The sequence below is a fragment of the Vanacampus margaritifer genome, chromosome 9, assembly GCF_051991255.1.
Source record: "Vanacampus margaritifer isolate UIUO_Vmar chromosome 9, RoL_Vmar_1.0, whole genome shotgun sequence".
Classification (NCBI taxonomy): domain Eukaryota; kingdom Metazoa; phylum Chordata; class Actinopteri; order Syngnathiformes; family Syngnathidae; genus Vanacampus; species Vanacampus margaritifer.
The window spans coordinates 25,631,050-25,914,553 of record NC_135440.1 but is presented as its reverse complement, the minus strand read 5'-3'; the positions used below and the strand labels follow the sequence as shown (position 1 = coordinate 25,914,553).

The following is a 283,504-nucleotide window of genomic DNA, read 5'->3' as shown; positions in this document are numbered from 1 at the left end:
ATAGTCCACTTTTACAATTCAAAACATTCAACATTGAGGCACACCAAAAAGATGGAACAAAAGCAAAGATATCTTAGTGTTATGCGAGATACCGATACCGATTAATCCCGAGACGAATCTATAAGTCAATTATTGTTTTGTTTTTTTACTCAAATTTAGAAAATACTAATGAGACATGACATTCGCCACACACGTCTGCGGAGCATCAAATCGGCCCGCCTGCGCCTTGATCAAATCGAGCAAAATCACATTACACCATCTGCCCCACAAGTTAGACCTGGTTTTTGCTAGTCTAAAATCAAGTCTCCTTTTCGCTGGGGATTCGGTCTGCCGGAATGCCCAGCGAGGCGTAGCGCATCTATCAAATTCACAAACATGCTAAACTAGACTTGCCCTGGCACAAAAATGACGATGCACCAATTTTTACGGCGAGTGTCTGTGTCCACAAAATAAGAGCCCTAAATGTTTATTGATGTGAATGTGAACGGTTGTCCGTCTTTGTCCTGAAATTGACTGGCAACCAGTCCAAGATGAACCCCGCCTCTAACCCAAAGTCAGCCGCCACCCTAATGAGCACCAGCAGTATTGAAAATGGATGCATGATTCAACAGTGCACTCTATTTTACCTCGACGCCTGATTCATCAACTAGCAATTCCACAAACTCGACAGGATTCTTCCCAATCAATTGAAGCGATTATTCTTCCGTGCCAAGACAATGAGTAAAGTATAAAAAAAAAAGTGTAATTTCCCAAAGTGTTCTATGCAAAGAGGACATTGGGAAGGTGATGGAAAGATGTTCCGCGGCGCTGTCATTTCCGCAGCTTTAAATGTTTTCAATATCACGTAAGGGCACTGCATCATTCCCCATTCAATACCCGATCGATAACGCAAACCACCTTCCACCTCGCCGACTACATTTAGACACATTAAAGGTGACTGCTAATGAGAAGCGGTGCATATAGGTGCGCTCTAAAAAAATAAATAAAAAAAAGTTGGGGCGTGGGAGTACATTAAGGACAATGTCAAGGGTCTTAATTCCATACAGTTGTGCCGACAGCTCCATGGAGGAGATTTGCGAAATGAAAGAATGTGACAAAGACGTGGGGGGGGGGAGGGGGTGCTTGAGAGTAGCGGCCAGGCTGCAGGCTGTAATAAACGGGAGAAAGGTTAGCGCTCGCAGTCCTTCACACAGTCCACAATGGACGGTTCTTTAACTATTAAAAATGAGTCTCATGCTTTAAGGGCGAGACGTGCACACGAGAGCTGCGACTAAATTACAAATGAGCTGATCATCGGCGGGCCTCCCCGCTCGGCCGGCTCGCGCCGGTGTTCCAAATCCTACTTCATCCCCGCTGCCAAGATGCTGCGGGTGCGGGGATTTGAAAATGTCGACATCTTCAACCCCCACTTCACCGAGGTTTTTACTCCGGCAGGGTCACGGGGACGCGAGTCTCCCAGGTCGGATTCATTCAAATGCGGCTTGGCTGTTTTTTCCCCCCGATGGAAGTGAACACTTGTTCTCCACTCTGTTCAGGACGGCGGGGTCTGTTCGGCATAAGGAATTGCACATTTGGCAGAGGGTGTCTCAGCTAATGGCGTGGAAATGTGTGTGGGACCAAAAAAAAAAAAAAAAAGCCTTAACATTTTCATGCAAGATAAGCTGCTGACATACTACTCAAGCTAATAGCACAGTCTTAAAACCATCCATTATGGCGAATCGTGGCTGGTTCGGGCACATTAAGAAAGACTTTCAAGCATGCTGATATAATGTAGCTCTTCCAAAAACATCACCGACTTGTGTTATTGGAAACTCCTCAACCGGCCAATTCTCATTACAGACTTTTGGTGCCATATGCAAGGGCCGCCTCTGGCTTATTTGACTTTGGATCAGAAGGGAACAACTCCAGCAGTCTGGATACCCCCTCGGAGCCAAACACAACTAACCCGCCGGGGGGCTCTCGGTATGACCTCAGCAATTCGGCAGCGAGGTGGGAGGTTGGGGGGGTGGGGGGTTCTGCCATGGAGCCGTCGCAGTTATCTGTTCTGTTTTACTATTTTCATAAGACCGTTTTCACAAAAAATGAGCGATAGGCATCATAATCAATTAATTGATCACTCCCCAAAGATGTCAATTATGTGAAATGAACTGCTATTAATCATGTCTTGAGGCAACAGGGGGAAGAGAATTACAGGCTTTTTCACCCGCCAATGAATCTCTTAAAGACTTTTTGTCTAGCTTGTAGAGCGGAGCTATTGGAGTTTTTATGTTTTATGCTGAGTCATCAAGCTTCGCTGCCAGGCTTCGACCCCACATGCAATGACAAAACCTCAAATTTCTTGCACTTTATCATCGCCCATCTGCCTACGTTCAAATTTAGTAGCAATCTTACTAAATCCCTTGGTCAAAGTCTCGTTTTGAAGAACAGATGGAAATGTCCAAATGACCTTAAAACACGTCAAACAAAAATATAAGGGTTCTTCAGACGTTGTGGGTCTCATGATTCATATGCCTACCAAATTTCATGTTGGTGATTGAAATTGGGTTCAGGGGTTGAATTTTCACGAAAATCAGGGAAATTTTATTTAATTTTACACACAGGGTTAGGTGTCCAAGTGTACCTGAACGCAGCACGTGTCCCCGTTAAGTGACTGCTAGCGTAAACAAAAGCTAGATAGATAGAAAGATTCAGAATAATCTGTTGAGTAGATAGAGTAACATTACTTCTGTATACATGGTAAAACTCCACGTCTCTGTTTCGCCATTTTTGTTTATCTCTGCTTGTGTAGTGCGCGAGACGCTGTACATACAGTACAAGCCTTCCTGAACTCAAAAGACCAAGATTCCTTGCGGATAGACCGTGCGCAAAACACTAACCAATAATCCTTTAAGTATTCCAATCGCATTTATATGACCAACTATTTTGATTATTCTGGAAGTAACCCAGGTTTTTAAAAACCCAAATAAGAGCACGTTTGGGGTTTTGCGCGTGGTTACAGGGTCTTTTTTAAAATCGGAATATTTCCAAAATTCGTGTTTAAAATGGTTGATTGATTGCATGTAGTCACAGAGATGCATGGCGTTCTCCACAACAGTGTCATCAGCTCAACACACAAACAAACAACTGCAAATTAGCTCAACACGCAATTTGTGCGTTTCCAAAAATGGCACTTTGAAGGTGAGACAGTTCTGGCTCATGACAATTAATGAAAGCTGTTATACGGTACGGTACGAACAACCAATTATTAACTATTTCAAACAATCAAAGAAACATGACTCACCACATTTGATGCTTACCGGTTGGCGGTCGCCCGCATCCCTGTCTGAGGAGTTCATCGTGCATTTTGCCGAGTGGTGTCATTTACATGCTTAACGTATATCCGCACAGACAGACGGAAGTATGTATCGGAGAATATTTTCACCGAATATCAGTACGTCGTCCTTAGTTTGAACACTAGGATGTCGGTTTTCAAACTGGAGTTTCACACCAAAGTCTTGACGTTTTTATGGCAGAATTAGGCATTTGTGCTAAATTTGGTTTTGAATTAGTGTTTCAAGCAACATTTGTGATAAACGTTTCCAATACTGAAAATGGTAGTGATTTGGGTGGGTTTCTTTTTCCCAACATTGCACATAGTAATCGGTCATTCACCGTTGGTCACAAAATGTGACGGGAATGGCTTCTTTTTTTTTTTTTTGAAGGGACTCCGTTAAATGAGGAAGCGATTAAAACAGGACTTACTCAGAAGTGATGTCTGCGCAAGATAACACTGCTGCTGATGGGAATGATATACACACACGCCCCCCTTTAGTGAAGGACACGCTAACATGCCTCGTCATCCGGCAACGTGACGCCACCTCTTCCTCATTATCGGAATGTCATTCGACCTCCAGTATTCATCGGACACTGTTTGTGGTTCAATATCATAGGCTAAAACGCAACAAGCTCATTGACGCCCTTGCGAACCACATCCCCCCCCTCCCCCTCCTTCCCCTGTCTCATAATATTCCCCAAGTCAACAATAAGCCTGATGGATTCTCTGCGTTTCAGGTTACTGGTAATGAAAAGTCCACAAAGCAAAATGATTCCACCAAAGCTCGTTTATCAAGATATACGAGTACAAAAAGCCTGAAAGACGTCCTGCATGTACATCACTGCGGCCAATGAAGCGTCCATATTGGAGAGGAGGTTAATAATGAAAAGTGCCTGCTGTTGAAATATTTTCAATGCATTTAATAAAAAGAGCTTTTCATCCAGAGCTGAGATTGTTGACCAGAAAAAGGTACTCCGTTTCTTGGAAGGGTTTTTGCAAGTCAAACCACACCCAGAAGAGCACATTCACATAAACACACATGACCTTTTCAAAATACTGACATTTATCAGGCTGGAGCTGAATGGGGGAGGACAGCTCATTTAGACTGGCCTAATGATAAGACTTAACTACCGTAATCATTAGCACTAAAATAAACAAATGCAAAAGCCTTCGCCGAGCTGAGTGCTAATGAGATACTAAGCGCTTGCCTGTTCCTTCTTTTATTAGGCAGGAAAAAGGATAAACTCATTGTGATCCATCAATTACATTCCTCTTAATAGAGCCAGCGTAATGCTCATTCTGGGCTGCGGTGATGATGAACGGCGGCGGGCTTGGCAGCGCGACAGTGTTCGCACAGCATTGCTCAGCGTGCAGGCAGACGGTAACAGCTCATAACGCCGGCTCAACGGAAACGCAGCTACTACAAACAGCACCACTGCAAAAACCTACTCATCCACTTTCACCAGAGAAAAGACAGAAAAATAACAATGGTGGCAATTAATAGAGAGATTGAAGACCTAAAGCTAACATGTGCAAAGTTCATCAATAAATCTGGTGGAATCAACACATTCTTGGCACATTCCAGCCTATTGGCTAGTGAAGCAATGGTTTAAACCCAGTAAAAATGTTTTGTTTTTTGGGTGGTACATCATTTTAAGGTGGCGTATTAAATTTGCTCAATATGTTCACATTGCAAGTTGCATCATCTCCGCTTTCCACATTAAAAAAATTCACATGCTGCGGACATTGTCATTGTTACGTGACGCTAGCTTCATGTTAGCTTCCCACGATGAATACCAGAACGTTCCCCCAAATTCCAGTGTTTACTTCCACCGTTTTCCAGTTGTGTTGCAATGTTATATAGTATAAAACGTATATATTTTTAGAAATATCTGTATACTTCATTCACATGATATACAAACCAAGCTTCGGCATGTAGCATTAGCATTTTGTCTTCTCTCTGTAAAAGGATGGAGGATGATTTGCTGACAAAATCAGGGATGGTTTACTGCAGCCTGGTCGAGCGTCAATCCAATTATTCAAGTTCTCAAACAAGGCCAACCTTGCTCCATTTTATCCTTCTTAGCACCGTTTCACTCACTACTCCCAATACTGAACATTATTCCCGTTGACATCGTTACGACCAATAAAAAGAAGATCGGTCTCAAGTGATTTGTTCCAACATTCTTGTTGGCTCAGATTTTTAAAGAAACCAAATCACAGGGGCGGGGGGAGGACAGATTTTACAAACCCATCAACTGATTTGTACCAGTTAGTCAACTAGGCGAGTCTCAGAGAGGCACCGTGTTCCTAAATTGGGTCTTTCGGGTCTTGCTTGGCGTAGAAGAGCCGGATAAAATCCAGGCATTTCGGCATCGCATGAGCTCAGCTGCAACCATGTTGACAGACCACGTCAGGCTATTTCCCCCCCGCTAGCCACCATGTTGTTCCAGTCATAAACGGCGTGGCCTTGAGTCCGGCGGGGGCCGGGTGAGGATTTGAATACACCAATGGCTATCGTCACTCAAACAAAAGCACTGGGCGGGGGGGGGGGGGGGGGGTCAAAGATAGGGGGGCATAAAAAGATGAGAACAAGGCCCCTGTCTGTGTGTACTAGACAGCAGAGTAGAGGAGGGGGGGCGGGGTGGGCTGTAGATTGGCGGGAGTTTTGGAGCGGGGAAAGAGGGGAGGTGAATTTTGCGCGTAGTCGGTCTTAATCGCTTGCTGCCAGTTTGCTTACAAAAAAAAAAGAAAAGGGGGGGGTTAGGAAAAAGAAAAACAACTTCCAATCACTGAAAGGAAGCCTAGTAAATACCATTCAGCATAACTTTGCATCCCAAGTGTTTTTTTAGCGGCCTCCGCTAAAGGTGAAGCAAGTGAGCTGTGATTCATATAAGAGCAGGCGGCCTCCTCCCCCGCGCATGATCCCGCGTGCCCACCAGTTTCTCAGGCAGCCAGCCACCCCCTGCACGCATGCAGCTTACTCAGCCATAAAGACAATGCCCCCCCCCCCCCCCTCTACTACCACCGCTCAAAACTCCCATCCACATAAGCCGAGTCGAGTCCTCTTCAATAAAAACATCACCATGGTAATGGGCCAAGCCTTTCTGACCCACATCTCTCGCTACTTTGACGTGAGAGGGGCGGCGGCTTTACACTGTTTTTTTTTTCTGACTTGTGGATAACACTTAACTACTGTAATATTACTGTAAAACAATAGGAAGGGCATAATAATTGCTTAAATTATTATTTCATATTTGTGACCATTTTGCTCATAGTTGATCAGGGAAATTCAGTCCCTAGTCAGGTCGCAGTCTAGGGTAGACACAAGTTGGAAAAAAAAGAGAAATGAATAAAAAACACTCTACCTTTGATAATGAGTGACACCGTGTGCATCAGCTTGCTAGCCACTAGCACGAACAGCTAAAGTTACCATCATGTTTACACTAAATATAACACCTGACAAAAGAGCAATGTAAAACATACAGTATAGTATCATTTATAAAATAAGTGAGAACATATGTAGCTTCCCTAGCTAGCGGCTAGAATAAGCAGCTAATATTAGCTATCGATCCACTGTTTTCCCACCGTCTTAAATGTCACACAAGAGTAAAAATGACTGTAAAACTTAAAATTGATTTAAGACAATAACGACACATCATGCAGCTAGCCAATTGGTGGCTAGCTAACTAGCGGCTAAAGCGAGCAACTACCATTGGCAGGCACCACCACCTATTGGACTTCACTATCTTTTTTTACATTCCTAAATGTCACACAAAGGTAACAATATGACCGTGATATAAAATTCATCTTACACTCTACCTTTGATAACAGGTAACAATGCCAGCAGCTAGCATGCAGAGCTAAAATGAGCAATGGCCGCCATTGTTTAGACGTCATCTTTTTTACACTCTTAAATGTCACACAAGCGTAAATAGAGCCGTGTAAAACCTAAAATTGATGGAGATTGCTACGTTTGAAAACAAGTGATGACATGTCAACGCAGCTAGCTAATCTGTAGATAGCTAACTAGCAGCCAATATTGACAGTCAACGCAACTGTATGGACTTAGCCATCTTTTTTTTTCTTAAATGTCACACAAGGGTACACGTCCACCATTAATACCACCTTTGATAATAAATGACCACATGTACAGCAGCTAGCCAGTTGGCAGTTCCAGCCACCCCAAAAAATAGTTTTTGTTCATGTTTCTTTAAATAAAAAAGATAAAACATCAAAACACTGCCACCAAATGACGATAAGAGATATAGAAAATGGATGGATGGAAAAAAAGAATGCAAGGAAATAAATGGCTTTAAAAAGCGTAGTTGCTGTTTTTAATCTTGTGTTAGACATGTGCCTGTAAGGGGCGTGGCTTAGTGAGGGACATCATGAGGTGGAGTCAGAGAAGCTTCTTGAGAGTGTTCTCATTTTGTATTTTGGGTTGTTTGTCCGGCACTGAAAGAGGATTGACATCAGTGGCTCTCCTTGCCCACTTGTGAGGGCATTACAGTCGCTCCATTCTTTTTTCAAGTAGCAGTGATGGCTTGGAATTTGACAAACTCGTAAGTCAAGGTACAAACTTTTTTTTTTTTTCCCAAACATGCAGTCCATTTAACCACAAAAGCCAACCTTAAAATAAAAATGCATCAGCTCACTTAAACTCCGCATGAAACTTTCTAAAGTGGGTAAAAATTAGATCAGCCGCTTGGAAAGAGGCTGGCCGGCTAAGTGGTTGCTGTCAAAGCACAACAGGTACGAGAAGCGCACCAACACGCAGCCGTTGCGTCGTCCTAAGTTGCACAAATAAAATGATTTAAATGCATGAAAACTCAAAAGGGATGTTTCTGCCGGTACTGTTTAAGCTTTGCAATTGCATCGCTCTCCACTCATAAATATGGAAAAGCTTTTGTTTTGTGCCTCCCCACCACCACCACCAGAGTACTCCTTGCTCCGCGCAATCAAAGTGAACATAAAAAGGTCCGCCGCATGAATAAGTCACCAGCGTGCATGCACGGTCAATGGTGAACATTTAGAATAGACCGTCGGGTGCGAGAGCGGTGGCTGCAGCAGCCCTACATACTTGCCCTAATTACTGCACAAAACAAACAGCCGAGGCGCAGAGGAAGCTGAGAAAATGTTCAACTGGTTTTCACGGCGCTCGCATTCATATGTTAATAAGTTAGCTGCATGCCACGGATGCTTGCTCTACCGACTGCCGCGCTCCCAGTAGCCTCTCACCTGTTCTTCCCACAGACTCCAGAGGGAAAATTCGCATTTTTTCGGAGCTGGACGTTGCATTATGCTCGTCTGCAGAAGATTTATTCGTGTGCTCCGCCCTTTTGGTGAGCGGCATGGAAATCAATATTTGGTGTTTTTGCATAATCACGCAGAGGAACAAGCATATCAGATTGCTTGAAGGAAGGTGCCTTACAACACTGGTCCCCAACCAAAGAGTATCATTTAGGCTAACAAGCTAGCTAATGCTATTGATGAGCCTCAAGTGAAGATGGTTTTGTTTGTTGTATAATTTAAACACTATACAGTTGTTTATGTAACATGGGTTCATAATGCGTACATGCTAGCGACATGGTATTGATGTTCTATGATCCTCTTCATTTTAACTCATTTGCTCCCAAAAAAGTATAAAAACGTTCTATTTCAAATATTGCCATGGTCCCAAAAACTTATTTATATGGTTTATACTAGAGCATACAGAAGGCTTTGGATGTAGCCTCTAACCTGAAGAGGTCGCTTAAAGCAATGGTAGTTATTACACAAAAAAAAACGGCCAGCAGGTGGTAGCAGAGTACAAGAGATCAACCAGGGCCATGTTGCAAAAAGATCTTTTCCCCGGTGCTTTCAACAAGTTTGTGAATAATGATGAAACTTAGCTATAATCTAATGCTAATTGCTGCCAAACCGAAACAGATACAAATATACTTTTTTTTCTTGATGAAAGAAGAGACTCTAATTTTTCTTTTGGTAGGTTCCATGTTTTTATAGCAATAGAACACAATATTCTGTGAGCCGGGTGCGAAGAGAGTTGCTTCAGTGAAAATGGCTGGGAGTGAACGAGTTAAGTGCTTTGCCGCCATCTTGAGACATTATTCAGCAATTTTGGCTAACTATACCAGGGCTAGCACTTTTCCCGCGGGGATTTACAATGTATCATCATTCGTTTCCCTGCTGTGCTACAATTCATTAGGAGGTGCAATGATTAATTGATTAACCAACAACAATCAAATTAATCGATAGTCGATTAATCGTTTAGATTAGGTTTTTAATTTAAGATTGTCAAAATCTTCCAAAATTTCAGCTTCTCGCCAGAAAATATTCTCCAATTTATGGATTCTTCAATGAAAGTAGACCGATCATCATTGTGTTAGAACAAAAATAAAACATTTGTTTTTACTTTGGAAGACAATGATCAACACTTTGGCCTATTTTATGATTTACTCCAGATCAAACCAGTAACCAAACCATAATTTATGTTTGTTTATTTTCTGTACTGACAATTTATTTTAAATAATAATAAATAATGATGGAATTTAAAACATTTTTAAAATCCGATTAATCAACAACAAAAATAATCGTTAGTTGCAGCACCATAATTTTTTAAGCAGTAAATTTACCGCAATGCCATGGCATGTGGGAGAGGAAAGGATTTCAGACTTTTATTGAATAGTGGGAAAACGATAAAACACAATGAGCACACTCACGCAAAAGCTGCTGTCGGCCACAGCTTACACTCACACGCAGCCTCGCCCACGTCATAAACTGATTTTCACCCAGTTTAGGTGGTCTGGAATGTACCCCCCAAGGAACTAGCCATTACGGTTACCACCACTGCCAATAATGATCTGAAGGGTCAAAGTTCAACTGCCGGACCTTTCTATCACACTACTGTTTGCAGTCAAGCCTGCCGACTATCAGCTGGTGGCCAAACTAGCTTCTCATTACGCCTACTACGCCTGGGCGGCATCTTAGGCAGTTATACATAGAAATGTATGCGGATCAGTGCATTTTTGCAGCAAATTTGCGAGTAAGCGAGGGTTTACTGTCGACATCAAGGGAAAGGATGTCAAAACGATTGCTCAGTGACTAAGACTCACAGTGGAATGTAATGGGGGACCCAAGGAGGAAAAAAAAGTTGCACCTAAGCAAAATAAACACAACAAATTGTTCGGGTTCCCACTTTGCTATTCTCTCGAGTACATTAAAAGCAAAAGTTGGCAGGGCCTGCAAGTCAAGTGGAACTAATAGAGGTTGATGTGTGGAAGAAAGCGAGCATGGCAAGGGGAGATGGGTGGTTTTGGGAAAAGGCACCAAGGACACAAAAGCGTGTGTCGTGGGAGTGTGTGCAAAAGTGTGTTTGTGTGCATTGTGGCGGACGCAGCTGCCAATCACCTCCAATCAGACACCTTGCAGCCCCGCGGAGCCACACCTTAAAACAGGCACTACGTCACTCACCGAAACTCGGGTCGTGGGAGGGCGAAAACGCGATAAGAATACGAAACTCGCATGACACCGCTTTGGTAAGTTAGCAAAGTGAGGTAAATTAATCCTCAATTGATATTGATATCCAAATAAAACGGCGGTATGAGAGGCACCTGGTGGGACTTCCGCGTCCTCTTACAGACGTGACAGGTGGTCAAGGTGTTATCGAAACTGCTTAATGAACGAAAGTAGTTTGGAAATTCTCTTACCGTGTGGTGAAAGTGTCGAGGCGAGCAGCAAAAGCAGCACTTTAACGCAGTCTTGTCGACTTGGTAGGGGGGTTTGTCCGGCCATGGTCGCTCCGAAATGTTCCGGGGGGCGACAGCAGGTTCAATTCGCCGGGAAGGCAGACGGAAGGGAAAAAAAGAAGGAAAAAAATAAAAAAGTCCGACGTGATGTAAAATCTCGCTTTTAAAAAGTCGCCTCCAGTTGAATTCCGTGATAGCACACACAGGTAAACGATTCCCCTCTTTTACTCCCGGCGGGCTGACTCACTCTTGACTGCTGAGTGTGTGTATGTGTTGCTGCGCTGCTTGCGCTTCAACAAATAGTCCCTCTTCGCGTCGGTCGGGGCAAGCGAGCGAGCGGGCGGGGTGACGTCATCCGGTGGAGGAGGCGTCACCCCCCACCCCCCCCAACCTCAAGTCCTAGGGAGAGCGGGCTCGCCTGGACCGGGTTCAACTTCAGTTTTACTTGAGTTAGGTGGGAGTGTTTATGTGTACAACTTGTTGCAATAGCCCAAAGCAGTTTAATCCTCTGGGGTTGGAAAAATAACACACTGTATAAGAGTATATTTGCAATAGTTGCACTAGTGAGTCACTCAGTGTGTGCAGAAGAAGGATACTTAAAAGAAAAAGTTAGATTTGTATTGAATATATGCGATAATCCAAGAGACAACCCAGAAAGTGCCACCGGTTCAATGATTGCGCAATGGATGGGAGTCAGTGTAGAGGCTTCTAGCGCCCTCTAGTGTTCCGAATCAAATAGAAAAACCTTTGCAGAGCCAAGGCACATCATTTAAATGAGAAAAAAATCACATTACACCAAATGTCATATAAAGTACATACAGTAAATAATGATTATTTCATCTCTAAAGGAAACTATTAAGATATTTCTTGGGTACGTAATGCAAAGAGCTTGCCAATTTGATATACATGTTCAGAATACAAGAATTGCTCCAATTGTTATTTTTTTAATGCTGCTAATGACAGTATGGTGACCCACAAGGATGGCACATTTACCATAAATCTCTCATTGTCTTCTAACAATAATAATAATAATTAGACAAAGTGCAATTTCTGGAGAAATTGTGTGGGAATGCAAGATAAATTATGTGAAAATACAAATTATTTATTGTACTTGAATGATAAATGAATGTCTAAGGTGGGATTCGAATCATTGCCTTATGCTTACTGAGTTAAAGATCCGCCGCACTACCCACTTGTGGCGGCCCCGCAAGGCACTTCTTCACACACATTGCCTCCAGTGCTACTCACACTGGTGTATGTAAGGTGCGAATGTTTGGTTGGGGTCGGAGGGGCCGTAGGTGCACACTGGCAGCCACGCTTCCGTCAGCCTGCCCCAGGGCAGCTGTGGCTACTTAAGTAGCTTACCGCCACCACAGTGTGAATGTGTGAGTGCAGGAATAATGTATCCATACTATTGTAAAAGTGTCTTTGAGTGTCTAGAAAAAGTGCTATATAAATTCGATGCAATATTATTATTACCCACTGAGCCAAAGTGGACTTGCCGTTGAAGCTAAATGATAAAATCGGAATGCTTGTGAAATGAAGTAAATTGGAAGACCAATTATGTGCAAATTACTCATCATTAATTTTTTTGTATAACAAATGGGGGGTGGTGGGGGTGGGTGGTTAACTGCAACCATTCCAATACGGGATTCGATGAATTGTTTGTTTATTATTTCACTTACTACTAATTCCTCTTACATTGCATAGGAATAATGACATCACAAGTCATTTTCAAAATAAGAGAAAGTATAAAATAGATTAAAGATCAACAATCCAGAGGGAAAATAACATTCATATTATTAAACCCAGATACATACAAGAACAAAAAAACTACTCGTAACTCTTGGCTTATAGCATGACAATCAGTTCATATTAAAAATGTCTTTCTTGGACTTCTTACTGCTTGCACGCCTCACATCACAACCCTTGCTATCTGTTTTCCGACTTGTTCCACATGCAAAACTGATCTATAGTAAACAAACCCTTTGATTGCGCGTACGTCTACTGCCAAAATGGCCGTCAAAGTTGTGCTCATTATATAATTGTATGCAAGTCTGATGCTAAAGCCAATAGACAATAGGACATCTGAGAAGCTCCTCATTTATGTGCAGGATTGTTTGGTGAACCTCCTTTTTTCTCTTTCAGGACAACTTTAAAAGTTTGTTTTATTTTGCTCTGAATGCAAGAGCACACAAGAACATCCAAGGCTTTATCCAGTCTAGATCTAATCCCTAAACCCAAGCGTCTTGCAGCCAGCATAATTACATCTTCGGAAGTCGTGCGGTTCAAAACCGGCTTTCTTCATTTCGCTTCCATTTCCACAAGTATCAACATCTCATTTAGCGAATTCGCCGAGGTGCGAATTGTGAAGGCAACGATAACTATCAGAGGTCAGGCAATAGCGTGCATGCCAGAAAAACAAATTATACCATATTATGCCTTTCTTTCACTTTTACAGAGAGATTTCATTTTCCCACGGATGCTTGGTCAAGCAAAGAGAGGCGCTGCGGATTTTAAATGCCAACTGAGTTTTCCTTGCTTTTATTATTATTGTTTGTAATCTGTTTGTTTTTTTGTGGAGCACCATTCTGCTCGGTGAAGGTTTTCCCACAGGGCAACACCCCCCCCCCCCCCCCCCCTCATATAGCTGCTGCTATTCATATGCATGCATATTAACTTGAATAAAATGCTTCAAGAGTTGTGAGGGTCAGACTGTTATGATTCATCCATTTTATGTCATGCTTGTCCTCATTGGTGTCACTGTTGATTTCATTTACCAAAACTAAGGCCTCAGTTGGTCTTAAAAATGTCACAGACACAATAAGAAATATTGCTGTAGTTCAAACGGAATTTCAATTTTTTTCTTCCACCCCCCTATTGTTAGCATTTTGTGTATGTTTTATGTTTGCTGGTGTAATGCCTGTCTTTTAATGCTGCTCGTATGCCATTGAATTGCCCCTCGGTTACAAATAAAGTGTTATTGAGTTGAATTGTCGTTTGTCAAACTCAACACAGGGAGGCCAGAGCTGAGATTTGAACCCTGAACCCCAGAACGTCGAGGCAGAAATGCTAAGCACTAGTACACTCAAAATGGCTGTGGTTCCAATTTTCAAACATTCCTGAGAGGTGAGTCTCTTCACAAAACACAGACTAAAGCTGACGTTCTAGCGTCCTTTTATTTTGTTATCATCTTCGAGTTAGTCACTTTACTTTACTGAGCAACTTTTAGTAGTTGTAAGCGCCATTTTCAGTTTACAGTGGTCCTAACTGCCGCTAACTACTGATGTTGGTTAAGAAAAGTGGAGTTGAGTACATTTTAAACAGTGCTATCTTTTGCTATGTTTGAAAGGCAGCCCCTTTTTTTTAAATCTCACTTTAGCTGCTAGCTTTAGCTACTAGCAGCTAGTTAGCTATTTAACGATTGGCGAGCTGCGTTGATGTGTCATCACTTGCTGTCAAAGGTAGCGATCTTCATCAATTTTAGGTTTTATCTCAGGCGGCTTGAAGGTTAGGAGATTTGACTGTCTGAAAAAGGCCTTCAGCGTTGCCTTCTTAGCGATTTGGAGAACTTCACAAACGCAACAACGGAATCACTCGCGCTGAACTTTGCCAAAAATGTGGTTGCCATCTTGCAAAAGCAGTCATGGTGGAAAGTGCGCTTCCAAGTTGTAAAAGATTTACCAAGGTCGACTTGCCTCACCTGTACGTCTACATAAGAAAAGAGCGTGGGAGAGCTGGCAACAGACCAACAACAACATCCAGGCAGTTTGGCAGCTCGTTTTATTATGTTAAATTGTGGAACATTTTAATTGTTGATTTACTCAGGACATTTGAGGGCACACTTATTTTCACATAATTATCATTAAATATATATTCTTGTTTATTTCTGTGTTTTAAAGCTAATCGCAGAAGATCAAAAAATAATAATAATGTTTCGGTGTGTCAGTGTCATTAGCTTTTTTTTATTAGCAAAATTAGGGAGAAATTGATTAAAATAGTCAACTGGGTTTGTGTGTGTGTGGGGGGGGGGGGGTATTTTTAGGCCATATCTTTAATTTTGTACGTTTTATCCCGCATTTTCCCAACAGCCTGCCCCCAATGTTGAAGTCTGACAAGATTATTGTTGTATTGGGTGACCTCATGCATGACGCCGATTAGAATTCGAAAGGTTTATCACTGTGTTTATTTCTTCTTTTCGTTCATCCCCACAGCAAATCCACTTTTCACACGTTTTTTTTTTTTCTCTCTTTCCCCGCGAGCGGCCACTTCACTCAAAGCCTATCTATTTCTTTTCTGGCCATCTCACACCCTTCACTCCCTCTGATCGTTTGCACTTTCCGCCGCAATTTCCGTCCCCGCGCTCATCCCTCTCGCCCCCCCCCCCCCTTCCTTCTTCCTCCTCCGATGGCTTTGTCCACTCGTCCTTCGCGCCTCTCCGCCATTCAGGCCGTCCGCGGGCTCTCTGGGGGGCCCCCATGGCGCTGATAATGAGACGCGTAGTTAACAGATACTACTCAGTGGCGGTGGATTCATTAGACGGTGGCGAGCGAGGCTTATGGCGATGATTTACCCACAAACGAGGGGACACACGTCTTCTCCTCACACTTCTCCTCTCGTCATTACATGTGAGCGCCTCTATTTTCCCTTTCCCTGTCATTACACTCCCACAATAAGATTCTCTCGCTCCTTCTTTGCTCTCGCCTACTCGCCCCCTCCTTACGCCCGATGGTAATTATGGAAAAATAGTGCTCAGGGGAGCTGATAATACCTTTAACTTAATTAAAGACATTTATGGGATGTAAAAGACATGTCGCCCGGGGGGTTAGTGTGCACCCACACTCACCCAACACTCTTTCATTTGATCTTTCTCAATCCCCGCCTTTCATGTTCCAAGTTTCACACAGATTTTCTTTCTTGGGGTCAGTAGTTTTAGCACTTATTTCCCAAGCACAGGTGGAAAAAAGTTTTCTAAATACGCTATTCTGATTGTGGAATATGAATTAAGCATGAGCAAAATCCCCCCTTCATTTTCATTCATCTCAGGGGCGGCCATTTTGCCACTTGCTGTCCACTGAAAATGATATCACAGTTGCTCAAGCTCTGTTAACGACCAATCACGACTCAGCTTGTGAACTTTTTCTTTCTTTCTTTTTTTGTGTGTTTTTGCGGAGAGGGGGGGGGGGTACCCTCGTTTTTTGTGGCAAATATACATTGGAGGTTTATCAGCATTTTTTTTGAAGAAGAAGAATTTTGTTGGGTTTACGAAAGAAAAAAAGTTTTCCAATGTATTTCAATTGGTAATTTGCCGTCATTCATATGCGGATTATCGCTATTTGCGAGTCCCTCCCACGTAAATTGTGGTGTTGCACTGTGTTGTTTTTAATTGTAGTATCAGCATTTACCACTAGATGGCAGACATGGCTTAGTTGAGCTTGCACTGTGTCTTATGCTGCGCTATACCTGACACGAGAGTAGGCCTAATTTTTTTTTTTTGCGGATTTTGAATAACATGAAGGACAAACATCATACCTGACTATTAATATAAAAAATTTGAGTGGGTTGATTTTTTTGCGAAAATGTACAAAATGAGTTCTTGCACTTAATGTTGGTTTGCGTTTCAGCAGTTTTGTGCCATTCTTGAACGGTCATTTTATGCATGAGAGCCCCTTGCACTGGAAAAAAATAATAATAATCATAATAATAGCCTATGTGGTTATTTTTTGTTTTTTCAAACATTTTGTTGAAGGTTGGATCATGGATGGAGGAGCAGGCATTGAGAAATGTAATATGAAAACAGTTGAAATAATCTGATTTAAAATAGCCTATTCATTTTCAAACTCTTGCATCCATCATTTCCTAAAAAGAAGACATAGTATAGCAATGTACTTTCCTTAAAGGAAAACATTAGATCTATTCCTGTTTAAAAATAATAATAAAATGGAATACATTTTATTGCCTTACTGTACTAAATATGAACTTACATATTGATTGTGGAAATGTGCCACAACATGAGAGCATTTCAACACAATTTAATGAGCATTTAAACCAAATTTTATTAAACCGACCTGTTAAACAAAACAACAACAAAAACAGACTAGAAGTGATATTAGCAAACAGAAAGGTGGATAACCCAAGAAAAATGCTGGTGGAGTAAGAAAATTAACCTTAGCGAGGGCGCCATTGTGTAAATAATACGATGTGGCCTGCGATGAAAATAAGTTTGACTTTCTTGGACAAGTGTGAGGCTGTTTTAAGCAAATTATTCTGAGCATCCAGGACAGATGCACGTGTACGACTTTCCTACGCAGGCAAAAAGTTCTCTGCTTCTTTGTTGCTGTCTAAGTGCCAATACAAAAAGATAAGATTATCAGGCGTGCACACGCTCTGTTTCCTGTATCCTGTTGGGTGGGAAGACCCAAAAAAAAGGGCAAATTTTGTCCTCTGATGGTTTCCTTGTCTTCAAATGTGCGATGGCGTGTGTTTTCATCACCATTCTCCTCGTTGCCTCCGCGTTTGAGCTTGCCGACCTCGTCGACGCCACAGGTAGTCAAGCTTTCCCGAGAAATGTTCTCAATGTTGTGACGTCAACTGTCGGCCTGCGTTCTCGGGCTTGGAGAAGTTGTGTGCTTTTACCTGACGCTGGCTGTTTGCAGGCACCGGCGCCAACTGGCATGAAATTGTGCTGGCAAGGCCGGACCAAGCCGCCACCTTGCAGTGCGTCCACGCGGAAGTGAGGGCCGGCGTGAACATTAACTGGACGGTCAAGACGCTCGATGCGAACGACTGGAAGCTGGCGCTCTCGGCCAGCGAGCGCGACGAGTTCTCCGGCGTCGCCTTTCAGCCTTCCATGCGCATGGCCGACCCTGACTTTCGACGCACGGGCGATTTCTCGCTGCACCTTCAACCTGCCAAGCAGGACGCTGGCTTCTACATGTGCTTGATTGAGCAGCGAGGGAAGACGATCAAGGAGAAGATCATCCTTTTAGCCATCACCACTGGTAGGAGAAAACAAAAATGCAATCTTCACTCAGTCTGAATTTGCACAGTGTAAATGTTCCTTGCCCCAGTATTGTAGTCTCGCGCCAGTACTGGTGATAGGACCATATGGCCTTACATAAAAATTTCAAATTCAGTCCGATTAGATTTTGATTTTTTTTCCCCCAGAGTCAATTTGGTTTGCTTCAATTCCATTCGATATTGATTACTTATGGCACATGAATTCTTCTTAAATATGAGGGACATGATTTAAAACTCCACAAACATTAAATTCCAGGCAGTAACTGGTTCAATGATTTAGTTTATTAATGAAAGTAACACAAACATTGACATCAGCATGGATGAGATGAAAATATTTTCATAATTCTAATTCAATCATTGTAAATACAAATTTAAAAAATTCTGAATTGCCATAAAGTGCAATAAGTTATGTCTTTCAGAAATGTAAGAAAATAATTTTAAATTTACGTGAACAGTACATTTTAAGAAAACAGTAAAAAAAAAAAAAAAAAAAATTGGCCTTTAAAATTCTATTTTCTTATGATTTTATGGAGAAAAGAGATTTTAAAAAATAATTGATTCATGGTTTTATGAATCAATATTAGGCTCGAACAGGAAAATCGATTCAACATTGATTATTTGAATTTTTAAAAACACAACCCTACACGGACAAAGTAATTCCTTGATTTACGTATTTATTTTAAACTCTTAAGTATAGTGATGAAGCAGTCAGACCTTGCTGTTTTATAATACAACGTGACTCGAACTGGAATTGCCATTAAGTATTTATTTAAGAAATAAATGCCACAATAATCACACAAAATTATCATTAGTGTTACATTTTAAAATATTGATTTAACTGTGAAAGGGAATTAGTGCGTTCTGTGTTATAGTTTAACCTGAGATGCTAGACAAGGTTTGTTGTGTTGCCACAACTCATTACCGCTTTTCCACAAACATCACAAATCCCGTCATGGCTGTTTGGAGCTGAAATAGCTCCACACGTGACTCTTCTTTACGCACCGCGATAGTGAAATTGTACAGAGTCAGACTGATTGACTGGCTGAGCTTACGCATTACGCACCCAAGGAGAATAAAGAGTAGTTCCCACCAACTGTGTATCACTTAAGATCGCAGTAGTTTAGTTACCTTTCACTGTGTTTCTGTTCAACTGTACATTACCACTGGAATGGCTAAAGTATCCAAAGTTGATTTTTATACCCCGTATTTGCTATATGTGAAGTCAAGTCTTAAAAAACTTTGGGGGGGGAAAAACAGTTCTGTTTTCCTCTTTTTCAGTCACCAGCACCCCCGCATCCCCCATCCCTCGGAAAAGCACCCTGCGCCTGTACGCCAAGGTCACTCCAAAGCTGGCCTGTGACCGCGTCTCCTGGCAATCTCCGGGTGGCGCCCCCTTAAAGACTGTCCTCAAGCCCATCGCGGGATTCGTGACCAAACTCCCGCAGGTCACGTCCGACGACGCCGGCTCCTACGAGTGCACGGTCCACACCCCCGGGAGCGAGAACCGCACCGTGTTCACGTTTGGCGTGAACATCACTGTTGACGGTGAGAAGGGAAGCCAAACATGACGGCGCTGATGATGAGTGAAGCCGAAAGCCCATCAACGGCATTATTTATTTACGCCTCCTCTGGCTATACTGCTCTTCAGTGTATTTATTTTATGGAGCAATTTCAAGATTCCAAACTCCACTGTAGATCTACACAGCAAAGTCTGCCATTCCTGTGGGTATAACACTCACTGTATGTATTATTTATTATTTAGCTAACACCCTCCCGCCTTTTTCCCCTCCCTCTCTCCGCAGCTGCCAGCGTGGCCTCCTTCACCAGGGTGCCGCATGGTGAGTGACGCCTGCAGGAAGTCTTGTGTCAGCATTTGGCTAATCAGACAGAGCAGAACGCAACAAGACATAATCCCTATTGTTGCGGGGATGTTTTAGCCCATCTGCACTCCCATCTGTGCTTCATCTTCCTTTGTGTATAGCTCAACCTCTAAGGTGGAGCGCAATCTGTTCCAGAACATGGTTCGACTGCCGATTGTTCGGATTTTGAATACGCCCGAACCGCAATCTCACGGACTAATTTGCCCGGGCCTGTCTGTTAAATTGAAGTACTTTTTCATGGCCTAAAAAATGCTCAGTATAAATAAATGGAGTATAAAAAACTTTTGAAGACATTTGAAAGTTTTAATTTGATTATTTTATTATTATTTTTATTAATTGGAAAAAAAACAACACCATACTTGATCAAAAAGAGCATGTTTGGGCGACATGTGGTGAGAACTCGCTCCTCCTGTAAACAACAGTCATAGATATGATGACATATGATATGGCGATGCGAAGCTAATGTCCGTGCTTTCCATTACCTTTTGATATGGGACGGTTGCCCCTGCAAACATGGCTACCACACGCCTTTGCGAAAGTTGCCCCTACCAACATGGCAATCGTAAACAAAAATAAAAGTACTCATTTTAAGTTTAAATGTGTATATTTGCAATTTAATAAATCTTGTTTGGTCCAAAATAAACTTGAATAATTATAGTGTTTCAAAGGAAAAAAATGGTCTTCTTAACGTTTAAACAGTTTCTTGTTTAACACCAAAAACCGAATGACTGTCCTAATCGTTATTTCAGTTCTTACCAAATTAATTCCGATGAATATTTTCTTCAAAATGGAGCAGCCCTGTCCTCTATTTATAATGTCCTGTTCCTAAGGCGGCAACAAGAGCCCAATTTTTATTGAAGTCGTCGAAGCTCGTTGTAATCCATCACCAACCTACGTCCTCCCTGTTTTAGTGTATCTTTTTTTTTTTTTTTTTTTTTTCCTTCTGGAGAGCTCAGTATTGTTCATTCGGTAATTTTACCGATTTGACATGTCATCATCATTGCTCTCCTTTTTTTTTTTTTTTTTTTTTAATATATATATATATATTTTTTTTTTTGTATTTTTATTTATTTTTTGTATGTGGGTGAATATGTGTATGTGTGTGTGTATTCATTAGTTCACCTAAAACCTATAAAAAAAAAAAAATCCCATACCGTTTCCCTAAACCGAACATTTCCTGTTTTAGTGTTTCTAACAGTCTTTCAAGTGTAAAAAATGGTGAAACACTGTTGGCAGTTGTGAATGTTACTTGCAAAAGATGCCACTACTCCCAAAAAAAAAAAAAAAATGCTGGGTTTTGGGTGGAATTCCAGGACGAAACAAACTAATCTGATTAATATTGCGATTGAGGAATTTAAATCAATCAACAACATCCAACCGTCTTTATCCATCCTCACTGGGTTGATCTGATCACATCAACATTGCTACGCTAACCTTTGCAGGTCCACTCATCTTCACCGCCACTCAAGCCAGGACATCCTTCCCCCTGACCTGTCCCGGTGTCCAAGGGGACGGCGTCTTCCTCTACTGGCAAGGCCCCAAGTCCAACAAGAGCAAGCTGGTGTACCGACACGACCGCTGGAGGGGCAGCACGTGGCCCGGCGCGGAAAACCAGAAGCTCCAGCTGGCCGGCTCACCCTACAACGCCGACGCCGGAAGCTTCTCCTTTGTCCGCACGCCGGGCCTCAAAGACGGCGGCCTTTACGTCTGCGACGTGCTTCTCAACGATCACGTCTTCAGCCAGAGGACCCTGCTGAGCGTGTTAGAAGGTAAGCATGAGTCAGAAACAAGTCGGGAGACACGGAGGAGGTGTTAATTAAAAAAAAAGGTCAGGGTTTGGTTTCCATGGTACAAATGCTGCCATTTGAATAATAACGGAATGATTGTGGTTTGCACCAGTGGAGTGCGGCCAAGTGCCCCCTAACCAGCGAAATGCATTTCTAATTGAAGAAAAAAAGAGAAAAAAAACGAGTGCTTGCGCCATCATTGTCTGATTTATTCAACTTTGGAACTTTATTTGTATTTATGTGGTCTCTTGATCTATTTGGAAATAAAAAGAGATAACCAATAAAATAAATAAATAGATGGATGGATAAATAAATAAATAATTTTATTATAAATAAAGATTTGTGCGCATACAGATTACTGTATTATCAACATAAAGTGTCATCATGGGATCATAGTAAAGCTCTGTTCTCCAAAATAAACTACATTTTAAATAAAGTTTTCAAGTGATCGACAGGTGATTCTTGGTGGCATATGACAAGTTGGGTCAAACCATTATGGTATGGAGGAGATGCTGTTTTTTTAGGATACTGAAATTGAATAGCCGACTGAATATAAATTTCATTTTATGAACGTATATTGTTCTGAAATATTTACATATAATTTTTAAATATATTTTAAAATCTCAACGTACCCCCATTTGAAAACCACTGGTTTACACCATCCATCTTGGGGCAATTTCCTGTTCATTAATAAATAATTTCATATTTGTAAGATGAACATGATTAAATCAAGTACAATTTGAATGAAACCTGGTCGACCACATATGAAAGGGTAAACAAAATGACCGTGCCCATATTTGGAAGTGCTGAAGAACTGATTAAAAACGGAGATTTTTTCCGCTGATTAGACCGCAGCTCGACACGATATATCTTTCATTGTAATTGTTGCAGAAAGAAAGCCCTTACTTTGCTCTAAGAAGGAGGAGGAGGAGGAGCAGACGAGAAAAATTCATGGCTCAGTGGCTGGTGGAATACTTGAAAATTCGCTGTTTGCAGCAGCAGTGCTGTTTGTGGCACAGTGGGTGACTGTGAGGTCATGGGTTTAAATCCGGGATCCCGCCTTGCTCTGTGGAGTTGGCATGTTCTCCCTATAGGTGTGAATTTGACCTTGGTTAGTTTTATTTGACCAAACCTAAGCTGTACTACTCTAAATAAATGAAGTTTATTGAAATTAAGTTGGTCCCAACCCTAATAATTTACTCAACTTTATTTATAAAGCTCTTTAAAAAAAAACTATCGTGGCATACACAGTGCTGACCTGGAGTAAATATCTGTCATGGAAAAAAGACAGGTAAAACCAATTTTTTTTTGTATATTATATATAATATCATAAGTAGGTAAGTAAATAAAAATTAAGAAATTAATAACACAAAATACAGCAGGCACTACAAAACACTCAAAAGCCAAAGAATAAAGACAAGTTTTAAAGTGCTGAGAGGGATTGCGTAATATTTCACGGAAGGTCGTTCCGAAGGGAGGGAGCGTCAACTGAAAAGGCTCGATCCCCTCTGAGCCTCTCTGCTTATGAAAACAGCAGGGGCCCAAGAATAGAACCCTGTGGAACACCATACCGCCACTCAGAGCCAAGGCTAACACAGAAGGTTTTAAAACAAACACCAATCTTAGTTATATATACCAACATTTAGATAAATGAAACATAATAAATTATGTTGCCTTAACTTAAGTACATTACACATTTGCTTAATGCTTAAAGAAAACCATTTAATTGTATGAAAAATTTGTTTTATGATTTGCTTTAATTTCATTGAAATAACTTTTTTTTTCAGTTTACAAGTCCTGTAATTTGCCAAAATGGCTGTTTGAAACCAAAATGGTGGCACTCAGTTTGGCGCATGTGTCTTGGAGATTTTTGCTTGTAAGCGCTGTCGTGATGGACATGCTCACCCAATTCCATGTCAGTGGCTGAATCGGGTGTCCAAGGCTGATTTTCTAGCTTTCTAGGGGGAGCTGCTAAGTGGCTTTTGGCCCCGTTGTGATCAAGATCCCGAGAATTTCGCCCAATTTGACCAGGATGCACGCGGCTAACCACAGTGAGCTCCACCGGTCTGATCAGCATCATTCTTTCAAAAGTGGAAGATGATTTATGGAAGCGGTGGTGGCGCGGAGGACCAAATCCCCCGCTTCGGTGTTCAGCCGGGCTGAGATCCGATGAGTGTGAAGGCCGCATCTCATGACTCATTTCTGCGCTCCGCCGGGAAGCATGGCCGGAATGAAAGCTCGTGTGTGTTCATTATTTTTCAAGCAGCCCCCGTTTCATCATGTTTTTTTCCCCTCTTGTTTGCTACTTGTCTAAAGCTTGTTCAGTGGAATGGTCTGACATTTTGGAAGAAAAAGCGCCTCATTACGTCCCCACTGAGAGTTAGATGAGAGGATTTAGTCAGCTTTAGAGGCAGACATCTAACTTCATATCCTATATGTCAAGTAGTTGTTATGCTTCTAAACCTTTGATATTTTCTTTTCCTCCCCCCAAAAAAAACATGTCAAGATTCACTCGAACAGCCATTTTGTATAGCACTTGTCCTCATGGAGGTTAAGGGTAAACTGGAACTTATCCAAGCTGACATTAAAAGGTAAAACAGGATCAACATATATATATATATATATATATATATATATATATATATATATATGATTTAAAGTATAAACTTGAGGTAGGGGCGGTGTAAAAATAATAAAAATAAATAAAAAATCTCAAAGCCATTTATTGCCACTCTTAGTTGAAGGTTACTGTCAAACAACCGTGTAGCCTCCGCTACCTAAATGCTAACATACAATGGGAATCTCTTGGCACACGGGCTAAAAATTTGCATCTATGTGGCAGTGATCTGAAGAAAAACAGCAACACATGCAGCCTGATCATTTAACAATGCTCACAGGTATATATATATATATATATATATATATTTTTTTTTTTTCTATCCCCTGTGAAGATTGTCATACTCAAGAGTGTTACGACGCCACAAAGATGCTATACGTTAGTTTGTCTATGGCGTTTCCCATTATCTGTTAGCATTAAGCTATTTTACAGGCAAAGTTATTCATTTTAGATGCACAACTTGAAAAAAATAATAATAATATGAAATTTTCTTTATATCGTAAATTGGGTCACTCGTGTCTCAAGGCACCACTAAAAGGTCAACAAATAAATACTCAAGTAAAGTACAGATACCAGAGAAATCTGTTTAAGTACATCAACAAAGTATTTGCACTTGGTTACATCCCGTCGCTGACAACAAATACATTTAAACATCTGAGACAAGAGCAGGACATTGAGTGCCATCAAAATGAGTTTTTGTATTTTTAAGGCCAAATTATTATTGCCGCTTGAAGCGCTGCACTTCTCTGCTGGGCTCTCGTCGGAGCGGTTGCCCGGCAACATCATTGTCATTCTGGCGCTGCCGCTGCACCTGGTTGGAGTGAGAGCGTACCCAAGATCAAATTGAATCCAAAGCAGAAATGACTGCTTTTCTCCGTCTGTTGGAACACTCTGTCGTGAAATTAGAACTTTTTATACGATAAGCTCTTTAGCTTGTTTTTGGCTGAGGCCCCATTGAGCCGTTCCTCCTCCAATTTCGCATTTTACGCTGGGCCAGAGACAAGCAGCTTGCTAATTATCACACAGAAATGAAGTTGGGGGGGGGGGGGGGTTCTCACCACTTAAAGTCTCCCCTGGAAGGAAATTGAATATGAATATAATCACAAGTGTTGAAGTCTTTCATTAAAGTGAAGCAGGTAAGAGGTAAAAAAAAAAAGTGTTTCTAAAGGCTACTGTAGTGTGTTAGAGCGGGATTTGCTTTTCAGTCTTCGCACAACCTGCCAGTAGCGTCAGCCATTGGAGTGAGAATAACAACAGTAATGCTTCAACACGCTCCAAGTAGAACTTGAAAAGCGGATGTAATTCGAGATAGAATTGTGATGCAACACTTCAGAGGTTGTGATGATCGCTCAAACATGCCAAGTTACGGCTAAGCTCATTGCCATCATTTTAGATGAGAAGATTCCTGCATTTGGTTACAAATACAAGCTCTACTACACTCTAAAAACAGTTGGGTCAAAAGTAACCCAATTATGGATCAAAAATGGACCGATCTACTTTCTGGGTTGTTTTATACAAAATGACCCAAATTTTTGACCCAAGTAAAGGATCTGACCAATATTTAAAGTTAAAGTACCACTGATTGTCACACCCACCTAAGTGGGGTGAAATTCGCTCTCCGCATTTGACCCGTCCCCTGAGGGAGCGGTGAGCAGCAGCAGGGGCTGCGCTCGGGAATCATTTGGTGATCTACCCCCCCCCCCCCCCCCAATTCCAACCCTGAGTTGTTTTACATTAAAAGACCCATTTCTTGACTCGAACTTTGGTCAAATAGACCCAAGTAGAGGACCGGTCCATTTTTGACTCATAGTTGGGTTATTTTTGACCCATATTTTTGAGTGTACTGTAGTCAATTTTACACAACAAAAGAAAAGTGTAAAAATGGAACAAATGCTTCATATTATTTATTATATATATTCATCTCATGAAGTATTTTTTAATTGAAAAAAATTATTTGAAAATTCCTTCTTTTTCCTGAAAAAATACAACTTTTGTCAAACAAACTCAAAAATATAAAAATGACTTAAGTCCTGTGAGATTACAGATGTATTATTTATTAGATTGTTTTTTTTTTTATACTTAAAATTATGACTAAATTCCTACTTTTTTGCTAATAAAAGTTGAATTGTATTTTTGATTTGCTGAAAAAAAAAAATACTAATTTTTCCCTGAACAAATACGACAGGTCTACTTTTTTTGGGGGGGAAATGCAACTTTTTTGTCAATTTGTTTTTATAAAGCTGAGTTTATGGCAATTTTTTTCTCAGATATGAAAATTGTCATTGGTTTACTATTTTGTTCTTTTTTTAAATTGCTACATTAAAACAGTATTCTTGAAAAAAAAATCGGAAACATTTATTTGTGCTCTGAAAACGTTACGAACGAAAATGTTTTTGTTTTTTTTCCCCAAAAAATATACTGTATCCATCCAACTGCCTATGTAACATTCTTATGATGGATATGGTTACCATCGTATCCTGTGTTTAATGATTCTTTTGTCCTGAAAGAAAAATGCTACTTTTTCTTGAAAAAAAAAGAAAAATATATATTCTAAGATGTATCTATATACTGTATATGTATTATGTATAGTATGGTTGTGTATACTATGTATGGATATCTGTAGTTTCTTGAAGAAAAATACGACTCCGTTCCTTCAACAACAACAAAACAACTTTATTCTCATTCTAGTGTTGTTTTTTTGTTGCTGTTGGTTCAATTTCGTGTGGCCCTAATCTATTGATCTCCATGAATGGGCCTTATTTCACGCTTTACAACACCCACGCCGACACAATAGCGTCCCTTCACGGGCGTAAACAAAAAAAATGCGTCCCAGTGATGGTGGCCTTGGAAGAGTTTACTAATCACAGTCCCCGGCAGCATCCATCACAGCTGGCCAGACATGACGAGCCGATCGGTCACTGTCACACATTTTCAGCCCCTCCACACACGCACGTGCGCGCGCGCACACACGTGCACCCACACGGCAATCATGTGACACATATATTTTTACCCCACCTCATTATGAGTATCATTATGTATGATTATACCTGCCGGCCTCCCACGGAGGCTGTAGGTGGCCCACGCTGATCACACTAATCAACGCTGAAATATGTGTGTTTTTATGTGACGCACGGGGGGGGTCTTGAGGGGTCCGCGGAGCTTGATTACGCCCAGATGGATTCTCATTTCGCTTTGATGAGACACTAAGCATCAGTCACAGTCAAGTGGCGCATTAGCAGCAAATCACTTTAATGAATATATATTATTGTGACCTCTCCATGGATGGTGCTCTGTTTTTTTTTTTTTGTTCTCCTCTCACGTGGCCGTCCCCTTTAGCCCATCACTCCTTATTCGTCCTTGGCCTTTTCTGCAATCACGCCAGCCATTAAGTCACTTTCTTATCCCGCCTCGCTCTTTTGTCTCCCCTCCTTGTCTGGCGTTCTCGCAGGCTCATTCTCGTCTCCTGATTTGTATCCATTTGTTTATGCGGTCACCTTTTTTTTGCACCGCTGGCTGGTTTTTGTGTAAAACAAATAACAGTGGTGCCTTGAGATACGAGTGACCCGACTTGTGAGCTTTTGTTTTAACTTGTGAGTGGCAGCTACTTGAGATACGGGCACCAGCATGCGACCTTACTCAGTAGTTTTGCAGATATAATTGGTGATTTTTCTTCCAAAAAAGGCTTCTAGCTCCCAGTTGAAGTTTACTGTCAAACTTAAGAATGACATATTGTTTATTTAAAAGAACTACAAAGCCTCAGCTAGCTTAATGCCAACATACAGAAACGGTGTGGACTAACACACAGGTGACAGCAAGCAAACTGGAAATGGACTTTTGTCTGTGAGGCAGACATGCTAAGTTGCTAACCACTCGAGCACCCTGCTGCCCTCCGTTTGTTCAATTTCCCTGTCAACTTGTTCCCTTTGTTTTCCCGCCTCCGCAGTGATGAGCCGACGTTTGCGTTCCAAGCTGCTGCTGGAGTGCCTTTTCAGTGGGGTTTCCCAAGTCCAAGAGGCCAGGTGGGAATATGAAAATAAGAGTCGGCGGTTGGCCGTGACCAGAGATGAGCCCGGCAGCGTCGCCACCGCTCTGCCCTTACCCGTCACCTCCGACACGGCCGGCAACTACACGTGCACCTTGAGGCTAAAAAACGGCCAGACTATCAGCGCCACGCACACCGTCCAGCATCAAGGTAATGCAAACATGGCTTTTATTGTCACAGATACGAGAGTTGCTAGCCTCACGTTCTACAATACTGTAGTATCTGTGCCTACATACTGTAGCTGCGACTGTGGTCACTGCCCGAAGTAGTGCTGATGTAAAATGGTGTCCCCCTTCTATCCTTTAAGTTGCTGGCCTTGAAATTAGTGCGTCTGCCTCGCACTTATGAAGCTTGGGAAACAAATCTCAGCTCTGCTTGCTTCCCACATTCTTCTACAAAAATGCATGTCGACCAGGTTCATTGTAGACTCTAAATGATCAGAAAACAAAAAAAGTTGAGTTGTTTTTCTATACAATATGCGCACCGATATTTACTGGCCAGCAGTCAGTCCTCTTGCCCAAACCGAAGAAAATCAAGTTTCAAATTGTCACCACCAATCAGATGAAAGTGTGACATTTGTCTCTTTTGAGGTCAATTAGCCCAAAAAAAGGGGGGGGGGCATTGAGAGAAAGATAGAGATTGAGAGAGAGAGGGAAAGAGAGGGAGAGATGAAGGGAGGAATGAAGTGGGGGAGGGAAAGGGATGGAGGGATAGAGGGGAAAAGAGATAGGGAGGGACGGAGGGAGAGAGACATGGGGACGGGGGAGAGAGGGGGGGGAGACAGACAGACAGACTGAGAGACAGATGTCATTTTGATCCGTTGTGTAACTAACTGAAGAGGTTTAACCAAAGACATTCTGCTATAAATTCTAGGATTTTCTCTGGATCTCCAACAAAATAAAATGTGTTCCTCCCTGGCCAACGTGCCACTAATCAACTTTTAAAATCAAAATCGAAATAATCAATACTAGCCCTTTTGTCTTTGTAATAATTTTTTTTAAAAAAACGTAAATATTCCAAATGCTTAACTTCCGTTTTTATGAGACATAAAGGTCAACGTTTTTCGTATCATGCTGGTCTAGCTGAAACGCGAATATAAGAAGACAGAACCGCGGGACATATCCTCCAACAATAACTAAATAATTCAGCCTTATTGTGTCGCTGGTTGAGAACAGGAGGATGTGACAGCTAAATGGATCCCCCCCCCCGTTGAGATAAGTCCAATGCATCACTCGGACCGCGGGGCCCAGGGCTCATCATAATGCAAGCCGCCCGCCACTACTGCAGCTATGGGAGTAATGGACACTCACAGACTGCGATGAAGACCAGGGAGCCATTCTTATCAGAGGGGAGGCATCCTGAGATGGAGGGCGGGATAATGGCGAGATTTTTATGGCTTTTATGGGAAGACAACATTTTTTATTACTTCCACCAAGGAGGTTCTTGTTTGGTTGTTTCTTGGCAGGATAAGGGCAAAACTGCTTGTAGATACAGTAAATATAATAAGTCTACACACCCCTGTTCAAATGCCATGTTTTTGTCACATAAAAAATGCGCCAAGATACATCCTTTCAAAAAAGTCAACTTCAACTTTTTTTCATTTTTTTTTTCACATATTTTCAAGAAAGAGCTTGCATGGAAAAGTGCGGATCGGAACCCTCAACGTTCTGAGTGTCTACTGTCAAGTCTCATTTATTAGCTCTTGCTAGGGCAACGCTGCACAATCGTATATGACAGAATAAAGGCCTATATGAAATAAGAGTGACTAATATTGGACCATAGCAACTTCATCATAAGGGACGTAGAAACTACATAAAACTAGACAAACTGAGAGTAGCTAATAATATCATCATCATCATCATTGAACATTATCATCATAAGGAACATAGTAACTGCATAGCTAATGATAATCATCAGCATCATAACACAATGACCCCCCCATGACGACCCAACCCAAATCACAGTCAAAAAAAAGTTTAATAGCTTTTTTTTTATCTTGCACTTGACAAATACTCCATAAATATTTTTAAACTACTAAAACTAATTGTTACTAATACTAGTTTATTATTTATTTTAATCATTATTTTTAAATAATTAATAACAATTTTAAATTTTATTTTTATTTCTTGCACTACTAAACTAAAACTACTAAAATGAATTGTTCCTACTAATAGTTTATTATTATTATTTTAATATTTGTCGAGTGAACTCATTGACCTTTTTTTTTTTTTTTAAATCTTGTATTCGACAAATACTCCATATATTTAAAAAGTAAAAATAAACAAAACTATTAGTAGTAACAATTAGTTTGAGTAGTTTTTTTTATTATATGAATTATTTGTCAAGTGCAAGATAAAATAAAAAAAGCTCAATCAGTATTTTGTAATAAAGTAAATAAACTGCAATTCTCAAACAAAAGTTTAACCTTCCGTCTTCTTTACGGACGTATACGTAAATGAATCCTGAATGCTCATCTATGAGATGAAAATGAATAATATTTTTACTATAATCATAGTTTTAGTTCTATAAATGTAGTACTTATTTTTCATATATTTTAAAAATGAAAATGATTTTATTTCAATTTTAGCTTCAGTTATTTTGTTACTTTCCATTACTTATAATAACCTTGAAGGGTGTTTAATGTTGCAATTCCTGCTTTAAATCAAACAATGCTCCTCGAGTTGCAGAAACAACACTTTTTTTTTCTTTTTTTCGTTTTTCAGCAGCATTGTGAAATTCCTTCCCCAGCTGTTGTTTTTCATCCAAGTGCATAATTTCCCTCGGAAGCCATATGGTATAAGATTGTGTGAAGTCGAACCCCTTTGGTGTGCCACCCACTTCCCCGCGCTCGCGTCCCGCGCACCCCCCAACCCGCCGCCTCCTCATTTGAGATTGAAGCGTTGCAATGGAGGTAAGGAAAAGGTGAGAAGATGAGGGTTTCAAGTGAGGCAGACAGATCAAGCCTTTATGCTTGGTTTCACTCTGCACTCACTTACTTTACGGTAATTCATGTGTTCGCTTTGGCACGGGTCACCAGCGCCTTCCATTAGCAAGACCCCGGCACATACTCGCCAATCAATTAGGGCTCACGCACGCATGTGATGATTGAAGGCTTAGACGGGCGGCTAATGGCCGTGACACCGGGGACCTAGGGGGCGCCGGCGGGTCATTTCTTTTACAAACAAAATTTGTCAGAAGCGCTTGAGTGGACAGCACTTGTGCCGGGTTCCCGACCTGCTGCATACATTGTGTATTCATGAGCATAATTATGCATAAGTCAGATTCAAGGCTTTTTTCTTCTTTTTTTTTTTTATCCAAGAGGTGGAAAGAGTAATAAAATATTTCGTATGTTAAAGTACAATTTCAGTGCTGCCTTTTTGGGTTGTGTTTTTAAATTAGGAAAGTAGCACTCTAGAATATTGGACTTCATAAAAATTAAGTAGAATGTAAAGTATTAGAGAGTTTTAGTTAGTGTTAATTCATAGCAACTTCTTCTGGTGTGTGCAACTTTGCCACCAGGGAGCAGTATAATACTGTCATGCAGAGGATAAAGAATATATGCTAGTGAGTATTGGTATATTTTGGCTTCACGGCTTACGTTCAAATACCCGCTGCTTAAATTACACATTGGTGCTGTTTGTTAGCCCGTTTATGGCGTTTCCAAGTGTTAGCATTAAGCTAGTGAACTCAACGTTATCCGGTATTTACCATAGTTATTTGCACCTATTTTGAGTCCTCAATAAAGCTATCATGCATGTTTTTTTTTTTTTTAGAATTTTGGAACCAGAGCCGGGATTCGAACACCAAACCTCAGAACTGTGAGGCAGACATGCTAACTGCCCTAATCAAGCCACGCAAAGCTGTTTCTGTGGAATCCAGGCCTGCGTTCTTCCAAAGCCATGCCATGGCCATTATGCAAATGCTCTTAACTCTTTTACTGCCAAAAACGTTAAATGACGTTTAGTAAAAACCTACGGAGGAGCGCCAAAGACTTTAATGGGCAATATCTCACACTGAATGACGCTACAACGCTGTGTGTGTGTGTGTGTGCGTGTTCTTGTGTTCTAGCATGCATGTAATAAACATGTTGTGTTGCCATGCTGTTTACACACACACACACACACACACACACAGCTCGCCCCCGCATGAGTCTCATCTGTCTCACGACTTCCTTAAGCACTGGCTGAAGTAGTCATACTCCGTACTTATAGGGATGGGCAACTTACTGTAAATGCTGGAGGGGGTCCAGAATTTTTTCATCAGTGCTACTGAGGGGCCACAAAGGACCACCCACTTTCTAACCAGATGGATGACAAAAATGCTATTTTAAATATGGACAACATGTGTAGATATCTGCAAAATATGTGCTCTTAATATATTCCATTTTTGATAACATATTTTTTTACAATGCATGCATAAAAGATCCACTGCTCAACAATAACCAGTTTGAATCACATTGTGGAGCCACCGCGACTATCAATGCTAATTGTTACCCAGTCAATGGTGTTTCCCATTTAGTGTTAGCATTAAGCTAGCGCGGCATTACTAAGGCAGTTCAGCTGTAAGAATAGCATTTTTGTGTATTTCAATTTTTCCATGTGAAGTTTGACAGTAAACTTGAACTTTCTTTTGTGAAGAAATGTTTGCTATATCTGCTAAAGTACTGCTCGTCACGACTTTCCACTACTGCTCAGCTGTAATACAAGGGGGGGCGTCGCTAAAGTTTGCTTTGATGCCAACTCCTTAATAGTGTTGATTTCTTCTGGTGACATCGCCGAGCGCGCGCGTGCGTGTGCGTGTCAGATGGATGTCTGACAGCGCCTTCATCCTCCAGTGCGCCCATTGTGCGTGTGAGTGACAGCTGCATGATGAAAATGCATGTAACATGCCTGGAAGGCGGGTGGGGACGCTGCGTCTTACATATGAAGTTCAACTGCGTCCCCGACCCGCCGCCGTCTTCGCCATTGGCAGATGCAACAACTTGTCAACTCCCAAGAAATGAACATTTTTCTCTCATTTTTCTCTGTGGCAGAGAGCGCCGTGGCGCCCTCGTTGCACTCTTCTTTCCTCCACCTCCTCCTGACTTTATTACTTCTGGTGCCCCTGGTTGCCGCCACTGTGGTTGTGTTGCTATGGCGACAGAAGCGCATCTCCAGTCGAGGTGAGGTTACAGACGGGTTTTTTTCTTCCCTTCCCTCTGACGGATGCGGCCCGGAACATCCTCTGGGGTTGTTGTAATGAATCTGACCCTATCTCTTCTTATGCGTGTGTGTGTGTGCGTGCAGGTATTGAGCAGTCTCTGTCCGTCCACTCTGGCGAGACGGAGAACATCTACGAGAATCCCGAAGATGTCAGACAGGTGATAAAACTTGGCCATTTCCCCCCCTGATGAATTGTCCTCTTTTTTTTTTTTTATCTTTTCCTACTTTCTACTTCGCAGCCTCACTCACTTGTTGCTCATTAAAGCTGTTTTGCTTTCCTTCCCGACAGGCTGTTCCGCAAGGGTCCGTTTATATGGTGAGTTACTGCGCAACACACTCACACGGGGAGAATGCTTTTTGTGTGTGAAAACTTGCAATCCAGCTAGCGCTGCGTGAAAATCCGCCATATAAAGAAATCCTACAAAATAATTTTGAGCCATACTAAAGTATTTTTTGTCTGTCTGTTCTCACTGTTTCACTATCAAGAAAGAGAACTCAACAATGTGTATATTTAAATATCAAGCTGCTTAACCAAAATACATAACAATGAAAGTCTGCTAGCTTGATGCTAACATGTAATGTGCAACGCCATAGATGCGCTTACAGATATTAGCATATATGATACAGTATTTACAAACAACAACATTAACAACAGAAGACAATTAAACATTGTATAATATCTACAGTACTTTCCTTCATTTTTATACTAGCAATTAGCAATTTTTGTGTGTTCAAATATATTTACAGTGTGCTTAAAAAAATGTGTTGTGATAAGTTCATATGTCTTTGTCTCAGTGTGTCCTGCTATTTTTGGGGGATCGAACCCGAGCCCTGCTGCGAATAGCAAATTTCTGCGAGCTAATGGCACCCCTTAAAAGGTTTATAACGACATGTATGCTACAAGATCACTACAGCAGATTTTTTTTCCCCCTATTTTTTATAGCCTATTATTTTGTGTTTTTTTTAACAGAGGCTCATAAAGCATCAACATCTAGATTGTACACAGTCATAAAACTCATGTTACATAAAAAACTGCTGAGTAAAAGTAAAATTATTCAACACAAGCAAAACACCATTACATGAGGCTCATCAATAGTAATAGCTAGCATGCTAGCATAAGTAAATAAATGGATCGGTGAATTGGCCGAAATGTGGTGAAACGCTGTATTACATGGAAGCGTGGAACAAACAATGAGAAACAGTTTTGACTGAGCTATGTCATTCGAATGTACTGCAAAGTCATTTGAACGTTTCGATAAAGTCGTTCCAAAGTCGTTTTGGTCAAATGTAGGCCAAATGCTAAAAACATAGCATTTTTTTACCCATAATGCCCGGGGTAATGTCACAATTGCACATAGAAAAGGAAATAATGCTATGTTTTTTTAGCATTTAGCCTATGTTTTGCTAATACGTTGAAATGACTTTTATCAATACGTTTGAATGACTTTGCAGTACATTAGAACAACAAAACTGTTTACTTCACATTGGCAGTTCCATGATCCCGTAATATTAAATCATTTGTAATTATACTCGAGTATATTTATGACTTTTTTTCCAATGACTTCAGAGGGAGATCAGTACTTTTACCAGTATTCATTTTAACACAAGTATCTGAGTGTGACTACTTTTGTCACCTGTACAGCTAACAATGTATTTTTTTTTGTTGTTGTTGTTTTTTATCCTTTTGCCCTCCAGGATTTAAAGCCAAGACATGACGATGTCTACAAGGAACTGGAGCGCTAAGCGAGGAAAAGCATGACATCACCTGTGTGTGTGTGTGTGTGTGTGTGTGTGTGTGTGTGTGTGTGTCTTTGCATGTAGTATGTGTGTTGGCGACATGACCCTGTCATTCTTCTCACACAGGCTGCACATCACGTTGACAGTGTGGCGCAATATGGCGTCACGCGCTGACAGGCAACGCCCCGCCGCCTGTGCTGTTGTTTGCGTTGCGTGGCCTGTCTGTACGTGTGTGCGTTTGTGTGTGTCGAAAGCCGACTAACACTTGTATTTTTTTGGGGGGGTAGTGACTTGGTCTTTCCAGCGCCAGAAGTGTTCAGCTACATGCACGTTACCCTCATGCTGCTGTCACATCTGCCTGCCTGCGTGCAGCAGCGGGGGGGGGGGCCTTTTATGAGGAGCACAGTAACTGGATTTTATAATTGGCTCTTGAGTAGACTTGGAAATGGCACTCAAGTGTGTAAATGTTCTCAAGAGCGACGCTTATTTGTTTGTATGTCATTACAGTATTAGCGGTGACGAAAGAGGGGATTATTTGTGCAGAAATAGAAACACTGGATGTTGAAGAAGCTTTTTTCACCTACCATTGAAATCAGTTATTGTGTTTTAATATGTATGTGACATGCAATTGTGGATTGTACCGTGTCACTTTTATGAAACCATAAAAGCGTAGCGTGATGGTCAAGGAAGAAGCGGGTTGCTACAATACAATGAAATTTGGAGAAGCTGCCTTTCCCCCATTCGCTAACTGCACCTGACACTGCGTACATTGCTTGCATTTTGGTCAGTTATAAACTTTGTTTCATCAACGGGTTCATATGAAATTATAAATATAGTTGAGTATTACTCTGGTTAACAAATGTTTAAAAAAAAAAAATTGAATCAGTTGTTTTTCTCTACCACGTCAGGTTTTCATAATATTAATAATAATATAACATGTAATATAATAATATATGTAGTTATAGTAGCAGTAACATACATAATATAATAGTGTACATTAGTAATTTACTAGTATATTTATGAATTAGGAGTTAGGTTCAGCAACAATTGGAATTTTGTTGTGCAAACTTTTATAGGTCGAACTTAAAAACAAAAAAAGATCATATCTCAAAACCTGATGTGTTGTAAAAAAGGAAAATACATTTGAAATCAGCTACATTTGCCGTTGAACAGCCTTATTGTAGAACACAATGTACGGATATTTTTCTTGAAATTATTATTATTATAAAACTTTATGTTCTGGATTACAGGTGATGATGAAGTTTCTGTTTAATCTAGTGCAAGCATCTTGTTTTATGATTTTGATGCTTATGTGCATTCTGTCAATAAACTTTCTTTTACAAATGGTTAATTGTTGTCGGTAGATTGGTCATGTTTATATTTTGGAAAATCGGCACATTCTGCTCTTACCTCTGACTTAAACAAATGATTAAACCATTACAACACAATGACCGAGTTTTCGCATTCGGGAAAGTTGGTCCATCGCACGCTTCCGTCGTTATCCAGGAAGTATGGCCGCCTGGTTGTGGTTTCGCTGTGTTTTCGGGCCTCACCTGCAACGAATTCATCGCCACCCGCAACCGACTTGGCCCCAGGGACGAGTGGTCAGGACGGTAGGAGCATGCACGTCATTTCTCGTTCATTTCGACGCGGCTCACTCCACAATCGGAAGCGCTTTGGTGGCTGTTAGCCGAACATGTCGCTCCCAGGAGCTACATGCGGAAGTGTCAAATGTTTATCAATGAGTACTTGCTGACGTAAGATAGTTAACATTAAAAATAATGAATGCAACATTATCCTTGTTTGTATTTGATGTTTTACTGGTTTTCACCGTTTAAATTCGCCAGCGTTCTCAACGGTACCCATCAGCTAATGCTAACGTTAGCATGATGTGCCGTTTCAATTTGATAACCTGACATAGATAAGTAGATAGTTATGCAATGAGTTCACTTTATTTATATAACACTTTTTAGGGAAATGGTTAAATGCATATATAAAATACGGAAAAAATGAATCCAATGAAATAAAATGACTGAAAATTGAAACAAATAATGAAACAAGCTGCAATTCCCGCCTAATTGAATGCAGTAATTTAGATCAAATTGGAAAATGTTGATTAAATGGTGTGTCCCCCCCACTTTGTACAGGGATGGAACTACCAGCCAGGGAGTTTGGAGAAACACACAGACAGCATCCTGGGTTGGGTCAGTATTAGGTGTACTGTATTGTCAGATTATACAGTTTCAGAACTTTGAATTTAATGTCAGAGTGTAATTTCTTTCCATTTAGGCAAATTATGATGATGATGATTCATGTGTTTTTGTGTCTTTCCTGCAGGCTTCAGCTGTGTGGTATCTGTCTTATTGCAGCTCTCCTTTACTGCTATGCTATCTGTATGGGAAAGGTAAGAAAACAAGACTTATAGAAATGAACATTCATGTCATAAAATACATGTGATTTGTAACGGAATCATTGAATGAATTGCTGATGATTCTGAACGCTATTCGTCATGTGTGTGTGTTTTTAGGATATATCTGCAGCAGCAAGTTGGCGCCAGTGAGTCAATACGTGGCTACGACGCTTCTGTGTCTTCTCGGCGTGGCGTGTCTCCGAGGTGAGGCCACGCAAATGTACACCGCAGATGCCAATCCACCTTTTCATGTTAGCAAACAGTTTGCATGATATACTAGAAAAGCAGCGTGATACCTCGCCGGCCGTTAACAAAAAGATGTCGTACCATTCCTGCAAAATGATTTAGGTTGGGGAAGATGGAAGAACGCTCAATATCTGGACTTTGTTTCCATTTTGGAGGAGACGAAGAAGAATCACTCGCCAGACAACAAGGTGCGCTCGTTTTCTCTACGCTTTCAGCCAGGAATCGGCGAAGAGATTGAGAGTCAAATGTTCTTGTTTCTGCTTCTTGTAGAAGAAGTTGCGATGCTACAACTTTGACTTCTCTCATTGGCCTGCAGATTTCAGCTGGACCGAAGTCAGCCATCCGTAAGCTTTGATTGTTATTTTACCGTCGTCATATACTATTTGTAGACCGATACTCAATTGTCATCATTTATCTCTCTGAATTTTCTGCATTCGTCAATTTGAAGTAATGTCCTGTTTTTTAGGAATACAATTTGAAAAATCGGATTCATCGGCAAATTAATCAACTGATGAATTGATTTATTAGGATGAATGTTAGTTGCGGCGCTAGTTCCCACCACTTGTGGGTGTAGTAGAAAGGGGGCCATTATCTCATTCACTCACAGCCATTTTCACTGAAGCAACTCCCTTTGCTCTTGGCTGTTTTACTGGATTTTGCCTGATTTTGGAAAAGGCCTACAGAATATTGTGTTCTATTCCTGTGACAACATGGAACCTACAAAACTAAAGATTAGAGTCCCTTCTTTCATCAGAAAAAAGTATATTGTGTCCGTTTTGCAGCAATTAGCATTAGAATATAGCTAAGTTTCATCATTATTTACAAATCTGTTGAAAACACTGTGAAAAAGAGCTTGTTGCAACATGGCCCTGGGTGAGCTCTTATACTCTGCTGCCACCTGCTGGCCATTTCTGTAATTACTACCATTGCTTTAAGCCGCTTCTTCATGTCAGAAGCTGCATCAAAGCCTTCTGTATGCTCTAGCATTAAAAACATAAAAAAGATATGAATACGTTTTGGGGAGTGAAGGAGTTATTCTGGTCCAGTGTGACCCGGGGCCAAACATTTCTTCAGCTCCTCATTTTGATTTCCCCGATTTGTGTGACAGGAAGTTGACCAAAGCCGGCGTGTCCCTGCTGAAGCGCGAGCCCCGACCGAGAGGGACGGCGGACGCCATGCTGCACTCGGTGCGCACGCTGCCCTGCCACGTCATCAGGTGTTGTGCTTTGGCTCCACTCGCTGATGTTTCGTATCGCCGCTGCGCCGCATGCTCACCATTTTTGTTTTGTTGCAGTTTCCTGGTGGTGCACTCCTTCGGGAGGAGGATGCTGTATCCGGGCTCGGTGGGGCTGCTGCAGAAAGCCATGAGGCCCATGCTGGAGCAAGGCCAGGCCAAGCTTATAGAAGAGGTCAACACGCACATAAAGCTGTTATTATGACCCAATTTTTTTATTTTTTTAACTCATTCACTGCCATTGACGACTATAGACGTCAAAAATTCATGGCAACTATTTCTCTTAGTTTAACTTTTTTTTTTCATTTCATTTCATTTTTTATGAAAACCTATAAAAAAAATATTGTACATTTATAACATATAAAATTTGTGATTAATCGTGAATCAACTATTAAAGTCATGAGATTTATTACGAATACAAATTGTAATAGTCTGACGTCCCTTATTTAAAAAAAAAAAAAAAATTAAATTAGGGGCGTCAACTTTTAAAATTGTAATTAATCACATGACTACAGTTAACTACGATTAATCACAAATTTTATATCTGTTCTGAATGTACAATAGAAAAAAAATCTAGGTTTTCATACTCTTGTTAATAAAAGTGGGAAAAAAACAAAACTAATAGAAATAGTTCAAATAAATTTTTGACGTCTATAGCCGTCAATGGCAGTGAATGAGTTAAAAATGGTGTTAATGTAGACTGTCTGGAAATGACTTTGTGGGTGCGTGACATGGTGCGGGTGAAGCTTTGGCAAAAAAAACAAAAAAACATTTATGTGAGCATATTTTTGTGGCCAACTTCTTCCACTTCTCAATTCATCTTTGCCGTTTAGAAATGTTAATCAGTTGCAATCGCTCCGTTTGCTTAACATTGATGTGAAAGCGGCATTTAACCCCAAAATGTTTTTTATAAGTTGAATGCGCCTCTACTTGTCAAAACGGGCATTCTGATTAAAATTGTCTTTGTGGAATATGAATTGAGCAGCAAAATCCACCCATTTTCATCTAGCTCACGGCGGCCATTTTGTCACTTGCTGTCGACTGAAAATGACATCACAGTTGCTCAGGTAACGACCAATCACAGCTCAGCTTTTTTTTCCCCCTTTACTACATTGGAACCCTTGTGGCTCTTCACTTGTAGATTCACTTATTCACAATTATTTTTCTACCTCCGTTTTTTTTTTTTGTGTGGCAATTTTGGAGGTTTATCTGCATTTTTTTGAAGAATTTATATTTGGGTTTTCAAAAGAAAAAAAGTTTCCCAATGCATTTCCATTGGCAATTTGGCATCAATTCTATGCGGATTTTCTTTTTTCCGCGGGCCGAATTGGAGCAACAAAATCCTTTTCGGGGCGGCCATTTTGTCACTTGCTGTCGCCTGAAAATGACATCACAGTTGCTCTGGCCAATCAAATCTCAGCTTGTAAATGTCACATGACCAAACTCAGAAAAAATGCGATTTGAGCCCTGAGCAGCTGTGATGTCATTTTCAGTCGACAGTCGACCCCCCGCTCGTAAGAAAAACAGATGTATTTTGCTGCTTAACTCATATATTTCACAAATGCTATGCCGCGTTTAGACTAGTTTAGAAGCATTGAACAACAAATTGAATAACAAATTTTAACCCCAAAATAATAATTTTCAAATCGACTCTTGACTCTTATCAGCCGAAAATCCTGTGACTAAATCAGGTCAATCCTTCGCTTAAAACAAAGTGAAAAATCTTACTTCCAGTTTGACGGCCAAAGGAACAAGCTCGTGGCCTGCGACGGCAACGAGATCGACACCATGTTTGTGGACCGCAGGGGCCGCGGCGGAGACAAGGGCCGCACGCTGGTAAGTCGCTGAGTGTTTATGCGTTGCGGGTGCGTTGCGGGTGAGTCACATGTGCGTCTTTCTTGGCGCCGCAGGTCATCTGCTGCGAGGGCAACGCGGGCTTCTACGAGGTGGGGTGCATGAACACCCCGCTGGAGGGTGAGAACTCGTCCTCGCTAGCGTCCGCCACTCAGCATTTCCTGTTTTGAATTGCGTTCCGTTTGATGCGCTCCGCAGGCGGATATTCGGTCCTGGGCTGGAACCATCCGGGCTTCGGAGGCAGCACGGTAAATAAACTCGTGGCTTTGACGGCTGATTGCCAGCCGAGGGGATGAAATGAAAGCAAAGCGACGTTCTGTATGGAGAAAACTGCCAAAATTGAAAATAAATTAATTACTGAAAGTGAAATTAAAAACGGATATAAAAAAATATCATTCAAAAATGTAATAAAAATTAATAAATATAGAAATGGAAATAATAACAACAAAAATATATATCCTTGAATAAATACATAAAAGTAAAAATAAAAAAGGTTAAAAAAATGAATATAAAAATAAATAAATATATAAATAGTATTAAATATCAATCAATCAATAAAAACGCTCTGCTCTCATTTATTTCATGCTGCAGACATTCTACAAGTCGAAAAAATTATTAATTTATTCAAATAAATTGATGTGAGAGCAGAACTTATTTATTTATTCATTGATATTTAATTCTCAAATTATTTGTGTATTTATATCAACATTTATTTTTAGTTTTTGAATCTCGTTTTTTATTTTTAAATTAATTTTTACTTTTATTTATTTAGGGATATATATATTTTTTGTTGGTTTTATTTCCATTTCGATTTATTTTTGCGGTATTTAATTTTTGAATTATTTTTTATATCCATTTTTATTTTCACTTTTAGTCATTCATTAATGTATTTTAAATGTTGTCAGTTTTGGATCTGATGTTGAATGCTTGTGTGTGTTTTTGTGGCAGGGGGTTCCCTTCCCTCAGAATGAGGCCAACGCCATGGACGTGGTCATCCAGTTTGCCATGCACAAGCTGCACTTTCAGCTCAGCGACATCGTCATATACGCGTGGTCCATCGGCGGCTTCACAGGTTTTCTAATACGGATTTTTACCATGCGTTGTCATTTATAGCTATGATACTAAACACACACACAAAATAGTCCAAGAAAAAAATCATCTCTAAATTTCATTATTATTCACAAGCCTGTTTAAAACGGTGTGTTTTTGCAACACGGCCCTAGTTGATCTCTTCTAATCTGCTGCCACCTGCTGGACGTTTTTGTAATAATTACCATTGCTTTAAACATTCTCTCCAGTCCAGAGGCTGCATCAAAGCCTTCTGTATGCTCTAGCATTAAAAAAATAATTTTTAAAAAACATATAAATACGTCTTTGGGAGCATGGTAATATTTAAAATAGAACGCATTTATATGTTTTTGGGAGCAAATGAGTTTTAAGGGAAAAAAATGTGGCAAACAATGAACTGTGATTAAACAAATGCATTCTCATTTGTGTGCAGCCAGTTGGGCGGTGATGTCATACCCCGAGATCCAATCGGTCGTGCTGGACGCGTCTTTCGATGACCTTCTACCTTTGGCCCTCAAAGTCATGCCCGAAAGCTGGAGTGAGTTCTTCCTTCCACTTGCCTTTAGCATTAGCATGTGCTAATTATCGGTGCCGATATTTGGCATTTTGACAAATCTCAAATGCTTGCGAAGTAATTCAAAAAAAAAAATCATATTTTCTCTTTTACTGCAAAAGAATATCGGCATGAAGTATCGGTTATCAGCCTCCTTGACTACTAATAATCGGTATCGGCATATGTTCGTGCTAACCCATTTGTGCTTTGTGTGTCAGGGCCGCTGGTTCAATATACGGTGCGACAGTACATAAACCTCAACGTTTCCCAGCAGCTTCTCAAGTGAGTCCCGACAAAGTGCAGATGGGGAAAGGCATCGATTTGGCTGGAGTGACGTTTGCGCTTGCCTCCGCTCAGGTACCAGGGACCCGTGTTGCTCGTGCGCAGAACCCGGGATGAGATCATCACCACATCGTAAATCGCGCACACAGCATTCCCGCATATGTTTTTGTTTTTATCCTCATATACAGTGACATTTTACAATTTACCATTTTTATTAAAAAAATAAAAAGCAAAGAAACTTTACTATACATAATTTAATTATTAATTAATATTATTAATTTTTAATAAATTAAAAAAAAAAGCCTTATCATCATGGCTTTTTCATTTAAAAAATAAATAGAAGCCTTACTTTTAAGGTGAAACTTTTTTAATAATAAAAAGAAGCCTTACCTTGCCTAATCATGTATTTTTTATTTTTTATTGTTAAAGCCTTACTACATTATACATCATGGTTTTAAAAAAATATATATATATAAATAAAAGCGTCACTATAAATGTTTTTTTTTATAATAAAAAGAAGCCTTATGCCTTTTATATTTTAAAAAAAAAGCCTTACTATATATACATCATGGCTTTTATATAAAAAAAAACATTTTTTAAAGCCTTACTATATAAATCATGGCTTTATTTTGTTTACAAATAATAAATAAAAGCCTTACAAAAAAATCATGGCTTTTTCAATAATAAAAAGAAGCCTTACATCATGGCTTTTATTTCTATATATTTATTTATTTTATTTGTTACTATATACATCATGTTTTTTTTTAATAAAAATAAAAGCCTTACCTATAAATCATGGATTTTTTTTTTTTTTTTTTACGCCTTACTACACGTACTAAATGGCTTTCATTGCAAGGACATTTGAATCGTTTTAGTTTTTCTGTGCAGGAGCTCCGATGACGTCACGTCCAACCGAGGAAACGAGCTCCTGCTCAATCTGCTGCAGTTCAGGTCAGTTTGCGGCGTTTGCAGCGTTTCCAGTTGCGCGCACACGTTGACATAATGTGCGTGACCTCGGCAGGTATCCCAAAATAATGAGCAAGGACGGGGTGCAGGTGGTCCGCCAATGGCTGGGGGCCTCCAATCACGTGGAGGAAGGTAATGAGCAGCTTCACTTGGCGTTGGATTTCACTTTCAAGTGCAATCCAATAGTTTGGCAAAATGGCAAACGTTCAACTCTTGGTTGGCGCGCAGCGTCCGTCTACAGCGGCTACCAGGTGGACGACGACTGGTGCACGTCCGTGTTGCTGTCGTACGAGAGCGACGCCGACGTCAAGTTTCCCTGGAACGTCGGTAAGAGCGTCTTCGTCGTCATCCTCATCGTCATCCTCATCGCAGTCAGGTGAGACTCTCCATGTTTCCCCAGGTGAGGACATGACCGTCGAAGGGAAGCAACAGCTGGCTCTCTTCCTGGTAAGGAAATCATGTGTTTAGGGGCGTGGCCTACTGAGTGATGAGTCTCAGCTCAGCCAAAAAATGCTTACAACTGAAAACTCTTTAAGTTGGAGCACTTGTAAGTCAAGGTGCTCGCGTCGTTGCACTGGAGCAGGTGTACCTAATAAAGTGTCTGCTGCATCTCGAGAAACTTCTAGTTAAAATGGAGCAACCTTTCTTTTTTTTTTTCTTTTAAATCCCGTCTCTGTCTCCATGGCAACCACGTCACCTGTGCTCCGGGCCCTCCTGCCTGCTGTAATGTATTTCCTTGGCAGCCTGGCCTGGCTTATTGAAGTCATTTAACATGAAAGGAGCCGCGTGCCATCAATTACAGCGCACGCGACGCTTCCTCGCCATCCGTTCACCTCCAGTCGAAAAAAAAAAGAACAAGAAGTGGGAAATAATGTTTTTTTTTTTTTTTTTCCTTTTCCTCCCGGAAGGCTCGCAAGCACATGAGGAACTTTGAGACGACGCACTGCACGCCGCTGCCCGCCTCCGAGTTCCAACCCCCGTGGAAGCTGTAGAGAAACGAGGGGCCGATGGAAATGGCGTCACCCTCGGCACGATGTCGTGACTTGTTGCGTTTTTTGTTTTGTTTTGTTTTTTTAAGTGTAGTGCTGCATTGCTGGTAGCCCACAAACAATTAAATCATTTTATTATTTATTTTTTAAAGAAATGCAATTTTTTTTCCATCCTCAGCTACCTCTTGGGGAAAAAAAATACAATTTCTTCCATTCTGTTATCCAGTCTGAATTGTGAAATATGGCGAATAAAGACTTTCAATAAGGGACTGTGCTGTTTTGTGGTTTTGGGAGTGGGTTAAAAAAGTTAATCAAACACATTTCTAGAAAAGACAACAGTGTTGCAAAGTATCACATCCCATAATAGCACCTTTGAGCCATAGAATACAACAATAGAAAGATATTAAAGATATTCCTTTTAAACTGGCTAACTTTTATTCACTGAATGTTTTTAGTATCTTGCACTCTCGTCTCTTTTGAGAATTTTTATTTCAACAGTTCATCTTCACCCCCCGAGGAATCTTTACTTGTCGCGATCGTTAAATAGCGCCTCCTGTACTGTCATTGGCTGGTTTAGGACAGTAAAAAAAATACACACTTTATCTCAATGATATCATCTCTTTCCTGCTTATTAAAATATAACATTTCTCAGAACTTAACTTTTTAATGTGCCTGTTTCTCAAAATTCAAAAAATCAAAATCTTTTTCTTGAAAATGCTACTTATGGGAAAGAAAGAAAAAAGACTTAAAAAGTTTTTCCACTTCATATTTGAGGAAACAAGTAAAAAATTATTCTTCAAAATTGATCATTTCTCCTGAAAGTATTACTGGAAAAATTGTTTTTTTTTCCTTGAAAATAAATGACTTTGTTGAACACTTTTTTCATTCGCATTTGAGGAAATAAAAAGTAGGGGGAAAAAAATTTAATGATCATTTTTCTTGAAAGCACTTTTTTATCCTTGAAAATATACTTCTAAAAATTGAGACTTCCTTTGAAAAAAAATTCAATCAAAATGTGCAACATTGCTAAAATGAACATTAAAATGTAGCCACAAAATCATGACTTACCAAATAAATAAATAAAACACTTGTCTAAAAAAAAAAAACTTTTTCTAAATTTTATATTTTTGTTACAACTAATTCCTGTCATTTTGTTCATTTGTAGCATGTAGGGAGAGTTGTTTAAAAAAAAAAAAAAAAAGACATCAACCACTGTTTTTCTTTTTTTATCCAATTTATTTTTGACATGATCCACTTTGAACAAAAACTAAAAATCTAAGCTAACAATGTTGGATTACATCATCTTGCTAAAGTTGTCCATGGCTTCTTTCACTTTGTCCAACTCTGTCTGACTCTGTCGCAGCTGAAACGAAAGCGGCATAACGAGCACTTGTTAGCGGCTAACACATGAGAGTGACAAAAACAAAACAACACGCGCCACGTTGCCATGATCACCTTTTCGGCGTCCTGCTGCTGCACCTTGAGCGGCACTTTGTCCCTGTAGTCGCTCTTGGCCATTTTGTCGTGCAGCTTTTCCATCAGCTTGTCCAACTCGCCTTTCTTGGCCTGCAGCTTGGACAACTCTTTGTCCATGTCGATGAGACCCTGACGTCACCGCGACAACAAAAGCTTCACTTTGGTGGACCGAAAAGGCAAACGACGCGAGGGCGTCCGCGCGCGTGGCCGTTAGCGTCACCTTGATCATGAGGTTGACGGTGCATCGGTCCGACGCGATGGCCACGGCGCAGCCGGCCGGCACCGCCTGCTGGGCGCTCAGGGCGATCACGGCCTGGCAGTAGGACAGCGTCTGGATCTGCACGTTGGACGTCTGCACCAGGGACACCGTGGCCGAGTCCGCGCACTGGAGGTAACCTAGCACGCAAAAAGTGTGCGTGTTCATAAGCGGGCAGCCATTTTTTTGGTGCGTGCGCGCGTCCACTTACAGTCCGCTCGCGTCTTGGTCAGGTTGTAGTCGGCCCTGAGCGAGCGGATGGTCTTGACCACGTTCATGACGAAGTCCATGTTGCGGTCCACCTCGTCGCTGTTCCAGCAGAACTGCAAACACAAAACGGTCATCCGTCCATGGGTGAGGATTGGCGTCAAGGAAGTAAGCGCAAGTGGCATCTCAATGAGTGATAAAAAAAAAAATCTTGGAATGTTGGGGGAGGAGCCAAGTTTTTGGCGGAAGCCATAGAGAGACTTTTCGAGCTATTTTTCAGGTTATAAGGCGAGTATGAAATGGTGCAACACAAAAATAAGAAATGGACAGTTTTGTTGAATAACGAGTGCTAGTCATTCTTCGCAGAGGATAAGGAAAATCTGACGGTGAGTACAGTTCGATCACGTGATTGTGTTTCCGCACCGTTTGTGTTCAAGCCATTCTTGAAAGAGTTTAAGCGCCGCAAAATAGACGCTAATTAGCATTAGCGGACTAAAAAAAGCGGTGTGCGGTTCTTTTTAGCACAACTGCTAATCGGGCTGCTTGATTATGGAATGAATAACAATCACAATTATTTTGGCAATGATTGAAATCACGATTATACAAACAATTATTTATTTTGGGAAACAAGAAGCATTTAAAAACTATTAAGACCAATAAAAAAAATAGAAACACTATAATTATTATGAATTTATAACATATTTATTTATGTTGGCAAAAACTTGAAGTTGGAGAGCAGCATTCATTTTTTTGGGGTACAAAACAAAAACAAATCCAAAATATTACGACAATTTTTTTTTTTTTAAACACTAATTATGCAAGTTCATTTGAGATGAAACAAAATGTATTAAATTAGTTATTTTAAAATTTAAAAAAGGTGCAAATGTATAAATTTAAACAACTCCTCAATTTTTTTTTTTAATGACGATGCTGTTTTTGTCATTGCGTAATAATTGAAATTGAATTCCGACGACTTTAACATCTCGCAGCTTCAATTTTGAGTTGACACGCCGTCCTCGCTCACCTCTTGCGCGTCGGGGTACGACGTGACGGAGATGCTGGCGGCGTCCAGCTGAGGCCGTCGCCGCGGCAACCTCTGGTAGAGCTCCTCGCTGACGAAGGGCATGATGGGGGCGAGCAGGCGCAGGCCCACGTCCAAGCACGTGTACAAGGTCTGCCTGCACACGCCGGCTTGTTTCTCGCCGCCCTCCTTGCCCAAGACGGGCTTCACGCTCTCCTGCCGTAAGGAAGAAAAAAAAAAAGGTGACGGCGAGGGAAAGGTGACGGCGAGGGGGGAAAAAAAAGGTCAACGCGGCGCTACCAGGTAGACGTCGCACAGCTCGTAGAGCCAAAAGTTGTAGATGGCGGTGGTGACGGCGGGGAAGTCGTAGGCCTTGAAGCCGGCGTCGCACAAGCAGACGGCGGCGCTCAGCCGCGAGAGAATCCAGCGGTCCGGGACGCTCTCCTCGCCGCACAGCTTTTTTAAAAAAAAAATTAAATAATTAACTCTTTGACTGCCAAAAACGTTAAATAACGTTTAGTAAAATCCTAGGGAGGAGTGCCAAAGACGTTAAAAGACGTTTTTTTTTCAAAACAGAGGTGAAACTAACCATTTTCTATTGTTGATTACTGAAAAACGGAATAAGGTAGAAACAAACTTTTTTTTTCTGATGAAAGATGAGAGTCCAATCTTTCATTTGGTACTATATGTGTTTCCATAGTCCAAACACATAATTTTCTGTGGACCTTGAAAGATCAGTCAAAATGCTTAAATCGGCTGGCACCCACGGCATCCCTTTTCTGAAAACGTCTGGCAGTCAAAGAGTTAAATACACGTCTGCACTTGCACATTTGCATTACATTTTGAAGTTCTTTGGGAAATGTCGTAATGAAAAAAAAATAAATAGAATTAATCTTTGCACTGAACCCACTTGGGCTTTCTCTGAAGGTACAAAGTTGTCCCCAAGCGTCTTCATGGCAAACTTGACGGCGTTCCACAGCTTGTTGCAGAAGTGACGGTACCCCAGGATGCGATTCACGTCCAGGTTGATGTCCCTGCCTGGGGGGAAAAAAAAAAAAAAAAAAAAAAAAACACACACAAACCATTTTGTGATTTTGTGCTAATGAGGTCAACGTGACAGAACAATAATGTGCAAAGTACTTGAAATCCGATTCACTATTCGTGTTGACGTGTTGCAAAAATAAAGACGTTACAGTCCTACAAATAATTAAAATCCAATTTGATCAAAATAGACGTAGGACCGCCCACTAATGCTATGTTAAATATAGACAAAATATGGACTCTTAATATATTTCATTTTTGTTCCAATACATTTTTCAATGCATGTGTAAAAGTTCCATTAAGCAAACCCAAAAACAAAGGGAACAAAATAACAGCATACTAAGAGCCCCCCCCCCCCCCCAAGTTAAAGGGCTCTCTTGCCATCAAAATGACCATTCAAAAATTGAATTTTGTGCATTTTTTTTTCCCTCACAAAAATCAACTCACTCAAAATTGTAATATTATTCAGGTACTATGTTTGTCCTGCATGTCATTCCAAGGCCACAAAAATGATAAGGACTCCTCACGTCGTATACGGCACTGTAAAAAATGAACCAGGAAAAAAAAAAAAAAAAGGGAAAAAGACTGCAAGTGCAGCTAAGTTGTAATGTTACAACTTAAAACTACTGTCAAATGCATATGCGCAATTCTCAGATTAAAATTATTTTTTTTGTAAAATATATATATTTTTTAATATGATTTATTTATTTATATTTTTATCATTTGTTCTTTATTTTATTTTTCTCCATTTATTATGATATAATGATGTTGAACTTAAAACTACTGTTGAATGCATATTCGCTGTTCTCAGATATATAAAAAAAAAAAAGTAAAATATGTTTTTTATTTGAACATGATTTGTTATTTGTTGTCTATATTTTTATAATTTATTTATTTTATATTATTTGATTATATTTTTCCCCATTTATTATGATATAATGATGTTGAACCTAAAACTACTGTCAAATGCATATTTGCAATTCCTAGATTTAAAAAAATAATAATAATTTTTATTTCATTTTAATATGATTTGTTATTTATTTATATTTTTTTATAATTTGTAATTTATTTTATATTATTTTATTATATTTTTCCCCATTTATTATGATATGATGTTGAACCTAAAACTACTGTCAAATGCATATTTGCAATTCCTAGATTTAAAAAAATAATAATAATTTTTATTTCATTTTAATATGATTTGTTATTCATTTATATATTTTTATCATTTGTTATTTATTTTAAATTTTATTATATTTCCCCCAATTTATTATGATATGATGTTGAACTTAAAACTACTGTCAAATGCATATTTGCAATTCATTTTCGATTTAAAAAATAATAATTTTTATTTCATTTTAATATGATTTGTTACTTATTTATATATTTTTATAATTTGTTATTTAATTGATATTATTTAATTATATTTTTCCCCATTTATTATGATATAATGATGTTGAACCTAAAACTACTGTCAAATGCATATTTGCAATTCCTAGATTTAAAAAAATAATAATAATTTTTATTTCATTTTAATATGATTTGTTATTTATTTATATTTATTTATATTTTTTTATAATTTGTTATTTATTTTATATTATTTTATTATATTTTCCCCCATTTATTATATGATGTTGAACCTAAAACTACTGTCAAATGCATATTTGCAATTCCTAGATTTAAAAAAATAATAATAATTTTTATTTCATTTTAATATGATTTGTTATTTATTTATATTTTTGTATAATTTGTTATTTATTTTATTATATTTTTTCCCATTTATTATGATATGATGTTGGAACTTAAAACTACTGTTGAATGCATATTTGCTGTTCTAAGATATTTTATTATTTTATTCAATTTTTCCCCATTTACACCCATGGAAAATGTATACAAAATGTTCATCTGAAGAACTTCTTGGGTTTATAAAAATGAAGGCAGATTTGGTGCAGCGTCCATCAAAACGTTTGCGGCACTCGCTCACCTTGGCTGGTGTACGCGCACAGAGCGAATCGCAGGGCGTCTGTGCCGCACTCCGGGATGCCGTTGGGGTAGTCCGACTTCTGACCCTGCTTGGCTCGCTCCACCTCCACCGGGTCCAAGTTGCTGTACGCCAGCTGCGCGTGCAGACCCTGGAGGAGTTAAAATAAATAAATAAAGGCGCTTAGCAACGACCACCAACGAGCTGGCGTGCAACAAGTGCTCCAGTGCCCCCTGGTGGCCTGCTCTGTCAACAACAGTCCTCCAGGCTGGTCAATTCATGACGGATGGCTTCAATAAAAGCTCTTTGGTTGCGTCATAACGCTTCAAGAAGAGGACGCTTCCCGAAGGCAGCGTGTGTGTGCGTGCTACGCATCAAGGAGGGGTCAGGATTCACCTCCAGGGAGATCCCGGTAATGACATCAAGCGGGTCGATGACGTTGCCGAGAGATTTGCTCATCTTCCTTCCGTGGGCGTCCCTCACAACGGCGTGCAGGTAAACCTGTCCACAGTCACATGACTCCAAGTTGTTGTGGCGCTCCTAATTGGGCTCCTAACGGCTGTGGTGGGCGGTGACCTCGCTGACCTCTTTGAAGGGCAGCTTGCCCGTCAGCTTGAGGCCCATCATCACCATGCGCGCCACCCAGAAGAACAGGATGTCGTGGCCCGTCTCCAGCAAAGTGCCCGGGTAGAAAACGCTCAAGTCCTGAGTCTTGGAAAACACAGAACACAGATGACACAATTCCAAAAATGATTCGCAACTTGAGTTAATTATCGTCACCTTCCCTAAAATAATGGCGCTTTTTTTTTTTTTCAGATAACATCAAATAGCTGCAATATGATTGGCTACGAGCAAAGATCAGTCAACAAGCTGCCTCTGTTGTCAACTCATTCACTGCCATTGACGGCTATTGACGTCAAAAATTCATTTGAACTATTTCTATTAGTTTAACATTTTTTCCCACTTTTGTTTTGTTTGTATGCAAACCTAGAAAAAAAAAATACTGTACATTTAGAACAGATATAAAATTTGTTAACTGGTGAAGTCATGCAATTAATTATTATTTAAAAAAAATTAATCGCCTGGGTTTTGATAATCTTTTCTTCAATTTTTTTAAATTACAATTACTTAAGAAAAAAAAAAAGAAGAAAAAAAGACTATTAAAAATTCAGGAGTCAGGCAATTGAATTTTTCGTAATTCATCGCGTGACTTCGCTAGTTAACTCACGATTAATCCCAAATTTTATATCTGTAAAAAAATTAATCGCCTGGGTTTTGATAATCTTTTCTTCAATTTTTTTAAATTACAATTACTTAAGAAAAAAAAAAAAAGAAGAAGAAATGACTATTAAAAATTCAGGAGTCAGGCAATTGAATTTTTCGTAATTCATCGCGTGACTTCGCTAGTTAACTCACGATTAATCCCAAATTTTATATCTGTTCTAAACGTACAATATTTTTTTTTCTAGGTTCTATACTCTTGTTAACAAAAGTGGAAAAACATGTTCAACTAATAGAAATAGTTCAAATGAATTTTTGACGTCGAGAGTCGTCAATGGCAGTGAATGAGTTAATTATGAGAGGCCAGTCACTTTTTCCCCTCAACTGAGAAGAGAGGGGAGGGGTGAGCAGTTGGGTGGGCAGACAGGGAGGAAGGAAAAAAAAGCATTGGTGCCAGCAGGTACTAATTAGCCCCAAGGACGACATGAGCATTCCATAGGTTTGTTCTAAAAAAATTTTTTTAAAAAAGCTCACCATCTTGGAACAGAAAATTGTGAATATTTATGTTTCTTAATGTACCAAATATTCTATATTTTCTTAAAAAAATCAGATTGTGCGCACTGCATTTAAAATATAATTAAATAATATTATTAATAATATTTGACTAATCATTCATTAATAATATTAAATAATAATGTAATTTAGAATTTTTCCTGTCAAGGTCTACTCCAGGGCAATCCACGTTTCTGTCATAGGCCAAGATACTGCACATGCGCGTTGCCGCGTCTCTCCGGCAAAAATGGCGGCGAAGAAAACACTCAGATCTCGAGTCTTTAAACAAGGAAAGGTGCTTTAAATGGAAATGAAAATGACATTTCCACTTAGTTTTGTGACTCCGATGAGCCCTTAAGCTTGTTCCCGCTGAGCCGAGTTGTTGTTTGTACCTCATTAGGCCAGCCGAAGATGGAGAAGGGGAAAATGCCAGATGAGAACCAAGTGTCCAGAACATCCTCATCTGAAACACAACAACAACTTATTAAATATTAAAGAGGATTTAAGCAGCTTGTTCAGCCATTCGTTTATTTTCTAGTGCTTGTCCTCATTAGGGTTGCGGCTAGCTTTGGATAATCGGCAATTGCAGGGCACAAAGACGGACGACGGGCGGATTCCGAGCCAGAAGCACTAACTGGATTATTTCCAATGGGGAATCACTGGGAAAAAAAAGTTCCACTATATTTCAATACAGTCGATGAAAAGTGACCTTGTCTGAGTGTCACTTTGTCAGGCGTCACGTTGAAGCGCTTTGCCGCCTTCTCTCTGGCCTCCTCCACCGTTCTGCCGCTCACCCAGTAATGACCGTCAACATCCTGCGAAGGACCCGCACAAGAAATACATCATCATAGCATGCAAATGAAATAACTGGCGGCCATCTTACCTCTCCTGCTTTCACCGACGGATCGTTGACAGTGATGAAGTAAGCGGGGATGCGATGACCCCACCACAGTTGCCGGGAGATGCACCAATCCCTGAGAGCAGCGCAAGGGGACATATGACAGACGATTGGCTTTTTGGAATTGGAACAAATCTTGGTTGTCACGGTGACAACATTGACCGTTGCTATAAAATAGGCTGCTAGTGTTAAATTCGTACCTTATGTTGTCCATCCAGTTGAACCAGGTTTTCAGGTGGTGGTCGGGGATGATTTTCAGGCGACCCTCTCGGACGGCGTCCGCCGCCTGCTTGCCCATGTCGGCGCAGCTCACGTACCACTGCGGCTTCAACAGCGGCTCCACGATGTCCTTCGAACGACTACACACACACAAGCAAAAACACGTTGGCACCCGCGCAAAACACACACAAAATACAAAAATGCATACACACTTATAAACCCAATATAATTTATATATATACATATATATATATATTAGAGGTTCGATTAAGAACGATTTTTGATTCAAAACGATTTGATTGACAATGATTTTTGCTTCAATTTAAAGATTTTCAAGGAATTGTAATGATCTACTCCAGTCTGACTCGCTAATGCTAATTAGCGCGCTACTCGCGGCACTTTTATCACTCAGAAGAACGTCTCCACGCTTATTGGAATAACTTGATTGTGACTTTTTCCTTCTATTCTCTAATGTGGCTACAACTTGACGGTGTGTCAGCCCGCGTGGAACCACACTGCCCCTAAGTGGCCAAATCGGGTACAACATGAAGAGCGCGGCCAATACGGGCACACACAAACAAAGGGAAGACAGTATAAAATAGTTTGAAGAAAATAAATTTGGGGACATTTAAAATCAATTCTGAATCGTACTAAATGAGAATCGCGATTCTTATGAAAATTGATTTTTGGGGCACACCCCTAATTATATATATATATATATATATATATATATATATATATATATATATATATATATATATATATATATATATATATATATATATATATATATATATATATAAAAGAGACAAAAATGAAAATAAAATTTAAATATAAAATATTCAATTTAAAATATAAATTTAAATATAAATAATATTATATATATATAAAAGAGACAAAAATGAAAATAAAATTTAAAAAAACACATGGACAAAAAAACTGGCAAAAAACAAAACACACAACAAACGCACACTAAACAACAAAATAAATGACACAAAACAAAGACCATACAAAAACAGAAAACACTCAAATCAAAGACACACAAAAAACTAACAAAAAAAACACACACACAAATAAACATCGACGCAACCACCAGCGAGTGTATCAGACTGAGAAGTGAAATCCGCGCAGCCTCCTGACCTGCAGACGGGCACCACCATGGGGTTGTCTTTGACCTCTTTGAAGTGTCCTCTGTCCTTGAGCGCCTCCAGCACGGCTTTCCTGGCCTCAAAGCGCTTCATGCCCTGCATCAGAACAAAAAGTTTGGCATGAAAATGACGTGAGCAAGCACAGCGGGGAACGGCAGCTTCTAACGAGGGGGTACCAGGAAGGGAGGGGGCACGTTAACGAGCAGGCCGTTCTCGTCCAGGATGTTGACGAAGGGCAAGCCGTGCCGCACGCCCACATCGTAGTCGTTATGGTCGTGAGCCGGCGTGATTTTCACGGCACCTGAAGGGCAAATGTTGCGAACGGAGATGAGAAGGCACTCAACTATGGAGGACCAAAACTCCCAACATTTAAAATAAATCAATGACTATAAATAAATAAATGAATAAAAGTGAAAAGAAAAACGAGTATTGAAAAAATGCAATTTAAGAATGTTATAAAAAAAATAATAAATTGAAATTGAAATAAAAACAAGCACAAAAATATATATTCCTAAATAAAGTAAAAAACAAAAACAAAAAATTAAAATATAAAAATAAATGTTGAAATAAATACAAAAATAAATATAGAAATATAATTAAATATCGATTCATAAATAAAGCTCTGCTCTCACATTTATTTAATGCTAGACACGCTTAGGACCGCCTCCTCATTTGAATTTTGACCTGACAGAGCGTCTGCAGCACGAAATAAATAAATGTGAGAGCAGAGCGTTTTTATTTATTGACCGACATTTAATTCTATATGTATATTTATTTTTGTATTTACTGTATTTCGACATTCATGTTTATATTATTTTTTATTTTTTTAATCTCTTTTTTATTTTACTTTTATTTAGAGATGTATATATATATATATATATAGTTTTGTTTCTTTGTTTGTATTTCCATTTATATTTATTTTTTGTATTTAACTTTTGTATTATATTTTTGATATCAGTTTATTTTCATTTTATTTTGCAATAATAATATTTTATTTTAATATTTTTATTTAGGCATTTAATTTTGGCAGTTTTGGTCCTTCATACTCAACCAATTCTTCACTCATTGGAAATGTCGCCAGTTTTTTGTTTTTGTGCCCTTTCTGAAACACCCAAAGACGGCGATCAAGCATAAAAGTGGTGCTTTGGCGTCATCTCGTGGCACTAAGACAATTAGAAACCATTTTAGGTGGCATGTCAATTACTGGTGTTTTTTTTCTTTTCTTTTCGCTATTCTTGGTGCCTTTACAGTCAGCATGTGTGTAAGTTCTCTTACCCGTTCCAAAGCTCACGTCCACAAAGTCATCAAAAACCACCGGCATCCTGCGCTCGCAAAAGGGATGCAAAACCATCTTGCCCTTCAGGTGTTGGTATCTGGAGTCGTCGGGGTGCACGGCCACTGCCGTGTCGCCCAGCATGGTCTCGATACGAGTGGTCGCTACGATCACTTCCTCGTCTGATGATGAAGATCGCCAGCGTGTCAACTTCCAACTTCAGCTTGGCGGCAATCGTTGCGCTGCAGTACCTGAGCCGTCCACTTTGTAGGCGAAGGACACCAAGACGCCAAACTCCACTTTGTCTTTGTAGCCTGGCACGGGCAGCAACGTTCTGCCCGTCAGCTCCTTCTTGTCCACCTGGAAAAGCAAGCAGCAATTTGATTAATTGCCAAGAACGACTTTAGTCGTTCAATTATATCAAAACATTCAGTGCCGAAATGATGTATTTTGGTCAAATAGAAAACTTGAATTTAAAAAGGTGTAAAGACTACATCATGTTGGGAATTGTGCTATTAGCATGCAAAAAGGCAATAAACAGAAGATGGCAAAGTGATTTTGCGCCTAAAGTGGAGGAATGGATAGATGTAATGTTAGCTATTTATAATATGGAGACTGCATCACTTAGAATGGAAGTTGAGAAATGCAAAAAGATTTGGATTTGCTGGTTGATATATGTTAGACAACATAGATCCGATTTTATATACCACAACCTGGTTCAAAGCTAAATGGTTTGTGTGTGCGTTTTTGTTCTTGTTAAAACTCATTCACTGCCAGTGACAGCTATAGACTTTAAAAAAATTCATTCTAACTATTTCTATTAGTTTAACTTTTTTTTCTCTCCCATTTGTGTTAACAAGAGTGTGAAAACCTAGAATTTTTTGGGGGGTACATTTAGAACAGATATAAAATTTGTGATTAATTGTGAGTTAACTAGTGAAGTCATGCGATTAAATACGATTACAAATTTGAACCGCCTGATGCCCCTAATTATTAATAATATTTTCTTTAAAAAACAAACAAACACATTTTGTGTTAAATTTTTAATAATCTTTTTTTTTTTTTTTAAGAAAAGATTATTAAAAATTAGCCAGACGATTACAATTTTTAATCGTAATTAATCGCATGACTTCACTAGTTACCTCACGATTAATCACAAATTTTATATCTGTTCTAATACAATAAAAAATTCTAGGTTTTCATACTCTTGTTAACAAAAGTGGGGAAAAATGTTAACCTAATAGAAATAGTTCAAATGAATTTTTGACGTCTATAGCCGTCAATGGCAGTGAATGAGTTAATATGGACATTGTTTGTGTCAGTTACAGATTGTAAAGGTGAATACTGGATTTTGACAGATTTTTGCAAGGCCCACAGAATATTCTATTGCTAAAAAAACATGGAACCTACACCAAAAGAAAGATTAGAGTATCTTCTTTCATTAGGAGAAAAAGTATATTTCTACCCGTTTCCGTTTTGCAGCAATTAGTATTAGAATAAAGCGAAGTTTCATTATTATTCACTTAATTATTTGCAACACGGCCCTGGTTGATTTCTTCTACTCTGCTGCCACCTGCTGGCCGTTTTTGTAATAACTACCATTGCTTCAACCGTTCTGTTCAGTTCAGAGGCTGCATCAAAGCTTTTTGTATGCTCTATAGCATGAAAAGAAACATAAAAAAAACGTGTTAATACATCTTTGGGACACTGGTCATATTTAAAATAGAACGTATTTACACGTTTTTGGGAGCAAATGAGTTAAGGAAAAGGAAGGACAAAAGGTTGTTGGATGTGTGGGGATGTGTATATGCGACTTTGTCCTTATATAATGCGAATATTGTTGAGAAGTTTGTAAAAGTTAATAAAATACAAATTCCCCCCAAAAAATAAAAAAAATAGTGCCAAGGTCGAGTTATGTCATTTGATGTTTTTTTTTTCTTTGGAAGAAAGATATTTATTAGGTCATTAGGTTGTATTTGAGCTCACAAAAGCCCCAAATTTCCCACGCTTTGCAACCGACCTCGATATCGGAGATGGCGGAGTTGAGCGAGCAGGACCAGTTGACCAGCCTCTTGCTTCTGTAGATCGCACCCTCGTCGTGCATGCGGACGAAAGCCTCCTGCACCGCGTAGGAAAGTTTCTAGGGAAACACAAAACAACAAGTTAGGAAGGACGTCGCGCAAGCTTTTGGTGAAATGACTTGAAAGGATGCTGACAGGATCCATTGTGAAACATGCTCGGTCCCAGTCCAGAGAGGATCCCAGTTTCCGCAGTTGGTGGTAGATGCGATCTCCTTTTCTGTCAAAACAAGAAATAAGAAATGAGACAAAACGTTTCCACACATCAAAACGTCTCCCTCGTTCATTCCCACTCACTCGTTCTTCCACTTCCACACTTCCTGGATGAACTTGTCCCTGCCCAGGTCGTGGCGGCTCATGCCCTTGTCCCTCATCAGCTTCTTCTCCACCACCACCTGGGTGGCGATGCCGGCGTGGTCGCAGCCCGGGTTCCACAGGGTGGTCTCGCCGCGCATTCTGTGCCTGCGCGCGGACGGGAAAGCGGATCAACGTCCGACTCTTGTGCGGAACGGAACTTGTTGTTACCATCGGGTCAGGCAATCCTGGATGGCGTTGGTGAGGGCGTGGCCCAGGTGGAGCGATCCCGTCACGTTGGGTGGGGGGATGCACATCATGAACACGCCGCTGGGGTTTGGATCGCTAATATTTTGCCTCTGTTCAAAATGAGGAAATAGTCAGCCATGTATTTTTATATATCACAGTCCGTTTTGTGGTCGTGTGTCCCCAGCAGAGGGGCTTATTTGGCAAAATCTTTCATGCAATTTTTTGAAGGAATTAATAAAATGACAGTCAACCCTGGCTATCCGTAGGGGACAGGGCCAGAGACCTGACCTAAATACAGAAAAATCTCAAGTAATTGACGCTCACAAGAAAGGCTTTGGATGTCACAAGATGTTTTTTTCCCCCTAAAAGATCAAGCTGGCCTGACTACATGAGGTTCCTACTTTCAGGTCAACGTAGCTGCTTGGCACCAGGATGCCACTAGATGTCGCTAAAGCAAGATGTTTGCATGCAGGGGTTGCAGAAAGACGTTACAAAAATAAGAAATGAACTAAGCATTTTCTTGTATACATTTTATTACAATAACTAATATACATTTGAACCCTCCTGTATACTTAAATTAAAATAATTCTTTTTTTTTTGGGTACTCTTTTTTTCCCCAAAATTAACTCTTTGACTGCCAAAAACGTTAAATAACGTTTAGTAAAATCCTATGGAGGAGTGCCAAAGACGTTAAAAGACGTTTTTTTCAAAACAGAGGTGAAACTAACCATTTTCTATTGTTGATTACTCAAAAACGGAATAAGGTACAAACAAACTTTTTTTTCTGATGAAAGATGACAGTCCAATCTTTCATTTGGTAGTATGTGTGTTTCCATAGTCCGAACACATAATTTTCTGTGGACCTTGAAAGATCAGTCAAAATGCTTAAAATCGGCTGGCACCCACGGCATCCCTTTTCTGAAAACGTCTGGCAGTCAAAGAGTTAATAATAAAACCAGAATTAGCGTTTTGCTATTTTACTTCCTGAGGATTGTTAAATGTTTAGCGGGTCAAAACAAGTGGCTTCTAATAGTATTTTACAATTTGCGACAAGTGAAAGTCATTTAAAATGTATTACTAAATTGAATTTGGTAGTTTAAAACAAAATAAAAACACCCTAGATAGATACTGTTACAGGACCCCAAAAAAACTGAACGCAAATGGTTTCAGCAGTTAACGTCTTCGTGTCTATTAAGCAAAGGAATTCCAATTACACTCCAAAGTGGCAAAAAAGAAAAAGAAAAAGCATCCATTTGGAGAAAGAGGCTCCCAGATGGTGCATTCTTGAGATGTGAAGGTCCTTACCCCGTATTCCGGCTTGAAAAATCCCTGCTTCTCCCACCAAGGGTACCAAGCGGACTCCACATATTGAGGACTGTACGAGTCGGGCAGCGGACTGATGACATCTGACAGCACAGACAACAGGTTGAAATATTCACTTGAGGCTAAAAATGTCATTCGCATTCTTCACGTCATACGACGACTCCTCACTCGCAGGCTAAATGGAGGAATGCAAGTACAGTGAAGCCTCGACTCGGCAGTATTCTTCTACTCTATAAAGACTTACATGAATAACAATTACATATAAAAGGCAAACAGTACAGCATTGTGATTTCATGTTTGAGTGATTGTTGACATTGTGCTGACCCTGCACATTCAGTTTCATGAAAACAACAACTTTTTTTTTTTTAACTCACCTTTTTTCTCCCCAGCGGGAGTTGGAATGTCGTATGTGATGATCCCCAACTCCTTTTTCTCAGGTTTGGCCTTTTTCTAAAATAAAGAATTTTTTTTTTTAAATTAAAAAGCGCACTCCTTTGATATTATCATTATTATTGTTAACAATGTACATTGCATTAATTTTACAATTTTTTTCCCTTATAAGCAGTTAATATAAATTTATTTTTGCTTCAATTTATGTCATTAAATAAATAGAAAATAGATTTATTGGTTATAATAAAAATATAAACATTCATAAAAACTATTTTACGAGTAACATCGATTTATGAGAATTGCATAATTTAGAGTATTTAGTAAAAATGACCATTTCACATGACACATTTTAACATCCATCCCATCTACAAATGGCCCGACCCACCAGTTTGTTTAAACAAAAACACCAAACGTGGCCTTTGAGCAGAAAAGTTTGCACTTCCACTTTTCCGCACTCTAAAAAGTGACTTTGGCGAGGTCGTACCTCCGTGGCCGGCAGCGTTTTTTTCTTCGCCTCCATCTCCTTCTTCTGTTGGAACTTCTCCAGCTTTTCTCTCTTCTTTGCCTCCTTCTTCAGCTGCGCTTCAGTCTTTACCGGTCCTGGAATAGTCAACATTCAGTCCCAAAACAGCAATACCAAACATACAAATGTTATTTACCGACCATTGAGCGCATCGTGTGTTGTGTCACCAGCAGCGTTGTTAGCAGCAGCAGGAGGACTCGTACAAACGTTGGCCTCTGCGTTTGTGTTCACCGGCGCCATCTTCTCACACAAAGTGACTTTTCCAAGCACTTTGATGAAGTGAGGCTGGTTGATGCAGGTGGTGAACCATCTGGTCAGGTTGGTCAATACGTTCCTGTCGGACGGCTCCAGAGCCTACAGGAGCGGAAACGGAACCAGAGTGAGGATTCGGCCGAATCGGGAGTGGCAGACATGAGAATACGCACGTATTTGAAGGGCAGAAGAAGAGCCGAGGCCACGGCCATGTCGGCGAGGGTGACGCTCTCCCCCACCAGGTACGTTCTTGGCTCCAGCGTCTTATCCAGAATCTTTAGGATGCGTAACAGCTCAGCACGGGAAGTCTGCTGGAGCTGACGCGTAAAACCACACGTCAGCAACACGTGAAAAAAAAACAAGAAGAGCCCTAAAAACGTTTCTATTCGACTACAACATGAAACTCTTCCTCCTCACTTCAACATAGTTCCTGGGCTCAAAGACGCCACAAGATGGCATCCAAATCTAAGATACATACTAGGGCTGGGAAAAAGTCAATTAGGCCGACCCCCCCAAAAAAAAGAAAGAAAAAGGAAATAAAATAAAAGTGTTGACACGAAATTTGGACTCCCTCACCTTCTTGTCCAGCGTCACCCCCATGAGGGGAAAGACGACAGCGCAGGACGGCGGGATGAGCTCGTTGTCGGCGAAGCTGAGCCATTGCCACACCTCGCTCTGCTGCTTAACACCCACGCCGGCCTGATTCCCCTGCACGGCCAAGTACCAGGCCACGGCGTTGGCCCCGCTCAGCACTTCCCCTGCGCCCAACACCAACGCGGGAGTGGAGCGGGCCAAGAGAGCGGCGGGGGGGTCGTCAGTGACGGTCGTGACGCCAGAGGAGGGCCACGCCTCGGCGGCGAGGAGAGCCAGGATGCTACGGAAGTCATCGGGGTGGGGGGACACATACAGAGTGGCCATTCCTGATGGAGAGACATAAAAAAAAAAGTCATTAATCAATCAATAATTTTGTGACCCAACTATAGTGCTTCATTGAAAAGGTTGAACTTGAAGTTGGAACCTAAGCAATAAGCGTGCTCACCAATTGCAAAAATTCACACTCAACTCTGCATAATGGACACGAGGCCATGCAAACTCCACATAAGCATAAGAGATTCAAACACAGAACCTCTAGACAACTTAGTAGACATGTCAACCACTAAGCATCACTTTCACATTTGGATTGTTTCATTACAAAAGTCAGTGTGATGGTGTATTAACTTAGTTCCAAATATTTAAATGCAGAGTGTATTTGGCACAATAGGTAACGAGTTTCTATCAATTGTATGTGTTTTATTGAAGTTGAAAGCCAAACAGTATGAAGAAGAGCCGAGCAAGATAGTGTTTGTCGCCACCTGTCAAAAGCTGACTCGAGTCAATGCTAAGTTAGCTTTCGCTTTTATTAAACAAAGTCAAACACGAGTTTTAGCAACAATGATGTGCTTTATTCGCGAGGTAAGACATATGTTAAAAGTGTTCCCGTGTTTGGTACACGCGTGTCCACGTGTGTTATGCTCCTACCTTAGAAAGAAACAATGAGAAACGTCAGCCGATCAAGACGCTGCTCTCTGCATGGGTTCTTTCACGCCACACGCAGCAGTCTGATGCAATGGGACAACACTTCCGGGTTTCAGCCGCCACTTCCGCCCCAGCACGGAAGTCTCGAAATTCTACAAACCTAAAAATTCGTTCAAATTTTTATTTTTATTGTTTTTGTTTATTGAAACGCGGCTAAAACACACATTGTATCGTGAACAAAATAGTCGTTAAAGACAGTCAATTTATTATTTGCAATGTAGAACATTAATCGTTACCGTAACTTTATAATATTGTACTGTAATAATGGGGCAAGCCAAAAGGAAAACTAAAAAATTCAGTCCTTGTTTGACGTTCACTTTATTGATGGCTTTGTTTTTTTTAAATTAATCTATTATGGCAAACTTCTCCCTGTAATATCCTATGAATGTTGTAGAAGTGATTATTTGAAAACGTAGACACTTTTGCTGAGATTTATTTAAATATGTCACCTATTGATATTTATGTTTCAGACCTTGATAAATCATTAATTGTTGTGAGAACTTATTAAGACATGATCGGTGTCTACACTGCCAGTTTGAAAAAACGTTATTGTTATTGAAAGACATAATGTACAAACTATTCACTGGTAGTGAAGATACATAAAATTTATTACAAACGATATGATTGAAAGTTGTTGTTTTTTCTGATGTAAGTACCAATTAGCTGGTCGCAGTGCCTAAGAAGAAACTGAGATCTGAGAACAACAATGACATAAGCCACAATTGTCTTTATTTAAACATAAAACACAAACACATCCAATCATTTTATACAATGATTATAAAACAAAGGCACATTCAGTGTCATCAAGCAGTTCTTCCCTTTACCACACTTCAGAGGTCATTTGCAAAAAAAAAAAAAAAACAAAAACATTTTAAATTGTTAGCAGTGATTTAAAGAAGACATAATGGGCTCTTTTTTTTTTTTTAACAACTGTTCCCAAATGTCTTAACATGTCAGTGACAGTGTTTTGTCAAAAATAAACCAATGGATCAACAATAATAAATGGTAGACTGCAAATCGTATTTGTTTGTGCTGCTGAAGAGAGCAACTGATGTGAGTCAGCAACTTAACAACGGCAAATCTGCCTTTTGCTACATTGACCACCAGGGGGCAGCGGACTGAGCCTTGCTACAGGAGCAACACGTGTCTCGACAGGAGTGGCCCCCACAAAGACAATACAACTATTTTCACTCATGGAGGCAGCACTTGAGTGTATGTTTCGCATTGACATCACCAAACACAAATTCCCACACTCACCGCCACCAATTTCACAGAGCAATTATGTTTGTGTGTCACTTATCAGAAGCTAACGCTAATCTGCGCATCCAACAAAACTCAATGCAGCTCTGCTTACCTTTCGGCTTTGACGTGGCATCATGATAGTTGCGGATGAGTCAAACTTAAAATCTAGTGGCCATAGCCGATCCACCACCAATTAAGCAATAAAATGTCTACTTCATTTCAATTCTTTTTTTCATGAAGTCTGAACTGAAATTAAATTTTCTTCCTTTACTTCACTTTCACAGTCATAACAGCCCTCTGAGTGGAACCTTAACTTCAATGCGGCCCATAATGAACATGACTTATTTTCAACGGTTACTTGAAAGTGGTAGTGGATCTTCACCCAGCCAGCTATTTGTATAAAGGCCATTAAAATGTCAAATTTTCACATCATATCCCTTTTAATAGTAGAATTATTTTTTCGTTTATTGTTACTCCCTAAAATAATGTTTTGTAAAGCAAGTCAAACAAAAGCACTCTAAAATGTTCCTACTCAGCCTCTGACAAATCAGTGTGAATCGGCGTGGTTTCCCTCTGCCGTCCGAAACCTTCGGTGAAGGCCCCGAACACCACATCCACCACCCCGACGACGATACTCCCGCCCACCACGAACATATTGAAGACCCCGGTGACGCTTCTCCACGCCAGCAGTCCCGTCCCCCCGCCCACGGCCAGCGCCTGATCCCCCATCTCCACCGCCACCGTGCCGCAGTAGTCGCCGCTCTGCTTCAGAAGACGGCCTCCGAAGAACCTGCTTACCCGCCAGGTCTTGCCCAGGGCGCCCCCGAATAGCCCCAGCGTGTCGCCGGCCAGCGTCCCCGCGCCGGTGACGCCCGTGTAGCAGCTGTTCAGCAGCGCCGCCAGCATGGAGGAGACGCAGTAGTAGAGGTTGTCGACGGCGTTCAGCAGGAAGTCCAGCAGCGTTTCGAGGCCCCAGCGTATCCATGACAACACGTCGGACGTCAAGAGGTAGAAGAGGGAGCAGGTGTCTCCTGGGAGGGCAGCGAGGACGCCGAGGTCTTCCTGGAGGACGTACGTCACCTGCATCAAGAGACACAACATCTAATGAGAGAACTATAAATAGAGTTGAATCGAGTATCGGCTGACCTCTCAAAATGAGAATTGGAAAGTGACATTCATTTCATGCAATTTTAAGGGAAAATGCTATATTGGGAAATATAGGTCATTCTTGAAAATGATGTCATTGCTTTTTTTCTTTTTTTTTCACTGGAAAAAAGTGGTGTCAAACATGCTTAGTATTTAGGTCAGCTATGGAGACAGAATTCAATAATGCTGAAATAAAAAAAAAATAAAAAATAAAAAATAAAGCTTCAGATGTAGTTCCGGATGTTGTATTGCTTAAGATGTCCAAGAGTGAGAAAAAAAAAAACTATTAAAAAAACAAAACAATAAAACAACAATCAATTTCAGATTATGTCGATAGGCTCAAGAAATATGACAAATCTTAAAATGAGGGGAAATTTGTAAAATAAAATAAAACTGGTTATCTTAGATGGCATTCAGAAAAATGACAATGAATACAATTCAAATGTTGAATAATAAAAATCTAATAATTTAAATGATAAATAATCAATTTCAGGTAATCATAAAAAAAAAAATCCTTATCTAAGATTGCTGACATGCGCAAGAAGATGGGATTTAGAAACACAATTAAATGTTGAATAATTAAAATAAAATAGAATGAAATTGGAATAATTTAAATGATAAATAATGAATTTCAGGTTAAAATTAAAAAAAAAAAAAAAGTGTTTGGGAAAATTAAGACATTTGCTTTAATATGCAAAAAAAAAGGGAATAAAGGTGGATTTTGAAGAAAAAAAAAAAAATATATATATATATATTTATATATATATATATATATATATATATATATATTTATTCTGGTTAATTCTGATGGGATTTGTAAAAAAAATCTTGTAAAAAATCTTACAGGAAATAGATCTGAAATGGGAGTAAGCAAAAAAAAAAACAACAAAAAACAAAAGTAGCCCTTAAGCACACATTTAAGCAGATCTTTCACCTGTCCGGGGAATTGTGTGATTCTGGAGAAGATTGGCCTGAGCGGCGCTTTGAGGATGGACAAAGCGGTGGAGATGATGGAGACCACGATGCTGCTGGAATTGTCGTCTGCCTGTTCAGCGGCACCTTCGACAGAACGCGTCTCGCCAGCCTCCTGGACGCTGCGGCTCTCCGTCTCCACGGAAGACTCGTCTGTCACATCCGCTTCGCTTGCGTGCGATTTGCTCACGTCCGATTTCCTCGCGTCCGATTTGCTTGCGTCCGATTTCCTCGCGTCCGATTTGCTCGCGTGCGATCTGCTCGCGTCCGATTTGCTTGCGTCCGATTTGCTCGCATCCGAGTTGCTCGCATCCGAGTTGCTCGCATCAGACTCGCTCGCATCAGACTCGCTCGCATCAGACTCGCTCGTACCCGAGTCGCTTGCATCGTGAGTGTCTTCTTCAAACCCCACTTGTGCGCGGCCCTCGGTTTGAAGACCTAACGTGGCGCCGGCCGACCCCGCCCCAGTCCCCCCGCATCCTCCATAGAACAGCTCGTCCACTCCCAGCCTCTCCTGCAGCTCCTTGACGCTCACTCGCCGCACGCCGTCGTCGTCGTCATCGGCCGTCTCGCTGATGAAGCCCACGCCGAAGCCGCCCTCGCCGGCCGGAACGGAGCAACACGCCGCGGACCACAGCGGCCCCGCATGACACCCCTCGTCCCCGATTAGGATGTAGAGATCCCCGTCGAGAGCGCTGCACTGCGGGGCGACGCTGGAGCGGACCAGCGTGGCGACGAGCCAATCCCAGCGTCGGAGGGGCGAGTCTGTAGGCGGAGACTCGGGGTCGCCGCCTCGGAGAAGAGCGGGAATGAAAACTTGGACTCCGTCTTCTTCTATAGCCTGTGTGGCACGAGAAGAACGTCAATTTGTGCTTACAGTATGTGCGTGGATGTTTTGGATTTTTTTTTGTCTCGACTTCAGCTTCTGTCTGTTGCCATGTCCTGCCAATGTAACGATATTAGCAAAGGGGCTGTTTCTTTAACCAATCAGATTCCCCACGTGGGCAATTTTCAGTACTTTTGATTGGTTGGTCAGAGCAAAACCTCGACTAGCAAAAATATGCCTTCATTTTTTTCTCTAGCAGATCAGGTTTTCATCATCATAATAATAATAATAATATGTAATATACTAATATAATTTGTTTGAGGTGGAATCTATTTTCTGAAACATCATAGCTATAAATTATAACACGTTAAATGATGTATTTTGCAAGCTCTTATTGGTCCAACTTTAAAATAATAATACATTTGATTTGTAATGCACTTTACATTTCAAAGAAATCTCAAGAAATCTACAGATGAGGGTTAAAGCTAATTATAGTAAGTACAGTAAGTAAAATAAAATAAAATTATAATATAATAACATATTATAATTATTTATCAAAGTACAGTATTTATTTTAAAATAAAATATCTCCCCAAAAAAATCTTTACTTTTTCTTTAATCAGCGTCAAATAGACTTTTAGGGACACATTAGGCTTTCCGATTAAAATTTGCTGTTGACCATAATAATCGATTAATCACTTAGAGATCTTGTTGACCTAAAGTTGCCCAAATACGTGTCATTTCAGCCTCTCAATGGTAAATATTGCCTAATTTGTGTCATCCTTCATGAAAGCACACTGACTGTCTTTTTTGTTTAATCAAATCAAGACATTTGCAAGCATTTGCTTTTACTTTGGGAAAAAAATGACTAACAAATATTACAGACCAAACCAGTAAATTGAGTCCATAATTTGAAATAATGTCCTATTGCAGAAAGGGATTTTTTTTTAATCCAATATTTGATGAATACATTAATTTGACAGATTAATCAATTATTAAAATAATTGTTAGTTGCCGTCCTAGATGCTGAATAACGATGATTCTTGGAGAGACACCTCATTTTTTTCTTAGGTTTTGCTTAGTTTCAAAAACTTTTGAGAATCACTGCAACATGGACAGCATTTGAAACGATGCAACTCGCAGCAAAGTGACAGCCGTGCCCTTACCACAATCTCGTCTCCCTCTCGCCCCTGCGTCCATCCGGGGCCGAGACGGAAGGCCAAGACGACAGCCGCGTCACAGTCCGGCCAGCGCAGGGCGGCGAAGTGGCGGCCGCCGGGCGTCTGGTGACATCGGGGGCTTGGCGCCGAGCCCCCCCGCCGAGGAAGTGTCTGCCCGCGGAAGCAGGGGCCGCATCGGGGGTCCGGCTCGGCGTGCTCGTCAGCCGGCGGTGACAGGCCCCAGCCTTGCGCCCCCGGGGCCAACAGGGCCATCAGCCACACAGCGACAGTCAGCATGTTGGTGGGCGGCCGGCTCAGCAAATCTCGCTCACAAAGCCATGCGGTGTGTTTGTGAGAAGCGTTACAAATAATCCCCGTGTCTTCCTGTCTCCCTCGCTGGCTGCTCGCTCCAAAAATCAGGTTGCAAGTCAGCAAATCAACGACTAATGCAGGCTCTATCTTGCTCGCATTCCCCCCCCCCACCCCCAACCACCACTACAGCCGTGGCCCCTCCCCTTTTTATGGTCTCCATGGCGACACCTTTGACTCCACTACGCGAGCCGTGCTCACACCCTTCGTAACCTGCTGCTTCCTTGTAAGTCAGCATTCCCAAACACGCTGACAAGCAAACGACTGAACATGCAAAAAAAAAAGACTTTTCTGACTTGGTGTATTGTTTTGAATACTTATTTTTATTAAAAACTCATTCACTGCCATTGACGGCTATAGACGTCAAAAATTAATTTGAACTATTTTTAAAAAAAAAAATCCACTTTTGTTAACAAGAGTATAAAAAAATATAAATTGTACATTTAGACCAGATATAAAATTTGTGATTAATCATGAGTTAACTATTTAAGTCATGCGATTAAATACAAATAAAAAATGTAATCGCCTAACGCCCTAATTTAACCCCTGGGCGTTCTTTTCTTTTTAAATGGCTTGGTCAGAACCAACAAAAAGCCAAAAAATGGTCAAATAACGCCCAGGGGTTAAATGATCTTTTCTTTTTTTGAAAAAAGATTATTCCACCTTGAAAGCTCATGTATTTAATTAATTGACAAACTAAGGCAAAAACTTAATTAGCTGCATTTATAGCTACAGGTACTTAATGTTAAAAAAAACAAATTGTTAGCTTAAAGCAATCTTTATTTTTTTTTTTTTTACTGAAAATTTTTTTTTTGCATAGATTTAATTATTCATTTGCACTATAATAACCTTGGTGAGTACACCCTTGAATATTTTTGGGCCAATAATTTGGGGGTTTTGTTTTTTACTAAAGTATTCCATCTACTGGGGCGCTGCATTGGAAAACCCGTGACCCTGTATTAGGTTTTGAGGCCTCACATACATGTACTGCATTATTGTTTGTTGAACCACAAAAACATGGTGCGATTGTCAAAGAAGAAGACAGGAAACAAGCAGCAAAGGAGAAAGAGGCTGTTAGCAATGAGCGATCGCCACGTTCACTCAATGAACCTTTGTTGTTTGCCAACAGACTCTCCACGCTTTGCTTTCCTGGCACACGTAAACATGAAATAATAAATACTGTAGTTGAGTATGAGACATATATATTGTATCCGCAACTTTTTTTTTTTGTGAAAGCGCAATGTCATTTTTCTAACAGGCTGTTACTTCTGCAAAAAAAATCTGCATCTTAACATGATTGTATATTTGTCCAAAGGTCCAGCTATTATCCAACTCAAGACGTATGAAGGATCACAACGTCCCAACCCTGTCAATTGTTTCTCGTATGTCTGAGTCACATTCTTGAAAGTCAAGTCAAACAGGTGCTTCCAACTGAACAAAAAAATGTCCCTCTTTTAAACATGTAATTTCGTTGCTGTCTCATCCAGAATGCAGCTGATGAATCAGACTCCCGAAAAAAAAACATCTTTAGGAATATTACAAAAATGCGCATTCAGACAGTGTTTTATACTTTGTTGCAAACAAAGCAGCAGATCTCTGTGTGCATGTGCCATACAAACAGTCTGCTCACTGTTCTCTTCCTAGTGGAATCCAGCCAAGCCAAGCTGCAGCAAACACACCCCTCTGGTTCAGTCCTTTTTTTTTTTTTACTATATATATGCCATAGTAAAACATGACGTTGACATCTAAATCACAGTTAATGTCTGCAGTCTGTGAATAGCGAATGAGTCGCAGGGTGCGAGGATGAAGGTGCGGTGCTAAAAAAAAAAAAAAAATCAATGATCAACTTTGAATCAAAAGTGGCACGCCTGCTTTGAAAGCTGCAAAAATAGATAACGACAATAAAGCCGCCACAATATTATTTTAAAAGACGCCCAGAGGCTATTTATTAAACCATGTTTGAAATGTTGTAACCAATACGATCAAAGTCACTTTGTGGCTCTCTTAAAAGCTTTTGGCACGCACAAAATATCCTCAATAAAGGTTGACAAGCTGATTTCTTTACATGGGAGGTTGTTTGAAAAATCACGTTGCAGTTTACAAACAGTCCACATGGGGGAGCCCTAATAACTGACGTGTGGGAAGGGCGCTTTGGCACAGTTAGAAATTGATGTTGTAAGATGTCTTAAAAATTCTATGTAGGTTTTGAGATCTTAGTAGTATAGGATATAAAATAAATTATTGATTTTTTTTAGAGGGGGTCATCAACTCCTCAATATTGGAGGCAAGGGTTAGGGTTAGGGTTAGCTGGGGATTCCTGTATTTACATATAAACGGTATGTTGACTCACAAAGACGCACGCACACGGACGAGCTCACTCGTTCGGGATGTCAATGACGAGCTCAGCTTCGTCACCCTCGCCTCGGTCTTCGTCTCCGCGGTCGCTGTCAATGTCGCTCTCGCCGTCCTCCTCGGCAGCGTCCCCGCTCAGCATCTGTCGGGGGACCCAACTGAAGGGCCCGCCGGCAGTCGAAGCCGCCGCCGGGCCCGCTGGGTAATTGGCCGTCATGGGCGCCACCACCTGGCAACAGGGGGGCGACAGGAGAGGAAAAACGTAAAGATGGGCTGTCGTGATGGTTGGAGGACGAGGATGAATGGACGCAATACGGAATGAATCGGAGGAAAGTCAATCAAGCTGAAATGAAAACAACCAAGAGGGAGGGGCTGAGATGGAAAAGTGTACAGTAAATAAAAATCTGTTAATTGTTCTTATGTAGCTTTTTTTTTTTTTATCAAAATGAAATGCACAACATCCCACAATGAGGACGTGGGAAATATATTTTTACTTTTACTTTGTTCAATACTTTGTTGATGAACCTTTAGATTTTTTGTTAACCAAAATAAATAAATGAAAATTTGATGTCATTGTTAATCATAATTAAAGGATATATATTAAAAAATAGGGCCTGACTAATATGATTTTTTTTTACTCAAATTCCTATTTTTGGCTAAATAAAATTCTGATGATCAATTAATAGGCTGATTAACTAATATATATAAAATGCATAAAATAACTTTTTTACACTTACAACAATAAAGATATGAATTACAGGCACAACATTTGATTATTGTATATTACTTTGTCCTTTAGTATTTGTTTATCTTTGCAAGGGAGATAAAAATCTGTTAATTTTTTGCCAATTTTTGAGGGGGCGGGGTCTTAGAATTTTTGCCTTATGTTGTGTTAATGTGCACCAAAATGAAATAAATAAAAATCTCTGCATAGTGATTAGGGAGCGAGCGGATCAGGTCATTATAGCTAAATGCTAAAACAACAACCTAATAGAGGCCTCAGATTTATTTGTTTATTTTTTTGCTTGATTCTTTCTTTTTTTTCATCTCTCACCTTCCCGGTAGGCTCTCTCTTGTTTTTGGGCGCCTTTGTTTTCCGCTCTTTCTTCACTCGTTCAGCAGGGGGAGCCAAATACTCGGGCGGGAAGGGCATCTGCCCCGCAGTATGAGCGCACACGTACACACAAATGGAAGCAGCCCACATGACAGAAAACATGGAAAACAAACCAACACGAAAATGAATAATGCAACAAAGGACGCTAAATAAAATGACAAATCAACTTGTTGGTAAGGAAGGCTTCGTGATGATGAAGAGGAAGTGGTGGCAGTGGCGCGATACGAGAAAATGGGAGCGAATTCGAGGGGGAAGTAAACTCACAGTGTTGAGGTAAGCTCCGGAGCCGGAGGACTGCAGTGGGTGTACACCGGGACGGGACAGCAGGGAGAGATGAGGCGAGGGTGAGGTTGACAGGCACGTGCCGGGGTTACTTCTTCGCCTGGGAAACACACAAAACACACTCAATTGGAGTTGCTTATCAAATCGTGTCAAGAGTCAAAAACAAAAACAACACTTCAATTCATCTGTTAGACTGCGAGTTTATGTGCTTTGTTATATGCTGCTGTTTTGGTTAGCAACAGATTCCAAAAGAGTCCAGTTCAAATTCAACTTTTATATCAAGGCACCGCTGTATTGTGTAACTTACTTCTTTGCTCCTTCCCGTTCTCGTTCCCTCTCCCGGAGTACTTCGCCCTCGCTGTTGTCCGAGGACACGGTAGCGTCGGAATCTAAAAAAAACGCAAATTGAAAATGTGAGCACAAACAACATTTTAACAGCGAGATTTCTCCATAAAGTGTTTCAAGTTAACTACCTGAGGAGTCTTCATCCACTCTCTCATACGGCAGCAGGCGGTCCAGAAGGAAGCTGAAATACACAAAATACGTCATCAAATGTAATCAAATGTATGGGGGTCGTGTATTAATTGTCTTTGCAGTTTAACAAAAAAATTAAATGAATAGACACAAATCTGCTGAAAAAACACAAAATGAGTGTGGGTATTTCTTTTTTTTGTTTGGCTGAACAGTACACTTCTCTTTTTCCATAAATTTATTTTGCCATGCACAACTTGATGAACATGAACGTGGATGTGTACTTTCACTGAGTCAGCGTATCCAATTTTGTGGACATTGTGTATAAAATATAACACACACCTTTTGTCCCGGGACACTTTGAGCAGTTTTCTCTGTGCCCTCCTCAACTCCTCTTGGAAGCATTCGTGTTCCTAGAAAGAAAAAAAAAATACTATTAATCTGTAAAAACATCTTCAAAATACTTGTAATACCCGCAGTGGGACATAAATAAGTACAAATACTTCTTAACTGTACTTAAGTAAAATTTTAAGCAGTATTTGTACATGATTGACACTTTATTCTCTACACATATGGAACATGTACTTTCTACACCTTATTCTTTGTGGGAACACCTTAATTTGGTGGCATAAAAAGCCCAAGCCAATGGTAGCTTGCTTTTTGTATAAGGCAATAAACTATTTTGTCTGCAAAATGTGCAAATTATGATTTACTTTTTTTGGCAAGTAATGCATTTCACATTTGAGCCACTGAGAAGTGGGCTAACTCGCTATTTTGAAGAAGAACAAACAGTGCTTATTACGTCTTCTGAATACTTGTCTTTACAGAAATTACATACGAAGTATCACTTTAATACTTACATAAACCAGAAATTTCAACTTTCGTTTCAGATTCCTGTATTTTCGCTTGTAGTCGACTTCGACGTCTGCTTGGCCGTTCATTTCTGAAATGCACCATGCACATTAACAACGAAACCTTTAGCCACATAATAACTATGTATGTTATTAAAATACTTAAGCAATAAGTATGAATTGAGGAGTAATAGGTATGCAATTTCAGACTTACCTTTCAGGACAAGCTAGCCTAAGCTAGCTAAACAAGTTAGCAGACGCGCTAAACTGGCTCAAAATACACCCCGGAAAGATTTTGAAAAATCTAAAACGCTGCTCAGCGTTTTTCTTTTTTTATTGCTTTTTATGCTAGCGCATTAATAAAAGCTAGCTAAAAGCAATGCTGAAGGATATTCGGAAGAATCATGCTATCATACTTCTTCCTCGCGTGTGGCTTAGCGACATGGTTTTGTTTACGCTAAGTCTTGACGTCATCGTACGTCATGTTTTCGTAGGAAAAAACAGAGCCATTTGTTTTTATTGTTTTTATTTAATTGTAGAAAATTCTGCAAAGAAATACTTCAAAATGTAATGTTTTTTTATTATTATCAATCTTTATTATTTATTACCAATAAAAACGGATGAGTCTTTTCCTTCCTGATAAGAACACAACATTAGGTGCACTGCACATACTCACAAATAAAATTACGTACATTTATTACAATTACTGTAGATGAGTATTAACTTATATCATACTTATCAAACTCACGGTCTCTCTCTCTCTCTCTGTCTCTCGCTGTCTGTCTCTGTCTCTCTCTCTCTCTCTCTCTCGCTTTATTTTTTATTTATTTTCTCTTTAGCTTATTGACTGTTTATCCCCAATTATTTAAGAATTGTTTGGGATACCCCACCCCACTGCATTTATGGGTGTCAATTAGATTAAACAATACAGTATATACATTTTTGCCAACCCTGTCCCTTTCCCCCGCGAATAGCGAATGTCCCCTGTATTAAATAATCATTATTTGCACCTCATGGAGCCTCCCGACTTTATGCTTTCAGCTTGGCTGATGAAGGTCTTGGATACTATTTAAGTGGTTTCTTGGTTCAACAAATCTGGTGATAATCAGGCCTGAGTGTGGCCTGTGAAACTCAACTCAGCTGTCCAATAAATGTGGTTAATGAGCGTTAACTCCTGATTTATCAAGACAGCAACATACCAATTACCTTTTCAAATCCTGTTGAATTGCATTGTGTTTTTATTTAGGTTTTGCTCGTTCGACATTAAAAATGAGCTTGTCATCCCTAAGCGAAATCAAGAAGGGTTCAAATACTTTCCCCCGGCACTGTATGTGGCCTGGATGCTTTTAGTGGCGTCCCAATGTCCCATGTACAGCTGCCTCATGGTGAATTTGCTGCACGGACCACAACTGTACACTTGGCAGCACCCTGCAGCATGAATTATAGATGGGGGAGAATCTTGCAGGGGGTGCAAATGCTGCCTCACTGCATGATTGTGTGCGTGCAGGGAAGGCGGAGGCACAGCATCAATGAAAGGTGTACACTTAATGCATTTAAAATGGAGGAAAAGAATGGAGAAGAGGAATGAGGCAGGCCGGTGGCAATTCCTCAGATACAGTACAAAGCTCGTCGGCATGGCAACCCACCCCTCTTGCACACACACACACACACACCCATACTGACAACGTCCCGTCTCTTAAAACCACAAACATGACCTTTTCTGCTCATATTGTCTGCCTTGTCTGCCATTTTTAGAAGGATTCATCCAGATGGGAGTCCTGCTAAAATGCCGCAGTGTCATTTCGGGGGCAGTAAAAAGCGCCGTAATGGCTCCAGGCTTCACCGCATTACTTCACCCGCCTCCCCCTTTGACGGGTGATCGATGATGAGGCAGCTTGACAAATTCGAACCTGCCGAGCAAATTCGTGCCACTCTGTAATTTGTCGCTCCCGTTTGTTTTTCGATGCCCAAAATAGCCTCTTCCCTCTTTGTCTGCTGCCATAAATCACATGACGCCTGCCTCACCCGGAGCCCTCCATCCACCACCCTGTCTTTTTAATGGAACATTCTATGTATTGTCTTCTGTTATTTTTAGCTTGTCATTTATGTGGCCTGCCCCCCCTCCCCCTCCCCCCCCACACACACTCGAGTCTACTACTTTGTCACTTTCTCTGTTTACATGTATGAATCCTCTCACTTTTGCTTTGCGTCCAAGCTAACTGGAATGTACGGAAAGCACAACAAGAACATCTTCAACGGAGGCCTTCTCCCTGAATACAAGGTAAGAAATCCACCGAGCTAACACCATTACTGACCTACATACCAATCTACTGACTACCTTACTTCCTACCTGCCTCCTTTTGTACCCCCAAATACTTACTTTGCCTTGCTATAGCTAGCTAAACCCGATTTGATTTTTATTCCAAATGATATATAACACACTGGACTTGTAAAACAGAATAATAGTATAAAACTGACAATCAAAATGTGTACCTTCTTACCTACTGAAGGATATTATAACATTTTAATACCTATTTTCATATATCGATTATTGTTACTGATCATGAACATTTAATTCTTCATTTTAAGTTTGTCAAAGTGTCTTGTGTCCTGAGCAGGGCACATGATGTTGACCTCGTATGTTCTGGGTTAAAGCTGGGACCATATTATTTAGTCTAGAAAAGTTCCTTCTCATCACTTTGTACGAAAACATATTTTCGCCCTTGATTTTGCTATACACTGATTGGTCCAGAATTTCTTGTTTTATTTTGTACACGTACATTGTGGTCTTGAACAGAACTTGTTTTGCTTTTCCATTAGTCACGGTCATTGGTGCTTTTGGGTCAAATGATAAAGTGAGATTTTGTTATGAAGAAGAATATGAAAAGTGCCTTGAAAATATACATATTTTGGCTAGAGACGAAGACAGCTGCAACTGCACTAAGAGTTCTATTGTTTGACATGTCCTTCAACTGTATAACACATTTGCTCATTCATGAAGGGAGAGATATTCTGCTTGGAGACTGAATTGTAATAAAAGGCTGGCCCTTCGAGAGGAGGGTGTGCATTGTTGATCAGAACTTGTCGGAGTTTGATTCAATGGTGCAACAGGAGATCTCCTCTAAGAATTATCCTGCGCAGGAAACTCTGTTCATTTCTCATCTCACCAGTTGGTTTATTGGACACGCAAAAAGTTATGGATTAACTACATCCCTCAGTTGGTGATTTAAATATACCTTCTTCACTACCAACGGTGTCCCACAGGGATCCCTATTAGAACCACTGGCATAGTGTATCGCCTTATAGCATACCAGGCGGTACAGATGCGAATCGTTGCACCACGATTCTTTGCGTTACAGCAAAAACTTATCCAGACTATTAAAAGAATCCAGCATGAAGTGGACGAGTGCAGGGAGGCAGAGAGCGAGGCGTACGTAGACGCAGTACAACAAGAGGTACAGTCTTCTTCTTACTCAATTATTCATCTTTTCTGAATAGAAAACAGTTCAACATCCAAAAGTGGCTCTGATTCGTGTAGCTAGCATTGCGGCCGGCGTGTTTCTGTGTGCTCTTTCAGAGCCAGTTCGACGGACTGGAACGAGAGATCCGAGCCGAGTTCGGGAACCTTCATCGCTTCCTGGATGAGGAGGAGCAAAAGGACCTGGAGCGACTGAAGCGGGAGCGAGGGAAAGCGCTGAAGAGGCTGAAGGAGAGGGAGAATAACATCTACCAGCAAAGGAAGGACCTGGAGAGAGCCGTGGTTGTGCTTAACAGGAAATTGGCTGAGGACGAGTGCGCCAAGATGCTCAAAGTGAGGGGGGAAAAAAAACAGCATCAAATTTGCATCTAGCCTGGAATGCTAAGTGGCAAAGCGTTTGATTTTAAATATTGACTGCCTTGACATTTGCCTCCATTGAGAGTCCTAATCAATGTTGTTACTTAAAGACGACATGCAGTGAATTCATTGGTCAGCAAATAGAAACCCAGCTGTAAATTATTTTTTTTCTTTCTTTCACTGCAGGACATACAAGATCTCATTAAAAGGCAAGTACTCGTTAATCTTGTGCTAGGCATGCTTCACATCACGGCCATGAATCATTAACATCCTCCCCCCTGCCTCATCTGATCCAAACAGATCTCAGGTCAGATTTGTCCCACCTCCAGAAGTGGACAGCGAGCTGCACTCGGGCCATTTTGTGGGGCCAATACAGTACAGAATATGGAAGCACATGAAAAGCTGCCTGTACCCAAGTATGTATGTACGTACATTGCCTATGCTGCATTTGAGGAAAGTGGGGAAGTCGGACTTTTCCGAGTTCAGACCAGGAAGTGTGTACGGGAACGCCTCCTTGAACTCGGAATCACACTTGGCGAAGTAGGGGGGAAAAAAAAAGTACCGGCCGACTTCGATGTGACGTCACTCTACAATGGCGACCACTTTGGAAACATACCCTGAATGGTAGAACACAATTAACTCAAATATAAAACTAGATAGCTTCCTTCATTCATAAGTATTCAGTATGCTGCTAACTTTATACATGAAATTATACGCTGAACAACAGAACTGTATGGAATGCTTATGAAATAAGATAAATACATAAATGAAGGTCAAAATGTGTTTTAAGGACCAAAACAAAAAACAATTGATCACTTTCCGCCATTTTGGTTGTTTACTTTTGCCTCAAACGCTTTCAGGTCGGAACTGGGAAAAGCCAACTGGAATAAATCCGACTTCCGGCCTTCCTCGAACGCAGCAACATTATAAAATTATACTAACTTGCAATTTGTTGTCAACTATATTTCCCCACAGGAATGAATATAAAGTCAATTATTTGCTTCCAGGCCATGTTTAAATCTTGCCTACTAAAATAGAGCCCAGAAGATTCCCTGTGCTTGCTTCCAGATATTACACAGGTGACCTTCGACCCAGAGACGGCCCACCCTCTCCTGTCCGTGTCCTCGTCCTTCACCTCGGTGCGCTTCCACGACGCCAAAGACTCCCCGAAATGCCGCAGGGACGATCCCAAACGCTTCCACCATTACTACTGCGTGCTGGGCCGCGAGGGCTTCAGTGTGGGGCGGCACTACTGGGAGGTGCAGGTGGGCCACAAGACGGCGTGGAGGCTGGGCGTGGCGCGGGCCGACGTTCCCCGAGGGGAGATGGCGGCCACGGGCACCTCGAGTGGTCTTTGGACTTTGGCCCTGAAGAACGGCGCCATCTTGGCTTGTACGGATCCCACACCTGTCAGGGTGAAGGTGCCGCTTCACCTGGCTCGCGTCGGTGTGTTTCTGGACTGTGAGAAGGAGGAAGTGTCTTTCTATAACGCTGAGAACATGGCGCCCGTGTACACTTTCGCCACGGGAACTCTCCTGCTTCCTTTGTACCCCTTTTACAATCCGTGCGACACTGACAATGGCAGGAACGCAGCCCCCATTAGCATCTTTAGCCCCTCACTATGACCAAGGGCTTTGTTTATATTTGTGTTGTTTTCCTCAATGATGACAAAATGATATCATGGACGGCACTATTTTTCCACAAAGAAATGGTGACAGACTAAATATGGCTTTTGAAGCGGCTGGGCAAAAATGTTAGCGAGTGTTCTGTCAGACGTTCAAAATGCAAGCTCAACACATGCCAATTGTTCAAAAGGGAGAACATACACTTTAGGATATAAAACACATTCTTAGGTTTTGACAATCTTGCTTGAAATACATTTCAAAGCAAGTCTATATTCATAACAGCAGGCGCAGATGTGCTGCTAGCTAGCTTCAGGCTAACGTTAGTAATGCTAACGGCAATTTATGAGTTTGCGTGTTGGCTACTGTTATGTTGTGAACATGATTTTTGGATGGTAAATGTCAAAAACATGGGGGCAAATGAGGCATTTTAGAGCTGTTTCTGACCCAACACAAAAAAAATTACACAAATCCACAATCATTCAGATCCTTCTTTTGGCCATTGCATCAAAAAAGCTAAAGTAAAGGGAGGGTGCTAGTCATCTAGTTAATAAGCTACTGCTTTTTGTTTTGTTTTATCACTAAAACTGGACTAACATTATCTCATACAGTATATGACAAAAAAAATTTGGGGACTAAGACAAATCAGTATTTCCAGATAATGACTAAACTAAAATGGCCGCCAAAAATGTATAGTTAAAAAAAAAAAGATATCAGTAAGTTTACTTTAGAGTCTTTTTTTGTACAAAAGTATCCGCACTTCTAAATAGCACTTGCAGAGTGTCAGTACTTCTATCACTTCCAATTCTAGTGTTTGTTTTTTAAACTACAGATAGAATAGGACTAGATAGATCGCTGACCTCCTCCAAGGTTGTCGTGAGGCATTTGCCAAATGACTGAAGAAGAACTTGTAGTCCGACCTGGAAGTTTGGCGTGTTTGCAAACGCATGGCACGTAGTCAAGGTCATGGAAGCCCCAGAACACGGCGCTAGGATTAGCGGCATGTCGGGCATATGACAAGACGGGCTGACGTTGAGTGAGATGGTGTTGACAGTCAGCTGACCTTCATGAGGATCGATCAAAACAAAAACAAAAAACAAGGCACATGAAATGGCCTGTTTAATCATTGTAAGGTAAAAGTAAATTCCACTGATTGTCACACCCACACTAAGTGGGGGCGAAATTCGTTCTCCGCATTTGACCCATCCCCTGAGGGAGCGGTGAGCAGCAATGATTGCGCTCGGGAATCACATGGTGATCTTAACCCCCCAATTCCAACCCTTTATACTGAGTGTCAAGCAGGGAGGCAATGGGTCCCATTTTTATAGTCTTTGGTATGACCCGGCCGGGGATTGTGTTATATTGTGTTATATTCAGCTCTTAAAATATATCAATGACATAAGGTTTAAGTAAAAAAAAATTCTGTCCACTTTTGGACAATTGAAACCCATGAAAACTACATAAAAAAAAAAAAATATATATATATATATATATATATATCTTGTTACTATTCACATGGGATACTTGCCACCATTAAACTAATTCACTTTCAGCCATTTTCACTAAAGCAACCCCCTTCCCTCCGGGCTGTTTTACTGGATTTTGACAGATTTTGCAAGGCCCACAGAATATTGTGTTCTATTGCTATAAAAACATGGAAGATACCAAAAGAAAGATTAGAGTCTCTTCTTCCATCAAGAAGGAAAAAAAAGTATATTTCTATCTGTTTCCGTTCTGCGGCAATTAGCATTACAATATAGCTAAGTTTCGTTATTATTCACAAATCTGTTTAAAAGAGTGGGGGAAAGAGCTTTTTTTCAACATGACCCTGGTTGATCTCTTTTGCTCTGCTGGCCGCTTTTGTAATAAATAACATTGCTTCAACCGTTCTCTTCAGTTCAGAATCAGCAACAAAGCCTTCTGTATGCTCTAGCATTTAAAAAAACATTAAAAATAAAAAAAAATAAAAACCACGGCAAAAACATATAAATACCTTTTTGGGACACTGGTAATATTTAAAATAGAACGTTTTTGGGAGCAAATGAGTTAAAGTGCCCGTGATTAATTCCAAATAAATGGCAAAAGTTTTAGTAGGCTTTTCCTGACCTTTTTTTTTTAAAATTCATTTTATTTTATTTTTTTTAAACTTTTTTTGTATATACACACACATTTTTTTGCGTACTTATACTTTAAATACATAGTTACTTAATGTAATTATTTAGTTAGTCACTTAGCTACAATTACTTGCCACCATTTAAAGTGCCTCTGCCGCACAAACCCCCACCCCGCACCCCCCACACACCTTTTTTTAAGCAGAAAGCTGAAGGTTTTATGCTAACTCTGACTGCTGTTTGGAACTGCTCATAATTCCCTCCACCTACGTTCTTTTAGTGGTGAGCAGTGTTGTGTCAAACTTTTGAACTTAACGGTGAAAATTTGAACGGGGGTGTGTAGACTTTTATACCCTCGTCACCTTTGCATCATCTGCCGCTAACAATAAAAGACGCACAAAAATGTCAAAGTTACCACAACTTTTACTGTTCACTGTTGGGAGGATTTGTGACACATTCACGCTCATGACGCTTGTTGAACACAAGGTCACACGGACGCACAACAATGCACTTCACACAAAACGCGCGTGCGCGCGCATTACAGCTTGGAAATGGCAACTTATCACACACACGCACATATATAAAGTGTAGGGTGACAAAAGCCTGCGTAGTTTTCCTTGGCCGTGCTGCATTCAATGACATCAGTTACATTTGAAGACAACATGGAAATACTGTACCGCGAGAGCGCAATGTAAGAAATCCCAAATAGCATATAGACACTTCATCATCAGTGTTTGGCTTTTAAATAGCTCGATGCATTAGTGAATATTAGTTGATATAGTATATAGCGCGCATATATATATATTTATATATTTCTTTTAAGGTTGCTGAGGAATTGAAATTAGTCGTCTTCTTTATTATTTAGTATGATACGATAACCATTCCGTACACTAAAAAGTCAATTAGAGGGTTAATAAAGCGGTGTGCACATGCAATATTTACAAAGCTGGAGTGTGTGTGTGTGTGTGTGTGTGTGTGTGTTTAAGTGGAAACCATCAGGCATATTTAACCAACAGCCAAACTGCAGCTGTTTGTTTGGCCATTTAACACATAGGCACCTTTTTATACATTTTGGATTTCAAGTGTTTTACATTTCTAATCCCTAATCTAAATCCTAAAGCGGATTATGGCTTTTGCACATTATTATTGGATATTATTAGTCAGGGAAGATATCAGCATTGGCTCGTTAATTATAACAACAATTCCGTATTTTGCTAATTGACATTTCATTGCATGGCTATTTTTGTGTGTGCTTCTTCTATTAATGTCAATGTGAAATCATCCAGTTAATGACGGTTTTGTGTGAGGTAGGGACGTGTGTCTGTAGCAACATTGTGTTGACTCAACAACAAAATCATGTTGGGGTTATGATAAAGACCGTTTTGGAGATATTAAATAGGTCGTTTGCAACAGGGGTTCCCAACCAGTGGGCACGGGGTCGTGGGTCACATTTGAGATTTATGTGTGTGATGTTTTAGGTTGAAAATCGGTCTTACTTGGCGTTCTACATCTTTACAGGGACTCAAACAGGTCGTGTGGAGGCAGGGTTTCATTCCTTGACATTTTGCACCCCCCTTAAGGCCTTTTCACACTGCACTTGGCATTCTTAGATTTTCTTGGTGTTCACCGCAGGGTAGGGCACGGGGACGACGGCACCCTAGCGCAAGCTTGCCCATATTTGGAAGTGGTGACTTAGTAACCAACCAGGAAGATGACTGGAGGCTTTTCGTGTCTCTTGTGTCCCAAAGCTCGGGACACTGGGACAGCGCATTTATTATTACTTTCTTCATGCCAATTACTGTACAAGACCACCAAAGTAGTTTGCCATCAGCGCTCTCCTATAAGATACACCGTCTGACACTGCAGTGACACAGGTCCCAAATTGGACTTTTTTCATTCTAGGTGTAAATAGGCCTTAAATTTGATGCCCACAGGGTCCGACAAGGCAAATGGCAAGGGTGAGTTTTTTTTTGCCAAGTGTTTTAGATTTATTTTTTGTCGAGTGTTTTAGATTTAAATTTGTTTTACTCTGCATCCTACATCTTTTAGCGGACTCTTAAACAGGTAGGGTGCAACTATGATTTTTTTTATTATTATTTATTTATTTACTTATTTATTTATTATTATTATTGTTGTTAATAATTTATTTTATTTTTCTATTTTTTTTTTTTTAAATGAGGAGACTATCCCCAGCGACACAATTCTCGCTGGAATTATTTTGTAATCACAACCATAACTACATCATTACAATTATGTCTATTGACTATTCAAAACACCCCCCCCCCAAAAAAAAAATGGCACATGACCCCCACCATCACCACAATGCTTCGCCACTTACCAGGGGGTGCAAGAAAATAGACATCGGCAACTTGAATGACCATCACTATTTCTACAACATATTTCTTCATCTCTTCAAATAACCCCCCCCCCCCCAAATGCTACAGCATTTACAATATTGAGGATGATGCAGCTTATCAAAACGACCCCATGAATAACGCCAAGGGTTTCCATGCTGACATAAGGAGGAAAATAAGGCAGGTTTCAAGAAAGCGAGAAGGGAAGAGCAGAAAATACAAAATACAACAAAATAGAAAAATAAGCACACATCGAATTGGTGTCAACTTACCGCCAAAAGACAAGCGGACCAATCAGCATCCTTACAGGAGATGGGGGCGGGGTTTAGAGGGCAGCAAAGTAAAACTGCAAATGTGTAAACAAAGCACCTGAACAGGTGAGCATAGGGAGCAATAGCAGCAGTTTGATCAGAACGGGACAGGATGGCTTCACCAAATAAAGTGCGAAGGAGAAAGTCACCTTTCTAAACAGTTGTATTTGTGTATTTTATTTTTATATCCGACTAGGTTATCAGAACCCTGCTTCTTGGGTACTTAAAATGACATTTAAGTTCATTACATTTGCGTCTCATTAATTTAGTTCCAATTGACCTTTTATGCGCAATAGATTTGAATTGAATCAGAATTTAGCGCGATATTTCCCTACATTATATTATTAATATATGTGCAGTGTTAATGTTCAAACTGTGCAAAATATTACAGTGGCTGACAATGATATTGAATATATGTTTAGGAATAAGGTGGTACTGTAAAAAATAATTTAGAACCACAAGGTTAGACTATGAATATAGGCAATTATAAACATTTTTACACATACATATTTTACTCACATTTATTTACGATTTGCGGTTACGATCACATGTGAATTACGGGGGGTTACTGTATACACTGTACGTTTTTGCCACATTTTAATTTGGTAGTGTTTCGTGACATTTTTCTATGTAAAGTCTGTGCCTTGGCTCAATGAAGTTTGAGGATAACTGCTTTTCTTGCATGCGTGTGTGTATTTTAAAGTTACAAAACCCACTTTGTTTTCTTTTTACATGTGATTGCACATCACATCATGTTAACGTGGGTTAGCATTTTTTTTTTGTTGTCATTTTGCATATTTGCATGCTAGTAAGTACACAAGCATTCAGTGACGCGCGAGGGGGGAAAGTGACGGTGAAGCCAAATTGTTAAGATTGTTGCCATGAAATGCGCAACCTGGTGTTAGAAAATAACTTCAGGTGGATTTTCTGCTTGTAAACTCTGCATTTTGCAGTCTGGCAGTTTTGTGGAGGGAATTTCCAAATAAAAGCCTGCAAGATATACAAAGCTAAGTTGCTACTATATGAAATATGGACGGTTAGGTTATGTTCAGGTATTAGGTCAACCAAGGTCCCAATTTGAGGAGAGGGATTTGATTGTCTTAAGTGACGGTGCGGAGGGACGGTTGGGGGCAGTAAGTCTTCAGATGGTGGTGGTGGAATCTTCATTTTTGCCAGCACCACTTGATTTGGGATCCACTTCGGGGGCTTACGGAGAGGAACCTCCAATAAGATCAGCTTGATCGGGGCCCGGCTCGGGGGTGCCTGCGTTTGACAATGTTTAGCGTTAATTGATGTTAAACTGTGCAAGATGGTTATTTTCAAAATTTGGCTTTAAAGACCCTGTAAAGTGAAATCAGATTTATTTCAAAATACTTTATACATGGTTGAAGATACAGGAAACATGCAAAATCTGATGGCGTGGCCGCTTTAAAGTGCCTCATTGTCAGGCGTGAGTGCGTGCGCATGACATTTTGAAAGATGGAAGAATGAGAAGTGGGCAGCATTTTTTTTTTTTAAATAGTCAGACTTACAGCCAGTCTGTGGACTGGGATTTGGGCTGGTGTGGCTGCTTTAGAGCGCCTTGTTGTCAGCCACGAGTGCATGCATGTCATGTGGAAAAAAGACGGAAGGTTGAGGAGGGGGGAACTTTTCTTTTCTTTTAAGTCAGGCATCACAGCCAGTGTGAAGACTGGGAGTTTGAGCTGACGTGGCCGCTTTAGAGTGCCTCGTTGTCAGCCATGAGTGCACACGTCATGCAGAGAGAGAGTGAGGAGGGTGGATTTTTCTTTTTTTCCCCCGCAGTAGTAGGTGTAGATGCTAAATGAAGTAGCATTATTTATTTATTTCCAGGTCGTAGCAACGGTATTTGATTGACAGTTGACAGTTGAGCTGGGCAAGGTTTCAGTGGCCACGCCCACAGCATTTATGAGCAGCGATGTCGACATGCTTCACAATTTTGAAACCTTATTTTATATACGTGCCAATTTTTTTTTTGCCATTCATTTTTCAGGGTTAATGACACTTCTCTTTGGTCTGTCAATTTTAGAAGACATTTTTTTCCACTTTACAGGGACTTTAATTCTGCCACCACATACCATTGGGGATGGGCTCTGTCAGGAACGGAATGTGGTCTTCAGACGAGGGAGGCTCATAGGCCGCATGGGTGGCGGATGAAAACATCTTTTGAGGTTCTGGAGCTGGACTGGGGGCTTTCGGAGAGGCCGACATGGGCTCCAGGGTAGCGGCGACGGGTTTTGGATCAGCCGGAGTCATCGGACTCACCGGGCTCTTGGGTCCCGGGCTCGAGACTGGGCTGGACTTAACGTCGGCCGCTTTGGGCACATCCAGGTTCACCGACTGAGCAGGGGAGGTCTCGACGTCTTTGCTTTCAGGTTTTGCTTCCGTGGCTGGCGGGGCACTCGGCTTGGTTTCAGCCACCGGACTAGACTTGACTTCCACGGCTGGCGACGGTGGAGCATTTGGTTTAGTCTCCGGGGCGATGGAGATGCTCACGGCATCCGAGTCGGGGACTTGCTCGGGGGCGTCGGTGTCAGTGTCCATCGGGAGGGCGGTGTTAAAGCCAACGCCGGAGTCGCTGGTGTCCAGGTTGCCAATGCCGACCTCCTTTGAAGAAACTTCCAAACCCTGCGTTGACACAAGCAACGGGTCACCACACGAGAAGACAGCCGTGAATGGACTGATGTCTTACTTTAATGTCCACTTCGGTGCTCTGAGATTTCTCAGTGTTGTCGGCCTGCGAATGTTTGGACTCATCGCTGAGTTTGGTGATGTTCTTGACCACCTGTCAGCACACAAAGCAAATATTTTTACCATGTGAAGAGAAATACACTGAGTTACAATTACAATTTTTTTCCATGTGAAATAACAACTTTTTTTTTAACATTACATTTTTGGTGAAAATGCCATTTTTTGTAATAACGCATTATACTTGTAATATTCCGACATTTTCCTCCCCCTTTTGAAAAGGTCAAACTGACGTCTCTGTTGGCACTTCCAACCTGTCTGAAAGCCTCCCCCTCGTCCTCCTTGCCAGCGTTCTTGGCGATCTTTTCCAAGGCGGCGGTCCTCTTGGCCCTTTTATGGACTTTGATCAGGCAGGACAGCAGGCAGGCCAGAAGGAGGAAGACCAGCAGGCTCAGCAGGGCGATGATGGCCACGTAGATGGACTCCAGCTTGTAGGCTGCCAAAACACGCATGAAATAACACTGCTGACCTTGATTCGACTCAGTGGGCATGTTTGCACACTTACGTTTGAGTTCCATGTGGATGCTGGACACGGGGAAACCCTGCGTGTCGGTCACTCGGAAGAGGCCTTCATCGGAGCGCTTGACTTGATCCAGAAAGACCAGAGAACCCTCCGCGGAGAGGCGACCCTCAAAGCCTAGTTTTGTTTGGGCCTGCAGCCAAAGGACATGCGCATGCACAATCTTATCAGCTGTAACATTAAGTACAATCTAATCACATCCAATACTATCATTTACAACCATTATTCTCCTAGGATTGAAACTACTCCCCGTATTTCTTGTAATTGTCAACAATGGACGGATAGCAAGCTGGACCGCTAGCTAGCGAGCTAGACAGACAGACAGCTAGACAGACAGCCAAACAGAGTTAGCTACATAGACATTTAGCTAACCAGACAAACAGCTAGCTAACTAGCCAGACAAATAGATAGCCAGCTAGTCAGCTAGATGTACAGTTAGCTAGACAGACAGACAGATAGATAATACCAAATATCACTCTAGTGTTGTCTTATCTAAAAACATACAGTAAAATATCATTAAAGAGAATAAAAAAAAAAAAAGAATTCAACGGCTTGTGCATAATGATTTGTGCTTACATCGGTGAATTCCCCGCGATCCATGAGCAGGCGCATTTGGTGGTCCGTGTCTGCGCTGTAGTAGAGGTGCACCAAGGAGCTGTTGAGCATCAGGTTGATCTTGAGTCGCTCGCCGTGATGTAGGTTGACAAAGTGCTGGTGCTCTGATAAAGTACATCAGTGAGGGAGTAATTAGGCATTAGGCTATTAAGAAATCAGCATCGCTCCAAGAATCCTTTGGGGTTATAATAGGAATGGGGATGGGAAAAGTTCATAAGTGCAGATACTTGTGTAATTTTTTTTTTTTATAATAATCTGATTAAAGTAGAAGTACTCGAGTAGAGTAGATGTTAAAAAAGTACCTGCGTTTGAAATACAAAAAGAAGAAAGGAGTAGAAATGAATTTTTACTGTGAGTTATATGTACAATACCCATTTGATAACTTAGCACTTGAGCTAACCAATTAATCAAATTAAAATCGACATTAGAATACAGTAAAATTTCAATGCAATTTTCAATAAACAGCTGAAAGTATATCAGTGGCTGTGGATCTCCTTGCCCACATAAGTGGGCATTACAGCCAAAGTACCACTGAATCTGTTTACAGATGTGGCAAGTAAAAAAAAAAAGAAAAGGAAAAAACATAAAAAAAATAAATACTTTGGTAACGAACAGATGCACCAAAGTACAAATATTGTCTCTCACCTATGACTAGAAGACAGATTTTGACCCTAACGACACCCCGAGCATCCCTGACGGTGTAGCTGCCATCGTCGGCCCCAGTCGCCGAATTTAGGACCACGTAGTGCTCGCTGACGCTGATGCGACCCCGGTAACCTTCCCGGGCCACACCCGTGCTTGTCAGCAGCACCAGAGCCGGTCTGGGGGAAAAAAAAAGTTGGCGCCGCTTCATTAAGAATGACTGAACAAGCTAATAGCATCCAACATAAAAGCCGCTCTGGCAGGCTTTGCCTTAGTTACAGTTACATTTACTTATTTACAGTTATATAGTCACGGTTACAGTCACTTGTTTATGTTTACAGTTTTCTTGCTACGATTACAGTTAGTTAAAATTGGGAACGTGTCTGTTTTCAGATTTAGCCAATCACATTTAAACTCACATGAAATAAGAGGCACGTTAGTCTTTAAATCAAATTCAGCTGTTCTAACCAGCAGAATAAAATAAAATTACACTCAGGTTATACCTGGAAGTCATGTTGGCCTCCACTGAACTGGGCCTGTGCTCCAAGGTGATGGGTGACGTCACGCCCAACAGCGGAATCCGATAGTATTCTCCATATTTCACCGTTTGCTCGTTGTAGCAATCTGCAGGCGTGGTTTGAGAGAGACGAACAGTGGTAAGTAATAGAGTACAGATACTTTGTTTCTGCACTTCAGTTGTTATAATCGGCCTTCAGTTGTTATAATCGGCCTTCAAACTTCGGCCAAAACAAATCAATTGGGCCAAATGGCCGATTATTTTCCCCTTAATACGTTATCTAAAAAAACTGAAGTTTCCGACGCTGTGAAAATACCCTGAATGCACCATTTAGCTTGCGTAGCATTAGCAAGTAGCAAGTCTGTAGCCTAAGTTATTCTGGTTATTCTATTGTCCCTAAGCGTCTTTTAAGCTGTTTAATGACACTGCAGTTGGAGTTAACGGTAAAACTAAACACACGACGTTAAGAATTACATCCACTGTATATTTAAATACAAAACATGCTTCGTTTTTAAAACATTGCTAGCCTAGCGCTAATGCTAAAAGCGAAGGGAGGATCCCATTCAAATGCTAACAGGAAATTAGCATCGACTTCGGGAGTGTTTTTTTTTTTTTTTGCAAATAATGAATATCTACACACAACTCTTGTGGGAACACATACCCACGGGTAAGATAACACTACGCAAAGGCACAAATTCTTCCCAATGTGTGAAAAACGAGTTATTGTAATATAATTCAGTCGTAACTTTCTTCTTTACTCACTTTAAGTGTGTACATCATGGATGCACAGCACCACACTGCCCCCAAGAGTCCAAAACGCACAGGAACAGTCAGTACTGTATTTGTTCTTACTGTTGTTTCAGTTGCTATTATTTTAGTTTATTCTATTATTATTTGACTTTCTTATTGTTTTATTTGGTCATTGTCCTTTCAAGTTATATTTAAAGTTGCTATTTCAAGGTTTTGTTTTTTTTGTCTTGACACACATTTCCACATGACATGGCACGAAATACAATCCCCGAGTTCCCAGCTTTGCCCAGTAAGTCCCAAGACTTGTGAAAATAACACAAGATAAAAAAATATATAAAAGAAAAGGTTAATACTTCACAGCAGTTGTAAACAAGTAAGAATGTTTTTATTATTGACACATAAATTTGTACAATAACCTTGTATACTTCATGAAATTATTTGATAAGGCCACACTTGAAAGGTTGTGCGTGAGTGACACCCATTGAAAAGGAATTGGGGGGCGGGGGGTAATTTTATGCATTACTGTTAATAATCGGTATTTTTTTCTACCAAAAATCTGCATCAGCCTCAAAAAATGCATTTCGGCCGGTCGGGCCCTAGTTCTGACAACTTTTTGTGGCTCTCCTTGCCCACATGCGAGGGCATTGCAGTACTTGAGCGCACTTTCCGTTTACTGAACGGCACAAATGGTAAAACACACAAAAAGAAAATTCAGCGTGCACAGCAAGTTGCTTGAAGTAAGTAGAAGGAGGAGAGCTTTGGTGCTAGAAGGAAGTCTGAGTGGTATAAAAAAAGAACAGATTGTCAAGAAGTGGCGGAGGGAGCAGTGATCCAGAAATACGGGGGTGGGACTCGGAGGGGGTAAAATCAGCAACACAGCAGGGAAGGACAGGAAGGAAGGGAGGCGAGTGGGCTGATGCTTAAAGAGCGGCATAATTGCAGGCTGGCGGCAGCACTGCCAAGATCACAGCAAACATACAAAGTCGTCATCAGCTGGCAACGCGCGGCACGCTCCATATGGTGCACAACGCGCGCTGCACGCCTTTCACACACGCTTGCGTTCACACGCACATCTGCTTCAATTCGGCTTTCAGTTTTTATCTTTTTGAAGGGTTTTTGCTGATTCATAAAATGTTAGTGCAGAGGGGTTTTTTAATTATGTATTTTTTTTCTTATACACCCCCGCACTCTGTTTTTTCTAGTAAAATATTTATTTTTAATTATGGCAGAATGAATGTATTATTCCTTTTTAAAGTTTCTATCGAAAAAACACAAAGGTTATGTAACATTTCGTATTGGGCTGATATCGGGTACTGATACCAGCCATCGAATGTGACATTGAGTTAGTCCTCCTCTGCAGTAGTTGGCGCTATACTGCTGCAATTTGACTAATCGGTGAATAACACCGAGGTAGGTTTTGTTCACAATATTCTGTCATTGTGTTAAATTAAATTATAGATGTAGATCAAAGTACTATAGAGGTATCTGTACTGCAAGTGAATACACGTATGGTATCAGTCTGAAAAAAAGTGGTATCGAACGTCCCCATATTTCACACTAATTTGTTGTCAGCAATTAACTCATTCACTGCCATTGACGACAATAGACGTAAAAAAATGATGTGAACTATTACTATTAGTTTAATAATTTTTCATTTCATTTCATTTTTTATGAAAACCTATTTTTTTTACTGTACATTAATAACAGATATAAAATTACCATGCGATTAATTACGATTAAACGGCCCTTATTTAAAAAAAAAAAAAAAAAACTTTTGCACTTTTTCTTTTATATCTGATAAGTTAATTAATGAGTTGCTATGTCAGCAAACTAATGTAAAAAGAAAGAAAAAAGCATGTATTTACAAGTTTTTAGTTTTTGAGGTGAAACTAAAATCAAATCAAAACGTTTTTCCATCCGCCCCAACCAATTAGGGTAAAACGAAAAACTAGACCCCGCACGTACCTCGAACGTAGAGCCTGATGCGTCGGACGTCCTCGGGGTCCTCGGGGTTCTTCACCGTGTACACGCCCTCGTCGCCCTCCACCAGCGAGTCGACGACCAGGTGGCTGAGGTGGAGATTCTTCTTGGCCCGGTTGCCCACCACCATGCCGCCGCGCATCAGGACCACTTCGGGCGAGCGCGAGGTTGCGCGGAACGTCACCTCCAGCGCGGGCGCGTGCAGCAGGATGTGGAAGTCCTCGCCGAGGAACAACGTCATGGAGTCTTCGTTTACTGTGGGGGGAGGGAAGGGGGGGGGGGTCATATTACTGGAACTGCACGGAAGGACGCAATGAGAGTGCTGCTAGAATTTATTGCATACTCACCCTTGCCAGACACTGACAGAACTGCAGATACAAGGAAAAGAAAGGATAACTCGATTAGCGTTCGGTTGAGCTTTTTCTTTGGCTTTTTTTTAATTTTATTTTTTTACGTGACACTTCTTCACATGAGAAGAAGAATGTACAACAAATCATACGTCATTTCAAACTGGTTTTCATGGTTTCATGTTTTTTTAAATATTTTCTTCTTCACGAGGGGAGTGGAAAAAAAATAATTAACTGAATTAAACTATTGAGTATTAGCTTTTTTAAAATCAGCCTAAAAAGAGTTTATTTTTTATTTTTTACACATTACAATATAAGACAAAGATAACATTCAAACAACATCCAAAAATATGTTTAAAAAAATAATAATCTGCCAAATGATGCCAATTTTTCTTGTCGTATGGGACAAAGTATTGTAAAACTGTCAAATGTTCTGTGAGTAATTCATGTCTTTATTGTTTGTAAGCATTAAGGAACCAAAAAAACTAAAAACATTCATTATCTTGTATTATGCTACCGAGTGGAATCTCACTCCTGCTCACATCAGAAATCTAAACGCATACATTACATTTAAGCTCAAACTAAAAAAAAAAAAAAAGGTTAATTGATCATCAGAAATGTCAGCACTAAAGCTTCCTGTATTTGTTTATCCTTGGTTGGTTTTAATGTACGTTGTAGTAAATGTATTGCTTTTGTTATAAAAATGTAATTTCAACTCAATAGTATTTTCGTGACTGTATTGTTATTGTTGTGCATTTTATTTTTATTTTACTAGGGCGACATTTCTGATCCGTTTCGGGACTGCAGATGAAAAATAGCCTTTTAGCTAATTCTGGCATATTTACTGAAATGTTTATTAATATGTGTTGTCCCTGATACAAATCAATCAATCAATCGGGTATCGGAGCTTTATTTTGCCAAATATTAGAATCGACATTGGACTCCAAAAATGAAGATCAGTCTGGCTCATAGTGACTTTGGATCTTGACCTGCTCAATCTGTAAAGTCTTAACAAGTAACGAGAAAACTTAACTAGACTCAAAATGGAGGAAAAAAAACAAACTGTGAATATTCCGCCGACGGGTGAATTGTGTTGCTTTCCTACCTGCGGAAAGCAGAATTGTGAGCGCGACCGCACCGGTTGTCCTCATGGTGGCTGCTTTTTAGTACCTGGGGAGGCAAAACCAAAAAATACAACTTAAGAGAAAAAAAATAAGAAAAAGCAAGAAGGTTATTTAGTGTTTGTTTACCTTAAATGGTCATCGCTAGCGCGCTAATGTTAATCGTGATTGCTAACCGTTTAGCATAGACTAATTTTGTTGTTGTTTAATAATGCACATGAACAGAAAATAAGTAGTTATATCCACTCAGTTCAACTCACGGTCAACCTTGGTGAATTGACAACAACAACAAAATAACAACTAAAAATGAATTTAAAAAAAAATATAAAAATTCATTTAAAAGAATATATAAAAAATTTGACTTGGGGGCAACGATTATTCGATGGAATAATCGATAGGCTAATCGATTTTAAAAAGATTTAATAGTGGCAGCAAGACAAGAGACGGCGAGCTGCATTGTGAGCACATTACGCTGCTCAACAACCAAACGGAAAAACAAGTCCATCCATCTATCAACAGCATGCGCCACTCTCTATTGATTTGTGTTTTGTCTTCGAACCCGATTCAAAACAGAATAATTCATAACTGGTCTTGTTCTCCACCAGGAAGCCAGCGTATACTGTCAAAAGCCATCCCGGTGACATCCTCGCAGACGACACCCGATTAAAGGCGCCACCGGGAGGTATTAGGGTGACGTGAGACGCTTTTGTCTGCAGCGCTGACGCGCACGGGGCCCAAAACATCACAAGATGTGTGCGAGTGAGCGTGCATGTGCGGGTACAAAAAGAGATTTTGCTGCAGTTCTCCCCTCGTAAAAAAAAAAAAAAAAAATGCCCAGGAGGAAACTGCAGCCATGGAGTGTGATGTCGCCAGGACAACCAGGCCTATTTGCGCAGGACATGACCAAGCACCGTTTTTTCATCCTCCAGTGGCGGGCCGTGCTTTTGCTACCTGCAAAGTTATCCGACGAAATCCATCTCCTAATACCACTGATGCAATGTCATAATTAATAAACCATCAATAATAATGCAAAATAATTGATACCTCACCTTGATTTTGGAACAAGTAAATTCAAATTAATCAGAGGATTTGTAAAAATCCGATGTTATGGTGAGCCTGTGAGGCGAGTTTGAAATCCGTCCCATTGCTACCATAGTTTCAGTTACATTGGGCCAGCACTGCTCATTCTGAAGGACCTGGGCAGATTACATTGTCACGGTGCGGATCGAATCACGGATTTGAGTCACAGATCGGATTGTTTTTCAGATTAGCAAAAGAAAAATAATACTTTGTCTTCTTTTTTTTTTGTAGAACACTTTTTCCCATTAAATAAAAAATAAGTACATTCAAAATGCCTGTAAAGGCCTTTTGATTAGAATCAAAGTTAATTAAAATAAAATGTAAAAATCTGACATTTTGAGTTGAATAATAGGCAAAAGTGTTTTATAAAATAAATTAAGTTCTATTTATCTTTTTTTTTATTTTAAATAATAATAATAATAATAATGAAAATACCTCATAGTGCAATTTAAGGAACATTTCCTCCCTTTAAACATGGAGAGTGAATTACAAAGTAGCCTTGGTCCAGAATATTGAAAAATAATTCAATTCAACTCATTTATCGCTCGGTAATGCTAACAGCTAGCTGTTAGCAGCTAGCTGCTAGCGTACGTAAGTACTTAGCGTACGTAAGTACGTAAGCAACTTACGTTGGAGACGTCTGCCGTATCATACAATGACGGCGTAATTAATTAGCGGTTTCTTAGCGTCCTAAATTAGCAATTGAATACGAGTTTGGTATAGGGTTGTGTTTATGTTGGTCGGAACTACAATGTTGATCAAAACTACGATAAGGAAAGCCTAAACGTCTCAAAGGAAGTCAAGCTAGTCATCACGCAACAACGTGGGCCAACTTCAAAGTAAAAGTCTACTAAAGGCTCAAGGACCCAAATCAGGCGAGCAAAGGTGTTGCTCCCAAAAGTCTCGGCCTATCGACTATCCGGTCAGATATTCAGATCGGTGATGGAAACCCACCTCATGTTCCACCAACAGGGTTAGGGTAGGGTTGATTTTGTCTCCGCACATTTGGTGTCCATGTTCCGCTCCACTACAAGTAAACAGCTCCTCATGTCATCATTTCCTGTCCAGCGGCTGCGGCGGTGCGCTGACACTTGAGTGAGCACGGAACATGCAAAGCGTACAAAAGCGTCCACTGAGGCGGCGGCCGCGGCGGCCTTTGGGCCGTAAAGCTGCCGAGCGCGCACACAACACGACAAACCATCTGCCGTCTTCGCCCCCCTCCAGTCCCCACATGCACGTATGCGCTCCTTGCTTGCCCTCCATCCTTCCACTGCACTTCTTCTTCTTCCTCCCCATCACCTGCCCTCCATTATTCTCCCTCCGCATCTCGGTGCATTTCCCCCCCCCCCCCCTTCTTACGTAACGCCATCCACTGCGTCTCGCTGTGGAATCAAAGCCGTCGTCTGTGCTCCTTCGCACCCGACAAGGTCAGGCAGGTCTTTGTGCGTGTCTGTTTTTTTTTTTTTAAAGAGGCGGAAATGCCTTTTAGTGACTGCAGATGAGCGCGCGCGTGGTCACACAAAGCTCGGCTGTGTCTGGAGTCCTCATCTTTCACTTTCGCTTCTTCCCGCAAGAGCAGGCTACAAAAAGTGAACAACTGCGCATATTGTTGTGCGTTGCCTTCATGGCACCGTGCGAGACATTTATAAACCATGAGGCATGGAAATAGAAAGTAGGTGAAGGAGGACATTCACGCTAGGATTAGTCCACACAAGGGATGTGCTTACTAATCAATTAGCCGATTAAATCGATTGTTAAGAATGCTACCTTTTGTGTTGAATTGATTGCTCATGTCTTGAAGGCAATTTTTTCATGTTTCGCTTCTGTGGAGGTTGGGTTTTTGTTTGTTATGGGTGTTCTTGTTGTTTTTGTCTGTGGTTGGTGTTTCTTGTCTTGTGTTCCTGGTTTCTTCCCTTGTCTCGTTATGTCTAACCACGTCCACCTGTGTGTGTGTGTGTGTGTCTTCCCTTCCCTAGGTGTGTCTCATTAGTGTTGGTGTATTTAGTCGGTTTTGTTTGTCCAGTTGGTGGGGGAGCGTTGCCAATGTTATGTGTGGAAGTTCGTGCGTCAAGTCTTCACAGCCAAGTTGTCTTTGTCACCGCCAAGTAGCCTTCGCCACAGCCAAGTCATCGCCACAGCCAAGTCGTCCTCGTCACTACCAAGTCATAGCCACTCCACAGCAAGTCAAGTCACAGCAAATCAGGTCCAGTCAAGTCACGGCAAATCAAGTCAAGTCATGTCAGGTCACAGCAAATCAGGTCCAGTCAAGTCATGTCAAGTCACGGAAAATCAGTTCCAGTCAAGTCAGGGCAAATCAGGTCCAGTCAAGTCACGGCAAATCAATTCAATTCAAGTCAGGTCAAATCGTGTCCAGTCAAGGCAAATCATGTCCAGTAAAGTCAAGTCACGGCAAATCAGGTCCAGTCAAGTCAAGTCACGGCAAATCAGGTCCAGTCAAGTCGCGGCAAAACAAGTCAAGTCAAGGCAAATCAGGGTAAATCAGGTCCAGTCAAGTCAAGTCACGGCAAATCAGGTCAGGTCAAGTCAAGTCACGACAAATCAGGTCCAGTCAAGTCAAGTCGCGGCAAAGCAGGTCAAGTCAAGTCACAGCAAATCAGGTCCAGTCAAGTCACGGCAAATCAGGTCCAGTCAAGTCAAGTCACGGCAAATCAGGTCCAGTCAAGTCGCGGCAAAACAAGTCAAGTCAAGGCAAATCAGGGCAAATCAGGTCCAGTCAAGTCAAGTCACGGCAAATCAGGTCAGGTCAAGTCAAGTCACGACAAATCAGGTCCAGTCAAGTCAAGTCGCGGCAAAGCAGGTCAAGTCAAGTCACAGCAAATCAGGTCCAGTCAAGTCACGGCAAATCAGGTCCAGTCAAGTCAAGTCACGGCAAATCAAGTCAAGTCAAGGCAAATCAGGGCAAATCAGGTCCAGTCAAGTCAAGTCACGGCAAATCAGGTCAGGTCAAGTCACGACAAATCAGGTCCAGTCAAGTCAAGTCACGGCAAATCAGGTCCAGTCAAGTCAAGTCACGACAAATCAGGTCCAGTCAAGTCAAGTCACGGCAAATCAGGTCAAGTCAAGTCACGGCAAATCAGGTCAGGTCAAGTCACGACAAATCAGGTCCAGTCAAGTCAAGTCACGGCAAATCAGGTCCAGTCAAGTCAAGTCACGACAAATCAGGTCCAGTCACGGCAAATCAGGTCAAGTCAAGTCAAGTCACGGCAAATCAGGTCAAGTCAAGTTACGCCCTGTCCAGTCCAGGTGACCAGTCTCCGCCACGCCCAGTCACGGCGACCAGCCCACTCGTGTCCCGTTCAGTCACGCCGACCAGTCCAGTGACGTCCCATCAAGTCAAGGTTGTCCACTCACCGTTTTCCCTCTGGTTCATTAAAGCACCACGCATTGTACTTGATTCTTCTTCTCTTGCATTTGGGTCCGCCATCCCCCCCATCCACTCACGTCCCACATGACACAATTGAGGTAACCAGAAGAGAGCAGAGACTGTTTTAGGAATCACTCCCTATCCAATAGGGCCCAATATTGTAGGAAGTGAACTTTACTTGCCCAACGTCCCTATACTAACTGCACGTTTGCAGACTTAATCCAAGAAAAGGCTAGCAAAACAAATGCACCAAATATTTATTACACCAGTTTTGGTTGATCCCATACATCATTAAGTAGTGTGCTGAAGCTGGTTTTGGATTTAACTAATTGGTGATCTATTTGGTGCGCTAAGTCTAAACTAGTGCATAGAGCATATTAATGCAAAGACCAAAACTTGACATCCCCTTATCAAGGTTCATTTGTGGCGAGCAAACGAGGGCGGCGAGCAGGCCGGCTGTGAAAGTGATGAACTAAAGGATGAGACAGGCTCCTTGCACCTGTCACATTCTCTCAAATCATCAAGGAGGATGAGGAGGAGGAGGATAAAGGCGGCTGGCTTAACACATCGCGTTATTGACAAAGCGTGCGGCGCTGACAAACGTGTCATCTCGCTGCTCTGTGAATCTTTTGTCAGCGATTCTCAGTGAAGTGTGGTATTAGTATCACGAGTGCTAAGTGGGCTCCCTCTAGTGGCACGCAAAAGAATCACTGCCAGTTCAGTTGTATCGTAGGGTCACATATAAATATATATTTTTTAGAGGGCGTGGGCAATATTCCGAGAAAAAAATAACTCACAAATTTGCCACTTTATAAAGTCGCAAATTTTCCCCCAAAAACTCGTAAATTTGTGACTTTATAAAGTGGCAGATTTGCGAGAGAAAAAAAAACTCAAGAAACTTACGACAAATACACGTAGCGTTGCTATAGTCTAATGTGAGTATTTGTGGTTAGTGGGACACTGTTTATAAAATTTAAAAAAAGGCTAACTGGAGACGGATTCATTCTTAATTTAAACTTTACTCGTCATACACAGCAGCTCGAGCGACAACACTTCCTGATTCCCTATCAGCTGACTAAACACTAACCAATCAGGAGCTAGCATACTTTAGGTCAATGCAAGTGAATGACGGAGGGCAGCAGATTTGACACATCAACTTAACTACTTGTACAAAAAAATAACTAAATGTATGAATGTGTAAATAATAATTCTGGAAACATAAATGTACAAGTAAATATTTATTTGAACAAATTAACTTAATTGCTTGATCCTCACGTTGTGGACAAATTTGCCACTTTATAAAGTGGCAAATTTTCCCAAAAAATTCTCGGAGTATTGCCCCCGCCCTCTAAAAAATATATATATATTCATACATGGCCCTAATACGCCGTCGTAGTATTATAACTTTTTTTGTACATTTGCATTTTTTTATTTCTAAACATGGCTTGTCTGTAGGATTTTATGTAACTGCAATTTTTAGTTATGTCTTTGCATTTTAAACAAATCATCATTTTTGTTTTCCCATATTTCAGCACAGTGTTACTGCGACAGTGGCTAACAGTCATATTACACGACTCGTCAAAAATTTAGAAACACTTTCTGATGCTATTGAATGGTGAAGTCTCTCTACACTTTTTGGCCGATTCTGTACTTTCCTACTTAACGCCTGCTTGCAAAATGCTCAAATATATTGCGAAAACGCCACTGCATAGCAATTATAAAGCTTCAGACACCTGTTATTCTAACACAAACGAAATCAAAAATAAATGCTGTTCATTAAACACCACTCTGTTCAACCAAAGCTTGTAATTCAACGAAAGTCTGCTAGCTTAATGCTAACATATAATGGGAAACTCCATAGAGGGGCTAACGCAAATTAGCATCGATTTTACAAGCAATTATAAACCTTCAAACAACTTCTAATTTAACACAAATGCAGCAGTGTAATAGTGGGTTAAAATCACTTGTTTCTTTTTTTTTGGGTAATGACACTTCTTCGGCACTGTACTGTATTTTATTGTTGGTCACATTTGGAGAGTAAAGTATTTTTTGGGTGCTACTTGTCTTGAAAAGTTTGACAACCGTCAACCACTGCTCTATATAGTGTAGTGCTATTGCAGGCTGCGTTTGTGCAGTGGTGGCGGTGGAAAACCCTCCTTCTCAGCTAATGGATGCTCTTAAGCCTTTTAACTGTTCACTGTAGAAAAACGCACACATACAGTATACGCGCCTTTTAAGGAGGACGCGTATGAAGATGAAGTTACATTACGCTTAATGTAACTTCATCTTTTAGTGTTAGGGCTCTCACCTGCCACTTTATTAGGTACGCCTGCATCAAAGGGTGCCTTTGCAGATCCATTTTGCTCAAAAGGATGCTGACGGAGAGGAATCAAGTTGTCACAGTGGACGGGAGATGAGCTCAAAATGAAGCTCGTTTGTTTTTATTGAACATTGGCAGTTTATTGGTGTGGCTGGATGGCTCTAGATTGCAGTGGTGATGTAGCACAACAGGGTATTCAAAATGTTAGTAAGAATTTATTTTTTTATTTTTTTTTACATTTATTTTACAAACACTTTTTTAATATATTTGCCATTTTTAAAAATTGAATCATTACAAACGATAAATTGAAAAAAAATCAAAATAAATATTTCAGGCTTAATAAATCATTTAAAAACGTAAATGGAAAGCCAAACATTTTTAGGGGGAAAAAAACACTTTTTAATTTATCATTTTAAAAATTATATAAAAAATAATAATTTTTAAATAAAATAGGAAATATACATAAAAAGGCAAATGTAATTTTGTATTTTTAAAATACAAAACAAAATAAAAATAATAATTCTTGTATAATAATTACAAAATAATTATTTTAAAAATATATATATATTTTTTAAAGGTAGAGATTAAAATAAAATGTTAAACAGCTCAATTGTAGAATCACACTCATAATTTTTTAAAATGAAAATTAAAAAGTAAAAGCAAATTTAATATACATCAAGTTAAAGTTTAGATTGCTTAACTATATACAGTACATTTTAACTTTAATTAAGTTATTATTTTTAATTAAAGTAAAAATAAAAATGATTATTAATTTACTATTATTTTTAGATTGTTTAAGTACATACAGTATAATTTAAAATGTTTACCAGGGCAGCCAATTTTAGAAACACATTTTCAAAAACTATTTTCATGTATAACAATTACATATTTTATGAATAATAGCCTGCCCTACACCAATCACTTCAAACTGTAGCAAATTTATATATATAATTTATATTAGAAACACTACTGCAAAGTATCAGCCCCCCAAAAAATCTATCACAACATAAATTTAGACCTGCCAATCAAAATGGACGTTGTCTTAAAAAAGAAGAAGAAAAGAAGCCATTAGCAGATTGCCCAATTGTAGCTAATAAAGTGGCCACGATTGTATTTAAAATCATTAAAATCAATGTTTTAGGATTTTATTTCCCAAGAGGCTGACGAGTGAATTAACGATGCAACTGCAGCCAATGAGCACTCAACCTTTAATATTCCACTCCGGGATCCATGATCAAGCAAATTCACCGTGACAAGGCTGGAAAGTCCAAATGGTTCCCCCGCAGGGTCCGGGACGGCAGACGCGGCACGCACGAAGCGTGAAAAAGCTGCAGAATTTAACCCGTCACGCACCGGGCAACATGCGGCAACTCAGCCGAAGACGAGCATCGCCGAGCGGGGAAAGGCGACGAGCGGGGGCGCCTACCTGCTTCCGATGATCCGGCAGGCGAGGCTGGAACAAGTGTCCGTCCGTCCGTGCGTGCGTCCGTCCGTGCGTCACTCGGTGGTGCGGATGCGCGTGAATGTTTCCTGCGTGGGGTCCCTCCTCGCTCTCTCTTGTCCTCCCCTCCCTCCTTCCTCCAGAGATGCTTTACTGCTGCTGATGCTGCTGCTGCTGCACTCGGCGACTTCTTTGGAAGAGGTTCAAAAATGTGTCGGCCACTCGGAAGCACTCGACTCCTGTCGGGAAACAGCGGACACACTCGCGCGCGCGCGCACTCACACACACACAAGCCCACACAGCGCCTCCTGCCCCACTCGATCCACGACACGTCGGCCGAACTGAGCCGATGGTCGGGAAAGGGGAAAGGGAATGAGCATTCTTTTCTTTTGGTACATTTTTCTCCATTCAGGAGCGATAAACGCTAAATTTGTCAAATCTCGGCGGGACTTCTGAAGAGCGCATTGGAGCGGGTGGAGAGATAATATGCTACTTTAGCCTATGTGAATTTAAGATTGGCAATTTTAAACATTGTTTAAATAAAAAATAATCGCATTATTGTACATAAATCAAATTTTAAAATATCTGTACAGTATGAAACTATTACATCATTTTAATATTTAATTTGTATAATTAAAATGGAAATTTAAAAAATCAATTTAAAAAAATCCCTTCCACTTGCATTTCATATTGATTATAATAAACAAGGTCAGAAATATTTACATTTAAATTAGTTTGATTTTTTTTTACCAGGGTAGGCAATTTTAGATTTTTTTTATTTATTCAAGAAATATTAAATACTTATTCTGAGAAGAACACAAATACAAAAAATATATATATATAACAGGCTATATTACATAAAATATTATTATTCTTTAAAAAAAAAAAAAGGTCTAAAACTTAACTTGGGGGGGGTAATGTAACGTTTGAAAAACAAATCTTAAAAACATTTAAAGATAATTTTTAAAAAATCTAAGGGAGGAAACATCTGTCCATATCATCTGTACACAAACGTCAAAAAATGAAATAAACCTAATTTCAAATATCCTATAGAAACCAAACAGTGCAGCAACACATATACTCCCCCCCCCCCCCCCAAAAAAAAGGCATCTTGCTGAGTGGCTTAAGTAAAAGTACTACAGTGTAGCATTATAATGCCTCCCGATGGCAAAAGCAGGCACACCAGAAGGAGCAACCTAATGAATTGGTTTGAAACATGAAAATTATTTACATTCTTTTTGTTATGACCGTTTTTGTAAAGGACAATAATATAGAGTGCTGCTTATCCCAACCCCCAAACTATTGTATTTATTTATTTTTGGTGGTAGGGGGGACTGGAACCACTTAACAGCATTCCATTCATTTCAGTGGATAACATTTCTTAGAGCGTGGTCACAGAACAAATTGAACTTGTGTTTGAAGCCACCATCTTCGATCATTTCATATTTTGGTGACCATTCCAGGATGAGAGGCTCCAGGGGGGATTTTGTGCATTTTAATGATCGAACACAAAAATTAAATAACAAAAAAAGTTGGCTACAAGTCATAACCAGACAAGAAAAACTCATTATTTTTGTAAGCGCTGGAGCAACAACAACCAAAATGCTCTTTTTTTTTTTTTTAATGAGTTATTGTTTTGTTATGATCTTGAAGAAGTGCACTGGCCCCAGAACACTAAATAAGGCCTAAAAATCACCTCAATCCAAATACGAGCTTTAATATCTTCATCTTGGCAAGTATAAACATTTCTTGAGTGTGTTTTTTCCCCCAATATACATTTCCCGCCCCCAGACATGAAATGATTTGAGCATTTATTCATCCAGTTGAAGGTTGCTGTCCTACTATGCTCTTGGTCCAACAGTGCTTCGAGAGAGTCAAGGCGCATATTTGACATGGCCGCCAAATCCGCACGCATGCGAGCGACTTCAGGCCGACTGCGCGGCAACAGATAATAAGATATTGATGACGACTGAAAACGGACTCCGACGCCGACTCTCCACCGGGAAGCTAATAGGAGGTGATGAGGCCTTAATGGAACGTTTGCCGTTGCTTAATGGAGACGGGCGGACACTCTGCTGTCTTCATTATCATCTCAGCGTATTAAAAGAAAAGGCAGCCGTGCACTTCTCCGACCAGGAAATATGAGCCTCCACCTCACCGAGCCCGACGGCTTCCCAGTATTTTTTTTGTCACACAAACATGATTTACGCAACTCCCCGCTTTCAAGAGCAACCGATTACCGCGAAGCGCCACGAGCCGTTTTAAGCGCCGCTAATTCTTGCCGAGCGTGGCGGGGAGGAGGTGACGGGGATAATGAACGGGTCATTATTCCCATCCGGCACGCTTTAAATAATGCTTGCTTAAACTGTACTTACATGCCAAGCGAACGCAAGCCATTGCGGGGTGCACTTGTTGTCCGACGCGCCGATGACGGCAACAAGCACGCGGTGGGCGGGCGGGCGTTAAGGTTGCCATGTCAAGATGAGTCATTGGCCCCTTTCACGCAACCTGTAAAAGCTGGCATGAAGCTGATAAAATGGAGAGGAAAGACCAACACGCAATTGTATAGGGCTGATGTGGATTTTTCTGAGGCCGATGCCGACATTGAGCCAAAAAGAAATTCTGATAACCGATTAATTGGCCGTTTAATTAAATCATATTGAATAAAAAAAAATAAAAAAATTTTTGGTCCCTTAAAATTTGCAACAATGAAGGTATGAGTTACAGGTAGAACATTTGACCATTTTATAATACTTTGTCCTTCAGTATAATCGGCAGTTTTTTTTTTTTGCCGTGTCAATGTGTATTCATTATTTTAAATCGGGGAGAGAGAAAAAAAAGTCTCCTCCCTATTGTGTTGAAAGCATTTATTTTACAAATGTTATGTTTCCTCAATTTTTTGGGGAGTAATTTCAATGTCAGCTCATGTTCGACGTAGAAGCGGTTAGCGCTCTGATGCTGTCAATTCTTTGGAATGTCTTTTTAAAGCAGTCTATGTTATTTACTGTCAAAAGGTCTTCAGGATGCTACACGATCCGCCTGCTCCGTCGTTTGCCGCTGTCAGGCTGCGGCTGATGCGGCGGGCCGGACAATTTGTGAGCGTCCAAGTCCAGTTTGTGCTGCAGGATCCCGGAGAGGACGAACTCGGCCGAGACGATCGGGAGCGCCGCAGAGACGGCCGCGCGGCACAGCGGCCAGTCTTCCGTGCAGGAGATCACCAACGTGTGAGGCTGACGAGAGGAGGCACAACACGCATTATTATTTTTTTGGTTATTTAGGGTTAGGGTTATAGCAATAAAAAAATAAATACTGGCTCTGTTCCTGCTGTGGACGCCTTGGCCTCTTAGGGGCGCTATAGGTACACTTTTACCATTTAAGAGTAAAAGAAGAAAGTTGCAATCAGGCTTTGTTAATATAACTTTTTTTTTTTTCACGGATTATGAAGAATATATTGCTTTTGAGTGTGTTCCTACAATATTCCTGTGTGAATATTCGTTTAATTTGAAGGAATATCATTCCCGAAACACAATGCTAATTTCTCATTAGCATGAGAATAGGACTTTGGACATTAGTTTCTAAAAGTTAGCATGTATATAAATTTTACCTTGTGTGAAGAAGGCATCTTCGGAAGAAATGTAGCTCCGCTGCAAGAAATGATTTCTCTCATTTGGAGCGGCTCGGGTTTCACAGACTTGGTGATGTGGATCTTGTAGCCCTAAAAAAAACAACACAAAGGCAAGATCATAGATATGTATCTCATTCTAAAATGTCTGCACAAAATTAATCAATACATTATCATTCTGAGTGGTTCTTATGGCTTTTTTTTTTTTTTGCCAGAATATCAAACAATCTTTTAGATGACTCAGCACCGTGGCATGATTGAGCACTGACTGTGTTAGCATGCTGGCTGTATGTGGAAATGACATGCGTCAGGGAAAAAGCATGCAAGTTTAACTCATTCACTGGCAGCCATTTTCACTGAAGCAACCAACCCCTTTTTACACCCGGCTGTTTTACTGGATTTTGACTGATTTTGCAAGGTCCACAGGATATTGTAATTTATTGCTATAAAAACATACCAAAAGAAAGATTAGAGTCTCTTCTTTCATCAGGAAAAAAAAGTATATTTCTATCAGTTTCCATTTTGCAGCAATTAACATTAGAATATAGCTAAGTTTCAACATTATTCACAATTCTGTTTTAAGCTGTGGGTAAATCAGCTTGTTTTCAACATGGCCCTGGTTGATCTCTTGTACTCTGCTGCCACCTGCTGGCCGTTTTTGTAACAACTACCATTGCTTCAACCGTTCTCTGCAGTTCAGAGGCTGAATCAAAGCCTTCCGTATGCCCTAGCATAAAAAAACATAAAATTTTTTTTTAAAAAAATACGTCTTTGGGACACTGGTAACATTTGAAAATATTCACACAAAAATGTTGTATGAGGAAAAAGTTTGACACTCTTCAAAAATATTGTTGACGTGCTCTAAATGCTACATTTGACTATAAATAAAACAAAAAAATAATAAAATTGTAATGTAATTTAGTATGAAAGCAATTTTGCCACAACTTCGTGTTTTTTCATAAGATTTAGTATTTAAATAAACAACACCAAAAAAGCATTTTCAAGGGAACCCCAAGATATGTTTTTTTACTAATCAGTGTATATTTTTTTCTGTATAAAATCCGATTAAACAGCTGCATACATTATGCCATAATTTCACGGTAGAGAGGACGATTAGATGGAATCCAATAACCTAAATTTCCGCTTTCCATTATTACGGTGCATTATTTTTCATACAAAATGCTACGGAAAATCTGAGGGCAAATGCTCTTTAGTGGAAGGAGTAGATACAGGGATGTGATTTGACCAAAGTGAAATTATCTGAAAATTTAGCCGGGGGTCTGGGGGCCGCTGGCACCCAGCTAGGTCCAGGGCAGTGTCCAGGTGGGGGGACAAGGGGGGCAAAGCCCCCCGGAGCTCATGGGTTTTCCGTGTTTTTAAGTACTTTCAATGCACTCACATGACAAAGAAATAGACAAAACAACAGCATAAATTTTCAATGTATATTGAACTATCCCATATAAAATGGCAGTTTTAGTCAACTCAGAATCAGTCACATTCAAAAACATTGGACTGTCTTTGCTTTTAAAAACTATCACTGAGAATATCATCATATCTAACTAATGTGATTACTAAGTTAACACATAAATAATGTTGAAGAGTTCAAATTTCATGCACAAATAATTGTATCATGACCAAATGAAAAGTAACTCATATTAGAGCATACCACAAATGTCTTTGTTATAGCAGAAGATGTTATCTGTCGGAGTCATGTGCATACACAATGAACTACTAAAAAAAAAAAAAAAAAAAAAAAAAAATTCGGATTTTTTTTTTTGGGGGGAGATAAAAAAAGCGGAATTCCGCGAATTAGCGGAAAAATCACATCCCTGTAGATACTAAAGCACAACAAGGACCTGACTAAGTACAAAAAAAAGCTTGAGGAGAGCAGCCAGCGCCTTTAACGCCGCTCAGTCATCACTTGTATTAACGTAACCGCCACCAGGGACGAAAGTTGAACAGAAAAGTTCTCGGTCATAAATGGAATGAGCGAGTTGGAGCACCTTTAAGAGAGGCTGGCTGCTAGCGAGATTCAGCGACTCCTGCAGGCGGAAATTGAACTTGCTCTCCTGCTCTGGATCGCTCACGATGAAGGCGTCGGGAGGCAGCAAGCTGCCGGCTTGACCGCTCTGGAACGCAAAGACTTTTGCAGACAAACGGCAAGATCTTTCATTTTCAGTGGTCATTCAGTGACTAACCTCGTCCAGCCAGTGTATGTTGACGACGGGGATTCCTTTGGCCACGGCGCACATGAACTTGACGGTCCTGCGCACCTTGTCGGTCACCAGGCAGTTCATGTCTGCGGTGCCGTTTGCCAGAGAGCCGCCTAAACGGGTCAGCACTCGCTCCCCGGCTTCGTCCATCACACCCGTGAACAGCACCTGAGCAGGTGACAGTTTGCAGTGAGTTCAATGAACATGGCCGCCCGCCCAGGCGATGGTAATGTACATTTGGTGCATATGTCCTCCACTAGAGAAAGAAAATGTTTATTATTATTATTTTAAATATATGCGTGCGGCCCGGTTCAAAATGACCTAGAGACCGGTAACAGGTGGAAAACCGGTGGTTGGGGACCACTGAAATAGTGGCTAGCAAGCGTTTAATATTAAATAATATTACTGGTTTCCAATGTGACATTTACAATAAAGAGACAAAATCAGGAAAATGAGAAGGACAGGAAAGTTCAGCCTTACTGGTAATATTTTTTTTTGCATTTATTTTAAAATTAAAGTTGTTCGAAAAATGAAACTAAAGAAAAACTGGAAATACTTTGAAATAAATGAGAACAGAAATTACATTGTACGTTTATAAAACTAATTAACTATATATATATATATATATACATATATATACGTGTATATATATATATATATATATATATATATATACGTGTATATATATATATATATATATATATACGCATATATATATATATATATATATATATATATATACACGTATATATACATATATATATATATACGTATATATATATATATATATATATATACGTATATATATATATATATATATACGTATATATATATATATACGTATATATATATATATATATATACGTATATATATATATATACGTATATATATATATATATATATATACGTATATATATATATATATATATATATACGTATATATATATATATATATACGTATATATATATATATATATATACGTATATATATATACGTATATATATATATATATATATATATATACATACATATATATATATATATATATACGTATATATATATACGTATATATATATATATATATATACATACATATATATATATATATATATACGTATATATATATACGTATATATATATATATATATATACATACATATATATATATATATATATATATATATATATATATATATACACGTATATATATATATATATATATGTATATAAATAAAAATACAACGAATAGTTTAAAAAAAACTAAATTAAAATAAAGTATTCTTTCAAATAAAAACTTACAAACCTGCCCTAAAATCTTATCAAATTAACCGAATAAAAAAAATTAAAAAAACCCTGGTGTACATCAGCATTACATTACATCATATTTGGGTTTCATGTTCATTTCAGTGGATTTCATGAACGTTCTCGCTGACGTAAAAGGGGTGAAGCAGGAAAATGGAGACGACGTCAACATTATACACAAACCTTATAAGAGTGGCTTGCGTCACGTGGCCGGCGATTCAGTGACAAGGAAGTGGAAGATCTGCGAGAAGTCACAGGGGAGGATTTCGCGGAAGCATCGCGGGTTTGCCTCTTGCTGCTGATTGCCGTCTGAGGCTATTAAAAAAAAAAAAGAAGAAGGATCAACACTTGAAATGACCATTGGGAAGCCATTAATCCACCTCTTAATTCATTAGTGCATCAACGGTGATGTCAGTGGCGAGTTGGAGTACTCTGGTGGGGTTAGCGAGAGGAAGGACGGCGTCATGCTTTCAGCGACGATGACTGAAGCGCATGAGATGAAAAAGGATGAATCAGACAGCACTCAAGATTGATGTTCCGCAACACCAACGATTAGCGACTTAACATTCCATTTCGTGGCCTCAACTTAAGGTACGCGTGTGCAGTGGAATCGGAGCGCTTATGACACATTGAGACAATACGAAGCTGACGTAAGTGCTCAGTGGCAGGCAGACATTCTTAAACATGTCCGTCTAAATTATGATTGTAAAAATCCGGATCGGTTTCATTACATTCCTCGGAGTAACATTTTGGAGTTTTACAAATCGATTCACCAAAGCTCCACCCATTGGGTCTGCTTGGCCCTAAATGCAAGTGGACTGTAACTGCGAAGAGTTACAAGAAATTCCTCAATCTGTAAATTTATCAAGCTACAAAAAGGTAAGTGGAAAACTGTTAAGGTCTTTACAGTGGAGGTTAAGGTGTTTTCTTTTTCCCACTCCGTTTTAGGCATCATGTACTTTTCTTTATGTCTTTGTAACCAATGCCAATTGGGATATGTTGGCTGAAATAAACACAAAATGAAATGAAGGTCCGCAAAGACTATTGACATTTTTATCAATACACACTTTGTTAGTTTGGCATTTAAATGATCTTTTTTAACCCCTTTTGTTTTCTTAGTTCCCAGTTTCTTTTATCATATTGTCTTTTAGCTTTGTTTTTGCCTTTTATTTTAGTTTTTAACTGTTTTTAGTTTGTTGTCTCTCTTTCCTCACGTGGTTTCTCTGAGCCTCGCCATGTTTTTTTTTTTTAATGTTATGTGTGTTGGGGATGTTAAGGGATGGATTTTTTTTTTTTTTTATTGTATTATGGATGTTTTAATTGTTTAGCACCTTGCATTTTAATGTATGAAAGGTGCTATATAACTTAAGTTAGATAGCTAGTTAGATAGCTAGAGCGATAGCTAGTGAGATATTTCAGTAACTAGTTTAGCGCACACAGTTCGTACCGTCAAATTCAAAACCTCAAATGTTTTAAATCTTGACTGTCTGGGCTGTCTTAAATTTAGGACCCCTGAATTGCGCTTTGATGAGTCCTGTCAGAAAAGCAAAGGCCAATCAATAGATGGCAGCTCTACATTGTGATGCACCAGGAAAAGCAATGTGAAGTCAAGTGTCAATCCAAATTGGAAAATCTAATTAGCACTTGTAATTAATCGTATTGTCACCGCCTGTATTTCAGAGTTAATTTCAATAAAAAAAAAAAAAAAGTAATAAAACATGGATGGAGTTACCTGGGCACCTTCAGCAGAATCAGCAACCGATGTGGTAGTTGTCACGCTGGCTGTGACGGGAGGAGATTCCTTAGCATCCCGGCCCCCTTGAGCCCCATGAGACACTTTCGCTCTTCTCTTAGCTTGGACCGGAATTGGACTCTCATCTTGCTCTTCTGCCTCCAAAACTCTTTTCTTTCGTTCCTGCTTGTCTTTGGCCTTCACTTCATCGCTGCCTGGTGGAGTTACCAGCGCCTCGAAAATGTTTACTGTCCTCTGAACTCTGCCCCTAAAGTTTCTTTTAGGTAGGGGATCTTCACCAGCGGAGTTGTTGCCCTCATTCGATTGCTCTGCATTTGAGGGTTCTTTAACATTTGCTCGCTTTCTCCCCCTAGTGGCAGCCGCCTGTTTTGATTTTGGTTTCTCCTTATCATTTTCATCAGAAAGCTGAGTGGGGGTCACATCTGCCTTCTTGCCCCTCTGGGCCCGCGTTGAAGGCTTCGGTGCGGGAGTCTGACTGAAGATAGGTGGGATCACGGTGGGCCCGGGTTCCATTTTGCACCCGCTTCCTCGTCCCCTGCCTCCTCTACCTCTCTGAGACCCGAGGCTGCTGCAAGACCTCTCCGAAGCGAGGGAGTTCGAGGAGCTGGATCTCGAGCGTGTGCCGTGACCGTCCTGCTCTGGTGCTTGTCTGCTGGTGGACGGCTGGGCTGACCCGTTGGGCGTCTTCGCCCCTCGGCCTCGAGTCCCTAGGATGCTCGAAGTGGACACCTCGGAGCTGACAGAGGTGGAGCGGTTTCTGGACCTCTTGGCCGGGACGTCGTCTCGATCTGGAGTTGCTGAGGGAAGAGCAGCGATGGTTCTTCTGGTTGGTCTTCGGCCTCTCGGTGTGGTCTCGGGTTTTTCTTCTTTCTTTTGTTGAGGCGCTTGCCCTGCTTCATCCCGTTTCTGTTCTTTGGCTTTTGTTTCCAGTCTCTCATGTCCTTGATCCTCTGCCACTTCCGACTGTTCCGTTTCTTCTTGGTACTTTCTTTCCCTGTGTGCATTTTTACCTTGTGGTCTCTCAGGGTGTTGAACCTCAAGAAGGTTCGTCTGCTGACTTGTGGCTTCTTCCTCAAGCGCAATCCCAGCAGGTCTGGACTTTTTCATCCTTTCTTTGGGTACCTTGCTTCTTGTTTGTCTTTTTTCCATTGGCTCCTCCTTTTCTCTAAATTGTGACCGTGTTCCTCTTGCGTTTTCAACAGCGGTACTAGTACTAATACTCGTTCCGACTTCAGATTGACTATGTTGGGCCTGTGGGCCCGGTTCATTGGTGCTGGTCGGCTGACATTCAACTGCAGAGGTTGAGGAATTTGTGATCTCACGTGTCCCTTTGTCCCCTTGAGAAGATACGAGCGACTGTGTCTCGTCTTCAATTTGCAGCGGTTTGGACTTTCTTTTCCTCGAGCCAGGGATCAAGATTTCGCTGTCAGTATCTGATGAAGAATCGTCGGAATTCACAAACATTTGTGTCACTTCTCCTTTAGCAGGACTGGAATCATCTTTGTCACTGTTAGGCAGGGTGTCAAGATTAGGTTGAGTCTCCTCCTCCTCTTGTTCTGTTGGAGTTACTGATGGGGGCCCGTTCAGGCTCCCTTGGAATTTACTTTCCTTTGACGGCTCAGAATCATTCCAACTGTCTGACGGGATCTCAAGAGTGCTGCTGAGGGACTGCGTCTCCTCGCTGATTTGCAGCGGCCTTGCTTTCCTTTTATTACGCAAAACTGGAATTGAGTCCTCTTCATCGCTTTCCTCATTTTCATTGGTAGCCATAAGCTGAGTCGCAGCGATACTAAGAGGCTGGGTTGGAACAGCCAAAGAACTTGTACCGGGTTGTGTCTCTTTATTCATCTGCTTTTTATCTACACACAAGACTTCAACTTTTTCGACATCAGTTTCCTCATTTTCGATTGTTGTCAAAGGCTGGGTCGCAGCTATACTCATAGATTGATGATTATCGGCTAAACTGTAAGAAGTATGAGGTTGTCTCTCTTTATCAAGCTGTACTTTTCTTTCAAGCAAGACTGGAATCAAGTCTTTGTCATCACTTTCCTCAAGCTCAATTGTAGCCATAGGCTGGGTTGCAACAGCCAAACGGCAGGAACTCGTATCGGGTTGCTTCTCTTTATTGGGCTGCACTTTACTTTCATGTGAGATGTCATTTGAGTTTCTGCTGTCAGTTTTCTTGTTTTGACTCAAAGACCTGGTCTGGGATGCAGTTACACTAGCAGGCAAAGCAGAACTCACATTGGGTTGCATTTCTCTACCAAACTGTACTTTTCCTTGATCCAAAACTTGAATCAAGTCCTCATCGCTTTCTTCATGTTCACTTATGGCCAAAGGCTGGGTTGCGGCTAAACTTAAAGACCGACGATTAGCAGTCAAACGGTAAGAACGCAAACTGGGTTGCATTTCTTTCTTAAGCTGAACGTTTCCTTCACTCAAAACTGGAATCGAGTCCTCATCATCACTTTCTTCATGTTCACTTATGGCCAAAGGCTGGGTTGCAGCTAAACACATAGGCAGGCGCATAACGGGTTGAATCCCTTCATCAAGTTGTGCTTTTCTTTCAGGTAAGAGTTGAATTGGGTCATCTCCTTCAATGTGATTTGCAGCTATGGGCTGCTTTTCCATAACATTCGTGGACGTTAAAGGTTGATTTGCCTCTTCAAGCTGCAGCTGCTTTGCACTTTTTGTTTCCCGCGAGGCTGCAACGGAGTCCTCAGCTTCTCTCGTACGCCTGCGCTGGGAGTCGGCGATGGTTGGAGCTACGAAGTGAGTTTGTGCAACCTCCCCGTGTTCTTCGCTCAAATGAGCTTTTTGAGCAATCTGGTTTGCTTTCCAAGGGGCGGCAGGACTGCTTGTAGTCGAGCGCTCCTCTTCCTGGAAGGCAGTCATGAGTTGGGTCTCAGCCAACGCAAGGGAAGAAGAGGTGTGCAAATCAAGAGTGTCTTCCTGGAGCTCTTCTTCAGATGCGCTGTAAGACTCCGTAATATAAGCCTGTGTTTCTTGTAAAGCAACGTTGACCTTCCGACTCCCCTCAAGCACCGGACTCCTGGCAGGCGCTTCGTAATCGTAGGCCTGCGTCGGCTCTATGCTTAAGTCGTTCCCAAGGGATGCCGTGTCCGCACTTGCGGCATTTGTTTGGTTATCAGCGACGAAGGCCTGGGTGCTCTCCATAGCCAAAGCTTGGGCCGCACTCTGTCGATGGCTGCTGTCAGACAACCCCAGATGTAAAGACGCTCCTCCGCTAGGCAGTTCTTCCACGTCCTCGCCGGATGATTCGCAGCCTGAGGCTTGGCTGCAGCCATTGTTGCAACTTTGGATCTGTCGTTGGGGCTGAAGGATGAAGGACTGTGTCTCTGCCACGGCAAAGTCGTCCTCCTCCTCCTCCTCCTGACCGTCTAAGCATGAAGGCAAGGCTCCAGATCTCACCGCACTGTTGATACCACCTAAGTAACGGAAAGGATTTTTTTTATCTTTAGGAATTGTCTTGGAAACATGCAAAAAGTTTTTTTTTTTTTTTAACTCTTTGACTGCCAAGCGTTTTCAGAAAAGGGATGCTGTGGGTGCCACCTGATTTAAGCATTTTGACTGATCTTTCAAGGTCCACAGAAAATTTTGTGTTTGGACTATGGAAACACACATACTACCGATGCTTTCCTCCACCCGTTTCCAAAAAAAACATAGTTAACGACTTTTAACGTCTTTGGCAGCCCTCCTTAGGATTTCACTAAACGTTATTAAACGTTTTTGGCAGTCAAAGAGTTAATTGTCCACCCAAGTGCTACAGATCAGTTCAGTGGAAAGCTTACGTTTCCACAGCATGGTGCCATGATCGTAATAGCTCTGTAGCTTTGTAAAAAGTGTGACGTGACACGGATTACTCAACACTAACTCACGTTGAAAATGATCCACACAGGGTGTGACGAAGGCTTGGGTCTCCATCTCCTCCACTTCTCCTGAAAACATCCAAGTGTAAATAACAACAACATGCTCAACTCAAAGCAAAACAATCTTTTTTTAGCTCGATACTCATAAGAAATGGGACATAAACCTACTAACATTCGTCAAAAATATCTGTACACTTTCTATTGCGCTTATTCTAATTAAGCCCATTTTTTTTGCCAAGGTACCAAATGTTTATTTCTTGTCAGGGTTCGTTCAAGGTCGCAACGTTTGTTAAATGTTTCAACATGTTCAAAATATCCTTGCGACAAGAAAAAACATTAAAACATTTGGTGAACGTTTAGCGAACTTTGAGCAAACGTTGCGACCTTGAACAAACGCTGAAATGAGATCAACATTCGATTCCTTGGCAAACACTCGCAAACGTTGGCACTCTCAGTGGGATATGGGCTTCAGAGGGTCACAGGTGAGCTGGAGCCTGTCCCCGGTAACTTTGGCCATACGTTGCGTACGCTGGACTGGTCATCAGCCAATTGTTAGGGCATTGTCAGCAAAGAAGCATCCACACTTATGGACATTTTTGAGTCTTTAACGAACCTAACATGAATGTTTTAGCAAGAGAAGAAGACGCCGGAGTATCATGGGCGAACGCACGAATTGAGCAGATTCTAAAACTCGAACCACAGAACTGTGAAGAGGGCATACATTTACAATGTTACACTATAACTTTTACGTTTAAGTATTTTAAAACGTTTTAATGTTTGTAAATCAGCTTTGAGTGTGTTTTAAAAAAAAATATTTTAAATGTAATATTTGCCATATTTTTACTGGTGTGTATCCCCTCAAACTGAGGTTCACTATACAAAGGTAACAATTCTCAGTTCTGACTGATGAGTATGTGCATTTTTGAATTTGGACCTTGTAGTGGCAAAGAACTGTTTCAAATTTAACATTATGACAAACAACAATCACAATAATCAACACACTTTTGCTGTGCAGATGTACCCAATCTTGCGACGTTGCACTGTATTTACCTGCCATTTTCACAGGGGTCGAGCAACTTTGCAGATGTGAAGACTGTAAACCGGATGATTTTCTCCCTGGAAGAGTTCTTGGATTTTTCTCTTCATCTGCATCCATATCACTGTCCCGGTCAACAGGGGGCGCACTGGACTCATCCACGTCGGTGTCTTCATCGGTGTCCGCGTCATTCTCTGACTGAGCAGCTGCTGCGGCGATACCAGGAGCGGCTGAGGAGGGTGCGGTGGCGACAGGTGACAAGTGCGGAGGATCTCGCACCACATTGCTGCTACTTGATCCCGCAGCTGAATCAGCGAGAGCCTGCTCGTCATCTGACCCCAAAATGTCCCCAATCACGTCTGGCCTGGAAGGTGCTGCCGTGTCGCTGGTGGTGTCATCAGCCTCCTCGTCCACATCTGTGTCGCTGTCTAGCTGGAAGTCGTCTGGCAGCGGCGCAGGAGCCGCATCAGCTTTTTCAGTATCATGGGGTGACATGTCAGGGTGACTGTCACCTCCCTCGGGCTGTCCGGGAGGTGCAGATGCGCCGCCTGTGACGTCTTCCTCCACATCTGTGTCACTGTCCATGTGAAAGCACAGAGGGTCCGGCCTGGGGTCGGGCGCCGGTTCCGTCTCGCCACCATCCTCCTCCACGTCAGTGTCGCTGTCCATGTTCAATTTAGGGATGGCATGCGGGGAGATGGCGCTTGTGGACAGTTGTGGCAGCTCCTCCTCTGTAAAGCCGGCCTTGCTTCTCAGCTGTTCTTTTTTGCATTCTTTTCCTGTTGTCTGGCCATTTTCCACGACGCCCGCCGCCTCCTCCTCGTCACTGTCATCCACAAACTCAAGCGTTTCCTTTTTCTGCCGTTCCCCAACATCCACGTCCGGCGCTTCTTTGCCGACATGCCCATGAGGCTTCTGTCTGGTAGACGATGAGGGTGTCATGGGTGTTCCATCAATACAGTTGGGACTATGGAAAGGACACAAATTATTGCTCAGATGTGCAGGCAGCTTGAACTTTCTGGACACAAGCATTAGGCCACCATGGGTGTTTTTGTAGCTATCCATCCACTTCCTATAAAGCTTGCTCTCAATAGAGGGTGAGCTGAAACACCCCGGATTCATTTGATAGATCAGTTTCGTTCATCCAAAGGCGTCCTGTCAAAAGAGCCATTTTAGGCCAAATAAATAGCAAAAAAAAATGTCACAAAACATTTGAAGATTGATTTGTGATGATGGAAACCATGTGTTGTGTTAGTCTAATGTACTGAGAGCCCAAGAGCTAATTAGAGCTGCACCTTAACAGAAAAATATGCAACATCCATTACGTAGAGATTTATTTTCTTCTACCCTTTGTCTTCCATTTTTGGGAGAATTTTTTCATACATTTTTAGACTTTTCTGCCATTCTGTCAAATTTCTAACATTTTTGGCAATTTTATGGACATTGGAAGAGACACATGGCCATTGTCTGCCTCTCTACTTCCTTTTTTGGACATTTTATAGCTATTCTTTAATACATTTTTCTGCCTTTTTTGCTATCAGTTTGCTGACATTTTTGGCAATTGTGTGGACATTTTATAATAATTTTCGGGATTTCTTGTTTCATTTTTGGACATTTTACGGTTATTTTTTTTAATGTTTTGTTTTCTGCCTTTTTAAATCAATTGTCTGACAGTTTTTGCAACTTCATGGATATTTCATGGTAATTTTCTGCATTTCCTCATTTTATGGTCATGTTTTGACATGTTAAGGTCATAAAAAAAAACTGCCTTTCTTTTTTTTTCCTTCAAATTAAAAATTTGGACTAACATTTTTTGAATATTTTTTCAATGTAATCATTAATTTAAATTATATTTTATCTAAAAATAAATATGTAAAAAATATATAATTTCTTCTATTATTTTTAGAGATCCACAGGGAGCCATAGGAGAGGCACGAAAGAGCAGCAGGTTGCAGACCCCTGATCAAAACAGAAATAAAGCAAAGTAAAATGTACCTTTCAGGGACCATTTTGTTTGTGGGAGTCAAGTAGGTTGAGCAGGTGGGGCTGGAATCTGACCCTGTAAGCATCCAAGTAAATTATGATAAAACACCACCACAAGGCAACGGGCTTAACTAATTGATGAATAATCATGTTTTGAATCAATGGCGGATAAATGTAGTACACCAATTGGTTGAGAGGAAGGAAAATGACAAGTTATTTGCTAAAAAAATGTATGTAGAGTTACAAATCTTATACATACCACGAAACTTGTGCCTGCCCTCTTTGCCCTCCCCATCAGAGTCTGACTCTGATTCTGGGACCAGAATCTCCTTCAGGTGGACTGGAGTGGTCTCAAAGGACAGACAGCTGTTGTTCTTCTCTGCGTTACCCAGAGGTGAAACCTTAGCTGAAGTCTGCGACACCTGACTGGCACTCAACTTAAGGCCATCTCTCTTCTCTACGGAATCACCCGGTAAACTGACACAAACGCCCGACGTCTGGCCACCTTCGTCTTCGCGCGGGTCGCTGAGGCTGAGGTACTGACATGGCATGTCCGCCATGAACAGATGGTTCCCCTCGCTGAGCGGGTAGGATATGTTGGGGATCAACTTGACGCGGCCGATGCGGGTGCCGTTCATGCTGCCCAAGTCCCTGACCACGGCCTCGATATCCACTCCGTTGCGGGATCCTCGTTTCTGATGGACGGAGATACAGATGGTGGCGTGCTGTTTGGACACGGAGGGCGCCAGCAGGGGCAGAGTGCAGGTGTCAATGTCACGACCAAGCACATTATCCCCCATAAAAAGGGGAAATTCTGTGTGGACAGGAAGTCTATTGTCAGCCAGTTTATGACAAATTAATAAGCAACATAAACATTCGAGTTAGTGTGTGCTGTGAGTCGGTCACCAACAGCAGGTAGACCTTTGAGATCAAAACAAAGACAATTAAAAGTTTAACATTTCCGTTATTTTGAAATTTTGGAAAACATAATTTCCTGTTCAGTCACAGTATTTATTTAAGTTTCCATTAAAAAATTTAAGACATGCTGACGCGCCTGAAAGCTCCCAGAACTATTTTTTTATTTAGAATTTTAAAGCAAAGATGTCTATTATCTTATGATAAAAAAAAATATAAATAAAAAACACCATTTTGCAAATCTGAAAAGTTGTTCAATAAACATTTGCTTTGACATTTCAACAGAGAGTTGAAGTTTGTTTTTTTAATACACCAATATTTTTCCTCATATAAATATAGAGAGGATTTTCACGCATGCGCAAACGTAATGCGCACTTCGCTTATTCGTGGGTTGCCCCCACTGCATTGCCCCCCATAGTTCCGCTGACTCTGATGGCTACAGCACTGCCTCTCACCTCTTTCTGGAACATGGTCATTCTTCAAGACGCACAGCTTGGCTAAAGGTTGCCGCCCCTTGTTTGGCTTCTCTTCATTTTCCTCCTCATCTGACACAAATAGGGAGTCGTTGACGACCTGAGTGGCGTCCATTCCTCACCAAGAAGCAGGTCGTCTGCCAAACATAACCACAAGAATTCACATCTTTTTGTAGCCTTCTTCTAAGCTCATAGCAACCATCAAACATGCGATGACGAAGCTAATCTTAGCGTGATGAACGACTATCGGCTTCTGCGTAAACGTTAGCATAGCAGTAAAAAGTAAACCGACTAATTGCAAGTTGTATTGCCTTATGCATGCTTGTGTTCTGGGCGATCATCCCAAATCGTTTGCTTTCATAGCAACCTAACTGATGAACTGAGTTTGGACTTAAACGTCACTGCATGACCACAGATAAATTAAAAAGGCAAGTTGAACGTAATGTCATTGCACTTGGCTGTTTTAAACACCTCCGTTGACCGCTTTGGTCGTTACATGTTACACATTTTCATATTTCAGATAATAAATATGAACGTAGAACGTGTATGAGATGTAATTTCGTCCTAGTATAAGTAACTTGGTGTACACTTGCCTCGCACTGCCTCTCTGTCATCAATGGGAGAAAGAAAAATACTTTTTATTAACGTTTTTCCGGGTGACGCTGGGTCACGCCCACTAGAAAGTGTCAAACCCTCATGCGATTGGCCAGGGTGACGATCACTCAACACATACGCCACATCTATTGGTCATTTGCAGTTCCTTCTGAGGTGGCAAGTCTATGATTGGATCAAAATCAGGAGTAAGACGACCATGTTTCGCGCCACGTGCTTCTTAAAGGGAAAGTACTTTTTTTTTTTTTACGCCTTCGTTTTCATTTCGTTTAAAAAAAGAAAGAAATGTATTCTGCCACACATTTATTTTTTGACTAAATATAGCTTTTCTTGTAGTTAGATTCATTCTATAAAGAAGCCTATATTATTAATATGGTTATTAAGGCATAGCTGTATGTTGTGTCCACCCTGGCATTTTTTTTATATTTCCGAATTTTCTGTCATGCAGCGTGCACAAGGTGAAATCAAACGATGTTTATTGTATCGTTTTTGCCTGTGACTGGGAGACAAATCAGGTAGACGGTTTTAGTAGTCAAACGACACTTCATATTTTCAAATCAACATAATCATCACAAATTAAATTATAATTCAATGTGCAATGCTTTTCAATGAGCGGAGAGCGTCCTTTCACCCAGGCCGCCATTTTGACTTGTGACATATCTCTGTTTTACCATCTGAATTTCATTTATGTTCAAGTGAGGTATAAGAATGTTTACTTGCGGCTTAAATTCCAAATGCCCGTGTTAGTTGAGGTCGCTTGGCTCACTTGTCATGTTGGCTATGCAGCCTTAACCATAATATTGCTGGCCAAGCAGAAACAGCAGATATTACATGACTTAAAAGTGCTATTATCCCGGTCCATTGCCAATGGAAACTATGGCTATGTGTGTGCTGAATATTTGTGATTCAGATGCAGGCCTCAAGTCCACGCATGCAACATTGGAGCCAGGAATTTTTTTTATTTTTCTATTATTTTAGTCTGGCGCTTGGAGTCTTGAATATAAACTAAAAGAGTGATTCCGAACCACTGTGCTGCGGGGAATTATCCAATTTAACTTCATTTGCACTAAAATTATTCTTTAGAAATAATGCATTTTATTCATTTATGACAGCGACATATAGTGACAGGCAGAAACTAAACACTAGTAGGCGACTAGCTTTTTGTTTAACTAACCACAGATTTCACACTGAAGTACATTTGTGAGTAACACAAGATCCTTAATAAATAAAGAAACTGAAATATTCAGTAGCTTACCCTCAGAGTATTCTCATTCACTAGTTACTAATTTGGTGTAAACATCCACAAGATGGCGCCAAAGCAGTCTAATATAAAAGTAGTCCTTTGGTGCCATGGAACTATGTTATAGTGAAGCTAGAAGTTTTTGGCTAAAATTAAAGCAGTTGTTTGGCATCATCTTGAGGTGATGTAATTATTAAACTTTTCAGGAGCGTCAATTACTGGCAAATTTTTTACATGAGATTTTTCTAATGTAAAATATGTGCCTTGGGGAAAAACGGAACAAAGCAGTGCACTGCAGATTGATATGGTGAGCAATGATGAAGAGACATCAGCTTCTCATTTGGCAGATTTTATTGGAGGTGAATGACTTTGGGGACACTAACATTGTCTAACACAGGGGCCACCAACTCCGGTCCTCGATAAGGATCTTTAAAATCATCATCATCGTTGTTATTCAAAAAGGGGGTGCCCTCGATGACCCAAGTTGATGAGCCCTGGTCTAAAAGTATCGGATTCTAGCACAGCTTGAAACTATGTGGTCTCCTGGGTTACATAACTTGACTTCCTTGTCGAGCCTCTTCTTACGCGTCTTCGTCTGCGTCCTCCTCGAACTCGCCCTCTTCCTCGGCCGTGGCGTCCTGGTACTGCTGGTACTCGGACACCAGGTCGTTCATGTTGCTCTCGGCCTCGGTGAACTCCATCTCATCCATGCCCTCGCCCGTGTACCAGTGCAAGAAGGCTTTGCGGCGGAACATGGCGGTGAACTGCTCAGAGATGCGCTTAAACAGCTCCTGGATTGCCGTGCTGTTGCCGATGAAGGTGACGGCCATCTTGAGGCCGCGGGGGGGAATGTCACACACGGCCGTCTTCACGTTGTTGGGGATCCACTCCACGAAGTAGCTGCTGTTCTTGTTCTGCACGTTGAGCATCTGCTCGTCCACCTCCTTCATGGACATGCGTCCGCGGAAGACGGCGGCCACCGTCAGGTAGCGACCGTGGCGCGGGTCGCACGCTGCCATCATGTTCTTGGCGTCGAACACTTGTTGCGTGAGCTCGGGGACGGTGAGGGCGCGGTACTGCTGGCTGCCGCGGCTGGTGAGGGGCGCGAAGCCGGGCATGAAGAAGTGCAGACGGGGGAAAGGCACCATGTTGACGGCTAGCTTGCGCAGGTCGGCGTTGAGCTGGCCCGGGAAGCGCAGGCACGTGGTGACGCCGCTCATGGTGGCGGAGACGAGGTGGTTGAGGTCTCCGTAAGTGGGCGTGGTCAGCTTGAGCGTGCGGAAGCAGATGTCGTAGAGCGCCTCGTTGTCGATGCAGTAGGTCTCGTCTGTGTTTTCCACCAGTTGGTGGACGGACAGAGTGGCGTTGTAGGGCTCCACCACTGTGTCGGACACCTTAGCATTTAAAAAGAAAAAAATTAATAAATTGCATTGTGATCATGTTAAGGTGCCATGTTGGAATCGAGACAACAACAGGGAAATCAACCCTGGGAATTGCTTGGGGACCCAGAGAGACCGCAAAAGGGCCCTTTACTAGCTGGCTAGAGCTATACAATCTTTGAATGTCTCACGATTTGATTCCCATTTTTGGGTGTGCCATTCCATTCACAATCGATTTTTTATTCATAATGATTTGATTGACAATGATTTTTGCTTCAATTTATAGATGTTCAAGGAATCGTAATTATCTTCTCCAGTCTGACTCGCTAATGCTAATTATGCTAATACTCGCGGCACTTTTCTCACTCAAAAGAACGGCTCCACGCTGGGAAAAAAAAACTTTTATTGGAATAAGTTATTCGAAACTTTTTACTTCTACTCTCTAATGTGGCTACAACTTAACAGTGTATCAGACCACGTGGAACCACACTGCCCCTAAGTGGCCAAATCGGGTACAACATGAACAGCGCTCCAAAGAAAGGCGCACACAGACAAAGGCAAGACAGTATAACTTTTTTTTTTTTTTATAAAATCGATTTTAGGGCGGGCAGCACGGTGGCTGACTGGTTAGCACGTCCGCCTCCCAGTGCAGAGGACGTGAGATCGAGTCCGGGCTTCGGCCTTCCTGGGTGGAGTTTGCATGTTCTCCCCGTGCTTGCGTGGGTTTTCACCGGGTACTCCGGTTTTCTCCCACATTCCAAAAACATGCATGGCAGGTTAATTGAACACTCCAAATTGTCCCTAGGTGTGAATGTGAGTGTGGTTGTTCGTCTCTGTGTGCCCTGCGATTGGCTGGCAACCAGTTCAGGGTGTACCCCGCCTACTGCCCGAAGCCAGCTGGGATAGGCTCCAGCACCCCCGCGACCCTTGTGAGGAAAAAGCGGCCAAGAAAATGGATGGATGGATGGATGGATTTTAGGGCATTTAAAATCAATTCTGAATCGTACTAAATGAGAATTGATTTTTTTGGCACACCCCTACAATTGACTATAGAAAATAGATGGCTAAGGCAATCTCACCTTGGGGGAAGGCACCACGCTGAAAGTGTTCATGATCCTATCGGGGTATTCCTCTCGGATCTTGCTGATGAGCAGGGTTCCCATCCCCGAGCCGGTTCCTCCGCCCAGGGAGTGCGTGAGCTGGAAACCCTGCAGGCAGTCGCAGCTCTCAGACTCTTTGCGCACCACATCCAGGACCGAGTCCACCAGCTCGGCACCCTCCGTGTAGTGACCCTTGGCCCAGTTGTTTCCAGCACCGCTCTGACCTACACGACAACACAGATTAGCCATTCTGTCCACAGAAGGCTAGACAGTTGCTAAGTAACATAGTAGAGTCATGCTTTAAAGTAGCACTAAGGGACTTTTCAACCATAATGAAATATTTTCATAAATCTTCTGATACAACATCAACTTTAAACTAGTTGAATGGTCATGGCCTGAGGGAGTCTGTATCATTTTTACTGGCACTAAGCAACTTTGAGGAGGATGGTAGGAACTAGGGATGTAGCGATAACGGCAATATCGTGATATTTAAACTACCACAATATATCGTCGTCGTCATGTCACGATATTAACTCATTCACTGCCATTGACGGCTATATACGTCAAAAATTCATTTGAACTATTTCTTAATTTAACATTTTTTAGAACAAGAATATGAAAACCTAGATTTTTTTTACTGTACATTTACCCAAACCCAATAAAAATATTTTTCACTAATTGAAATAGTTAAAATGAATTTTTTACATCTATATCCGTCAATGGCAGTGAATGAGTTAAAAGCAGCACATCTGTTAAAAAAGTCGGGTTGATTTCCATGCACTCTTGTGGCTAGTTTTTTTTAGTGCAGTTTAATTTTCATATCAATAATGTATCCATTCCTCTGTAAAGCGTCTTTGAGTGTCTAGAAAAGCGCTATATAAATCTGATGCATTATTATTATCAGTATTGAATGTCATGTGTGGCTTAAAGGGTTCTGTATGATTTTCATGTGTTAGCATTAGCATTAAGCTAGCGTACTACAGGCTAAGCTATGTGTTTGTTTAAGAATGGTATTAAACCGCTTGAAGCCTCTTTTTGAAGATGTATCTTGAAAAAGACTCATAAAATTGGGTCACTTGTATCCAAACACACCACTGTAAAAATATATATTTCTTTGAGTATTTACTTAATGTTTTTTAAAAACGGCAAAATGTACGCTTGTCACCTCTTCTGGATTTTTTTTATTGGGAAAAAAAAACTGATAAAGTTTAGTATTATACTAGTAACACTCCTTCATAAATATTTTAAGTCATACTACCAACATAGCAGCTGCGGCTAACGTCAGTTTGTTTTCAGTGCTATTGCTAGCTTGTTATTGCTATTTTGTTCAAATGAGAGAAGTGTCTCTTCCCACTTCAGGCATGTTAGTGAGGGGCATAGTTTGGTTCAGAGACTTGATTAGGAGGAAAATGAGTGACATGAGGCAACATTCATTCCAAATCTTGCTAGCAGTTGTAATTCCCCCCCTTCAAGTATGGAATGCGACAACTGGTGATTGCCCAACAGGGTTTAATCAAAACACCCACCAAAGACAAAATTGTCAGGCCTGAAAATCTGGCCAAAAGGTCCGGACCTCACAGAGTCCATGGTGCCGGGCTCCAAGTCCACCAGGATGGCGCGGGGGACGTATTTCCCTCCTACACCAGGAAGACAAGAGTGAGGCCCACATTTGGAAGACAAAACACAACCAAATAATAGCAACACAGACACAAAAGGATGCTCAAATCCGTCCCCTCTGCTCCCATGCTGTGAATCGCCCCTCTGTCCTCAATCTCTCCAACTCTTATGCTTACCCAACCTTAATTCACTTTATTACAAATTCTAGACCGGGTACGAATAATGCCGGCTTTATCTGCAAGTAAAAATATAAAAAATAAACTATTGTTTGAATAACCCAAAGATTTGACTTTAGATCAGGGGGGGGCCATTCACCTTTTTGAAACCAAGAGCTAATGTATACATCTTGGCTACTGATTAACAAAATCGTTCCACAATTATTATTATTTTCATGTCTTGGTCCACATTTTGATAATAGAGCGACTTAAGGAAAAAAAAATAGTGAAACCTGTGGCCTCGTTGTAGTAGACGCTGATCCTGTCCAGCTGGAGGTCGCTGTCTCCATGGTAGGTCCCCGTTGGGTCGATGCCGTGCTCGTCGCTGATCACTTCCCAGAACTGCGCACGCACACACACAAAAGCGTTACATGATTGTTGCCTAAATACAAGTACAACAAGCAGTGGCGTTCAGGTCGCTAGAGGGACGAAGAGGATGGGGTGGGGGGGTTCTTAATGAGAAAAACAGGAGTGTGCAAGTTTGCAGTGGATTTGTAGTGCAAAAGTGCAGGATGACCCCCCCCCCCCTCTGTTGAACATGTTACAGCTGCGATGACTTCCCTCAGAGTCAGACTGATGACACTTTTTTTTTTTTTTTTTTTAATATTTAAACACATATAGAAGAAGGCACAAAGAAGCTTCTCATCCCTTTCCCACTAAAAATAAACGTCACGCTGAAGAAGCTGATTGTATTGAGATCTGTATTGGATGCTTTGTAACCCCCCCCCTCTCTCTCTTTCCCCCCCCCCTTTAAAAGACCGCACTTGTGAGATTTAAATCCCTCCAAGCCAGTGGAACTGCTGATGCAAGCAAGTAGCTATTTGCAATAAGAGATCTTCCAACTTTTCTTCTCCCTGTCATGTAGCCTCACTTTTATTTATTTATTTATTTGATTTTTGCAGCACCAGCAGACGGGGGGATTTAACACAATCTGGATAAGCGGGTCATAGTACTTAAGAGATTGGCGGATCCGTGGAGTATGACACAAAAAAAAAAAAAGTGACCTTAATATGAGGAGCACTTGTAAGTGACAACAAACGGCGATCAGCAAAAACGGTGAAAGAATGAGGACAATAAGCAGCAAAGGCGCGATGCCACACCCTGACCCACTTGAGCCCCAATGACTCCCGCTCAGCGATTGTGTCAATCACAGCCGCACCGGACATCCGAGCGGGTCCGAGGGGACGGCAAATGCTACAAAAAGAGTGAATATTTGACAGCAGAATGACGTCAAATTCAGCCGTATAATTGTTGAGTGGAGCGTGAGCAGATTAGCGGGGATGAAATTCAATTTGGGAGGCCAGTGACTTCACCCTGGATGCAATCAGCATCAGCTGTTTCCTCCATTCCTTCCCCCACCCTCGTCTTGATTCGGTTCAAGGGTGGAACCACAAAGACAAGATACAAATTTGACCAAATTAATACATTTTTTTTTTTAATGTACATTATATAGATTTTTAGACATCCTGTCCCATTTTGTACGATATGTTTTCTCTCTTTTTCTAATTATTTTTATTAATGAGAGGGAACAAAATTATTGCTGACAAAGGATCCAGGACTCCCTTGAAAAAGAGATCTGCGGATCTCAATGGGATTTTCCTGGTTAAATAAAAAAAATAAAGTTAATGTAAATACTTTTTTTTACTACAGTGCATTAAATAAATAAGGCATTTTGCACCGTTTTGTAGTTTTTTTTTTTTTTGTTTTCTTCATTGATGGAAAAAAATGCTATGGATCATGAAGGTAAAGCAATGTTTCTTTTTAAATAAAAAGTGCATCTTGTGCTTATTCAGCTTTCGCTATTTTTAAATGACATTCTGTGTTTCTTTTTAACTTTAGTTTGTAGTACATTATTTAATTTTTAAAAAGCTATCAAATGTTTTTATTCAAATTAAGCATTAGATTTTGGTTTTAGACCGCCTTCGTATTTGACAGTCAATCTGTTGCTTTAAAATACAATGTGACATTTAAAACCCATATTGAGCCCTATAAAAGACGTATTTTACGGAAATATTGAAAATATCACCAAAATGATGTCGCTTAAAAGAAAAGACTGCAATCGTACATAGAGAGTGGAAGGTTGCTTTAAGCATTTTTTTTGTCTTGCTTGCCAAGCAGATGTGTGGCCCTCAAGCACAATGACGCCATATGATCGACTATTGTGCCAAGAAAAGCAACATCATTTAAAAAAAAAAATCATTAAATCAATAGATAACACCCATAGAAAAACAAACTTGAGTTTGTGAGTCATATTTTTTTGAAGTATTTTTTATGCTTGGTCTGCCAATTAGCCATGCCACACCCATACTTACAAAGCAACTGATGGGCTGAACCATCTGCTGCAGCCCCCCACAAATACAAATCTAATCAATTGCGATTATCGATTAGTCCCAGAATAAGTAGGAAAGGGAGAGAGAAAAACGGCCACTCTTGTGTGGGGTATTTAAACGAAAGGCAAGAAGACAAAAGGGAGGATTCGATGATGGGAGGACTTCACACTTCTGTAGTGGCTCTCATTTGCACACAGGCAGGCAGGAAGACAAAGAGCGTGGATGTGGGAGACAGACACGCCCGAACGGGGGACACAAGCAGCAGACAAGTGTGTCGTTATTCCACGTTCCACGCCCAGCCTCCATGACACCGCACTGCATAGTGGCATTATTAAAACAAAAGACGACGTGACACTGCCAGACACATTTCTTCTTCTTCTTTGCGTGCAAGTGAGATGTGTTAGCGATCTCTTTTGTTAAGTGAGGCTTTTGTCCACCAACTAGAACAGGAGACATTGTCTGTCTAACCCAGCTGCATAAATTAAGCCTGCTTTCCCACACTCAAACCGAAACTACACACTTGTTAGATACAATATATGATTTTTTTTTTCTTTTCCCCTCCCCATTCTTTCCTACCTTGGCACCAATCTGGTTGCCGCACTGGCCGGCCTGGATGTGAACGATCTCCCTCATGGTGGCTGCCCAAAAAAAAGTCGGGAACAAAACTAAGGGAGAGTTTGTGGAACAAGCAGAGACGAGACGCGGCGAGGCGGCCGGACAATGGCTTTATAATGCTGGAGGGGCTCCAGGGAAAGGCTGGCTGGGAGTAGGAGGCGTGGCTTATGGGAAGCGAGGGCTGTGGTGATTGGCTGAGCTCGCTGCGGATCTGGGGGCCATGCTGCAGGACGGCCCCGCCCTGCCGCTGCCGCTCCTGCTGCTGCAGAGTTGGGAGTGGTGAGGAGAGGACAGCACGTACACATCTGGGTTTCCACATGTCAGACAGATTATTTTCATCTTGAAAAATCATCATTTTGCAATTATAAAAACGAGGGATGTTCAATATACTATTTTTTAGACGATAATACCAATACGAGTACTCAACTCTTGAGTAGTAACCAATACCACTACTTTTGATGCATAATATTCCCCACCCCTCCAAAAATGACAGATAATTCTATAGAAAGACATATTTTTAATAGAGTATTTTTTCCTTAAAATTGCATGAAATTAATGGCAATTTTCTATTTTTTCTAATCTAGTTCCAGTTCCTGATCATAAAACGTACACCACATGGCAGCCGATATCAGTATTGGCCGTCGTCGCCAGTACAAACACCTTGAAATAAGGGCAGGTATTGGTTTGATACCGACACCTGGTATTGGTACTTAGCGGAGACCGGGGCTAGTTGTATCACTTTTTATACTTTTATATATTTCTTGGAATCAATACATCATATATAAACAAAATGTATACCAAATGAAAGATCAAAGTCTTAGGTATGTCATTTTCATACTTTGTGTCAGTGCAGAGTTATAAGCCATCAAATAGAGGGAGTGAACATGTGACATGTTGCCCCACCAATGGGTAAGTTGTCACACTATATGGGGTAAGACGTCACACTAGATTTTGCAACTAATAAAACAAGACCAAAATTATCCTTGTTCTCCTGTTTGTTTGCTGTAAAAAAATAAAAATAAAATAAAAGTTAGTTTTGTTTTCCAGCCAGAGAAATTGTTTATCATTGATTTTGAAAATTTACCATAGTCATTGAGCAAACTTTAACATGAATATTATGAAATTGATTAAAGTCCTTATAGGAACTGCTGGCATGTAGGTCACAGCTCTCAGCCTCAAATGCCTGTTTTACTTCCCTTAAACTGAAAATTTGAGATTTAAATAAAAAAAAATTAAAAAAAACATTTTGTTTGATGGATTGACAGATGGTTCATCATGAAACTTAAACCAGTGCTGACGTGGGCATACTGTAGTTTTTTTTGTGGCAGCTGGCAGGGTTCCTGCCACCCTTCTCCAAGTTGTATAGTACCAATAAAAGTGATACAGACCACCTCAGGCCATGGCAAAGGTTCAACTAGCTGTAAATTGATGCTATCAGTTCAGTATTGAAAATATTTTTTTGCATTGCTTCAAAATACTTTTTTTTTTTTTAATGCTATTAGGCTAACAATAGTGATGTTAGAATGTTTTTATTTTATTAATTTATCTATTAACCTGGATAGGAATATATGTGGAAAATGTGGTCCTAATGTTTTTTTGAAATGAGAAAATAGTAGCCCAGGGGTTCTGAATGTTCATAAATCTTGTAATAATATGAATTTTGTAAGCTAGAAACGTTTCATTTAGCGACGTCACAATGTTGCCATTTAACGTGTAGTTTTTTTTCAGACTTGAAAATATTTTATTTTATTTTACATGCTTTATTTACAATAGTGTACATGAACAGTACGATTACTGTATAACAATGTACATAGAACAACGTAAACACAGACACAATACAAAATAATTGGGTGCACAGTGTACGTGTCCTGTCGAGTTTGTCCACCAGATGGTGACAGAGTGACGTTACTGAAATGGGCGTGGCCACCCTGTACTTCCGGTCTGGCAGACATTTTTGTCGTTCCGACTGACGATAAACGGCAACCTTCTCACTCGAGCCACCCCGACGCGATTAAAGCTCCGTTTTTAAGTCTCCCCGACGAATAACGGTAAGTCAAACTTATGCACTAACGATTTGTTATTACTATGATTGTATATTCTCTTAAAAATAAGAAAGTCGTCGCAGTGTGAGCCGTTAAACTCCTCGGAATGTGTTCGTTGCGGAGGAGGGGGCTAAAGGGGTGGATGATGTCATGCAGGCTTTCACCACGAACCAACCAGGCAGTATCACTTGAACGTTTTCCGTATGATTAAATTTGACAATAAATGTCTTTAATTTAGATACTTATATTATAATGTTTATAGCGTCGTGTCGTTTTTTCTGGAGTCTTCCTCCCTCCTGGGGGCGTGGTCGTGTCAGTGTAAATTCTAAAAAGTAAACAAGGCGCCTTTCATCATTAGTACGTATAAAAAATGCTGTCAAATGTAATTGTTGTGTTTTTAGTTCTGACAAATTTTTCATGTTTTTTTTTCAAGCAAAAGCAGCAAATATGTTTTACACGTGTGGACCAAATGAAGCCATGGTGGTCTCAGGTAAGCGGCGTCAATTCTGTGTTGTATTGTATTTAAAAAAAAAATAAAAAATCTAAATAAACTGTAATATTTAGTTGAACTTTTACTCGTCTTAATGTAAAATTTGAAGCAGTCGATGAAAGCATAATTTGATAGTTCTTGGGTTGGGCTGAGCAGTGGGCTGTCATTTCACCGAGAACATTAAATACATTTTTCTTTCACTAGATTTTTTTTTCAATTTACATTTCGATTTTGAAAGATGTTTGAGCATTTAAATTCTTAGGTTCAGTTAAACAGTGTTGGCATCATTCAATCACGCAAAAGACAAGATTTTTTTGTGTGCTTTTTTGAATGTATACATTTCAATAAATAAACCCATATATCATTGCCAATTCTTTGCGTTCAGTTTTCATATTGTGAAAGGAGAAACGGCTTCATTTGCACCTTTTTTATTGGCTCATTTCACCGTTCAATCTGACTGATTTTAGCGATCATGCGACCAGATGGATGACATGATCACAAAACACTCCTGAGATGAGATGACCAAATTAAGATAACACTTGAAACATCTTTATCCAATATTAGATTGTGTATGGTTATTACAGCATAAATACACGTTTAGCCTTTGGCAGCGGAATTCTGTCGTTTTTTTTTTGGTATGAAAAATTGCTCCTTAAATGCCGTCAAGTTAAACCTGAGTGAATGTGATGTTTGTGTTGCGCGTCCTTGTGTTTTCTTGCAGGCTTCGGCCGCTCGCCTCCTCTAATGATCGCTGGAGGACGAGTGTTTGTCGTCCCGTGCGTTCAACAGATCCAGAGGTGATTGTGTTTTTCTTGTTGTTGTTTTTTTTCCCTTCGAATTGTCTGCCTGGAGCTCGTTGTTGGTAGGAGACGAGTACAAAACGCTGTTCCTGGTCTTGCTGCTCATCACGAGCCCAGGGGAGCGCTTGATAATTGACTTACTTCTCCCTGGCTCCGCATCTCATATCCTTTCGTATAATAGCACAACCCTGTTATTCAATTTATTTTCTTTTTTTTTTTTTGGTTGGTTGTCTTGCGACTACGGCGAAAAACTCCTCATGGTCGATTTGTTTCGAAAATGTTTTTCGCTCGTACTGTTTTAACTCATTCACAGCTATAGACGTCAAAAATTCATTTGAACAATTTCTATTAGTTAAACATTTTTTTCCCACTTCTGTTAACAAGAGTATGATAACCTAGAAAAAAAAAAATAAAAATATATAACATTTGTGATTAATTGTGAGTTAACTATTGAAGTCATGTGATTAATTACAATTTAAAAAATGTAATCGCCTGACGCCCCTAATTTTTAACAATCTTTAAAAAAAAAAAAAAGTGTAGGTTTTCATACTCTTAACAAAAGTGGAAAAAAATGTTAAACTCATAGAAATAGTTAAAATGAATTTTTGATGTTGATATGCGTCAATGGCAGTGAATGAGTTAAATAATGGAAACCGAATGAAATTTGTTGCCATCATTTTACCTTTATTATCTTTTATAGGTTAATGCTACTTTGTGCATCCAACAACACCCTTTGCAGCTCTGCTTACATTTTGGCTTCAAGAGGATAAATAATGTTTTAGAGCTTGACTTGGAAGTTCCACTGTAGACGACGGTTAAGATCTGGTTCCTGATTTGTATCTTTTTTTTGGGGGGTTTTAGGATCACGCTGAACACGCTGACGCTAAACGTGAAGAGCGACAAAGTGTACACCCGCCACGGTGTCCCCATCTCTGTCACGGGCATCGCTCAGGTAACATATGAGGGCGAGTCCCACCGATGATGTGCTATAAAATGTTGTATTAGTGTCACCGCTACAGTTTGACACGTTCAAATGTTACAAAACAAAAACAACAAATCAGCACTGTAGAAACCGACTGACCAATCACTGCCCGGAAAAGGCGGGGTCTTTTCAATGTCAACAATGGCAGCAGAGATCCAGTTACAACCCGCCCATCTGCTTATTTGAGGATGATCTAATAGGCCCGCGACATCTGTTACTAGAACTGGACTGTATCATATCGAGTAGGGCTGCTCCATTATGAAGAAAATATTCATCACAATTCATTTGCTAATAATTGTAATCCAGATTAGGTCGATTGTTTGTTTTTTGGTACAAAACAAGAAAATGTTTAAACATGTAAAAAAAAAAAATATGAAGGTTCAAAAGGAACTTGCATAATTATATTGTTTCAAACTAGATTTATTAAATTAGTGGTTTTAAAATTAACTCATTCACTGCCATTGACGCCTATAAACGTCAAAAAAATCGTTTCAACTATTTCTATTAGTGTAACTTTTCTTCCTACTTTTGTTAACAAGAGTATGAAAACCTAGACATTTTTTTAATAATCTTTTTTTTTCTTTGTAAAAAAAAAAGATTATTAAAAATTAGGGGCGTCAGGTGATTACATTTTTTTATTGTAATTAATCGCATGACTTCAATATTTAACCCACAATTAATCACAATTTTTTGTATCTGTTCTAAATGTACAATAATTATTTTTCTAGGTTTTCATACTCTTGTTAACAAAAGTGGAAAAAAATGTTAAACTAATAGAAATAGTTCAAATGAATTTTTGACGTCTATAGCCGTCAATGGCAGCCAATGAGTAAAAAAAAAAAAAGTGCAAATATATGATTTTAAACAACACAAAATTTGTATTAATAATCTTTTATTTTGTTTACGATTATGCTGATTTTGTAATTGTGGAGTGTAATAATTGAAATTGTAATTGAATTCCGATTAATCGCACAGCTCTGCAACTGTGAGCGATTTCATACAAAAAAATCTCTCAGTTGGACGTAGTTCGCTACAATAACGACTTTCCGGTCATACCTGGCAGGTGAAGATCCAGGGCCAGAACAAGGAGATGCTGGCAACCGCCTGCCAGATGTTCATGGGCAAGTCGGAGGCCGAGATCTCCCACATCGCCCTGGAGACGCTGGAGGGCCACCAGAGGGCCATCATCGCTCACCTCACCGTGGAGGTGATGCCGCGATTTGGGACGGCGCCAACGTCAGCAACGTCAGCAACGTCAGCGTGACCTTTGAGCAAAATGCGTCTCTCGCCCGCCGCAGGAGATCTACCAGGACCGCAAGAAGTTCTCCGAGCACGTCTTCAAGGTGGCCTCCTCGGACCTGGTCAACATGGGGATCGGCGTGGTCAGCTACACGCTCAAAGACGTCCACGACGACCAGGTAGAACCCTTAGAGAAATCTACTGGCGGCGAGCCGAGCAAGAGATGGTGGCAGAATTTCAAACCAAGCGGCAGAAAGTCCGCCATTTTTCAGGAAATGAGGACAAAAATTGGAATTTAAACAGAACACAAAATAATTACATATTGTGTATTGAATGAAACTTTTTTTTTTTTAATCATTTGCTAAATTAGTTGTGATTGTCTTCATGCATGTGTGTACTATGTTGCCCCCTGGTGGCCAAGGCGCTCACACTAGAAGAGCACATCAGGAAGAAAAAGGAAAAAAAAGTCACACAAAAAACACACAATTAGTTAACATTAATACACTAAATGTAGAAACAGTAAATGAAGATGAAAAAGGAGCAGTTAACGTAAATAAACAGAAGTATACGTCACACGAATGACATTTGTATGAATTTCAAACAGTCCTGATGAAGGTCACTTTGCAGATGCGGACAGCACAAACATCCTTCTTCCGTTTTCATGAACCTTTTACGACCCACGACGTCTCTGACCACTAACACACTTAAGTGGCCCGTATGGACTCCCTCAACCGCTCTGCGCATTAGCGACGAATTAGCGCTAAGTGCTACCATGGCAACCGCGCGGCGTTAGTCTGATGGGCGTCTTTGGACTGGCAGCGCAAAAGGTTGCTTCAAATGCAGAAAAATAGGAGAACCCAAATATTAGGACCGGCTGTCGACGGGAGGCGTGCCGAGTGCCGTTGTGCAGCCAACAGCGACAGAGCGCAATCTTAAATTGGAAAATGTCAATCCAAGCGTTTGTGTGTTTGATTCAGGACTACCTGCATTCACTGGGCAAAGCCAGGACGGCGCAGGTGCAGAAAGACGCCAGGATCGGAGAGGCTCAGTACAAGCGAGACGCCGTCATCAGGGTGTGAAAGTTGCTCGTTCACTCGCAGACATTTTCACTGAAGCAACCCCCTTCGCTCCCGGCTGTTTGACTGGATTTTGACTGATTTTGCAAGGCCCACAGAATATTGTGTCCTATTGCTTTAAAAACATGGAACCTACCAAAAGAAAGATTCGAGTCTCTTTCATCAGAAAAAAAAAAGTAAATTTGTAGGTTTCCGTTTTGCGGCAATTAGAATTAGAATATAGCGAAGTTTCATCATTATTCACAAATCACAAAACAGTGGGGAAAAGAGCTTGATGCAACATGGCCCTGGTTGATCTCTTATACTCTGCTGCCACCTGCTGGCCGTTTTTATAACTATTATTGCTTTAAGCCGCTTCTTCATGTCAGAAGCTGCATCAAAGCCTTCTGTATGCACAAGCATTAAAAAAAACGTATTTACATGTTTCTGGGTTTGAATGAGTTAGTTTAGTTCACATCAAAGTCCTTAACTCATTCACTGCCATTGACGGCTATAGACGTCAAAAATTCATTTGAACTATTTCTATTAGTTTAACATTTTTTCTACTTTTGTTAACAAGAGTATGAAAACCTCGATTTTTTTTTATTGGACATTCAGAAAATATATAAAATTTGTGATTAATCGTTAGTTAACTAGTGAAGTCATGTGATTAATTACAATAAAAAAAAAAAATCTAAAATAAAAAAAATATTAAAAAGGGGCGTCAATAGTTGACTCACAATCAATCACACATTTTATGTTCTAAATGTACAATAACTTTTTTCCCTGGTTTTCCTAAAAAATGAAATGAAAAAAAAAGTTCAATTAATAGAAAAAGTTGAGCAGAATTTTTGACGTCTATCGTCGTCAATGGCAGTCGATGCAAAGTTTTCCGCCAACGCCTCCGTCGTCCACGCAGGAGGCGCAGGCCATGCAAGAGAAGGTTTCCGCTCAGTACAAGAACGAGATCGAGATGGCCAAATCCCAGCGCGACTACGAGCTGAAAAAGTCGGCCTACGACGTGGAGGTCAACACCAAGAAGGCGGAGTCGGAAATGGCCTATCAGCTTCAGGTACGTCGTCCCCGCCCGCCGCCGCCGCCGGCACGGGAACCCGTCTCCGACCGTCGCGCTGCTGCCGGCAGGTGGCCAAGACCAAGCAGCGCATCGAGGAGGAGACGATGCAGGTGCAGGTGGTGGAGCGCGGCCAGCAGATCATGTTGCAGGAGCAGGAGATCGTCCGCAAGGAGAAGGAGCTGGAGGCAAAGGTCAAGAAGCCCGCCGAGGCCGAGAAGTATCGTCTGGAGAGGCTGGCCGAGGCGCAGCGGTAAACCAGCTGGGATGCTCGGAGGTCACGCCGCGGGTGGCGTCATCGTGACCTTTTCTCTTCTTCTGCCCCGCAGCCTGCAGCTCATCATGGAGGCTGAAGCTGAAGCCGAGTCCATCAGAGTGAGTCGTTTTTTTTGGATTGCTTACAGATGTCGCGATCGAAGATTTTTAGAATCCATGATTCCGATTCAATTGAATTTCCCTTCAAAGTGTATCACAAAAGCATTTTTTTTTTTACTGTTAGGGGTGCAGCGATCACAATTTTCTGGCCGATCACCGATCTTCCAAAATGAAGGAAATCGGGGCTGATCGGTGCACCCCTAATGATTGTTTATTAACCAGTGATTGGTGGTTCGTTCATATTTGTATATTGATTTAAAAAAAAAAAAGGGGGGGGGGGGATGAGGTTGTACTATGTTACCAGTTCCAGTCGTTGTTTTCCAAAGTAAAAACAGATGTTTGTCTTATTTTGATCAAACACAGAAGATAATAAAGTCTTCTTTCATGAAAGACTACAGAAATCAGTCAACAATTACTGTTGATATGCTGATTTGGACCATTTTAAAATAAAAAAATGACTCCAAACGATATTAACTAATTCACTCCCAACCATTCTCACTGAAGCAACCCCCTTCGCTCTCCTGGCTGTTTTACTGGATTTGGGCTGATTTTGCAAGGCCCACAGAATATTGTGTTCTATTGCTATAAAAAACATGGAACCTACCAAAAGAAAGATTAGAGTCGCTTCTTTCATCAGGAAAAAAGTGTATTTCTATCTGTTTCAGTTTTGCAGCAATTAGCATATAGCTAAGTTTCATCATTATTCACAAATCTGTTGAAAACACTGTGAAAAAGAGCTTGTTGCAACATGGCCCTGGCTGAGCTCTTATACTTTGCTGCCACCTGCTGGCCGTTTTTTTGTAATAACTACCATTGCTTTATGCGACCTCTTCAAATCAGAAGCTGCATCAAAGCTCTAGCATAAAAAAAACAACAACAAAAACGTATAAATATGTTGTTGGGAGTAAAGGACAAAGTATTAAAAATACATCTCTAAATTTTTGGGTTTGAATGAGTTAAAATCGATTTATTTGACAATCGATTACTTGCCGATTAATCGTGACAGCTCTCCTTCCAAATGCTTCGTTTGCCTGCCCGAACAACGTTCCTCTGTCTCGCGCGCGTAGATGAAGGGCGAGGCGGAGGCCTTCGCCCTGGAGGCCAAAGGTCGCGCCGAGGCCGAGCAGATGTCCAAGAAGGCCGAGGCCTTCAAGCAGTACGGCGAAGGGGCCATGGTGGACATGCTGCTGGAGAAACTCCCTCTGGTCGGCGCTCGGAACCGTCTCAAACTTTCTCCGTCGCCGCCGCCGCCATCCGCGCTGACCTCATCTTCGTCCCCGCAGATGGCTGAGGAGATCAGCAAGCCGCTGTCGGCGGCCCAGAAGATCACCATGGTGTCCAGCGGGGGGGGCCGACGTCGGCGCCGCCAAGCTGGCCGGCGAGGTCCTGGAGATCATGACCCGCGTGCCGGCGGCGGTGGAGAAGCTGACCGGGGTGGACATCTCACAGGTAGGCGTCGCCGTTGCATCAACCCGGAAGCCGGCCGGCAAATCCCGCGTGATCTAACGCGTTCGGCGGTTCCAGGTCGCGGGACCGACCCTTCGCGTGCATTAAGACGACGTCACGCCTCCTCATCGCTCGCCCCCGGTGCCTCAACGACCAGTCCTGTGACGCCATCGCCTTGCGTGCATGTGAGCTTCATCAAAACCGCGTTTGCATCCCTCTTCTTTCGCCTCCCGTCAGATCTGTTAAAAAAAAAAAAAAAAAAAAAAAAGGGCTTCTTGGCCCGCCGGAGAAAATCCGATCCGATCCGATCCGTTCGCTTGCGCCGCAAAAAGGTTTTCAGTGTGTCAGTAAATGTGTTTGCGTGTCGGACGACGGCGCCGAGCCCGGCGTCCGCTATATTCCAGCATATGGGAAATCACGATGGCTGATGCGCTTGCACGTCATTGAGCTGCGAATGAGAGAAGTTGGGCCTCACTGAAAACAAAAAGCGGGAACTTTCACAGAAGGAAAAAAAGAAGCCATTTTCATTTCAAGGTATAAAATTTCAGGAATAAGATCGTGACGGCGACATTCAAATTCAGAGGAAAAAGTTGTGATTTCTGGAATAAAGTCAAATGTTTATTAGAAGAATATCAATAATATAATTGTAACATTATAAGAGAGTCATTTTAGCATAGAAGTCGTAAAATTCAGATAATTTTATAAATGTTTGCGGAAAATGTGATGTGGTTCATAATAAAAGGATGTGTTGAGGCGTTCCAATAATAAAGTGGGAAAATTACAAGAATATAGTCAGAATTTAATAAGGAAAAAAAAGTCGAATCAAAATACCACAGAAAGTTGCGTAATATCAGGATAAAGTATTCATATCAAAGTGAAGTCATTTCATTTTTTATTTTTTATTTTTTTCTGGAGAGTGAAAGTGAAGTCATTTCAGAGTCTCAGACTTGTAGTTGACATTAAAAAAATATGTAAATTAAAATTGTTTTGGTTGTTTTCAGAAAAACATTTTAAAAGTGGAAAATGATGATTTTTACCCCCCTCAATTGATGAATGTGTTTTATGATATATTTTTTTTAACTCTTTGACTGCCAGACGTTTTCAGAAAAGGGATGCCGTGGGTGCCAGCCGATTTAAGCATTTTGACTGATCTTTCAAGGTCCACAGAAAATTATGTGTTTGGACTATGGAAACACACAGACTACCAAATGAAAGATTGGACTCTCATCTTTTATCAGGAAAAAAAAGTTTGTTTCTACCTTATTCCGTTCTTCAGTAATCAACAATAGAAAATGGTTAGTTTCACCTCTGTTTTGAAACAAACGTCTTTTAACGTCTTTGGCACTGCTCCATAGGATTTTACTAAACGTTATTGAACGTTTTTGGCAGTCAAAGAGTTAAGTATTAACATGTGTTCTTGGAAATTGGGAGATTTAAATTTGTTTTTTTTTCTTCGTTTTTTTACTTTTTGTCTCTCAAATTGCTAATTAAATTCACACGCCAATGACCGCCCTTCTTTTCAATGTGGCTCGAATCCTCTTCAATATGACGCAACTGAAGGATTTCATTTGAAGGTCAGATTTGAAAGGAATGTGGATGTTGGGCGCGAAACGCTGCGTGCGCGCGTGCACGTGACCTCCCGAAAGCGAAAGAAAGTGTTTTGGAACGTTCATGTACGCAAACAATGAACTAACTCTGCTTTGCTGACTAATTGTTGACATTTATCAAGATGCTGTCGAGCCCACTTTGAGGGTTTTGTAGTTTTTGTTTTTCTAAAAGTTTGTTACGCTTTACTAACAAAAGCCAAAGCTGGATGTCGTCACCGTGAAGTGCCTGCCTGCTTTCGAAACACAAATCAAATCCTCGTCAAACCTCAGCGCTCGTGCGCTCGACCCGTTACGCGTCAGGGAAGGACAAAAAAAATAAAATAAATCACCTTAAAATCGGAAACGGTTACAAAAGGGTGGGATTTTTTTTTTTTTTTTGTGGTAACTTTCCATGGGAAGATTTGGAAATAAAAAGTGTATAAAATGGTGGTTTATTCCCATGGAAGGTTTCCAACGTTGAAAACGGCTGTGATTTTGCAACCCAAACTGTTACAAGCCGTAAAATGCTGCCACTACGGACGCTTCTTTGATTTTCATCGTAATCCTTTTGAAACCTCGTCTGGTGACTAATCGTGTTTTTATGTTCGATAGCATGCGTAGCCTCGATGGGAGTGTGAAATGTTGAGCATTTGTCTGTATTCAAGTGACATTCAACAAATAAAAGTTGTGATTTAACGACAGAAGTTCTTTGTGGTTTATTTGAAAAGAGGTTAACTTTATTGAAACGTCTAGAAAAATAAACAGCGCGATGGATGACAACGGCATCAAAAGGTAGCAAGCGTTTCTACAAGAAAGACGGACTCCAAAAGGAGACTTTTCCGTATTAGTACAGGAAAATACACCATTTGCATTTCAAATATGTACAAACTAAACAACGCACGTACTATAAAAATACAGGTTTAGTTGAACTACAGTGTATCAAAAAAGGACTCAAACGGCACCACGGCCATTTGCAATCAGTAAACAACAATGCGGAGCCGCCATCTTGTCTCAGGACTGATTCAACAGTGCGTCACATTCCGATACGTCGCCGACTCGCAGACGGACTACTTTCCGTTTTTTTTTGTTGTCCTGACTGGAAGGGACATTTTGTGATTGGACAAAGCGTTGAATTTGAACAGATAACAAATTGAACCACTACATTATCATCAGCATCGGGTCCTTTTTTCAGTCCAGAAGAGTTCATTTGGAGTTTGGAAGTGCATTGCAAAACATAGCCTGTCGTCTGCGCCGCAATGAGTCACGTAGTCCATTGGAGAAAGTTTCGGATGTCCTTCACCAGGTTCGAGGGGAAAAAGTTTCCGGGGCGAGTTGGACTCAAGGCAGCTATGTGAACCACTACATTGTCATCTCAAAACATCCACCCACGTACGTATCCTTGTTCGGTGTTGTCGGAGGATGACAAGTCTTCCCATTTGAGCCCAAATTAAAATGCCATAGCAGCTATGTGAAACACTACACCGACGGTCGTTCGGGATCGCAATTGGAGCTGGAGTCCCTCCCAGTTGACTTGGGACGATGAGGTGGGGGGGGGCGGGGTCAGTCTGGACTCGATCGCTATCAACCCGAGAATCGAGGCTGCACGACTTCATGGAAGGCAGCTATGTGAATCACTTTACTTCCAGATGTTTATGTACCATATCGCTTTTGCTGTTCAGAGTTGTTTAGAGGGAGCTGGAGACTGATTTAGGGGTGAGTCGGTAAACCTACAGAACTGAATCCAAAGCAGGTATGTGAACCACTACACTAACAAGAAGTCTCATTTTAACCCATTCAGGGTTGCTGCATGAGCTGGACCTCATTCCAACCTACTTGGGGTGTGGATGACTGTAGACTGGTTTGTGGCATCACGCTATGTGAACCACTACACCAACAAGTCTCATCACCCAGCATCCACATAAACTTCATGGGGTTAACCACTACCACTACCATGTTGACTTAAGAGCAAGAAATGGGGGTCAGTCTTGAGATCAGACCAGCTTGTGCGAAAGGCAGCTATGTGAACCACTACACTACCAATGCCCCTCATTCTCTTCAGGATATAGCAAAGTGAGCAGATGTTCATCCCATCTGTCCTGAAGCAAGAGGTTGGGGACAGCCTGGCCAGAGCCTGGGCAGCTATGTGAACCGCTACACAAACCATGGCTCTCATGCCCCAACATGCATCCACTCTGGTGGACTAACTTGCATCTGCGTGAACCACTACATTCACCCACTTTTCTTTTTACGTCGCTTTTCTTCTATGGGTTTGGAACAGAAGCTGCCCAAAAGACAGCTACTTGAACCACTACACAGACAGTTCAGAGGGGCTAAAGCTGTGAAATGTTGTGACGCTCGTTAAGCTCCTGCACTGACATCTTAGCTCATTTCCTGTCCTTGTAAAAAAAAATAAATAAAGAGAAGAAAAGGCTCCTAATGCACATTGCACCCACCACCACTACACTACAAAATGTAGCTCGCTCAGCCTCGTATCTACCCCTATCAAGCTTAGGTTACTGAGGTTTTGGGGGGTGTGGGGGGAAAAAACTGAACCAGCAGCGTCTCCAGCAGCCCCGTCCACCCAAAGAGTACAAAAGATAACCGGTTGTAGAAACCCAAAAAAAAAAAAGCCGGTTGAAGCACTACGTGACCTTACACCATGTTCATGGCGTCCTCGGCCAGGAAGGCGTGGATGTGTCCGAAAGACGGCCGCAGCTTGCAGTCTCGGTTCCAGCAGCTCAACATGAGCTCGTAGAGACCCTGAGGGCACACGGCGGGCTTGCCCAGATACACCTGGCGGGGCGGCAAGTGAGGGGGTCATGGGGGGGTGTAGCGAGCGCGGGCGGACGGAAGGGAAGGTTCGGAGCGCTTACCTGTCTGCCCTGGTCTCGGAAGAACTCCCCGGCGTTGTCGATGACTTGCTCGTCCGTCAGGCTGGAGTACGGCTGCCCCTGACACACGCTCAGCATCTCCCACAGGGTGACGCCGAACGCCCACGCGTCGCTGGCCGTCGTGAACTTGCCCTGGAGCGACATCGCCACGTCGGAAATGTCTGCTCTTAATATTTCATTTGCGAGAAGATTGTTTTGGAATGCACGTGGAAAACATCCGCTACGCTAACCCAATAGCAAAACCTTGAAGTAAGTCCAAGTCTTGCATAAAATTCAAGGATGGCAAAAAAATGCTGAACAAAAATACAACCTTAAGTGCAAGAACTCATTTTATGCATTTTTCCCCACCAAAATCGACTAATTCAAAAATGTTAATATTATCAAAGTACAGGTTGTCCTCCAAATCCCCCCCCCGATTAAAACATATTCACAGATTTGCATATTTAGATTTTTTTCCTCTCTCCATTTTTTTTATTTTCTTCATATTTTGGATTTTACCCGTCTGCGCATTTTTGGAAAAAAAAGATACATTAAATGTTTATACGCATAAAAAAAAACTTTTGGATTTGTAAAAAATAAATTAAAAAATCACGTCAAGTTTTTGTGTGTGGCCCAAATGAGCATTTACAAATAGCCGGATTCATTGTAACACTTCACTGAGAATGCTGAGATGTTTTCCCAACAAAAATAAATCTGCTTTGAATGACAACATCAACCATCGTATGAATGAAGAAGAATTGTGAAAATTGGATAACGGGAATTATTTTTTTTTTTTTTGGTGTGTCAAAAAAAACCACCTTTTTGGGCAACGTTGATCATATTGTCTATAGATAATCACTTTAAAATTCCATTTTAACATATTTACTCATAAGCTCATATGGGCTAAAATTTCAAGGCGTTCTCCAAGTCGGCACCGAAATTATTGTGACGTTTCAAAAGGGCACATTTTCCTTTAAAAATCCGCCCTAAATAGTGCAGAAGATGGAACATTTTTGGTGAGAAGAACAGTAGAAAAGCTCAATTCCCAGAATGGACAATATATGTTATGTAGGATTCTAAAGGTCGCTCAATATGTTTTTTGTCACATTGCACTAATATTAGTCATTCTATGCAGAGGATAAAGATGACATGACTGATTATTGTTCAGTCTGTGGCTTAAAAGGTTCAAGCACCGCAACACAGATGCTAATTAGCGTTAGCATGAAGCTACGGGGCTAAAGGTCGCGCCATTGCCGATGACGTTGACCTCACCATGAGGATGCACTCCCACGCCATCCAGCGGATGGGCAGCACGGCCCGCCCTTGGATCCGGTAGTAGTCGCCGGCGTACAGATTCCTGCTCATGCCGAAGTCGGCGATCTTGATGTGGCGCTCGCCGCTGGGGTCGTCGTCGGCGCCGCTGTCGCCCCTCTCGCCGCCCACCAGGCAGTTGCGCGTGGCCAGGTCGCGGTGCACAAAGTTGAGCGAGGAGAGGAACTTCATCCCCGACGCGATCTGGCTGGCCATGGAGATGAGGGCCGGGTAGCTGCAGGGCGGGGGGGGGGGGTGGGGGAGACGCTCGGGTGAGGACGCCGCGCGTGCCAGTCACAATCGAGGTGGCGATTGGCTGAGTTTTCAAAACGGCTGAATTTTGGCGGCTATTTGTGTGACCTGATGGTGGGCGTGGCGTGCGAAGGTCCGCTCTTGTCCAGCAGCACTCGGTGCGACAGGTACTGGTTGAGGTCGCCGCACTCCATGTACTCGGTGACCATGCAGAGCGGGTCGCTGCTCACGCACACGCCCAGCAGGCGGATGATGTTGGGGTCCTTCAGGCGCGACAGGATCTTCACCTCCTTCAGGAAGTCGTTCCTGGCAAGCCAAATGCATGCGAGGAGAACATTACAGGCTTTTTTTTTTTTTTTTTTTTAAATCTTATTTTTTTTCATGTTCAACATTCAGTGGAAACAAGAAGACAATAAAGGTTGATTCATCTAAAAAATAAAGAGGAATTGCAGTAGACAAAGAAATACTGTAATAATTAAATACAATGTCTGTAAATAATTCAGTGTGATAGTGTTGCGCTTTCTGTTGTGCACACCTTGACCGCCTGGGGGCAGTATAACGCACAAATGTAATTTTATTACATCATGGCAGAAAGCACTCGTGTCATCATTTATTTGCATTTGTGTTTTTTTCCATTTATGTCACTATCATACAACTGTGTTTTTGTTTTGTTTTTTGTTTTTTTTGGGGGGGGGGGATATTTTCAGAGAAAAAAAACTCACAAATGTATGAGAAAAAAACTCATACACAAAAAATCAGAAATTTGCAAGAAATACACATTGTGACAAGTCATGCCTATTAACAGGTACACTTACAAACATTGTGCAGCGATGGGTCTTTTGTGCCTCGTCCTACGACCTCCATCCCGAAACATGTCATCATCTCGCAAATTTGCAAAGTTTATTTCTTATAAATTTGTGAGTTTTTCTCTGCCAAATTGCCATTTCCTAATGTTGCAAATATTTGAGTTTTTTTTCTCGTAAATTTGTGAGTTTTTTTTACTTGCAAATTTGCCACTTCATAATGTTGCAAATATTTTCTTTTTAAATATATATATATATCAATACATATATTTATAATGCAACATCACACACATCCCAACAGTGCCACTTAAGAGCAAACAATGTGAATTGCGTCACTTGATGGCAATCCGTGTAAACGTCAGGACACCAACCTGGCATTTTTCGAAGCATCAGGCCGCAGTATCTTGACAGCCACCAGCAGAGGGCGACCTTTCCTCACGTTGAAGGGGAACTCCAGATTGGGAAGGTCCTGAGGGTTTTCAATCTCGCACAGGTGCACCTTTCATGAGAACAATGGAGACACTGTTGAACCGCCATTTGCTAAACCCCAAAAATAAGCACCAAGCAGTGTTCCATGCATATTTGCAGATATGGAGGGGAAAAGCTACTGAGCGGTGCAAATGTCAGCTACGCGAGGACTGTAACATATTTGAGTCATTTTGGCCAAGGTGAAAAACTTCTACTAAAGTTATTTTCTGCGTCTTTTATCTTTTAGAATTCTGAATTTGAACACCAAGTCCACATGGTAGGATTTGTACCTCCCCAAACTGTCCTTCCCCGAGCTTCTCCTTGAAGACGAGACACTGGCGCTGCAGCTCGGGCAAGGGGCCGGCGTCGGCGGCGCCCGGGCTGGACGAGGTGAGCGCGGGGACGGCGTAGGTGTTGTTGCCGCTGACGCCCTGCAGGCTGACGATGTCGGCCTCGGCGTAGTGCGGCACGCTGGGCGGCAGAGGCGGCGACACGGGCGGCGAGAGGGCCGGGTACGGCGGCGAGCCCGGGTAGGGCGGAGGCTCGTCCTGCGTCGGGGGGAATCCCTTCTCCGGGGCCGACTCGGAGCCGCACGCTGGGGAAGAGGCGGGCGGACGTTGAGGGTGAAATGCGAAGGGATTGAGCGGACGGCACACGTTGGCGTCGGTTCCGCAAGATGATTTTGTTTGAGAAAACGTGTGGATACAGTTGAAGTCTTAAAAGTGAAACCAACCACCAAGACGAAAAGGATGGCGTTTGTCTGTACGTGCTCCGGTGAGCGGACTGGAGTCAAGTTGATGTCACTTTGCGCTCAAAGTCACGTGTGACGGGCTTTAGCTCACCCGCTAAATATCTCGCCTCAAACACTTGTGGAGAAATATGTCATCACTAATCATTCATACTTTTTCATTTGAGGAAGAAATTATACAAAAATATGAACAAAATGTTGAGGTAAGATATATATATATTTTTTAACTCATTCACTGCCATTGACGGCTATAAACGTCAAAAATTTATTTTAACTATTGCTATTAGTTTAACTCCCCCCCCCCCCCCCACACACACTTTTGTTAACAAGAGTATGAAAAGCTAGACATTAAAAAATATACATATTTTATTTTAAAAAAAAAAAATTTTAAAAGAAAAGAATATAAAAAATTAGGGGCGTCAGCCGATTAAAATTTGTTTTCATTTTTGTCAATGAATATCATGCATGCGTGAGCTTTCAGGGTTGATTTTTTATTTTCTTCCCCTCTTTGGTATTTACTTCATTACACAATACTTTTTTTGTTTTGTTTAAATGTTGCACTTGACAAATTCTCAAATATATTTTTAAAAATTACCACTAATACTAAAACTACCCAAAAAAACTCAATTGAAACAAATCATTAAAAACAAACTTTTTTTTTTTTTTTGTCACAACGGTGGAAAAAAAACAACTACTGTATAATGAAAAAGGTGTTATCCATGTGTTTCATGCTGCCCCCTTGTGGCCAAGATGCGCACAACAGAAGGAGCAGCAGAATGGCCTTTGAATGGAAGCAAAAGTGGCAGTTGTCAAATGAGAAAAAAAAATAAAATTCTTGACATTTTATTAAACTATGTCACTACTGTACGTTTTTGTAAAGTAAAACTTTTATTTTTTGGGGGGGGGGGGGGGGCTCCACTGCATCTACTAATAAAGTCACAAAAGGCTGCCAGTAATAAAATTCAGACAAGTGACCGTACGGATTACCAGGATATTGAGAGCTTCACCAAGAAGGCATCTGACAACAAACGTGTCTTATTAGAAAAAATAATAATAATAATAAAAAAATAAAAAAAGGAACCCAGCACACACGGCAAGAGTAAAAAGCAGTGAAGTCAGACGCATGCACGACAAGAAGAAGAGCGACTACGCTACACGGCAGCCAATTTGACAGGCGGCTTTTGTCGTCCCAGTCCGAGTCGTCTTACCGTGGGCCACATTGAGACTCTTTTCCTGAGCCTGACCGGTGCCGGGCCCGGAGCCTTTCCTGCGATCTGACAGGAGCAGGTGATAGGCCGGGTTGTTTAACAGCAAGGCTGGGAGAGCACAAACGCACACAACACAACACAACGCACACAAAATACACACAGGAGCAGACGAGGCGGGCCCGCCGCGTCGAGTAGACACGACAAAACAAAAGAAGGTCGCGTTAGCGTGTGGTGGTGGATAAAAACAAGAGGATGCGGATGCGAGTGGCGCACACGGCAAGCACGAGCAACGAGCAAGGTCGGTTAACAGCAAAGCACACAATTGGCTGAAATGCGCTTTTTCACTCCAGTTCTTTTAAAAGCGCAGACGGCATGCCAAGCTGCTGCCAAGCATGCCCCTCCCCCTTTCCTCATTTGGACTTCCTGCTTTTCGTACATTTTTTGTTGTTGTCGTTTTTCTCCCCGCGGAACAAAAGCTGCTTTGTGCCCTTGCGAGCGGCGCATCCTCACGCAGGCATTCGTCCGCACGCGCTTTTGCTGACTTGTGCTCACATTTGACACGGGAGGGAAAAAAAACTGGGTTGACTAAATATGTTCTATGGACAAAAAATATTGGGACACGCCTCTTAACTCACTTCCATCAAGACATTTTGGACAAACAGACTTTTCTCTTCGCAACGCAGAAAAGAAGCAAGCTGCGTAATCCTTAAGTAGAAAAATAAATAAATAAATAAATAATAAATAAATAAATCAAATAAAAAAGAAAGCGCTGTTAAAAAACAGAATAATCAACATAAAAAAACAACTAAATTATAATTACACAAAAATTTCTATTTTTTTATCAATTAACTTCATACATGAGCTTTCGGGATTTATTTAAAAAATATTTTTTTTCAATAATGGTGTTCAGCCATACAGAAAAAGGAAGGTCGAACAGTTGTTTGGTAATTGGAGTTTACTTAACAACATTACTTATGGTGACTGCAAAAAAATTTTCTTACATTGAAAAAAAATAAAAAATTATATATATATACTAAAACTAAGAAAATGTTTGAAAGTGCTATATAAATAAAATTATTGAAAATTAAGCATTTTGGACTAAATCAAAAAATAAAAGTCAAATGGAAATAAAAAAAAAAAAATTCTTACATTGAAAAAAAAAGATATATATATATATATATATATATATATATCATTTTTTTGAACTAATACTAAAACTAAGAAAATGTTTGAAAGTGCTATATAAATAAAATGATTGAAAATTAAGCATTTTGGACTAAACCCAAAAATAAAAATAAAAAATGATATATATATATATATATATATATATATATATATATATATATATATATTATATATATATATATATATATATATATATATATACTAATACTAAAACTAAGAAAATGTTTGAAAGTGCTATATAAATAAAATGACTGAAAATTAAGCATTTTGGACTAAATCCAAAAAGAAAAGTCAAATGGAAATAAAAAAAAAATTTCTTGCATTGAAAAAAAAAAAAAATTGTATATATATATATATATATATATACTAATACTAAAACTAAAACTAAGAAAATGTTTGAAAGTGCTATATAAATAAAATGATTGAAAATTAAGCATTTTGGACAAAATCCAAAAAGAAAAGTCAAATGGAAATAAAAGCTATATGAAAAAATCCTAAACTATTACAACAATGATAAACCAAAGAGTCAAAAACCAAATTACAAAATGACAACACTCACAAGGAGCTGCTGCGGGCCACAACTCGCACCGAGATGCTCACCCTGAAAATAACCAGCTAACCTGAATTCAGCCCCTGAAGTCACTCGCTAGGCCACGCCCCTTGAAGACACGCAACCAACACAGATACGAAAGTATGCACAGTCATTGCCAGTTGATCTCTTTATTTTTTAAATGATTTTTTTTCCTTCCGTGTCCCAATACTTTTGTCCACATATGGATTCCAGCGGCATTCCAAGCCGAAAGCGCAAAAGCTTTTTGCACGCTTGAAGACACGTGAAAAGGACAAAGTGCACGCGCAGGCGGGACCTACCGGTGCTGTCGCGGTGGTCGCGCGGGTGCAGCAAGGCGCTGGGCTCCTGGTACTCGCTTTCGGCCTCCCGCTCGGGGTCGTCGGGGAAGGTGTGGATGCGCTGGTAGCGGCTGGAGTAGCTGTGCGTGTTGTTGATGACCACGTTGTCGGAGGGAACCGACAGGTGCACGCGCAGCTCGTCGCTCGACAGGCCGCCCTGAGCCTGCGCCAACGGGACCAATTCATGTCATGGTTTGAACGAGTGCGCCACATCGACTGAATGGATTCGACTCATTCACTCGCGGCTATTTTCACTGAAGCAACTCCTTTCGCTCCCGGACGTTTGACTGGATTTCAACAGATTTTGTAGAACCCACAGAATATTCTGTTCTATTGCTATAAAAACATGAAACCTACCAAAAGGAAGATTCGAGTCTCTTCTTTTATTAGGAAAAAAAAAGTTTCTATCTGTGTGGGGAAAGAGCTTGTTGCAACATGGCCCTGGTTGATCTCTTATACTCTGCTGCCACCTGATGGCCGTTTTTGTAAAAACTACAGTTGCTTGCAAAAAAGAAACAGATAAAAATATTTTTTCTCGAATCTTTCTTTTGGTAGGTTCCATGTTTTTACGGCAATCGAACACTATATTCTGCGGGCCTTGCAAAATCAGTCAAACAGCCGGGAGCGAAGGGGGTTGCTTCAGTGAAAGTGGCTGGGAGTGAATGGGTTAAAAAACTGAAATTACAACTAAAACTAATAAAAACTTGACTCAAAAGAAGCTTTAAAAAAAAAAAAACTAACAAAAATGCTCAAAAAATATTTTTAAAAACTAAATGTAAAAATCTAAAGTCAAAACAAAATACATAATGAAAAATGGCAAACTATTATAACCCCGGTACAGAACTCCGGAAATCAAACTGGCGTGAGTAACGCGACGCAGAAGTTCACTTTGCGAGAGACGAGAAGTTAGCAGAAGTCATCGATAAGTTCCCGCCAACGGCAACACTCATTTGATCTTTCGCCGTTCTACGACAACGCGCGCGACGCCCGCATCTCCCTCGACGCCGATTGGCTGTCGCGAATTTGACCTGCGTTGCGGAGGCGCTTTTCATCTCACCTTCCCCAGCAACTTCTTCCAGTACTGCCGCCACAGAATGACGGCGATGACGGCCAGCAGCAGCAGGATGATGCCCACCAGGCAGCCAATCAGGATGGCCGTGTTGCTGCTGTCGTCCTTGGCCACGGGAAGCCCCGCCCTCGGGGACACGCCGGCCAACTCGGAACCTGCGTGGGAGGAGAGCGAGCGGGTTGACCTCACCTCCATTTGAGATGTGTGCATTGTAACAGAGTTTCAAACAGCCGGCACACGCACACACATGCACAAAACACACACACACACACCTTGTCTGCTAATATGCGAGTGATTCATACCACGCGTTGGACTCCGCTCGGAGAAAAGAATGTGACGCGGCCTCCTTTTGTGCACACGATGTATTGGACTCAGAGGTCATTTAATCCCCTCTGAAGGTCATATGAGGCATGCAGGTATGCGAGCGCAAACGCCAGCACAAAGAAAGACAAGACGGTCGTTCTCCCACACGCACGCACGCACGCACGCACGCACGCACGTATCAGTCCGTCAACACAAAGTTGCTAAAAAAATCCTCAAACTGGTGAACAAAGCCTGCCACAGTGTGCAAACGCCCCAAAACATGCAGGAAGCCATTTTGTTATTGTCCGTTAACATGATGATGATGTTAGTGTTTCCTTCTGTATACATCGCACTCTAAAAAACAGTTGGGTCAAAAGTAACCCAATTATGGATCAAAAATGGATCCGACCAATATTCATGAGTTGTTTTGACCCAAGTCTAGACTCAAAGTTGGGTCAAATCGACCCACGTAGAGGATTGGTCCATTTTTGACCCATAGTTGGGTTATTTTTTTTAACTGTTTTTAGAGTGTGGAACCTCTAAAGTTGGAATTAAATGATGATTTTTGGAAGAATACCCATGAAGATAAAACTCAGCATGGGTGTCAAACTTATGGCCCGTGGGCCAGAACCAGCCTATCAGGAGGTCCCATCTGGCCGTGAGGACAAAACACAAACGGCAGTTTTTCCATTCAAATCAACTGTTGTTGCTCATTTTGACCACTGGAAGGCGCACTGACGAGTCTGACGACCACTTAAATGACATTCTGGAATTTGGCTGAACCTTAAAATTTGATGCAAATTTTTTTGCGCCGAAATGTCAGATTGCTCTGCAGGAAGATGATATTGAATTTTCAGAATGTGCTTGTAATTATTTGCACCCCCCCCCCCCAAAAAAGACATATTTTGACCTGTGATGAGGCCATGGACATACTGGTCCGGCCCATTTCAAATTAGTGAAAAAGTGGCCGCAGAATTCAAAAGAGTTAAACACCCCTTTTGAATTTAATTCCCCCCCCCCCCCCCCCTGTTGTCTGTGACGACAAATCAAGCACACAACTGTGAAGCCTTTTTCCTTTGAATGCAGAAGAAGGTGTAATCTGTCCAAATGGTTCTGGCTGTATATAAAATGGCTTTAGTGTGATTAATCAATTAAACTTAAAGAAATTGAAAGTTTTCTGAATGAAAAGCAAATTTGAGTTCCAACTTGAGATGTTCCACTGCAATTCGTGCTCCCCCCACTTAACAGAGAGGAGGCGGCGGGCGAGCAGCCTCCCTGGCTTCAGCCTCAATTCGTCTCACCTGACAGTGTCCAATTAGCGGTGGTGTCCATTATGAAGGCGGAGCTGGCGGTGGGAGGAGGTGCTGGAGGAGGAGGAGGAGGAGGAGGAGGAGGAGGAGATGGACAAAGGAGGAGGGTGTGAATGAGCAGAGGTGGTGAAGGAGAAGAGAGACAATGAGGAGGGACGAGGTCTGCCAGAGAAGTGCAAATGCACCTGTGTCTGCACCTTAAGAGTCTGAATCCAGGTGGGATTATAAAAAACTATATTTAAAAAAAAAAAAAATAAATTCTGTTACTTTCAGTCCTTTTACTTAAATGGGGAGTTTCAATAAAACAATGACATGAAAAATGAATTTGCCTAAAATGGAGTAGTATACATTAGGGGTGGGAATCTTTGAATGTCTCACGATTCGATTCGATTTTTGGGTGTGCGATTCGATTCAGAATCGATTTTCCATTGGGAACGATTTTTGATTCGAAATGATTTGATTGACAATGATTTTTGCTTCAATTTATAGATGTTCAAGGAATCGTAATGATCTACTCCAGTCTGACTCGCTAATGCTAATTAGCGTGCTACTCGCGGCACTTATCACGCAAAAGAACGGCTCCACGCTGCAAAGAAAACTACTTTTATTGGAATAACTTGAGCGTAACTTTTTCCTTCTACTCTCTAATGTGGCTACAACTTAACGGTGTATCAGACCGCGTGGAACCACACTGCCCCTAAGTGGCCAAATCGGGTACAACATAAACAGCGCTCCCAAGGAAGGCACACACAAAGGCAAAATGGTATAAAATAATTGAAATAAAATCGATTTTGGGACATTCAAAATCGATTCTGAATCGTACTAAATGAGAGTCGCGATTCTTATGAGAATCGATTTTTTTGGGGCACACTCCATGTGCATTATCTAGCAGCGCCTCCGTGCACAATGTCGTTCAGTTTGACAAAGATAAAGAAAGGCTGGTGGATGAGGAGGAGTGAGGCACGATTGGCAACGATGAGCCGGCAGGAGGAGGAGGAGGAGGCCGAGAGCGAGATCTTGATGAGCCCGACCGACTCACCAGAAGCGGCGGCGGTGGCGTTGAAGGCGGCGCGGCTCGGGGCGGGAGAGGAGGAGGTGTTGTTGACGGATGGAGAGGAGCTGGTGGTGGGAGGATGGCGACCATTCGTCTGTGTCACGTCCTTTTCAAGAGCGTCTGGAGGGGGAGGAACCAGAGAAAGTGTTTGGAGAAAAACACATTTCAACAGCCAGTCGTCCATTTTATATCCTTCTTGATCTCATCAGGGTTGTAGGCCATTTATGTTTTTTTTATTATAATTTTTGGGGGGGTATTTATGAATTTTTTTTAAATATTTATCATTATTATTATTTTAAATTACTTTTATTTATTATTTATTCGTTTTTTATTGTCATTACATTTTAAAGTGGTCAACTTTAAAACAACAACAACAAAAAAAGAGCGCACGATTATTTTTGTAAAAGCAGACTTGATGGTAAAGTTCACCCAACGGTAAAGTGCAGTTGTCGTTCGTAAATAAAATGTGGCGGGGAGCTGAAGTTGTCAGTCCAAAGTTTTGTTTATTGCCTGTAATCCAAACAACGTTTTATTTATCAGCAGAGTTTGGCAGTTTGTTTTTTTTTCGCTTGTCGGGTTTGTTGTGATTACGGGTTACTTTGCGACAACTGATGTCCTTTTTGGCCGTTTTAGAGGAAGGGCAGTTGAATGCGCCTCACAGCTCGACTCCTCCTACTTTGCAGAGGATATCGTTTGTTTCCAGCCTGAGTGCGTTTGAGTCAATAAACGGGGAGCGCGCACAGCATACAGACTGCGTAAATTCAAGGAGTACACGCCTCCCGCCGAGGCCGGGATGAAATCGATGGAGCCTAAAAATTGTGGAACAAGTTGCCGGGTTTACTTGGCGGGCCGTGACATCGCCGGGGAATAAATAAGCTTCACTCCACTTTTTTTCTTCCCAGGCTGCCACGCGGCGCAAATAAAAAATGCCCAGACGAGCGTGATAACGCATCACAATGGAAAAGAAAGAACGCAACGAGGGACAAAACAACAAAGCGCTTCAAGACTTGAGAAACTGAATTTATGGAACCGCAAAGAAACTTGCGATGATGAGCACATCATTGCAAACGAAACGATAACATTAAAAAGGCAGAATAATGGATTCATCCGTTAGTAATAGTAGTAGCAGTAAAAGAAATAGAAATAGTTGAGTACTCGGAGTAGTGCTGAATGTACAGTAACGATAGTAGAAGTATTGTAATTAAAAGAGTAGAAGTACTGCAGTGGCAGTATTTGTAAAAGAAGCAGCTGTAGTAATTGGAGTAATGTAATCAGAGTAATACAGAAGTACCGGGAGAGTAATAATAGTTTGGGGAGAGTACTAAGAAGAAGAAGTAGTAGTAGTCGTGGAAGAAATAAATAATAATTGAAGTAGTAGTAGTGGAAGTCCTTTTTTTTAATTTATTGCACAAAAACAATTTACAAACTCTCGCTGCGAGATGACATCTAAAACGCAAAAAAAAAAAAAAGAATTATTATTATTTATTTTTACAGCCTGGCATTCTATGTACGTTCTCACTTAGCAAAAACATAAATACTTAAAGACCTCATCACAACGCAACAGATCGTCCGTATTCAAGTCTTTGACCAGGAAGCAAAATGTGATTGCAATTCAACCTTAAACAAAACAATGGATGGCTTTCTATTTTTGCCATTTACATTTGCGAATATGGCATTTACCCATAATTATTATTATTATATTACAAATTTGTCAAATCATAAGGAATTTGGTCCAAATTTAGTTTTGGTTATTTTGTCCAATTTAATTAACATCCTTAATGTTACATTATTCCCAAAATTCCTTCCTTTTACTACAACCTCCACCTCAAACCCGAACCGCATTTTCAACATAGCTGCATGTACAATTTTAAATTGCATTTCTTTTCTTTTAGAAGTAGTAGAAGAAGAAGAAGTAGTAGTAATAGAATAATGCAATAACAGTGCTAGTACCAGTATTAGTTGTAGAAGTACTCTAGTAGTGGTAATGTAGTTGTAGTAATAGTAATAGTAGTAGCAAGAGTTTTTTTTTTTGTAGAACAATCACTGTAGCAGTACAGTCGTAATAGTAGAAGTAGTACAAGTACTAGTACTAGTAGCGGAAGAAGTATCCGAGTAGTGTTTTGTAGTAGAAGTACTGTATAAGAGTAGTCAAAGTAAAATTGTAGTGGTAGCGGTAAAAGTAAGAGTAATATAGTAGAGTCGGACTAAGAGTAGTATCCTAGTAGTGTAGTAGTAGTAAGAGAAGTATCCTAGTAGTGTTTTGTAGTACAAGTGCTAGTACTAGTAGCGGAAAAAGTATCCGAGTAGTGTTTTGTAGTAGAAGTACTGTATAAGAGTAGTCAAAGTAAAATTGTAGTGGTAGCGGTAAAAGTAAGAGTAATATAGTAGAGTCGGACTAAGAGTAGTATCCTAGTAGTGTAGTAGTAGTAAGAGAAGTATCCTAGTAGTGTTTTGTAGTACAAGTGCTAGTACTAGTAGCGGAAAAAGTATCCGAGTAGTGTTTTGTAGTAGAAGTACTGTATAAGAGTAGTCAAAGTAAAATTGTAGTGGTAGCGGTAAAAGTAAAAGTAATATAGTAGAGTCGGACTAAGAGTAGTATCCTAGTAGTGTAGTAGTAGTAAGAGAAGTATCCTAGTAGTGTTTTGTAGTAGAAGTACTGTATAAGAGTAGTCGAAGTAAAATTGTAGTGGTAGCGGTAAAAGTAAGAGTAATATAGTAGAGTCGGACTAAGAGTAGTATCCTAGTAGTGTAGTAGTAGTAAGAGAAGTATCCTAGTAGTGTTTTGTAGTACAAGTGCTAGTATTAGTAGCAGAAAAAGTATCCGAGTAGTGTTTTGTAGTAGAAGTACTGTATAAGAGTAGTCAAAGTAAAATTGTAGTGGTAGCGGTAAAAGTAATATAGTAGAGTCGGACTAAGAGTAGTATCCTAGTAGTGTAGTAGTAGTAAGAGAAGTATCCTAGTAGTGTTTTGTAGTAGAAGTACTGTATAAGAGTAGTCAAAGTAAAATTGTAGTGGTAGTCGTAGAGGTAAAAGTAAGAGTAATATAGTAGAGTCGGACTAAGAGTAGTATAAATGCAACACGTAGAAGTAAAAGGTAGGAAGTAGCAAAAGATGTCGAAATCTCAACATTCGTAGCGTCGGTTGTTACCGGAGAGGAAGGAAATCTCGCTGAGCAGCATCCATCGGTCGGCGAAGTAGAAGGTGCATCGCAGGATGTGCGCCAGGCGGCCGTCCAGCGCCAAGGAGAGCGTGCGGGACGACGGGTCCTTGAGGTCGTCCAGGGGGACGTGCAGGGCGAGGGCCGGCGACGACCACGGCTGCAGCAGGCCGGCCTTGAACGCGCACTCCACCTTGTTGAACACGCGCACGCCCCGCGTGTGCCGGTTGTTGCTGTGCACCTGCCGACAGGACACACGTCACGTCAAGTGGGTTCCCGGTGCGGATGGCGGGGGGAAGTTCGGTCGCGGATGCGGGCCGGCTGGACGGACGCAAATTCAATTAAGAGACAAAACCGTCCCACAACGTGTCATCGTTAAATTGCTTGTGGAAGGTGCGACGCGGCGCCACCGCGGATGAACGAGATGAGAGAGAAAAAGTGCTCGGGAAAACTTCGGGTAGAGTCACTCGACGCTTTTTCTTGGGCTTTTAGTGGCTTTTGATGCTGCGTTCGAGGACGGTGGGAAGTCGGACATTTCCCGACATCAACGCTTTCGAAGACAACAAAGATGGCTGACTCGTTGCTCTGGTTAGCATAGTCAGTCGAAATCATGTTGGGTTATGTAAAGTTACTCTTTTTGAATAACTTCATTGTTCTAATAAATAAATAGACATTTATAACCGTTTAAATGATGTTTTGCCATTCACGGTCTTTGTTTCTATGCCATTGTCGACTCGAGTGACGTCAGATTTAAACCACTCGGTGAAGTTGCGGTTCCCCCGACTGCCTCCCAGGAGGCGTTCCTGTGCATACTTCCTGGTATGAAGCCGAAAATGTCCGATTTCCCACCTTCCTCGAATGCAGCATGGAATATTCGACTTTTCGGCAGTAAAAAGTTCATATTTTGTCCAGAATGAATTTGATATCTTCATTATTTTTCATGTACAATTAATATCTTTAAAAACAAATTTTTCCACCTGTGCTGAGGAAGTAACAACCAATCACGGCTCAGTTTGCTGACCAAACCCGGAAAACAAGTGAGCCATGATTGGTCGTTACCTGCTTCCTCAGCACAGGTGATGTCATCTTCAGTCGACAGCGAGTGGAAAAAGGAGTTTTTAAAAGTATGAATTGTCCTTGAACAACAATAATGTAGTTATCAAATTAATTCTGGAGAAAATACTAACTTTTTACTGCTGAAAATGACTCAATGAGTCAAGTATCCCTTTAAATATGCTTGGTTGCATTTTATTTGTATTTCATTTAATTATATTTTTGCATACACTCATTTAAATTACCAAGGCAGCGTATTAGACATTACAGAGTAAATCCAATTAAAATGTTGGAGAAAAAAATGGCCACTTGTAATAAGAGCTCAGGGAGGCTTATGAGTGTGTAAATATTTTTTTTTAAATGAAGGCGACAGTTTGATCCCCGGACTCGATTCATTCAATTTGTTTTGCAATTTAAAAAGATTCATCCGCGTCGACGACATCCAACGTGATTTTGCAGCTACGATCACGAAAATGAGCCCGACGTAAACGAAGCGCACGCGGCGGAGGCGGGCGGGCGCGCGCGTGGTTAAGCCGCCACTTCATTCCGAGCCTGTCACCTGGAAGTGGATCCAGATGTTGTCAGGCAAGCAGCTGCGCCACATGTTGAGCCGCCCGCCAGCCTCCTGCCAGCCGATTCTTTCTGCACATGCGCGCGTTCGAGCCAAGGTCGCGCCGCTTTGCTTTCAATAGAATCCCAACGGACGCAACTACAGCTTCACGACCCCCCCCCCCCTCCCCCCCCCACCTCATACATTGTGTTGAAGGAAGTGCAGGTTAACACACGCGTGAGGTCACATTCAACTGTGTCCGACTTATGTTAAGTAACTTTGCTCGAATGGAGCTGGCGTTCCCACTCGTGACAAATCCACGGCGTCATGTTAGTTGAGGTTAGTGTTGGAAAACCCCTGGTGAAAATCCAGGAAACGATCTTGGGAGTAAAACACCGGGCAAGCGTTGCAAGGGAAAGATGAAAAACAATGCGTGTGCAACTGGAGGATTTATTACAATAACACGGCGGGCATGCGGTGAAGGAGAAACATAATACAATCGTAAAAACACCGGCCGAGCTTGTCAGCGAAAGAATCTTGTTTCAACAAAGACGGCACACAATCTTCTCACACGGGCTCAAGTAAGAGTTGGTATCAAAGTAATTGCGATCGTTTCGGGGGGGTTTGCTGAAAATTGCTTTCATTGTAAATAAAGGTTATGAAAAGAGCACATTTTACGAAAAGGGGGCTGGGCTAATGGCCCAAAAATAATGTTTTTTCAGTCATTCAGGAAGATTAACTCATTCAAACCCAAAAAGGTATAAATATGTTTTTTAATACTTTGTCCTTCACTCCCAAAAAATGCTATATATGTTGTTTTATGTTTTTGTTTTTTTATGCTAGAGCATACAGAAGGCTTTGATGCTGCTTCTGACCTGAAGGGGTCGCTTAAAGCAATAATAGTTATTACAAAAAAACAGCCAGCAGGTGGCAGCAAAGTATAAGAGATTAGCAAAGGCTACGTTGCAACAAGCTCTTTTTTGCCATTGCTTTCAACAGCTTTGCGAATAAGGATGAAACTTCGCTATATTCTAATGCTAATCGCTGCAAAATGGATACCAAGATACTTTTTTTCCTGATGGAAGAAGAGAGTCTAATCTTTCTTTTGGTAGGTTCCTTTTTTTTTTTTTTTGCAATAGAACACAATATTCTGTAGGCCTTTGCAAAATCAGTCAAAATCCTGTAAGACAGCTGGGAGACAATCGATTTTAATCTAATAAACCCAATTTTTTTTTTAAAGGTTTCATTTATTCACAAATAATTCCTGTGTAAAATGTACACACAACAATAATGTATACTGATTCCAAATCAGTTTTAACATAAACTTAACAATAGTTGGAAAAATTACAACTCGCAATAACATTTGGAGTTTCTGCCCGACGACGACGACATACATCGTGCATGACGTCGCCATTTCTCACGCTCCTTTGGGGGAAAAAGCCTTTCTCCAAGCGTATTGTGGAGGTTGCTCGGATCACATGACCTGCCGGAGTGTGTGCAGAGCTTCATTAGAGCCATAAATAAAGCATTAGCCTCGTGTACTCCCCATTAGCTCGCCGTGATGCTTGACTTAGCGCAATGAGGTTATTTATTTATCAGATCAAAGCCTTCATTTAAATGAAGAAAAAAAAAAATACGACTTTTTGTCAGCGCGCTTATCTTGTGTTTAACACATGGAAACCGTTTTGAACGTGCTTAATAACAATAACGCGTATTTACAGACGTTCATAAAAGTGTTTTATTCATGAGTACCCTTGATTTATGCATCGAGTTTTTCCCCCAGAATTCAATTGGGGTTGCGCTCTCCAAAGTGGAAATGAGTTGGTGGCGCTACAAAGAACATCTGGAGGCAAATCATTATTTTGTGGCCACTTGCGCCCCGAGTGGGGATTGCAAGTGAATGCAGACAGGAAATTGAACGGGGAGCGACGTGAACGGCAAGAAACAGCGCGTTCGCTTTGAAAATATGTCGCCGAACAGACAAAGAAGTTCCAATGGGATCGCAAAGATCCAATTTGAGGATTTAAGATGTAATCTTTGACATTTTGGGGTAAATAAGCCCCCCCCCCCCCGGCATGTGTGAGTGCAATGGGAGTGTGAAAATGGTGCCAAACTGAATTCCCCCTCTTGAGGGATAATTAGAGGATTCGACTTCATTTTCTCTCTCAAGACAAAGCCGGCTCAATACTTGCTTGCGACTATGCGGCATTCCATAAAATGGCGACATTTACTGCCGACAACACACCCAAAGGCAAAAAGAAGGAAAGAAAAAATGGCTGCGCCCGTCATAAATCTACGCATTAAAAATTGTTAACGGAGCATCCATAAGGTCACTCGGATCAAATTTAAGACCTCGTGTATGGCAGGACAAACACAATATTAACATTTTAAGAAATGCTGCTATGATATTTTAGAATTTTTATATTACACAAAATATGTCTTGACATTTTTATCGGTTTTGTGTAAATAAAATATCCTTTATTGCCACCCTCAGCGGAAGGTTCATGTCAAACGACCACATAGCTACCGCTACCTTAATGCTAACAAAGCTACAAACTCCATCGGCACCTTCAGTGTAGTATATCTTTGTCTACTGCCCCCAGTGGCCAAGATGTGCACACCAGAAGGATGAGCACAATGCACATTGAAAGAGACAAAACAGTTTAATTCTTTGAAATTCAATCTGTTTGTATGTTTATATTAGGGGTGTCAAAATTAGCGTGTTCATTTTTGAGTTGGGTTAAAATTCTTCTCGCGCCACAAATTTTTTGATTGCGTGATTAATGACCGTCCCTTACTGGTGTAATTCCAGTCGCGACGCAAAATTTAGCAGTAATAAATGTAATCATAATGCATATATTTGTGGAGACTGGGGTCAAGTTGTATTTTACAATTTCAAAAATGTGCAGGATTTCATGTTAAAGTTTAGAAAGCTCTTCATATGAAAGGAAAAATGCACTGAGCTGTCACCAACGTCTGACAAATGCAATTATGCCATCTAGTGGCAGAAAAATGACCTCGACACAAATCAATATCACAACTCATTTTTTACAGTACAGTGCATCTTTTTAATTTTAACTCAATTTTATTTATGAATTATGAGAATTAAAAGATGCAGCCACATTTTTATTACTTTATCATTTTTCCCACTTTTATCTTAACAAGAGTATGAAAATTAAAAAAAATAAAACTATGTTTTATTGTACATTTAGAAGAGATATAAAATTTGCGATTAATGGTGAGTAGAAGTCATGCAATTGTTACGATTAATCATTTTAATCGCCAGACACCCCTAGTTTATATGTAAAGAATTTTATTATAGGACATAATTCTTTCCTCATTAAAAAAACATGGGGGAGGGGTGGTTAATGGTATTTCCATTCATTTCAGTTGGAACAGACGATTTTACAAGTGTTTTAAGATACTAGCATGGTCGCGCAACAAATTAAAATCAAATACTAAGGTACGATTGTACTGACTTTTAAATGTGACGTTTTGAAGAGCAGTTTAAAAAAAGATGACATACGACTAAAAATGGACTTTCTTAATGACTTGGTGCCGCCTACCTGCATAACACGGAGCACGCGAGGCTTCTCGAATTGGAACTCGATGTCCACGCCGGGCTTGCCGAGAACGTCTCTGTTCCAGCCCAGGAAGTCGTACCCGGGCCACACCCGCAGCTCCTTGCTCTCCATGAAGTCGTCTCCTCCCAGGACGCCGTCGCACAGCTGACCCAGGCCGCCGAATTGTACCCTGCGCCAACATACAGCGGAGGAGGCTCAACGTACGGACAACGCTGCAAAAACTGAAATCTGAAATGAAATTCTTTCATTTAACCTAAATTTGCTTATTTTGCTTAAAATTAAATTGGCAGACAAGATCAAGAACAGACAAAACGGTAAGTGCTGTGAGGCTTAAAACCAACATCAAAGGCCCTGAACCGGGGTTTCATAAACTGAATTTTCTTATTTTGAGATTTTGTATAATCTAGTAATAAAATGAATGGGAAAAAAAATACAAGTATGAAAACAATGTGGCAAAAGGAGCTATTTGAGCAGTGGTTTGTTTGTTTCGTTATATTTACGACGTTCATATTTTGTCTTTGCAGTACCAGCTCAGTGGTCGAGTGATAAGAGTGTCTACGCTCAGACTGGGAGGTTGTGGGTTCAATCCCTGGCTGGGTCATACCAAAGACAATAAAAATGGGTACTGTTGCCTCCCTGCTTGACACTCAGGCTATGTTGGCCGAGCATAAAAAAATACTTAAGAAAATAGTTCGCTATATTACAGTTTGAAAAATGTTAAAAATACTTGTTTGTAGTCTAAAAAGACTATTTTCAAACCTGCTGTGGTTTATATGGGCCTAGTATTATTTTCTTATTCAAAAAAAATCTTACAGGTAAAATTTTCTTGTTCTGTTGGCAGATAATTTTGCGTATTTGAAATAAAAAAAAATATTTTCTTATTTTACTTTTTTTTTTTTTCTTAAATTTTCTACTGTCCTTTTTTTGCAGTGTAAAGGGCTAGCAGAGCCATTGAGTGAAATCCAAGATCTTTGAGAGAAAAAAAACCCCAATTGGATATAGTTTCATGTGAAAAAATAATATATACACAGTATTTCAAGACCACATTTCCCAGCCGCACGTACATACAAACACGGCAAGGTCACGCGGCCTCTCCCGTCGGCCATGAACATAACATACGTGCGCGCAAGAATGCGTCTGGATGGCATCAAAAGGTGTCGGCTTACTCCGAAGCAAAACATTTCGGGCCCATTAAGCGCGCAGCCCGAGCGAGCGTGACCCCCGGCCACCAATCCTGATGCGGCCCGTCGAGCGGCCTGCCAAAACATTAAGGCCAGGAAACGCGCCTCCAAATCCCTCAGCAACTACAAAAACACGGCGGGGTCCCCCCCCTCCCCTTTCCCCGCTTCTCTCGCCATTTGACAGTCGGAGACGTGCACTTACGACTTACCCTTGCTCTGTGCTGCCATCGTAGGTGGAGTCGTTCAGGTAGACGGGCAAGCCCGACAGATTCATGACGTGACCCACTGGGGCCGTGTACGCCTTTAAGCCATCTAAGAGAAATGACAGAAGTGGGAAGGGTTGAGGAGCAAATGCTGACGGTTCGTTAGTCAACATCAGACCCAACCATTCAGTTGCAATCAGCGAGGCGGGGAAACGGCCAGCGTTGGTTTTAAACTAGTCAAACAAACCAAAGGCTCCGTTACTCGGGTCCGAGCACCCTTTAACGGATGAGTTCGTCGGGATAAGCGGCGCTCTGGTACGCATCATAAACGGTTGCTAGCATAATATTTGCATTCTTTGGCTCATTTTGCTGTTGGAGAGCATTTTTGGTAAGTTACATAAAGCATGAAAAAGCTGCTCTATTTGTCACTAGATGTTAATTTTCTGTCGACCAATCAACAAACAGAAAGGTGTCCGGCTTCACTCTTTAAGTATGCTATTTATAACTTTTGGCTATCTGGGGTCATTTTGTAAAGAAGGTGCTTGCAAACGCGAATGCTGGAACTAGCTTAGCGCTAGCATGGACGAGGCGAGTACAAAATAACAGGGCCAGGGTACGACGCAGGGTCCAGGGGTTTACATGAAGTAATTGCTGGATTTCACTTTCCTTTCTTTGCTTTGGTCCTTCCTCGGTTCTCCTGACGGCCTCACGACTGGAAGTGTTCGGTTTAGGTGAACGGTATGGGATTTTTTAGTAGGTTTTAGGTGAACTAATGAATACACACACACATACAAAATAATAATAAAATAAAATAAATATATATATATAAAAAAAAAAAAAAAAGAGCAATGATGATGACATGTCAAATTGGTAAAATTACCGAATGAACGATAATGAGCTCTCCAGAAAAATAAATAAATAATAAAATTAAAAAGTAATTGCAATCTGATATGTTTGAATGAGATAAGTGAATATGGCTTCGTAAACTTAATACATAATTGCACTCCATTTTTACATTTTTGACAAAATTAGATTTTTCATTTGTTGGACTACGGCGTTTTTTGTTTTTTTTTATGTGTAAGATGCGAATTGATTTTAATGTCCTTCGCTCAAGTTAACATGATTGGTGATTTTGGATGAGAGTCCAAGCTCTCATAGATTTATATAGAAACTCATTCATTTGCAATTCTACTAAGCAGAGTGAAATAATGAATGATTTGAATTTCTATCATTTTGATGATTACAGCGAAAGAACAAGAGAGATTTTTAATAGATTTTTTTCTATGGTGTTTAACGTTTTAAATTGAAGAACTAGGGAACCTTGAGGTTTGTGATTAATTCATTAAAAAAACAAACACTTAATGACTAAAATGACTCAAACCAAATTAGGCGAAAACTGAAGCTTTGTTTCCCAAAGGGAAGAACTCAAATCCAAATAATACTTTGCAGATACCCACAAATAATAAGAAAAAATGACTTTTGAGACAATAGCTAGAATGTGAAGTATGTAAATATAAATGACGAATGAAGCACCGCTTTTATCTTGATTGAGAGCTCTTGATTGTGTATGACGAAGAAGGAAGATATTATTGGGACTTTTGCAAAAATGTGAATCTTGGTCAAACTAGGCCATACAAAAAACGAGGTTCTGCAGCACAAAAACTTTTTTTCTCTTCCAATGGCAACCCTACAAATTCAGAGAAAAACAGAGAGAGTAAAGAAAGTAAGCAGTGACGCAACAATTTCCGTCACATGCCACTGCAAACTGTAACAAGCCCGCTTGAAGCGTGCCGATTGGTGCAAAAGCGGCCATTTTGAGACTATAAATAAACCTAATCTGCAGCTCCAGACAATCAGAAGTGACCCCAAACAAACCCACTCAAAGCGTGCTGATTGCTGCAAAAGCGGCCATTTTAAGTCTGTAAAATGCTTAATCTCCAGCTGCAGACAATCAGGAGTGACCCGGCCGGCTCGGACTCCATTTGGGAGACAAACTTTTAACGAGACGCTCTCCCGGAAGACAAGAGCGCGACGGCGCTGATCTGGAGGCGGCGGCGGCGGCGGCGTGATGAACGAGGGAGGCGGGACGTGACTGCAGAGGAGGAGAGCGCTCATAAATACAGCGAGTGCTCGGGGGATCGCGCGCACCAACGCTATTCATCAGAGGGCAGACATTCAAGATGGCAGACGGCGTCCTGCCCGTAAATTTGATGCAATCTCTAAAAGCAAAGCATGGGACGTATGGGGGAGAAAAAAAAAAAAAAACACAGTTGGAATCATTATTATTGACTCAATCATTTTTCACCTTCTGCAAAAGGACGCACATCCATTCGACATGTAAAGTCCGATATTTTTGTCTCCTGTGAGGACTCTCCAAAGACCAGCACACTTGCCCCCTCCGCTGTAATTTTACGTGGATTATGCAGATTCGGCTCTGCAAGCAACTGGAAACATTTCATTTCCGTGATCTGATTGGTTAAAGAATCTGCTCATCTTTATAGGTCCATTGTCCAGCATGATTGATCTTGAACAGATTAAGAGTGATAATGGTTGGCGTTTGTGGTGCTTCAGCTATCCTTCCTCTGGTCTCTTGATGTCTCCCGAATCCTGTTGGAATTCAGATCTATCTGCGGCTGGTGAAAGATTCTGGATTTGTGGGTGGAGGGTGATGTTGGATTTCACGGTGCGTCATTTTTTTTTCCTTCCTTTGATCCTTCTTCTGGTCTAGTGACAACTTTACGACTTTGGTGGAACTCTGAAGTATCCGGTTAAGGTGAAGGGTTTCAGGTTTCAGGTGAATTAAAGAACACAAGCACGCACGTACACGCGTAGAAAAAAAAAGATTGATATAAACACAAGCACTAGGAATAATTTAGTCGAAAAAAAAAAAAAAAACCTCCACCACATGTTCTGAATGAAGAATAATTAAATGAATGAATGAGTCAAGTCAGATGACATGACAGCCGCTTACCTGCCCACACGCAGCCGTACAGTTCCACTCGAAGGCAGACGCTCATGACCCTGTCGGCCAGCGGGTAGAAGCGCACCATGCGGGCCACGATGGGGGGGCCCAGATCCTTCAGAACAACATCGTAGGTATTCTCGTTCCCGGACACCGCCTTGGAGGGATACGCATAAATATTCACTCACACGCGGCGTTTTGTTTTTGCTCGTTTTAGACTGCGCTGGGAAACATTGACTCGTTCAACGTTTATAAAATAGAACAAAAAAATTCAGGGACCTCCTGCATTAGTGCTGCTCTGTTTTCCACAACCTGTTGGGACTTTGTAATCTTGAATGTACAATGCTGTGACTCCAAATTCAATGTTGTTTTTTTTAAGCTAGATAACATTTTGTCTTACAGTACAGTGTACAACCAACCGGAATATTTTCATCTTTAGCCGTCGTACTTCCTTTATTGATTTGCACACGCAAGACGTCAACCTGACGAGAATATGAATTGGCACATACATCCGTGGCGACAGCCCCGCCCCCCCTTAACCCCCCCCACCCCCCACCCTCCAGACGATCGAAGCGTAGATGACCTCATCCCATAATGCATGTTACTCACTTCTAAAGCCGAACGCCAATTGTCCAAATAAAGCCTTTGAATAGTAACTTTAATCAGACTACTAAACCAGATATAGTAATAATTTAGATTACTAACTATTTGAATTCGCAGCCATTATTGAGTAATGCGTTACCGGCATCACTGTGTGTAACAAGTTGAGATGGTACGGTTTGTTTGTGCAAGACTACAATTAGTGTTAATTAATGATGAGTTGCATTTTTTTTTTTATCATTTAATGCTAACTTTAATTAATTGAAACTTAAATGTCAAATTTCAATTTCAATTTCAAATTTCAAATTTCAATTTCAAATTTCAATTTTCAAATTTCAATTTCAAATTTCAATTTCAAATTTCAATTTCAAATTTCAATTTCAAATTTCAATTTCAAATTTCAATTTCAAATTTCAATTTCAAATTTCAATTTCAAATTTCAATTTCAAATTTCAATTTCAAATTTCAATTTCAAATTTCAATTTCATTTTAAATTAAAATTTAAAATGAAATTTAAATTTAATTTTAATCATCAACCGGCCAACAAAGTTTGCGGGCCGCTGTACTGTGCGGAAAACATAACGGCATCATCGAATAATAGACTGACTCAACTTTCATCACATTATAGACAACTGGAAAAAAATAATAATAATAATTATCCTCCCCACTACACATTCAAACAGCACCACAAAATGGCAAACTCACGAGAAGGGCTCGATTGTGCATACTGGTGGACTTGCTATTCAAGCCGTGTTATGAACTTAATCGCAGAAAAGCTCAAATGAAAAGCCTCCAACGTGCCAAACTGATTTGCGAGTCGAGGCCTGAGGCCAAATTTTGCAGTTGCAGCATTTGTGCAAAGATTGACACTGGCGCGCCGTCTCTGGAGTTTGCTGAGGCAAGCTTCAAAACAACAGCGGCCTCCTTTTAAACGTTGCTGCCGGAGGTCTAATCCCCATTGTGGAGCGCGCGCGTGACGCTCGGACCAGGTGCTGATCGCGAAAGAAAATATTGGACAAGGGAGCCAACAATGGCTGCTTTCAGCACAGGTGTGTCGTTGTAGGGAGCTGAAAAAGCCCCACTGGGCTCTTTTTGTTACAACACGGCACGGCTCCTCTCCCAAAATCATACGAGAGGAATTCGATATAAAAAAAAAAGAGACGAATATGAAGCCCTGCCAGCAATAACACTTAATGAACACGCTTCGATTGTGTCCTTACTTCCTGGCCCCAGCGGTCCTTCCAGGTGATCCATTTCACGCCGTCGCGAGAGTAGCGCAGGCGGTAACTGCGGACAAACTCCTGGCCGTGCCCGTCGGCGTGACGACCCTGCGTGCCCACCAGGGCTAGGAAGTGCAGCTTGCGAAGGTCCACCTGAAGGAAAAACAGAATCAGTCATCTTAGCTTAGTTTAACTCATTCACTGGCAGACATTTTACTTGACGCAACCCCCTTCGCTCTCGGCTTATTTTGACTGGATTTTGACTGATTTTGCAAGGTCCACAGAATATTGGGTTCTATTGCTATAAAAACATGGAACCTACCAAAAGAAAGATTAGAGTCTCTTCTTTCCCCAAGAAAAAAAGTATATTTGTATCTGTTTCTGTTTTGCAGCAATTAGCATTAGAATATAGCTAACTTTCATCATTATTTACAAACTTGTTGAAAACACTGGCAAAAAGAACTTGTTGCAACATAGCACTGGTTGATCTCTTATACTCTGCTGCCACCCGCTGGCCGTTTTTGTCATAACTACCATTGCTTTAAGCCACCTCTTAATGTCAGAAGCTGCATCAAAGCCTTCTGTATGCTCTAGCATAAAAATAAAAATAAACATTAAAAAAATGTATAAATAAGCTTTTGGGACCATGGCAATATTTCAAATAGAACGTGTTTAGACGTTTTTGGGCGCAAATGAGATAAAGATGGAGTGGAAACAGGAGCTGGTGGATATTAAAAGTCTACACACCCCTGTTCGAATGACAGGTTTTTGTGTTATTAAGAAATTAGAGCACGATAAATCGTTTATAAAAAAAATTGGGGGGGGGGGGGGATTTTAGTGGAGAAATAAAAAACTGATGTAGTGTTTGCACAAATGTACACACCCTCTTAAAAATTAGGATGTCTGTGTTCTAAATTAACCGATGACGTTCAAACTTGTATTAAATGAGTCCGCACACATCTACCACCATTTAAACTGCCTCAGGCATATCGGAAAGTTTTGCTGTTCTAGTAAGTTTTTTTTTTTTTTACCTTGTTCTGTTTGCTTTAGTTGCTTATTTACTTAGCTACAGTTACTTATAGTCAGTTAATTAGTAACAGTTACAAGCAGGGATTGTGGCTGTGTTGATAATTAACCAATCACATTCAACCTCACGTTAAAAAGGAGTCGGCACACACTGGCCATCATTATAAGTGCCCCAAATAAAGTTCAGGTGTTCTAGTTGGCTTTTCCTGTCATTTTAGTGGTCGCAAGGTATAGTCACCTAGCATTTGAACCAAAGTATGTTGACATTTTATATCCACGCTCAGAGAACTTCAGTCTCACATCAAGTCATACTTGACATGCTGTATTTTTCCAAAAAGTTGTGGTCACAATGAACTATAGAAGTTGGACTGTGCGTTTTCCAAAGTGAGCGCGATTATAAATCAAAGTGAGCTGGAGGCGCGGCGCTAACCTGAAGATATTCCGATCCATCGGGGAAGACGGCGCCTGCGGGGCACCAAGCTCCGTCCCCGTCGCCGGTGCTCAACCTGAAGATGGACACGCGTCTCATTTACAAGCAGCTGACATAGTGAAAGGCCCGGACGGAATAAAAAACACGCAACTCCGCGGCAATGCCTGCAGCACCGCGCAGGTGAAAAGCGAGAGTTTGGTCGAAAAAACAAACGGGCGCAGCATAATGGATTCTGCAGCGAGAAGACGCCCACATGCAAACTGACAACGTTGTCTGCAAACACACTCGAGCTGGGAAAATGTCAAAATGTGCGCAACACGTGCACATCTGAAGACGAGGAAATGAGGTGAGCTGCGCGCTGTGTTGCAACAGCTCCTCTTGGACCACTCACACACACACACACACACACATTTACACACACACTCAAGACAATTCCAGCACGACTTTTTCTCCGAGGACGCCCAACGCGTTGCTCGGACCACCTAAAAAGCAAAAATCATTACGACGATGGCGTCATGCAGACGGTGATGCTGCTCCCTTCAGAGGGTGAGCTCATGCGGCAGGAAACGGCCATTAGAGGGCCGTGATGGAAAGATGAGCAGGGCATGAATGCGTTATATTGCTTGTGGGGGGGCAGAACATAAAACGTTAATATCATGATACAGTAATGAAGAAATAACAATCAATGTATTGGAAAGCTACAAAATGTACTTTTCTTCCTTGTAACAGAAATTTGAGTTCAAACTTCCGCCTTCGCTATTCGTATTGACATTAGCCACAGAATCAACTCGGATGGTTTACTCAATGTACTTTTGGCAAAAGCACTTTCATAGTCCAACAAATGAAAAATCCAAATTCGAAATGGTAAATGGAGTTTCGCTTGTACAGCGTTTTACTTGATCATATGTTTACAAAGCCATATTGACTTATCTCATTCAATAGTAACGGCATGTAGCCGACACAGGCACGGCAACAAAGAGACATGCTAACCTTTTTAGTTTAGAATAACTTACTTGAACCTCCAGGATCCCGCACAGCACCCCTGGCCAACAGCAGAGCTTTTTTCTCTTTGGCGCCATTTTAAATCCATCAACATTGCTACTAGCCTCATTCCAGCTAGCGCTAAGCTAGTTCATGGCGCCATTTTAAATCCATCAACATTGCTACTAGCCTCATTCCAGCTAGCGCTAAGCTAGTTCATGGCGCCATTTTAAATCCATCAACATTGCTACTAGCCTCATTCCAGCTAGCGCTAAGCTAGTTCATGGCGCCATTTTAAATCCATCAACATTGCTACTAGCCTCCTTCCAGCTAGCGCTAAGCTAGTTCATGGCGCCATTTTAAATCCATCAACATTGCTACTAGCCTCATTCCAGCTAGCGCTAAGCTAGTTCATGGCGCCATTTTAAATCCATCAACATTGCTATTAGCCTCATTCCAGCTAGCGCTAAGCTAGTTCATGGCGCCATTTTAAATCCATCAACATTGCTACTAGCCTCATTCCAGCTAGCGCTAAGCTAGTTCATGGCGCCATTTTAAATCCATCAACATTGCTACTAGCCTCATTCCAGCTAGCGCTAAGCTAGTTCATGGCGCCATTTTAAATCCATCAACATTGCTACTAGCCTCATTCCAGCTAGCGCTAAGCTAGCTCATCCCTCAAGTCTGGTGTCAAAGTTTGAAAACTCCCTTTCGTTTGTTGCTAGCATGGCGTTAGCATTAGCAAGCTTCAGCAAGACGTTAACCAGACAAATATTCCCGTTGCTGGGACAATATTAGCAGTTGAGACATTAGCTGGCCCAAAATAATTCTACAATATCCGCTCAAATGTAGCGTGTACGTAGCTTCCTCCCCTACGTCGAGATGTTAGCCATAGTGAGACGTGCTACCCAAACTTTCCTCTCTGACGACAATATGACGCGTTCTGACTCGAACGGGGACATTTTGGGTTGCCATTCTTTTGCAACAGCAAAGTCGCTCGAGTCGCCACCGAATGCGCAACCCGAATAAAAATACAGTATGATTAAAAATCTAGTTAACATTTTTGTCTGATGAAGCAAGCTCATAAAAGATATTGTAGCTGTCCAATAAAAAATTTAAAAAATCCCAGAAAAATAATAGTATTAAAAGACATATTGAAAACCCATAACAATACATTAAAATATTATAAATACTATGCAATATAAAATTGGCATATACTCAATTACGACGAAACTTTATGTGGAAAATTCTCCTAAAGAATTTTTGACACTGACAAGACGAAATTGTTAGGGGTTAGCACATCTGCCTCACAGTCAGGAGATCCGGGTTTGAATCTCAAATTTGTGCTTTCTGTGTTCAAAACTGCTTGCTACGTGATTTTCCAAATGCGTTTTGAGTGTGTGGAAGGGCTAAAACTATCTTAAAAACATTTTTTCTCATCGTCTCTCTATAGCGCCGATTTTCACCTACACTTGGACGGTACATACATTTTTGTCCAACCCTAATTGCTTCCTATCTAAATAAAGGCCACAACTGTACGACCTCCACTTTCTTGGAGCTGCGTTGCTGCAATCATCTGCACGTCAATCGGCCCCTTCCCCTCCCCTCCCCTTCCCTCCCCCTGCGTGCTCCAACTTCCCTTTGAAATGATTCCGCCTGTGCTTTTTGCAGCGATCCCTCCTCGCTTGTTTGCTTTGCCGAGCGTCCGCCACTCTCGTCCGTCCCACCCGTGTCCCCTCGAGAGCGCCGCGGCTAATAATCATTTCCACATGGTCGGACTCTCTGCCAAACGCGCGCTCGCTCGCCCACACACACTGGTGGTATCACTCCTACTCGTGGTTATTAGAGCGCCTCGCGGGGCCTAACCTGCTCTGATGGCCGTCCTGCCAGACAGATAATGTCATTACAGACACACACTCAGTCATCTTATGTCACAATAAGCTTCAGACAAATTGCTTTAGGACGGGGGCGGGAGTGACCGTACATAATCTAGTTTCATTGCAACGCATTAGTTGGAATAAAAAAAAAAAAAACACTTTGAGAGGCGCTGAGCAAACTTGCCGATGAATGGATTGAAACACTTGACGCATCAATTAGCAGAAATAAACACACGAGGTTGCATGTCATCATCTGAAAGGTTTGACTTGTTTTGCTGCTGCTGGTGGGTGGAAAAGTCAATAAATATACAAGGTCGGCAAATACACTGTCAAAAATGGTTGGTTTTAATAACATTTTTCTACCGGCAGCTTTTTTTTTTCTTCCTTCCGAGTTTGTTAGTTTTGCATTTGTACCCCATATTTCCTTCGCTGATGCATATTTATGATCCACCTTCCTTTTTTCCTGCTTTCTTCATCTTAAACTTTCTTTCTGGGCGACTTTTCCTTCCTTCCTTGCTTCCTTCCTGGTGACTTTTCCTTTCTTCGTTCTTTCCTTTCTAGCATCTTTTCTTTCTTTCCAGATGTTTTTTCATTCCTTCCTTCCTTGATTGATTCCTTCCTTCCTGGTGACTTTTCCTTTCTAGCATCTTTTCTTTCTTTCCAGACATTTTTTCATTCCTTCCTTCCTTCCTTGTGATTTTCCTTTCTTCGTTCCTTCCTTTCTAGCATCTTTTCTTTCTTTCCAGATGTTTTTTCCTTCCTTCCTGGTGACTTTTCCTTTCTTCGTTCCTTCCTTTCTAGCATCTTTTCTTTCTTTCCAGACATTCCTTCCTTCCTTCCTGGTGACTTTTCCTTTCTTCGTTCCTTCCTTTCTAGCATCTTTTCTTTCTTTCCAGACGTTCTTTTATTCCTTCCTTCCTTGATTGATTCCTTCCTTCCTGGTGACTTTTCCTTTCTAGCATCTTTTCTTTCTTTCCAGACGTTTTTCCGTTCCTTCCTTCCTTGTGACTTTTCCTTTCTTCGGTCCTTCCTTTCTAGCATCTTTTCTTTCTTTCCAGACGTTCCTTCCTTCCTTCCTGGTGACTTTTCCTTTCTTCGTTCCTTCCTTTCTAGCATCTTTTCTTTCTTTCCAGATGTTCCTTCCTTCCTTCCTTCCTTCCACTTTTTCCTGGTGTCCATCTTTTTAGCCTTAACTTAAATCCATTTGCCTGCCTGCCTTCCTTCCTTCCTGGCGTCTTTTCCTTCTTTCCAGATTTTTTTCCTCGTGTCTTTTCTTTCTCTCTTTCCTTCCTCACACTTTTTTTCCTGGCGTATTTTCCTTCCTTCCTCATTTCCTTTCAGACTTTTTTTTCCTGGCCTCTTTTCCTTCCTTCCTGGTCTCTTCTCCTTCCAGAGTTTCTTCCTGTCGTCCGTCCATTCCTTACTTTCTTCCTGGTATCCCCTTCCTTCCTTAGACTTTTTTTTTCTGGCGTCTTTTCCTTCCTTCACCTATCTTGGGTTCTTCCATTCTTCCATCCTTCTGCCTTAACTGAAATCCATCCGTAAGCCTTCCTTCCTTCACTACACCTGCTTTTTTTTTTTTTATCCACGTGTCCTTACAGCCTACTCAAGGCTGCTTTTCTGCCTTCCTTCCCTACCTTCACTCCTAGGTTACCACGGCACTTCCTTCCCGTCATTCTATTCATTTTGCATCCTTACTTCCTTTGCCTAAAACGACTTTTCAGATTTTTTTCAGTAGACCCACCCAATACTGCTTTAGAATCAATTTCCTTTGTTACTGCCTCAAATGTATTTACATTACTCACAAAACACACAAATATGCGAATTAAAAAACGTTCTTTACATAAAAGCAGTTAAGGGCAGTGAACATGAATAATAGACGGGCTGAACCCACTGACCTCGCATGTTTGGCCTCGGTGGAGTCTGACCAGGCGCTTGAGGCGGTGATGTCAGAGTCTAGAATGCTGCCATCCTCCATCCCCAGGGCGTAACGACACTGAGCGGCTGCAGATGCAGACAGGAAGGCGACGGAGATAAAAAGAGAAGAAGAAAAAAAAAAACAGCCATGAGGCACATTGCTATCGGCAAAGAGCTTAAGCGGGGCAGAAACGGAATATCCCCATTCCGAGCATCAGCCGGCATCATTGGTCACGCAGCAGAGCCTTGTTATGTCATTGTTGGGAAAACTTGGGGGCTTTGGTGAAGAGAATTCCAAACCCTGCAATAAATTGGACTGTAACTTCACCCATTCTGCTCGTATTTATCTGGAAGGGAAAAACATATTCCCGTCAAACATGCTCAAATTGCATCACTTATTCCTGTCATTGATAAAAAATAAAAAAAAACTCTGCAAGTCAAAACCACACCTGAAGCATTTGTTGGAGCGTGTGCCCCGTCGTCCTATTTGAGCTTACAGTGCCACTGACTGGAAAAGGTTCCAATTGAGTCACATGCTGCTGCATAGTCACCAAGCACAATATGAGCTACATCGGCCCTCTTGTGTGACCCAATAAAATATTTTTTTAAAATGTATATTTCTTGATTTAGGATGACTGGTGTCCAAAGTTCAGCCCGTGGGCCGTTTGCAGCCCACCATTCATGAAGCTTTTTACATTCCGGAATTTAAAACAATTTTTTACCCATTTTTTAAAATAACTATTATATACTGTATAAAAATGTATATATTTGTCCTGATGGACTGCTTTTTAGCATGTTTAATAGATGAAAGGAATGTCAAAGTTGCCCCTGCAATTTTTTCTTATGCATCCTTCAGAAGAAAAGTTACGCACACCCCTGCTTCAGATGCTCACTGAGCTGCGGTTTGGTTAAATGCTAGGCTGATTTGCAAGGACCTTAAGTATAGTGGTGCCTTGAGATATGAGTAACCTGAAATGAGTTTTCGATATGAGCGGTCGATATTCTTTATCCTCTGCAAAGAACGACATATTGCTGCTGTGCTGAGAATTTGATAGGAGCGGAATCTACAGTAAAAAAAAAATATTTTTTTTTTTAAAAACTAAGCTATTATTAATATCTACTGTATGTTTTTATAAAATAAAAATAAAAAATAAAATTATATATTATATAATAAAATAAAAAAATAAAATTTTAAAAATTTTAAATTAAATAAAATTTTGGTTTCAACACATGGATAAATAAATACATTTCAGAAATTCCTGCAGCACACCTGAACCTCTCAAGCTGCACACTAATGTCGTCGTGAAATCACCGGATTATACCTCCGGGAAGGAAGGAAGGTGACTTGCCCCATCCAAGACGACAGACTTCACATTCCACCTTTTGTACCCCCCCGCCTCGGCTCCTGTTACAGTGAGCCCTGCCAGAGAGGATTTGCAGCACGGGGAACAAAAGGAGCGGCAGAAAACCCGGCGCCGGCGCTAGGAAGACAAGCGAGCGCTCTCGGGTGCCTGCGTCGATTCGGTTCCAGCGGCAGACATTATCAAACGATCCAGATAGAGTAGGATTACAAAGACCGGGAGGCTGTCTGTTCCGAGGGTCGGGTCGGGTGGCGATAAAGTAGGGAAGGGTACTGACAGGACACAAAGGGGGTGTGGATGGGGGGGGGGGGGGAGGGGGGCTGTCATTGAGTCACCTCGTTGGAATTTGGAGCCGAGTGGCAAACGTTAAAAAGTCCGCACACACCCTTTAAAACAGGTGCCCACGTCATTAAATCATCCTCGTCGCACTGACACTCAACAACAGTTTCACATTTTACGCCTTCGTGGGAAGGCAAGTTCACTTACATTTTCCTATAATGGCCTAAAAAACATATCGTATACCTTCCAGTTGCATTGCACCTGAAACCGACCAACAAACCGTGTAATGACTTTTTTTGTGAAACTATCGTTGCCATTTCCAACAAAAGTGTTGTTTAAGTTGCAGCTTGTGTTTGCTGCCACAGTTCGATATTAAAATCCGGCGTTCCTGTTACACCTGGTTGACCCCCCCCCCCCCCCCACCCCAACCGCCTCCCACCTTGTATATTTTGACTGACTTCATAATGTGGCTGTGCATTAGCAGTCCTGAGGAGCGGGGAGGGAACGATTTCACTCTCCTGTTACACTCCACTGGCTGGCAGACAGGATGAAAACACGCCGCGCAGCCTGTTGATAACACAACAGGAATGAGACTCACTGATTTGACGGTGTGAGGAGAATATTGGAGGGAAGCAAAGTGTGGGGGTTCGAGGGAGTACATGACTAAAGTTTTTTTTTTTTTTGCAATGAACTATTATGTAACCAGCACTCTATGAACAGTTGGGTCAAAAACAACCCAATTATGGGTAAAAAAAAAAAAAAAAAAAAAAGGACCAATCCTCTACTTGGGTTAATTTGACGCAACTTTGAGTCAAAAATCGGATCATTTTATATAAACAACCCAGAAAGTTGATCATATTGTCTACTTGGCTCAACTTGACTCAACTTTTTGGGTTGTTTTGGAAAAAAAAGAGAAAAAGGTCATTTTGTATAAAAACAACCCAGAAAATTGGGCCATATTGTCAATTTGACCTAACATTCTTTTTGTTTTGTTTTTTGCAACAAAAAAAAAAGGAAAAAAAATAGTTAATTTTGTAAAAAATAACCCATTAAGTTGGGTCAGATCCTCTACTTGGGTTAATTTGACCCAATTTTGAGCAAAAAAAAAAGGGCCTTTTTGTAGAAAGCAACCCAGAAAATTGGGTCAAATTCGGCCATAATGTGAAGTGGATCGGCCCATTTTCGATTCATAATTGGGTTATTTTCAACCCAATTATTTTTAGAGTTTAACTCTTTGACTGCCAAAAACGTTAAATAACGTTTAGTAAAATCCTATGGAGGAGTGCCAAAGACGTTAAAAGACGTTTGTTTCAAAACAGAGGTGAAACTAACCATTTTCTATTGTTGATTACTCAAAAACGGAATAAGGTAGAAACAAACTTTTTTTTCTGATTAAAGATGAGAGTCCAATCTTTCATTTGGTAGAATGTGTGTTTCCATAGTCCAAACACATAATTTTCTGTGGACCTTGAAAGATCAGTCAAAAGATCAGTCAAAATGCTTAAATCGGCTGGCACCCACGGCATCCCTTTTCTGAAAACGTCTGGCAGTCAAAGAGTTAAGTTGAATCGTTGTTAAAGACCCATTTTGACATAATGTGAACAGCTGCAGTAGGTGCTGCTGTTTTGGTTAGCGTCAGTCATCAAGCAGTTAACTCTTTGTCACCATTTCAAACGCGTTCCCCGTGTGACGTTACGAGGTTCGTCCCACCTGCGTTGAAGTGCCACTCGTGCTCTTCCACCGAAGACACCAGCACCACCACCAGGGCGGCGACCACGGAGAAAGGAGTCAGCCGCCCGGCTGTCCTCGCCATGACTGCAGCAGCACGCCCGCTTACCTGCCCGCAGACACACTGCCGACCACGGGCATTCCTGTCGACAAGTAAAAGACGAAACATCAGAAACGGTTCAACTTTCCTTTCTTTGGTCCTTCCTCGGGTCTCCTGACGGCCTCACAACTCTGGCTGGAAGTGTTCGGTTTAGGTGAACGGTATGGGATTTTTTAATAGGTTTTAGGTGAACTAATGAATACATACACACACACACGCACGCACATACAAAAAAATAAATAAAAATAAAATAAAATAAAGGAGAGCAATGATGACATGTCAAATCGGTAAAATTACCGAATGAACAATACTGAGCTCTCCAGAAAAAAAGAAGAAAAAAAAAAGAAACGGTTCAACTAATACGGTCAAATCAAACCGTCAAACCAATAATCGGCGCCTAGCCACAAACGAGTGTTGCTTTTTCTTTGACCGCATCCATTGTGACGCCACCGCTAAGTTGAAACTCATAACAATGAAAGCTAACACCCAAAACTGCACTTAATAAATATCATTAGTCCCACCCCGTAAAGTGGTACGCTTGCTACTTTTATGACTGTTGAAAATGTAACTCAAAATCCTGCCTGAAGAGTTTGCTTTTCATCCAGGAACAAACTGTTGTTTGACTACTTGGCTATAACCGCAGTCTTTTGATGGTTCTCTCGGTAAGAAGTCATTTTCTTGCAGTTGCTTGCGTCCAAAACGTCTTGTTTGCACAGCTTAGTGAACTAAAAACAAAGAGGGAGCAGCACAAAGCCAAAAGTGGTAAAAGCCACTTTGAGGCGCTAATTTGTTCTTGGCAGAGGCCTGCTGAGTGACAACGATGCTTTGCTGCCTATAGAAAAGAACTCCAACGGTTAGCGAGGACGCTACAATTAGCACGACATTTACTCTTGTCGGCTGTTTTTTCGCCCGGGGACTTTTTTGCCCATCCTGTTTTGCAAATTGCTGATATCAAACTTGCTTTCGCTTAATTGGACGGGTTTATCCAGCCACGGGTGCTTATGTGACTAAGCAAATTAGCTTTGGAAAGATTCATAACAAGTCAAGAAAAAAAAAATCCATCCGTCCAATACTTGAAATTCCGTGACTTTAACAAGCCTCTTTTGGAAGCATCAAATCTTCCCAAAACATTGTTTAGTCCCACTTACTGCTTTTTGTCAGACAACAGCAGGACACGTTTGCCAAACTGACAAGACAGCTGACAGCTCGCATATTTTCCTGGTGAAACGTGTGCGGGGACGGAGTCCAGTGGTGGCGCGAGGGGGAAAGACGATAAGTGGAAGTCTGAAGTGGGAACGACAGCTGGGAGCCAAAGAGAGGCCGGCCTTTCTTCCCGGCGGAGCCTCCGAGGGTTCGACTACATCTCCTCGAGTAGAGCGAGCGAGCGAGCGAGCCGACCCGACAGCTGACGCGCAGCTGTAGCGGCCCCGCAGAGGAGGCGTCGAGGGCGAACGCACGGAAACAGACTTCAGCCTCGACTCTTGATTTACGCTCAGGCATTCGCCGCGTGATTCTTATGCTAATGCTTTAAAACGGGCTTAATTGGAAGAGATTAGCATTTTAGCGGTTTTGTCTAAAGATGATTTGTGCCGGGGAAGACACGACAAATTGTTTAGGGGAATATTTGAGGGTGACTGGGCGGCATGGTGGTGTAGTGGTTAGCGTTTTGACTCAACAGTTCTGACTTTCGCCACTTCTTAAACTCAGAATCACAGCGGCCACTTTTATGAAAAAGGCGACCCCGAACACATCCGACAAACAATGGAGGAAAAGCATCGACTTTTCTCCATCTTGCTTTTTTGAACACGTACAAACCTTTCCACGGCGAGGGAACAGACAACGCCATCAGGTTTGATTGGGTCGGATAAACTGCCGTTTGTATTCAAGTGCTGTGGTTGACCTGCTTGTTTTCTTCCACATTTTGCAAACGCGCAACAAATCAGCCACTTGTAAGTTGTAAGTTGTAGACTGAAATGGGGACAATTTTAGGCTGGCGCGTGATTATCGATGTTCTTTTTTTGTAGCCCGAGCACCCATTTTACATACGGCTTATCCTTTACTCGGTTCGAGGGTGAACTTCTGTGTGAAGCGTGGTGCAGTCATGTGACTGCTTGGCTGCGTTTGATTGGTCCAATGTCACTATTAGTGACATAGGACTCGTGAAGCAGTCAAGTGACAAAAGTCTCTCTGACAAAATGAAACCGATTGTGTAATAATAACAGATAATATTTGGAGATGAAAATTTAAGGTAACTTGATGGACTTCACATAACCAAAAGCAAATAGAAAACCGTAGAATGAAATTGATTTGGAAAATTCCTTAAAAGATCTTAATCACGAGTATGGAGGGCATCGTTTTTTACTTTCGTTTAAAAGCATTTACTTCACTTCCGTTGGCAACTTATTCTATTTGTGTGCATCATAACAGCTAAATGCCGCTTCACCGTGTTTGCTTTCAAACCGAACCTTACTGATTTAAAAGCTCGCATTTGAGCATTTCAACAGAAGATTCTCCAAACAGACTATGAGAAAGTTGCAGCGCACTTCCCATTTACCGGCACTCGATCAGATGGATTTGTGAGATTACAACAGATTCTCGTTCCAAAACAATGAAATGGAAACGTGCGCGTGACGGAACAATAGGGGGCGATGACAACTTTGGTGACATACGGCCTTGGAAAGAATAAAAAGCTTGGGTGCGAAGGGCTCGGCAGTCACAGTTGCGGCAGCTGTCCCGAGTCAGTCCTGCAAAAAAAAAAAGGTACACGTGTTCCTAGTAAGGACAAGAAGATGGCGATTTTGGAGCACGTCTGGGTTCAAGTGGGCTTTAATGTGCTGTAGTAAAAAAAAAAAAAAATGGAGACTCTCTACTAAGCAGGTGTCCCTCGTCATCAACAAACACCGCAAGCAGCTATGTGGGTTTTTTTTCTTCCTTAAAGTAGGGTTAGGGTTTGGGTTAGAGGACGACATCACCATCACGGAGTAAAGCGTAAAAAAAACCAAAAAAACTGTCAAGACAAATGTTTTGGCGAGCGGGAACAAAAGCGTCGGCAGCCATCCGAGACCATGTTTTGTTGGCCGAGTCAAGTGGTGCGCAACAGCTGTGGTTCGAGCTCAGGCTGCTGGGAGAAAGGAGCGCAGTGTTCTGACGTTTTTGTCTTGGCTAATCCGGGCGCTGCTTTAATGAATGCGCATGTGAGCAGCTGCTCGTACCGCCGGCAAACGCAAAAAAAAAAAAAAAAAAAATCACCAATGGATGAGCCTTTTATGAGTTTGCATCATTGCCTCGTTGAGGATTTGCTATGATTAGATGAGCGGCAACAGCAACCGGCAGGTGTCTCGTGGAGTGGCACACAACTTGGAACCCGAGATCACTTCAATATGAGACGATTTGTTTGGTTGATAAATAATCCACTAATTGCAGTTTTCAACATCAGTCCCTCAAGTGGGACTGAGGTCATGTGGCACTTTTACTTACTGCCCTGACATATACAATCAAACGAGGGTTTGGTGAATGGTACAAAGTGGCATAACATGGAGCAGATTTTGTTGATAACATAACTGGATAAAAATAAACTCAACTTAATTTATAGAGGACTTTAAAAACAACCACAGCTGCATAGAAAGAAGAGGCGGCAGGTCTAGGAAGTAAAAACCCTGCCACAGTTTGGCTTTAGCTCCAGGTGCTAGCTAGCTAGCGGTGCTCGTTTACCTGCTAGGGAAGCTAGTTAGCTAGCGAGCTAAGCATCAATGGCAAAAGCCAAACTGTGGCAGGGTTTTTACTTTCTGGACCTGGATTTGCCACTTCTGATAGAAAGTGCCGTTCATAAAGTAGAAATCTGACATATAAAAACAAAGACAGCTAACGTAATGCATTAAAAACAAGGAAAGTAAACACAATAAAACACTAAAACAATGTCAACAAAGTCCAAGGCCAAAGAATAAAAATGAGTAAAAATGAAAACCTGTCAGGCTATAAAGTAACAGCAAATAGTCAAGTGTTCTCGACTGGAAGGGTTGTGAGCAAATTTCATACGTTGAAAACATGCTAACATGCTAACCGTATACATGCCAAACTGAAGGTGAATTCAGTAATTCCGCGTTTACATTTATTTCTTTAGTAGAAAATTGACAAGATGATGACCAAAAGTTGTTTGGAAACGAAAATAGCTGGAATGGTGAGTGAGGGTGGTGGTATGCATGGTGAGCAGAGAGTCAAGCTAGAGTGGAGTCTTACGAATGAGATCAACATCACCATTTTTAAAAAAATAAATAAATTTGGGAAGCGTGTTTGGTTCGGCCCACAGACATTTTACAACCGTGTTCACGCCTAACCAAAAGGGAAAAACAAAACATGATCTGATTAAACTGAACTACAGGGTGCTAATGTGAACACACCATGTTGGATTCAAAGGCTAGGACTGCTTTTGATCCATGAAACAATTTGACTTTTTCAATGAATCATATTCACTTCACAACTTGCACGCCAAATAAAATAAAATACTGTTTGTCTTCACTCTTGAGAAATCTAATGTTCAAGCGCCGGAAACCAATTTTTACAATGATTAAAACTCACACAAACCTGTGAAAGCCGGCTTTTCATGAAGTGGATGTTTTTGTTTTTGCACAGCGCCATTGAGTAGGAAGTTTGTGAAGGTTATGCTGACGGCCTCCATGTGTGCTTCGCTGTCGGCGTTTCTGCTGGTTTGCAACCACAAACGCTTTGAAAGATGTTTCTTGGCGTCAAGTTGTCAAAAGTTGAATGGAGCTTGGAGAAAAGGTTTCGATGAAACAAGGAAAACCCGGCATGCCTGTTCAAAACAAACTTCTGTTTACCTCGTCTGCCTTTTTCGTTGGCCATTTATTGACAGGTATGCGCGGCATGCACTCATAAAACAAGCCAGGTTAAAAAAAAGGTACATGTTGGAAAAAAGAGGCAACAGTGCTTTCTTTATCAAGGCACATCTGTAGCACATTTGCACAAGTCATCTATCCAATAACACAAATTTCATGTCTGCCATTCCAAGACAAAAAAAAAAAAAAAAAAAAAGACTCAACATCATCTGCTATTAATACAAATTGGAGCTGAATGTTGAGCACCCAAAATCAACGTGGAAGTTGGGAGCTTTGCTAAAGTCACCTTGGCAGAGTTTTGGAAGTCAACTGGCGTCTCTCCAACAAGCCGCCCCGCTTTCCATTTTCTTTATCAAAACCATCAACATGAATCAAAATGAAAAGGAGATTGTCTCCTTGAAATCGCATGTGGACATTGTTTGATGACCTTAAAGTTGGAGTACCACAGGGTTCACAAGTTCTCCATGTTTCACTCCACTGGAGTGTGGTGCAAGCGGACCGATTTAAAAAAAAAAAAACGAAAAAAGTGAGGCAACAGAAATGACTAAGAAAAAAGCCGCATGTGTCTGCTTACAACTTGTGATAAACGTACACGAGTTTGCCAACTCAGAACACCACATGTACGACACTTGGTGGGTTTCCATCCACCCATTTTTATTTAAATTTTCAACAAATGTGAAAATAAAACTGAATGGAAACGCTAGAAATTCTAAAATAGTTTTTACGCTTGGAGGGGGTGGATTTTGAAGCGAAAATGCAAATTTTGGAAACAGATTTGCACACTTTGACCGGACATTACATCACATGTACATTTGTAGTCCCAAAGGAATGTCGGATGATAAAGTAAGGTATGTTTGGGGGGGGCGACGAAACTGAAATATTTTTGGAATTAATTAAAGAAGCCAATATTGCTATTTTAGATGAAAAACTGCAAAGAAACGCTACAGTTTATCGAGAACTACAAAAGCAAACGCATACGAGCTCATCACATGGCACAGTCACTTCCTGGTCGTCGTCTTCTTTTAAATTACATCCCTATAGCGCCACCTACAGCGGCGGAGTCCCCTCTCAATATTCACAAAAGAAGAACAGATGGAAACAAGCATTAGTCGCATGTTCGTTTTGCGCATTTTCAGTAAATTCGCTTACAATTTTTGAAATAATTGGATGGAAAACTGCCCAGTGTCTGTTGCAGTACCAAGAATGAACTGTGAGAGGCAGTGTGGCGCCACAAGTGCATGAGTAGAATAAGAAATGGAAGAAGCTAGGCTAAATGTTAGCTTGTTTGGTAACCATATTACAGAGACAAAGTCTTCTACTTGTCATTTCTATTTCGGTGAATGACTTTTGTGTCTCGTTATACAAACGCTCAACGTAGCCAGTTGCTTGTTTGCTAGCACGAGCGACAGGTCGCTCACAATCACACAACACGTACAAAAGGATTTAGGATCATTCATTTTTAAACAGGTTTGACATTTGCGATTGTCAGCTTAAACAGGAAGTTAAAAAAAAAAAATAAAATCACTGTCAACACACCCCAGACCACAGGATCATTTTTCACAGACATCCAATAATTGGACCTTTGCTGACTTTTGATGACATGGGAGGGAATTGCTCAAATTAGGCCTGATTGTTAGTTTGTGTGTTCAGTACAAAGTTAAGATCTGAAATGGAGGCCAGCTCCAGCGTCACGTCCTCCGTTTGAGGTGACTAACAGCCGCAGGAGACCTCAAGAGTACCAAGCGCTTTGTTTTGGACTTCCTCCCCGCACGTTCAAACCCGTCGGTGTTTGCCCAAAGAGCGCTGGAGGGAAGGAAGTCGGAATTACTCTTTCGTTCCTCGCAGCGCTTTGGAGGACGAGGAGAGGAAGGCAACCCGGCGCTCGAGGTCATTTAGTGTATAAAAAGTTTTTGGTTTTTTTTTTTGCTGCTGCTGCGTGACTCAGTGACAAAGTGAGGGAAGCGCGAGTCCTCCAGCAAGGACATTTTTGAAGTGTCTGCCCAATGTGTTTGGTGAATGATTAACAAATAACGTACTTTCAACCAGTAGTCAGGAACACTCGAGTTTAACATTCGATTCCGCTTACACCAACCAACTCGTCAGCAGTGCGTCTGCAAAGCCTTGGAATAAATATTGGCCCGATATTATCTGGAGAAACATTTGGATCATCTACAGCAGCACAAATAAGCAGTCAATTAAATTTACAAAATTGAAAATAAGGCCGTCTGTGTTATTAACCACACGTCGAATTGTCTGAGAATACTCACATTAGCACTTAACCCTGGAGAACCCACGGGGTCAAATTTGGCCCCTATAAATTCTCAAATAACAAAGAAACAAATTTAACTTCAAAAGTCCAGAGTGCCACTTCTGACCCCTGCATGGGGCCATCTAGTGGATGAATATTGCACTTACGTGAGCCAGAGTGGTGGTGACAAGATGGCTGGCAACAAACATGCTGTTTTGTTGGGCTGGAAATCAACCCAAACAAAACCATCTTCTCAGCAAACCATCAGATGGTAAAATTGTGTTTTTTTTTGTTAATCTATTTCATATCATGTTGCAGAATGCCTAGGAGTATGTTTTATATATATATTTTGATAAATTAGCAACTCTGAGCTAGTTAAAAAAAAAAGGGTTAAAATTGAAAAAAAAAACCATATATTTTGGTGTTCAGTTAACTTATAGCAGTCATTTAATGTATAATTCTTAATTTCCAAAGAAGAAAAGGGTTCTTGGGTTCTCCAGGGTTAAGCTAGTACTAACAATTTGCAACATGAACGACACAAAATGTTACAACCCTGGCTAGTAAAGTTAGCGCTGGGGCTAGCGCTAACTTAGCGTTAAGGTGTCCAGGCTGCTCCACCAATATTAAAGCCTACTTTGGCCCGCCACCGAGTTGCTATTTGGCTTTCATGCTACAGGATGCAAAGCCAAGCCGAGTGAGCCGACGTGGTGCGACGCGAGTGTGGTCAGCATTGGTCATCAAATTCCACACTTGCGTGTCACACTATTCTTCTATACCAGGAAGTGGAAGTCATCGCAGTGGTATGTGGCGCTACTATGACTTGCGAGAGATGCTGGAGGGTGGTTTGAAAAGCGTCATGACCGAGAAGCAAGACAATGAAATTAGAAGAAAGAAAAGGAAAGTGAGCGGTTTCCTGGAATAATGTGAGTCATTAACTCATTCAACTGCCATTGACGGCTATTGACGTCAAAAATTCATTTGAACTATTTCTATTAGTTTAACATTTTTTTCCCCACTTTTGTTAACAAGAGTGTGAAAACCTAGAATTTTTTTATTGTACATTTAGAACAGATATAAAATTTGTGACTTAGTGAAGTTATGCGATTAATTACAATTGAAAATTTTAATCGCCTGGCGCGATTTAAAAAAGAAAAGAACAGATCAAAATTAGGGGAGTCAGGCGATTACAATTTTCAATTGTACTTATTCACTATAATTAACTCACAATTAATCACACATTTTAAATCTGTTTCTAAATGTACAATTAAAAAAAAAATTTTTTTTTTAGGTTTTCATACTCTTATTAACAAAAGTGGAAAAAGTGTCAAATTAATAGAAATAGTTTAAACAAATTTTTGACTTCTATAGCCGTCAATGGCAGTGAATGAGTTAAGACAACTCTGCTCACACACACACACACAAAAAAAAACAGGCCCCCTCTGAGCACACAAGCAGCTTAATTATTGCACAAATTCACAAAGTCTTAGTGGCGGAGATCTATGAGTTCCAGCAGCGGAAAAAAATGAAGGCAATAAGAGTTTGCCGGCGCGAAACGCCACCAAATTGCAATCAATGAAGGACTCGCAGTTCCGCTCGGCCCCTCAATGTCAGCACGGCAGGCGTGGGGGGTGTGTGTGTGTGTGTGGGGGGGGAGTGGTGGTCGCAAATGGTGACTGATGACCACGACTCCAGCTGCCAGATCGAGACTGGCTTCATCAGCGGCAGTCGCATTCGCTACAAGGTGAAAGAAAACATCGTGACCAGCTGGAGGCCAAAAGCACATTTGCCTTTACGACTCGCCGCCATCAAGAAAAAAAAAAACACCACGTCAATTCATATAACTTAGTGTTCATGACAATCCTTGGCAGAGGAAACAATCCATAACTCACAAGGAGTTTCAAGTCAAAACTGGAATGTCTGCCAAGGTTGAATGAGGGAGTTGTTTGTCTGACTGAATGTCAAGAGGCCGTGGCCCGGATCACTGATGGAAGACGACTGCGACCAAACACTAATTAGTCTGAGGAGGGGGGGGTCCATCATGACTCACGGCGTCAATCAAACCCGGAGCGGCGGAAAAAGCTTGGAAAAAAGGGCTACAGTGTAGCAATCACGGCAAAGCTCATCATCCTGAGCCAACTTGAAGCAGAATGAGCATTTTCGCTGTTTACGCAGCATCGTTGCTGTGCTTTCTCTCCAAAACGACAACAATGTCGTATAAACAAGCAATCACGACATCGTTTTTCTTCTCCACGTTTGCTTCAAAATTGCCTCAATTGCAACAACAAATGTGGTATCAATTCTATCCACGGTCGGGGTTTCATGAACTATAATATAGTACACGCGCGTCAGAACGTTGCTCAACACGCTCGAAATACAAGCGGGACCCGATCAAAGTCAAAATCAACACTTTGCTGAGTTGAATTCACTCGGAAAATGTCATTTTTAGCGTGCCACATGCTTCACTCCTATCTCGTGCGCCGATTTGCTTTTGCTAGCTAACAGACAATCACATAAATAAAAGGGCCAGACCGATTCATCGGCCACCAGGTATAATCGGTCGATTATTGCCCTTCAAACGTCTGCCAAAACAATCGGCCGATTATTTTACCATTAAAACGTTATCGAAGAAAACCAACGTTTCCGACCCTGTGAAAGTACCCCGAATGCACCATTTTGCTCGCAAAGCATTAGCTACTAGCAAGTGTGTAGCGTATGCTATTCCGGTTGCTCTGTTGTCTCTAAGCGTCCTTTAAGTTGTTTAATGACACCCCCAGTTGGAGTTAACTGTAAAACTAAACACATGACAAGAAGAATTACATCCACTGTATATTTAAACGCAAAAACATGCTTCATTTTTAAAACATGGTTAGCCTAGCACTAATGCTAAAAGCAAAGGATCCACTAATCTGTATATGTTAATGGTTAGCCGATAAGCCAAGTCTTTTGACTTTATTAGATTAATCAGTAATCAGCATTTTCTTCTGCCATTATCACAGGCAGCCAGCGCCATTTTGCATTCTGTAACTGGCCCATTCATTCAAATCACGTTGAAAAATCTCTTCATTCTTCACAAGTATAAGCCCCAATTGAAACTTTGACTGTGAATAGTATGATAAATAAAGACTTCTCGGCCATGTGGTTTGCTTGCTATGGTATGAAAATAAAGATTTTGATTGACATTGACTGTAAGAATCAAGCATTGTTTTCTAAAGACAGATTCTTTTATCGTTTGCCGTAAATGACATGAAAAATAATTAACACTCAGGGAAAGCTAATCCTCATGAAGAGCCGTTCTGGTATGTTGCATTAGTATAATCGAAAGCACTGCAGTGGATTTAATGAAATGTGGTCTATACTGGAAGTTATACACCATCAGTTTTATGAAAGGAGACTTACAATATTTTTTCCCTACAATTAAAACACCAGGATCCTTCGTAAAAAAAAAGGTCTCAGGTAAAATGGCAAGCGCGGCTGGCTTTCGTTACCATGACGACCGGGTCGGTGCATTGAGACGAGGTGAGCAGTTGGCTCGACTCAAGCAGCCGTGTAGCAGGTCCGTGCATGTGGTGCGAACAGGGAAAAAACAATTTTAAAAAATTGCTTAGGAGGTGGTGGATTTGGAAGCGCATGGAAAAAAAGGAAAATGGCAAATTTGGGCGATGGAAACTGCAAGAGTACACGCAACACGTTTTGACCAGATATGACATCAAACGTAGGTTTGTAGTCGCAAAGCAATGTCAGATGATAAAGTAAGGTATGTTTTGGGGGGGTGACGAAACTGAAATCTTTTTTGGAATGAATTCAAGAAGCGAATATTAATGCTATTTTAGATGGAAAACAGCAAAGAAACGCTACGGTTGATCAAGAATTACAAAAGAAAACCTCTGCTTCCTGTTTTTCTTCTTCTTTTAAATTACGGGAGGATCACATCCCTATGGTGTATAGCGCCACCTACAGCGGCGGAGTCAACTCTCAATATTTGCAAAAGAAGAACAGATGGAAACGGGCAGAATTCGCTTAAAAAAATTCTAAACAATTGGATGGAAATCTGACTACTGCCGGATCGATGTTATTAGTTAGCATGCCTATAGTATTTCCCATTTATTTGTGTTAGCATGACGCTAACTGACTTATGAGTATGTGGTTGTTTGAGTGTTATGTTTAGTATAATCAAGTGGAAGAACATTGAATTGTTCTGCCTGCCACTGTAGGTCGCTGGCATAGATAAAGGAAAAAATATTTTTGTAGTGCATAAATTATTTTCAGTGAAATTGGCTCATTTCTCACGGCACGCCTGGTGATTTCTTGAGACTTGTTTGGGAAGCTGACTTTAGGGGAGTCTAAAATCCACTACGACAGCGCGCGTGTGTGCGTGAGGACAAGTTTGGACTGAAAACGTGGAGCTGTAAGGGTTTTGGTTCTTACACAAGTCAAGTCGGGACATGCGGAGCGATAGGCTACCCACAGAATCGGGCAGGAATGAGAGGAGCGGCGCGGCCTTCCTTTTTGTGCCGACTCGGGCATTCGATAAAAGCGCGTCCGAGCGCTCGATAGCAGCCCTGGCGCTTCTGCGCGTTCATTCCGACACGCCTCGCACGGTGAGGGCTTCATTAATTTGATCGCTCCGTTTGGAAACGATCACATATCAGGTGTTGCGCAACGCGCTGTCGACGTTTCTCGGCCAGTTACCATGACAACCGTTTTTTTTTTTTACCTGGGCCAAAAGGGCTCCTATTGTCGACAGCGTTTGTTTGTTTGTTAGTGAACGCGAGTACACGGGCCGAGCGAGAATGCAATTATTTGCGCAGCAGAACCAGTCAAAGGATGCAGGTTCTTGTATTTTTCTTTTTATGGGAGATGCCCTTAATCTCTGAATAATGCACGAGTCTGCAGAAACGACGAGCGTGTGCAATTACATGCCGGCCTCTCGAGACACGTGCCATAAACTGTATTAATCAGATAATGCCATTAAATATTAAACAAATTCTACCAACATGAAACTTGACAACATCCTCGGCGGCTTTATTTATTTAAGCTCAATTACTGCCATCAATAACTCTCAAAACTTTAATTTCGTAAAAAATAAGGAAATTGCAACATTTTATTCTAAGATTCCAACTTTTTTCTCATAACATGACAGAACTGATACGTTGAATTGTAACTTTAGTTTGGTGATATGAAGACCGTGACCAGCGGTTGTGTTACATTGGCTAATGCTAAATGCTAATGCTAAATGCTTATATATAGTAAAGCTTTTCTGGTAACGTTTCAGCTTTGTCATAAAATGTCGCCAATCAAAACTTTTTTCAGAATATTGGGACCATCATCTTGTAATATTATAAATGCTTAAAATTACAACTTTTAATGGTATGATTACATCTTTATTCTCAAAATTTCTTGTTTTTTCCCCCCCACATTATTCTGATAAGACCAACATTGTTTTAATAAAAAAAAAGAATGGTAAAATGTAACTTTTTCATCATAATTTCCATCCCAAAAAAAATAATACATATTAAAAATACACATATTTGTGGTTTGCCATTCAAAAATGTACATTTTGGGGGGGAACCTATCCTCTTTGCTACTCCCTGAAAAACTCACCTATTCGCTTGATTGTGCTCAAGGCAAAGCAATAAAGCGTTGCTTTGCCGCCGTCTTACTTTCAATGAACTACATTGAAGTGAGTTGAGAAGCTTCATGCAGAGAAATCATGTAGCATCTCTGGTCGATGCCAACCACGGATTTTCACTATTCGAGCCCGGGCTCGGCCCGTACCCATTACAAAATGTCTGAGTTCATCTCCCACAACCACAACATGTTCTTGTGATATTACCCAAAGTCCTCAACTTAAAACGACACCATTTGCAGCTTTAATCTACTTAAATGAATACTTTTGGCTTTGGCTCTACAAATCCCTTTGAAGTGTCTTTAATTAGTGTTAAAAGTCAGTATCAGTGTTCAATGTTAGTTTCATTCATCAAAGTTTTTCATGTTTTAATTTTCTACTGCCAAGAACGAACTCAACAGGGAGGCGGCGGTGACCTTTGCGTCTTCCCGCTAATGAGAAAAGCGTCAGTGTTCGAATTCCTAATGAGGTCTGAGCAAATACGAGCTCACTTTAACACGTCAGCGTCATGTCAGCGTTTGGCACAAAATTCCCCCAATTCAATTTGCACCGTCATGCCGGCACCTGCTTGGCGGGCGGGCCAGCCAGCAGAAGCATGTGACGGGCCGGCGGGACTCGATCGGGAAGGCGGAGAGACTCGGGAGACGAGAGCAGCCAGCGGCGGCTGTTCAGGAGGACCAAAATGAGTCCGGAAAGCACATTTTATATATATATATATATATATATATATATATATATATATATATATATATATATTTTTTTTTTTATTTTTTTTTTTTAATTGTTTTTTTTGGAGAGCTCAGTATTGTTCATTCGGTAATTTTACCGATTTGACATGTCATCGTCGCTCTCATTTTTTATTTTATATATATATTTTTATATATATATATATATATATATTTATATATATATATTTTTATATATATATATATATATATATATATATATATATATTTATATATATATATTTTTATATATATATATATATATATATATATATAATTTTATTTTATTTTTTTTTTGGGGGGGGGATTTTTTTGTTTGTTTTTGTATGTGGGTGAATATGTGTATGTGCGTGTGTGCGAGTGTGTGTGTATTCACGCATTTTCATTTAAATGTTCAAGAAATGCAAAAATAAAACTGAATGGAAATACTCGAACTTCGAAAAATGAGCCCAAAATTCGCAAAAACGTTTTTTACGCTTAGAGGGGGTGGATTTTGAAGCGTATCTAAAAAAAAAAAAAGGGAAATGCGAATTTTGCTGATGGAAACAAAACACAAGACCGGATATGACGTCACACAAACGTTTGTAGTCACAAAGCAATGGCGGACGATAAAGTAAGGTATGTTTAGGGGGGCGACAAAACTGAAATCTCTTTGGAATTAATAAAAATAAAAAAAAGTGAATATTAACTCTTTTACTGCCAAAGACGTTAAATGACGTTCTGCAAAAACCTACGGAAGAGCGCCAAAGACGTTAAAAGACGTCCTCCCATTTTTTTTTTTTTTTTTTTGAAACGGGTGCTGGGAAGGCTTGCGGAGCTCTCCTGAAAGTTTTAAGCAGGTTTTTTGAGCCTAATGACTATTTTTGGCCCCTAGAGGGCAGCGATGACTCTCTTTTGACAAGATTGGGTGGGCGTCAGTAGAGGCGGAGCTAGAGCGTTGAGCAGGAGATCAGAATGGAAAACAAAGGAAAAATGGCGGCCGGTCGCGAGGAGCTAACGCCAGAGCCGTTTTTTTTCAAAGACCAAAAGCATCGCTAAAAAAGCACATTGTTGATGACATGATCATCATCGATGATGAAGATGATGGTGACTCCGTGGTTGGAAAGCATTGACGCGGCAGTAGAAGACGTTAGATGGAGCTAGATGGAGGAGGGAACGGGCAATGGCGAGCGTTTGCAAGCAGCTCTACACTTACAAGACGAAAGGCATCGACCAACGCTAAAATAGTACATTGATGACGACGGTGATCATCCTCGATGATGATGAAGGTGAATCCGAGCTTGACGGCGAAATTGGAACCGCTGACGCGGCGGCTATGACGGTGTCGTAACGCGGAACGCAACCGAGCACGCACATGCGGACGTTCGATCGGACGACGGAGAGTGCCCCGAGTCCAATGCATATTCATCGGAGGAAGTGTGTACAGTCTGCTACTTGCTTTTTATTCCCTGGAAAAAAAGGCCGTCAAGAAAGTGTAACGTTTGCACGCAAAACGGACCAATGTGAAAGTGAAAGTAAACTGTTGTGCGAGTCCTGGCGTCTCCTTGCACGCAGGAGAGCGTTACAAAAGGAAAAACTGTATTTGAAACATCCACATAATTGTAAGTAGTACCACAGTTGCACACATTTGTAAATAGTTTGCGAAATTGTTTTGTCAAATTGTTACACTGTTGAATGGAAATAAACCTATTTTGCAATCAAAAAACACTTTTTCATTGTTGGTGAAAGCGTTTTACAGAAGTAAAGCACTATTTAGGTGTTTGTGGCATCATTCATGGACAAAAAGAAGTGTACAATTCACTAGAGTGCATGAAATAACATCGTTTCACAAAAAGCTCTTTTTCTCCGTTTTTTGTTTCAAAAGAGAGAATTTCGGTGAAAGTAACCATTTTCTATTGTTGATTACTGAAGAACGGAATAAGGTAGAAACAAACTTTTTTTTTCTGATGAAAGCCGAGAGTCCAATCTTTCATTTGGTAGTATGTGTGTTTCCATAGTCCAAACACAACATTTTCTGTGGACCTTGAAAGATCACTCAAAATGCTTAAATCGGCTGGCAGTGGGGACAACCCGTTTTTGAAAACGTCTGGCAGTCAAAGAGTTAATGCAATTTTAGATGGAAAACAGCAAAGAGACACTACGGTTTATTAAGAATGACAAAAGCAAACATTTACGATGTCATCACACGGCGCAGTCACTTCCTGGTCGTCTTCTTCTTCTTCTTCTTTTAAACTACTGGTGGATCACATCTCTATTGTGTATAGCGCCACCTACAGCGGCGGAGTCCCCTCTCAATAGTCGCAAAAGAAGAACAGATGGAAACGGGCGTAAGTCGCGTGTCCGTAAATTTGCTTTAAAAATTCCAAACAATTGGACGGAAAGCCGACTACCGTGAGGTCAACACTAGGGGTGGGTCGGTTGGGGTACGTTAAAAAAAGAAAGAAAAAAAAAAAGAAGTGTGAGCTTTGCCAGAAGTGCTTAGCTTGGGCCGCAGGCTGACACCTCAATCACAGCCCCCCCCTTCTATAGAGACTGAAATTACACAGCTCACGACAAGCTCCTCTTGCTAATGTGACCCCCCCCCCTCCCCCCAACACACACACACACACACACACACACACACACACACACGGCACAAAGACAGATCAGTCATCTCACAGTTGAGAGCAAAATGTACCGCGGCTCATTCAACTTTGATGCCGAGCGCGACTTTGCTCCACGTTCCAACTATTCTACAGCCCCCCGACGCTGCCAGGAGACGCTTGTGATTGATACCCGGGTTGCTCGGCCCCGAGCCGTCTGTTTGTACGTGTGAGGTCTTGAGTAGATGAAAAAGTACAGTATTAGAAAAGAAAGCACGAGAAAGAAAGTGTACAAAGGGACAGGGATGAGCTTGAGTTTCTTTTTTTTTTTTTTTTTTTTTTGGGAAAAGTCACACTGGCAGGCCCGTCACGACGGGGCCGGGCAGACATTCAATCTCACGCATGTCCATCTTGGAAGAGATATTACCCAAAAGCAATTGATGTTCTCATAATGAGAAACCATAGAAAATTAGACAAACGCTGTGTCAAACTAGGAATGAGCAACGTCATGAATTAACTGATTAGGACCGTTTCAGTTTTAAGATCAGAGCTCCCCAGAATAGTCCCAAGTTTTGTTCTTGGACGTTCTTGACTTGGCTTGTCCAAGTTTTTTGGTCCACCACCAATCTAGAATCTCGTCCCCCAAGACAGAAATTGTGTAATCAAATGTGATCAATCATTTTTTTTTGTTTGATCACACAATTTCTGTAGAAGTCGTAGAAATAAAGCAACAAGCAGGAAACACAATACGCAACTTTGATGCCAGGCCACAAAAAGGGAGTTAAGGGTGTTCGTCTTGAGACTCAAAAACTCGGAACTGAAAGGTCGAAAAGAGCTAGGCCGTGGCGAAAATCCTACAGATGACGTGAAATCGGACTTGATCAAGCCAAAAGGTGACTTCTCAAGTTAAGCTAATTAATAGCTGCTGTTATCTTAGCAAGGCTGGTCGGACTCTCGCCCGCTTCTTTGTTCCTCGGTCAGGTCACTCTTTGATTACTGGTAGCTACTAGGAGGTATTTAAAAAAAACATTTTTTTAAAACGATTCGGAAATATATCATGATATTACAGCACGCAATTCTCGTATCAATTCAATATGCAGCCGAATCGATCCATTTTTTGATGGAAATATTCGACAAGACGTCTTACTTGGTGTTAGGGTTCACACCGTAAGCATGGAAGAATGTTATATTAGTGGAACATTGAGCCTTAATATTTGATTTCAATGCTGTTCAAACATGAAACAGAATGCAGCCTGTTTGGTAAATACAGTCGCTCACGGTCTTGAGCCTGAAGGACATTTTCATACAAATCTTACAGTGTTCATGTGCAAGTTTGCTGATTAGTATTTTCTATATTTGAGTTTAACTCTTTGACTGCCAAAAACGTTAAATAACGTTTAGTAAAATCCTAGGGAGGAGTGCCAAAGACGTTAAAAGACGTTTGTTTCAAAACAGAGGTGAAACTAACCATTTTCTATTGTTGATTACTGAAAAACGGAATAAGGTAGAAACAAACTTTTTTTTCTGATGAAAGATGAGAGTCCAATCTTTCATTTGGTAGTATGTGTGTTTCCATAGTCCAAACACATAATTTTCTATGGACCTTGAAAGATCAGTCAAAATGTTTAAAATCGGCTGGCACCCACGGCATCCCTTTTCTGAAAACGTCTGGCAGTCAAAGAGTTAAGAGGGGGGGGGGGGGTCGCAAAAATCGATTTATAGATTCTCATCGGGATTAATCGGTTTTAAATCGAATCACCAGGTACTAAGCAATTCACACCCCTAGTAACTACATTACGTTCGTTTCACGTGACGGAGTCATTACTCGGGAATCGTCGGCTTTCCCTACACGCCAATATTATTTTTCGTAAATATTGAACAAGTTTCATATTTAAGATTGTCGTCCCCAACTGGTTTGAGACCCTATTATCGATCCCTTTACAATCTTAGAGGATACATTTATAAAAAAAAAAAAAAAAAACTGGAATTTGCCATCCTTGGTTGGGTTGGGAAGGGGCAAAACCAGGACAAAAATAATCCGCTTGTCTGCGCCAGGTCTTCGTTTTTTTCCTTACTGGACGCGTACCGACAAATTCTGCTCAAGCGTCCACCGAACAATATCAATACTCAGACGCCATCCCTCAAATAATCCCTGAAATGTCATCTGAGGATTTGCGACTGGCAGAGCACGACATCATCTTGTTCATATCAAATTTCATATGGCGAGGCTGGGGGGTGCGGGTGCGGGGGGGGGGGGGGGAGGTGGGGATTTCTTTTCTGCGGGGCCCTGAGTGAAAAACGAGGCAGCGTGCCAAAATATCATCGCAGACAAATGACAAATTCTTTGAAGTCAAGCTTAGACGCCAAAATATAACTTTTCCCTGACATGCACACGCGAGCGCCGTCGACGCTATCTAATCACGGCGTCCCTTGGCGGGACGGGGGGCTGATAAAAACGAGGAGCTCGATGGAAGATCACAGTGGGGGGGGGGGGGGGGGGGCATGAATGAATCATCGAGCGCTGCTTCAAAAGGGAGACGTTGGCCTTGCGTGTTCAGAGTTTAGATGACGAGAACGGCAACGAAAATGTACGATCTCGTGCCGTACTTGATAGTGTTGTTGCCCCGCCCCCATGGTGCGAGGAACTAGGTTCGAGTCCCACGGTCTCCATTTGGGTTGGAAAATAAAAACTTGTCAAGAAGTAACTAACTAAAACTGTGAGAAATTAACACAAAAAAAAAAAAAGAAAAAAGAATGAAAATAACACTTTGTGGTTAAAAGTAACAACAAAACTGTGAGAAATTTAAAAAAAAAATGAAAGGAAATAACACTGATAGTGTGGAAAAAAATAACACTGACACTTTAAAGTGTAAATGTGTCAAATAACTCTTTGACTGCCAGACGTTTTCAGAAAAGGGATGCCGTGGGTGCCAGCCGATTTTAAGCATTTTGACTGATCTTTCAAGGTCCATAGAAAATTATGTGTTTGGACTATGGAAACACACATACTGCCAAAACAAGATTGGACTCTCATCTTCCATCAGAAAAAAAAAAGTTTGTTTCTACCTTATTCCATTTTTGAGTAATCAACAATAGAAAATGGGTTAGTTTCACCTGTTTTGAAAAAAAAAACGTCTTTTAACGTCTTTGGCACTCCTCCATAGGATTTTACGAAACGTTATTTAACGTTTTTGGCAGTCAAAGAGACTCTTTGACACTATGGGTGTCGTCATTTCACCCTACCAAAGGGTTACAATTTTACACTTTTGGAAGTGTAAATTTAACTCTGAACTGGTGCGAACTATAGAAACTCAGGGAAAGTGTTAAATTTACACTTTTGATTTTACTGTGAGGAAATTGGTCTTTTAGTGTAAAACAACTCACAAATATTGGTCAGATCCTTTACTTGGGTCCAAAAATGGGGTCATTTTGTATCAAACAACCCAGAAAGTGGGTCGGCCCATTTTTGCTCCATAATTGGGTTACTTTTGGACCCAACTGTTTTTGCGAGTGCGCGATTCCGCCGTTTGCGCTCATCCTCCTCACCCCCGCGAGAAACGTATCAGAATCGTCCTTCAAAGATATTCGCAATTTCACGTCTCACTTTCAGACTATCAACAAAGTCAAGCGCAACGTCAACAGCCCTAACTTTGTATTAACAAAACCAAGCGTCTACAACCTCAGATTATGCCGATTTTCATTGCATCAGATTGACAATAAAAGTATATTTTGCAAGCATGTTACTGATCGATGTTATGCATAGTAACTGTGTCGTGGATGTCAATTGAAATGGATTCCTTTGTAGTTTCCGAGCCCAGTGGAACCCGAGCGGAGATTTATTCCAATTGTCTCCCCCCCACCCCCCACCACCACACGTGCTCTCGTTCGGACACGGACATTCCAACCTGCTTCAATGTTTCAAAACATCGAACCTACACCATATAGTGATGTCTGTGAAATTGTAAATTGATGTTTAAGGTGTGTCGAAGCTGTGAATCATTTGCGTTTTTATCAAACGGAGGGCGCAGAGGGGCAGATGTGTCACACGCGAGCGGCAATGTGCGGGAACGAACGTCCGCTCTTGTTAAGTGGCAAATTAAAGAAAAGAAAAAAAGGAATCCCTGGTACGGGTTTGACGACGCGTCATGGATCTTCTTGTGTACAAAAAAAAAAAAAAGACTATTGCCTGACTTTAAATCAAGTATGTGCAACCATAATTCATTGGAAAGCTCTCCAGAAAAAAAATAAAAATAAAATAATAATAATAATAATAATAATAATTCATTGGAAAGCTCTCCAGAAAAAAATAAAAATAAATAAATAAAATAAAAAATAAAATAATAAAATAATAATAATAATAATTAATTGTATCCTTTCCCTACCACAACAAAAAAAAAATGTTGAAACCAGATCAGTAACTTTCCCTTAATCCTAACAAACAAACACTGATAAGAAAATAATCTCCCTGGCGCAGGAGGATGACAAGTCATGTTGGAAGAATCACAGATAGGAAAATCCAATAAAAGATTTGAAAAGTCACCGACAACAAAAAGCGCACAAACACGCAATCCCACTTTGAAGTGTGGCCTCCCGTTAACGCAATCAATGCGCTCGTCTGACCGCAGCAGGCAATTCAATTGTAAGGCCAATCCGTCTAGACTGGATGAGAAAGCGCTTGAGAAAGCAGGACAACAGATTCCCGTCCTCCGTTGCCTTCTTTTCCCGTTAGAAAGACGGACGGCAACGCAAATCTGACGCGTTCGCGCGACGGCCTTGAAAATTCCTGACCGTCTGTCCCGGGGAGTTGAAGCGGGCCGTGCTATTTAACGGCTGATTGCTTGGGGGGAGGTCACGTGAACCGGCGAACTTTGGGACTGAAAACACCATTGTGGTCATTGTACTTTGCCGTGGTGGACATTTTTAATTTGGGAAGTTTCAACGCTCCGATGCGCCTGCTCAAGTCTCGGCAGAGGTCAACAAGACGCACAATGCAAATAAGCCGCCGCCCACCAGACAATGAAGCACATAAAGCACCAAACAGGTTGTGGTCAATGATCAACCAGGGCGGACCGACCAGAAGGTCTTTTTTTTTTTCTCCCAACAAAACAAGTTCCTCAGCGTCTTTTCAAATCATGGAGGTGATTGTTACAATAACAACAAAGACACTTTGTATTCTATTCTATTCCAATGAGACGCACGCATTAGCCTGACTGTGCACGTGCCAGCGTGACTCACTGACTTGTTAAGAAGAATTCAAAGAAAAATGTCCCAAAATTATTTAACTTTTTTCCCCCAAATAACTTTTGAGACTGTTAATCGGGTTCGAATTTCCCGCGCCCGGTCTGCGGATGTGACGTAATGTGCGTTGGTGGTGTGTATGTGAAGAACGGTATGTGCAGTTCCATTTTTCGTCAGCGGGTGGCAGTAGCGATTCCGAATGGAATATTCTACGTTCAGTAGCTTTTATAAAGCTTTTAAATATTCTATAATTTGTTTTCAAATGTAATAGATTGCATTGAATGAAAGAAAGCTATTTTTTATTTACTCAAATATTACAAAAAAAGGACAAAAATAGCTGCATAAATAAAGAATTTTATGGGGTATACACTATTGAAAATAGAGGGGGGGTGGGGGGCGTCGTCTGAGAAAAATATTAAAGGTACAACCCGAGGTAAAATGTATGAGTTAAGGACCCAAATAAAAATCCGCGATGGAGCGAATGAATCCACAATATACCGTTGCGGTTCACTTTTCGCCTTAAAACAAATCTAAAACATAAAGCTAACTACTTCGCGGATTTCATTTATTGCGGGTATTTTTTGGAACCTCAACCCAATGGAGAACAAGGGAACGCTGTGTTTAAAAAAAAAAAGAAGAAAAAAAAAGGATAATTTCAAAGATGTAATTTCAATATCGTGATACTGCATATTAGGATTATCACACCGTCAGAATCTTTGATCAGACTGATAAAAAAAAAAAAAAAGTTTTACATCTGGTGGCTAACATTTGTATGCGACTTAAGAATGTACTTAAAGATTGCCTGTGCAGTTAATAAAGTTTTCAGAAGGTGACAATCAATCGCAAAACTCGTGTATGGCCGCATCAGGCACACACACAAAAAAAGAGCTAGTGCAATTTTAGCATAACAACAACAACATATGAATAACATAACAGCACACATGAAGCGATCTTGTCCAACCATTTCACATCTCTGCCGTTCGTTCCCTCCGCAAGCACATAAACAGCAATTACACGGGGCCAACGGCTCCCGGGGGACGCCGTGGGAGAAATTAGCAGCCAAAAGGCCGTAAAACAAGCAACCGGGGCGACCTGCGCACGCCAGCAGGGGGATGCGGGGCCACACTCGGCGGGGCCCCTCCTCATTTCAAATACCTCCGCGCCGCTTTAGTTCCTCTTTGCAAAAAAAAAAAAAAAGGGCTCCAAAAAGCCTATAAAAGTTAAAAAGCTCTTCTTGGGCGGGCTTGGCATTTCAAGCCGGCAGCCATGAACACGTCGACTGGTTTTATGCGCCGAGAAAGGTGAGCGCAGCATGAAATTGCAGCTAATGTGTGCTATGCTCCCGCTTTGCATCAAATGCAGCCGTGCTACGTAACCGCAACGTTGCTTAGCATAAACAAATAGCAAAAAGAGGTATAATTCAAATCTATAGGATTCATACATTGTGTATTGATGTACACATTCGTTCCATATGGACTTTTTTTTTTGACTATATTACTTTGAGTCATTTACATCTTGCATGCAAGGTGCCAGTTATCAATACTACAATTGCATCACATTAACACTTTAAAGTGTTTTCCACAGATTTGAAATATGCTATAATATACTGGGGTTGGGGGGGGGGGGGTATTCCCAAAATTTTTGGGGGTCATTTTACACTTCATACAAAATGAGTAAAAATGTTGTTAACAAATTTGACAGTGACACCATATTTTTTACACTTGTGATGTATTAAAATATATATTTTTAATAATAATAAAAATCAAATAAGGCTGTCATATCTAATGTTATATGTGGTATATATCCAGTCGCGACACTTTTTTTGTTTTTGATATTTTTATTAAATGCTCTTGGGCGGCGGACAGTTTACATTGGGTGGCCCGCCCAAGTGTTAACACGGTGTGGGAAACACTGCTTTAGGCACATTTTGGACTTCTTTCACTTGGGGGTGTACTCACTTTTGTTGCTTTCAGTGTTGACTAGAATAGATATAATAAAATATTTGCCCCAAAAAATTGAGGGGTGTACTCACTTTTATGAGTATGTTGCTCAAGTTAGAGAGTTCTGTTCTACTCTCACGTTTTTGTCTTTAAAAAAAAAAAAGAAAAGAAAAGTAATTGCTGCTCATTTGAAACTTGTGAGCGTGTTTTCACAGCAAGCCACGGGGCCTCGGGTCATGTTTGTGTCTTCCCCCAAGGCAAAACCACATGCGTGTGATGATGTCATCTGAGGTCACCTGAGATCGTGCAAGCGTTAGCAGGGGTTAACACCTGCATGTGTGGAGGCGGTGACCCCAAAAACCGGCTGAGGGGGCCGTTCCGCAGCTTTCACGCCAGGAAAGAATGCCTTTTGTTTGACTTTGTTTTAGTCAAGGAGGTGCCGTGTAAAGAAAGTCAAGAGGAATGCGGCTCTCCAGAAGAAATGCGAGGACTCAAATTAGAGATGGAACACATTCCCAGGACCCCCCCCCCCCACACACACACACACACACCAAAAAAAAGAAATAAAGCCAAAACAATGACAAATAGTATGCAAAATACAAAAGCACAGTTAGAGCCTTTGGCATAACAAGGTTGCAGACTTAACTCGAATGTTAACAAGCAGTAGCTTGACACATTGAATTATCATCTCATCTGTCATTGTGCAAATTTAATACTCAAGGATACTCAGTATCAATAAGTAATCAAATAGTGAATGGTGGCTCAGTGGACCAAAAGGACAAAACCCTCCATTGGAAAAATGTGTTATGACTACTCAAAATTCAGCTTTGTGCTTCAGCTGTCATGCTAACATAGTTAGCACTGAATAGCAAGTGCTGTACTGTGGCCTTGAAGGGACAAAAATGCAAATAAAACTTCATCTGTAAATTTATGACTTCATAGTAGTCAGATTTGTGTTTCAACTGTCACGTTAATATTGTCAGCAGTAAATAATGCGCGGCCTACGGTGGCCATGAAGGGACAAAATGTTAAAAATTCTGCATTGAAATAGTGTTAGGGCAGTTTTTCAACTGTCATATAAATATGGTGTGCAGCTTATAACAAGTGATATACGGTGACCTTGAAGGGACAAAAAGGCAAAGCTCCTCATTAATAAACTTGTTACGGCTGCTCAACATCTGTAATTGTGTTTCAGCTGTCACATTAATATAGACAGCAGCGAATAGCAAGCTGTGTACAAATATCTCCCAAGATAAGCTTGTTATTACTTCAATATTCGGCTTGGCGCTTCGACTGTCAGATTAATATATTCAGCAGCTCACAGTATCAGCATAAAGTGGCCTTGAGGGACCAAAACGTAGAACATTTATTTGTAAAAATCAGTGAGTCACATTTGTGTTTCTACGGTCACATTAACATGGTCATCAGTAATTAAAACGGTGCACGGTGGCCTTGAAGGGACAAGACGGCAAAGCGCGACATCTCAATATTTAAATACGTTTCAGCTGTCAAATATTTGGTTCACTGTGAATAATAAGCGACGTACGGTAGCCTTTTAGGGCTAAAAAAGGCAAAGCTCTCCGTGATAAAAGTTATGAGCTATCTTAATAAATCAAATTTGTTTTTCAACTGTTACATTCATAGTCAGCAGAGTGAACGTAACTAGTAGGGTATGGTGGCCGTGAAGGGACAAAAACAAACATTGCATTATAAAACCTGGTGTCTCAATTATTCGCATTTGTTTCAACTGTCACCTTTGTTAGGGTCAAACTCGAGTGGCTTCTAAGACATGTTCCTCATTGTAGAACTTATGACATCTTCAGATTGATGGTCCACATAATGTCAACAGTAATAGCGACAAATGAGGTTCATTTTAGTGACTTGGCACCGCAACCTTGCTTGCTTTGCAACACATGCGTTCTACAGGCCGCCTGCTTGAGTTTGCAGTAAATCCAGGACGTGATGCACACCGTCAGAGCATTTCAGAAACGCGGCTGCTAACATTTCTGCGCAACGTTACACCTTGGGCCGCCTGTATGCGCCTGGCGGGGGGGCCCCGTCAGCGTGGCGGCCGTCCAGAACCGCTTCGGGACCAGACTGAAGGACGCCAAGCCACACGCAAACAAATCACACACACGTGACATTACAGCCGTAAATAGGACGGACAATGTCGGGCAAACGTACCTCAAAGAGCCCCAGCCGCTACTTTCTGACAGCACCCAAAAAACTTTTCGGTCACTCGGCTTCGGACCCGCTTTCTGTTAAGTGTCCACGGCACAAAATTCCCCCAAACGTTCGCTCCAAAGTCGGCGAGTTGGCTTAGCTGGCTTGCTTGGCGCACTTCCACTCGTCACAAGGAAACGTAAAAGAGTCCGGTTAATGTTGTTTAGGAGAAGCCAGACAGTTCCGAGTCCGTCCGAATGTGAGCTCGCTGGTTGTGGCGACTGGCGAGGCAGCAGGCAGCCGGCCCACAGCGGGCGCCACCAGGTGCTCATTTACATAACTGCACCGGCTGTGGCCAATCACGGCTGAGAGCAAGGTGCCTCATTGGATATTCAAGAAGGCGCATGGTCCAATGAGAAGCCGCGGTGGGCGGGGCTTTGTGTCTGACAACAACTTTAGAGTCAAACTGAAGTGTGTGTGAAAAGCCTTTTAAAATACTGCACAGGAGCTCTGATTCCATGCCTTGTTAACCCTTTGCTCCCAATAATAATCACAATACAGTAGAAACCGGACTGGTAGGTTTTAGTCCTAAAAAAAAACATTAAGTCACTCTAATATTATTGATAGTTAAACATGAATACTGCCTCTAAATATCGGAAAATACTTAAATAATCATTAAATAAACATAAGTTAAATGAAATGCCTGAATAAATGTTTGGAAACAATCACTTCTAAAAGATTACAAGCAAATGCATTTAATTTAAAAAGTTGTATTGTATATTATTTGAACTGTGAATTATCTTTTTGTGATACAAACCAAACCACCCTGGTTAACCTAATGTGTTTATTTATCATTATTTCATACTATTATTTCCCTACATAAACTCTGAATTGTCTTTTAGTGTTCCAAACCAGCTGGTTTAGGCCATTTAATATGGACCCCGCTGCTTGTGAAGGAAACTTTATTACAGAGCATTGATGGCAAAACAGCATAGCATTACGGCTATCATGAGTCAGATTGAAGGCTTTTGCAGTAAAGCACAGCAATGAGGCAGCAAAGGCTGAGAGTTGTTGATATGGGACCCTCAGGCAGAAACAGAAACTGGGAGGAAATTTGCGCTTCAAAAAGAGCCGCCTGCGCGCGCGCGCGTGTGTGTTTATGCGGTTCTGCAGCAAAAGCTTTATCGTCTGCAATTTCCTTATGTGTTGGTACATGCCCGTTTGACTGGGAGGACGACGAAAACTGGCGCTCCAGGGGACAATAAAGGTCATTAACACGCTGGGATCCACCTTGGATTGACACGCGGACACTGGGACACTGTTTACGGCACACTTGTGGGCCATAAATGCCGTCGAAAGATGCACTTTCACCCAGTAAATGAAATATATGACAGTGAAGCCTGATACATTCCAGTTCCGACTGCAATAGGTGAAAATCTGTCGTAGAGAGAACATGCGAACTCATTCACGCCAATATGAGGCATCGTGACCAAACACCATAGCTTCTCTATTCTTCTCATTGAAATTCAAGAAATTCAGTGTGCCCAAAATTGACCCCTGTGGAACACCATAGGACAGTGGGGCAACGCGAGACTCAGAGCAACAAACTTGAAAAGGTTGAACATACAATATTCTCTATTCTCTGCTTATCTGTTTTTCCAGTAGACCTCAGTGCTGCCCTCACATGTTACAATGTGGTACTACACTGAAGGTGCGCAACTTTAAATTAAAACTTGTATGCTTTCAAGAAAAAACACGTAAAAATTGGGGGGCATGAACGATCAACCGATTATATGATATTAAATGAAATCTAAGTTAAAATAATAATACTGTTGAACGTGTTACATAGCAACCCCCAGATTCCATGCAAATATGCCCCCCCCCCCTAGAGGTTGTAACTGTCGGCGATGACATCAGAGCAATGTGATTTAATGTTTAGTTTTGTAAGCGCGTTCCATCAGTTTTTCAACCTTGGATGATGTCAGCTAATGGAGAAAAAGCTCCGTATTCCCCGAGTAACACATGTTTGGGTCGGAGAAAAATGATGAATGGTGCGTTCGCTCGCCTGAAATCAGATGCACGTTTCCTTGCCGATTGAGTTTGGACTGAGAAATGGCAACGCTATCACACGCCAAAATTAAGCAATTATCGTTTTCTTTTTCACGATACGGTCATGATAAATCAGCAACAGATGTGTACTTCTCACCGGACCCGTCGCCAGCGGCTGCGATTTGAAAGCATACGTTTCGGATAGCAACATTGAACATCGTTTGCGTTTTTGCTGCGTATGAACGTCAACCGTTTCTACAGATGAAGCACAAAATTTGGTGAGAAGCATCATCGTTAGAACGTCCGGTTCGAATCGGAAGGCCTTTTAAAGTCACACGCATTCAGGCACGGATCCTACAGTACACAGTTGAACAAGAAGATGGCGACCCTAAGTGGGCAAAAATAAAATGTGCGCCCTCACATGCGTGTATTTTGGCTTTTGCGTGAAGCTTTAAAAAAAAAATGCTGTCATGAAATGGATTTCGATCACGTTTTAAAACATAACCCATTTGATAAACGAGCAATTACTCTACTATGTTCCCCCACTATATTGCGTGTTTTTTTTTAAAGTACAGTATACTGTAATGTGGGAAAGGAGAGCCACAGACTCCAGTGTACTTTTTTTTTTTTTTGTTGTTTATTGAGTGAAAATAACGTTACTATGTGTTAGGTTGAAAATGTCATAATATTTAAAGAAAATGGGGCAACACAAAACTACGCACACGTTTTTTTGTATGGTCTCTCAATATTGCATATTTTCACCTATTGAGGGGGGGTGTCAACTGTAAGCGAAATTGCAAAGTGACGCGGCAATACAATAGACACTGATGACTGATTTGACTTTCAGCCAAATCATAAAGCTTGAATGCGTCCATATTAAGCTTACACACAGGAAAGAGCAGACGGATTTCGCGCCCCCGTGTGACTTTTCAAGGCTTTCTATCCAGCTGCCATTGCTTTGTTGGTCACCGGGGCAACCGTCAATCCCAGGGTAGACATTTGGACCTTTTTCCCTGTTATTTCCCTTCTTTCATTGTGTCTCTCTCCCTCTCCGGCAAGCCTGAACTGTTTCCACATTTCCCCTTAAAAAGTGAGTTTCTTACAGGAGGATTATTTGTCAGACTTTCTCCCACAACCCCTCCCCTCCCCTCTTGCCGAAGCGTTCCGGCTTGTGAGTGAAAAGCATCGGAGCGTAGAGAGCAGGTCTGATCCTGTGAGGAATTCTTTGGGAGAGCGAGGACGTTGTAACACGAGCCGTCCGTCCCCGCATGAAGAGACGTTGCCTGCCATTGCCAGTAGTTTGGCAGGTATATTCTTGAGTATTTATTTTCCCGCAGATTTGTTTCGAAAAAGGATATCTGTACTTTCTCCCCTTTACTTTGTCAACGAGTGAGTGAGATGAGTATTTACTGTATCTCATAAAAGTGAGGGCACCCCTAATTTATTTTTTTTAAATATTTGATCTGCGACGCCGCCGAATAAATAACTTAAAGCGGAGTCATTTCAAACGGCAACAAAAGTGAGTGCACCCCTAAGTGAAAATGTCACATGAGCTATTTTCCCTGAATGGCAATGTTATATTTGGTGTTAGTTGCTTTTACAAGCTCTCATTCGGGTCACTGGAAATTCAACTGGGCAGGTATTGGCAAATAACTCCCTGAGAATAATCGGGGAAAAAAAAAAATGTTTGCTCTATGTTAAGAAGCCTTTTGGGAGATACTGACCAGGTGGAAGAAATAGGTACAGCAGTGACATGGGTAACATTAATAACGATGACACCCACACGCAAAAAAATAATAAAAACAATTTCATTGTGGGGGGTTATCAAAAAGGGCATTGTAATTGACAGTTAAAATGATTAACTCATTCACTGCCATTGACGGCTATAAACATCAAAAAATGATTTGAACGATTTCTATTAGTTAAAAAAAAAATCCACTTTTGTTAGGAAGAGTAGGAAAACCTAGAAAAAAAATATTCTACATTTAGAACAGATATAAAATTTGTGATTAATCGAGAGTTAACTAGTGAAGTCATGCGATTAAATACGATTAAAAAAATTAATCGCCTGACGCCCCAAATTTTTTAATAATCTTTTTTTTAATGAATTTATCGCAGTGAATGAGTTAATATTTCAGAGTCTGTATTTTTTTTTTTTTACTTTTATTTACAGAGTTGAATCAGTACTTTTACTATTTATTTATTTACACAAAAATATGTATTCCTACTAAAAATCCCTGTAAAGCGAGAATAAAATTGTCTTGTAAATTTGACACACTGCAGAAGAGTTTCAACAACCCTGCCAAATTTGAAAGATTAGGAAAAACAAAGCAAAGCAAAACACCAAGTATATGAAATGAAGCTTCATGCATTAAAAAAAACAAAAAAAACAATCAAGCCTTTGTTCCGCCCTCAAATACTACGGACATGTCCGCTGAATGCGCTAAAACCGCGCCCCTGTTAACCGTCAATCAAATACAACTATGTCTCGCATCTGTCTGCCACCAACACATTCCTACATGTTTGAGACACCAAAATATATCCGCATAACGTCTTTGGTGGCTGGAATATATCCCATCCGGACGTGCTGGGTGGGGCCTTCCATGCCATAACAGGACGCGCTAGCCACAAGCTAGCTTGTGAGCTAACAGGCTTCCTGACGCCGCGGATGAGCAACGGGCTCGCTTGGTGTGATTGCGGTTGCCTACATGACAAATTGAATAACACTTGGGAAGTTAAAAACAAAAAACAAAAAAAAAAAAACACTGAACTGTTTTGTAAATTGTGGTATTCAGGGAAGATGCATTTTTTAGAGTGTAGGCATAGCTAGCTAGCTAAATGTAAGCAATTGTATGCGGTAGCGCAGCAAGTCAGTACTACATTGTTGCACATTTTCAGAATTTATCTTCAAACATGTATACTTTTATTTCAAAACAAATCTCTGAATTCACTTTAAAAGGTCTTCGTACCGAGTGTGAGTACTGGTTCTTGATTGCTGGGGAAAGATTTAAAAAAAAAAAAAAGACGAGCGCTCACTTTGTTGAAAATATCGCGTCAATTTATCGCCTCTAGCATCAAAACAGCAACAAAATGAAAAAAAAAAATGGAAGTATTCGCCTCAGAGGCATGTCATCGGACAACACAAACAGTCCGACTGTATACACCCCCCCCCCCCCCCCCCCCCTCGCTCTGACAGCTGTGCAGGGCTGCAAGATTCAGACAACACAGATCACTCGCAGAATGCCAAGCTTGCAGCATGTTGGGTTTGGGAAGCGGCGGAAAAGCACATAGCGAGCATACTGCCCGCTCCTAAAACATCTCATGTGTCTTCTTTTCACTGGGAAGGAATCCGCAAGCAGGAAATTGGGAGGCAGGTTGAACCCCAACCACGAGATCCCCTTTTCCCATATCGCATGTATGTGAGACTTCAAGTTTTCGTTTGTGCTCAACACGCACGCACGCACGCACGCACGCGCGCGCGACTTCAGGTGGAGGTTTTAATTGCTTAAATCTTCCGTGGGGATTTACACAACTTCATCCAGTTTTAATACTATCATCACATTGCAATTATAGAAAACATCGATACTATACAGAAGTGCAATATAACGGAGCTGCATACATCGACACAATCAAACATTACAAAAATATATAACACTACTAAAGATGAATGGTTAAAAATATAAATAATTTCGATTTTTTTTTTCACCCACAATATTGCGATTTAATATAAGGTCATTCTTTCTATATATATATTTTTTTTTTTTACAAACACAAGCAAAACATCTGTATTACCAGAAACAGAATCCGATTTACTTTACACAAATGTTTTGATCTTGTCGATACGGTTTACGCTTAAAATTGAAGCAAATGAACCATGAATTAATATGAACATTTATTCATCGACTTTCGAGTTGTTAACTTACAAAAAACGCACCCCCGCAACCCCATTCGTGGACCCGCCTGGACTCTGTGTCAATTGTGAGTGTCGCCAGCTTTGTTTAATCGGCCCCCCTCAGAGAACATCTCAGTGTTGTCATGAGGTCGCAGGGGTCAACGTACGGCCCTGAGGGGAGGTGGTGGTATTTAGCTTTCTTTCAAGGTGAGGAAACCGATGACATCAGTATCATTTTTTTCTCTCTTTCTGTTAGCCATTCTGTTCTATGTTTAGAAGGAAGGCAGTAAAAAGTGGTGCGTCTGTTTTAATTACAAGTCAGCCACATGCAGACATCTGAAATATCACCCTGTCAAAATGAAGCAATTTACGGCTTGCTTAAGCCTCTTATAAGATCCACGGCAGAAGTTTGTTTGCTAATTGGCAGGATTAGCTAACAAAAGCTTGTGGGAGGTGCTAAAAAAAAAAGAATGTGTTTATTTTTGGTGGAGTAAAAGTGAGAGTCAGGATTCCCCTGACACACAGTGAGTGGATCCTCATTACAGTCATGTTGGAGATCTCAGTTTTGTTTTTTCCTTTTTTGTGGTACTTCATGTAAAAAGTTTGAGAACGTTTTGTCAAAGTAAAAGCCCGGAATTCAAAATGGCCCACAGCCTGTTTAATTTCCTGCATGTATAAATTGCTTCGGTGCACTGTTACGATAAATGTGACGCTCACTCAATTTCGAGTTGATCGGGGGAAAATTAGGAGCATCCTATAGTTCCTTTTTTTCTTTTCAGGTAACCTTACGGGCCGTGTCAAATGTCATTTTTAGTGTATGTTGTGGGCCGCTGAAAAAAAGACGGTGAGCCGCAACTGGCCCCCGAACCGTAGTTTTGGACACCCCTGGTCCACAATGTGGAATGAACTTCCTCAGGACAAGCACTGCAGAAAATGGATCAACGACTGTGTTATCTAACGCTTGTTTGCACTTGTCCAGTTATGAATTTTAAAGTACTACTTGAAATGTTAATAAATATTTAATGACTGCGTTGGACGTTTGGCTGTATAGCAATGCTCACATCATCTTAGTTAAAATTCCAATCGTGAGCCAAGTAGATGGACAAACTAGGCCCCTTTTAATCAAGCACTTTGACCCTTTGGTCTTTGTCGCCACGGCAACCAGAGTCTGACCAGCTTGCCGCCTCCGCACCCGGATCTACATCCGTCTATTTCCTGAACTCTTCTGGGAGAGTTGTCAGGCAGCAGGAACGGATGGATGGCTGGCTGAGGGGGTGAGAAATTGTAGTGGGTGGGTGGGGAGTGGGGGCGGTCAAGTCGCAGAGGTGCGAATGAGTGCCATTGCAATGCAGTGAGAGGTGGTGCTAAAAATACCCCAGTGACACATGGGCTCCAGTTCGCAAACGGCGCAGAAACGCACAGTCCAAATGACTTACGGGATACTTACTCACAGAGTCCAACAATGAAAACACATGAAACCATCATGCAAAAATGCACTGGAAGTCGAGCAAAAATATAGACTCTAAATTCTGCTAACAACCTTTACATGCAGTCAATTACACTTTCAAAACACGAATATTGCCAATAGTCAGATTTGGAAAAATATGAGAAAAAAAAACGAGGGTTACTCCTTTAACCCAAATACAAAACGGAAGTTTGGCTTGTGTTCTGCGAATAATCTATTCGTAAGGAATCTTGGGTCTTTTGAGCACACTACTGTACGTGCGGCGGCCATCTTACATTGCTCCTCGCTGATTAGCCTAACTTGAATATATTAATTTCTTCACATCGTGTTCAAGTTAAAAATGCCACAGTGTGCATGGATGGATACACACATATATATGTGTGTATGTAAGTCGATACGTCTTGGCAGAAATACGCAAGCAGAGGGAAACAAAAATGGCGCAAAATGGCGGCGCAGCACAGCCGGACACTTTTGGAGCCAGGAGGAAACGGACTACTGTACTTTATTAGTTTGGTGAGTGACATGAATATAATGCCTTTTATTGACAGTGAATTGTTTTTCATTGTAGAAAGTTAAAAGCGGAAATGGCATCTAGTTGTGTAACGACGTAGTAAACGACAAAAATATAAACATAATTTAATTTTATTCAAGAATGGCAACAAGGATATCTTCAGTTTAATGATGTTGTCTGCCATCTAGTGGAAGAACATTTAATTAAAAATCGCCGCTTTAGATGCGCACTAAACTGGGAAAAAAATATTAAAGAGTATGAACTAGATTCAACCCCTTACCTCTTTTCTCTTAGATGGTTAAAGGGAATAGTATGAAAGGGAATATTAAACAAGAGTATCCAGTCTAGAGCACAACAACAGAGGACAACTGTGTGTGTGTTCAAGAGCGAAAAACTATGACTGCTAACACTCTTGGATACAATTTGGCCGTCAATCAAGTCGCACAAAGCGTCAATGTCCACAGACTGCACAAGAATAGCAGGGTACACAAACACGTTGACAACAGTTGTGACCCAGTTTCCCACAAAAGCTCCAAGCTGAACACATCGATGATGTCATCGGCACACACACAAGCACGCAATGAGATCACTGCACCTGAACGACACTTCAAAAATGTCGACGGCTCGAGTGACCACTTCTTCGTTGTTCCAGATCAGCTCAAGCAAATTTTGAATGTAAGTTCAAATTGACATTTTTGTTGTAAACAGAGTAACATCAAAGAACAAATTCAATCAGTTTTTAGTGCAGCGGCACTTGACGCTGTGGGGGAAATCAAGGACTCTTATTGATTTTGAACAATATCCAAAATGCGTCATCCTGTACTTTTTTTTTTGTAACAGCTCCCTCAAGAGTCTTTTTCACCAAACCTTCAATCTAGACTGATAAATCCGCCGGTTGATTATATCAGACAATATTTGGTGTTTTCAATGTTTTGTTTTGTTTCTCTCTCTGTCTCTCTCTCTCTCAGATGTTCAGTAGGCAGGTTTTAATCGCTTTCTGATTGGTTCAAACTATATTGAAGCCAACTTGTTAGCCTATATTTGAGTATTTTCCAAAAATCAGTTTTTGTTACATATCCCTACCTGAGAATAAAACTCTGACATCACACACTTCCATCTTGACCCATATAGTCGTGTACCGCTTAAGTCAAGCCAACATGATAAGCAGCGAAAAGAAAGCACACGGTTTTGACAGCATGTCCAAGCCTGGAAGCCTCCAAAATAACAACACGGCGGACATGCGTGTGTTGTCACGCAGCCGTCTGGATGTAATTAACTGCTATCTACGTCTGGGCTGCAGCGCTCCCGAGTTCGATCCCAAACAATTCCAGATGTCGGGAGACGATCTCGTCAGCCGCGGATGAGAACCATACGAGCTGGCAAGCAGTTGCGATGATGCGCAATAAAATAAAATAAAAATGAAAAAAAAAAAAGAGATGGGAGTTTCCAGGCTCTTCCCGACTGTAAATAATGTTTATGGTGGCGCTCTTCGGTGATTATCGTCACACTGTCAGGAAGGGTGGGGAGCAATTAACATAATGACATAATAAGTGAGGCCACATGACAAGAAGAGCCGTTCGGCGTCGAGTGTGATGATCTTTAAAATTGGATTTCATCAAACCTCGAAGGCTTTTGAGATGTTCAAGAGTGAGGAAAGGACCCATTTGCTATAAATGGCGGAAATCATAAAGGAACTATGTTGAAGTGAGCTGCATATTTTGCTGCAATATTTTAACGTTAATATCCCAATATATTAATATCATGATAGCCGATGTGATGGGAAATTACAATATCACAACAACAAATATCATGATACAGTGATTATGCAGTAATTAATAGAATGCAAAAATCTCTTTAGGGGTGGAAATCAGAGTCGGTCATACTATCACTGGAACCGCAGAGTAATTCAGGATAAGATGCCGCCAGACAATACATAGAACAAATTTAATTTATGTAACCCTTGATATATCTTAATACAATATGAGATTATGCGATAAATGTCCGAATGTTATTTTTTCCCTCCGCTATCAACAGCAATTTGTTAATCTTAAGACCCAAATTGAAAATGTGGTTTCACCCTGAGACTCAAATTTGTAAACGCCACTGTATGTTTTATAACATAAAGAACAAAGAAAGTATTCATTAACTTGGCCGACAATTAGCCCCCCCCCCCCCCCCCCAATTCAAAATCATTAATTAGGCAACCTCCAAATTCATACTTGCGTCAGTCCACATTATCGCTATTTTCCACATGGTAACTAAATAGATTCAATTTGTATTACAAGCAGTGTTGTGACCGTCCATTTGTCTTCAGTGCCTGCAATCCGCTTTGTACAACATCCATGTGGAAAACGGCCAATCAAATCATTTTAGGATGCGAGGAGCGTGCAGCTGCTCCAACATCATGTCTCACTCACGCAAATTGTATGTTGATATGAGTTATGTGCAAAGATTATCAACAGAAATTAGGGAGACATCCAAAGATGTTATCCCAGATTTCCTCACTGATTTGAAGCCTTCTCAGAAGTTTCGGTGTCAAGGCACGCAGAGTGGAAAAGTTCATGCCGAGGTCTGTTTCCTGTTTAATGAGTTGCGTCTACAAGTGAAAGTTCTCGTCTCATCTTTACTTTGAAATGAAATTGTTTTGTTAGTCAGCGGTGTAGAAACCCTATGAACTGAAATATTTTTTTCTAAATATATATATTTGAAGAACATTTTCAAAAACATGCAAAAGACTGAGATGTATTATGCTAGCTAGCTAGCTAACTGTGCTATTCCCGAGAGACTACATTTTAAAAACGTTTCATTGTCGTCATTGAAATTCCCAAATGAGAAGATGTTCGCTAGCTCTTGGCTAGAAACCCATTATTCATTTATTTTCTAAATATATCATACACATTTGAAGGTAACTGTCAGAAACATGCAAAGACTGAGATGTAGTATTATGCTAGCTAGCTGTGCTTACAGCACCAAAAAAATCGTATTCCCTAGAGACCACAATTTACAAACAGCTCAGTATCATTATTTAAATTCCTAAATGAGAAGATGTTCGCTGGCGACTCGTTATGGCATGGAAAGTCATGTTTAATCTAGCAAAACCATTATAGCGTAGATTTTTTTTTTTTTGCAGATTGTTTTGAATGGGTGAACTTTTTTTTTTTTTTTTTTGAGTGGTGCGCAAAGAATCACTGAATTATATGTTCAAAATCGTCATACTTACTATGGCTTACACTTTTTTTTACCAATCTAATACACTACCATTGCTAGTCATAATTCTTTTGCATTTTATCTTGTAGAAGTGCTTGTTTCAAACATCTATTTAGATATGGCAGTTTGATGTCATAGTTGTCGGCTCTTACCTTTACATATTCGCCATTCTTTTTACCCAATTTGATCCTTGAATTGAAATCCGTCCTGAGAGTTCCCTCCATCCTTGCCTCATGAGGTGGCCTCCCCTCCCTCCGCATCATATAACCTTGGCAGGCACACTATGTTGAAAATGCACATTTTCAAACAGCAAACATGGAATGCATGGCATGTTACGAATGCCAAGTCCAGTCTTTTCGCAAGTTTTAAGTCTCAAGTTCTAAAATTGGCCACCGAGTCCCCCCCACTTCTGCGCTCCAGAGTACTTCTATAGTTTTCTTTCTTACAGATGCAACGACCCCCCCAAGATGGCTTCAAGGACTATCTTTTTATTGCAGAAAGCAGTCCATTTAAGAGATTTGGGAACAAAAGAAGAAATGGGGCAGGCGTTACAACACACAACCACTTTATAACCTTCCCGAGGAAATATAAGGAAATGAAAAATATATATGTCGGTGCCATCTGATGGAACAGCAAAGGAGAGAGGCAGACAGACACAGCACTTAAAAAGTCCGCTTTTATCACGGCGAGGAGATCGAGACAACGCGGAAGATGGAGAGGGAGGTTTGTCTCGGGCCAACGCCACAAGATAAGCAGCGGGTAACACCAAAGTCACGTTTAATGACATAACACGCCAGTCGCTTATCATGGCGGGACACATGGAAGCCGTAATCGCCTTCCGTGCGGTTGAAGGAACATGTGGAAGTTTGGGGAAACATAACACGCTCAGAACTGGAGTTTTGTTTGCTCTGGGCACGATGATGATGATGATGATGATGTTACCCGCCACACACGGCGATGAAAAGCCAAAAAGTGCTTTTTTGGAGCGAGCGTGTGGCCTCCTCCCATTTCAATGCGATTGTGAAGCCAAGTAGTTAAAACACTACCGGTTTTAAGAATCACTGGAATCCAAAGCCGCACCAAAGAAAACAGCGTTTTGAGAAACTCGACACTCTCCGTCATCGGAGAATTGAACCTCTAACTGCTCACACCCGTTTTCTGCTGACCTAATGACGTTCTGGTGATTGAGTACGTTTCGCATCTCAGCTGCGAGGTCACGCGGCACACTATTGATTGGGGCCACATGAGGGATGGGCATTTCCTTCTTATTGAACGCCATAGTAAAAATTCGGATACGATATTGATTGTGAGCTGCTCCAGTTGCAAGTTTGTATTTATTAAGAATTGATTGCTTCTATCATTACGACGTGATGATGATGGTATTGCGAGGCGGATTGAAGACGTGGGTACATACTACATATTCAGTACAGGCCAAAAGTTTGGACACACCTTCCCGTGCAATGTATTTTCATGACTATTTACATTGTAGATTCTCACGGAAGGCATCAAAACTATGAATGAACACGTGGAGTTATGTACTATAAAAAAAAAAAAGGTGAGACAACATGTTACATATTCTAGTTTCTTCAAAATAGTCACTCTTTGCTCTGATGATTAATCTATTTTTTGCACACTTTTTGGCATTCCCTCGATGAGCTTCAAGAGTCGTCACCTGAAATGGTTTCCCGGAGGTGAGCATGCCAAGAGTGTGCAAAGCAGTAATCAGAACAAAGGGTGGCTTATTTTGAAGAAACTAGAATCTAATTAGTTTTTTTTGTAAATAGTAATGAGAATAAAGCAAACACATCGAATGTGATGTGTGTGTCCAAACTTTTGGCCTGTACTGTATGCGGGCTGAGCACTGCACTGTAGCTTAAACATTTTCAAGCGAGGGGAGACCGCACACAAGGGGGGGGAAAAAAAAAAAAATCAGGATCATCTTTTAAAGACTTTGGACAAATGGCAATATTGTTGGTATGTGTGCACCCCACTTTGGACAGCAAACTAACTGAACTGACTCAACAGTGCCTCTACTGACTGTAGCCTCGTACTGCACATCATTTTGCCTTTCCAGACAATTGATTACGATGCCGATCCCTGAAGCAGACTGATGCATGTTTTTTAAATCTCCTCTGAGAACATGCGCACAAAAAAAAAAAAATAAAAAATCAAACCCGCACCCAGTGTCCAACATCAGGAGAAAAAACTTGTGCATTAACAAGCAGAGCTGAGGCACAGCATGGAGTAGAAAAATATGTTCTCTATTAGGGGTGCGAATGTGCAAATATCAGGAAATTATGTTTTTTTTTTTTTAACTTTCAACTTAATTTGTTGCGCTCTGGCAACCATTCCGCATACATTATGCAATATGTATGAAGAAATAACGCAGTTGAGAAGCCCAGAGGTGATTTTGTTCAGTACCTTCTGCCATCGAGTGGCTTTGTTGCAGAACAGGAGCACAATCCGTGTTGTCTCATTAGCAGGCATGCTAACTAGCTTCCTCAGGTGACAATCCTGCTTCAAAGTTGGCAGAAATCCAAAATAATGATCATGTCAGTCTTATCATATATATATATATATATATATATATATATATATATATATATATATATATATATATTGGAAAGGATCACGACACATAAGATGGAATGCATCTTGAGCAGCGGCTGGGGAGGAAGAAACGGGAGTGAAAAGAGTTTGAGCGGGAGACGTCAGAAGAACTCCTTCTCGTCACTCACATTCGTTTTCCCGGAGGACATTAAACATGTTGACGGCCAAGCCGGACGTGCTCTGCTCCTTCCGCCTGGGCTGTCCCAAGCCCTCGTCTTCGTCGCCGTCATCGTCGTCATCCGCGTCCCGGTCTCGCTCTTCTTCGGGCTCGGTGCTGGACTCGCCGTCCTCTTCGTCGTCCCTCTTCCCCGTGGCGTCGTCCTCCGACGTCCGTCCTTGCAGGGCGAGGATCTCCGGGATGTCCGTGTGGCTTTCCCAATGCTCTGAGAATCGCAGACAGAAAGGGTGTGAATAGGTGCAAAGGAATACCTTTTTTTTAAAATTAAGTTTATGTTTTAAAAAGGGGTGTCAGGCAATTAAAATGTTGAATCGTAATTAATCGCATGACTTTAATAGTTAACTCAAGATTAATCATAAATTTGGTCTGTTCTAAATGTACAATACATTTTTCCCCCTAAGTTTCATACTTTTCCATAAAAGTGGGGAAAAAATGTTAAACTAATAGAAATTGATTGATATGGTAATTTCACAATAATTCATAAAATTGAGCTAAAATTAAAAATATGTACTGTAAAAACTTTTTCTGCCACTTGATGGCATAATTGCATGTGTAAGACGGTGACAGCTCCGTGCATTTTGTTTTTCATATTAAAAGCGATCTAATTTTTAACATGAAGTAAATTGTGAAATTCTGCAGATTTTTTTAATTGTAAAATACAAGTTGACCCCAGTCTTCACAAATATATGCATTACTATTACTGCAAATTTTTGACATGGATGTGTCTGCTAAGTTGTGATTTACAGGCTTTCCCAAGTAAGGGGAGGTCATTAATTGTGCATTAAATAATGAGTGGCGTTAAAGGAACTTTAAATTAACGCACTCATTTTGACAAGTTAAAACGTGAAAGGGGCAAAATACGATAAAGTCAACCTTAAACACTTCTTGACAATAATATGTTATATGTAACTTCACTTGTCTAAACGTGACATTCTGATTAATATTACATTTGTGGAATATGAATTATGTCGCAAAATTTAGCTGTTTTTATCCATCTAATGGGGCGGCCATTTTGCCACTTGCTGTCGACTGAAGATGACATCACATTTGCTCTGTTCTCAGGTAACGACCAATCACAACTCACCTGTTTTCTGAAAGTGAGCTGCGATTGGCTGTTACCCGAGTCCTGACCAACTCTGATGTCATTTTTACTCGACAGCAAGTGGCAAACTTCCCTTTGAATTTTTTTTTTTTATATGGTCTCCATATTGCAGATTGTGGAACGCATCTTGCGCTGCTTCAACCAAAGAGCTCACCTCTCAGGCAGCTGTAACCACGCGGTCTGAGGCAGAGGCAGAGGCGGCCGTCGGTGGCTAACCTCAGGAGGCTGCTAGCCGCCCGGTAGACATCATTACGGGCCGCTTTGGCCGTCTTGTAGCCCCTCCTCTCGGCCCACGCTGGAGATGGAGGAGAGCGTCAATATATGGTGTAGCCTCCAAAAGTCGAGCAATATGAAGTTCAAGTGAACTTTTCAGGGAAAATGCACCTTAGAAATGGAAATGGTACTTATTGGGATGTAGAAGAGGGTTGGGATGCTTATAAAATGGCACCTTCACTCAAAAGTAATGTCGCTTATACCTTGGGCCAGACGTTGCCACCATGTCAATAAATAAATGGGACGCGTCTTTGGAAACGTTAAGTGACTTTGTGATCGTCTCCTATAGATTTCCTTTCTTGTCATATAGAAAATAGTGAAGATGATTCAGTTCATTTTGTCTGTTTCTTAGCAGGAAATAAAGTTGCGAGTGGGGTAAAAAAATATATATTAAAAAAAAAATCGGCATGCTAGCAATGCTGATATACAAAAATAAAATAAATACATGCAACCCTGACCAATAAACTCAAATTAACAATGAAATTGAGTCATCTCAGCCCTCCATGTACAGCACACAACACTTAATACTTGTATTCCCTTCTTAAAGCGACACGCACGTACCCTCGCAAACATCCCAGGCGGTCCAGGGGGCCTCCGTTGAAACCTGGTCTCCTTGCTGGGTGTTGAGTTCTTCTAAATTCGGATGTTTGAGCTTCAGCACTGACAGGAAGGGGGTCCGCTCGCACAGATAACCCACAGAGCTATACGGCTCCTGCAGCTGCGACACCGGGTAGATGCCGGCCAGGATCTAAGGAAACAAAATATGTTACAAGGGGGGGGGAGGGGGCGGGAGGGACACAAGGGAGGCTTTTGTAAAGAGTTGACTCGTACCTGCAACTGTTTATCGACATAAGAGGGGAAGACCAGGCCGGGGCAGTCGCAGAGTTTGACGGTGGGGGTGAGGTAGTACGTCTGGAAGTATTTGGTGTGGCCTGGGGTCCGTGACACACTCACCACCTTCCTGCCCACCAGGCTATTGATTACGGATGACTTGCCAACATTTGGGAAGCCTATTTAAAAAAAAAAAAGGCCACATTTTTATTCATTTATTATTATTATTATTTTAGTTAGAACTTGGAAATCAATTTTGCGTTCCAATTTCAAGTGTAAAGAAGATGCTGACCGATGCAACCCAGGGTGAGCACGCCATCCTTGTAGAGCTCGTGCGTCGGGTTACTCATCTCCAGGGCGCTATCGCTCTGATGCTCCACCAGCACCGACTCGGCCTCCTCGTCCGGCCCCTCGTCGTCTTGTTGCTCGGCAACGGCGTTGGCCTGGATCTTCTGCTCCCAGCTGGACAGGTCGACTGCGTGTCGGGAAGGTGACATCTTTTTTAAGCGTCTCCCGCAGATGTGTTAATAGACCTGCGAAAGGGTTCGTGTCAACAAGCTGAAGTGGGTTGACCTCTTCCTGCTGTGATCTCTTGACAGGCCTTCAGGATCTCCGTGGGACCTCCGGCGTAACTCCAGTCGGCCTTCCGCCTCATCCGCTTTTTCTGGAGCACTGTGAGCCGTCAGCCAACAGGCAGGCAATTGTTAGATCAGCAAAAAGCCCAAACATGTCATGAGAGATCATCAGGTCTGTCGCGGGAAACAATCCAATTTCAATGATTTGGTCTAAAAGCATTTGATTTACTCCAAATACTGTACGTACCTTTGCACATCTATCTATGGCAACGAGACCCATATTACACAATAAGTAAATTTCTGAGTAAAATTTGGGGCATATATGCTCTGTTACAAAAATAAATAAATAATAATAATAATCTGTGCAGTGGTTAGGGACCACTGATCTACATTGGTTCAACATTTAGCTTTTTAAATATAAAATTTTAAATTATTTAGATTTGTGTCTATTTTATAGTTAACTTCAACGAGGAATGACAAATATATATATATATATTTGATTTACTCCTAATACTGTACCTTAGGTCATCTAGGCCCATTTTACACAATAAGTAAATTTTTAAGTAAAATTTGGGGCATATATGCTCCGCTACAAAAATAAATAATAATAATAATAATGGATAAACTATATCTGTGCGGTGGTTGGGGACCACTGATCTATGCTAATTTCCATTAGCCCATCTATGGCATTTTAACATTATATGTTAGCATTAAGCTAGCGGAACTTCTTTAGATTGGTTCAACATTTACGTTAGCTTTTTAAATATAGAATTGAAAATTCTCTTTTGATTTGTGTCCATTTTACAGTTAACTTCAACTAGGAATGACAAATAAGCCAGCGCACTTGGCATCTTAGAGACCTGCAAGCATGAGTGGCCTCAATAAAGGTTAGGAAATACTGCACTGGTCTACTAATCGGCCACTCTTCTTTCCCATGGCACGCTCACCGGTGCTGTAGGCCTGCCCGCGGTGCGAGGTGAAGCAGACGATGTGCAGCTGCGGGAATTGCGAAGTCATGTAGTGTTTCCACGCGATCACCAGAGGGGGCGGACACAGGTCCACTTTGTTCAGCACCAGCACCACGTGCTTCTTCACCTCGCCGGTGATGTAGCGGTACACCTCGGGGGGGAACTGCAGCACCTGGGAGATACATGATGTCGTAATTACCGGCAATCTTCATTAATTGCATGAAGGTAAATGATACGCTAAACCCGAGTGAGCAGAAAACCCCCTGGCACATATTAAAACACGGGCACATATAGAAAGCCACCTACCGGGTGCCGGATGTCCACGATGAGCAGGACGACGTCTGACATCTCTAACACACGCCACAGCTGCCTCCATGTCTGACAGAAAAATGAAAAAAAAAAAAGAATCTTCAAATAAACTTTACATTGTTCCTTGGTTACAATTTTGATGACTAATCTGGAATAGGAAACTACTGCCATCTAGTGGCAATTTCTTTAACTACAGTCTTCTCATCCAGCAACAGAAAAAGGGTTTCTTTTGCTTTTTTTAACGATAGAGAAAAATATCTAAATATAGTGTATTATATAGAATGAGGCATGGTAGCAAACAAACAGGTGATTGAGGACCCCCACTCAAAATTTTACCTCCAAGTTGTGCTCAAAGTGGCTGAGGGATCCCGGCGGGTTTCTGGAATGCAAGTCGTCCAGGTACTGCCTATACGACTTCTCCTCTTTCTTCAGCAAGTCGGCCCGGCTCATCTCGTAGTTCCACGGCGGCCGTCGTGGGAAACCCAGGCCTGGAATAATCGAATTTCACAGCACTCATCCACCCGCTAAGAAGACTTCTATTTCGAGACACATCATGTGAAGAACATTTAAAAGAAAAAGAAAAGTGACCTCTCTCTGGCGGGTAGATGTCCTCGATGCCGATTTCCAATTGTTTGTCCGACACGGGCAGCAGGATTTTCTCCTGGGCCATCTTCTTCCTCTTCTCCACTTCCTCTTTGCTCTCCTTTTCAAAGTGAAGACGAAACCTCCAGAGAGGAAACGCAAGGATTTTACTTCACTGTTAACTTCAGCTTTACAGATGCCATGTCCGCTCAGCAGGTGGGGTGTGCCGTGGTTGAGTCTACCTGATGCATTATTATTATTATTATACCTCAAATATGTTGTTTGATACAACTATCAATGTGTGTGTCATTAATATTAAACAAAACAACCCCGTTATTTTGATTCCTGAGGGGGGGAAAAGGAGGCATTTATTTGAAGTGTGGTGTTTATTTCTTCACCGGCGCATAATTGAGACATGGCATCAATCACAAGGTCTACAAATGGTGTCATGCTTAGTAACAACCACCCGCCATTTTTCCTGACTTGAAAAAAGGAGGCATTTATTTGAGGTGTGGCCTTTATTTGATTAAGTGGAGAACAAACTCTGCCTTGTCTAATTTACATAGTTGCATTAATGACAAACAAATGAAATTATAACCATTAGCTATTTGTTCTTGGGGGGGAGGGGGGGGGGTAAAAGAGGCATTTATTTGAGGTGTGGTGCTGATTTGTTCACGTGGACGACAACTGCAGCAATTAATTGGGGCATGGTATCTATCACATTGTCTACCGTACAACATGGTTATTTCAATGGCAATCACAAATGACAAAGGTCAAATATTTTTTGTCCTGAGGTGAAAATGTTAGCATTTATTTGAGGTGTGGCACTTATTAGTTCAGTTCAGTTCTGAGGTACGGGGATCAAATCTCTGCTCTGGCCTTTCCCTTCCTTCCTTCCTGAAGACTGACTTGTCCAAAGACGTAAATGTGAATGCAAATGTTTGTGTATAAGCGTAGTTATGGAAAATGGATAGTAGCATAATGACACGGACAAAGTCACCTATTGGGATCATGTCGGCTCTCTCGACCAGACGGCTGCTGATTTATCCTCCGAACGTCGGTGGTCTCGCTGTCTGATGTGTCAGATTGCCGATCTCCCCCTCGCTCCACGCTAGCATTGCGGCTACTTGGTCCCGAGCCCGTGTCACCTGGGAGGTAAAACAGTCACAGCATAAGCTGCAGGAAAATGTGTCTTTTTTTTTTAAGGATCAAGAATATAAGCCTATGAGAATTGTTATATTGTCTGTATTGATGCAGCAATTGTGTTCAAATATCCATTGCTTAGAGTTTTACGACAATGCTACACTGAAACTAGTCATTAGCCTGTCAATAATGTTTCCCAATAGCATTAAGCTAATAGAATCAAAGGCTTTAAAGGTCTCAAACTAAACATGTAATTCTCTTTGCTACATTTAGTTGTATTTGACAGAAAACTTCAAGAGGGACTGGAGTGGAACTTAATTTAACTAGCTTAAACTCTTGCTTGTTGTCAAGGGAGATGAGTTGAGTACACTTTACAGCGCTCATATCTATAAAAAACAAACAAAACTGAAACTCAAAACATCACTATACTTGAAAGGAAAAATATTGTAGACAGGAATGTTTTAGCTCACTCATTAGATAGCTAGTGGGAAGTACAACATTATTAATAGTGATGCATAGTGAAATATTGATGAATTACTGACAATCTATTGGACGTTGACTGTTGAAATTATAGGCATTCAAATAATATGTACGTGTGTTAATCATTGTCACATTCTGCAGTCAAGTTTAAACAATGACATCAAATTAACAAGTGTATACTGGTACTCATATTAATATGCATAAAATTAGCATAGCGTCTCTACACGTGGAAGGAAGTGAAAACCACTAATTGTCACGTCCAGTAGCGTATTATATTATCGTACAGTTTACAATGACAACAATGTTCCACAAACAAGTAGCGTAACATGCTAACAGTTAGCCATACCAAATGTACCGCCAGAATGAAGATAATTGAGAGTAGCATCACCTGAAACTTTAATTGGCTAACAGTTAATGCTAACAAGGTAACGTTTTTTGCCCGTGTTTTTTTTTCTCTCTCTCTCTCTTTACCTCGCTTTCTCTCCCGTTTGACTTGCAGCTGCTTCTTCTTTTGCTTGTTGCTAAATGGCTTTTTCCGGGGCATGTCTATAATGGGTAGTGGGTACAAGTTTTGTTGGTAAATGTCGTCGTCAGCCGCCTGGTGTCTTGAAATGTTTTACAGCGGTGAAGTTTCTCGACTCTGTCCACTTTTCAGTGACGCCATGTTTCACTGCAGACTGCGGAGAATGTCGGGCGAAACCAATGCGATATTGACGAGCCGAGCGAGTTTGGTATCCGAGTAATTTAGGTTTTGTATAAATGATATTACCATAGATTAATTCCCCACAGATGATATTGATATACGGACATCGCGGTTTTTATATTTTAACAGCTAGATGCAACTGAAATGATAACTGTCACTGATTGTACTCCCCCAGATAATGAGGTCTGTTAGTTTAACCCACTTTTGTAAACACCTCATAATGCCGCATTCAGGTGCTGTGGGATTTTTAATGTATGAGAAGGTAATTGCTGTATTTTTGAGTAACAAAATAAGCAAAAGTCGCACGGTACCTCAATTTAATAGACGTGGGTGTGTAAAAAGCGTGCGTTTGTCACCCTTGTTCTCTCCGGCGAATACGACCACGATTATTTGTATCGTTTGTACAGAACTATTTGACGCGTGTGACGTCAGCGGTCTTTACGGCGCTTTGAGATTTCCGAGAACTAGAAGTAGTCTTATTTTATTGAATGATATATCTTTTTAATTATACTTCTTAAAAACTATTTTATTTATATCTTAGGAAACAGCTAAATGTTAATTTTAATTAAATTTAAGATTTTTTTTTCATATTATGCAATAAGCATACAAACGTTCTTTTTAATATAAAAAAATGCAGATGATTACATTTTTTATTACAGCATTAACTATTAAATTTCAGATTTTTATTCATAGTAGTTTAGGAATTGATTATTGTTCATTTCAACTGAATGTGATGAATGGGCATAAACAAACCAGTGATAAAACGTTTCAACTTTTATTGATCAATATTTAAACAAAAGACAAGCAATGTAAATGTTTGCATATGAAGCAACTGGATGTGATGAATATGCATAAACAAACAAATGATAAAGGTTCCAAATGTTCTTTATTGTTCATTATATTAAAAAAAAAAAAAGTCAGATGTGCAAGTGCTTCCATAACCGATTATAACAAACATTATTCATTTAATAACTAGACACACTGCTAGACGTACACAAAAAGCAGAATGATGGATTACAATGCGAGATCTTGCATTTGGATGTACATTATATATACACAGCACACGTTATCATCTGATATTATACGATGCATCTACAAATACACGATTGTTTTGTTATTTGGAAATAACCTCTCTGTCCCTTTAACAAAGTATGCCACGCAGTAAAAGTTAATAACACTGATGTAAAAAGTCATTCCAAGTACTCTCCAGAGCATAACATGGTTATGACCCACGCGCTGTTTTTGCACGGAAGAGCAGAAGGTGATAAACCGACAATAAAAGACAGGCACTCTCTCGCTTCTTTTCGTCTCCCATTTTTAAACCATCACTGTGATGGACTGTAAATCTTTTCATTGCGGCCTTTTACACGCACACATGTCTTTCCTCTAGGACGCTTCAGCGAAATAAAAACCACATCGCTTGTCCTGTTGGCGAAACGAAAAAACATTTCCAGGCACAGTTCCAAAAGTCCTCATTTCGTTTTAGTATTGCTTTGATGTCCTCTGCGTTTCGCTCCCTTTCCAGCTTTACGAGTTGAGGTGCTCCACTTGGATGCTGGAAGACGACACAGTTAGGCAGAGGTCCTTGTGGGAGGAAATGTCCGACACGCTGACGGGTTTGTACTGGATGTCCCCCGCCGACACCGTCTTGTACTGGTGCAGGTCAAAGGGGCAGGACATGGCGTCCGGCTGGCCGTAGCCGCCTTGGCCGTGCGGGGCTCGGCCCGCCGCGCCTTCCGAGCCCTCCGCCTGGCTCCGAGCTGCGGCCTGAGCGCGGGCCGCCTGACTTTGGCTCTGCTGCGCCGCCACGGCGTCCGAGGCGCTCAACTGCTCTTGGCCATGTTTCTCCATGTGTTTCACAAGATACGTCTCCTGGGGTGAAGGTAGAGGGGACACAGTGGACACATGACTACACGGCGTAAAGTAGCTGGCGGGCGTGAGGCGCCACTCGGGCTGCTGGGAAAGCTCTTCACAAATGCATATTGGTCTTACTGAGGTGTACGTGCGGTTGCAGAGGCCGCACGAGTAGATCCGGGCGTGCCTGACCGTGTGTTTGGACATGTGAACCTCCAGGCTGGCGGCGTCCACGTAGCCTTTGTTGCAGTTGGAGCACTTGTAAGGTTTGTCTTTGTTGTGCTGGCGGCGGTGGGACTTGATTGGGACGAGGGGGAGGGAGGGGGGGAAGGTTTAACAACACAGTGAGAAGGCTGGATTTGCACTGCAAGTGACACAATTTCAACTTTTTGCTGTTATTGGGATATGTGTCATGTCAGCATAAAGACAAAAACCCACAGTGAATGGCATTTGTGAAAGGGTGAGCACTGTTGCAAATACCCCCTCCCCAGAATAGATTTTTAATTTCCTACATATGCCACATGACGGTGGCAAAAGTTCTAAGATGGCGCCAGTGCTATCCAGTGATGCCTTGACTTGCGATTTTAATATGAAGTTGACTTTAAGTTGGTCATCCACTAAACATGCCCAGAATATTATTGACCTCATGTAGCTAACAGCTAACGCTACACTTGTTTACTCATGGAATGTTTATAAGTATTGTCTGTAAGTGACTTCCAAGACACTATTACATCTGTAATGTAGATATAATGATGTGAATAGTAAATAGTAGTTAGTGGCTACCTCAAGTGGTCGTCGATAGCGCGCTAATGCTAATCGTGATTGCTAAGTGTTCGGCATAGGCTAATACCCTTCATGAAATAATACGTTGAAGCATCGCCTCTAAGCGATTTTTAAGACACTGTTACATGTGTAATGTAGATATGATGTCTTTGTGAACTGAATGGTAGTTTGTTCACCTGAAATGGTCATCGCTAGCGCGCTAATGCTAATCGCGATTGCTAACCATTAGCATAAGCTCATTTTGTTGTTTCTTAATAATGTATATGTATAGAAGATAATAAATTATGAGTACTTCTATCCAATCAATTCAAGTTATGTTCAACCTTAGTGGATTAAAAAAAAAAAGTCTTTTTTTGGGTGATTATTTGAATCACTATTACAAAACGTTGCTATCATCACAAAACACCGGAAATTCGTGCTCACATAACCCCAAAAATATAAAAGTAAAAATCAGACAATCTGACGTAAATTAAGGCACCGCTGTAATTATTAAAATGAATGAATATAAATAAATAATTTTTTAAATCATTATTTTTATGTTTTTAAAGACTTTTTCAGACCCCCGCGGGAAACCTGGAATAATGAAGGAAAAGCACAGTGTTCAATAAACGCACCCCTCTGTCATTGTCATTTAAATGTCAGCAGGTTTCATAGAGTGCATAAAATGTTCGGGCTAGTCATGACATTCCCCTCACCTGTAAATTGGAGAGCTGCGTGAAGGATTTCTCACACCCAATATGGTTGCACTTATACGGTCGATCTCCAGTATGAATCCTGGTTTCAAATAAAAACATGATTATTGAGCGAGTGCACGGAACCAAACTTTTTTTGCGTGTTAACTTACCTGTTGTGCTGCTGAAGGTGACTGAGCTGCCTGAATGATTTCTGGCAGTAGGAGCAGGTGTAAGGCTTGACGCCCGTGTGGATGCGGATGTGCTGGGCCAGGTAGCTGGAGTTGGCGAACGACTTGGTGCAATGTGGACACTTGTGAGGCTTGGACTCCGTGTGGTTACTGACGAGGGGACGAGAGGAACGCCGTGCTTAGGTCAAATTCAGTCATTTTGAAATGTCATACATCAAACAACCATTGTCAGCTCAAGAGGGTTATCGTACATTGTTAAGATGGTTTGAAAAAAATAAAAATACTTTTCTAGAAATGTTAATAAAATGACAAAGGTACGAGTGGACAAAGACTTGTGCACAGGACTGTAATAGTTCTAATTCAAAGCAACAAGCATCCTTGCGCATTACGACCACATTAACTCATTCACTGCCATTGACGGCTATAGACGTCAAAAATTCATTGTAACTATTTCTACTAGTTTTTAAAAAAAATCCACTTTTGCTAACAAGAGTATGAAAACCTAAAAAAAATGTTTTATTGTAAATTTAGAACAGATACAAAATTTGTGATTAATCCGTTAACTAGTGAAGTTATGTGATTAATTACAATTTAAAAAATGTAATCGCCTGACGGGCCTAATTAAAAAAAATGTAATTAAAAATAATGGGCGTTTAATCATAATTAATCGCATGATAATTTTATATCTAATGTACAATAAAAAAATATAGGTTTTCATAAAAAATGAAATGAAATGAAAAATTGTTAAACTAATAGTTCACATGAATTTTTGACGACTCAATGGCAGTGAATGAGTTAACAAGCAATAAACACAACATGGGGGAGCATAAAAAGGTGTGCACACACAAAACACTAAAACGTGTCAATGAGTCATGTTTATGGTTGTAACCTTTTTGTGTTACAAATTTTGCTGCGTCAGTATTTCTAAATAATATTTTTTGGACATGTCATGGTTATAGTCTGAAAAATACAAGACACTTTTAAAAGACTTTTACTGGAGATGAGATAAAATGTGTTATTCAAAATATATTTTGGTTTGGAAAAAAAACAATCTTTCCTCAAATAGTGGCCATCCTTTAAAAAAAATACCTAAAATAAATTAATATAAATAAATACCTCGCTCAAATTCATGGAAAGAGTGCTCCTGAACTTTTGTTGCTAACCAAAACAAAAGACCCTACTAAAGAACAAACCTTTAAGTGTGACTGCATAATAAAATAAATTAAATAGCACATTCGTGAATGTGGTCAGGCCATATCATGTCCAATTTTAAAGTATTGCACTGGCGCCATCTTGGTACCAGACAACTGTGTTGAAGTGAATTGAAGAGTTTCATGTAGTGCTTTGCCACCATCTTGTGGCAATAAGTGTCACTTACTCACAGATATTTACTTATTTTTTCATTTAAACTCTGGTTTCACCTGACACAAATTACATTAGATCAGTCATGTTGTTTAATATTATTCCAAAACGACGCCCAATTAAAGTCCCCTCGCTCCAGTTCACAAAATAAACACCCCTGGCCACTATTTGCAGCAATTAAAAAAAATCTAACTTGTTATGATCACAATATAGAAGCAACCAGAACAACAAACATGCACACACTGAAGCAGCAAAGTTATTCAAATAGAAATTTGGAGTCATGTGACTTCACATGGGGGGAGGGGGGGGGGGTGCACACGACGCCCATGTGTGTACAAAGCAGATGTAAAGAATGTGCATGCATGATTGGGTTTGCGCAAACACAGACTGAATGCAAACATTTTGTGGCACCAGCAGGATGAATGAGCAGCAACGGAAGCAGAGCAAGGCAGCGCGTGGTTATTTCACACAAACAAGGTTTCATGACGGAACATTATTCAACAAGAGGTTAATGGTTGAAAAGGTGAAACTAATTGCGCTTGGGAAAGTGGAAATGGCATGCAGTCAGTCAGACAAAGAAATGGGGCACATTCGTGAAAAAGGAGACAAAAGTGTTGACAGTGACAGCAATTATATGATCAAAAGCAACCGGAAATTATATTTGTGTGACTAATTTGTTGTTTGGAGCAGGAATGGGCATTTGACTACCGTACGCTTCCTGAAGGGGGGGATGAATATCAACTAAACCATTTAAATGTTGTCACATTAACTCATTTACTGCCATAAATTCATATATTTTTTAACGATTAAAAATTAAAGGCAAGAGGCGAGTACATTTTTTAAATTGTTATTAATCACATGACTTCACTAGATTAATCACACATTTTAAATCTGTTCTAAATGTACAATAAAAAAATTCTAAGTTTTCCAACTTTTGTTAATAAAAGTGGGGAAAAAATGTTAAACTAATACAAATAGTTAAAATGATTTTTTTTTTATGTTTATAGCCGTCAACTGCTGTGAATGAATAAAAAAAAGAAAAGATTAAATTTTTTTAATCGTAATTAATCGCATGACTTCACTAGATTAATCACACATTTTAAATCTGTTCTAAATGTACAATAAAAAAATTCTAGGTTTTCCAACTTTTGTTAATAAAAGTGGGGAAAAAATGTTAAACTAATACAAATAGTTAAAATGTTTTTTTTGACGTTTATAGCCGTCAACGGCTGTGAATGAATAAAAAAAAGAAAAGATTATTAAAAATTCGGGGCGTCAGGCGATCAAAATTTTTAATCATAATTAATCGCATGACTTCACTAGATTAATCACACATTTTAAATCTGTTCTAAATGTACAATAAAAAAATTCTAGGTTTTCCAACTTTTGTTAATAAAAGTGGGGAAAAAATGTTAAACTAATACAAATAGTTAAAATGTTTTTTTTGACGTTTATAGCCGTCAACAATTTTTTTAATCGTAATTAATCGCATGACTTCACTAGTTAACTCGCGATTAATCACAAATTTCATATCTGTTCTAAATATACAATAAAAAAATTCTAGGTTTCATACAATTGTTAACAAAAGTGGATTTTTTTTTTACAAAAAACTAATAGAAATAGTTAAAATTATTTTTTGACGTTTATAGCCGTCAATGGCATTGAATGAGTTAATTATAGCGTTTGCGTTTTATGCTGCTAAAATACGGCCTCAAATCTGCAATGTTCAAATCCAGTCTAAGAACACTTCTATTCATGACAACAAAGTATTTTATCTGCACGCCTTGCTTTTAATTTATGATTACTATCATGTTTTATGGAATTATTTTATCTGCCTTCTCGTAATTCGATGTAGCTATAAAGCACAATGAATTTCCTTGTGTACGAATTATGCTCAACAAATAAACTTGCCTTGTCATCATGTAGCTTTTATGTTCAATACATTTTGGTCGAGTCACATTTAAGCACCTCTTTTTCTTTTTCAAAGTCTGAATGACAGGGTTCGACATTACCAGTGTTGCCATTTTCCCATCACGTGTGTGACACTCCACAATGTTGTTGTTCTTCCGGGCTTCAAGATTCGGCTAAAATGAGACCGTATAAATGACGGGATATTTATTGTGTCTTACTCTGTTAGCATATATAAGAAGTTTAGCTTCTTCACGTCCCTTCTTAAGGATACTGAGGCAAATGTGTTGCGCCACGCGTGTAAGTACTGGCGTGTATTTTGGCCACTGAGACGACATGCTTCACTACCCACACATCAAATGATGAAGTTTGTTAAGTATTGTTTTAAATCAGGGCCACAACCCAAATGAGGGTTATTATGGAACCCTGAATGGTTTCTTTTCTTGAAAAATGTCTGTGAGCTTATGAAGGGAGGGTCGAAGATGCCAGGGGTCGGCAACCTTTACAGTCAAAATAACTTTTTTTAGGCCAAATAACAAAAAAATCTGTCAAAACATTTGAAGGAAACAGTCTAGTCATTTTTAGACCTTTCTGTCAAATTTCTTACATTATTGACAATTTTACGGACATGTGGTAATTTGTTTTTGTCTCTTCTTACTTTTTTTTTAAAACATTTTTTCTGCCTTTTTTGCTATCAATTTTCTGTTGTTTTTGTGTGTGTAATTTTTGGTACATTTTATGGTTACTTTTTGAACATTTTCTTTCCTGCCTTTTCTTCAATCCATTTTTGGGGCAATTTTGTGGACATTTTATGGAACTTTTCATGATTATTTTCTTCAATCAGTTTTCTGGCTGTTTTCCCCCCTGGCAATTTTCTGGACATTTTATGGCAATTTGGGGGATTTTTTATTTTTTTTTAAACGTTTTCTTTTCTGACTTTTTAAAAATAAATGTTCTGACAGTTGGGCAGTTTCATGGACATTTTATTGTAATTTTCTGCTTTTCATCTTCCTTTTTGGACACGTTAAGGACACTTTTTAGAATTTTTTAGGTTTTTGTCTCCTTCACTAATTCATTTAAAAAAAGAAAAAAAAAGAAAATGTTGTCTAAAAATAAAAGATAAAAATGTAAAATAATAATAATAATTTCTACTACGTTTTTTTTTTTTTTAAGAGAAACTACAGGGCAAGCCAAAATGAAAATGGCATCTTGCATACAAGATGCATACCACTGTACACTGAGGAGCAAGTCTGGACCTTAATTAGGGGGGCTTTAAGGTGGGTGGGTGGCATGAGAGGGGGTGTCTGCAGTACCGTGAGTGCTGCTGTAAGTGACTGAGCTGCCTGAATGATTTCTGGCAGTAGGAGCAGGTGTAAGGCTTGGCCCCGCTGTGGATGCGGATGTGCTGCGCCAGGTAGCTGGAGTTGGCGAACGACTTGGCGCAGTGCGGACACTTGTGAGGTTTGGCCTCTGTGTGCGACTTGGAGTGGATCTGCATGTCAGACTTACTGAAGAAGGTCGCCGCGCACATCCGGCACCTACAGGCGGGAGAGACACAGAAACGGGGGTGGGGGTGGGGATGGGGGGGGGGGTTGGATCGGGGCGGACGCACGTGGAGAAGAGATGCAAGACAACGACGGAAAGGAAAAGACAGGAAGGCGAAGCACAGAAAGGAAGAAAAATGATCAAATGACACACAGGGAAAAAGATGTCAAGGGAGAAATCAGTGAAAGCAGAAGAAGAGGGGAAAGGCACGTCCGGCGTGTCAAAATCAAAGCGCATGCCGTGTGGTAGAGGGTGGGAAGATTACGCAGCACAAATGCTTTTCATGTATTTGCGCGTCCAACACAAGAAGCCGAGCGGCCACGTCGGCTGCGCTCCGTCAGGCAAGCAAAGCCACGCCGACAGCGACTCGACGGGAGCGTCTACGGATGGCGTGCGCTTGCAAGGCAAGCAAGAAGGCCAGGATGCGCGTTCCACCTCATACCTGTATGTTTTGGTGTTGTCCTTCAGACTGGGCTCGTCGTCCTCATTGGACAGATCGTACGGATCCCTGGTGTGATGATGCAACGATGTCACCTGCTCAAAATAAAAAAAACACAAAAAATTGTTGATGTGATTGGATTCGGAAAGTTGTGACATTATGAGACTGTTTTTTTCTGGTAGGTTTTATTATTGTATTTTTCTTTCTAGTGGAAGCGGGACAATTCACTTTATTGAACCACATATTTTTTCACATACAATTATGCAATACAACTTATAGCTAGATTTACGACATTGGTGGGTGAGCATAATTATTAAATAGTATTGCGTTATTACAAGATTGTAACTTGTAATTATTACTTTTACTTTTTTTTTTTTTTAACAAACATGGAAGTCTGTTTGTGAGTTGTGCCACTTTCATTAATTGACGGAAAAAAGCTTACATATGCAAGACTGTAGAAGGGGAAAAAAACAAGAAAAAGTCTGTTGTAAATTTACACAAAAAATATTTTAAAAAATGTAAATGTCATCATATTGTGATTTTTTCCCATAGACCAAAAAAAAAGGTAATTCATAAGCTGTTCAATATCAGAACCGTGTAAATCAAAATTCAATGTGAATAACTTATTTTAATAATTTGTTAGGGTTGGATTGATCATAATTTAGTCAATTAAATTGGGAATAACAACTGTAGACAAACTGAGGTAAAAGTACAAATAAAAAGTCTGAACGTTACAACAAAAGTTGCTTTTTTTCCCCTCGTGAAATTACGACTTTATTTTTTGTTCAAAGTGCCCATTTGTACTGTCATGCAAGACTAAAGAGGAAAAAAAGATGAAAAATGAAAGTCGTTATTTTTAAGTTTAAAAATGTTACCATCAATATTATAGAATAATATTCCAACAAACAAGCCAGGATATATATCGGATTTTCTTTGCACAATTCAAATGTTCCACTTGTGTCATCAAGCAGCATCTCACCTGCCCGCCGGCGCTGAGCTGAGCCAGTATGACGGTTTCATTGCCCGCTCCGACCAGGCTCTTCTTCTTGCGTCCTCGCTTGGACGGCGTCGGCATCACCACCACGTGGGGCGTCCTGTCATCTTTTTTGTCTTTGGAACATTTCAACAACGTAGGAAGGTTGACAACCAATAACTACTCAAAAACTCATCTTATTTGTAGTTTTTTTTTTTAACCCTCCGGTTATGTGGTGGGTCAAACTGACCAGTAAAAGTTGAAAGTAGTTTTTTGGCATAGCTTGGATAGTCAATAAAAAGGTAATTTGTACACATTTTTGGTAAACCATTGCCCTGTGAAGTGCAGTTGAGCAAACCTTTTAAGAGACATCATGGAAAAATAACTAAAAAGGTGGAGAGAGACAAAGTGGAAGTCGACCCTAAACATTTCTTGACAATAATAAGCTATATGTAACCTCACTAGACTTAACATGACATTCTGATTAATACAACATTTTGGGAATATACGTTATGAAGCAAAATCCAGCCGTTTTTATCCATCTCATGGGGCGGCCATTTTGCCACCTCCTGTCGACTGACGATGACATCAATGTTGCTCAGGGTTCAGGCAACAACCAATCAGAGCACACCTGTTTTCTAAAGCTACGCTGTGATCGGCTGTTGCCTGAGCAACTGTGATGTCATCTTCAGTCGACAGCAGGTGGCAAAATGGCCGCCCCCTGAGATGGCTAAAAACGGCTGGATTTTGTAACTTAACTCATATTCCACTAACACAGTGTTAACCAAAATACCGTATTTCGACTAGTGGGGCTGCATAGAATATATTGTCCCCAAAATTATTTTGGGTTGACTTCCCCTTTAACTCATTCACTGCCATTGACGACTATAGACGTCAAAAATTAATTTCAACTATTTCTATTAGTTTAACATTTTTTCCACTTTTGTTAACAAGAGTATGAAAAAAACATGTTTACATTTAGAACAGATACCAAATTTGTGATTAATCGTGAGTTAACTATTGAAGTCATGCAATTAATTACAATTAAAAATTGTAACCACCTGATGCGATTAAAATCATTATTATTATTTTTTAATTAGGGGCATCAGGCGAACTTCACTAGTTAACTCTTGATTAATTACAACTTTTATATCTGTTCTAAATGTACAATAAAAAAATTCTAGGTTTTCATACTCTTGTTAACAAAAGTGGGAAAAAATTATAAACTAATAGAAATAATGGCAGTGAATGAGTTGATAAAAAGAAATCATTGAGAAACTCCGTGTTATCGATAAATACATGATGTGCATTTTACCTGGAGAATGAACAGCGGAGACGATCATGGTGGTGGTGGGGTGCGTGGACACAAAAGACTGCGAAGACGTGGGAGACACCAACGTCCCTTGAGGAGTCGTGATGACCAACCCCGCTGCACAGCACACACACACACACACACACACACACAAAAAACAACAACAATGTTGCTAGCTGCGTTTTGGCTGTTGTTGATTAAGAGGCAGAACAAACAAGATGGCGGGAAAAGCCACCCACCTGCCGTCATGATGCCCGTGGAGGGGACGGGCAGCACGGTGACGTTCTGGCTGCTGTGCGGCGGGTGAACGTGGGTCACGCCGCCGTCCGTCTTGCCCCCCGGCGTCGGGATGGTGAGCAGCGTCGTTTGGTAGTGGGACCCCGAGGAAGGCGGGAAAGAGGCGCCCTTTTCCTGATGCTCTTTCACTTTGTTCAGGAAGACGGCGTTCTCCAGCTGCAAGCACGGCGGCACAGAAAAACAGCCAGGATCCAATTTAAGACAATCGGGCTGTTTTTTTTTTTTGTCCCCATTTCTCTCCTTCCAGACCAAGGATGTCAAATTCATTAAGTCCTTTAACATGATCCGATCATGTGATTTGAAAAATCCTTACTTGTTGAACATGCCTTAACCTTTCATCTCTGTGCTTGGTTTTGGTTACTTCAACCACAAGTTTAATCACAACAAGCTAAACTGAATTGTGAAAGTGGCTAGTAAAATTGTGGGGGAAACCTCGGAAGCCTCTGGGCCACATTTACACGGGCAGGATGAGACTTCTGGCAGACGGCTGTCAATTCTCTGCACTGCCTGTTTGAGCTTTTGAAGTCCGAGAGGCGCTTCAGAGCTCCAAAGGGACTTTGAAGAAGTCCTTCTCCTTCTTTTCCTTTGGGCGTTTCCCTTCAGGGGTCGCCACAGTCAATCAGTCGCCTCCATCTAACCCTGATATTTTAGGTTTTCACATTTTTATTTCAGTATCGGATTCAGGGTATATTATTAGGCATAGCATCTAAGTGAGAATTTTGGTATGGTAACAACACTAGCTGGTCTAAACAATTAAGTCAAATGAATGTGTCCTACCTGTCCTGGCACGGTGGGGATGGGAGACCAGAAATAGGACGAGTTAAAATGAGAATCTTCCATTATTCCTGCAAGTGCGACAACAAAAAGTGAATCAAATGTGACAGGTTAAGAACAGGTTGGAATGTTGAAACAGAGAAATAATGGTGTTAAGCTGCAAAAGGTGGTTGCATTATTATTATTTTTGTATTTGCTTATATCTATTGTGATATAAACACCATAAAACATGTTATAAGGGCTGTCCCAAAAGTCACTATACACTTCATTTTGTCTGTTTCGTTTCAGGTATCATTCAAAGTACATACGCCAAGCCAACTTCGACTTTTTGTAAACATATCGTTCTATTTTTTCTGTCCAGTGCAAATTTGTTCAAAGGATGAAAGCGCAAAATTATGACGGTCAACAACCTGGAGTTAGTAATGCGTAATCACTCTCCAAAAGCATCTGCTGAATTGATCTTTTTTTTTTTTGTTAATGCTGAGTTTCAGTGCAGACCTGTTACACTTCCTCTGGCTTTAGTTCCCATTTTAGTATTCAATGTACTAGCTTCGCAAAACACATTTACTATTATAGGTATTTTCCCAGAATTAAATTTAGAAGGGTTAAAATATTTTTTGTTCCATAAACCCAATCTGTTCCTCTTTTGCTGTGGCTCAACATTTAAATGATCTTTATCAGATGTGACAGCTGTCACAGCATTTCCCAAAAAGTGTTTTGTTTTGAAATGTGGGAATAAAATTGTGCTACAGCGTACAAAAAAAGGGAAATTATTTATCTTGCCTGGCAAGGAGCTCACAACCTGAAACCTGTGATCCTAAAATTATCTGTAAAATTGCTATTGTCAGATTTATGTACAGCACATCAAAAGATAAAAGACACATAATCACAAAAGGGTTATGTAACAAAAATGAGGACGTATGGGATACTTTTTCACCCAAACCAAGTTTTGATCATGTTTAAAGCCCATTGTGTGGCTTTTATCGATTAAATAATAAGTACTGACATAAAACATATGCAGCATAGTGAATAGCTTCAGTAAGTAACGTCATATTATCAGTAAAATGTTAAAAAATGAGCTTATTTTTAGCGCATTAGCCTCATGTGGCCTACAGTTTCCGTAAATTTATGTGCTTTAACATTCAACCATGTTATTTTTGAAAGGCCATTTCGCTCAAAATTACATTAACATCCCAGATATGACAACAATACATGAACTAGCGTTTAGATTGATCTTATCTAATCGGGCCCGATGTGTGCTGATTAGCATGTTAGCAAGGAGCACTAGCACGCGTGTCAACGTGCTAACAACAAATAAAAAGACAAAAAAGAAAAAAAGAAACGGATGACAAAAAAAAAGAGCACAAAAAAAAACCCAAGCGCGTCCACACACGCTCGCGCACGTACACACACTTCCGCCTGCCGAGTCATGCAAAACCAGTAACGAAATAGCAAGCAAACGCATGAACATCAACAAGAATGAGATTTTTACCCGACTGCACCGTCCACTCGGTCTCCCCCCCAAACCCCGAAGATTGTTCGCCTGCTTCAAATCGGATAAAATTCCCAAACGTGTAGATTACCCGGAGAAAAAAAAAAAAAAAACGGGGCGAAGTTTTTTTTTTTTTCCTCCCCAATTTTTTTTTCTCTCTCTCGAATGGCGACTGCCTCGTCTGGCACTTCACTTCCTCCGGATGAGGTCGTCAGACAAAAGGAGATCAGCGTGATGACGTCACGTCCGGCAATGGCACAGCTTTATTATTACTATTAAAATAAATACATACAATTAGACGATTTAAAGATGTCTCTCCTTTTTTAGTATATGGTGCTCATGTATTTTTTAATTCAGAAAATGTAAATTTTTGACACTTTTTTAAAACCGCGTTTTCGGAACCAGTGTTGCTTTCCAGTGCTGTTGTATAAACAAGGACTCCTTACCAAAACACGCTTACTTTTTATTGATTAAATACATAAATAATCTCATATTTAATTTGCATCCGTTTTGTTTTTTTCTATCCATCTATCTATCTATCTATCTATGTATGTCTGTCTGTCTGTCTAAAAAAAAGTAATATTTAGAAACGTATTGTCATTTTTGTCATGCAATAATAATTTTAAAAAATGAATTTGTGTAATTTATACATATTTCATAACATAGACAGGTAGGTTAACTAACTTTGTAGCTCAAGGGTGGGAAAACTTTTTGGGTCTTGGAGACCAAAACAAAACATACAATTAGTCGACAATAAGTCGAAATATACAATTAAATAAAAATGTTTCATTTCAATTATTGTATTTATTAATTTTTTTTTGTAGAACAATAACATAATAATCAATTATATTCGGTAATAGTACAATAGTACAAATTAGAATGAATTTATTTATAATCAATCAACCAATTTGCAAAAAATCCACTCTATCCACTTTTAAAACGCATATTTCATGGCTTTTGACTCCGCATAAAACTCTCTATGGTGTCTATGGTATTTTGTGTTATTAATTTATTGATCTTTCTTTTATTTACTTACCCACTTAATGATATATATTTTTTTTTTTGCATGACCGATTTTTACTCCATGTACAGCACTCTGTATGCAGCAATGGTTGTTTTAAAGTGCTTTATAAATACAATCGAGTTGACTTTAAATAATGTACCCATTTTAGTGACGATAGGGTCAATTAATAATGCAAAAATGCTTGGCTGTCCATTGGTGGCCCGCGCGCCTCAGAACAATTCCAAAACAGTCCACATGGTGTCGCTGTAGGAACAGACCGACATCTGAGACCGACACGTCTTCCGCATCAACATCCGGCGACACGTTTCTCAATCTTTCTTCCCACGTCGCTATTTAAATCCGCTTAGCGCTTTTTTAATGACAAACCTACGCGTTTTTCCTCCCATTTTTCCCTTCACAATATCTTCCAATTTGAGGGTCAGTGTGTTATAGTCATCTAAGCAGAGGGGTTTTGATTCCCAAATGGGGGAGGTGAGGAAGCTGCAGAAGAAGTTGAGGCAGATTGAGAATCTGGAGATAAAAATCAATCTCAACTCTGAGGAGAGATTCAAGGTATTCGAAGACGCTTATTATCTCTTTTCGGGTTTCGAGGACACAAATTTATATGAAGTAAAGCTTTAACAACATACATAAATGTACGATAGTTGCTCTGTTCCAAATATTGACGAATGCTGATATTTACTAAGCTTCACTTTATCCACATTTTACATTAAGGCCTTATTTCAAAATTGGCTTTCAAATTGTTATTTTGCATCCTTGCAAATTTCTATATATATATATATATAAAAAAAAAAAATCAGTTACATAAGTACTCACATCCTTTCATCACAAGACTGGCACACCAACAGTGTATAATAAGTCTACACACCCTTTGTTCATATGCCAGTTAAGAAAATGCCATTCATCTTGACACCTTAACCTGTAGCCTGGATTTATGTACAAGGCAGGAGATTGTTGTCAGATGTGCTAAACAGCCACACCTTGCCCCCCTTAATCAGTTGTCTTTTCATCCATTTTGGAGAGATGTCTAATTCTTTGCAATTCACTGTGTTCCATGTCCCTTGGAAATTCTTTTGTACCCGTCTCATGACTGATACATTTGGGAAAATGAGATCCCTCTGATGATGTGGAAGCTGTCTGAGGACCTTGTTTTGTGCTGGATGAGATGTGACTACAAAAAAAAATGTCAAGAAAATAATATAACAGCATCTGAACCTTATTAGGGTTAACCAGTGGCACTTTAAATAGTGTTTGATGACCTCCTAACATGAGCCTCATCCACAGTTACAAGAGGGTGTGCACACTTGTGCAATTATGTAATCTCCGTTTTTTTTAAAAACTTTTTTCCAGTCACATTAATGGTGGAACATTTTGAAAAATATATATTTATTTTGGTCTCATTTTTCTCTCTCACAAAAACCTGGCATTTGAACAGGGGCGTGTAGACTTTCTATATCATAATATGTTTTTGCCTCTGCAACTTTGTGAACTTTCCCCACAGCTCCTAATTGGAAGCGATTCCGCTGTGGGCTCCAGCGTCATCGATCTGCGTTGAGCCAACACTTTAGTGCTGCTTGTTTATTTGCAACATTTCAAAATATGTTGCTTTCAAAGACGACACAACGCCGCATGTAGCGTTGTTTCAAAACATGCTTAATGAGGACTCGCAACGGGGCTTTCCTACACATCGAAAATTGCAGCGGACAACTTCTCATCTTATTTGTTCAAATTCTTATGATTAAAAACTTTTAATTCATAAAAAAAAAAAAAATCAACTAATGCTACACTTTTAAATGCATTATTTTAAAGTTAAATTTAGAAATCAAATAATTTATTAATATTACATGATTGTTTATACTTAATACAAAATATATAGCTATACACAGATATAGTTCATAAAAAAAAGTCTACACACCCCTGTTCAAATATAATTTTTTGTCTTTTTGAAGGGGGGGGGTCGATACTACTTTCCCCCCCCAGATACCATTATGAATACTCAATTCTTGAGTACTTCAGATACTGATACCACAAGTACTTTTGATATTTAAAATTTCCAGAAAACAAAACAATACCAGATAATTATAAAGAAAGACTTCTACTGTATATCTCAATATCGCATTCTTCGTTAAAACTTCATGAAATTAATGGCAGTTTTCTAATTCTTCTAATTTATAGTTCCTGATTGTAAAATAGCCACACAGCCGATATTGAAGTACTCGATACCTTGAAAGAAGATCAGGTATCGGTCCTTGCCCATCCCTAGCTTTTTTGTTTGTTTGTTTTTTTGGGTGAAATAACAAAATGACACCAAGCTAAATGATGTCATAACTTTTTTTCCCCACTATTAATGTGACCTATAACCTGTACTGGAACTGAATTGGGCAAAAAAAAAAATCTGAAAAAGGAAGTAAATAGACACTTGTTGCATAAGTATGCACACCTTCTTACAACTGGGAATGTGGCTGTGTTTAAAATGAACCAATCACATTCATGCTCATGTCCAAACATACTGTATGCATAATATACTGTGTACACTTTATGTACAGTATCACCAAACTGTAATTACATACTTAATTAAAATTTTCTCCAAATTAGGTTAACATTAATATCATTTTGATACATGAATGCAATTTTGTCTTTAAATGCAATATTTGTGTTATTTATCAACATAAAATATTAGAAATGCTTTTGATACAGCTCGTCATAATCTTGCGTGGGGGGGTACCTAATGAAGTGTCCCGGCGTGTGTCTAGCTCTTCTCCTGACGCAACCCCGAGTCAGCCGACCTTTCTTTTTTTTTTTTTTTTATCCCCCTGTGAGTAATAGACAGAGTGCTCCTCTAACTCAGCAAACAGACACTTAATGCAAAGTCACTTGCCTTAATTCAAACCCAATAAAGCTCAAGACAGCCCGACGGGCGCACCTTCGCTTGTTGACGCGATATTAAAAAAAAAAAAAAAGGGCCGCCGCGCGGATAAACAACCTGTGGATGCGCCGGCTTTGCTTTACAGCCAATTTGTTGTGCGTCTCCGTCTCGTCTCTCTCAGATCTCCACGAAGGAGGAGCTGCGGCGCAGATTGGCGGAGCTTCAGCTGCCGCCGCGTGGCCCCCAGCAAGCCCCCGGGACCCCGGAGGCCGACATGAAAAGAGCAGCGTAAGGAAGCGAGAGGCAGGAAGGGGCCAGATGGGGAGAAGCGTAATTAGTCCAAACATTGACGTGGAAGCATTTGATCTTTTTTTTTTCTCCGTGTGTGCTTGCAAACACGGTGGAGGTCAAACCATGCCTTTAACTCATTCGCTGCCATTGACGGCTATAGACGTCAAAAATTCATTTGAACTATTTCTATTAGTTTAACATTTTTTTCCTTTTTTGTTAACAAGAGTATGAAAATCTAGAATTTTTTTATTGTACATTTAGAACAGATATAAAATGTGTGATTAATCGTGAGTTAACTAGTGAAGTCGTGATTAATTACAATTAAAAAATTTAATTGTCTGATGCCCAAAATTTTTAACAATCTTTTCTTTTTTTTAAATGCGGAAAAATTCTAGGTTTTTATTTATTTATTGTACATTTACAACAGAAATAAAATTTGCGATTAATCGTGAGTTAACTATTGAAGTCACGCAGTTAATTACCATCAAAAATTTAAATTGCCTGACACGATTTAAAAAACAACATTTAAAAAAGATTGTTAAAAATTAGGGCCGTCAGGCGATTAATTTTTTAAATCGTAATTAATCACATGATTCCACTAGTTAACTCACTATTAATCACAAATTTTATTTCTGTTGTAAATGTACAATAAAACATTTTTTTTCTAGGTTTTCATCCTCTTAACAAAAGTGGAAAAAAATGTGAAACTAATAGAAATAGTTCAAATGAATTTTTGACGTCTATAGCCGTCAATGGCAGTGAATGAATTAAGAACACAAGTGAACTTTCTCCTGCTCATTATGTGCCACGTTCATGACTATGAAATCCCCCCCCGAGGGGGATAAACAACAACAGTTGTTCTCGAACCTTTTACACCAAGAATGAAAAATGCTTTTCTTCTAATCCAATATATGAAGAGCGCATTTTTCCGCATTGACCCGAAAAAGCCACCGACGGCTTCTTATTCATTCAGCCCTTGTTTTTGCAAACTGGCACAGGGAGGACGCCCCCCAGGTCCTTCCATCACAAGCGCCCTCCCCGGCCTCCAAGATCCTGAGGGGTCCGGAGGAGGCGCCGCCTGCCACGCGGAGGGCGACAGGAGGCTCGGCGGGGACGGCTCGCCGCCATCAAAGGTCACCGGATGTCACGGACGTGTCACGCGAAGGACGAGACGCGTCCGACGAGCGTCCGGATCGAGGTGCGCTCGAGCGGAGAAAACACTTGCACCGATAGCATCAAAAAGAGAGGAAAAGAGATGAGACGATTGTGATAAAAAAAAAAAAATGCTCTCAAGTAGATGCGCAATGATTCATTGATTAACAAATTAAATAATCATCATTTTTGATCATCGATTCATCATTTGGAGACCTAAAATTGTCGAAATCAGTTCTTCATGTGATCAATCTGGACCTGTTCGAGAAAGGCGGGGCTTGCTGTACAATACTTCGAGCTGATTGGTCGATGCGGCATCTTTGCACATTTTGTTCCAATAACTGATTCATCGGCCAAGTAAAAAACAACAACATAACAAATAACTTATTTTTTGGTCCCTTAATGCTTCCAACAATAAATATATTGATTAATGACAGAACATTTGACTGCTTTATAATAATGTGTCCTTTAGTAATTCTTATGTTTTAATTTAACTTTAACTCATTCGCTGCCATTGACGGCTATAGACGTCAAAAATTCATTTGAACTATTTCTATTAGTTTTTACATTTTTTTCCCCACTTTTGCTAACAAGAGTATGAAAACCTATAAAAAAAAATATGTAGTAAATTTCGAACAGATTAATCGTTAGTTAACTAGTGAAGTCATGTGATTAATTACAATTAAAAAATGTAATCGCCTGACGGGCCTAATTAAAAAAAAATAGAAATAAGGGGCATTTAATTGTAATTAATCGGATGATAATTTTATATCTGTTATAAATGTACAGTTAAAAAAAAATCTAAAAAAATGAATGAAATGGAAAAAAAAAGTTAAACTAATAGAAATACTACACATGAATTTTTGACGTCTATAGTCGCCAATGGCCGTGAATGAGTTAAAAAAAAAAAGAGAGCTCCAACCTGAATTATGACACCCTCTTAACTCTTTGACTGCCAGACGTTTTCAGAAAAGGGATGCCGTGGGTGCCAGCCGATTTAAGCATTTTGACTGATCTTTCAAGGTCCACAGAAAATGTTGTGTTTGGACTATGGGAACACACATACTACCAAATAAAAGATTGGACTCTCATCTTTCATCAGAAAAAAAAGTTTGTTTCTACCTTATTCCGTTTTTCAGTAATCAACAATAGAAAATGGTTAGTTTCACCTCTGTTTTGAAACAAACGTCTTTGGCACTCCTCCCTAGGATTTTACTAAACGTTATTTAACGTTTTTGGCAGTAAAAGAGTTAAATGTGTTTCTTTTGGTTCAGATGCGGAGCTGACGTCCCTGAAAACGCGTTGGCAGAAGGCAAAGTTCCGCTTGAGGCTGCTGGAGGGTCACAATGACATCATCACCTGCGTGCTCGCCGTGGACAACCTGGTGATTTCGGGCAGGTAAAAAAAAAAAAAAACACCAACGTGAATTTAAAGAGCTCTGAGTGCCTTTCATGTATTATTCAACGTCCGCCTATGATCTTCATTGCATTGCATTACCCCGAGTGTAACATTTAACACTCTCTCTCTTTTTGTGTCAACTGGTTTCTGTTCGCAAGCCGCTCTGATCGCTCGCTTCAGATCTCTTAGCAGTTTATTTTAACTTTTAACTCTTGCACTCATTTTATCCCTCTCTCTCTCTCTCTCTCTCTGCGCACTTCAAGCCGCGATACTACTATCAAAGTATGGCACGTTCCCACGGCAACGGAGCACAAGAACCTGGGGGGTCACACCGGCGGGGTCACCTGCCTGGCTGCCCCTCCCGCTGAGTACTGCAAGAAGTTGGGTGAGGAAACCGTCTTTTCATCATTACATCATTTCTTCCTGCTATTTTGTCTTTGGTATACAATAAAAAGACAATTCGATATGCGTCACGATTCAGCTTGATCCGACACGGTTGCATCTTAAAAATAAATAAATACAAATACAAATTATTTTTTGTTGAATCCCAAGCTGAAACTCAACTTTATTTATAGAGCGCTTTGCAGTAGGGCTGGGTTTGAAAAAAATCAAATAATCAATATCGAATAGATTTTTTTCTTTTCGAGCGTGATATCGATTCATAAAACCATTGATTGGATTGATTATTTTAGTATCTCTTTTTCCCATAAATTAACAAGAAAATCGAATTTTAAAGTATTTTTTTTTTTACATTTATGGAAGACCTGAATTATTGCACTTTATGACTTTACAATTATTGAATTAGAATGATGAAAACATTTTCATGCCATCCATGCTGATGTCAATGTTTGTGTAGCACTTAAATGATTATAACACTTTATTTCAAAATAAATCATTTAACCAGTTACTGCCTGCAAATTAGGGATTTAATGTTTGTGGAGTTGTTTTTATTTTTTTTTACATTTCCTTGATATTCAAGCAGAATTGATGTTCCATAATTAACTCATTCACTGCCATTGACGGCTATAGACGTAAAAAAAAATAAATATATATATATAGACGTCAAAAATTAATTTGAACTATTTCTATTAGTTTAACATTTTCCCCCACTTTGGCTAACAAGAATATGAAAACCTATAAAAAAAAATTATTCTACATTTAGAACAGATATACAATTTGTGATTAATCAAGAGTTAACTAGTGAAGTCATGCGATTAATTATGAGTAAAAAAATGTATCGCCTGACGCCCCTAATTTTTAATAATCTTTTATTTATTCTTAAAAAAAAAAGATTATTAAAAATTTGAGGCGTAATTTTTTCGTAATTAATCGCATGATGTCACTAGTTAACTCACAATTAATCACAAATTTTATATATCTGTTCTAAATGTACAATATATTTTTTTTAGGTTTTCATACTCGTTAACAAAAGTGGGGAAAATGCTGAACTAATAGAAATAGTTTAAATACATTTTTGACATCTATAGCCGTCAATGGCAGTGAATGAGTTAAATCAATATCGGATTGAACTGAAATGAATCGAATCGGGGGCAAAAAAAAAATAAAATCGCAACCGAACTGAACTCTTGAGAATCGAAATCGAATCGATCGAGGAAATTTGAATCGATACCCAGCCCTACTTAGCAGCCATTTTGTAGCATCCTGGTGCCTCACAAGAATGACATTAAAGTAAGTTGAGGATCGTCATTTAGATAAAAAATAGTGCATTGCCGCCATCTTGTGACATCCTGCTGCCGAGGAACTACACTGAAGCGAGGTGACTCGAGAGACTTCATGTAGGACAAAAGCAGTGCATTGGCGCTAAGAAAAGTGAGATTAAGAAGCTTCGTAAGTCGTGCTTTGCTGTCACCGGCTCACTTCTTCAGGCAATTAGAATTCATTTTGGGGCAAAAGTCAACTCCTATTTCTGCACTCTCACCTTTTATCCACCTAATGAAGGTGCGTCTGGATCTCGTCTCCCGCAATGAATGAGGGTATGCGCACGCACACACATGTAGGGAATGCATTCAGACCCGTGTGTGCGTGTTAATTATTGAAGCGCTTCATCACGTCAGGTCCAGAGAGAAATAAGACTCTCGTGTCAGTCTGACTGAGTGCCAACACTTGAACTCATGCACTCAATATGTCTACTCTATTAGCTCCTCCCCCTCAGCGCTGCTCCCAACACAAGCATAAATCAAGCACTTATTTACAGTTATGTAAACACATCCCCCCCCCCCCCGACTTGATCGTCCCCCTCTCCGCAGCCCGGTCGCTGTCGCTGTCAGACGACGAGAGGTTCATTTTGAGCGGCTCGGCGGACTGCAACGTCAAGATGTGGGCCCTCGGCGCCGGTGAGATGAAGACGCCGCAGCACAAAGATGAGCTTTTAACTCTTGGACTGCCAGACGTTTTCAGAAAAGGGATGCCGTGGGTGCCAGCCGATTTAAGCATTTTTGACTGATCTTTCAAGGTTCACAGAAAATTATGTGATTGGACTATGGAAACACCAAATGAAAGATTGGACTCTCATCTTTCATCAGAAAAAAAAGTTTGTTTCTACCTTATTCCGTTTTTCAGTAATCAACAATAGAAAATGGTTAGTTTCACCTTTGTTTTGAAAAAAACGTCTTTTAACGTCTTTGGCACTCCTCCATAGGATTTTACTAAACGTTATTTAACGTTTTTGGCAGTCAAAGAGTTAATCGCTCGGGCAGCAACTGCACTTTTTGGGGACTTTTTGCTACGAATGACGAAAAATATCATTGGGCTTTCCGCCATGAGGATTTGGGAGCTAATAACGATCAGTGAGTTTAAAAAAAAACAAAAAAAAAACAGACATCAGCGATCCAATCAGAAGATGGATCTCATCTACTGCCTGTCTTGACTTGGGGGGAAAATAATAACAATTGAACCCCAATAATTCTCTATAAAACATTCATAAACAACATTCTATACAGGGAAGATGGGGTGTAAAACCCAACAGAATTTTTTATTTTTTTTTATATAATGGTGTACTGCAAATTTTGGTATCGATCCGATACCAAGTAAATACAGGGCCAGTATCACCGATATCGATATTGATACTGATTAAGGTATATCATTATTTTTTTTATATTAAGCTAGCTGTATCATTGAATGGCTTATTCACAATCAATTTTCAACTTTTAAGTGTTTTTGTTTCCCTTTTAAATAGAAAATACTTTATCAATGTTTACACCCCCCCCCCCCCCCAGAAACATTACAACCATAACATTTTTTTTTTTTAACTTTCTTAAATAAAGTGCACAAAGTGATCACAGGAAAAGAAATTTCAACAAATACTTCATCATATACTGTTGAGAAACTAGAAATACAAAAGTAAAAAATTCTGCCTTCATCACTTCTTTTTCAACCTAAATAAAACAAGATGTTAAAAATGATCAGGCAACAACAAAAAGAGCCAAACTGGAATTAAATTACTAGATCGATATTTTAGTGCCAGTATCGATTCGATATCGATACTGACTTGGTATCGATAATTGGATCGATCCGCCCACCGCTAGTTTTATGAAAATAAATTCAACTGACAATCAAGTATTGAGATTACGAGGGGGGAGAAAGTCGGAATTTCATGACGATAAATTCAAAATATGGGAAAAGTGTTCGTATGAGAGTAAACTAGTAAAAAAAAATGCAGAATTCTCTTTGAAATAAAGATACATTTGATGTGCGAAAAAGTGCCATTTAAACAGTTTAACGCCATAAACTGAGATTATTATTATTCGTTTTTTGTTTGTTTTTTTAACAAGAAAAAATTTATGAAGAATGAAGTCAAAAAAAGAGTCAATAATTCTCCAAATGCGTTCATTTTCTTAGCTTTGAACACGGCAAATCCAGCTGTTTTTATCCATCTCTGCGGGCGGCCATTTTGCCACTTGCTGTCGACTGGAAATGACATCACAGTTGCTCAGGTAATGACCAATCATGGCTCAGGCCAGCCGTGATTGGTCAAGTGGCAAAATGCCCCCCCGATGTTGCTGCATAACTCATCTTCCACAAAGGCAATATGAATCAGAATAACTTAAAGGGACAGTAAAGCCAACTGAACTGAAATGTTGCCTTTGTGTGATGCCAAAAACAGACTTTCATGTTTGTTTGTGTGTGTGTGTGTGTGTGTGAGCAGTCCTGGTAATTAAGCTCCACCCCCCCCCCCCCCCAATTTCTCCCACGCAGGCCAGTGTGTGAAGTCCATCTACACATTCAACGCTGTGACGGCGCTCTGCTTTGTGCCCGAGGGCGACGGCTACATCGTAACTGGATCAGGTTTGTGTGCGGGAATAACAAAGGCCCGTCAGTCAAAGTCCAGCGCGGACACAAAAGGAATGTGATATCGAGCGGCACGAAGACGAATGCGGGCCGTTATGTGTGACCGCGCGCGCGCGCGGTCGAGGGAGATGTAGGCGCGCAATTTAGGCCAGGCGCGGGGGGGGGCTCAGGTGCGTCGGCCGCGACTGGCGGTAATGGCCGCCGCGCGCCTGTCGCCGAGCGTTAACCCGGCACTCTGTCACACACCCGCTCCGCAGACGGGGGCAAGGTTCAAGCCTGGAGCTGGCGCACTTTGGAGAACTGCCAATCAATCAACGCGCACCAGGAAGCGCTCACCTCCATTCAGGTAAGTGGCTGCGTCGCCATGGCGACAGACGGGAGAATACTCAAATGACCTCGTAGAGAGAGAGACGAGGGGGGGTGGGGGCGTAAATTCTTACATTTGAGTTCAGTAATGACATCAATGTAAAGAATTGAAAGGATGCTTGAGTTGGGGCTGAAATTTAATTACAATTTCAATGATTACGCTCCACAATGACAAAATTGGCATAAACAAAAATAAAAGATTATTATTACTAATTGTGAGTTGTTTAAAAAAAAATTAAAAAATAAAAATCTTGTTTTGTCCAAAAGAAACTTGCTTAATTATAGTGCTTCAATTAAATTAATTTGTCTTAATATTTTTTTATGTTTGAAAATGTTCTTGTTTTGCACCAAACAAACTAATGATCGTCCTTGTCTTATTATTACCAATTTAATCGTGATTAATATTTTCTTCATAATCGAGCAACCCTAACTTGGCTCATTGAGCCATTTTGAAGCAGTAAAAAGTTAATATTTTGTCCAGAATTAAGAATTAATAACGTCATTATTTTTCTTGTAAAATTAATAATTTTAAAAACAATTTAAAAAAGCAATGGCAGTTATTACAAAAACGGCCAGCAGGTGGCAGTAGAGTATACGAGATCAACCAGGGCCATGTTGCAAAAAGCTCTTTCCCCCCCGGTTTAAACAAATTTGTGAATAATGATGAAACTTGGCTATATTCGAATGCTAATTGCTGCAAAACGGAAACAACTACAAATATACTTTTTTTTTCTGATGAAAGAAGAGACTCTAATCTTTCTTTTGGTAGGTTCCATGTTTTTATATCAATAAAACATTAATATTCTGTGGGCCTTGCAAAATCAGTCAAAATCTAGTAAAACAGCCGGGAGCGAAGGGGGTTGCTTCAGTGAATAAGGCTGCAAGTGAGTAAATGAGGGTTTTAGTCTAGTCTAGTTTTAGTCCGGTGAAAAATGTGTGTTGACGAAATTATTTCCGTTTAGTTTTCACACTATAGCAGCACACACTTGACTCGTCATTGTGGCCGCCATTTTGTAAAGAATTTGGCTCCATCCTTTCCCAGGGTGATTTGCCAAAGGAACTCTTTTGTGTGGCTTTCCACCTCTTTTGGACTATTTTCAAGCAGCTTGTGGATGTGAAAAACCTGAAAACAAATGTTCCTCTCTCGTAGAAACGTGACGACACGTTTTCAAGAAATGTGTTTGTCGAAAAAGCTTTTTGGAAAATCCAGCCGCCTTGTCTTATCCGAGCCCGTTTATCCGCTTCCAATTGGGTTTTTGTTGGCATGTAAATGTACAGCAAAATCCTTTTTTTTGTTTTTTATATGAATATTGAAATCCAGAGCTGTTTTTGTTCAATTTGCAATCATCGCAGTGCGCCTGCGGCGGCTTTCAAGCGCAGCGCGTCGCCGTCATTGTTCATCTCCGCTAGCGCCCGCCTCCATTTCTTAACAATTACCCCTCGAAAGCAAACGCATGCCGGCGTGTACGGTGCGCGCGCGTCGCCATGACAACCTCCCCCCCACAGTCGCAGGGCCCGCTGGTGTTCAGCGGCTCGTCCGACGGAGGCGTGTCGGTGTGGGAGAACCGCCTCACCCAGCGAGACCCGCTCAGGCTGCTGCACGGCTGGAACGGTCAAGTGACGGGTTGCGCGGGGGGGCGCCTGGCCCTCAGCCCCCGGGGGGACCGGGTGCTACTCGCCTATGGACGGCCGTGGATCAAGATGCTGCACTGGACCACGGGTGAGAGGGCGGAACCGGCAAGTCGTGATATGAAGTGGAGCGAGAGAGTTTGTCCAAATGAAGTTGTTAATAAAGTATTACAAGAAAAAAAAAAAAAAGTAATTTCATAAATTTAAAAAAAAAAAAAAAAAAAAAAGAGAATAAAGTTGTAGTATTTTGACAAAAGTGTGAGAATTTTCTAAGGAGAAAGTTGCTAAGAATTTTATGAGAAATACAGCAAAAAAAAAAAAAAATCTGGAGTTTTTATTTTATTGTTATAGCTATTTTTTAATTGAGCTATTTACATTTTATTTTACTGAGAACTAAGTTGTAGTGTGACAAGAGTTGGGATTTGATAAGGACAAGGTATCGTGGGAAAAAAGCCGCCATTTGTAATTGTGTGAGAATAACGCAATAATACAAGAAGTAAAAACTGTATATGAATAAAGTTGTAGTATTATGAGGAAAAAAGTAGCCATCAGTAGAAACGTCAGAATTTTACGAATATAGTAAAATAAGAAACATGTCTGAAATTTATGCTAATGAAGTCATCCGATTGTAATGAAAAAAAATTGTATAATTAGTATAATAAAAAAAAAGTAAAGTTGACAGTATATAATTAGAATGAGGAAAATAAAAATTTTAAATAAAAATTAAAAAAAAAAGAATGAGGAAAAAATATTTGATTTTGTAATAATAAAGTAATAGTAATAGAAAAACAGTAAGAGATTTATCCAAATAAAGATGTCATTTTATGATGAAAACAAATGAGGACAAAAATACATAATTTTGAAAGTTAAATAGCTATTGTAATAAAAGAAAAAAGTTAGGAATATATGCTAATATTGTACTTAAATAGTAATATTAGATAAAATACCTTTTTTTTTCAGAGTATAAAGAGTAAAAAAAGGATCATTTGAATGAGAATAGTCTGGCAAAAGTCTTAATTTGATGAAAAGAAAGCAGTTAGAGTTTTATAATATAGTAAAGTTGTACCCTGATGCAAACACATTTCTACAGAAAAAGGATTGAATGAATTCCGTTTGCAATTTATAAATTGCTGTTGGGACTTTACATTTGCCAAGAGCGTTTACCTGCTGGTTGCTTTTCTCGCAGCTCGTGTACGTACGCCTTCATATTTCAACCTCACACCTGTCCAATTATCACAGGAAGCGTATCCCGACTGACCAATCACAGCAGCGTCACCGGGGTGACCGATTGCGTGCACCAGACAGCCGGCCTCCTAATTGGCTCCTGCTACGACGTAGCCAATGGCGAGAGTATGCTTAACTGTGAGTATGTCACTTCAGAAGCTGTGAGTACGTCAGAAAATACATTTCTTTACATTCCCTTATGTACGTTTTGTCTTGTTTAACTCATTCACTGCCATAAATTCATTTAAAAAAGAAAAAAAGATAAAAAATTAGGCGCAACATGCAATTCATTTTTTTTATTGTAATTAATCGCATGACTTCACTAGTTAACTCACAATTAATCACAAATTTATATATCTGTTCTAAATGTACAAAAAAAATAATTCGAGGTTTTCATACGCATACTTAATACAAAAATACTAAACTAATAGAAATAGTTAAAATGAATTTTTGACGTTTATAGCCGTCAATGGCAGTGAATGAATAAAAAAAAGAAGAAGAAAAGATTATTAAAAATTTGGGGGTTATACAATTACATTTTTTTATTGTAATTAATCGCATGACTTCACTAGTTAACTCACGATTAATCACAAATTTATATATCTGTTCTAAATGTACAAAAAAAAATTTTTGAGGTTTTCATACGCATACTTAATACAAAAATACTAAACTAATAGAAATAGTTAAAATGAATTTTTGACGTTTATAGCCGTCAATGGCAGTGAATGAATGAAAAAAAAAAGAAGAAAAGATTATTACAAATTTGGGGGTCAGACAATTAAACTTCTCAATTGTAATTAATCACATGACTTCACTAGTTAACTCACAATTAATCACAAATTTTATATCTGTTCTAAATGTACCAAAAAAAATCTAGGTTTTTATACTCTTGTTAACAAAAGTGGAAAAAAATGTTAAACTAATAGAAATAGTTCAAATGAATTTTTGACGTCTATAGCCGTCAATGGCAGTGAATGAATAAAAAAAAAGAAGAAAAGATTATTAAAAATTTGGGGGTCAGACAATACATTTTTTAAATCATAATTAATCACATGACTTCACTAGTTAACTCACGATTAATCACACATTTTATATCTGTTCTATATCTTGTTATTTATATATTTATATCTGTAAATGTACAATAAACAATCTAGGTTTTTATACTCTTGTTAACAAAAGTGAAAAAAAATGTTAAACTAATAGAAATAGTTCAAATGATTTTTTGACGTCTATAGCCGTCAATGGCAGTGAACGAGTTAAAAACGTATAAAACTGGAGTTTCACTTGATTCCAATGGTGAAAATGAATTTGCAAGGAGTACGTAGCGTTACGAGCTCGCTCTCAATCTCCCCCGCTTGCTCTCCCCTGCAGTGTTCTCGCTGCCTGAGTGCCACTACCTGGCCTCTCTGACCTGGCCCCGAGCCCCCAGGATGCTTTGCTTCGCCGCGTGGACCACGGGGAGCGGCGACCACCGCTGGGTCAGCGGCGGGCGCGACCTCGTCGTGTGGGAGCAGCTCCCCGGCGCCGGGAAGCAGAGGTACGCCGCCGTCTTCCGGTCAATGATATTCCCTCATTTGCATATTCCTTTTTTTTCCCTGGCATTGCTAATTGCATTTGTTTAATGGGACATTTTAATTGCTTACGCACATCTGAGGGTCTCCGGAGTGCCTGCCCACCCATCAAGTGTGAAATTAAACTACCGAGTACTCCTTTTGTGAGCTCCCTGTCAGAAGATGTCACGGGTTCATTTAAATAATAGCGCACCCTAGACACGGCGTTTCTTCACCCGTGACTTGCCCCCGAAAAGCGAGTCATTTGACGCCCTGCCTAAAATGTTTTATAATTGCCGATGGTAATATTTCAAACTGTAAATATTCCACAAAATATGATATCCATCTCAGTGGTAGATGTTACAACTTTGAAGTAGCTCTTCATGTACTACTTTCCTAAAGCAGTCAACGTTGTAATTTGGCGGCAATATTTAGGGACTTTTTCACAAGCATATTCGAGCTTTTAATTTGCCAAAAGGTACGAGAGGGAGGAGTAATTGTTTAATTGTTGCGCCAGTCCCCCATAATATTTTGACATGACATCACAAATGATTGCAAATTATTTTGTGGAACTTCAACTTATGGCTGTCAGATGATTAAGCACTATTTGGCTACGCTGAACATCATGACGACAAAATACAAGCAATATGATTATCTTCAATATCAGTGACTCACCGACATCTTGCTCCGGCGGATTCCCACTCAGCGGTCGTCATGGTAACGCCAAAGCCCTACTTGAGTCGGCACACCCCGCAGTTGAGGGTCGTGGGGGGGGGGGGGCAAGTATCCCATTTGCATGAGACATAACAGTAAAAAAAAAACTGACTTACCACATAAACAATTTCAATCTACACTTGTAGCCCTTACTATCGCTAAAAAAAACAATTCTTGTTAACTGGAAAAATAAACAAACTCTGAATATCGACCAATGGTCTAACCTCCTCATAAATCACATTTTAATGGGAAAAATATCTGCCTCAAATAAAAACCAAATATCAAAATTTATAGAAACATGGTCTACGTAATATAGAATTTTTTAACCTAATTCCGGTTACTTAATTCTGTCTGTTAGCGAGAGCCACTACATCGTGATAACTTACATTGATGTTTCTGCATTTGGCAATTTATTATTATATTATATATATAAATATATATATATATATATATATATATATATATAAATATAATATTTTTTTTAATGGGCTTTAGGTGAACTGATGAATACACACGCTCGCTCGCACGCACACACACACGCACATACACATCCACATACATATATATATATATATATATATATATATATATATATATATGTGTGTATATGTATATATATTTAAAAAAATAATAATAATAAAAAAAAAACATTTATTAAATTTTTTTTTATTTATTTGTTTTTAAAAAAAAAAAGGAGAGCAATGATGATGTCAAATCGAATGAACAATACTGAGCTCTCCTGAAAAAAAAATGAAAAAAAAACAGTAAAAAAAAAAAATTTGATGGCGGACACCTGTGGCTCAAAAAAGCGCCACGTCATGAAAATCGTGATGATCTGACCTGTTATTTATTTTAGACCCGAATGAGGAAAACACATGTTGTGAAAATGAGCTAATATGCGACTTTAAACGCCAACAGGGGTGACATCACGGTGAAGAGAGACGTCCGGTTGGAAACGCCGCTGGAGTCCGAGGGGGACACGGAAGACGACGAGGAGACGGACGGTAAAAGACGCGCGCTTCTCCCGCCTCGCGGATTACAGCGTTAATTTTAGACGGCGCGCGTCGTGACAAATTCCTGTGGCCTCCTTGTTAAACTTAGAACACCTTGATGATGATGACGACGGCGGCGACGCGGGAGGAGACGAGGACGGCGCGGGGTCCGCCGGCTCGTGGTTACGTTGCGTCCTCCAGTGAGGAGCCGCGAAGGGAGAGCGGAGGCTGGATTGACTTTTGCGTGCTTCAAGGGACACAATTCACTTTTGGGGGGGGCTCACAAATGGCACAATTGGGACGGGAGTCATGACAGCGTAAAGAGGGGGAGAACTGCAATCAGGGTTGCTCCAAATGTGCTGGTGGAGTTTTTTTTGCATGTCATCATTTACATTATTTTTTTTTACATTTAATGTTGGGAAGCGTCAACCCAGGCTAACGTCCTGTTACTTGAGGAGCAAAATTTGCACCCACTCTCTATAAATATGACTTATCATATTCAGTTATTCATATTCAATACTGTGTTAATGAATAAATCTATTCGAATAACAGGCACATACGTGTACAATAATCTTGATATAAAGTAAACCCTGATAGATAAAGAAAGCAAGAAAACAAACACAAGGCCCCGATGCAAACACCATTTAAAAAAATTAATAATAAAAAAATCAAAACTGTTTCATAAATATTTAAATGAGTAAGACATCGCTTAAATATATTTTTTCTTTATGTATAAGCAAGCGTGACAGAATGGAGCAGTTTCTCTAATGCCTTGGCATGTGAGCCGCAGTCAGCTCATGATGTCACTCATTAGGCCACACCCCTTCATGGAAAACAGCCAATATTACAGTATGGAGAGTAACACTTTTCTCCTTCAAATAAACTGTGCTATTTTCTCTTTATTAAAAAGTCATTGACAAAATGAATGTTCAGGGGAGTCTGGGCAGATTAACGTCGTTTCAATTCATCCGAGTGGGACAATTGATCACGTCGCGGTAACACTATTGTTTACATCCGTGTTGTCACCGCCCACGTTTGACGCTGGCGGAGTAAACACTTGTCACCTGAAAGATACATAAAAAAATAAAAATAATTCAATCATCTTGGGAATTTGACACTTGTGACTCTTGCCTCCCTTTGTGTGTGATTGTTTAAATAAATCCTTCAAAACCCAAATTTGTATTTGGTCCCGTTTTCAAAACGCCGACCCGACCCGGCTTAAGCGGCCGCCGAGCATGTAAATGAATGTAAATTCAATTATACTCCATCTTCCCTCGGCTTTGTTTTTCCTCTAAAGCATCCTTGCAGTTATTATAATTGAAGTTTTTTTTTTTTTTTGTGCCCGCCCCCTCCTTCTCCTTCCTATGAAATGAGCTTATAAACATCACTTTGTGCCACGTCAAATGTGTTCCCTTTTAATTTAAAAACACACATAATTAGCATTTAAATCTCTCTCTGACAGTCTGCCTCGCTGTATTCCTCTCTCTCTCTCTCTCTCGGACTCAAAATGTCTCGGTCGCTAAGGCAACCAATGCACCCCCCACCCCCCCCCCCCCCCCCCTCCATCCCGCGCTGTGTATCTCCCCTTTTCTCCGCGCCTCATTCCCTCTTCCCACCCAGCAGAGGTAGGCACCGATCTGCGTCGGGAGCGCGTGAGTGACATTTGCTTGGCATCGGCGCGCTCCAGTAATAGATGAGAAGTTGGCTCAAAGTATCATTGCGAAGTATCGGCCGCGTGCGTGCGTGACGTGACGTGACGTGACGTCGCTAATGATGATTTATGGGTTTGGCCGTCAACGCATGCGACCGGTCCGGGTGTACTTTTTTTTTTGGGGGCGGCGCCGTTTATCGGGCGCAGATGTGCGAGAGCGTGCGGGACATAATTGAGCGTTCAAACTTGAGATGGCCCGAGGGAGCGAGTATATTTAGAAAAGATTAGAGAGCGGGATTTATGCCAATATTATCAACTGTGTGGATCGGAGATAGAGAGAAAAGCTGGACCCTCCCCCTTTTGTTTTCCTCTCTTTTGCTCGTCTTGTCTCATCTTCCAGAGATGATCGGCGCGCCGGCGTGTCAGTGAACACAGCGAAGCGATGGAGAGATGGTAAAAAGCGAGTTTCGGGTGCGAAAAGAAGGCAACTTGTCATTTTTTTTTTTTTTGGTCTTCTCCTCCTCCAGCTCCATCGCTCCTGTCGCACGACTGACCGCCCTGGTCTCCCTCGTCCTGGTCGCCCTGGTGACGCAGCCTTCCAGCTGTCACCGTGACGACGAGGGCGAGGAGCGGGCGGACGCCCTGGCCGTCCAGATGTCGGTCACCACCCAGGTGACGCCCACCCCGCTGTGGGCGGTGGTGTGGGGGCCCACGCAGCCGCTGGAGGACGAGACCTACCGCCTGCTCTCCAGCCAGGAGACCGAGCACCTGCGCCAGCACGGGAGCCAGCGGGAGGCCAGCACCGCCGCCGCCGCCGCCGCCGCCTCCGAGGACTGGCTGTACCCCGACGCCAGCACGCATCCCGAAGAGGAGGCGTCCCTGGGGTCGTGGGAGCGAGAGGGCGTGGAGGACGGGAAGGCCGAGCTGCAGGAAGGTGGGTGGCGCCGCATTGCCAGGAGGGCTCCTGGGAATTAACTGTCATGCGGGTGAAGGCTGCCCCCCCCCCCCCGACCCCCCCTCTTTCCATGCGAGCGCAGTCAGCTGCGTCTGGAAAGCCTCATAAAGTTGGCATCACTCACGGCGAGCAATCGGCCGCCGTCAAGATATGTGGAAGCCGCCGCGGGATGGCGTTTTTTTTTTGTTGTCTTTTTGCACATCCAATTTCATGTTCAGCTGCCCTCATTGATTTCTTCTTTTGTTCTTGGCGCAATTAGACACGGTCACGCTCTGACAATAGTGGCTGTGTGTGTGCGTGTGTTACAGTGGACCCTCAGTTCTACGTCACTGTGACCATCTCCACGCTGCTCATCCTCACCGCAATCATCATCACGGCAAAACTCTGGTAGGAACTTCCTCTTCTTATCGTCATGTCGGTCCGAGCATTTGGAACTTAAAGGGATACTTGACTCATTGAAAAGTTCATATTTTGTCCAGAATTAATTTGGTAACTTCATTATTTTTCATGAACAATTATTACCTTTAAAAAAAAAAAAAAAAATCAAAAATTCAATTTGCTGTCGACTATAAATGACATCACCTGTGCTGAGGAAGTAGATAACGACCAATCACGGCTCAGTTTACTGACCAAACCCAGAAAACAGGTGAGCCATGATTGGTCGTTATCTACTTCCTCAACACAGGTCATCTTCAGTCGACAGCAAGTGGAAAATTTGGTTTTTAAAGCTATTAACTCATTCACTGCCAATGACGGTTATAAACGTCAAAAATCCATTTTAACCATTTCTATTAGTTACAACATTTTTTTTCCCCACTTTTGTTAACCAAATTGAAAAAACTATAAAAACAACTTTTATTGTACATTTAGAACATAGAAAATTTGTGATGTGTGTAATCATGAGTTAACTAGCGAAGTCATGCGATAAATTACAATTAAAATTTTTAACCACCTGAAGCCCCGAATTTTTTATTATCTTTTCTTTTCTTTAAATTAATTCACTGCCATTGACGGCTATAAACGTCAAAAATTCATTTGAACTATTTCTATTAGTTTAAAATTTTTTCCCCACTTTTGTTAACAAAGTAAAAAAAAATATATATATTAAAAAAAACTTTTATTGTATATTTAGAACAGATATAAAATTTGTGATTAATTGTGAGTTAACTAGTGAAGTCATGCAATTAATTACAATCAAAAATTTTAACCACCTAAAACCCCGAATTTTTAATAATCTTTTCTTTTTTCTTTATTAATTCACTGCTATTGACGGCTATAAAAGTAAAAAAAATAATTTTAACTATTTCTATTAGTTTAAAAAAAAAATCACTTTTGTAAACAAGGGTATGAAAACTTAAATTTTTTTTATTGTACGTTTAGGAGAGATATAAAATTTGTGATTAATCGTGAGCTAATTAGTGGAGTCATGCGATTAATTATGATCATTTTTGAAAACTATCACTAATACTACTAATTAAAGAAATTTTAATTAAATACAGTACACCAAAAATGCTGATTATTAAAAGTATAATGGCTTTGCTTTGGCCAACTAATCAGGGGACAGAAAAATGATGACATCATCAAATGCCAGCCCTTGATGATGATCTTGAAATCTGATTGGTTAAAGGGATATTTGACTCACTGAGCCATTTCTCGTAGTAAAAAAGTTCATATTTTGTCCAGAACTAATTTGATAACTTTATTATTTTTCATGCACAATTAATACCTTTAAAATACATTTTCCCACTTGCTGTCGACTGATGATGACATCACTTGTGCTGAGGAAGTAGGTAACGACCACCTGTTTTCTGGATTTAGTCAGTCGTTATCTACTTCCTTGGCACAGGTGATGTCATCTTCAGTTGACAGCAAATTGAACCTTTTGCTTTTTTTTAAAGGTAATAATTGTTCATGAAAAATAATGAAGTCACCAAATTCATTCTGGACAAAATATGAACGTTTTGCTGTTAAAAATGACTCAACGAATCAAGTATCCCTTTAAAGAAACAATCTCATTGCTAATGTAGTTTAAGTTACATCGACCGGCACTGTGGAGGGGTGAAGGCCCTGGGCAGATTACATTGACATGGCAATGATTGGACAAACAAAAAAAAAATCATAGAGAAATATTGTTAAATGTTTCAGCCCGGATTGCATCGCATGGCCAAAACAAAGGACGGTTTTAAAGTAATGAGCAGATCGGTAAGAGGTTCAATGGGATATTCTTGGCCCCTTAAAGCAATAATGTGCCGCAGTGCCTTGCAGGATGAACACAGGATCAATTTGTAATTCACGCAGTTAACATTTCCCAAGGTTCTATACGGTACACAAGAAGGCAGCCATTCTATTTTTTTTTTTTTTGCCACATGGATGTTAATGATGACAAAATATGAGGGTAGTTTGTGTCACAGTAATTGCTTGTTCAAGTTTAATGGTTGGCTAAGTTGCATGAGATTTTGAGATTATGAACAGTGCGCGACCAGCTAGTTAGCGCCACCTACATTTACTGCCGTACGTGCTGTTTTTCAATGGATTGTTTGTGCAGTGGAAAAAAGATAGTACAGTACTGTAATGTCCTCTCAAGTGGGCAAGGAGAGCTGCTTTCTTTACATTATTTTGTCCTTAAGTATTCATTTATGGAGGGGTGTTTGAATTTCAGTTTTATTTTTTATTATATATTATTTAATTTTTTTCCATTAAAAACATTTTTATATTGTTTTTTGTGTGTGGCTAGAACAAATGAATGGATTTTTTCCCCCAGAGAATTTCAATTCAGAAAACTAATTTGATATGCGCAAAGTACATTGACCAGAAAATAACATTTTATTCATATTATATTTTTTAATTACCGGTAATCGGTTAGCGGAATTTTGTTCTGCCAAATATCGGGATCGCCACCGGCCTCGAAAAAAAATCCATAATGGTGGGATTTTACGACAGCATTTGTGTATGTAAGTAACTCATTTGCTCCCAAAAACATATAAATATGTTCTATTTTAAATGTTTTAAGTGTCCCAAAGACGTATTTATACGTTTGTGTTTTTTTTGGGGGGGGGGGGGGGGGTAGAGCATACAGGAAGTTTTGATGCAGCCTCTCATCTGCAGAGAACGGGTGAAGCAATGGTAGTTATTACACAAACGACCAGCAGGTGGCAGCAGAGTATAAGAGATCAACCAGGGCTATGTTGCAAACAAGCTCATTTACCCACAGTTCCAAAAAGATTTGTGAATAATGATGAATACTAATGCTAATTGCAGCAAAACGGAAACAGATAGAATTTTTTTCCCTGATGAAAGAAGAGACTCTAATCTTTCTTTTGGTAGATTCTATGTTTTTATAGCAATAGAACACAATATTCTGCGGACTTTGCAAAATCAGTCAAAATGCAGTCAAACAGCCGGGAGCGAAGGGGGTTGCTTCAGTGCAAATGGCTGCCAGTGAATAAGTTAATAAGCTTTGCATGGAGCCAGGTACTCGGAGATCAGATATCGAATACGTTGCCGTACAGACGATTGCTCGTGTTGGTTACGAGGAAGTTCGAAACGAGGATGAAGTTTGTCCAAATGTGAATTTGAAGCCATCGCCCACAGCGGTGCAGGATCACAGAACGCTGGACCCGCTCTTTGGACTTGCCACTTATCCAGCCGACATGTGTTTGGAGGAAGCCGGCGCAAGGGGGAAAAGATCCAAACTAAGCTGTCAAGGCTGTTTCCATCCGTTCTCGCCCTCTAATGAACTCCACGGCTGACCTTGTTTCCTCTGTGGCTTTTTGCCTTCAACGCAGGAGGCTGAGGAGTTAAGACACGAGTGGGAGCTCGGCGCCGAGCTGCTGTCAGCCCCGCGCGCAGGAAGATCGTGCTATTCCGCGCGGAAAGATGTCAGCAGAAAGCCCATGTGTTTGTTTGCCTTTCATTTAGAGACTCCTTTTTTGTACTCTTATTCATTTCATGTTAGTAGAAAATACAGCGATGCCTTCAGATACGACAAAGTTGTACTTTGCATAAACTGTGCTGCTGCTGCTCACCTTGGCCACTTGGGGGCAGCATACGTCCTAGTTCCTCTTAGCTCATTTCATCTCCTTGCAGAGGATAAACACATGACTGAGTATTTGAATGCGAAAATTTGTTAAGTTAAGCTAGCAGACTAAAAGGCTAAGCCACAACTTGTACACGTTAAGTTTAACAAACCTTAATCTATTTTTTTTTTTTTAAAGAATTGAAATGCAAAAGGTGTGCTTATTATGAAATCAATTGAATTGAGTTGATTGTCGCTAGTAGTGGACAAATGATGCTTCAATTCAGAGGTGGCAAATCCAGGTTCCCTAGCTAGCTTCCATGGTGCTCGTTTATCTGCTAGGGAGCTAGCTAAGTAGCACGTGAAGCTAAAGCCAAACTGGGGGATGCTAGCTCCCTAGCTAGCTTCTATGGTGCTTGTTTACCTGCTAGGGAGCTAGCTAGCTAGCGCATGGAGCTACAACCCAACTGTGGGATGAATGCTAGCTCACTAGCTCACTGCCATGGTGCTCGTTTACCTGCTAGGGAGCTAGCTAGCTAGCACCTGGATCTAAAGCCAAACTGTGGGATGCTAGCTTCCTAGCTAGCTCCCATGGTGCTTGTTTACCTGCTAGGGAGCTAGCTAGCAAGCACCTGGATCTAAAGCCAAACTGGGGGATGCTAGCTCCCTAGCTAGCTCCTATGGTGCTTGTTTACCTGCTAGGGAGCTAGCTAGCTAGCACATGGAGCTACAACCCAACTGTGGGATGAATGCTAGCTCACTAGCTCACTGCCATGGTGCTCGTTTACCTGCTAGGGAGCTAGCTAGCTAGCACCTGGATCTAAAGCCAAACTGTGGGATGCTAGCTTCCTAGCTAGCTCCCATGGTGCTTGTTTACCTGCTAGGGAGCTAGCTAGCAAGCACCTGGATCTAAAGCCAAACTGTGGGATGCTAGCTCCCTAGCTAGCTCCCATGGTGCTCGTTTACCTGCTAGGGCGCTAGCTAGCTAGTTAGCTAGCATCATTGGTTAAAGCCAATCTGTGGCAGGATTTTTACTTTCTGGACTTGGATTTGCCACCTGTGTGCTTCATTTTGACTCCCCTACGGCAGCAGAAACGTACATTTATTTATATTTAAACCAAGAGCACCATCTAGAGGGTTAAAAAAAAAAAGGATTTTCTCAAACTGTGTTCATCCCCCGTTTAACATAAATTCTTCCCCGTGTGTAAATTGTCTCTAATCATAGATGACACACATATAGAGAAAATGCCACTATTGGGCCACCCTGTTGCTAACCAAATCAGCAGCACCCGCCAGATCAATGAAAGTCGTGCCGTGTAGCTTTTCCGTCTTCCTATCGCCACTTGAGGTTCAAATCACAAAGAAGCGCCGCAACGTTTACCTGTATTGATAACACTTTTAAAGATTTGCTTTCACTCTTAAAAAATGTTCATATTCCAGCTGCCATCACGCGGCTAATACACGGGCCGGCCGTGGCTAATATACGGCGCCGGCCGAAAGTGGCCATTAGCGGGAAATGGGCGACTCATCCAGATGATCTAGTGCCGCACTTGCACGCTTTGCTGATCAGACCAATAATGTCAAGTTGATTTGACCGCCGGCTCTTCCCGCGCCTTGTTTTCCCGCGCCTTGTTTTCCCGCGTCTTCCCCCGTCATGCGTTTTCTCTTCTTTTATGTCGCTTATTTATGCCTTCGCTCGCCGTCTCCTGACTGCTAATCGTAATTTTTCACTTCCGCGCCTGGAAACGCCATCATTTGCTCCACTTCATATTCCCTTTTCGTTCGCTCAGATTTGCCCTCACAGTTGTCTTAAATGATCAAAACCTCCCTCGTCCCACTCGTCCCGCTCGGGCCTCGGTTGGCCTGGTGGGGATTTGCTTTCTTGCTCTCAATACCTGTGCCCCCCCTTCCCGCCCCCGCACTTCTTTCCTTCGGGTTCTTGGCTTTCTATCGGTATTGTAATTGCGTCTGCCTGCCTTTAATGCGGTCGTCTTTGCATCTTATCTGCGACACCTTGTCTCCTTTGTGTCCCGGTGCTGCCAGCGTGGCTGCAGTTTAATCCTCCGGTTTTCCTGCGAGCTGCTTCGCGGTTAACAAAAAAGGAAAAGAAAAAAAAAAACGCTGCTCTTCAGTCAGAAATGTTTCAGTCATGTTTCGGGTGTTCTTGTTGTTTTTATCTGTGGTTGGTGTTTTTTGTCTTGTGTTCCTGGTTTCTTCCCTTGTCTCGTTATGTCGAACCACGTCCACCTGTGTGTGCGTCCTCCCTTCCCCAGGTGTGCCTCATTAGTGTTGGTGTATTTAGTCGGTTGTGTTTGTCCAGTCGTGGTGGCTGCATTGTCATGTGTGGAAGTTCGTGCGTCAAGTCTTCACCACAGCCAAGTCATCATGGCCACGGTAAACGACCACCATGGGAGCTAGCTAGCTAGCGAGCTAGCATCCCACAGTTTGGCTTTAGCTCTAGGTGCTTGCTAGCTAGCTCCCTAGCAGGTAAACAAGCACCATGGGAGCTAGCTAGGAAGCTAGCATCCCACAGTTTAGGTTTAGCTCCAGGTGCTAGCTAGCTAGCTCCCTCGTCACAGCTAACCAAGCCGTCCTCGTCACAAAAAAACCAAGCCATCCTCGTCACAGCTAACCAAGCCGTCCTCGTCACAAAAAAACAAGCCGTCCTCGTCACAAAAAAACAAGCCGTCCTCGTCACAAAAAACCAAGCCGTCCTCGCCACAGCTAACCAAGCCGTCCTCGCCACAGCTAACCAAGCCGTCCTCGTCACAAAAAAACAAGCCGTCCTCGTCACAAAAAAACCAAGCCATCCTCGTCACAAAAAACCAAGCCATCCTTGTCACAAAAAACCAAGCCATCCTCGTCACAGCAAACCAAGCCGTCCTCGTCACAGCAAACCAAGCCGTCCTCGTCACAGCTAACCAAGCCGTCCTCGTCACAGCTAACCAAGCCGTCCTCGTCACAAAAAAACAAGCCATCCTCGTCACAAAAAACCAAGCCATCCTCGTCACAAAAAACCAAGCCATCCTCGTCACAAAAAACAAGCCATCCTCGTCACAAAAAAACAAGCCATCCTCGTCACAAAAAAACAAGCCATCCTCGTCACAGCTAACCAAGCCGTCCTCGTCACAGCTAACCAAGCCGTCCTCGTCACAGCTAACCAAGCCGTCCTCGTCACAAAAAACCAAGCCATCCTCTTCACAAAAAAACAAGCCATCCTCGTCACAGCAAACCAAGCCATCCTCGTCACAAAAAACCAAGCCATCCTCGTCACAAAAAAACAAGCCATCCTCGTCACAGCTAACCAAGCCGTCCTCGTCACAGCTAACCAAGCCGTCCTCGTCACAGCTAACCAAGCCGTCCTCGTCACAAAAAACCAAGCCATCCTCTTCACAAAAAACCAAGCCGTCCTCGTCACAGCTAACCAAGCCGTCCTCGTCACAGCTAACCAAGCCGTCCTCGTCACAAAAAAACAAGCCATCCTCGTCACAAAAAAACAAGCCATCCTCGTCACAAAAAACCAAGCCATCCTCGTCACAAAAAACAAGCCATCCTCGTCACAAAAAAACAAGCCATCCTCGTCACAAAAAAACAAGCCATCCTCGTCACAGCTAACCAAGCCGTCCTCGTCACAGCTAACCAAGCCGTCCTCGTCACAGCTAACCAAGCCGTCCTCGTCACAAAAAACCAAGCCATCCTCTTCACAAAAAAACAAGCCATCCTCGTCACAGCAAACCAAGCCATCCTCGTCACAAAAAACCAAGCCATCCTCGTCACAAAAAAACAAGCCATCCTCGTCACAGCTAACCAAGCCGTCCTCGTCACAGCTAACCAAGCCGTCCTCGTCACAGCTAACCAAGCCGTCCTCGTCACAAAAAACCAAGCCATCCTCTTCACAAAAAACCAAGCCATCCTCGTCACAGCAAACCAAGCCATCCTCGTCACAAAAAACCAAGCCATCCTCGTCACAAAAAAACAAGCCATCCTCGTCACAGCTAACCAAGCCGTCCTCGTCACAGCTAACCAAGCCGTCCTCGTCACAGCTAACCAAGCCGTCCTCGTCACAAAAAAACAAGCCGTCCTCGTCACAGCTAACCAAGCCGTCCTCGTCACAAAAAACCAAGCCATCCTCGTCACAGCGAACCAAGCCATCCTCGTCACAGCCAAGTAGCCATTGTCCCAGCCAAGTAGCCTTCATCACAGCCAGGTCATCATGGCCACAGCCAAGCCGTCCTCGTCACAGACAAGTCATCATGGCCACAGCCAAGCCGTCCTCGTCACAGACAAGTAGCCATAGCCCCAGCCAAGTCAAGTCAAGGCACATCAGGTCCCGTCACGTCACGCTCGTTCCAATCATGACGACCATTTCACTCACGTCCCCGTCCAGTCATGATTGTCTGCTCACCTTTCTCCCTACCTTTCATTAAAGTTCCTCATATTGCACTTGATTCCCGCATTTGGGTCCGCCATCCCTCAACCACTCGCGTCCATCATGACAAGACAGAACCTAACTGTTGCTTCTCGAATTAGCCTCGGCCGTGACCTTTATTCAAACTGCAGGCGAGGTAGCACATTGTGAAGCGTGATGGACTGGCTGGCGCTCGGGTGTCATAAATGTGTAAATAACGCCATGTGTTGGATGGGAGGAAGGGGGGGTGGTGGGGGGGGGTCGGTGCAGATGGACTGAAACGATAGCGTAGAGTGGAAAGTGGCCAGCGTCCATCTGAGTGTGATTACAGAAGAGCGGCATATCAGCGCAGAGTTGTTTTGCAGGCGCTAAAAATGGTTGGCGTGATGAAGTCAAGCTTGACGGAGGCTGACGACAGGACAGGTGTTGCCGAGGTCGGATGAGGACAAAGGATTGCTTTTGTGGAGAACATACAGCTCGGTTATGGATTCTGAAAGGAATCCTTTGGCGTTTTTTTTTTTTTTTTACAAATTCTGGCCCCATTAGTTCATCATCTCAAACCAATTATTAACTAGGGGTGTCAGGCCATTACAATTTTTAATCCTAATTAATTGCATGACTTCAATTGTTTACTCACGGTTAATTGCCTCTTTTATATCTGTTCTAAATGTACAATAAAAAAAAAAAAATTCTTATTCTTAACATAAAAGTGGTAGTTAGTGGTTAGTGGTTAAGACTGGTTTAGTAGTATGTTTAGGGGACACTTAGTTACTGGGTTAGAGTAGGTTTTGTGACATTGTCTCGGTTAGTGGGTTCAGTGACGATTATTTCAGGAATCGATTAATCTGTCAATTATTTTTTTCGATTAATCGGATGACCCAAAAAAAGTTTACATTTCCATCGCTTTTTTCAAAATCAGGACAATATTTTTCAATCGACAGGAGCACAACCATTACATTAAGTGATTCTGTTTTGGTCTATAATGTGAGAAAATATTTTTGGGATTGTTTCAGTAAAGTTAAAGTCATTTTTACAGAAATCGGAGAATATTTACTGTTGATTGGCAGAAATTGTGAGAATTTGGAAATATAAGATATTTAAACGATTCATTGACTACTATAATAATTATCTATTAACTTTATCATTGAGGAATCGATTAATTGTTGTGCCTCTAGTACAGGTTTGATTCAGTAGTTCAGGTTAATGTGGGGTTTAGTGGCACGGTTACTACGGCAGAGTTGAGATTCAGGTAGGGTTGAGTTTATGAGCATCCGTATTAGCATTCCAAATGTCACACGATGCAGGAGAGAAACCATTCGCAGGCGCCAGTCGCAAGCAGAAGCGGATTGCAACCGCGACGTGAACATCAGAGATGATGATTTGTTTTGAGCCGCGACAGTCTTGTGACAGCTTTAATCCTAGCATGTCGGAATCTATCAATACATCAGGAACAAACAACAAAGTGAGAGCCAAGTTAATATTTGTGATTGACAATCTTGTCAAACCCCCCCCCATCAAGAAAAACAAGAAGTATTGAAACATCAAGTGCGCATGTTGTTCTCTGTATGTAAAAAGCTGCTTGACTTTTCGCCTGCTTCCTCGTTTGAGGATTATTCTGCTGTGGTTCAAAGAATTGAATTTGTCCGTGGAGCACATTGCAGCATCTTTTCATGCAAACTCGCAAAGCCTGTGATGTCATCGCCCATCGTGCATTGCACAGGTGTTGAGGCAGCTGCCACTTTCAGTGCATTTCCTCGCTGTTTTCGGCCGCTGCAGGCACAAGCGACACTTACTGCGATATGCTTTGTGGATTAAGGTTTTCATATCTTGGGTCTCATATATACAGGCAAGGAGTTTTTGTGTGTGTAGAAATGCACACCTTCGCTTTCAAGTAGACAGGTCTTTCCAGAGTATCAACACTCCCAAGAAGCAATGAACTTAAAGACATAAAAAGTCATCCATTTTGGCTATTTCAGGTTCATTTTTGTTTTTTCGTCTTTTTGAGGAATAGAGTTTTTGGAAAGAAAATAATTTGCATTCAATTCTAAAAAGAAACTTGTTCGAAAGGTTTTTTTGTCTGATGACAACACAAGTCAGGTCTCATCCAATTGTTGCCAATTTTTAAGAGAATTTACTGAAAATGCGCAAACCGGACATGCGACTTACGCCCGTTTCCATCTGTTCTTCTTTTGTGAATTTTGAGAAGGGACTCCGCCGCTGTAGGGGGCAGTATACACCATGTGATCCATCAGTAATTTAAAAGAAGAAGAAGACCAGGAAGTGACTGCAATTTTGTAATTCTTGATAAACGGTAGCGTTTCTCTGCTGTTTTCCATCTAAAATAGCATTAATATTCACTTTTTAAATTAATTCCAAAATGATTTCAATTTTGTTGTCACCCCAAACATACCTTACTTTACTTTTTTATACGCAAAATCCACCCCCTCTAAGCGTAAAAGCTTTTTTGGGCAAATTTTAGGCCCTTTTTTGAATTTCTAGCATTTCCATTCAGTTTTTAATTTTTGCATTTGTTGAAAATTCAAATAAAAATGGGTGGATGGAAATCCAACTACAGGTGAACACGAAATTGTGGATAAATTAAAGTTCATGTTTTCTTTTTGTGTGTGAACATATCACGACCGTCAAGTATGAAACACAACATTTGAAAATCTTGCATGTGCTGAAGTTCCCACCCTCAAAAGATTCACCCCCCCCCCCCCATTGTGTTGTATTGATATAAAAACATGAACCTACCAAAAGAGATATTAGACACTCTTCTTTCCTCAGGGAAAAAAGTACATTTCTATCCGTTTCCATTTTGTAGCAATTAGCATCAGAATATAGCTAACTTCCATCATTATTCACAAATCTGTTTAAAACAGTGGGGGAAAGAGCTTTTTTCAACATGACCCTGGTTGATCTCCTTTGCTCTGCAGCCACCTGCTGGTCGTTTGTGTCATAACTACCACTTCTTCAACCGATATTTGCAGTTGAGAGGCTGCATCAAAAAGCCTTCTGTATAGCATACTCACCAAAAAAAAAAAAACATAACGTATAAATACGTCTTTGGGACCTAATTATTAACTCTTTGACTGCCAGACGTTTTCAGAAAAGGGATGCCGTGGGTGCCAGCCGATTTAAGCATTTTTGACTCATCTTTCAAGGTCCACAGAAAATTATGTGTTTGGACTATGGAAACACACATACTATCAAATGAAAGATTGGACTCTCATCTTTCATCAGAAAAAAAAGTTTGTTTCTACTTTATTCCGTTTTTCCGTAATCAACAATAGAAAATGGTTAGTTTCACCTCTGTTTTGAAAAAAAAAAAAAACCGTCTTTTAACGTCTTTGGCACTCCTCCATATGATTTTACTAAACGTTATTTAACGTTTTTGGCAGTCAAAGAGTTAATCAATCATATTTAAACATTAAAATAGAACATATGTATACATTTTTGGGAGCAAATGAGTTAAAGTCATGTTCCGGTACAGACGCATGTTTGCTGCAAAGGCATGTATAACTAATTATTGGGGGGATATTTGCAGCGACGTATTTAGAATGTGCGGAAAGTCTGACGGTGCCGTCGCAAGCCCAGCCCGCCATTTCTCGCACCTCCCAACAGTCACGTTAAGTGGCATTAAAAAACAAAGGATGTCTTCTAGAAAGCCAACAAAACTCTCCCACAATAATTCACCTCCTTTTACTAGCAAAGCTAGCAAAGCTCAACCCCTCCCCGATTGACTCGGCGCCTCCCACTTCTCTTCCCACGGACATTGTTTTTAACGAGTCCAATGAGGGCGACTAATCCCCTCCCGCATTGGCAGCGTTAATGCGTTTGCCGATGTGAAAATGACTCGGCCGCTCCCGACGCTCTCTCCCTTGTCGTTTTCTCGCCTCGTCCTCCTCACCCAGTGGTGGCCACGGGGCTACATTTACAACCCAAATGATCATAATTGGTCCAAGAAATTGGATTCATTTATTCGGAATCAGTTGTGCTGGTCTAACTTAAAATTTTATTTTTTTTTTACTCATTCAATCCCCAAAACGTATAATACGGCTTAAAGCAATGACAGTTATTACGAAAAACGGCCAGCAGGTGGCAGCAGAGTATAAGAGATCAACTATTGGGAGCTGCACACACCTCTCACTGTCTCAATCGTGACTATGCAAAGTTGCCACATAGCTGGAGGGGAGTCCAATCGCAATCAACTCTTCTTACTACAGTCTTTCAACAGCTCATCTGTGGAAATTTTGTTTCGCTGGAGAGTAAGATGTGGTGAAAAAATGTCTAATGGAATCAGTATGCTAATTTTAGCTTTAATTAGCATAATATTTGAAAAACAAATATATATATATATATATATATATATATATATATATATATATATATATTTGTTTTTCAAATTGTTCCCCAGTGTTATAAAATAAAAACAAAAAATGTTAAAAAATTACAATAAATAATTTTCAAAATACTGTATTACGTTACTTTTCAATCAGTTGGTCAGAACAAGCCAAAATGGACTGACCTACAATATATTCCAACCTCAATTCTGTTCCTATACGTATAGATGTCCAATCAGATGACATCATGTACGTGTTGCTATGGCAATCTAATCTGCCCTTATTTTTAATTAGTCGTGCTGGCTGCTGCAATTCAAACTATACTAGCAATGTTTCCAATCAGATTTCAAATTTGTCCCGGCACTCAATGATGACATCAGCACGTTTCCATCCTCTCATTGGTCGGTCACAGCAATTATTAAAAATGATTTATTCAGCATCTCTGGTGAGGATTACGCATTCATTTTTGTTTGTTTATGCTATGCTAAGTAGATAAATATTGATTCGGTAATGCTGTAGATAATATGTGACAGTTGTGTGCTATTCTTTTTCTTTTTTTAAATAGTATTTTCTGTTATTGTGACCCGATAGTGATGGTATTAATACATAGGGACGTAACGATAACGGCAATATCGTGATATCATGATATTAAAACTGCCACAATATTTTCATTGTCATGTCACCATATTAAAAGCAGCTGTTAAAAAAGTCAGATTGATTTCCATATGTGCCGGTCTAGCACCCTCTGGTGGCTAGTTTTTTTCAGTGCAGTTTAATTTTCATAAGGGATGTTTTGGCCCTTCTATGTTTAAAATCCACGTTAATCGTCACGTAATACGCTTGTGAGCGAAAACTGTGTTTTGTGACCTCATCCGTCCGCTTGAACGTCCCTCATCCTCAATGGTGCTCATTCTCCTTTCTTCGCCCGCATCCATCCATCCATCCCTCACAGTTACGATCGCAGCTGTTCCCGGCATCCGCCCCCGCTGTCCCGCGGCGTGGCCCCGCCCCTCTCCCGCGCGCTCCCGTGCTCCCTGGCGTCGGAGGAGAGCCGGCAGACGCTGCACAGCACCTCCTCCTCCTTCGCCGACCGGGAGAGGTAAGGACCCGCTTAAGAAAAGTGTGCGGCGCCGCGTACTGTAATTGGACGGCAGCGCTCGCGTTCTCCGAGGAGCGTTCAGCCCGGGAGCGTTGACAAGTATTTTGTTTTGTTTTTTTCGTGATGAGTCACTCTGGGGCCCCCCTGTGAAAAGGCCACCATCCGCAGAATGATGCTTGTGTTCAAGGGTATTTAGAGTTAATCTCAATAAGGATAATTATAGTGCTGCACTTCTCCTTCTCGGTCCCTTGTGATGCAGCTTGAGTAGTTTGGGAGTGCGTTCCATCTTCAGCTTCAGGCCTCTCCGTTCCACTTTACACAGACTTCTGTTTTAGTTTTTTTAAACACTTCTTTCTTGTCTTGTCTCCTGTGTCAGGATCCCGGTCGTGAACCTCTGAAGTGGCTCTTTTTCCATATGGCGAACACTTCTAACGGAGCCTCCAGAATTTTTGGGGGTCTCCCCCGCCTGCAGCAGCGTTTTTCATTTTCTCCCAAACTGTGAAATACGTTCAGGGACCGCAGGTATTCAAGCCGCCGCGCAAACTCCTCGGCTTCCCTGAGGTCTTAAAACCTAAACTCATCACGGCCGCCTCTTTCTTTCCTTCCTTCCTTCCTTCCTTCCTTTCCCGCGTGCTCGGCGTAAATATCCTCTGCGTGGCTGTCACGGGCCCCGAGCGGTGCCAAGCGCGAGCCCGCCGTGACGAATTGGCAAACAAACAATTTAACAGCCGTGCAGCATCCCGTTTGAGGGCCCAATCTCGCTCCCTGCGCTTCCAGTCGCACAACTACACGTCGCAAGGCGCTTCGCTATTCTCACACCACAAACAAAACAAAACTAAATCACGTTTTCTTGCTTGTAAAATGGCGGGTGTCAATGTCATTTTCATCACAGGTCACATACAGTCGTAGTTAGGATTTCCAATGGAGGGCGGTTATGAGTGTGAAAAGTAAATTTATGACATATTACGTGTGCACAATTGCCGCTGCAGTTTGATTGGTGTTACATTGGTGCCTTGAGATACGAAAATCATAGATTTTTTTTGCTTTTCAACAACTCTAATACTCACAGGCATACTGTATATTCTTTTTTTTTTCTCTATGAAAATCTTCTTCCTTTGTATGACTCATACTGCAATGAATTAATCTTGATGCACAAACTAATTCTTTAGAGTTAATTACTGTATGGTATAACTATATTTCTGTACAAATTATATGATAACCATAAAACATGTTACAAAAATGGGAAGTTGGAACGGATTAATGGCCTTTCCATTCATTTCAATGGGTGAAAATGATTTGACATATTAATTAATTTTTTTAATTTTTTTTAAATTAAGAGCGTAGACATGGAACAAATTAAACTCGTATCTCAAGGTACAATTGTATATTATATTAACAACAAAATACATTGGAAATCAAAAGTCACTTGGCGAAAATATTCAAGTAGAAGGAGCCAAAAGACTACCAGTAATTGGTGGTTTTGTAATTTTCTATAAATGCCATTTGTCCAAGTGAAGACCCTCAACTCACTTCAAAATAGGGCTGCAAATACTTTTTTTTTTTTTCTCAATAATCTATCTGGAGCTGACAAATATTAATTTCATACCATTCAGATGGTATCACCTTGGCTGAGCACAAAAACAGTGAGTAGAAAACTTCTTCAGGGAGTAACGGAGAGAGAAAAACAAAATCTGTGCAATTGTGAAGACCGAACCGCAAATACGCAGATGGCTTCCCAATATTTGTTATTAAGTGAATAAAAATGTCAATTTCAGTCCAGATTTTCTGCAAGCATCCACTTCGCAAGAAACAAAGTAAGACATTGTTTGCTTTAGTGGGCCCCAAAACGTGAAGCGAGGGGCCGCATCTGGCCCTCGGGCCCTGATTTTGACACCCGTGTTCATCTCCGAACAAGGATTGGCATATTTCACAAATCTGTTTGGCGGAGCTGCAGCCAATGTGTTTAACATGTCACGCTCTAAAAATGCACTCCCGCTTCAAGCCTCGGAAAAATGCTAATTCTTTGTATGTGTGTGTGTGTGTGTGTTTTTTTTTTTTTTTCCTGCTGGTTTTCCTCATGATTTGTTTCCTTAATTATTTAGCAGTCACCTCTTTGTTCACACTGGGATGCGATGAGCAACGCTTACTCTTCTTCAAAATATCCATCACCTGACTGGCTATTGGAGCAACCAATCCCAATGGTGTTTTTTTTTGTGCGTCTTTGTGTTCGCTTGACAACACTGACAGATTTATGTCGTCATGGACAGCCAAGAACTACCGCAACAAGGCAAGGTGGATTTTTATTTTTTTTTGACAGGCATTGCATTGTGGAAATAAGAACCATCATCTGCCTTCACATCTAATCACTGTTCATCATTGGAAAGCGGCACCAAAGGAACTTTCAAGGGAACGTTCATGTCGCCCGCCTCATAACAATCAAATGTATTATTCATAAATGTCTATTTTATCTATCGGCTTGTGACGTCTTCTAGAACCTCGCAAAGACGCGTGTCAGTTTGTCTTCGATGAAACTTTTCTAAGCAGCTTTCAGATGGCATGTGGACGAAAGTATTGAGACACTAGGCCATTTTCAAATGTGGTATTGCGCAAGGTCCACGTTTACTAGTACGCATTTTTCCCCCCGCCAGGACTGGCCATCAGGAATTTCCTGAACAGCTGGTCCATTTTTGGGCTAATCGCCCTCACCCCGGTACATTTTCGGGGAGGTCAAATCCCCCACATTGACGGATAGGTTTACATCTCCGTTGAACATTTTCCTGGATGTACGAATTTTGTTCACAGCCCATTCCTGGTCCTCACTATTTTTTCTCTCTCCAAATTTTAATACATAACACGATTAAAAAAAATTCAATATTTATATATATATTTTTTACATAATACAATGAATTTTATTTTATTTTTTTCAAATTTTAATACATAACAGGATTACATTTTTTTTCTCCCCAAATTTTATTGCGTAACACGATTACTTTTTTCAAATTGCATTACATAATAAGATTGCACTTTTTATTTTATTCAAATGTTAATACATAACGATTACAATTTTTTTCTAATTACATAATTCGATTACATTTTTTGTTTTTTCAAATTTTAATACATAACAATTTTTTATTATTATTACATATGATTTTAAAAAATTACTTCACATTTTAATACATAACACGATTACATTTCCCCCCCAAATTGTAACTCATCAATTGTCGCTTAATTGTCTTACTAATGAGGAAAAAGAGCATACTAGTACGTGAACCCTAATCTGGCTATCAAGGTTATGGAATAAATGCTGCTGTCCCAATACTTTTGCCCTCATGCCGTTTCTTCCACTACAAGCGTCGTGCTGGTGACGTCATGCGTGGCTCGTGATCCAGTCTTGTGATTTTTAGTACAACTCCTGTAGGACTATGGTCTTTCTGTACCATGCAAGTTCAATAAAGACAACACTAGTGTTTTAAACTGTGTGTCTACCCACTTCATTTTTCAGTCCATTTTGCGTCTACCCACTTGTGAATCCGCATGGATGTGCAATTTTTGCGCACCATTCAGCCATGACCACTGATCAGTATATATTACTGGACCAACTCAGCCAGAGCCGGCCGGGCTGTGCTATCGGCTATCCAGTCATATATACAGATCAGTGGATTAAAAGTTGATTAAAAATAATTCAAATAATTAAAAAAAAGATTCAAATAATAATAAAAAAAAGATTAAAATCACAAAAATAATTACAATTTAAAAAAATAAGAAAAGATTAAAAATAAAAAATAATTTAAATAAAAGATTATTAAAAATTTAAAAAAAAATAATTAAAATATTTTGTTAAATAGAAAATATTATTATTATTTTTTTTTTAAATAAAATAGATTATTAAAAATTAGGGACATCAGGCAATTAAAATTTGTAATCATAAATAATTGCATGATTTCACTAGTTAACTCACGATTGATCAAAAATTTTACATCTGTTCTAAATATACAATTAAAAAAATGGCAGTGAATGAGTTAATGTTATAGTAGATAACATAGTCACGTTTACTTCACAATAAATTCCTTTTAAATTACAAACTGCTCCTAATTCATTCATGGTCATTTTATTATTGTGCATAATTACAAATGATGTTTTTTTTTGTCACCGTCTCCAAAACAGGGCGTTTTTCTAGAAGCGGGGGGAAAAAAAAGGAGGTAAAATTTATAGTATAGCCAATTCTCCAGTGACCGCTGCACCACTGGCAAAAGCAAAACTCTATTTGAATAGCCAGCCTGCGTTCTAGCACCTTCAAGCAAAAAATGTGGAGTAGTTGATTGATTTTGCAGCTTTGAAACAAATCCCGCGGCACGTGTCAATCACGGCAACCGCCAAAGGCACTTTCGGAACGAGGCGAGCGTTTATCTCGACACCTCGCATGCATTCCGCCAGATGCGGGCAGATTAGCGAGATGCTCGCTGAGAATTTCCCCCGTGCACAGTTGCTCACGCTCGTGTCAATACAATCAGGGAGGGGCGCGCCGGAGGGGAAACAGTGTATCGAGATGCGCAAAATTACTGTCCGCCCAGTCGGGATATTTCACCCATCGGGGTAATTGATCGGTCTGGCTGAGGTGAGCGACTCGCTGCGGCACCTGCGCCGCGAGGTGTGAAGTCGTGCGTGCCCGCTGCGGCGCCATCACTCACATGCTCACACCTTTGGGAAAAATAAATATGGAAAAGGACCACAGATTAGACGCCCAATTCACGCTGATGAGGGGTTGGGGGAGTTGCGAGTTCCACGACATTGAGTGAAATTAACGCCACTATTTATAAATGTGGAGGACAAGATGCAACGTAGCAACGTAATTATTACTGTTCTCGCCCAACAGCCAAGTGCTAGCATGAGAGACGGGACAGCAGGGGGGGGGGTGTTAGCAGGGTGACTTGTGATGGTTTTGACAGAAACAAACCGAGTGCAGTGGACCATCGCAAACAAATTCAAGTCGGCGACTCTTTGGCACACAACAACTCATTCACTGCCATTGACGGCTATTGACGTCAAATATTCATTGGAACGATTTTTATTAGTTTAACATTTTTTCCACTTTTGTTAACAAAAGTAGGAAAACCTAGATTTTTTTTATTGTACATTTAGAACAGATATAACATTTATGATTAATCGTGAGTTAACTATTGAAGTCATGCGATTAATTACAATTAAAAAAAATTATCGCCTGACGTGATTTAAAAAAAGAAAAGATTATTTAAAAATTAGGAGCGTCAGGCGATTTTTTATTTTATTTTTTAATCGCAATTAATTGCATGACCAGTTAACTCACAATTAATTTTATATCTGTTCTAAATGTACAATAAAAAAATTCTAGGTTTTCATACTCAACAAAAGTGTAAAAAATGTAAACTAAACTAATAAAAAAAGTTCAAATGAATTTTTCACGTCTACAACCATCAATGGCAGTGAATGAGTTAAGTACCGAACATCGATTGATGCGCTGCACCAGAAAAACTGCAATTCTTTGTCCTTTACAAACAACATTTTGTCAGCGGAAAAAAACACTTTGGTAAAAGTACTCAAGTAAAAGTAATAAAGTACAGGGTCTGAAATGTACTTGACGATTAGAAGTAGAAAGTATTTTTACCGGATGTTTGGTTCCTCTACGTCAATTTGAAAGCTATTAGCTAACCTCATATTTACGGGTTGTTCTAATCTAGCCAATTGATACGTCATGTGATAGCGTCGTGCCGTAGAGCCAATCACAAGCTGGTATGCAGGGGGCCGTGAGTGCGTACGCTTCATATGATTGGCGGAGCCAGAATACATGAACATTTTCATGCATTTAAAAACAAAAGTAACGACCTTGTTTTGAAAATGTATCAAGTAAAAAGCACAGACACTCATGTTAAAATGTAACTGATAAAAGTAAAAAAGTAGTCTCAAAAATAAACACTCAGGAAAGTACAAAGTACTGTAAAAACTACTCAAGTATAGTAACAAAGTATTTTGTACTTTGTTACTTCTCATCTCTTCCCTCATGCTGTTGTGAAAAGAAATTCATCTCGCATGCATGCAATATTCTTTTATTATCAATTTCTTGTATGGTCTTCTACCACATTTCTCCCCCCTTTTCACATCCTTCCGTGGTGCCATCTTAAAAAAAACGGACCCCCCCAAGATTTATTGACAAGTGGTGCTGGTTTCACCCAACTTCAGACCCGTTCCAATATTGCAGGAGCGCGAGGGAGGTTCAGCCCAAAGCGCCAAACAGGAGGAAATAAGAACGAATGCCCTTTGAATGAAGCCTCGGCGTTTGTGATGCACGGGCGTCTGCGGGGACACGCCCTAATTAACGGCTCGACCTCCTAATGGCGGCCCCCCCTTCTGTGAGTTAACATTTAGCGGCGACGCCCTCCGGAGATGCGCGTGTATTAAAAGATGTGACAGTGACATTAATGAGAGCTCGTCACGATAAGTGCAAGGGCTTTTTTTCTCTCTCTTTTATTTCCCAACAATTTATACTCAAGACTTTGATACAATTCTCAACTTAACACGGGTGGGGGGGGGGGGGACATGACAAAACGGAGTCGAAGCCAAAAGGAGCATTTGGAAAGCAATGAAAACAAAAACGCACACAATTCCAATGCATGAGAAAAGCTCCTGCTTATGAGCCAAGGCAAGCGGATGTCCAGTTTTGTTCACTCTCGTCATAACGGCAGGAGAGAGGACGATGCCGCGATGGCCGCAAATCCGTCAAGGTGAGATTAGGTGACTAAACAAAAAAACGAAACGTTCCTGTGAAGCTTCCCGTCAGAGGGGCGGGTGGCGAGGGTGTGAGCCCAAAACCCAGCCCACCCGCCCCCACGCCGATCACTTTGTTTGAACGCTTCCGTTTTTGTCCCACAACGAGTCCCGTGAGAGTGCGGATCAGTGGTGCCGTTTGTCACTTCTTCAGTTGGACTTGGACCAGATCTTGCCGCTGCCTCGCAGCCTGGCGAGTAGAGAATGATGTCATTGGTTATTTGGAGGTTTTTTCTCTCTTATTCTTTTTTTCAAAATAAGAGGGAGGGTAGGGGCGGTGTTAACTGTTTGCTGTGCTCATTTTCCTTCGCTCTCATCCATGTATTATGGAGAACAGACGTTTTCATTCAGGGTCGCATGTGTGAGCAAATCTAATTTCATGTTTTGTAAATTTAAATAAAAGTTACACACGTCATACTCGCGATTAATCTGAAATTAATTTATATCCGTTTTATTAAATGTACAACAAAATATTTGTAAGTTTTTTTATACTCTTGTTAATTAACATAAAAGTGGACAAGTATGATTACCAAATACAAATGTGGTTGTGTGCTTAAATTAATTGATATCATAATTTTATAGTAAGTAATTTGAAGTCATACTAAACAGTTAAAAGGAGTGTGAAACATTGAGTCATAGATTTGCGGTGAGGTAATTTTCTGCCACTAGTTGGCATTAGCGTTTCATGTTGGACATTGGTGACATTAGCAGTACTTTTTTTTTTCTTCTCAAAGTTAGACCAATTGTTATTTGGAGCATCAAGCAACTTCCAGGCCACGTTGTTCATTGGAAATTACAAATACTCATCAGTCCACACAAATACATATATTTTTATATTTATTTTGATGTTATAGTGACTCCTTTACACAACGCCGGATATAAAATAAAGCACGAACAACAATGTTTTTAACATAAGCTGCATTTAAATTGTCAATGCCCTTGGACATTGTATTTAATGCCTTATTTATACCATTTAAGCCCTTCATTTGAGTGAAATCCATTTAATGACTCTTAATGACCTGCGGAAACCCTGTAATTGATCGGATCCCAATACAGTGCTATTAAGACACCTGGGAAATGTTTTAACTCATAAAAATGTCTCCCTTAACACTCACATCCTTCCTGCGGCTTTTGAAGAATGGGTGTCATCACTCCTTTTAATTCCGGGGATTGAGGTTAAGCTATCATTAATTTGGATTTCAAAACCTCTTCATTCTGCCCGACCGACAAGATGGTGGTCGTGGGGCTCAGCCATGAAAGTAAAAATGAATAAATGACGACTTGTGGAAGGAAGTGGACGGCGGCGACTGCCCCGGAACACGCAAGTGTGGCTGTGGTGACGTTTTACAATCCGGGACAGATGTGCAGTTCGAAGCTGGTAATGGAGGCAGAGCAGAACAACCCTGACAGCCACTTACAGCAGCAGCTGGCTTTTTAGTGTTTATTGAAAAAAATGCACCCACAGTGGCTCCCCGCTGAATTAACTTTGCTCTGTGCGAGAACATTGGACTAATGGCTTTCATTTAATGTTGAAGGAGACACTTAGCCGTGTTGTCGTTATTACTCGCAAATGCATATTTATAAAGCACACTTTCCAAAGCCCAAAGTGCGACGTAGGAAAAATGAAGATGAAACAATTATATATACAGAAATAAAAATTCCATGTGATGCTTTTTTATGCCAATGTATTGACTTTTAAAGATTTCCAGGAAAAACAAACAAAATTAAATGACATCACTAAACAAAAGGGTGGGGTGGGGGGGGGGGGAGTAACAACATATTACTCACCCTTTCACCTTAGAACTTTTTTTCCCCGGCTGTCGCGGTTCCTGAGAAGAGGCGGGGTCCCGCGGTTCGGCCGGCTGGTCGGCATCCTGATTGGAGGCTGCGCCGGCGGGGGCGGGACCCGATGACGGCGAGGCGGCGCTGGCCTTCAGGGTTTTCTGTAGGTTTGACACCTGAGGAAGAACGACGATTGGGTCATGAGCTCTCAGTTTACCCCCGAAATTAGTTTTTGCCTAAAATGTACAATCATTTGTGGCCTTTCTAATGTCAGTGTTTGTGGCTTGAAATGTAAAATGCACAAAAGTTTGGAATAATTGTGGCATGCAAAGTATGATCTACGCTAGTTTGTGAAGCGCCATTTAGCTGTTATGCTGCACACAAACGGAATAAGTTGCCAACAGAAGTGAGCGCTGTTCATGTTGTACCCGATTTGGCCACTTAGAGGCAGTGTGGTTCCACGCGGTCTAATACACTGTTGTAGCCACATTAGAGAGTAGAAGGAAAAAGTCACGATCAAGTTATTCCAATAAAAGTGTTTTTTTTTTTTTTTGCAGCGTGGAGCCGTTCTTTTGAGTGATAAAAGTGCCGCGAGTAGCGCGCTAATTAGCATTAGCGAGTCCGACTGGAGTAGATCATTACGATTCCTTGAACATCTTTAAATTGAAGCAAAAATCATTGTCAGTCAAATCATTTTGAATCAAAAATCGATCTTAATCGAAAATCAATTCTGAAACGGATCGCACACCCAAAAATCGGAATCGAATTGAATTGTGAGACATTCAAAGATTGCCACCCCTAGTTGGTAGGCTAAAATACAAAATGGACAGTAGTTTATGGCAAAATTATCAATTTTATAATAGCCTGTGGCCTAACATGTCAACTTAATAATGAGTGCAGTACAGTAGTTTGTAGCCTCAAATGTAAAACGTAGCTTTGTATCAGACCTGAAATTTTTAAAAGTACACAAGTTTATGGCTGAAAATGTAAAATGAGGAACAGTTTGTGGCTGAAAAGGCAAAATGTACACTAGTTTTTGGTTTACTGTCATTTGTGGTCACGGTGACCTTTCATCACGTCAGTTTACAGTGTATAAGGCGGTTGTAAGTAATTTCATGGAGCTGCTCTTGAGAGATGACTTTCATAAGGGAGGGATGGCAGACCAGCAAACGTAACAATAAGCACTCCAGCCAGCGGCAATGATGGGGGGAAAAAAAAGCAAAAAAACAATCCAGTTGGGATTTTCATTTTTAAATATCGCAAGTAGCCCGAGGCGTGAAGGGAAGGCTGCTGAACAAGTCGCATTGATGGAGAGGGGAAGGTCCTCAAGGCGTCAAAACACTGACCTCGGTTTCCACTTGAACTTTGACTTTCAGTTGGCTCTCGCGGTATTGATTAGCTCGGGAGACTTGCTCTTCGATGCCGCACAGCACCGCCTCGCAGCCCGTGCACCTATGAAGAGAGCAGAAGCACGCCATGGAGAGGGGGGCCGGCTTAATACAAGCGCGCCCGCGCGGCCATGAAGCCGTTACTGACCACTCCTGCAGCGTGTTGACGATGTTGGGCAGCTCGTTGGGGCCCAGGTCACGGCCCACGCTGCAGTCCACCTCCACCTGCTGGTTGCGCTGGTCCAATTTACCCTGGATGATGTCGCAGTACACCGCCTCGATCAGCAGGTCCTCCAGCTCGCGCACATTCTTCAGCTCCAGCTGCTGCAGGAGCAGCGAGTACGGAAGGCACTGAGGGGACAAAACGCAGCGCGTCACATCCTTTCTAATGGCTGCGGGAACTTTAGTGGGGAAAATGGCACATTTGCTTAAATGTCGCCGGTAAAGGAGGGAGACGGGAACAATCTGCCGGGCAATTAGAGAGTTCGGGCTCGTGACATTCAATGCGGCAAAACACGGCGAGGGGAGAACCGCAGCAGGGCGTCAGATGGGATGTAATTAAGCATGATCACACTCGGGGTGGTCAAATACTGTACATCATCGCGGCTGTGATTCAATTGTAGGCTGGAGGCACGACGCTTTATTAGCTCAAAGTAAGAGAAGAGATAAGAAATAACAAATCGTGATTTGTTTATCTAATCAGTCATTCGGCTCGTCAACATGAATACTGTATATCGAATCGATTTTCCTTTTTGAGTCCGACATCGATTCATAAAACCATGAATCGATTTTAACTCATTCACTGCCATTGACGGCTATAGACGTCAAAAAATCATCTTAACTATTTCTATTAGTTTAACATTTTTTCCCACTTTTGTTAACAAGAGTATGAAAACCTAGATTTTTTTTTATTGTATTAGAACAGATAAAAAATGTGTGATTATTTGTGAGTTAACTGGTGAAGTCATGCGATTAATTACGATTGAAAAATGCCAGACGCCCCTAATTTTTAATAATCTTTTCTTTATAAAAAAAAAAAAGATTATTAAAAAAAATACATATAAAAATATATAAATTAAATAATAATAATTATATATATATATATATATATATTTATTTATTTTTATTTTTTTAAAGAAAAGATTATTAAAAATTAGGGGCATCAGGCGATTAAAATTTGTAATCATATTTAATCGCATGACTTCACTAGTTAACTCACAATTAATCACAAATTTATATCTGTTCTAAATGTACAAAAAATATATATAATTTCTAGGTTTTCATACTCTTGTTAACAAAAATAGCCGCAGAGTAAGCAGTTAGCGTGACATGCTAACTAGCCAAAGTGTCAACAGTGACCCAACAAAAATGAAACAAATAAAGCCTGTTTTTCTGTTTAACAAACTTAATGGTAAGCGGATTACACATTTGAAAGCTAAATTAGAGAAATTAACATCATATTTCATCCTGCACAGCCACTTTACTCGCCTTAAAGTACAGAAACAAAGTATGTGCAAAGAAAGACAGGTGCAAATTGGACATGCTGCTGCTGCTGCAAAAAAAAAAAATCAAGCTGATGGGTTGAAAATAACACGCGATACAATGGAGCATATGTCTGATTATAACGAGACAATCCAGCTCCTCTGCGGGGTGAGAAAACCGACAACGGAGAACGGCTACCTTGAGGTTGGAGGCCAAGCTGATGATGGACAGATGGCGAAGTTTGTTCCTTTGAGCGGGCGTCAGCTCTGGCAGGGACGCCGCTCGCTCTAAAAGTGCGTGGAAACAAAGAATGGCAATTGGTCACAAAATTAGGTACACACAGTAATCACATTGAGTGTTGAGACATATTCATTTATTTTATTCTTTGTGACGGTAGTTTGCTGTACTATATTACTGCATTGCCTCTATGTAGCTAAAAATAGACACCACTAATTTACAGGTGGACTTGAAGAATTTTTTTCCCCTCCTCACTGTTGTTAGAAAAATAAAATAAGCGGTCCACTAGGAGGACATAAAAATTTAGGGCCGATTTTAAGAGATGATCTTGGCCGGCTGATTAATCCATCAGGCCCTAATTGATACACTCGCAATAATAATATATAATAACTTGGCCAAATAAAATATTTGTTCAACTGTCAATGTTAGTGATGTATAGTAAGAGACAGGAAAATGCATCCCCTTTTTGTGGAATTTTTGTTTGGTGAAATGCCAAGACCTTTTTTTTTTCCTAATATAAAATATGCGGTTGGCTCAATAAAGTTTGGGAAAACTAGATTAGAGTACTATTACAATGTGAAAGCATAAAAATTAAAAAAAAAAAAGTTAAAATTCTTCGTATCCTCTCCAGTTGAGTAAATAAATAACAGCCTCCAGGCCAAAAATACGGCAATTAAGGTCAAGATGAATTGACTAATGACTTCAAGTTGGTGTGTCCAGCCTGGAATAATAAAAAGACAGCCGAGCCATGGATGTTGTTTTTTTTTGTGTGCGTCTTGTTTTGACAGCGCCAGTAAGTCAGAGGGAGTGCGGCAATTTGTTTGTGAAGCACCTGCCGACGGCAACTTGCGAGCCCATGTTTATTTAATGGCTACCAGTCAAGGCCATCGCCTCGCGGCAACAAAATGCAGCTTGTAATAAAAGAGTTAGCTGCAAGGGGGACGCGCATACACGCGCGGTCGAACCCGTACCTTTGTAGTCGCAGTAGGTTCCGTAAGCGAAGAGATTGAGGAGTTGGTACATCGGGGCGTGGGGGCCGTTCTCCAGCTGGCGACACAGAAAATGAAAGAAGATGTTAGGAATGAGAGTATTTGCAATTTGCGATTTGAAATTCTCCTGTTTCTGTTGTGTTTTTGTTTTTGTTTTTTTTAAACCTGTCCTGTGTCATTTACTGAAAAACTCACCTATTCAAAGTTCTGTCTAAATAAAAGTATAGCTTCGGCGCCATCTTGCTGCTAAGGAAACGTTGATGTGAGAGTTGGAGCTTCATTTAGTCAGGCCATAGCCATGTCTAATAGAAAGTAGTGCTTTGCCACCATAACATTTTTTTGAAGGTTTTTTTTTGGGGGGGGGGGGGCAGATTGGCACGTATTGGCTTGCGCACCATGAACGAGTCTGACACAGATGCTGCAGTTACGCTTTTGGCCAGAGGTGGCAGTCGCGAGGAAAAAAGTGACAAGCTGCGCAAAA

General features: G+C 40.8%; 17 protein-coding genes across 34 annotated transcripts in view; 6 read left to right on the top strand and 11 right to left on the bottom strand.

The window, feature by feature from the left end:
* LOC144057698 (nectin-2) overlaps nt 1–11,356 on the bottom strand; it is a 136,449-nt gene extending 125,093 nt beyond the window's left edge. For all 3 annotated transcript variants that reach the window (XM_077575555.1, XM_077575556.1, XM_077575554.1), the window contains exon 1: nt 11,023–11,356. In XM_077575555.1, coding sequence (XP_077431681.1) covers nt 11,023–11,107 — 85 coding nt within the window. In that variant the 5' untranslated portion in view covers nt 11,108–11,356. The remainder of the gene's footprint in view (nt 1–11,022) is intronic.
* On the top strand, nt 10,794–36,696 carry g6fl (g6f-like). 3 transcript variants are annotated; one of them, XM_077575558.1, is made up of 10 exons: nt 15,490–15,689; nt 17,718–18,062; nt 19,360–19,626; nt 19,884–19,919; nt 21,404–21,730; nt 28,309–28,557; nt 33,440–33,568; nt 33,693–33,766; nt 33,898–33,924; nt 35,304–36,696. In XM_077575558.1, the coding sequence occupies exons 1-10, from the start codon at nt 15,620–15,622 to the stop codon at nt 35,349–35,351; spliced, it is 1,572 nt and encodes a 523-aa protein (XP_077431684.1). In that variant the 5' UTR covers nt 15,490–15,619; the 3' UTR covers nt 35,352–36,696. The 3 variants fall into 3 exon arrangements, with proteins under 3 accessions (XP_077431685.1, XP_077431684.1, XP_077431683.1); XM_077575559.1 differs by lacking the exons at nt 15,490–15,689; nt 35,304–36,696 and adding an exon at nt 10,794–10,851 and having other exon boundaries at nt 33,898–34,388; XM_077575557.1 differs by lacking the exon at nt 35,304–36,696 and having other exon boundaries at nt 33,898–34,388.
* Nucleotides 36,697–36,807: 111 nt separating this feature from the next.
* abhd16a (abhydrolase domain containing 16A, phospholipase) lies at nt 36,808–45,214 on the top strand. Its single transcript, XM_077576715.1, has 20 exons — nt 36,808–36,958; nt 37,493–37,549; nt 37,683–37,749; nt 37,873–37,959; nt 38,104–38,189; nt 38,272–38,345; nt 39,110–39,217; nt 39,296–39,410; nt 40,970–41,071; nt 41,146–41,209; nt 41,288–41,337; nt 42,038–42,161; nt 42,591–42,695; nt 42,929–42,992; nt 43,068–43,124; nt 43,881–43,943; nt 44,014–44,090; nt 44,187–44,285; nt 44,359–44,405; nt 44,867–45,214. Exons 1-20 carry the CDS (start codon nt 36,857–36,859, stop codon nt 44,948–44,950), a joined length of 1,632 nt encoding a protein of 543 aa, XP_077432841.1. The 5' UTR covers nt 36,808–36,856; the 3' UTR covers nt 44,951–45,214.
* A 943-nt stretch (nt 45,215–46,157) lies between these two features.
* Nucleotides 46,158–62,993, bottom strand: vars1 (valyl-tRNA synthetase 1). Its single transcript, XM_077576525.1, has 29 exons — nt 62,868–62,993; nt 61,926–62,269; nt 61,523–61,666; nt 61,238–61,451; nt 61,059–61,174; nt 60,559–60,634; nt 60,167–60,267; nt 58,844–58,971; nt 58,616–58,780; nt 58,457–58,538; nt 58,261–58,380; nt 56,492–56,600; nt 56,243–56,422; nt 55,144–55,268; nt 54,960–55,063; nt 53,801–53,959; nt 53,586–53,676; nt 53,412–53,517; nt 53,095–53,165; nt 51,515–51,640; nt 51,326–51,430; nt 50,933–51,080; nt 48,818–48,945; nt 48,208–48,363; nt 47,911–48,123; nt 46,891–47,002; nt 46,644–46,819; nt 46,403–46,552; nt 46,158–46,310 (listed from the first exon to the last, which is right to left on the bottom strand). Exons 2-29 carry the CDS (start codon nt 62,265–62,267, stop codon nt 46,242–46,244), a joined length of 3,816 nt encoding a protein of 1,271 aa, XP_077432651.1. The 5' UTR covers nt 62,268–62,269; nt 62,868–62,993; the 3' UTR covers nt 46,158–46,241.
* Nucleotides 62,994–63,631: 638 nt separating this feature from the next.
* Nucleotides 63,632–68,724, bottom strand: LOC144058409 (uncharacterized). The gene is made up of 3 exons (XM_077576849.1): nt 68,276–68,724; nt 66,247–67,125; nt 63,632–65,246 (listed from the first exon to the last, which is right to left on the bottom strand). Exons 1-3 carry the CDS (start codon nt 68,564–68,566, stop codon nt 64,695–64,697), a joined length of 1,722 nt encoding a protein of 573 aa, XP_077432975.1. The 5' UTR covers nt 68,567–68,724; the 3' UTR covers nt 63,632–64,694.
* A 1,832-nt stretch (nt 68,725–70,556) lies between these two features.
* On the bottom strand, nt 70,557–74,187 carry ino80e (INO80 complex subunit E). 2 transcript variants are annotated; one of them, XM_077575696.1, is made up of 8 exons: nt 73,923–74,184; nt 73,718–73,800; nt 73,200–73,270; nt 72,860–72,912; nt 72,694–72,775; nt 72,369–72,486; nt 72,045–72,143; nt 70,557–71,219 (listed from the first exon to the last, which is right to left on the bottom strand). In XM_077575696.1, exons 2-8 carry the CDS (start codon nt 73,796–73,798, stop codon nt 71,013–71,015), a joined length of 711 nt encoding a protein of 236 aa, XP_077431822.1. In that variant the 5' UTR covers nt 73,799–73,800; nt 73,923–74,184; the 3' UTR covers nt 70,557–71,012. The 2 variants fall into 2 exon arrangements, with proteins under 2 accessions (XP_077431822.1, XP_077431823.1); XM_077575697.1 differs by lacking the exon at nt 72,045–72,143 and having other exon boundaries at nt 73,923–74,187.
* A 1,697-nt stretch (nt 74,188–75,884) lies between these two features.
* On the top strand, nt 75,885–81,049 carry LOC144057303 (zinc-binding protein A33). Its single transcript, XM_077574705.1, has 6 exons — nt 75,885–75,989; nt 77,068–77,163; nt 77,286–77,519; nt 77,730–77,752; nt 77,844–77,959; nt 78,612–81,049. The coding sequence occupies exons 1-6, from the start codon at nt 75,888–75,890 to the stop codon at nt 79,166–79,168; spliced, it is 1,128 nt and encodes a 375-aa protein (XP_077430831.1). The 5' UTR covers nt 75,885–75,887; the 3' UTR covers nt 79,169–81,049.
* Nucleotides 81,050–81,681: 632 nt separating this feature from the next.
* On the bottom strand, nt 81,682–104,120 carry LOC144057302 (uncharacterized). 3 transcript variants are annotated; one of them, XM_077574702.1, is made up of 13 exons: nt 103,801–104,120; nt 101,411–101,766; nt 93,184–93,248; nt 92,079–92,099; nt 91,717–91,986; nt 88,988–89,108; nt 88,488–88,663; nt 87,804–87,946; nt 87,213–87,360; nt 86,962–87,143; nt 86,652–86,744; nt 86,038–86,587; nt 81,682–85,204 (listed from the first exon to the last, which is right to left on the bottom strand). In XM_077574702.1, exons 3-13 carry the CDS (start codon nt 93,227–93,229, stop codon nt 85,149–85,151), a joined length of 1,806 nt encoding a protein of 601 aa, XP_077430828.1. In that variant the 5' UTR covers nt 93,230–93,248; nt 101,411–101,766; nt 103,801–104,120; the 3' UTR covers nt 81,682–85,148. The 3 variants fall into 3 exon arrangements, with proteins under 3 accessions (XP_077430828.1, XP_077430829.1, XP_077430830.1); XM_077574703.1 differs by lacking the exons at nt 101,411–101,766; nt 103,801–104,120 and adding an exon at nt 95,234–95,525; XM_077574704.1 differs by lacking the exons at nt 101,411–101,766; nt 103,801–104,120 and adding an exon at nt 94,249–94,268.
* A 157-nt stretch (nt 104,121–104,277) lies between these two features.
* On the bottom strand, nt 104,278–119,246 carry mdc1 (mediator of DNA damage checkpoint 1). Its single transcript, XM_077574701.1, has 12 exons — nt 119,208–119,246; nt 118,597–118,751; nt 117,486–118,040; nt 117,239–117,302; nt 115,258–116,210; nt 114,217–114,276; nt 110,297–113,766; nt 108,748–108,879; nt 107,246–107,428; nt 107,051–107,176; nt 105,030–105,140; nt 104,278–104,655 (listed from the first exon to the last, which is right to left on the bottom strand). The coding sequence occupies exons 2-12, from the start codon at nt 118,727–118,729 to the stop codon at nt 104,452–104,454; spliced, it is 5,991 nt and encodes a 1,996-aa protein (XP_077430827.1). The 5' UTR covers nt 118,730–118,751; nt 119,208–119,246; the 3' UTR covers nt 104,278–104,451.
* A 1,553-nt stretch (nt 119,247–120,799) lies between these two features.
* Nucleotides 120,800–127,852, bottom strand: tubb5 (tubulin, beta 5). The gene is made up of 5 exons (XM_077576019.1): nt 127,684–127,852; nt 125,011–125,119; nt 124,472–124,582; nt 122,925–123,169; nt 120,800–121,860 (listed from the first exon to the last, which is right to left on the bottom strand). The coding sequence occupies exons 1-5, from the start codon at nt 127,738–127,740 to the stop codon at nt 121,048–121,050; spliced, it is 1,335 nt and encodes a 444-aa protein (XP_077432145.1). The 5' UTR covers nt 127,741–127,852; the 3' UTR covers nt 120,800–121,047.
* A 1,792-nt stretch (nt 127,853–129,644) lies between these two features.
* Nucleotides 129,645–139,513, top strand: flot1b (flotillin 1b). Its single transcript, XM_077574515.1, has 13 exons — nt 129,645–129,770; nt 130,198–130,254; nt 130,976–131,051; nt 131,916–132,006; nt 133,100–133,243; nt 133,335–133,454; nt 134,253–134,348; nt 135,250–135,402; nt 135,474–135,655; nt 135,732–135,777; nt 136,845–136,982; nt 137,061–137,226; nt 137,302–139,513. Exons 2-13 carry the CDS (start codon nt 130,212–130,214, stop codon nt 137,649–137,651), a joined length of 1,605 nt encoding a protein of 534 aa, XP_077430641.1. The 5' UTR covers nt 129,645–129,770; nt 130,198–130,211; the 3' UTR covers nt 137,652–139,513.
* Nucleotides 139,514–139,524: 11 nt separating this feature from the next.
* Nucleotides 139,525–202,173, bottom strand: ddr1 (discoidin domain receptor tyrosine kinase 1). Of its 4 annotated transcripts, none has more exons than XM_077574511.1 (20): nt 201,905–202,173; nt 176,391–176,551; nt 173,022–173,127; nt 168,266–168,341; nt 166,810–166,962; nt 164,999–165,146; nt 162,034–162,136; nt 160,626–160,812; nt 155,448–155,697; nt 152,285–152,419; nt 151,237–151,299; nt 149,621–149,787; nt 148,525–148,726; nt 146,470–146,577; nt 144,804–145,108; nt 144,417–144,544; nt 143,351–143,548; nt 142,952–143,225; nt 141,683–141,832; nt 139,525–141,602 (listed from the first exon to the last, which is right to left on the bottom strand). In XM_077574511.1, the coding sequence occupies exons 2-20, from the start codon at nt 176,491–176,493 to the stop codon at nt 141,462–141,464; spliced, it is 2,997 nt and encodes a 998-aa protein (XP_077430637.1). In that variant the 5' UTR covers nt 176,494–176,551; nt 201,905–202,173; the 3' UTR covers nt 139,525–141,461. The 4 variants fall into 4 exon arrangements, with proteins under 4 accessions (XP_077430637.1, XP_077430638.1, XP_077430640.1 ...); XM_077574512.1 differs by having other exon boundaries at nt 146,470–146,535; XM_077574514.1 differs by lacking the exon at nt 146,470–146,577.
* Nucleotides 202,174–213,475: 11,302 nt separating this feature from the next.
* gnl1 (guanine nucleotide binding protein-like 1) lies at nt 213,476–222,905 on the bottom strand. The gene is made up of 12 exons (XM_077576495.1): nt 222,530–222,905; nt 221,436–221,583; nt 220,442–220,578; nt 220,190–220,341; nt 219,851–219,922; nt 219,524–219,716; nt 218,575–218,673; nt 218,294–218,476; nt 218,002–218,180; nt 217,732–217,918; nt 217,052–217,192; nt 213,476–216,000 (listed from the first exon to the last, which is right to left on the bottom strand). Exons 1-12 carry the CDS (start codon nt 222,600–222,602, stop codon nt 215,738–215,740), a joined length of 1,827 nt encoding a protein of 608 aa, XP_077432621.1. The 5' UTR covers nt 222,603–222,905; the 3' UTR covers nt 213,476–215,737.
* Nucleotides 222,906–223,628: 723 nt separating this feature from the next.
* On the bottom strand, nt 223,629–236,573 carry znf384b (zinc finger protein 384 b). Of its 4 annotated transcripts, XM_077576121.1 has the most exons (11): nt 236,363–236,571; nt 234,874–234,941; nt 234,039–234,252; nt 233,803–233,916; nt 232,494–232,624; nt 231,518–231,609; nt 230,844–231,068; nt 226,243–226,410; nt 226,094–226,172; nt 224,754–224,912; nt 223,629–224,633 (listed from the first exon to the last, which is right to left on the bottom strand). In XM_077576121.1, the coding sequence occupies exons 2-11, from the start codon at nt 234,934–234,936 to the stop codon at nt 224,289–224,291; spliced, it is 1,590 nt and encodes a 529-aa protein (XP_077432247.1). In that variant the 5' UTR covers nt 234,937–234,941; nt 236,363–236,571; the 3' UTR covers nt 223,629–224,288. The 4 variants fall into 4 exon arrangements, with proteins under 4 accessions (XP_077432247.1, XP_077432244.1, XP_077432248.1 ...); XM_077576118.1 differs by having other exon boundaries at nt 223,629–224,912; nt 236,363–236,573; XM_077576122.1 differs by lacking the exon at nt 230,844–231,068.
* A 1,082-nt stretch (nt 236,574–237,655) lies between these two features.
* On the top strand, nt 237,656–254,991 carry LOC144057610 (telomerase protein component 1). The gene is made up of 13 exons (XM_077575396.1): nt 237,656–237,938; nt 240,434–240,540; nt 241,542–241,741; nt 242,970–243,093; nt 243,357–243,478; nt 245,361–245,447; nt 247,309–247,398; nt 247,659–247,747; nt 249,274–249,487; nt 250,636–250,758; nt 251,992–252,157; nt 253,803–253,888; nt 253,986–254,991. The coding sequence occupies exons 1-13, from the start codon at nt 237,849–237,851 to the stop codon at nt 254,078–254,080; spliced, it is 1,593 nt and encodes a 530-aa protein (XP_077431522.1). The 5' UTR covers nt 237,656–237,848; the 3' UTR covers nt 254,081–254,991.
* Nucleotides 254,992–255,200: 209 nt separating this feature from the next.
* Nucleotides 255,201–273,821, top strand: pianp (PILR alpha associated neural protein). 4 transcript variants are annotated; one of them, XR_013295296.1, is made up of 5 exons: nt 255,201–256,461; nt 256,791–256,869; nt 270,201–270,347; nt 270,724–270,869; nt 272,665–273,821. XR_013295296.1 is itself a non-coding variant. In XM_077575398.1 (5 exons), the coding sequence occupies exons 1-5, from the start codon at nt 255,970–255,972 to the stop codon at nt 270,743–270,745; spliced, it is 666 nt and encodes a 221-aa protein (XP_077431524.1). In that variant the 5' UTR covers nt 255,201–255,969; the 3' UTR covers nt 270,746–273,821. The 4 variants fall into 4 exon arrangements, 2 of the variants coding, with proteins under 2 accessions (XP_077431524.1, XP_077431523.1); XR_013295295.1 differs by having other exon boundaries at nt 272,450–273,821; XM_077575398.1 differs by having other exon boundaries at nt 255,201–255,980; nt 256,055–256,461; nt 270,724–273,821.
* A 2,590-nt stretch (nt 273,822–276,411) lies between these two features.
* cops7a (COP9 constitutive photomorphogenic homolog subunit 7A) overlaps nt 276,412–283,504 on the bottom strand; it is a 14,516-nt gene continuing 7,423 nt past the window's right edge. Inside the window, exons 3-8 of one of the 2 annotated variants that reach the window (XM_077576890.1) lie at nt 283,006–283,081; nt 281,996–282,084; nt 280,464–280,666; nt 280,274–280,379; nt 278,934–279,103; nt 276,412–277,335 (exon numbers count right to left, since the gene is read on the bottom strand). In XM_077576890.1, coding sequence (XP_077433016.1) covers nt 277,296–277,335; nt 278,934–279,103; nt 280,274–280,379; nt 280,464–280,666; nt 281,996–282,084; nt 283,006–283,081 — 684 coding nt within the window. In that variant the 3' untranslated portion in view covers nt 276,412–277,295. The remainder of the gene's footprint in view (nt 277,336–278,933; nt 279,104–280,273; nt 280,380–280,463; nt 280,667–281,995; nt 282,085–283,005; nt 283,082–283,504) is intronic. The other variant, XM_077576891.1, reaches the window with a different exon arrangement.

What these genes read in the sequence shown, in the direction of transcription:
- g6fl (XM_077575557.1), top strand. Translation starts at nt 15,620, where the DNA reads ATGGCGATGATTTACCCACAAACGAGGGGACACACGTCTTCTCCTCAC. An exon ending in GAAGCGCATCTCCAGTCGAG is followed by an intron (nt 33,569 to 33,692) that starts GTGAGGTTACAG and finishes GTGTGCGTGCAG; the next exon opens with GTATTGAGCAGTCTCTGTCC. An exon ending in ATCCCGAAGATGTCAGACAG is followed by an intron (nt 33,767 to 33,897) that starts GTGATAAAACTT and finishes CCTTCCCGACAG; the next exon opens with GCTGTTCCGCAAGGGTCCGT.
- abhd16a (XM_077576715.1), top strand. Translation starts at nt 36,857, where the DNA reads ATGGCCGCCTGGTTGTGGTTTCGCTGTGTTTTCGGGCCTCACCTGCAA. An exon ending in ATGCTATCTGTATGGGAAAG is followed by an intron (nt 37,750 to 37,872) that starts GTAAGAAAACAA and finishes GTGTGTTTTTAG; the next exon opens with GATATATCTGCAGCAGCAAG. An exon ending in CGGGCTTCGGAGGCAGCACG is followed by an intron (nt 41,338 to 42,037) that starts GTAAATAAACTC and finishes TTTTTGTGGCAG; the next exon opens with GGGGTTCCCTTCCCTCAGAA.
- vars1 (XM_077576525.1), bottom strand. Translation starts at nt 62,267, where the DNA reads ATGGCCACTCTGTATGTGTCCCCCCACCCCGATGACTTCCGTAGCATC. An exon ending in GGGTGACGCTGGACAAGAAG is followed by an intron (nt 61,667 to 61,925) that starts GTGAGGGAGTCC and finishes TTTACGCGTCAG; the next exon opens with CTCCAGCAGACTTCCCGTGC. An exon ending in CCGCCATCTCCGATATCGAG is followed by an intron (nt 56,601 to 58,260) that starts GTCGGTTGCAAA and finishes TTGCTTTTCCAG; the next exon opens with GTGGACAAGAAGGAGCTGAC.
- LOC144058409 (XM_077576849.1), bottom strand. Translation starts at nt 68,566, where the DNA reads ATGCTGACTGTCGCTGTGTGGCTGATGGCCCTGTTGGCCCCGGGGGCG. An exon ending in GAGAGGGAGACGAGATTGTG is followed by an intron (nt 67,126 to 68,275) that starts GTAAGGGCACGG and finishes CGTGCCACACAG; the next exon opens with GCTATAGAAGAAGACGGAGT. An exon ending in TCACACAATTCCCCGGACAG is followed by an intron (nt 65,247 to 66,246) that starts GTGAAAGATCTG and finishes CTCTTGATGCAG; the next exon opens with GTGACGTACGTCCTCCAGGA.
- ino80e (XM_077575696.1), bottom strand. Translation starts at nt 73,798, where the DNA reads ATGAACGGCCAAGCAGACGTCGAAGTCGACTACAAGCGAAAATACAGG. An exon ending in AAAGTGTCCCGGGACAAAAG is followed by an intron (nt 72,913 to 73,199) that starts GTGTGTGTTATA and finishes TGTGTATTTCAG; the next exon opens with CTTCCTTCTGGACCGCCTGC. An exon ending in CCGGAGCTTACCTCAACACT is followed by an intron (nt 72,144 to 72,368) that starts GTGAGTTTACTT and finishes ACTGCGGGGCAG; the next exon opens with ATGCCCTTCCCGCCCGAGTA.
- LOC144057303 (XM_077574705.1), top strand. Translation starts at nt 75,888, where the DNA reads ATGTATGAATCCTCTCACTTTTGCTTTGCGTCCAAGCTAACTGGAATG. An exon ending in GCCTTCTCCCTGAATACAAG is followed by an intron (nt 75,990 to 77,067) that starts GTAAGAAATCCA and finishes TTTGCGTTACAG; the next exon opens with CAAAAACTTATCCAGACTAT. An exon ending in TAGACGCAGTACAACAAGAG is followed by an intron (nt 77,164 to 77,285) that starts GTACAGTCTTCT and finishes GTGCTCTTTCAG; the next exon opens with AGCCAGTTCGACGGACTGGA.
- LOC144057302 (XM_077574702.1), bottom strand. Translation starts at nt 93,229, where the DNA reads ATGAGGACAACCGGTGCGGTCGCGCTCACAATTCTGCTTTCCGCAG. An exon ending in AATCTGTCTTCTAGTCATAG is followed by an intron (nt 87,947 to 88,487) that starts GTGAGAGACAAT and finishes GTACTTTATCAG; the next exon opens with AGCACCAGCACTTTGTCAAC. An exon ending in AGGGGGAGGCTTTCAGACAG is followed by an intron (nt 86,745 to 86,961) that starts GTTGGAAGTGCC and finishes GTGTGCTGACAG; the next exon opens with GTGGTCAAGAACATCACCAA.
- mdc1 (XM_077574701.1), bottom strand. Translation starts at nt 118,729, where the DNA reads ATGGACGCCACTCAGGTCGTCAACGACTCCCTATTTGTGTCAGATGAG. An exon ending in GGGCAGGCACAAGTTTCGTG is followed by an intron (nt 117,303 to 117,485) that starts GTATGTATAAGA and finishes GGATGCTTACAG; the next exon opens with GGTCAGATTCCAGCCCCACC. An exon ending in AACAAAATGGTCCCTGAAAG is followed by an intron (nt 116,211 to 117,238) that starts GTACATTTTACT and finishes TCCTTTCCATAG; the next exon opens with TCCCAACTGTATTGATGGAA.
- tubb5 (XM_077576019.1), bottom strand. Translation starts at nt 127,740, where the DNA reads ATGAGGGAGATCGTTCACATCCAGGCCGGCCAGTGCGGCAACCAGATT. An exon ending in CTACTACAACGAGGCCACAG is followed by an intron (nt 124,583 to 125,010) that starts GTTTCACTATTT and finishes TTCCTGGTGTAG; the next exon opens with GAGGGAAATACGTCCCCCGC. An exon ending in GCCTGACAATTTTGTCTTTG is followed by an intron (nt 123,170 to 124,471) that starts GTGGGTGTTTTG and finishes GTTGTCGTGTAG; the next exon opens with GTCAGAGCGGTGCTGGAAAC.
- flot1b (XM_077574515.1), top strand. Translation starts at nt 130,212, where the DNA reads ATGTTTTACACGTGTGGACCAAATGAAGCCATGGTGGTCTCAG. An exon ending in CTGTCACGGGCATCGCTCAG is followed by an intron (nt 132,007 to 133,099) that starts GTAACATATGAG and finishes CATACCTGGCAG; the next exon opens with GTGAAGATCCAGGGCCAGAA. An exon ending in CCGGGGTGGACATCTCACAG is followed by an intron (nt 137,227 to 137,301) that starts GTAGGCGTCGCC and finishes CGGCGGTTCCAG; the next exon opens with GTCGCGGGACCGACCCTTCG.
- ddr1 (XM_077574511.1), bottom strand. Translation starts at nt 176,493, where the DNA reads ATGGCGAGGACAGCCGGGCGGCTGACTCCTTTCTCCGTGGTCGCCGCC. An exon ending in CGAGTGGCACTTCAACGCAG is followed by an intron (nt 173,128 to 176,390) that starts GTGGGACGAACC and finishes CTGCATCTGCAG; the next exon opens with CCGCTCAGTGTCGTTACGCC. An exon ending in GGAAGAAGTTGCTGGGGAAG is followed by an intron (nt 148,727 to 149,620) that starts GTGAGATGAAAA and finishes CCGTTGGCGCAG; the next exon opens with GCTCAGGGCGGCCTGTCGAG.
- gnl1 (XM_077576495.1), bottom strand. Translation starts at nt 222,602, where the DNA reads ATGCCCCGGAAAAAGCCATTTAGCAACAAGCAAAAGAAGAAGCAGCTG. An exon ending in CAAACGGGAGAGAAAGCGAG is followed by an intron (nt 221,584 to 222,529) that starts GTAAAGAGAGAG and finishes TTTACCTCCCAG; the next exon opens with GTGACACGGGCTCGGGACCA. An exon ending in GCTCACCCTGGGTTGCATCG is followed by an intron (nt 218,181 to 218,293) that starts GTCAGCATCTTC and finishes TTTTTTAAATAG; the next exon opens with GCTTCCCAAATGTTGGCAAG.
- znf384b (XM_077576118.1), bottom strand. Translation starts at nt 234,936, where the DNA reads ATGGAAGATTCTCATTTTAACTCGTCCTATTTCTGGTCTCCCATCCCC. An exon ending in TCCCCACCGTGCCAGGACAG is followed by an intron (nt 234,253 to 234,873) that starts GTAGGACACATT and finishes CCGTGCTTGCAG; the next exon opens with CTGGAGAACGCCGTCTTCCT. An exon ending in CACGGGCATCATGACGGCAG is followed by an intron (nt 233,917 to 234,038) that starts GTGGGTGGCTTT and finishes TGTGCTGTGCAG; the next exon opens with CGGGGTTGGTCATCACGACT.
- LOC144057610 (XM_077575396.1), top strand. Translation starts at nt 237,849, where the DNA reads ATGGGGGAGGTGAGGAAGCTGCAGAAGAAGTTGAGGCAGATTGAGAAT. An exon ending in ACTCTGAGGAGAGATTCAAG is followed by an intron (nt 237,939 to 240,433) that starts GTATTCGAAGAC and finishes CGTCTCTCTCAG; the next exon opens with ATCTCCACGAAGGAGGAGCT. An exon ending in AGACGACGAGGAGACGGACG is followed by an intron (nt 253,889 to 253,985) that starts GTAAAAGACGCG and finishes TGTTAAACTTAG; the next exon opens with AACACCTTGATGATGATGAC.
- pianp (XM_077575397.1), top strand. Translation starts at nt 255,978, where the DNA reads ATGGTAAAAAGCGAGTTTCGGGTGCGAAAAGAAGGCAACTTGTCATTT. An exon ending in ATCATCACGGCAAAACTCTG is followed by an intron (nt 256,870 to 270,200) that starts GTAGGAACTTCC and finishes CATCCCTCACAG; the next exon opens with TTACGATCGCAGCTGTTCCC. An exon ending in TCCTTCGCCGACCGGGAGAG is followed by an intron (nt 270,348 to 270,723) that starts GTAAGGACCCGC and finishes CTCCTGTGTCAG; the next exon opens with GATCCCGGTCGTGAACCTCT.